We start from the raw sequence: 246,230 nt of genomic DNA, 5'->3' as shown, positions 1-246,230 counted from the left end.
GCACTAATTAATCAAGTTTAAGGATATTTTCTATGTCTTTGAATTTTACTTTATTTTTGTTGAAAAAATACATCAACAAATTGGCGACCACAGTGGGAGCAAGACAAAATTGCTCATTCCAATTCCGGCGATAATTTCATACGTCTTAGATCCGGCCGAATCATCGGAAGGGTCCATATGGCAGGGTCACAACCGCAAGCATCTTCGACACCGGTGGGAGAATCCGTTCCACCACCCATTGTGCCAAATGCCGGGGAAATCCCACAACCACCAACTGATTGGTGGTCTTATGTTCAACAAATGAACAACCAGCATACCTTGATTATGCAGAATATGTTGCGTGAGCAACAAACGAACATGTTGCGTGAGCAACAGAGTCAGTTGCAGAACATGATAGATCAAGCATTGTCAAGGGTTAGTCTTCAACCCACTCAAACACCACCAGGAGTGTCACCGTCCAGACCACAGGCAAATTTCGCAGGGCCATCATTCGTGGATAGTACATTCCCAAGTGCCACAAATCCCAACCGAATGGATCGGGGAAAAACTCCTTTGACTTTTCCCAACAATGTTCCACTGGGACCAAGGGTTACCAGTTCGCAGCCGAACAATACAAGGGAGGACAGGCCTGAAGGATATTTACATGATCCGATTCATATTCCTGTGCAGGATCCGTTCCAGGTTCCTGATCATCAACGCTTTCATGTAGATCCTGATGAGATTGCACATATATTAAGGGATCAGTATGGATTAACTCCTCAGATGGCTAACCGCCCTGCATATCAAAGACCTTTCCCAGAAAGGATCATTCATGAACACCCTCTCCCAAGGAATTTTCGACCACCCGACTTTCATGCATTCTCAGGGGAGGACGGATCTTCCACCATAGAACATGTTGGTCGGTTCACAGCACAATTAGGAGAAGTTGGCAATAACCCTTTTTATAAGTTACAGCTGTTTGGTTTATCTCTTACTAGAACGGCGTTTTCGTGGTTTGTAAGTTTGCCTCCAGCACAAATTCAGACATGGGAAGGACTGGAGATGGCATTTCACGCTAGATTTTTTAATCCTTTACCAGTTGTTTCTTTAACTGATTTACTTGAATTGCGACAGTATCCAGAAGAAACTGCTTCACAGTTTATAGAAAGGGTGCGATTGATGAAGGGACGATGTCCTACGGTAATCAGTGAGAAAGAGATGACCAATTTAGTGGTCCGGAATATGCATACTCGTTTAAGAAAGGCACTCACTGCCCTGGATGTTGAGGATTTGGCAAGTCTTGCATCCAAGGCAGGACGTCTAGAATCTTTGTTCAGAGAGGAAGATCAGCATAACAGGCGTAATAGAGGCCAACATATGGCGAGTATGGGAACAGAAACATGCGACTTTGATTTTAATCAGTCAGAAGAGATGGCAGCCGAAATCCTTTCTGGAAAACCGTATGTATGTCCTAAATTGAAGCCAGTACCAGGATCTGAAGGAAAGGAGCAACCGACCTTTGATAGTTCGAAAGCTGATGAAATCTTTGATATCCTACTGACTGATGGGCAGATCCGTATTCCAAAGGGTCAAAGACTTGCCACTAAAGAAGAAATCAAAGGGAGACCATATTGTAAGTGGCATAATTCTTTCACACACACTACAAGTCAGTGTACTCATTTTAGGAAGGAAATTCAAAAGGCCATCAAGACAGGTCGGCTCAAATACATCACTCTAGGTGTAGACCAGCAACCGTTTCCGAATGTAACAACGGCAATGGTTGACATCCGACCAAGTTCGGAAACAAGGAAAAGTTCGGCCAACGATGGACAAAAAGGGGAACGAAACCAGCCAAGCCCCGAAACAAAAAAAGGAAGTCGGCCAAACAGCAGCCGACCGGAAGAACGACTCAAAATTTGTGAGAAGCCAGTTGCTGAAAAGTGGGACCATCCAGATGGTTCTTTTAATGTGGAGGTGAAAGAAAAGGTTTTGATACGTGATCACCCGACCAGAAAAACAGGGTCGGTCGGGAGCAATTGGGCACGAAATAAAAAGCCTTTACCAGTCGATATAGACCCTCGTTTCCCGGGTATGAATCGTACACAGATTCGCAATGCCAAACGCAGGTATGCTGCAAAGTATGGGAAAAGAGGTCCTTCAGCAGAACAACTAACCGACGAACAAAAAGCAGCCGACCACTTGGCAGGAGGTCAGTCCATTCGGATCTTTACAGAACAAACGACCAAAGAGCAGGGAATAACCATTCAGTCTCCAGTTGGTCGGTCCAGTCGGGTCTGGTCAGGAAAGCAACCGAATGACGGATTAGGCGCTTCCGACCATACCAAAAGAAGTTCGTCGGGACTGGGGAAAGGTAAAGGTGTGGCAGATGAAATAATTAAAGGTTTTAGATGCCAACATTGTGAACGAATCAACATCAATCCATCTTTTGAAGACTTCCGTATAGAATCTTTGACGCTTCAACCTCAGAACAAGACGAAGGAAGAAGTTATAACTACAGAGGAAAGTTTAAGGTCTGTTAAATCTCGTCTGGGACCACGAATCCCTTGTCGAATGACAGAGATTAATCAGATGAGTGATGAACCGACGTGGGCGAGTCTGGTAGATGAAACTATGGACGAACCTTTATGGGCTTTCTTGGCAGATGGTGAATTAGAGGAGACAGAGGGAGCAAAGACTTCAGATTCTGAGCCTCAACCGGAGCCACCTTCGATTGTGTTTCCTCCTATTCCAGAGGGTGCGATCTCCCATTTGAAGCCTCTGTATGTTAATGCTCATATTTGTGGGAAACCAATCACAAAGGTTTTCGTGGATAATGGAGCAGTTTTTAATGTTATGCCATTGAAGACTCTCAAGAAGTTAGGAAAAGGAATACATGATCTATCTCCTGTGGAATTCGAAATGACAAGTTTTACAGGGCAACCGACCAAGCCGGAAGGCATGATGGTTGCCACAATCGAGGTCGGACCAAAGAAGATCTCTACTGTTTTCTTTATTGTGGACGCAGATACTACATACTCTCTCTTGCTGGGAAGAGACTGGATTCATGCCTCTCAATGTGTGCCTTCAACCCTGCACCAACAATTAATGTTCTGGGAGGGAAATCAAGTCTTCAAAATGGAAGCGAATGACAACCCATTCGATGTAACCGAACAAGTTGAAGAGTCAGTGTTTTATTCCAGTCAGGTGGCTCCGATGTCTCAGTTGTACATGGCCAGGGAATACCCAATCAAGGGTTATAAAGTCACTGGCCAGAACTCGATGTTCTATTAAAAGAACACCTTTATTGTATGGCTCATGATAAAGCCACACCCATTCCCGTATAATTTGTTTGTAATGGAAGATACAAGCTTAGAAGTATGTAGTTCTCTTATTAATAAGTTCTATTTAAAGCAGTTATTATATAAAGCAGAAAATAGTAAAGAGATTCTGGATGTTCACCTCCAAGAAGATGAACAATTTCACTGGCCCGACTTATTAGAAAAAACAGAACCAACAGCTTCATCACAAGACCCATTATTGGAGTTTAATTTAGGAACCGAATTGGTTCCAAAAGTGATCAGGTTAAGTGGTTATTTGTCTAAAGAGCAACAAACAATGATGCTCGAAGTTATTAGAAACAACATTGATTGTTTAGCATGGGATTATTCAGAGATGCCTGGTTTGACAAGAAGTCTAATAGAGCATCGATTGCCCATCAAAGAAGGTTGTAAACCTTACAAACAACCTCCAAGGCGAATGAGTCCAGATCTGATGCCTCAAATCAAGGAAGAAATCCAAAAACTTCTCAAAGTGGGTTTCATTCAACCTTGCCGTTATGCGGAGTGGCTGGCTAATATTGTGCCAGTGGTCAAGAAAAATGGTAAGATAAGGATATGCATCGACTTCAGGGATTTGAATCTAGCTACCCCTAAGGACGAATATGTGATGCCTATGGCCGACATGCTGATAGATGCAGCAGCAGGGCATAAAATCCTTAGTCTGATGGATGGTTATGCAGGTTACAACCAAATATTCTTGGCAGAAGAAGACATTCCTAAGACAGCATTCAGATGCCCAGGGGCTTTGGGTATTTATGAATGGACAGTCATGCCATTCGGGTTAAAGAATGCAGGGGCAACTTACCAAAGAGCCATGAATTCAATCTTTCATGATTTAATTGGCAGATCTATGGAAGTGTATATTGATGATGTTATAGTTAAATCTGCCAGTTTTGACGAACATTTGAGGGATCTTGAAGAGGCATTTGAAAGAATGAAGAAGTACAAGTTGAAGATGAATCCAACCAAATGTGCTTTTGGAATATCAGCCGGGAGCTTTCTAGGATTCTTAGTTCATGAGAGAGGAATTGAAATTGATGCCAACAAGGCTAAAGCCATTCTTGATAGTCGGCCACCCAAGACGGTTACAGAAATCCAGAGTCTGTTGGGTAAGGTGAATTATTTGAGGCGTTTCATTTCTAATGCTGCTGGCAAGGTCAGACCTATTACTAAATTGTTGAAAGCTGGAAAGATTGCCTTTGAATGGGGGCCCGACCAACAAACGGCTTTAGATGCTATCAAGCAGGCATTGGTTCACCCTCCAGTCTTGATGCCTCTCAAACAAGGTCGGCCACTCAAACTTTATTTGGCAAATACATATGAAGTGGTTAGTTGTTTATTGGCGCAGGATGGTGATGACGGGAAGGAAAGGGCAATTTACTATCTCAGTAAAACCCTTACAGGACCAGAATTGAATTACACTATGCCAGAAAAAATGTGTTATTCATTGGTCTTCGCTTGCACTAAACTCGAGCATTATTTGCTGCCCAGAAGAGTTGAGGTCATATCAAAGGTGGATCTCATCAAATTGATTTTACAGAGACCTACTATGAAGGGCAGACTCATGAAATGGGCCATCAAATTGGCTCCTTTCGATCTTCAACATTCCCCGCTGAGGGCAATTAAGGGACAAGCAGTAGCCGACTTCTTGGCAGAATTCTCACAAGTCGGGTATTCTCTTTGTGATAGTGTCCGACCATTTAGTTGCTCATCATGTCTGGATAATCTACAGGTCGGATGTGTGCCATATATAAGTACCAGAACATGGTTGATGTTCTTTGATGGTTCTACCTCTGGAAACAAATCAGGGGCAGGGGTCTTTTTGCAAGGACCTGATGGTCAAAAGATCAACTTACAATTACGATTGGAAGCCATGACCCATAATTCGGCAGAATATGAGGCTTTAATTTTGGGTCTGGAGGCTTTAATAGCCAGGAAGGTCCAGTCTGTAATCATAAGAGGGGATTCTCAACTAGTAATCAACCAGGTAAACAACCAATATGTTTGTAATTACCCTCATCTCCGTAGATACAGGGACATTGTGGGTCGGTTACTGACGAAAATCTCAGAAGTAATAATTGAGTTCATTCCGAGGAAAGAAAACCAACGTGCCGATGAGTTGGCTCAAAGGGCTTGTAAAGGAATTCTGGAGGATATGTGGTCGGAGATCAAGTCGGGCATAGAAGAAAAGACAGACCCAATATATGACCAAATGGTCGGGCAAGAGACGGTCGGTCAGGAGCCCGACTGCAAAGTTACGGTCGGGCAAGAGGCTATTGGACAGGATCCCGACTGCAAAGTTACGGTCGGGCAAGAGGCTATTGGACAGGATCCCGACTGCGAAGTTCTGGTCGAGCAGGAGACTGTCGGACAGGAGCCCGACTGCGAAACAGTGCCCGATTGGAGAACAGAGCTTATCCTGTATTTACAGAATCCTGGTGCGAGTGTTTCAATTGCGACACGATTGAAGGCTTTACGTTTTCAATTGATAAATGGAATTTTGTATAAGAGATCATTTGAAGGTTTACTTTTGAAATGCTTGGGATCTAAAGAAGCTCTAGAAGTGATGACAGAAGTACATGGTGGGATATGTGGAGCTCATCGGGCAGGTCTCAATATGAGATGGGCCATTCATCGCTTGGGGTTTTTCTGGCCAAAGATTTTTGAAGACTGCATACAATTTGCCAAAGGCTGCCAGGAATGTCAGAGACATGGAAACTTAAACCATTTGCCAGTAACCGAATTGCAATTCTTGGCAAAACCATGGCCTTTTAAATCATGGGCTATGGATATTATTGGTAAGATACATCCTGCTTCATCGAAACATCATTGTTTCATATTGGTCGCGACTGATTACTTTACCAAATGGGTAGAAGCAGTTGCTTTGAAAAATGTGGATCAGAAAGAAGTGATAGACTTCGTTTTGAACCAAATTATTTACAGATATGGTATTCCTCAGTCTATAACAACCGACCAAGGCTTGGTCTTTACAGGGGAAAAGTTCTCTAATTTCTTGGCAGAATTCGGTGTTCGGTTACATCATTCTTCACCTTATTATCCCCAAGCCAATGGACAGGCGGAAGCAGCAAATAAGATTATCATTGGGATTATAAAGAAGATGATTGAAGGGAACCCAAGAAAGTGGCATTTGTTATTGTCTCAGGCTTTATGGGCACATAGAAATACCAGAAATACGGCCACAGGGTTCTCGCCGTACCAACTTACGTTTGGCCAAGATGCTGTTTTACCAGCCGAAATTCGGGCATCATCCGGCCGAACAGAATTTACTGATAGTGATCTTACAAAGGAATACCAACAACTTATGTTGCAGCAGTTAGAAGATTTGGATGTTAACCGTCTCCATGCAATAGATCGAAGTGTGAAACAGAGTGAAATCAGAGCAAGGAGTTACGGAAAGAAAGTTCTTCACAGGACATTCCAAAAAGGAGACCTAGTCTGGAAGACCATTCTTCCTACATATAAGAAAACTGATCAATTGGGAAAGTGGTCACCGAATTGGGAAGGACCATACATTGTTCAAAAAGATATTGGAAATGGCGCGTTCATTATTGTAAATCATGAAGGTAGAAGAGTACATGATTGTATTAATGCTAAATATCTGAAGAGGTATTATCCTGCCTTTTCAGATAACAAAACTGCCTGAAACCACATATTATTCAGAACCCATTTATGGGGGTTCGAACCTACTGGAAGGTTCATTTCTGTTAGTCATCGTGTGGTTGTGAGAACTTTTCTGTCTCTGAAGAACACCCTCCCAGTTGCTTGATGGAACATGAGGTCGGTCATTCGCCATGTTTGTTAACACTTTCAGTGTGCCTGGGAATGTGTTTCTTGAAATGTGAGAAACAATGTTCTTTTAAAGAAGGAGTTTGGTTCGTTTCCTATAAAGCTGGGAATTGAAAGGTGATCCTTGTTTTGAGAGAAGAAAGAAAAAATGGATTACTAAGTCAGTTGTTGTTACAAAGGGGGAAATATTACAATAGTGCCCCTAGGGCAGTTTTTATCTGTGTCCATTTGTTTTCATCCCTGGATAGCCTTCTGGTATTGGCAGCCGTCTGATATCTTCTGATGAATTGGGATCGGGCTTGGGTTTTCAGCTCTTGATCCAATTCAGCCTCATTTTTGGTATACTTCTCAAGCAGATGCTGTTCATTGGTAATTTGCTTATCCAGGGTAGACTGTTCTTTCCTCAGCTCCCGCAATTCTGCCTCCTTTTTCTGAATGGCATCATCAACCAGAGCTTTCGTGCTAAGGAGACCACCCAGTCTTCCAGTAGTTTGCTGAAGGGATTCTCGAGTCTTGGTCAAAGAATTCTCCAGCGTTGTTTGATCGAAGTCGGGCTGGGGGGTTTCGGCTGACAGAAGGCCAATGACTACCACTTCAGTCTTGAGCTCTGTAAGTCTTTCCATCAGCCGATGCAGAATGGGGACGGCAGGTGATTCCGTTGGAGTGTAAAAAAGAAGGCCACCAACCGTCTGAATGAGTTTGTCCAATAAGTCGGACCTTAGTTCGGACAGGGGACGGTTAATGGCCTCAGTGAACACAGTCTGGGCCTCCGCTGGAACCGGAACAGTCGATAGGACAGCTAAGTCCGAAGGCCCCTGCAAGTCCTACAATGTCAATACATATTCCAAGGGAGTTGCAAATTTGTTCGGAGAAAATATGTGGTACCTCTGGGCGGACTGCTGTCAGTGAGGGGGGCAGCAATGAGGTCGGTCGAGTTGGGCAGACAGCTGGTATAATAGCAGCCGACTCGTCGGCTGCTGCGAATGGTCGCTGAGGTGCCGACCTGGGTCCCTATAGAAAGTAGTATTGGAAACAGTTAGTGTTTTTCGAAAGAAAAGTTATGACCTGGATTGGTTTAATCTTACCAAATTCACAGAAGTCTCCGAATCGGATGAAGACATTTCTCCCATTTCTGGAGGTTGGGCTGCCACGGGTGGTTCTTCTGCCTGCCATTCGATGGCTAGAGGGAGTGCCGCTGCTGGTAGGGCGGCTGCAGGTTGGACGGCTACCTCTAGAGCCACTGCAGCCAGGATCTCTGGGGCACCTTCGATTTCGGGATCAGCAGCATCAGGGATGTCGTTTTGAAGGTCAGTTTCGGCGAGGGCGGCTGGTTCTTCCTTTGATATAGATGAGTCTGATGCCATGTATGGCGGCCGACCCATCTGGGAAGTAGTCCCCTCGCTGTCAGAAGAGACCCCTGCTGCTGATGGGATGGGTGAAGGTGTCTGTGGAAAAATCATGAAGATGTTTGTTGTTAACTATATCAAGGTTGATCATTAGAATACTAAGGAGTGCTGGTGAGAGAACTTACTGGTTCTGTAGGTACTGCTGGTAAAGATTGTCTCCTGGTCGGGGGCCTGGCCCGACCACTCCTCGGTGCGGGAGGAAGAGTTTGCCTCCGCGTCGGGTCCTCCGCCCGATTGCTCATTGGCAAATTGGTCTGGACCAAAGGCCCGATTGAATGGTCGGTTGGTGCTGGCGTCGGTTGCTTGGTCGGTGTCACCAAGGTCGGTTCTGGGGAATGAAATGAGTAGAATCAAAGTTACGATTTAGTGAATTGGTTCACGGTGTTAAGAAACATTACCAATTCGGGGTCGGGTCCTTGCTGACGTCCTATTTATTCCAAGGTCTGCTAGTGTTTGTTGGTCGGTCTCCGAGGTCGGGGGTGTTTGCAATTGGGAAGTTTTTCTTTTGCGCGTGGGACCACCAGATCCGATTCCCGGGGCGGTTGTATGTTTTTGGGTGCTAGTATGTATCGCCGTCCCTAGAACCAGTCCTTGGGGAGGGAGGAGGACGTTCAGCAACCGACTCTCATCAGGGGATATCAGGGACCATACGACCGACCACCATTCATTGAAAGTATCTACGATCTCAGGGTTGGAGCGGAAAGGAATATAAGAATTGGAAATTATATACGTGGTGAGCTGGGAGATATAAGAAGGGATTGAATTAGGAAGGACTCGTCGGTCGGGGCTTTGAAAAATTATTTGGGGACACGCGACGGGTCCAGGGATACCTTGGCAACAGCCGAACTGGCGCGCCATGAATTGAGGTTCATAGTTAAAAGTGTAAAAAGTTTTCTGCCCTTTTTTATCAAGTTTCTTGCTACTAAAAAGAGACCTGGGTTTGAGGGCGACGTCCCAGGCGAAAGGATAGGTGGGATGAGGACAAGGCTCAGGAGTCGGAAGTGGGTTTGGTACTGGAAAGGGCCAAAAATGGTCGGGAGCATAACCCGCATATTTTTTATACATAGAAAATCGAGAGTTACTGCGGGTATCTGTTAAAATGGCAGTTATTATTGGGTCGGATGATTGGAGTTTATTGCGTCCTGAGCAGAGTCGGTTGAGGACTAATCCTAAATGTTTTTCAGACGTTGGCATAGTGGGCGGAGATCCTAAGTTAAACGCGTTGGGAAAGTAAAGACGGGACCAAAGTTCTAAAAACCAAAAAGGACCCGACGCGGCAGTGTCTAATTTCCTATTATCGTTATCTGTTAAACGAAGGCTAACCCTGGTGAGTCCTTCGAACAGATTGGCTAAAAATAGAGTACCAAGGGAGAAGAACCGACCTGACGCAATATGAATGGCCAGGTCGAGGTGGGAAGGAAGAACACTTTTGGAAGGAGAAACAATGATGTACCTACAAAGCCAGAACAGAATAAAGGCAGTATGCTCCCGGTCGGTTACAGGAGTCCCTGGAGCCCCTTGCTGGTCGGTTGCGAACTTTGTCCAACCCCATTCCTTCACACTTTGTAAGGACCATCCCGGATGGTCTTCTGATGGCTCCTGCCCATCTAGGGCTCCCATTACAGGGTCTTCACCCACGATTGGGAGATGTGCGATCATGGCCACGTCCATAAGAGTTGGGCCAAAGGGGCCTGATGGGAAGAGGAAAGTCCCATTTTCCGCATTCCAGAAGGCAGACATGGCCAACAACACCTTCTCATGCAGGTTGATAGGCATGGTGGACAGCAATATTGCTTGGTCGATTTTTTGGGAACGCCATTGGGTCTGGAAGTGTTCTGCTACTCGTCGATACCAAGCGCGATACAGATCTTTTGGGTCTGTGAGATGGGTCTTGATGCTGTCCCGGATGCGAACTGCTTGGTAGTTGGGATTGTTGATAGCCAAGGGGTTGCGAGATTCCAAAACTTCCCTCATCCGATTTGAATCTTCAGGAGTAGTGCAATATGGACGGATCGTCGGAGTTAGTACTTTCGAAGCTGAAAATGGACCTTCTGGAAGGGTTCCGTCGAAAGGAAGGGCAGGCATGTATTGATTCGCCATAGTTAGAATGTTTTGGGATTGTGATTCACACAGGCTTGTATTGCGAAGAAGGAAGTTTATCAGGAGTGTTGCAGTAACTGGTGCAGTTGCTAAGGGAGTTTTTCAAGAGGGTAGTGATTTATGAACTTCCAAACATTGATTGCTAAATGGCGTTTGAAAGTCCCTTGGCGGCGGGCAAGTTGTTACGTACGAAATTTAGAATTAGGTTAAAAGCCCAAGGTAAAAAGAAGAATGGGCCTGACAATAGGGTTGATTGAACTGGCTGAAGGACACCGTGAGGAAATCAAGGAAAATAAATTTATTTATTTATTTCTAAGGAAAATACAGGACGGAAGGACCTCAGGTCGGTAGGTCCTCAGGACGGAAAGACCTCAGGTCGGAAGGTTTTCAGGTCGGGAGGTCCGCCAGACGGGAAGACCTCAAGTCGGAAGGTCTTCAGGTCGGGAGGCCCTCAAGATGAAAGACCTCAAGTCGGAAGGTCTTCAGGTCGGGAGGTCCGCAAGACGGAAAGACCTCAAGTCGGAAGGTCTTCAGGTCGGGAGGTCCGCAAGACGGAAAGACCTCAAGTCGGAAGGTCTTCAGGTCGAGAGGTCCGCAAGACGGGACGACCTCAACTCGGGAGGTCTTCAGGTCGGGAGGCCCTCAAGATGAAAGACCTCAAGTCGGACGGTCTTCAGGTCGGGAGATCCGCAAGACGGAAAGACCTCAAGTCGGAAGGTCTTCCGGTCGGGAGGTCCGCAAGACGGAAAGACCTCAAGTCGGAAGGTTTTCAAGTCGGGAGATCCTCGAGACAGAAAGTCGTTGAGATGGGATATCCGCAGGTCGGGTAAACTGTAGGTCGGATAGAAGGAGGAGTCGGACAAACACGGAGGCCTTTGATCAAATATAGGGGGCGGTTGATATGGAGGTCGGCCCAAGTGGGGTCGGGCGAAGAAGTAGGTCGGACGAAGGACGAAGTCGGGCCAAAAGAGCGGAAGGTCTGTAGTTGGCTCAAGGAGTGAAATATAGGGATTTTTGGTCTGCTGGGGACACGTGTCAGCATAAGAAAGGTTGGAAGACGGTTGAGAAGGAGACGTTGTAACCGTTCGGGTGACGGTTTTCAGTACGGTTTCCCAGGGAATATTTAAGGATTTGGATCATCATTTGGCAAGGCATCTTCAATCAACTTCAACAAAGCAAAGTCAGATTTGGGGATCACCACTTTAAATTTCAGTATTTTATTTTCCAGTTTAGTTTCTGTACGTTACAGTGTTTAGAGATTCCTAATCTCAGGCACTAATTAATCAAGTTTAAGGATATTTTCTATGTCTTTGAATTTTACTTTATTTTTGTTGAAAAAATACATCAACAATATATACATATAAAAGGGGATAGTTAGAATGCCGAATTGAAAAAAATCAGTATCACGCTGATTTTTTGAACTCATTGTGGTGTGCTGCTGTTGAGACTATAATAATTCGAGTGGAGCTGAGCTAAATTTTAAGTGTTCGTTCGTTAAGCTTTCGAACTCGTTCGTAGTGTTCGAGTTCGACTCGTTAAGAATTTTTGTTGTTTTAGCTCGTGTTCATGTTCGGCTCATTTAGGCTCGATTAAGCTCGTTCGAGCTCGTTTGTCTTATTTTTTTAAATTTATATATAAATTATAAAGAAAATTTAAAATTATTTTATTTATATATTTTAAATTAATATTTTATTTATTTATAAATTATAATTTTATATGTATATATAATATTTATAATAAATATATTATTTAAACAAATGTTTGCAAACAAAATTTGGGCTCGTTAGTTAATCAAACGAGCCTGTTTATATTGTTCGACTCGATTCATTAACGCTCGTGAACGACTCGATTCGTTTAACAACTCTAGGGACATGAAACCCATCCATAGTCCTTGCCATATGCGATAATTATGTTGCCTAAGGCATGAATTTATTTTTTATTTAACATATTATATTAAAACAAATTATATAAATTTAAATTAACTGTCATATTAAATATCTATTTATATTAAATTAAATTAAATAATTATTAAAATTAATTCAAACCCTAAATTTGTTGTCTCAACAAAATCCTTGAGGCTCTTGTAGAAGAATTTTGACTCAATAATTAATAGCAAAAAATTTGAAACAGGGAGAGTAATAAATAATGAATTTTACAATCTAACGGTTTTTTTTTTATTATTTTTTTCTTTTTATGATATTAAAAATTATAATCGCTATTTTCCGAATGCATTTTAGAAAAAATTTTGATTGAATTTTATAATCTGCAAATTAAGCCAGTAAGATAAATTATGCTAAATAAATCATGTGTGACATACAAGATCTAAAAGTGTCGGAATATTTAGTGGCCCTAATTCTTGGACGTGTAGAATGGGTCGATCTTTGTGGTAGGTCTTCTCAATATATATATATATATATATATATAATATCACTATCAAGGGGTTGTAATAAGCTAGAGCTGTACACTAGAGTTTCATTATTCATCCGAGCTTTTCATGACATTAATTAATATTCATAAAATAATAAATAATTTTTTAAATGTGATATTATTTTAAATTAAAAATAAATTTAAATATGAATTATATTAAAATTTAGCAACTTCTACTATGGATATATTGTGTGTCCTTTGTTTATTTGAAATTTATTTTTTCTTTAAAAACATCAATTGTAACTATCAATGTCTTCAAACAAGATTGATGATGTTACTAGGAGTATATATGTAAAGGGCAAATGAATTTTAGCAAATTCCAAAAAAATAAAATAAAAATGAATAAAATGTCATAAGTATGGATGTGTTCGTATGGATTTGTAACAAAATTAAATTAGAGTAGTAAATTGCGTTATATAAGTAGGTATTTAATATTTATTTTAGATGTAAAATTAATTTTTAGATAATATATTAAATAAAAAAAATATATTTAATTTTCATCCAAAATCGTGTATAATATATAATCAACACATTATTTTCTTTAATTTCGTATTTTACATGACACAATTATCATTTTGATCCTTCAAATAAAGTGTATATATATATATAAATAATTTTATATTACTTGTGATTTTACAGTTACGAGTTCATTTTATTTTATTTTATTATTATTATAATTATTAATTGAGGGCATATTATTTATGTGACGTAAGGTACTGATGAGACCACGTAGGGACGAAGGTGTGTCGAGAGATGAGCCTTTTAAGGATTGAAAGGTACACAAACATCCACACCATTTTCTTCTCCTCAGCCACTTATTCTATTTAAATAATAAATATATAATAATAATAATAATAATAATTACTTTTACAAAAATTAAATTAAATCACACATATATATATATGTATATATAACATCTATATATCTATCTATCTCTATCCTATCACTCATTAATGTTAATAAATATTTGCCTTGCGATTCAATACTTTGCCTTTTCGAATAATTTAAACTTAGTTTAGCTGGAAATTTAAAGGCATGTTTGTTTTCCAGATTAAGAAAAAAAAAAAAAAAAAAACATGAATATTATTCATAATAGATTTTAAATAAAAATATATTATTTTCTTTTATAAAATATTATATCAAAATACAATTCAAACCAAAACTTAAATAAGAAACCTAATTTCAAATAAAAATCGAACTAACTATTTATTTTTGGAATTTAAAATGTTTTTGAAAATAATACTCCCTCCGTCCACACACAAAGTAAACATTTATTTTTGGCGCGATATTTAAAAAATAATAGTATTTTAATTATAGTGGGTAAATAAAAGTAGTAAAATGATATTTTTGCCTTTACTTTTTGGTGTAAAAATAATAATGTGATATAAAATAAGGGTATTTGTGAAAAAAAAAATTCAAATCAAAATATAAATCAAATAAAAATTCAAATCAAATGACATTTTATAAAGAAAGTTGGAATGTTACATTTAACTATTATTAAAATTATAAATAAAACTAAAATCCAACATATACAAACTGAATAGTAATGAGATAGGAATTTTGTTAATACGAACAAAATTGAAAAAGATATCATCTAATGTACTTTTGTATCGATAAATGTCTGAAATCTTTTTCACTTTTTTGGATCAATATCGAAATTTCTATTTATGGGATTTATATTTAAAAGTGAGAAATAATAATAATAATAATAATAATAATAATAATAATTTGTGAAAGCATTTAGTTCGACGGTGGAGAAATGATCACTTAATATTGAATTTATTTTTTTAATATATATATATATTTTAATAAATATATGTTAAGTCAACAAATATTTATTTTCTTATTTGATGTATTCTAACAAAAATATGTTTTGGGAGTTTGGAATTTTTTGTTTAAATTTTGAATAATCAAATTTTGAATTTGAATTAATTTTTCTATTAGATAAAAATAAATATTAATATTATATTTTAAATAAAAATCAATTATATAATATAAAAAAAAAAATTATTTTAATATTTTCAAGGGAAATTTTAATTAATAGTAAAAATCCTTTTAAAAAAAACCCTTAACAAACACACCATAATTATTTGTGAATTATTTTTACGTGTTAATAGGTTATTTATTTTATTTATATTAGACTAATATAAATATTGTGTTTATATCTTATATGTACGTTGTGATAGTATACATTTTATGTTGAGATATATGCTCTATTATTATAATTGGTGTCATGCATTGTAAGTTCATGTACAATATTATTTGTCTTTTTTTTTTAAAAAAATAAAATATTATTATATATTTTAATTATTTTTTAAATTTTATAATTTATACTTTTTTAGTCATAATTAAACTATTTAGAGTGTGTTTATTTTGTGAGATTGTTGGAACATATATTTTTTTATATGAGATATAGAGAATCGTATAGAGAATATAAAAATAGTCAATGTTTATAGTGTATTATTTTTTTAGAAAACGCGTGGGAAGAAAATTTGAAAGAATAAAGCCTTAGTTATTTTGATTTTAATTTATAATTATTTTTATGAATAATTTTTTTAATTATTTACTAATTATACTTTATGTATCTACAATAATAAGCCCAAAATATCTGGACAAAGTGAGTAACATTTATTACTGTAATTAATTAATTTAATTCTTAACGATAAATTTTAATTTCTTATATTTCAATTTAAAAGTATTTGTTTCATTATAGTAAAGATAATAATATATAAATATCAAAATTCATAAACCCATAGAATACTACTATGCATTCTTATTCTATTGTAAAGACAAAAAGAATACGTTAAATTAGGATGAATAAAATATAAAAATATGTCAAACTATTTAAGAAACTATTAAAACCACATGAAATAAATTAAATTGCATATATACTTTTTACTTTTAATTAAAAACATTATTTCTACACCTTACAAACTCTTACAACCTGTAAAGGATTACTGGGTGGTGCAGGGATTGGACTTGTGACCATGAGATCATGGGTTCAAACCCACACATAGTTTGGTTCGCCCAGTGTGACTTTCTCATTGAGCGGCTGTGGTTTGCTACGTCATAAGAAGCAATTAAATTCACAGATCCAAATTATTTTAAATATTACTACATTATTTTATTATTTACAAAAAATGATAAACATGGTAAATTGTTGAGAAATGCACATTTCCCTGTTTGATCTAATTATGGCATAAATTTATTTATTTATTTACATATGGTCAGTGGTCACGCAGCAGCCACCATGCAACAGTAATTATTATTGCCTAATCAAATTATTCATCCATAATTAATCCTTTTTTATTGATTTAATTTAATTTAATTTAATTATTATTATATTATACGCCAGCTTCGTGCATACGGATAAAGTTATTGCCTTTCTGATGTTGTTCTTAGATTGCAAAAAATCCCCAATTCTCAGAAGGAACCCTATTCTGATGCTCGATTAATAATTCCATATGAATGGGAAATGAAAAACGCGAACACCACTCCAGTCGCCGGAACAAATCCAGTTCCGCCGCCGTCCGCCGCGGCTGAGGACGACGACGACAAAGCCAGGTGCGACTGGAATTTCAACCTCTCCGCCGTTGTCGCCGCTTCTCCGACGGGATCCTCCGACGCCATTGGAGTCGTCGAGTTCGACCACAGGAATTCCCTCTTCGCCACCGGCGGAATCGCCCGGAAAATCAGAATTTACAGCCTGCGGAAATTAGTCGGAGAACATTCCGGCGAGAGGAATACGACCGAAACGACGTCGTTTTTAGACCACACCGCTGCATGCGAGTACTATATCTGTACGCCGGCGAGGCTCAGCAGCCTGAAGTGGAAGCCCGGGTCGGGTTCCCGGGTCGTCGGATCCGGGGACTACGACGGCGTGGTGATGGAGTACGACCTGGAAAAACGGGTCGCCGTATTCGAGCGGGACGAGCATGGCGGGCGGCGGGTATGGAGCATGGACTATTCGTATTCGGATCCAAATTTAGGCGGGTCCGGGTCGGACGACGGGACCATGCAAATGTGGGACGCCCGTTGCGGGGGCTCGCTCGCGCCGGTCCGTCCGGACCGGGCCGGTGCGAGCCCGGTCTGCAGCGTGGAATTCAACCCGTTCGGCGGGCATCTCGTGGCCGTCGGATGCGCGGACAGCAGGATCTACGGCTACGATTCGCGGAGGGCGGCTGAGCCGGTTTTCGTGCTCGGCGGCCACCGGAAAGCCGTGACGTACACGAAGTTTCTCGACGGCGGGACGATCGTGTCGGCGGCGACCGACGGGTGTCTGATGATGTGGCAGTCGGAAAATCAGAGCCGTCCGATTAGGACGTACAGAGGACACGTGAACAGCCGGAGATTCGTGGGGCTGTCGGCTTGGAGAGACGGCGGCTTGTTGAGCTGCGGCTCGGAGGACAACAGAGTGTTTGTGTACGATAAGAGATGGGGCGACCCGATTTGGGTCCGCGGGTTCGGGGAATCGGCGGCGGCGGAGGACGGCGGCCGGAGTTTTGTGAGCGGCATTTGCTGGCGGCAGAGCGGGGAGGAGCGGCGGTGCACGCTGGTCGCCGGCGGGTCGGACGGCGCGCTGCAGGTGTTTGAGGGGGAAGAAAGGAAGGGATAGAACAATTTTTATTTTTATTTTTATTTTTTTGAGGGGGATTTAATTAATTTATTATTGCAATCAAAACTAATTAAAATTGGTTGAATTGTTACTTCAAATTTTTAACTGAATTGAATACAGTGACAGAGTGTCTTGTGGTCTTCCTTTTTTTTTCTTTTTTTTTTTTTTCCAAATTTTTAAAATAAAATAGTATTTTTAATATGACTAACAAATTATAAATATGTTTCTATATATGTTTTGTTTAATCATAAAGTAATTTTAAAATTATATTGGATGCGTATGATTTGTATTTATCTATAAAAATTGTTATGATATTTTATTTGAAAAAATAATATATATTTATAGAAAATCATAATGATTTTATAGTAAAATGTTAAAATAAAAAAGAGAAAAAACAAATACAATATTGTCATTATTATGGTTGTACTTGTGTTCTTTGTATTTGTAATTTTTTTTTTCATTTTCATATTTATATTTTTTAAATATCAAATTTAAGAATTATATTTTATATAAATATCAAATTAAATTATCATTTGTAAACAAAAATTACAAAATAAAAACACAAGAGAAACATCGTATACTTCTATTTTATCATTTATTAAAAGATAAAAATGACCTAATTGATCATTAAAATTACTCAAGTGTTTGAAAGTGTTTGTTCATAAAAATGGTAAATGACAAAAGACAAAAAATAATAAAAACAACCTGAAATATTCTTCTAGGTATTCCAACCTTATCCTGTTCATCATTTATTTTTTATTTTTTTATGGCATGGAAACCACAAATTGCTTACTGGGTAAGCTTCCGATCGAACCTAATACCCTGCAAAATAGGCCGACAGGTGTTCATCATTTCTATCTTATTTATATATAGGATGGTTACGTAGTGATATACAAACAACACATATTAGTATTACATACAACACATGCTGTGTATAATAAAATTATGTGCTATTTTTTAATAATAACAAGTGTGATGTATATAAGTATGTCATGTGTTAAAATTAACTGTTGCGTATGTTATATGAGACTATAACATGTGTTGTTAATTCATGTGCTATATTTGTATTATATTAACATATACAATATATTGTTTGTAGTAATATTGTGTGTTGTTGAGACTATAACATACGGGTTTTGTTCATATGTTATATTTGTATTATATTTATATATACAATGTATTGTTTGTAATAATATTATGTATTATCTAATAGCACACGGTGTATTGTTCAGCAATGTAATTACATACTTATATATATGAATTTGTTTGTTTAGCATTTTAATTTGAAAATTATATATTTGTTTATGTAAAATATAATAGATTATATTGATACTATCAAAATATATTTTAAATATTTAGTATTGAACATACAATATTATTTTTTATATTATTTATATAATATTTTATATCTCATATAAAAAAAAAAACAAAATTATTTTTGGTCCCATTCAATATCATAATTATCAATTTTGGTTTCATTCAAAAATTTTTTTATCAATTTTACTCCTAAGATGGTTGACTGAGACTGAACACGGCCGTTTTTAGTCCCAGTCAATCATTTTGAGACTAAAATTGATAAATTTTCATTTGACTAGGATCAAAGTTTATAAATTTTTTTGAATATGACCAAAATTGATAATTATGATATTGAATTGGCGCAAACGATTTTTACTCAAAATAAAATTTAAATAAACAAACTCAAATATTCTGATGAATCCAAACCGTCAGATTTTTAGCTAGGTAGGCCCTACACTAAATCGACGGCATGGATTGATCGAGAAGTAGGGTTCAGTGTTCACTATGCACGGGACAAATACGTGGCTATCGAAGGGTCACGCAATCAGCAGTTACGCAATAAATTTGATCTTTCAGACCAATTAAAATTAACTGTCGTCATTACGAGAACACGTTTTATTTTAATTTTGGTGGCAATTGAGCCAAAAAAAAAAACATCTTCAAAAACCCAAAAGACGAATCTTTAGGGTTTGTTCGTTTGAAGGATTCTACCAAAATTCTACTATTCATTTAAAATTTTTTTTCCAAAAATATCAAATCAAATACCTATTTTTCATTTTTTATATTATACTAAAAATTAATTTTACTTTCAAAACATCACATCAACACTTATTTATATCACATCATAGCACTGTTCAAATTCAAAAATTTTACTATTCAAATCCCAACTCAAAATCCAAACCCCCAAACAAACACACCCTAAATATATATATATGTATATCTTATCAGTAATGACACATGTTTTTATATAACAAAGTATTAAAGTCCCTAAGTCCCAGTTCTAGAAAAGATACCTTAGTGGGACACGAAAATAAAAAAATAATACTATATTCGTCCAGCCACAAAATATATAGTAAATTTTTGTATTGATCTTTAAATATTAATTATTATATTAAAATATGGTATAAATAAAAAGAAAATTATAAAAATACATCTATTAGTCTCTTGTAATACAAATATAATCATATTTTGGAAATAAACTATACAAATACAAAGATATTTTCAATGTTAAATACAATGGCGCAAAAACATATGTTTACTTTGTGGCTGGACGGATGTAGTAGTATTTAATTGAAAGTTATATAAAATAGAAGATAAAAGACTAAAATAAGTAAATTATAGTAATAATTATGAGTAATTTAAAAAAATATGAATAATTTTATTATAAAATGAGAATCATGATTACTAAATAAGGAACCAAAATAATTATTTTGAGACAAATGAAAATAAAAAAACAAGACAACTCTATTAGAACGGAAGACTATAATGTTATATAATAATATACATTATTCTAATTTGATTCAATCAACGCACTAACTACCGTTGGTGCCAGTAACACGATTCAGGTCATTTGTAATGAGTTTGTTTCACTTACTGTTTTTTTATATCATAATTTTCTATAAATATTTTTAAAAAAATGCAATATAGATACAATAATACAATATATAATATATATTTTATCTATTTATAAAAATTAATATAAAATATAAAATATTATTTTTTCTGTCTGGACAAATTATGTCACTTTGTTTGGACACAAAAATTAAAAAATAACGAAAGATTAATATAAAAGTGAAATAGGTAACATATAAGATAAATATATATCTCTTTAAATATAAATTTTTAAATAAGATGGTTAACTAATATGATTCCAGGTAAAATAAAGAGTTAGTAAAAATACATATTTTATAATTTTGAAATAATATTTAATATTATATTTTCTAAAAAAAAAGTATCAAATATCTTCTATGTATTTTACAATATCATATAGCATATGCTAACTCCAATCCATATTCTATGCTTTATCCTTATCAACTAACAATCTCCAAGTGAAATTTTGATTTAATTTTTGTATTTAAATAAAATTTAATGTGATTATTTTTCAATAATAATAATAATAAAAGTGTGTATATATATACAAATATATTTTTTGAAAAAGTAAAGTCCAATTACTAAAAATTAAGGGAAAAAAAAAATTCTACTTCTAACATACAAGCCCAAATTAAATAGCCCAAAAGATTATGAGTTAGTTTTTCTTAAAAATCTGATTTTGGCCTCAAAATATTCACTAGAATTATCATTTAAAACTTAATAGCAAATACTTGTTTTTATATAATATACACTTATTTAAAATTTATGTTACCTGCTTTTTATTTGAATAATAAAATTTTTGAATTAAAATACTTATATGATGTCGTATAAATAATTGTTCATATAATATTTTATATGTATAATTAATTTTTAATATAATATATAAAATATATTTCTTGCATATCCCGTCATATTCGCTTCACAAAACCTATGGGTGTGATTATTTTGTAGATAATTTGAAGGAGAATTTTTAATATAAGTCATGTGGACAATATAAAAATAATAAATGTGTATGATAAATTAATATTTTTTAAAAAAATATATGCATATATATATGTTTTTTTAAAAGAACAGAAAATAAAATTAGGACTAAATAAATGATGAATTAAACACCAAAATTCGACCTCATATTACAAAATTTATTACCTCCTAACTTTTATTCATTACATCTATCAAATTTAAACATAAATTTAAATAATAAAAAAAATAAAATAAAATCGATAAAGCCTAAAAAAAATCCAACGGGGAAAAACAGAGTAGACTACAACAGTTGTAGAAATATTTATACCTTCCATCACAGTCCCAAAACTTATACGTAATATCAAAAGCACCCCCAAAAATTTCCCCTCTCTGCTCATCGAACCATCGTCTTCCTCGCTGCAATTCCTGCAAAAAAATTCAGTCCAAACCTAAACCTCCATTACCATCAAGAACAAGATAGACAGCAACAAAATAACAAATTACATAACTAATTCAAATCGGGACTCATTTCCCTGTCACTGATGACTCATCCACGAATCAGACAAAATCCCCTTTTTCCAAAATTTGCATAAACCCTAATTTCACAGTTCAAGAAAGAAACCCCCAAATTATTCAAAGATGATTACAACATACATACAGATTGATACATATATATATGTATGTATGTATATATGTGTTTGTTTGTTTTGTTTGTTTGAGATTTGAAATTTGCAAAATTCGAATCTTTTTATTTTTTTTATTTCTTTCCATCTCCAGCAGCAGCAGGTTTCTTGTCTTCTGGTTTATCTTCTTTCTTCGAATCTCCCGCAGGTTTCTGAACTTCTTTCTTATCCTCCTTACTGTCGTCTTTCTTCTTCTCCTCCTTCGCCGGCCCTACTAAAACTATATCCACTTTTCCGACGACTTTCTTCAGCTTCTTCACCACCGCCGCGACGTCCATTTCTCCGACCACCGTCAGCTTCTGCTCCCTCACATCAGCAGCAATTGAATCCACTCCTGACAAAATCCCCAATTTTTCAAAATCAATCTGACCTAAAAATTAAATCACTGAAATTGAAATTAATCAATCAATTAAATTGAATTGAATGGGTTTCCATTACCCAGAATGTCTGCAGCTGCTTCTATGGCTTTCTGCTTCGTCTTGTCGTCCGTCATCGTCCAAACCCTCATCACCACTTTCTGCTGATGGATTAACAGACAGATTCCGATTTATGAATTTGTTTTTGTCAATTGATGATTATGATTCGATTGATTCTGCAAAAAATTATTTAAATTTTCAGACAATTACCTGCGCCATTAGAGAATCGGGGAAGAAGACGACGAAGCGTTGGAAGAGAGGAGAAAGTTTGGGACTTTTGTTGAGTGTTTATTTTTTTTCCCTTTTTATTTAATTTTCTGGGGGTATTTTCGTCATTTCGATGAAGTGACGTGATTTAAAAAATAGAAAATAAAATTGATATTTGAGATTCAAGTATTAACTGAAACTATATTAATTTTTGACTTTCAAATCAGCAATTTATTTAAATTCCACTATTGAAAGCTGACAATAATTGAATTAAGGCTCGTTGTATTGATTGTGTATTGCTCAATTTTATTTTTTGCGTTATTTGAAATTTATTTATTTATTTATTTAGTGCTTTTTGATTTGATGGAATAATTTACTAAATGGGATACAACTTGGCCAGATTCTTTTCACGTTTCAATAATGCACTTAAGTTGATACAATGCACCAAATTTAGTTGTGCAACATTTTATTTTATTTTAAATATTTTAAATTTAATAAGAACATAAATGATAATAATTGATATTACCATAATAAAAATTATGAAATTATTTTTTTATTAAAAGAAAAATTACATATATATATTTTTGTTTATAGAGTTACTTTTTTACTGGCCTAATTGCCCGACTAGTACGATTCGGTCGAAAATTTATTTAACATATACTTGAATGGTAATAGTTGTATGTTCCGAATTTACTAAAAAATAAAAATATTTTTTAAAGATAGCAAACAAAATTTCTTGTTTTTCTAAATTTTTATCAATATTGTTTATTTTAACAATTTTTAATAAAAAATATTATATTATTTTTTTCTTATAAAATATTATATCAAAATAATATTTAAATCAAAACTTATAAACAAAACCAAACAGGCCTTAAGGTTGTGTTTGCTTGTTGTTGTTGTTGTTTTTTTTTTTTTTTTTTATAAAGATTTTTAAATTTTTAAAAAATATCAAATCAAAGATTTATTTTTAGTTTTATAGTATAATATTAACAATTAATTTTATATTTAAAATATTACATGAATATCTATTTATATTACATCAAATATTCATTTAAATAATTGTTTAATACGATATAGATAAATTGATTTGAAATTTTGAATATAAAATTAACTTTTAATACAATAAAAAATATTTAATTTAATTTATTTTTGAAAAAATAAATAATAAAAATCAGATCAAACCCCTACAAACAAATCCAAGTATATTGGTAAATATTCAATATATATATGTATATATATATATATGAATCATTCAACTATAGTTCTATATAAATATTCACACATCAAATTGAGTGTAGATTGTAAAAAATAATTAATTTTTGAATTAGATCTAAATTCTAATCCAACAAAAATAAAATTTTCATCGATATCCAATCAAATCAAATCAATTTCACCAATCAAACAGAACTACAAAGAAAATGACTAACCGGAATAATTAACAACTTCAAACGGCTGAAAATCGTACGTCAAAACGCCGTAGAAGAGAACGAAACTCACGAAATGAAACATGTTGTAACAATCTTACAGAAAGAAGAGAGATCGTAATAATATATATACACACAACGGCGCAAGGGTATTTCAACAACGATCGGCTGCTACTATTCTAAACCTAAAAAATGATCGATTTAAATAGGGCGATCGAATTTGGGCTTTTTGGACAAATCATAAAGGATAATTCAATCGACAACGGGTTTCGCTTAAAGCCCATTAATTAAAATTCCGACATATTGTTTATAGCCCCTACATAGTTTCATAAAATTTTATCGTATTAGTAAATCGTGTAATTTTTACCTGTTTTTTAAAACGTCGAATAAAATCTCTTTATAATTAAATTTTAATAAAGAGTGTTAGATAAGTGCCATTAATGAGACGATAATTATGAATTTGATATAAAATAATCGTAAATTGGCCAATTTTATATTTTAAATGGAATATTAGAAGAAATTACAAATCTTACGTGAATTCCATTTTTACGAAATCTTTTGGATAAAGTTTAAAAACAAACCCATGTCAATTAAAGTTACTTCATTTGTTAAACATAAAATTGTTTATATTTTTCATTTTTGTTCGTCACATATAATTTTGTATTTTTTTTTCTGGAAATATAATTATATATTTTAAACACATTTTAAATTTTATAATTTTTAATTTTTAATCTTAATTAAATTATTTAGTTATCTTAATTTATAATTATTTTTATTAATATATTTTTTAATTATATTTTACCCAAACTCTCGTATTTGCAATAACCAAGACAATTTATCTGGGAATAATGGAGTATATCATAAACTTTACCTAAAATTTTAAATAAGACTTAGGGAAATAAGTTGTCAATATTGTCTATTTTATAGAAAGTTGTATTATAAAGTTACTATTTTTATTTTCATTCAATACAAAGTTATTTGCATAATAAGTATGTTGTTTTAAGTTGTTACTATATATTACAAAAGTTATATGTAAGATTTTATTTTAATATAATAAAATTTAATACATTAAATAAGACGCGTAGTATTATGTATATTTTATTGATTGCGGAGATATTTAATATAATTTCTTTTTAAATTTATTCGAATGTCTTCTTTTTTTTTTTTTTTTTTTCTTTTGTATTAATTTTTTTTTTCATACAAAGTATTCTATAGATATGTTTGGTTTTTCTTTTTCATCTAAAAATAATTTAATATAATATTTTATAAGAAAATCGACATGTTTTGAAAAAAAAAAAAGGGGAGTGTATAGTTAAAATATTAAATATATGTAATAAAACTTTATCCATTTTTTTTTTCTAAAATAATTTATATTATTTATTATACAATCATTTCAATTTTTTTTTATATAAAATATAGTATTTTTATATATAATAGAGGTTAATCGTTTTCATTTTTATTTTTAAAATTTACATTCACTTTTTTTACTATACAATTATCTCAAACTTTTTTTTGTTTTAATAAAAATGTATAGTAATTTTTTTCCATATAGATATTACCGTCAACTTAGTCTTTAGATTAAATTTTCAAATCGAAACCTAGAAATACACCCCTTGTTTTGATTTTATTTTTGTATTTTAAAATTTTCGGGATAAAATAAATATCAAATTGTGATACTTATAATAAAAACATACTTCATCCGTCCCAAAAGTATAGTCTTATTGTGTTGGGCACAATATTTAAGAAATATTGATATTATATTGGTAGTGGGTAAAAAGTAAGGATAAATAATTTTTTTTGTCCTTGTGAGTATATTAGTGTAAAAAGTAATGACAATTGTGTAATAATAATGAACAAGTAGAGATACTTTTACGGTGATATGGTTATTTATTAAAATGAGACTATTGTTTTGAAACGGACAAAAATGATAAATAAAAATATTATATTAGAACAGAGAGAATATAAAATTTTAAAAACTACGTAAGAGAGTGTACTATTTAAGTTTTCAAGTTTTAACTCAAATTAATATTATTCAATTTATATGAGTTTTAATTATGATGTATTATATTTTTTTTATAAAATATTCTATTAAAATAATATTTAAATCGAAACAAAAATTACAATTTAAAATTTAAATAAAAAATAAACAAACTCTGTATAATTATAATATAATAAAATAATGATAAAAAAACAATCTAACACAAGCATATAATAATAATATGCAATAATTATAAATGTCACGCGTACCGAATTAATAATGCTTGTTTGGTTCTCATATTTAAATGTTTCTTTTTTTTCTTTTTTCCAATCTATTTTATTCATTTTTTTACATTTTTATTAATAAAACTGGCTTATATTATAATTTTATTTTTATAATAAAGGATATAATTTAAAAATACTTTAATATATATTTAGTGATATGACTCGCTTAGATCGAAATTTTGGATTTGGATTTGATTATTTTAATAGTAATTTGAATTTAAATATATGTTTAACATGATATAAATATATGTTAGATGTGGCTAATATTTTTAATATAAAATTAAATTTTAATGTAATATATAAAATATTGATTAAAATTTTTTAGGAAAAAAAATTATTTTAATAGTGAAAAATCTTTAAAAAATCATAGAAGAGTACGGGTTCGTTTGATTTGATTTGATTGAATATTTAATAAAATAAAATAATTTTATTTTAGTAATAACCGTGAAACTCTATAATATATATTTTATAAATTATATAATTATTGGAGAGATTATAATAAAATTTATTTAAAATATATTAAAATGACAAAATAAATACACTAATATTTAAAGGAAAATATAACTGAATAAATTAAAAATTCCAACACAACTACCAAATAATCAGACAAAAAAAAAAAAAAAAAAAAACATATTAAGGGTTGTTGATATTATTAAAATTTTGGTTTTAAATCTTGATTTGGAAATTGATTTAGGTACTTTTTTCCATTTGGATATGCGTTTTAATTAGGGATGTCAACGGAGCGGGTTTGGAACGGGTTCTGCAGGTCCTGAACCCGCCTCGCTAGAAAAATATTAGGCTCTGAGACTCGCCCCGCCCCGCTTCCACCCGGCCCCAGGACCCGACCCGCCCCGTCCCGAACCCTCCGGGTTGGGGGCCAACCCGGCAAATCCGTTTTTTTAAAAAATATATAATAATAAATATTTTTTTAACAATTGAATACTAAAACAAATAGCATTAAAAACACAAAAAAACAAATATATCTAAAAACAATTAAATATTTATTCATAAAAATAAGATAAATAAATAAATAATATATTTTTATTATATAAATATATATATATTAGGTATAATAATTTTTAAAAATTATTTGGAGCAGGAGACTAATTAAATTTTATATTTAAAATTATTTAAGTAAATAAATAATATATTTTTATTATATAAATATACATATATATTAGTTATAATAATTTTTAAAAATATCCGGGTTCGGGTCCGGTCCGGGTTGGGGCGGGTTTTTAGTAAAATCCGTGACCCGCCCCGAACCCGGCCGGATTTAAAATTTTAAATCCACAACCCGCCCCGAAACATATTATTTAGACCCGAACCTACCTCATTAAAAGCGGATCCAGTACGAGTCCCCTGCTAACCCGCCCCATTTGACATCCCTAGTTTTAATTAAAATAAATAACATTTTTTATAGTTTACTAATGTGAAGATATAATAACAAAAATTATTTAAAATAATATAATAAAAATGATAGAATGAATAATAAAGTAACATTTCATGTTAGTGAAAAATAACATATATATATATATATATATATAAACTCAAAGAAACACGTTTCAATAATAACGTTTCAATATATATATTTTCATAACATATATAATACTTTATTTGTTTAAATTCTATTGTCCTAATTTATACTCCTTCCGTCTCAACCACCCTGTAATATTTTCCTTTTGGTATGTCTCAAACACCCTGCAATATTTCCAAAATAAGAAATAATTAATTATACTTAATCTCTACCCACACTTTGTCACCTCAGATAGTCCAAATAAAAAAATAAAATATATATTTCTCTCTCCATCACGTCACCTAATTTCTAAATTATTCTACTTAAGACTACCCATCTAAAAACTCGTGCCAAAAATAAATGGTACACCTTATTTGAGACAGAGGGAGTACAATTTTTTAAATAAGTACTTTTCGTTAATTAAATAAAGCGTAAAAAAATAAAAAAACAATTATAGAAAAAATAAAATAAAAAAATACACATTAGTTTATGAATGAAAAAAGTATATATATTTTACTTAATTAAAAAAATTAAAAAATAAAAATTCAATACAAAATATTAATTATATTCAGCATATGATCCAATTTTTGAAAAAAAAAAAAAAAGAAAAAAGAACACACTCATTTTAAAAATACAAAGCAAAACTCAATATGTTAATACAAACGGTCAAATAGAGTAACAAACCCCTCAAAAAAAAATAAGAACAAAAAGAGGCAAAAATAAATAAACAAAAAAAAAATTAACTAACGGCGATCACATGACTGCACAGGCGTGAGGGTTTTCGTCGCTAAAAAGTCCGGCGACGGTCTCGTCGGCGGCGACGGCGACGGAGTAAATCGCCGGCGTGTGGAAGAACGTGTGGACGTTAGGGGCGGCGACGTTTCTAGAAGATTCGTAATAATGAGATACGACGTTGTACGGATACTTGTAGAAATACGAGAAATGCGTATGTCCTCCCGGATAAGGCCACGCCTCCGCCGCCTTGCCGCTGCGCTTAATCGCCTTCAGAACTTTCCTTAATTCCACCGAATAACCTCTTACTGTTATCTTCTGAATCTCCATGTCCACCTCCACTTCATCCACACCTGTTGTAATTGCAGGAGAATAGATCTCAGCCCTTCGTTTTGATGACCTAAATTGAACGGCCACGATTTGATTGCTTAATTACCTTTGAGTTTGAGTATGGCTTTCCGTAGCTTTGAAGCGCAGCCTTCGCAGTCCAGATTGGGAACTCTAACTTCAACCATCTTATAAATTAATTTAAATAAAAATCATTAGGAAACAATTGTATTTGTTAACATTTCTGAATTAATGTTACATTGTATTTATAATTGCAAAATGGAATTGAATTAAATTAAATTAAATTAAGAAAGACTTACTGCAGACATGGTGTAGCAAGAATTGATCTACAGCTCTTTTCTTTATTTTTTTCTTGCTTCTTTGAGGCCAAAATATGAAGAAGAAGAAGAAGAGAGAGCTTTTCAGAGTGTCGATGATAATGTGGACACCTCCCTTTTTATATACTTATTTATTTTTCATTCATGCATATGTATGTATAGGTTCGGGTGTAAATTCAAATCTCACATTAAAAATTGAGAATAAAATTTCAAACATCATAAGTTTCATACGAAGAATCTTTTTGAGAAAGTCCAAAAACAAATTCATATGGAATCGACCCAAAGCAGCAGAATATCATACTAGTTGTTTGAATTGACCCAGTGTCAACAGTAGTAGTATTAGAGTTTGATAATGAAGTAGACTGGATAGTATTGGGCATTGATTGTGATTGTGGAAAACTTTCGTAACCTGCAAATATGTCTTGTGTCGAAAATTTTCTGGCATTGGATCAGTCCCAATAATTGTGATTGGTGCGAGCTCAAATTGATAATATCATAGTAGCATTGAATTGCCATAGTCCCAACATACATATAAAATTCTAATACTTCAAAATTTGTATATGCAAAGACGTATTATTGACTCACGTATAAATAAATAAATAAATAAATAATTAAATAAATAAATAATGCGTATTCTTTCAAATTTAAGCATAAAATATTAAGTGCATCAAAATTCACAATTAAATATACAATAAATATCCCAATGGAATTGGAAAGGAAGGGTGCTTTAGGGGAAAGAAAATGAGATTTTTGAATCAAGAAAGCATAGAGGTCAGGCGTGGGGTGGGGTGGGGTGGGGGTGGGGGAGCGTGAAGTTGATATATATATATATATATGTGTATATATGATATGATGGCTTTATTAAAAAGAACAACTTTTTGATTCTTTCCACAGTACTGTTGGCTGTTCCCCACACAACAGAAATTTTTGGTAGGATATATATATATATACACACTCAAATCGAGCTGTTAAATTAATTAATTAATATTCATATTCAATTTAATTTGTTAATACATCGATTTGACTCAATTTATGAGTCTTCAACTCGAGAATTGTCATTTATATAAACAAGTCGAGCTCGAGCTCAGCTTGCATTCTGTTCCATTGAGTTAGTTATTTAGTGATGATATATTCGCAATATTTTATTACAATAAGTTGTAAATAAAATTAAAATATAATATTTAATTTATATTTTTAAAATATATAATAGATATAAACTACGAATCAAATTTGAATTTGACTTTTACGAGTCGTGCTCAAAATGAGCTTGAGCTTAATTTAAATGCTAAGTGAGCCGAGTCGAATTTTTACTCACTCTTTTTAATAGTCTCACTGTCAAAGACTGTCTTGAATGTATTTTTTAAAAGAAATTTAATATTTTTACCATTTGTCTATAAAGATTACATTTACTTTTTTGGTAACTGTATTTAATATTAAAAATATTTTTAATTTAATTTTATATACAAATATTATTATAATAATATTACAAAGACACTAGTATAAATATTTTTTTTATTTTCTATCATTTATATTATATTTTTATATAATAATCAATATTTAAATATTAATATGAAAAAAAAAAATAAATGTGGTATTATTTATTAATAATATTTTTATTGAAGCATATTATTATGTTATTTTACTCAAGTGGTTTGTGTTTGGAATGATGAGTGGTGACATGATAATAGCTTTTTCTTTTTTCTTTGGATTACAGTTACACATAAATTTTGAAATCTTGCAATTGAAATTGAAATGTGCAGGCTGTTTTAACTGACTGATACACAGGCCTGGGACCAGAACACCAGATTAATCTGGACCAAAATTGATGGTCAGGATTTCGGGGGCGCTGGAGTACAGGGACCTTGTCAGTATGAGAGCCAGACAAAATTAAAAAATTATTTAGAGAAAGATATAGGAAAGAAAAAAAGAAGACAGGAAAAAACATCCTTTTTCAGAGAAAAAAAAATAAAAAATTATAATAACAGGTCAGAAGTTAGAATCTTCTTTAATTAACTGAATTGTCCTTTCATTTATATTATAATCACTAGTATCCGTCCCACATAATTTGTTCCTATTTTTTATTTTTATTTGTCTCATATAATTTGTTCTTTATATTTTTGAAAATATAATTATACACTTTAATCTCATTTTAAATTTTATAATTTTTTTTTAATTTTAATTAAACTATTTACTTATTTTAATTTTAATCTATAATTATTTTTACTAAATAATAATTATTTTAACTAATACATTTCTTAATTACTTACTAATTATACTTTACCTAAATTTACGTGTGTACAGTAATACACCCGAAGGGAGTATGTTTCTATATACTTCCACATTCCAATTACAAATTGTTTTTCTAGTAGAGATTAAAAATTAGAAAAAAAAAAAAAAAACGTCCCATTGAAATAAATGATAATTAATTTTAATACTAATATAAAAATTTATCAATTTTGACTCTATTATGAATAACTGTAATTTTATTTTTTTATCAAATCATTGAAAATCTAACAAAAAATACTAACATGAACGTGACAATCCGATGAGAGAAATTTAAATATACAAATAATAATAATAATAATAATAATAATAATAATTCCCGGTCAAAAGTAAGGGTTTAAACTGAAACTTCACGCTACTAGACCATCCTTACGGAACAATTCACCGCCATAATTTTTGGTTCATGGTGTAATGAATTTATGATAATTTAATTTCTATTAGTTAAACTTCATAAAATTAAAATCATTTAAAATTATATTCCCTCGGTTCCATTGAAAGATTACCATTTTCCATTTTCGTCTGTTTCAAAACGAGGTTACCATTTTCTAATTTAGTAATTGTATTACCTACTTAACATAATAAATACTCTTTCAATTTACAATATATTATACAAATATCATTACTTTTCTATTATATCATATTAATAGAGGTGTTTTTGTCTTTTTTACTGAAAATTTAATAAAATATTAATATTAAAAAATTTACGTGGAAAAGGAAAAACAGGACGGAGGGAGTATTTAAGTTTATTGGGCTCAACCTGTATACTTAACAAGTCCACGGCCTCAAGGCCCAAAATTCAATCTTGACCATTAATAAAGCTCAAGCTCAAACTCCAGCAAATCCAAACAAGCTCAATTTAGAAAGTGTTTGAGAAATAGCTTTTTGAAGAGCTTTTAGTGTATTGAATAATATTTTAGCTGTTTTATTAGTCAAAAACTTAATTTATGTGTTTGGTAATTTACTTCTTTTTTTTTTTTTTTTTTTTTTTTTTTTTTTTTTCAGAGCTTTTTGGACCAAAAATGCTAATTTCTGAAAAAGCTAATCTACCCAACTTTTTGAAAGAGTTTTTTAATTTAAATTTTGGTTATTTTTATTTATCCTTAAAATTTAATTATTTATTTTATACATATAAATATATTTTTGTAGCAGTATTCATTAATTATTTTTAATATATTTAATTTATTAAATTATATTTTTATTTTTTAAATTTAAAATAATAATAATTATTAATTATTACATATAAATCTTTAAAACTAAATTAAATAAAAAAATAAAAATTATTAATTTATTTATATATATTAAAACAATAAGTAACATAATAAAAAAATATATACGAAAGATTTATTATTTTATATTTTATATAATTTTAATAAAAAATTATTATTGTTTTTAATAAAACTAATTTTCTCAAATTTAAATAATAAAAATAAAAATAAATATTTTATAATATTTTTATAATTTTCAATAATTAATAACAAAAATTCTCATAAATTTCAAACTAAAATGAACAATATTAACTATTTGAAAAAATAACGTATCAGTATCCTTAATAGTCATTTTATGTATAAACAACTAATGTCAAACAGTTGTTTTACCAAACACTTTAATACAAATCGTTAATTGAATCAATTAGTCAAACAAGCTAATTCAATCAACTAACAACTAATTGAATCGACTAACAGTTAAAAATTATTTGCTAATTGCCAAACGCACCCTTAATATATGCCCAAATTATTCATTTACTAATATTGAGAATTTGAAATACAGAATACTACTCTATTTGTTCAATAATACATTTTTCATTTGTCATGTTAATATGTCGAAACTATATATTTTTTTAAGGAAAAACTAACTATTAATTATATATCAAAATACCTTTATTATTATTATTTTATTTTTTACACTATTTTGGAAGAATAAAATGAATATTATATTATTTTATTTTTATCTGAAACCACGTAAAAAAAAGAAAAGTCAAATAAAAAATTTATTAGTGAACGAAGGAAGTATTCGATAGGTGGATGTTTGGTTTGATTTTCTCATGTGAATTTTTTTTTTTTCATATTCTTCTTCTTTTACTTTCACAAACCAAATAATGGAGAAAAAGCGTAAAAAAAATAAGTGTATTGTCGGTCATTTTTCAAAATTTTATTTGTTAACGGTCATAGTTCTAGCTAATTTTATATTTTGAATGTAAAACTATTATTTAGATAATGGATATTTACTTTGATATTTAAAATAATTAAATAAATAAAAAATCATTAAAATCTTCAAACAAACACATCCTAAAATTTTACATGAATTTTGTAATCAGGTAACATATTACTAGTTGTTATAATATAAGGTGCCATTATTGACTTATAGTAACTTTTATTTATTAGAACCATCCTCGAAATTAATATAAATAATTATCACATTATAACATTATAACGTAATAAATAAATTAATTATAACATATTATTATTATTATTATTATTATTATTATTATTATTATTTTGAATCTCAGTTTTTGTTTCTTTTGTAATAATTTTTTCACATTTTATTTTTTAAAAAATCAATATTTTAAACAATTTTATTATTATTATTTTATTATCTACACACTTTTTTTATATTTTACAATAAAATAATTTTCTTTTAAACCGATATATAAAACAACCCTCAATTATTTTCAACTCTATTATCTCATCATGATTGCATAATAATAATAAATATAATAATAATAATAATTGGCTTTTCATTAAATACATACTAAAAATATAATCTCTCTTAAACAATTATAAATCAATTTAATAAAATTTCTAATATATTAGACATAAAACTCACTCAAAATTCAATTTTTATGTTTCTTTTAAATAAGTAAATATTTTTATCTATATTTAAAATTCTTTATTTTTCATAAAACTAGTTTTAGGTTTTATTTATTTTTATTATATAAAATTTTAATTCTCTACAAAATGATATTCATATTGTATATATTTTATTGAGATATAATGCTAAATGAATACTATTTAAAATACCAACAACACTACTCATTAAAAAATAATATCGTAATTTATTATTAATAATTTACTAATTTATCCTACTTAAAATATTGTGTCTCTAACTAAATATGTCATCCGGACCGAGCGGAAGAAGTACAATACTTCCATTTATATAATTATATACAGTCAAAATTTTCTGACTATAATTCAATCTTCTCTCCAAAGTTATAATTTCTTTATTTATATCACTCCAATAAAGAAATTTATTTATATACATTTAAACTATTTTTTCTTTATCTTTTGAGAAATTATAAATTAAATATGATATTATATAATAAAAATAAAATAATTAAATAGCAAAAGAATGGAATTTTACTATATTCAATTTATTAATTTTTTTATATAAAATATTAAATCCAAGAATAATTTTAAGTTAAAAATTATATATAAAAAAACATCACACAAATCCTGAAAAAGAATAAAAATTTAACGAAAATAGCATGCATATTAGGGTGTGTTTGGTACAGAGAATTGGCAGCAGAAAAATGGAAATGTTTCTATTTCTGTTGTTTGTTTGAGTCAGAGAAATGAAAGTTAGAGAAATAAATCATTTCTATTTCTCTATTTTCATTTCTCTCATATATTCAGAGAAATAGAGAGAAATAAATCCAGTATATATATTTTTATTATTATTTTTTGTAATATTTAATTTTTATAATTATTTATATTATATTATTTTAGTTTTACAAAAATTATTTTTAATTTATCATTCAAGTATTTAATTTTTTACAAAAACTTATACTAAAATATGATCTTACAAAACTTCGTATATAATTTATAATTTTTGTCTTAAGAAAAGTCACCATAAATATTTTTTCATGATTCTCACTTGCTAAAACTCTCTTTTGTTAGATTAATCATTTATTCTTGTCCAATCAATTCATTTTTTTTTTATATTTCTCAACTGAATTCTATATTGTACGAAACAAGAGAATTAATTCTCATTCTCTCTTCAATTTCTTTTCTCTGCAATTCCATTCTCTACTTTTATTTTTCTGCAATTCCATTTTTTGTACCAAACGTCCCCTTAGTTTAATTGGTTGTTTGAAATTGATTTGAAATGAAATGTTAATTTAAAATTTTGTTTAAATAATATTTTGTGAAAAATAAAATGTATTTTTATTAAAAATTAGTCAAATGAATAATATTATTTTTTATTTAAATCAGTAAAAAAAACAAACCCTAAATGTTGGTTGGAAGTTGGATTGTTTTTGGAATAAAATATTGTTTGATTAATGGTTATATTATAATATAATATATATATATATTTAAAATATATTTTGAATATTTTAAAATTTATAATTTAATAAAATATTATATTTTATTTATAAAAAAAATAAAAGTTTATATAATATAAAAATAAATTTTAATATAAAATAAATAAATAAGTAATATTATTTTATCTATTCATACACCTGTTTACCTTTTATACATATTTTTAAATAACATAAAAATTTATAATCGCTATTTTGAAATGCATTTAAAAATATAATTTTAATGTGACATAGAGTATGTTTATCTAACAAAAATATTTGACATACATTTTTATTAATTTTACAAAACAAAATAAATACTCCACATTCTATATATTCACGAAAATATTTCAAAAATTGGAAATTTTAAAAAAAAAAAAAAAAACACACAAAAAGGAAAAATATTGATTTAGTCCATTTAATATCAATATAAACTACTTTTCGTATCATTTCTCAACTCAATAATGGAGTTTTTTCGGCCAAACAATTTTATTACTAGCCGTATCACGGCAATGTAGTCAGCTTACGGCGTCTACAAAGCGACCATATTTTGCAGCTACAAAGTCTATGATATTTTGTCCTGTAAGGCATCCTGGTGATGTAGGGGTTGGACTTGTGATCGTAAGGTCGTAGGTTTAAATCATCGACGCTTCAGGTCACATGCTACACATTGTTTGCCTAGTGTATCTTTCTCGTTGGGCCTGATTTGCGGAGTATTAGGTTCGGTCGAGGGTTTACCCAATGCGCACTTTCGAGTGTACTCATAGGTTTTGCATTCTTCATATTGAACTTTTTCAGGATCTTCTTCGCATATTTTATCTACGAGAGATTCAACATCCTACTATCACGATCTCATATTTTTCTCATGCTCAAAATCGAAGAATCGTGTGAATAAAAAAAATTTAATATTCGATCAGATTGTATCATGAATTTAATCGTATATTCAAATGACAATTTTTCAATAAGACAGAGGAAGTATATTATATATATATACACGAGGAATCGTATCAACAAAAAATTTAATATTCGGTTAGATTGTACGAATTTAATCGTATGCTCAAATGACAATATTTTAATGAGACGTAGATAGTAAATATTATATATATATATGTGAAAATTCATGTCAATAAGATAAATTATTGTATGAATAAAACTTAATATTTGGTCAATTGTACGAATTTTAAAAATAGTAATTTTTAATACATAATAATAATTTTGTCAATTGAAAAAATAAAAATACTCATGTAATTTAGATTTAATTTAAAAAATATATTTAATGATATTATTATAAATATTTTAAATTATAAATATTATTTGCCTAAAATAATTACATATACATATATTTATGACAAATTATCATATAAAATAAAAAAGATATATTTGTATCATATTAAAGAAGCCCTTCCTTCCTCAATTAATTTATTTCTATTTTTTTTTCTAAAAAATATAAACTACTTTATTTAAAATAAATAATTTTTACACAATTCGCAAATTAATCAAATATTATTCACTTTTTAATTCATTATAAAACAACAAATGTATACCTTAAATAAATATAAAAATATTTATTAAAATTTATATCTAACGGGTGTGTTTCTTTTTAACACTTAAATCCATACTTCCACCGTCTATAACAAAATATCTATTTTTTCATTTTAGTCCGTTGCATAATAAAGTATATATATTTTTTTAGTAACTGTCTTATGTACTAACATTACAAATACCTTTACAATTTACAATATATTACATAAATGGCATTACCTTTGTATCACACATACTAAGGGTATTTAGTCATTTCTATTTTATTTTTACTATATTCTAATATAATACTAAAATTTTTAAAATTTGTTCAAAAAGTAAATGGATATTTACTTATGGAAGGAAGGGATTAATTATTATTTGAATTCATCATATTTTTTAAATTATAATTTTCTTTCTTTTTAAAAAAAGTCTCAGTATACGCTTATTATAAGTTTGGACTTAAACAATTTTTATTTATTTATTTATTTATTTATTTTTTTTAATTTTAAAAATTTATCAAGAAACATAGAGTGAATTCTGAGAGTTTGTAAAAACGCAAGGCCAAACACGGCCTAACGTTTGTCCCAAATTAGGGGCGGGTGTCACGTGACACGAGCACTTCCCAGCTTTCATTTCACCGCCTTGTTCAGTTGTTCATCTTCCTCTTGTCCTTTTCTCTCAATCCTCAAACTTGTGAGAATTTTCATTTTCCAATTCCCAGCCGAGATCGATGCATACGATAAGCTTCTTCTTACCTCCTTCTTCGTCGATCCGTTCGTTGTTGTCAGAATCATTTAATTTTACTCAATAATGATCGATCGGTTTAATTAAGTCGTTGATATTTAATCAATCAGTTGGACAGACTGCATCTCTGCCCCACCATTTCATATCAGGTAATAATCCACACCTCTTTTTACCATTTCAGATCGCCGGATAAATACAAAAATTACCAATCCTGTAATAATCCTATTGCAATAATCTATATATGTATATGTATGTGTATATATATGTTAGGACATGTATTTGACTCTGAGGTTTAACTTTTAAGGAATTAGGTGCTGGAGAGACATAGCAGCAGGTTTGGAGGTGCAGTTTAGTTTCCAGACCTGGTAAGAGACCGCCGTGTCGGTTCAGGACATCATTAATTGATTCGCCGTTTGTTGAAAAATTCAGGTGCGAGCTACTGATCGATTGCGACACGATTGATTCTTGTCGGAAACAGATCAGGCGTTTAAAGAAGAAGAGTCGGAGAGGCGGCGGCGGCGCCACCGGAATGGAGGCGGTGCTGCGGCGGCTGCCGGCGAGGTCGTCGTTGGTGGTGCTTTTCTTCGTCGTTTTAACCATCGGCGCGTACATCTGCACGCGCTACCTCGACTCGTCCGCTACTGTAAGTTCTCTACGGTTCTATTTCCTGCTTTTGCATACAGTGATCTTTATATTTTTTTAAGAATTTTAATTTGAATTTTCTAATACCACCAAACAATCTGACATTCTTGAGGTTTGCAGATGCATTCAAATCTTCCTCTGTTCTTACACACTGTTGGGAATATTTTCTGAATTTTTTATTAATATTTCTTTACAACTGTTGCAACGACGTCGTTCTGTCGTCCATTCTTGACTATGAAATGCATTATTTAATTAGTCCTTGATTTAGACGTACCCTTTTTTTCTTGGGTCCTACATTCAAATTAGGGTTAAGGGTACGTCTGGTGTAGTTTTCGTGTTGAATTATTAATTACTATATATATATTGCAAAATAAAATCCTATTATGAGATTGAAAATTTCATGTAGTGAAAGTCAAATTGAAATTTCATCAAATAATGTGTTTGGATTTTGATTTTTTTTATTTATAGTTTAGTATAGATAATATTTTATATGAGTAAATAATATATTTTTTTTTTATTGAAAATAATAAAATATATAATAATAAAAAACTAAAACGAGCTGAAAATAGAAGAGGGCATTATTATTAAAGGGAGTTCTTGAAAAATTGTTGCAAAATTTGTGCAGGAAGCATTATGATTACACATTATTTTGGCATGTAAAATAAAGCAAGAAATTTGTTATAATAGTCAAAAGCTCATATATATATTATATATATATATGGAATCATTTATTTGGCGGTGTGGGTTGTGAATTTGTAATCATAAAGTTTATAGATTCAAAACTCTAATACCTTTCATATTATGGTAATTTTTAGAATTTTTGTTTTGTTAGATGTTATTATCGGTATGATATTTTTTATTATTTTTTTATTACTTAAAAAATAGGGATAAAATAGAAGAAGTGAGCTAAACTATTTGGTTAAACAGAGGATTCGTGAATATTTAATCTTTTATACACTTCTTGCTTATCATTTTCTAACATTTCTATGTTGACTATCCTCTTTCTCGATCTATCCTGTAGCTTATAGATCGAAGTTCCTCGGAAGATTCCATCTCAACCGTTAAAACGGCTCTTAACGATCATCCGGAGGCCAAAAACAACGGCCAGGATTCACCAAAGAAGATCGTCGAAATTCCGTTAAATTGTTCCCTCAGCAGCCAGCCCCGGACCTGCCCGGCCGGATACTACCCGTCAAAGATTCCGGCCGAAGTTAACGAAATTTCTCCGGCAGCGTCGTCGGCATGTCCCAATTATTTTCGATGGATTCACGAAGATTTATGGCCATGGAGGGAGACCGGAATTACTCGAGAAATGGTGAGTCGTGCGCGCCGGACGGCCAATTTCCGGTTAGTCGTAGTCGATGGGAGAGCCTACGTCGAGACGTACCAAAAAGCCTTTCAGAGTCGGGACACGTTTACGATATGGGGAATCTTGCAACTGCTGAGGAGGTTTCCGGGGAAAGTCCCAGATCTTGATTTAATGTTCGACTGTGTTGATTGGCCAGTCGTCAAGAAGGCGGACTTTGCGGGCCCGGGATCCCCGCCGCCGCCGCCGCTGTTCCGGTACTGCGGCAACGACGACACCCATGATATCGTGTTTCCCGACTGGTCGTTTTGGGGATGGTAAGTACGTGTTTACTCAGTGATTTTTCTTGAGTTTTGTTTAAACGGTAAATTGAAAGTGATATTTTGTATGAAAAAATCTAAAATGCTGTTAGAGTAAAAAAATTATAATAGCATATTTGTAAAGGGAGGTAAGAATGAGGTTAAATTTGTAATTGAATAGAATCACATAGATTATTAATACAAATATATTTCATCTGTTCAAATTCTATTTGTCCTAAATCGTATTTGTATAATTTTTTTAGGTAAGTATTTTTTGTTATAAATTGACATTTTTACTCGTTGTGGTAAAGTAGCAAATATATGCTAAAAAAAAAAAAATAGTTATTAGATGTTCCAAATAAAAAAATAGGACATTAGAAATACTTTTTTTAGGTGACACAATGTTAAATGATAAGTCGGACAATACATATGAGACTCAAGATATATATTTTTATGAATAATTGTGGAGAATTACATAGTACATTAAAATGACTCTTAGATGTGTCTAAAATTGTAGTGTACGATGTTGTCTACCCAAACTTATTGACTTGTCTTGTTAGGCCTGAGATCAACATAAAACCGTGGAATGAATTATCGAAGGACTTGCAAGAAGGGAATGCGAGGAGCAAATGGATAGACCGGGAACCATACGCGTATTGGAAGGGGAATCCGACGGTTGCTGAGACGAGGATGGATTTACTTAAGTGTAATGTTTCGGACAAGCATGATTGGAATGCTCGCGTCTATGCTCAGGTGACCTCTAATTTTTATTTTTTTTTTTAATTTTATTTATTGTATTTAGTTTTAGTTTCTTTAATGTATTATGTTATTTCTAAACGTAGTAAAAATAATTTTCAGGATTGGCTGAAAGAACAAGTAGAGGGCTACAAGAGCTCTGACTTAGCGAGCCAATGCATTCATAGGTCGGGATCACACAAATTATTCGCTATAAAGTTTCTCGCATAATTTACTTCATTGTTCGATGCGTATTTATGACTTAATGTTAGGTTAAACGACGGCTCCTTCATTTAATGTCTCTCGTGTTATTTTTTTGGTTGACAGGTACAAAATCTATATTGAAGGTTCTGCTTGGTCAGTAAGCGAAAAGTACATTTTAGCGTGCAATTCACTAACATTGCTCGTGAAGCCAATCTACTACGACTTCTTCACCCGTGGCTTGATGCCGTTGAAACACTATTGGCCCATCAAAAGCGACGACAAGTGCCGATCCATCAAACACGCCGTCAACTGGGGAAATACCCATCAAAAAGAGGTAAATATTGACAAATATACAACCTTTTTTTTTTTTTTTTTTTCACTATTCAGTATGTCAAATATATATATTTTTTCTATAAAATATTAAATCAGATACTCAATTTCTTACTTAATGTTAGAGATTTTCAAAATTTTAAAACTTCTATCTAAACAGAGCCCAAATAAACTCGTCTTACGTTGTCGATCCGCAAATGATATTTTTTTACGACGGAATTTGTAACGCAGGCGCAGGCAATCGGGGGGGCGGCGAGCGCGTTCATTCTGGACGAGGTGAAGATGGATTACGTGTACGACTACATGTTCCATTTATTGAGCGCATACGCGAAGCTCCTCAAGTACAAGCCGACGGTGCCCAAGAAAGCCGTGGAGCTTTGCTCGGAGGCGATGGCATGTGCGGCGGCGGACGGGACGGCGAAGAAGTTCATGATGAATTCATTGGTGAATGGGGCAGCCATGGCGGAGGCCTGCAGGATGCCTCCGCCGTATGATCCTGTGGCTGTTTATTCTGTTGTCGAAGGTAAGAAGAAGGGAATGAAGCAAGTAGATACTTGGGAAAAGGAATATTGGAATATTAATAGTAGTAATAATAATAATACATAGATATATATATATATCTAAGAGAGATGGAAGGATTTGGTCGGTTTTTTTTTTTTTGTTAATGTTGTAAGAATTATATATATATATATATATAATTAGTGTATACAAATGATTGGAGATGTTGGTTGAATGAATCGTGTATGAAAATAATACTCCATCCGTCCCACATACAATATCCACATTGCCGTTTCTGTTTGTCTCATATTTCATGTCACTTTTTTTTAAATGATTATACACTTTAATTTTATTTTAAAATTTTAAATTTAATTTTTTTTAAAATTTGAATTAAAATAATTAATTATTTTAATCTTAATTTATAATTATTTATATTAATATATAATAATTATTTTACTAATATAATATTAATTATCTATTAATTATATTTATCCTAAATTGTGGTATCAATCGTGTATGGATGGAGAGAATAGTTAGATGTAATAATTTTGTAATAATTAAAAATAGCGAGGCTGATGGGTGAGTTTGGGATTTGATTTAATTGTTGGCTTTGTTTTTTTTAATGAATATTATTAAAAAAATATACTTTTTTTTTTTTCCCTTATCACATGATTATTTGAAATTTTGTAATAAATTAAAAAATAATAAAATTATTTTATTGATTAGTGAAAATATGTAAAAAATTTTATATGTAATAATATATTTGTAATTTAGATAAAAGTTAAGAATAATATTTTGATATTAATGTATTATTTTTTGTTTTTTTTTCTTTTAAATAAGAAAGTGATATTTTGAAATATTGTAAGAAAAATACTTTGAGGTGAGACGGATGAAGTAATATTTTTTAAAGTAGTCTTCTGAGATTTTATGTAAAAAATAATACTCCTATTTTATTAATTAGTGTGTAAAATTTTTTAATATTTTTGCTATTTGACTTTAAAAGTATAAAATAATTATATGTTTAATGATATATTTATAATTTAAATAAAATTTAAAGAATATTTTGGTATTAATATATAATTATTTTTACTAAAAAAATACTTTTAAGTGAAAGCTACGAAAATAATAAAAATAATATTTTAAATTAAGATGAACGAGTATAAATATGCATAGTACCAATTTCCATATTTAGCATAAAAAAATGTCTCAATCTAAAATATTAAACAAATACATTGTGTTTAAATAATAAAATTTTTTGAAGTCTTAATTTTTTTTAAAAATTAAATAAATAATAAGAGGGAAAAAAAATTGAATATTAAAGTTGTTAGCAAAAGTTTAAAAAATGCATGTGTAATAAGAGATAAGAGAGAGCCAAATAATTGATTACAGCTAAGATGCAATAAAAATTGGAAATTTCCATTTAAGCAACAAAATTGCCTTTTCACACTCTCCAACGGGTTAGTAATATTCAAATGCACCGGCGCGTATGCTACACCCGCATCCCAAGAGCGTGGCCCCCGAAGCTCCTTCCTAACGTTCAAAAAATTTTCAAATTTCAAATCCCTCTCCAGAACCTTCTATTTAAATCCCCAATTGAATCGCAAAACCCTAGTTTGCTTCTTCCCTGAAACTGCCGCCGTTCATTTTGAATTTCAAAATTTCACAGCCGTAGCCATGCGTGAGATCCTCCACATCCAAGGCGGCCAGTGCGGCAACCAGATCGGTGCCAAGTTCTGGGAGGTCGTCTGCGCCGAGCACGGGATAGATTCCACCGGCCGATACAGTGGAGACAACGATCTGCAGCTCGAGCGCGTCAATGTCTACTACAACGAAGCCAGCTGCGGGCGCTTCGTTCCCCGCGCCGTGCTCATGGATTTGGAGCCTGGAACTATGGATAGCGTCAGATCTGGTCCGTACGGACAGATATTCCGGCCGGATAACTTCGTCTTCGGACAGTCCGGCGCCGGAAATAATTGGGCGAAGGGACACTACACTGAAGGCGCCGAGCTGATTGACTCCGTTCTTGACGTCGTCAGGAAGGAGGCTGAGAACTGTGATTGCTTGCAAGGTAATTTGCTGCTTGATTTCTGGAAACTTCTGTAAATTGTTTGGACTGCGTGAGTCATTATTTCATTTTTCATTTTCTGCTAGTCATTTCGGAAGGTTATTTGCTATTCGATATCTGGAAACTTCTGTTAATTGTTTAGACTGGGTGAATCCTTATGTTTTGAAGTTAATAGCTATTCAATTTCTGGAAACTCTGTTAATTGTTTGGACTGAAATCTTCTTCTTAGCTGTTAGTTGTTTCCGAAGGTGTTTTGTTGTTCGATTTCTGGAAACTTCTGCAAATTGCCTGGACTGCGTGAAACATGTTAATCTCCTTTTCTGTTCATCGGTTTTTTTTTTTTTCCTATTGTTTGGTGAATATCTTTTGGTGTTGATTGTGATAGGATTTCAAGTCTGTCATTCACTTGGAGGAGGAACTGGATCTGGAATGGGAACTCTCCTAATCTCAAAGATCCGAGAAGAGTATCCCGACCGTATGATGCTAACCTTCTCTGTTTTTCCATCGCCAAAAGTCTCCGACACAGTTGTGGAGCCTTACAACGCCACATTATCCGTCCACCAGCTCGTCGAGAACGCCGACGAGTGTATGGTGTTGGACAACGAAGCTCTCTACGACATCTGCTTCCGAACTCTCAAACTCACCACTCCAAGCTGTAAGCAAAAATTTCACCATCAAATTTCAACTAAATCTTTCAATCAAAATCCTAACTGAATCAATGAATTTTATGCAGTCGGAGATTTAAACCACCTGATTTCGGCGACAATGAGCGGGGTAACATGCTGCCTCCGATTCCCAGGGCAACTCAACTCTGATCTCCGAAAACTCGCTGTCAATCTGATCCCCTTCCCGCGGCTCCATTTCTTCATGGTCGGTTTCGCCCCTCTAACATCCCGAGGCTCGCAGCAGTACCGCGCCCTCACCGTCCCGGAGCTCACGCAACAAATGTGGGATGCAAAGAACATGATGTGCGCCGCCGACCCCCGCCATGGCCGCTACTTAACAGCCTCGGCAATGTTCCGCGGCAAAATGAGCACGAAGGAGGTCGACGAGCAGATGCTGAACGTGCAGAACAAGAACTCATCCTACTTCGTCGAGTGGATCCCTAACAACGTAAAATCGACAGTCTGCGACATCCCTCCGACTGGGCTGAAAATGGCGTCTACGTTCATCGGGAACTCGACATCGATTCAGGAGATGTTCCGGCGGGTCAGCGAGCAGTTCACGGCAATGTTCCGGCGGAAGGCGTTCTTGCATTGGTACACCGGCGAGGGAATGGACGAAATGGAGTTTACGGAGGCGGAGAGTAATATGAACGATCTGGTGGCGGAGTATCAGCAGTATCAGGACGCGACGGCGGAGGAAGAGTATGAGTATGAAGAAGAAGAGGAGGAAGACGAAGGTGTTCGCGACTGATTTTTAAGGTAAATCTATTTTTACCTTGAAATTTTTATCTTAAAATTATCGAAGAACTGCAATTATTACCAGAACTTTTATTTACCTGAAAAATCTGTTTACTGTTCAAGGAGTTCTGTAGTGGTAGTAATGTGTGTAATGCTTTCTGGGCATTGTTCTGAATCTTTTCTCTTTTCTTGAATTGTAATGAGTGTTTAAATGAAAATAGTCATTACAACATTTGTGTTTGTTTGTCTGATTTTCGTTGCAATTGCAATTTAAGTTTCCTTCATTCAATATTTTTCTTTTTAAAAAGGATTTGGCAAAATAGTGGGCTAATTTTTTAAATTTCTTAGTGCAATATTTGTTGGGCTTAAACTGGGCCTAAAAGTTTGGGCTGGATCAGGCAAAGTTGGGCTAAAACAGGGTTGGGTTTGCCTTGGTAATTCTTCTATATATAAATTATATATATATATGTATAGGGTGGGTTTGTTTGGGGGTTTGGATTTTGAATTGAGATTTGAATAGTAAAATTTTTGAATTTGAATAGTTGTACGATGTGATATAAATAGGTGTTGATGTGATGTTTTGAATGTAAATTTGATTTTTAGTATAATATAAAAAATAAAAAATAGGTGTTTGATTTGATATTTTTTGAGGGAAAAAATGGGATGAATAGTAGAAATTAAATCCAATCTCCCAAACAAACACACCCATAGTTGATTTTTGGAATTATAAAATTATTAATATATTATATAATTATTAATATTTTACTCTTTGTAAAAATATTGATATTTGTAATTACCTTTAGACCATTTTTGTTTCTTGTATTTTAATTGATATTTGATGAGAAAATAATAAATTTTGCACGGAGTTAATCGTGTTGAATTTTAGAATAAATAAATAATTCACGCACGGTCAATATGCTAAAATAATAAATTTATGATATGCGCATGATATATTTTGTTAAGATGATAATTTTAAAAACAAAAATGATAATTGAATATACATCCAAAATATTTAATTGCATTTTCCCTAAAAAAAAAATCATCTTACTTAACATATTATTTATTATTTGTATATTATGGAGTCAATCAGCATGCGCTCTCACATACAAGGTAAATTTATGTCACATACAAGTTTATACGTGGACAACGACGAATGAGGAACAAGATGTATTTACGCTACATATGAATCGTGCTTAGAGCAACAACGAATGGGGGACGTGAAACTAAAGTACGTTACGTTCTAATTTTGATAATATGTTAAATTCTCATCTCATTTAAAAGTTTAAACTTTAAAAATAAGTATCATTAATTATTAGAATAAATTTTTTCTTTTCTTAGTCTTTCGTGTGATCCCCTTTATTACTTTAGAACTATAAGTGAACCATGTATATAAAATCAATTTTATAATTTAAATATTTTGACAGAAATAGTTCTTTGGTACCGTAGTTGTATATGCGACACTCTTGTAACTTCCGGAGCTGATGTGTTCACACAGATAGCCGTGGTGTCGATAATTTCGTATTATTTTAGGATTTTAAATAATTATGTGACACTAATCACAAAATCATACATGCAACTTTGTTACAATGAATTATTTCTACATAAAAATTTAAATTATAGGATTATTTTCATATAATTCTAAAATGATAAAAATAGCTAAATGAGGGACTGGAAAAATATATTACCTTAACTATTATATAGTATGGATTCAATCAGCACATACTATATAAATAAATAAATGTGCAACTAAATTTAGAAGACTTTTATTTGTTTGGATTGTAATTCTATAAGAATTTTATGACTTAATGATTGAATCTTATATAACATCGTATTAATATATTATTTAAATTAATATTCAAATAAAAAATTCATTCCCAATCACAACCCATAGAAGTTGTTGGGGTTTTATTTTGTAGGATTTAAGTTATTGTTGTATTTCGATAATGTAAGCTCCAAATTTCGATTAACTCACAGAATATAAAAAAATATTTACTTTAAAAAATTATATATACAAATTCACTCAGCACAGATTTATTTTTTGCTCTCGAGTCAGATTACAAATACATATGCAGTAACGCAGTCAAGATGTTAACTCAATTTGGCTACACCAGTCTACATATGAGAGGTTTCAACTTAAGCGTAATTCACTGTCGAAATCATTGAAATATGACGATACAATGATTGAATTTTCATTAGATGTGTATTAAATAAAGAAAAAAAATTATAACTTATAAATATATTATACTCACTTCGTCAACTCACAAATTTTAAATATGTTTTTTTTACTTTGAATTATTTAATTATAAATTATAATTTTAAAAATACCACACTTCTTTATACAAATATCTATATTTTATATCGTATCATTATTTTTATACCAAAAAAATAAAAGCAAAATTATTATTACATTATTTTTAACTATCCACTATATTAAAATACTACTCATTCCGTCCCAATACAATAGTCATGTTTACCATTTTTTCCGTCCTAATACAATAGTCATGTTTACCATTTTTTTCGTCCCAATACAATAGTCATGTTTACCATTTTTTCCGTCCCAATACAATAGTCATGTTTACCATTTTTGTCGTCCCAAAACAATAGTCTCGTTTTCATAAATAACCATATCATTATAAAATTAACTTTACTTTTTCATTATTACTACACAATTGCTACTATTTATTATACTAATACACTCGTAAAGGCAAAAAAGCTTTTTACCTATAGTTTTTACCCACTATATCAATATTCATTAAATCCGTGTCAAACACTAACCCAAACTATAGTTTTAGAATGCAGAGAGTATGATTTTATAAATTTCGCATAAAAAAATATTTACTTTTATATTTGGGGAAATAAAAATATATACTGATTGATGCAAATCAACTCCGATCCAATCAACATGGTAACCATTCAAAAATAAAAATAACAAAACCAAGAATCACACCTAAAGCATGCAAGAAAATTCTAGAAAGAAAATGTCTTATTCTCAATAATAATAATAATAATTATAATAATAATATAGTAATAAAATACACGTTCATTTGATTTGGACAATGACACCAAAGTTTGAATATTCAAAGCTCCAAATTTTGTTTTTATATATGCACACGAAAACCATATGCTTCCTTTGACATTCAGGGCTTGTTTCTTTAAGCAAGGTTTGGACATTTTTACTGTGTAAACAGCGGACTGTTTGTGTTTTGGGGACAAAGTCTGAAAAGGCTTTGTCATTTTCTATTTTTTTAATAAAATATTTTTTTTTTCAAAAATTAGCGTTCTATTTTTTTATTTGAGACGTTCAATAATTATTATCCTATTTTTTTTAAATATAAATTTTTTATTTTTACTCTCTACTATACAATTAAGGACAAATTTGTCAATTCATAACAAAAGACAACTACCTAAAAAATCGTGTAAATATACTTTAGGACAATAGAAATTGGATGGAGGGAGTAATCAAATTTTTAAAATTATAAATATAAAAAAATTACTTCCTCCGTCATCTAATTGTGTGCTCATTTGACCGGCACGAGTTTTAAGAAAAAAAAATATGAAAAAATAGAAATTTTTACTTTTGTTGGTAAAGAAAAATGATATTTTTTTTACTAAAAAAGGAAACGAGAATACATTTAGATGACAACCAAAAAAAGGAAAGTGAGAATAAATTTGGATGACAAATGGAGTATAATAATTATAATGGAATAAAATATATACAATATATATGTCATTTTGTAGACAATAAAATTTTTTATAATACAAATAAATAAAAATTTATCAATATTTATGTATATATAAAATATATTTTATATAAATTAATACACATCTATATTATTATGGATCTGTTTTGACTTTATTTTTAAAATTAAAATATAATATATGTTTCTTGGTTGAGTTTGAGAAATTATAGTTTGGGTTTGGTATTAAAATAATATTTGATGAGATGTTTTATGAAAAGAAAAAATATATATTTTTTTTCGAAAAATGTATAGTCCAAATAGTAAAATTTAGAAAAAAAAAATATATATAATATATATATCATTTTGTAGAGAATAAAATTTTCTATAATACAAATAAATAAAAATTTAATATATATTGGGTATAATATATGTTAATAATCAAATCATACAATATAATTTTCATCAATTAAATCTGCTACATCTTTATATTATTTTCTTCATTATCCTTCAAATCAATTCACATCAAAACTCTCAAAATCCCAACCAAACTCAAATATAAAAAAAACAACAAAATTCAACCTCATCTCAAAATTCAAATAAAAATCAAAATCAAACCCAAATTTCCTCGAACCCCTGAAGAAACACACCCTTAATTAATTAATAAATATATCTTCATTAAATAATTTTCTTATCTTTCTTTGGGAACATATTTTTAACTCCATTTTTTATTTTTACCAAATTTTTTGTTGCAAATTTAAATATGTTAGTCTTCTATTTCTATTTTTATTGGAATGGATATTATGCTAATTCAATATAAATGAATTTAATCTAATTATTAAAATAAAATAAAAGGATATTATATAATTTACTATAGTATATATATATTATATCAAAATATTATTTAAAAAAATATATTCAAAGAGAACCTACTCCTGTGTGTAATTAATTTTTTAGTTCGCTAATGCAATGAACGTTTGGTTATATTTTTAGAAAGTTTAATAATAATAATAATAATAATAATAATAATAATAATATTCTCTATTACTTTAAAATAAATACTTATTTAAAGTTAAAATTTTATATTCTCTATATTCCGTTAGAAAGTACACATATTTTTATTTTGAAACGTAAGTAAATATTTTATTAAATATTTTACTTTTTTTATAAATACCCTTACTTTATATCAAATCATTACTTTTACACCAAAAAAGTAAGGACAAAAATATCGTTACACTGTCTTTAACTACCCACTATAATTAAAATACTATTAAATTTTAAACACCACACCAAAACTAAATGTATACATTGTATATCGACAGAAGGAGTATTATACTTCTCTAACCCATTTTAATGGACACATTTTTTTAATTTTGTCCGTTCCATAACAATTGACACTTTTTATTTTGAATAAAATTTATTAAATCAAAGCGTACTTAACAAAATGATATTCATATGACATATATTTATATTATTATATATTATTTTAAAATATTTAAATACATATTCTAATTTTTTTATTATATATATTAAATTTTCTTTAACACTGCTAATATTATTAATTATATATAAATAATAATATAATATTTTAATTTCATATTATCAACTAACTAAACATTGTTATCGGGGACGGAGGGTTTATTATATAATATTTTTTTACTTAAAAATAGGAGTATATCAAATACTTATCTTTAGTTATATTTTCTTGTAATTATTTTATGATAAAAATTGTTTAATGGGGTATAATATCTTTTTTAATGCAAATTATATATTAAATATGATAAATAAAAAATTTATTTGATTGTAATTTAAAATTAATTTAAAATATTGTATTAAGTTGACATTTTTTATTTAAGTAATATATTAATGTATTATTAATAATACACTTTTATAAAAGACTTACGAAATGAATAGTAAATAACCGATTAACTTCCATCATCACCAAGTCACTTTTAGCTTATTAGACTATTCTGCAATTCAATTTCAATTTCAATTAATACTAAGTATGAATTGATTATGACACTTTTTTTTTTTTTTTTTTAGGACATACTTAAAAGTCAATTTCCTAATTAAGATTGTAATTTCAATCATATAGTATGTATTATTTGTTTATTTATTTATTTATTTATTTTTTTTTATGGATAAGGGGTTTGAATTGACCATGCGTTTATCAATCATTCTATTGTCTCAATTAGACTATTCTATAAAGATGTGTTTGTTTTTTTTGAACATATATATATATATTTGTTTGGTTGTGATTTTAATTTGGAATTATTAATATTTATTTTCTATAATTTTTAATAAAGACATACTCCCTTCGTCTAAAAAGTATAGTCTTGTTGTGTTGGACTTGAGATTTAAGAAATATTGATATTATATTGGTAGTTTGTAAAAATTAAAAATAAATGACTTTTTTGCCTTTGTGAGCATATTAGTGTAAAAAGTAGTGACAATTGTGTAATAATAATGAAAAAGTAGGGATAATTTTATAGTGATATGGTTATTTATGGAAATGAGGCCATTGTTTTAGGACGGACAAAAAATGGTAATCAAGACTATTGTTTTAGGACGGACAAAATATTACTCCCTCCGTCCACTTACAATGTTTACATATTTCTATTTTGAGACGTCCAATTACAAAGTTAACATTTCATTAAATACCCTACTTTTTTGTTTCACAAATACCGTTACTTTACATCACATTATTACTTTTACACAAAAAAGTAAGGGCAAAAATATCATTACACTACTTTTAAATACTCACTATAATTAAAATACTACTCCCTTCGTCCACCGATAAAGTATACATTTACTTTTGGCGCGGAGTTTAAGAAATAATAGTATTTTAATTATAATGGGTAGATAAAAGTAGTGTAATGACATTTTTGCCCTTGCTTTTTGGTATAAAAGTAATGATGTGATGTAAAGTAAGGGTATTTGTGGAAAAAAATGGGGTATTTAATGAAATGGTTACTTTGTAATTGGACATCCCAAAATAGAAATATGTATACTTTATAGCTGGACGGAGGGAGTATTATTTTTTAAACACCGTGCCAAAAGTAAATGTAAACAATGTAAGTGGACGGAGGGAGTATTATTTAAACTAAAATTCAAACAATTACCCTATTGCAAATAACAACCAAACAGACCATTGTTTGCTATTTATTGATAGAAACTAATAAAAATAAACTCTTGTTTACATTTATTTTTTCAGTAACTTTAGATCATACCACTAATTACTAATATTTCTTTTTTCTACTTATGTTAACCTTTTTACTCCCACTTTATTATATATTTATATATAAAATAAGAACAATTTGATCCTTACAATATTATATCTATTCACTACTATTAAAATGCTAACATTCTTAAACTCGTATGCAAAAAGCAAACGTAAATTTCAGTGATTGAACGGAAGGAGTATAATATTTTATAAAAATAAATAAATATATTTGAATAGGGTGTGGATAATTTATCTTATTGTTGTTTGATCAAGAAACAAAAAGAAAAATTGCAATGGTTACTTAAAATAGTTAATTTATAATTGAACAATTCAAAATAAAAATTTATATATTTTATGAGTGGAGGAAAGAACTATATAATTTTTTCTTTAAAAATAAATAATACTTCCCCAGTCTCAATACAATAGTCTTATTTACAATTTTTGTCCGTCCAAAAACAATGGTCTTATTTTCATAAATAACCATATCACCATATAACTACCTCTACTTTTTTATTTTTATAACACAATTGCCACTACTTTTTACACTAATATACTCACAAGAGTAAAAAAGTCTTTTATCCATACATTTTACCAACTACCAATATAATATCAATATTCCTTAAATCCTGTGTCTAATCCAATTAAAACTATAATTTTGAGACGGAAAGAGTAGTAAAAAAATCTAGATAAAATCAACCAGAGAAGACAAACCACAACAATTCAAAAGTAATCTAGACACATCAATTTAGACATGATTAGGACTGTAATTAATTTTTCGTTAAAATCGACCAAACTATTTTGAAAGTGTTGGACGGCCGAGTAAAAAACACAACCTTAATTATTTTTAGCGGCATATATAATAAGTATGTCTACATGATATCTGAAACGTTGACTATTTGAAGAAACACGGAAGTCAACCATGCACAAATTATTCAAACAAACATAATAATACTAGTAGAGACAGGCCCGCCGTTATTATTATCATTATTGTTATTATTATGTCTTTCAAACCCTATAAATATGTCCCCAAGTAACATGAAGTTTTATATCTTACATAGCCTGTACAAAGCAAGGGTCAACCACTTACCAAAAATGGAAAGTTCCCTTTTATTTGTGGCAATATCTGCATTTTTGTTTGTGTCGATTTTGTTCTTTAAGTGGTGGGTTTCGCCATGGCTTATTTATAGAAAGCTTAGATCAAATGGATTTTATGGGCCAAACCCTAATTTCCCTTTTGGGAATTTGAATCCAATCAAGGACAAAAAAAAACCAAATGCCGCTGCCGTTGCCATCGCTGCCGCCTTATCTTCAACCCCTACGAGAGTGTCGAACGATATCCACTCTACGGCGTTCCCTTACTTTGCCACGTGGCAAAAATTCTACGGTATTATTATCTCTCATTCAAGTTTATTATTATTTTTATTTTTTTTAGTTGTTATCCAAATTTATTTTTATTTTTATTTTAATAAAAAATACCATTTTTGTCCTAATTTCTTTCCTATCATAAAAATAAAAAATATTTATTTTTATTTATTTTTCTTAAAATTTGTGTCCAGTCAAATAAGAATACAATTATACGACAACAATTCTAATCAGCACAACTACTTCTCAATCGGGATATGTATTGTATTGATAATTAATATGTGCTATCAGTTTATACATTGTATTTATATTATATTTATATAACTTTTATCCTAAATTTGATCATGATATATAATATATAAATTATCATCATTTGGTGTCAGATTTTACAGCATCTACTGATTACGGCTAATCAACGCTCCAACCAGCAATCTATTTACCATCATTACGTCGGATAAAAAATAGTGCGCAATGGTGTATTAACTAATCTTTTCTTAAAAGTAAAATAGATCGATAGATTTGTAAGAGAAGATAGTAACATATTAGTAATTTTAGGTGAAATGTAAATATATTTTATTTTTGCGTAGGATAATATATCTTAAATTAATTATATTGATATATTAACTGACGATTCGATTGTTTAATGTCAATCTTCTATTATTAAATTTAATTTTGTGGTAATATTATTTTTTGTAGGGAAAGTTTTTGTGTATTGGATTGGGACCGAGCCATTTTTGTACATCGCCGAGCCCGAATTTTTGAAGAAGATGACTGCTGATATTAGAGGTAAGAATTGGGGCAAAGCTAGTGTTTTTAATCGCGACAGAAAACCTATGTTTGGAAATGGCCTTATTACCATTGAAGGCGACGATTGGGTTCGACACCGACACATCATCACCCCGGCATTCTCCCCTGCCAACTTGAAGGTATATTTTATCTTAGGTCCCGTTTGGTTAACTGAATTTAAATTTGACGATGAGTTTTAAATGAATGGATACTTTGCATTTGAAATACTTTATAATTAATTAAAATCCATCATTTTGTTGTATAAGTAATTGAAATTATGTAGAATAAAGAGTATATATTTAAAACGTTAAGGAATGAATTTGGAATCTATAATCAATTAATTTTGATTAACTTTATAGTTCTGTTATATTTGGAGTTTTAATTATTGATTTATTGATTTATTTTTATTTTTGTCCCACATATTGAACATTATGTGTCTTCGTGCAACGAAGTTAAAACGATTCTTGATATATTATTGGATCATACATAATTAGCTGTATTTGTATTTAAGTAGTTGTTGAATGTGAATTTTATAAAAATAAATAATACACTCTCGCCTGTTAAAGTTAGATCAAGATTTTTATTTTTTTATTTTTTTTTAATTTTTTTATAAAACTTATTATAGTCTATTAATAGTAAAATACTTTATTTACCACAAATCTATTATCATTATTTTAGTAAATACTAAAATTTTTGTCACTATTATTTCTACTTAATCCACCATTTTCTTTATCAATTTCGGATAGCGACTGCGGGTTCTCACGTCATAAAAAGAAACTTCTTAATAAATTTATCATAATACATAAACTTTACTTTTTATTTAATTTAATTTAATATTAAAATATTATTTCTTTTTAATATCCGTGTCCAATAAAACCTATATAAAATTTTCAAACCGTAGAAGGATATTTGTAGAAAATCATGATATTTGTATGACAAAAAAAAATAACCCTTAAAGTAAATAGAACTTGAATAATGCAAAAATATGAATAATTTTGGATTAATTAAAATTCAGGCTCCATTTAAACATGCTTTTTAGAAGTTTTGGAAAATTTGAAAAATAAAAAAAAGAATTAAAAATTCAGCGTAATATTTTACAAAGAAAAAAATATCAACATTTCACGTAATATATATTTTTTTTTATAAATATTATTGTATTGAATTTTTAACTGTATGTAAAAATAGAGAGTGATCAGGGCTTTGTTTAGACAAGTTTTTGGAATTTTGGAAGTTCGGAAAAAATACAAGGGAAAAAGTTTGTTTGATGTGATATTTTTTGAAAAATGAATAGTGTCAAATGAGTAAAAGTGTGTTGTGTACCTGATTGTTTAAAATTATTTATATGAAAAAGTTTACATCGATTTTCCAAATGGCGTAGGCGATGGCAAGTGTAATGGCGGAGTCGGCCGCTGGCATGGTCCGGCGGTGGGGCGAAATGATAAACTCCGGCGACGGCGAGGCGGAGATCGACGTCGAGAAAGAAATGATCCGAACCGCCGGCGAGATCATCGCCCGGTCGAGCTTCGGCATCAGCTACGACAACGGGAAACAAGTCCTGGAGAAGCTACGGTCTCTTCAAATCACGCTTTTCAAATCGAACCGCCGGTTCGTGGGGGTGCCGTTCGGAAAATTCTTAAACCCGGTTCAGGCAAGGCGGGCCAAGAATTTGGGGAAGGAAATCGACCGTCTTCTGTACAAGATAATCGAGGACCGGCGCGCCGGCGCCGGAGGACCGCCGGCCGCCGGAAAGGATCTCCTCGGATTGCTGGTGGCGCCGGAGAATCAGAAGACGGCGCTGACGACGGCGGAGCTGGTGGATGAATGCAAGACGTTCTTTTTCGGCGGTCATGAAACGACGGCGTTGGCGCTGTCCTGGACCTTGCTTATGCTGGCCGTGCACCCGGACTGGCAGGTCCAGCTCCGGGAGGAGATAGCACACGTGATCGGGGATTCCGAGGTTATCGATGCCACCATGGTTTCTGGATTGAAGAAGGTAATTAATATAATAATATTATACATATCTGTAGTTCAAATTTATTTATATTTTTTCTCTTTAGTATCATTTAAATTATTTTCATAGTAAAAAATTTTATTTTTTTAAATTTTTTTTTATTTTTCTTAAAACACATGACAGTGAAATGAGAGTAAATTTTGATATAGATAGAGTAATTAATTTTAGTTATTTGTTAATAATATTGATTTCTTTTATATTTTAAATGGACAAGACAAGATAAGTTCTCTGACGTGGCTGAACCGCCGTTCTTGAAGAATTTCTTTGACCTTTTTGAACGTTGAATTATTTATGGTTGACGAGTGTTTCAATTAGTCAACGGCTTCAGGTTCAGTCTGATGCCCGACAAGTAGGTACCAGTAGTCAACCCCCTTGCTATCATTTGCATTCAATCTAGGATCCTTTTAGGGTGTTTTTGTTTGGGGAATTGGATTTTAAATATATTATTCATTTTTTTTTTAAAAATTAAATTAAATATCTATTTTTTTATTTTTTAAATTATACTAAAAATTAATTTTATATTTAAAATATCACATCAACACTTATTTATATCACATTATACAATTATTCAAATTTAAAATTTTTACTATTGAAATCAAATCAAAATCAAAACTCCCAAACAAACACAGTGACAGTTTACGAGACTTTCTCAAATTCTACTCCTATCTATCAAAATGTTTTCCTAATAAATATAAAATGGAACATCTATTTTTTTTCTAATTTTTTTTATATTATATTAAAAATTAATTATATAATTCAAATTTTTTTAATATACATATATATCAATATACATATTATTGTGTAGAAATAAATTTAATACAGTATAACAATAGTAAAAAATTTAATACAATTATAATAAAATAAAAAAATAAAAATTTCTTAGCTATCTTGTATAGATACTCAAGAAATATTTTTATTATGTGCAAGAGGTTTTAATATTTTTGTCATTAAATTTTAATTGTATGTATAATGATATATTTGTAATTTAAGTAAGAGTTAAGAGTATTTTAATATTCGCGAATCATTATTTTTTTAAAAATAAAAAATAAATACTTTAAAGTGGGACAGATGAAAATAATAAAAAAAATATTTTGAATAGGATGAAGAGAGTATTTTTTCTTTCGTAAAATATTATGTTAAGTATTTAACTTTTTCATTACTTTCATCCAAATCTCTTAAAACTTTCTTATTTCATTATTATTTTTTAAAATTTTCAAAACTCTTATCTACTCGGTGCCTTAATTTTCTTGTTTTGAATTAATTTAGATGGGATGCGTGATGAACGAAGTGCTCCGACTGTATTGTCCCGCGCCGAATGTGCAAAGGCAAGCAAGGCATGATATTAAAGTCGGCGACCTTGTGATCCCCGACGGCACAAACATATGGATCGATGTTGTGTCTATGCACCACGATCGCGACCTATGGGGCGAAGATGTGCATGAATTCAAGCCAGAAAGATTCGAGAATGACATATTATACGGAGGGTGCAATCACAAGATGGGATTTTTGCCGTTTGGATTTGGAGGGAGAATGTGCATCGGTAGAAACTTAACCAATCTTGAGTACAGAGTCGTACTTACGTCGATTTTGTCTAAATTTTCATTTTCCCTTTCTCCTAAATATCGTCACTCTCCTTCTATAATGTTGTCTCTTAGGCCCCAACTCGGGCTTCCTCTTGTTTTCCGACCACTAGTTTAGATCGCTTTGGACAATATCGGGTTCAGTAAGGATGTTAGTAAAGTTTTAGTTGTGTTTCGACTATTAGTTTGCTAAGTTTTTCAAGAAATTTATAATTGTAATAGTGACCCTATGTGATTATAGTCATGAAATAAGAAGTTAGAATAATTTAAACTCTTTATATATATTATATTCGTTTTAATATGATAGAAAATTTAAAATCTCTTTATCAGATCATTTTTTCTATTTTTTTTATTATTTTATTTTAATGTGTTATGTGCCAAATCAGAATAAAAAACTTACAATCATATTCACTTCGTCTGCTCATAAGAGCACTTCCAATTAAGAGTTCTTATGGATTGAAGAATTCATTTAATCCTATGTGGCATAACTACATAAATGATGTATATATCTAATAATTTAGGCTTTTAGGTGATACAGTTATTTAAAGGCTAAACTGTTTTTTTTAGTTCCGTAACTGGACCCCCTTATCATTTTAGTCTCGTAAGTGGAGTATGTCGCAAACTAGTTCCATAAGTGTCGCTGTTTTAGTCCTCCGGCACCGGAGATGCCCGCGTGGCTCGCCGGAGGTGACGTGTCCGCCAAGTGTCGTTGACCTCGCGGACACGTGGATTTTTTTATTTTATTTTTTCATATTTTTAATTTTTTTTTAAAAAACTTTTTTAATTTATTTTAAATTTTATTTGTATTTTTTTATTTTTTTTATTTGATCCAATTTAAAAAAATAAAAAAATAAAAAAAAATGAAAAAAAAATAAAAATCCACGTATCCGTCAGGTGTCGCTAACCTGGCGGACACGTCACCTTCTGCGAGCCACGTGGGTGTCTCCGGCGCCGGAGGACTAAAACAACGAAAATTTCACTTATGGGACTAGTTTACGACAGACTCCACTTACAGGACGATAAAGGGGTCCAATTACGGGACTAAAAAAACATTTTACCCTTATTTAAATTATCTAGCATGAATCTACAAAATTCAAATATTTATTATTTTTAAAATCCAAACCCAAACTTTAAAATCTAAATGAATAATACATGCAATATAAATTAATAGTACAAATTTTATATTAATATAATAAAAATGTAGCATTTAAAACTAATAGTGTTTTATAATAAATTATTCAATATATACTACATTTAATTATTCATTATAAAAATATATGTTCATATGTACACTTGTAAATATTAAAGGTTAGCACATAATAATAATAATAATAATAATAATAATAATAATAATAATATACAACACATATTATAAAAATTAAAGTCGTGGAAGAGTCCATATTTTATGTGCTAATTAAGATTAACCCACACCCTAATTATTTTCATTATTTTGTTATTAAAATCCATACTTTTAATTTTAGACGTAAATGCAAAAATGTGTAAATTATTAAATATTATCAGAATTATTGAAATGGTCAGGTACCCACTAATTTTGTCAGATATTTGATTTATCCAATATCTCATATAAAAGGATAAAAATGCAATAATTCAAAATAAAACAAGATTCAAAATATCCCATCTACTACTCTCTCTGATTCAAAATAAGATATGTGAAGATTTTGAATACAAAATAATTTTAGAAAAAAAAAAAAAAAAAGACTGTTCAATACTATCCAAAAAAAATTACTCACTCCTTTCAATTGGAATGGTGACGTTTGCTTTTTATACGTAGATTTTTGAATATTAGTATTATATTGAATTATAGTAAAAAAAGACAAAAATACCCATGTTAGTATGTTGTAATATAAAAGTAATGATATTTGTGTAATATATTGTAAATTGAAATAATATTTATTATGTTAAGTAGATAGTACAATTACTAAATTAGGAAATAGTAACCTTGTTTTGAGACGGACAGAAATAAAAAATGGTAAACTTTCAATAGGACAAAGAGAGTATTTTATTTACAACTAACAATAAAAGTCGCTAATTATATATTGATTAATTTGATCAAATTAACACCATGATGTGATCGAATCCGCATGGATCCATACTCATTCAAACTATTTAATAGTTTAATGTTATATATATATATACCGTGACAAAATTACCATCTGAACTGCGGGGTCAAAATATTATAATTTATTTAATATTTAACTAATAATTTTTTAAAAAAAATAATAACAGAATTATATATAATTTTAGATAGTTTTAAAAGAGCAATTTGTATATAAATACATAAAAATTAATATTTTAACAGTTTCAATCATACAATGTTTACATATTTTATTTGGCATTTCTTATCATTGAACAGTCATGATATTTATATTATTGTATTTATATATATAATATATTTTAAAAGAAATCAATATGTATATTACTCCCTCCGTCCAAGCTAAAAGTTTATAATTACTTTTGGCGTAGAGATTAAAAAATAATAGTATTTTAATTATAGTGGGTAAGTAAAAGTAGTAAAATGATATTTTTGCCCTTACTTTTTTTTGTATAAAAGTAATGATGTGATGTAAAGTAGGGGTATTTGTGGAAAAAATGTGGTATTTAATGAAATGGTTACTTTGTAATTGGACGTCCCAATATAGAAATATGTATACTTTCTGACTCGACAGATGGAGTATATTATATAGGGTAAACTGTTTTTGTAGTCGCGTAACTGGACCCCTTATCATTTTAGTCCCGTAAGTGGAGCATGTCGCAAACTAGTCCCATAAGTGAAAAATTTTCGCTGTTTTAGTCCTCCGGCGCCGGAGACGCTCGCGTGGCTTGCCGGAGGTGACGTGTCCGCCAGGTGTCCCGCCGGAGACGCTCGCGTGACTTGACGGGACTAAAACAACAGTTTACCCTATTATATATATATATATATATATATATCAACTTGGGCACAAAATTTGATTTGGCCCTACTACCCATGCCCAGGGATGGGTTAGCTTTATACAATTAAGCAAATTATTCAATAATATATAGGGCTTTAGGGTTTAGGGTTTAGGGTTTCAATTCGTATTTTTCGGTCGTATTCGTATCGAGTTGAACCATGGGTGTAACAAAAAATTGTTAATTCAAACTCAATCCGAATTTGAAATATGACCCGAAATTCTAGATCCGAACACGACACAAATTTTTTCAGGTCAGGTTTAGGTCAACCTGATTTATTTATTTATTTTTACAATTATCATCATTTATATAACATATATATTTATAAATTATTATATCCAAATTATTATTCAAACTAAATTAATTAAATTACAAAAAACTTCCAAAGAATTCATTACTTATCGTATTATTGCTTCATTCACTTAGGACTTAGTTTATATGAAGAATGGAATGTGATTATATAATATTTGTATAATGTTAATCAATATGTACTTCTTATTATATAATCCTATCATATCAAAGTATAGTAAATACAGAATTTTGAATAGTAAAATTTTGAATTGAAATATTTGTTTGATGTGATATAAATATGTATCGATATAAATATTAAAAATATCATATTCAAATTATATTAAAAAAAAACAAACTCCAAGAGAACCGTCTCCAAAATATAGATTGAGATGAGCATATCGATGAAGTGTAAGTTAGTAAAATATTTATTTATTTGAGTTAATAACAAGTACCAAATTAATAAAAAAAAATATTGAATGGAGAGATAATTACAAAATGGATTAAAGCATATGCCCGAGTCGTGCATGTCTTACATTGTCTTAATTTGGCATTATTCACGTTGCCATCAGATCTATCATACCTAATTGTCATAACAAAAAATAAATTATCAAGATTTTTGCACCAAATTCACTACCAATAAATAAATAAAGATTTGGAACCCACTATATTATAAAATCTCCAACAGCCCTCAGAGGATCCGATGCAAGAAATTGATTGAAACCTGCAAAGTAGATATATATATCGTCAATGGAGGATTATTTGGTAGTCTTAGGGTTTGCCATTTCTACATATTTCTTCTTGTATTTGTTCTTTCAATGGTGGATTTCACCATGGCTGCTTTACAGAAAGCTTAGAGCTAACGGGTTTTTTGGGCCAAACCCTAATTTTCCTTTAGGGAATCTGAATCAAATCAAGAACCAGAAACCAGATTGTTCTAACATCTCATCATCGGATGATCTTACAGCAATATCGAATGATATACATTCCTTTGCATTTCCCTATTTCGCTACATGGCAGCAATCCCATGGTGAGCCATCTTGATCGATGCAATCTTGTCGATTTCTATTTGGAAGATTTATTTTTAGCGACTTTTAAATTTTAAAATCTATAAATACCTAAGACTTTATTTTTTATGGATTTTTTTACGAGAGTTTTACTATTCAATTTTTGTTTTTCTTAAAAAATATCATATCAAATAATTATTTTATATTCAAAACGCTATATCAATATCTATTTATATCATACCAAACAACTATTTAAATTTAAGTTTTTATTATGTGGTCGACTTGTCTTTTCTTTTTCTATGAAATGTTTTCAAAATTGATCGAAGATTTCTCTTTTATTGAGCTCTCTCAATTCATGCAATTAGCATCACAGCTAGCTTATTTGCAATTAGGATTTTATTTTTACGAAGTTTTAATTTTTTTGTCACTTATTGATGCTATCTTTAATTTATAGGGAAAGTATGGGTCTTCTGGATTGGGACAGCCCCATTTCTTTACATTGCAGAACCTGAATTCTTGAAGAAAATGTCTTCGGACATTAGAGGGAAAAATTGGGGGAAAGCAGATGTTTTCAGACAGGACCGAATGGCGATTTTCGGCAAAAGTGTAGTAACTAGTGAGGGCGAAGAATGGGTTCGTCGCCGCCACTTTATTACGGGCGCGTTCTCTCCACACCATTTGAAGGTAATGTCTACTAATTTTATAGCCGTAGGAAAAATAATATTTTTTAGTCACATATATGTTCTTTAGTTTCGAACTACTATTAATAATTTTTTAAACTATCGAATCAAATATATGATATATATATATATATATCTTTCATTTAATATATTAAAGAAAGAGACTGATCTTCTTATTCAAAATATCACATCATTCATATTTATTTATATCATATCATCAATTCAAGCCAATAAAAGAGTCCATAAAGCACACTTATTAAATATAATACATGCTCTTATTTCACAACCATATGTACTTTTTGAAGTCTTGATCAATGTTTTTTTTAAGTTTTAATCGGTGTTGTCTGAAAAATTGATTAATAGCGGTCATGACACTTATACAGTATATTAAAAATTATATAATCAATATCATACTGTATACTAAAATTTAAATATTAGATACATATTTTAAATACCGTACCTAAAAAATATTGCATACATAAACTAAACTTAAAATCCCTAAATAGCCCTAATATATTTAAGTGATAACATATTTAAAACATAATTAACTAATAGTCATACAAATTAAACACGATTCAAACTATAACAATGTACAATTTTGAAGGCAACGGCAACCCTAATGATGGAGGCAACGGCAAGTATGGTTCTCCGGTGGTCGGCGCAAATATGCTCCGGCGAGCAAGAAATCGACGTCGAGAAAGAGATCATCTTCACCGTAGCCGAAGTCGCAGCCAAGACAAGCTGCGGTATGAGCTGCGAAGATGGGAGACAAGTGCTCGAAAAATTAAGAGCTTTGCAAAGAGTACTTTTTTATGGCATCGGGCACGTGGGAGTGCCATTCGGAAAATTCCTAAGCCCAAAGCGAACAATGAGCGCGAACAAATTGGGCAAAAAAATTGACGATATTTTATACTCGGCAATAAAGAGGAGTTGGGTAGACGGGAGCAAAAAGGACCTCGTCGGGACATTAATGGCGCCGGGGGGAGGCGCAAAACAGCCATTGGCGCCGGAGGAAATGGTGGACGAATGTAAGACATTTTTTTTCGGAATGTACGAGACGACGGGGCTCGTGCTGACGTGGAGCTTGCTGCTGCTAGCTGTTCATCCAGAGTGGCAAAGACAACTAAGGGAAGAGGTTGGAGAAGTGGTTGGGTTTGGGGAGATTAAAGATGTTTCCGAGCTCTATGGACTTAAGAAGGTAATGAAATTCTTGCGTCTTACAACTTAGTACAAAAAGTACGGGAATTTCATGGCGATTAAGTCAAATCAGTATATCAAATTACAAATTTTGCCTTATATGTGAAGCAAATTATCATTTAGATATACGTTTATTTTTTTGGGTTTCATATCTTAGGACAATATCTCAAACGTAGGCTTTAATTTTGTTCTTTGACGCCAAAAAAATAATATACAGATCATATAATCCTATGGATTGCCCGTGCTGAGGTGGATGCTGAGTAGCATCGCCGAAAAAATGCTACCTAGCGTCCACCTCAGCACCGGCAATGCCACGTAGGATAAAATTAAAGTTGGTAGTCGAGATATTGTCCTAAAATACAAAATTAAAAGAATGTCTAAAAAATAATAATTTGTCTTACATATATAGAGCAAAATTTACAATTTTTTCTATATATTATCTATCTTTATTAAATATGTTGACCGAGTCAAATCTTACAACAAATTTAATTTTTATGTTTAAATACATAAATTTTAGTCATGTTTATTCTAGGTTATCTTATAATGTAAATGTTATGAGGGAAAATATATAATAATTTTGATCATTCACTAGGAATTGTTATCATTTTGTCACTTAAGTAGACATCATATAGAAATAGTTCTACATGTCATTTTCACTTCAATAGTTAGTTATACATATGAACATATATACACATACATATAGATATAATTGTTTAGATACAAATTTCCAACATTCAAAAGCAAAATACTCGAAAGATCATAAGATGAAGTTGTAAAGTAAAATATATAACTTAACACAACATTTTTTTTTACAGATGGGATGGGTGATGAACGAAGTACTACGTTTGTACGGACCGGTTCCGACTGTACAAAGGCAAGCAAAGCACGATATTAAGGTGGGCAATCTTGTGATCCCAAATGGCACAAACATATGGATTGATGTAGTGTCGATGCACCATGACCCAAACTTATGGGGAGAAGACGTATACGAGTTTAAGCCAGAGAGATTTGAAAACGATATACACGGAGGGTGTGCGCACAAGATGGGGTTTCTTCCATTTGGATTTGGAGGAAGAATGTGTGTTGGTAAAAATTTAGCGAATCTTGAATATAGAGTCGTACTAACTTTAATTCTTTCTAAATTTTCCTTCACTGTTTCTAGCAGCTATTGTCATTCTCCTACTATAATTCTCTCACTTAGGCCTCCCGATGGAATACCTCTTGTTTTCCGGCACCTTTAAAATACATTTTTTTTTTTTTTTTTATCTTAGATATGTATGGTCGAGTATCACTTCTATTATCTAGTTTTGTAGGGATGTACTTTGATTATATAAATAAATGTATTTCATTTTTTTGTTATTAATTTTAGACTTCGTTCATTTTGATTTTTTTTTTCGAAAAAAATAAATTATTTATGTACAAAAGTTTATTATAAACTATAACACGATCGGAACACAAAAGTTTGCTTATATAGTTCAGCCGATGCAAAGGCCTATATGTACGAAGGATTCCAACCCATGTCCATTAAATAAGATTCAAACATTTTATGAATAAGTTACAACTTCATAAATTCCATATAAAATAGCAACAAAGAAAACCATCAACATGCAAACCAATTCAATGATTATCAAATGCAATAGTGAAGTTTTCATCAAAAGTATATTCACAAAAGCCTCAACCTCAAGTTCTTATTCTACTCTTTAGAATGTTTCAATGGCAACTAGCACTTCTCCCTTAATGTAAATATTCTTTAGTAGTAAACAAATCAAGAGAATGGAAATATATCACTCTATGACTCACTGAATAAAATTTTTTAGGGGTGTCAATTTGTGTTTTCGGGCCGTTTCAGGTTGAGTCATAAGAGCGTAACAAAAAAGCTGTCAACCAAAATTCGAAATTTGACTCGAAATCATGAATTTTTTTTTTAAATTGGGTTCAGGTCAAACTGATTTAAACGTCGGAGTTTGAGTTTGAACTAGTAACATCACGATTAAGAATTCCTTTCCACACCATCGTATATGTTGTCCCTTACGGGACAGCAAACATAGTATTTTGTTTGGACGGATTACGTTTACGCAAGAGAAAAACTATTTTGTTTATTTTTCTTTTCAAACCACATCCAAACAAACATGTTTTTACGCAAACAAACATAGTTTTTCTCTTGAAGGGATGAGGTAATTTCACTAGCTATGCATGATTCCTTTCCCAACTGATCCACATTAATTAAATAGTTTTGAGTGCAAACCTCTTAATTACATGCCATCATTTTTATTTTTAGGGTTTATGTATAATTAAGAATGAAGTTATAATAAAATAATATAAAATAAGTTTAATGATAATGTTGATATATACATCTAAATATGTATACATATATATAATTTTTGTTTTCAGCATAGCATTTAGTTTAGAAGAAAATGAGAAACTTAAGATAATATAAAATACTCCATCCATCCGTCAAGCGACAAATGACTCATTTTCGTTTTTTTATCCGTTCCATAAAAGATGATCTATTTTTATTTTTAGTAAATTTATTCATCTTCAACATACTTCACAAATATAAATTAATTAAATTAAATTTTTAACTTCATACACAAAGGATCCACTGAAAACCTTTTCATTTTCATCTCTCTATTCAATAAATAAATATTTTAATATGTATTTAAAATTTCTATTTTTTGTAAAATTAGTTTTAATTTAATTATAAATAAATATATATTTTTTTATTTATTATTATATATATTCTATTGAGATATAATCCTAAAAATATTTAAAAATATCAACAACACTACTCATATCGAAAATACTAAAATAATATTATAACTTATTATTAATAACTTATTAATTTACATTACTAAAATATCAAGTCTAATAAAAAAGACTTATCTCTCGGAGGACGAACGGATTATTATCTTAAAATCGGATTATTATCTTAAAATAATTAATATATATTTATATCTTTTTTTCTTTTCTAAGATATATATATATATGCAAGAAATGATGGTTACTTATACCACACTAAAAGACAATACTAATCAATGTATGGATAGGGGCGAATCCATGTTATATTCAATGGTGTGGTGGCACGTATGAGTGATTTTACTTTATCAAAAATTAAAAAAATAAAAAAAATAGAAAAAAATATAGAATTTTATAACTATGCAACTATTAAAAAATAGAATTTTTTGTTTATTGAAATATCATATAATTTTGTTCAATAAACAAAGAAAAAAAAATCAAATAGAACACGTCCATTAAATTTTGGTTATTTCAAGTATGGCATATTTTCTTTCTTTTATCTAAGATATTTTTCTATTTAAAACAATAAATTTATTGATAAGATCATTAGGATTCTTACTAAAAATAATAATAATACAAAAAAACTATTAATATTTATATCAAATAATTTTATTTAGAAAAAAAAATCTTCATTGATAATTTTCAATTTATTGGTAAGGTTTTTTGGGTTGATTTTGGTTTTGATTTTTTTTTAAAAAAAAGTAAATTAGATATATGTAAAAGGAAATTGTGTCTTTTTATTTATAACAAAAAAACACAATGAGACTTGGGTAGTAGAAAAGTTGAAATAATAATAATAAATTTAATGATAAGATCATTATTCATACTAAAAAATAATATAAAAAATATTTGAATGTTTATCTCAATTAATATTATTAAAAATAATGATTCAATTGATATTCTTTAATTTATATAAATTGTTATTTGCTAATGTGTGTTTGTTTTGTAATTTTGAATGACTATATTTTTTTAAGATATATATGAAAGATTATATATGCCAATATATAAAAGATAATATTTTACGATGAATCATTTAAATTTTTTGAATAAATAAAATATGTTATATATTGTATATAACTATGAGTATTTATTATATATATATTTTTTAATACACCATCCTTTTTGGCTTTGATTATTTTAGATTTTTTTTAATGAATTGTATATAATATTTTGTGTTAAAAAAATTGTATGCTTTTACAGAAAATTAGATAATTGCAAAGAATTTTTTTTTTTAGAAAAATCACATAATAAATAAAAAATTTATAAATGTTTGATCAGATATTATGATTCATACTAAATATAATAATATTAAAAAATAAACTATTGAAATATTTATCTCAATTAATATTATTACAACAATGAGTTATTTTCAATTTTTTTAATTTAAATTTTAATATAAATATTATTTAATTTGATTTAATGTTTTATTAGAATATTATTGATAGGGATGTCTGGACCTGCTTTAGATAGAGTTTTAATAGGGCGGGTTTGAATTTAAAAAAAAAACATACTTCGAGGCAAATTATTGGTTTTAAATTTTAAACTCGGCTAGGTTTGGAACGAGTTACGAGTTTTACTAAAAATCGCCTACTCAGACTCGGACTCAGACCCAATCTAATTTAATTTTTATTAGTATTAATATATATAATATAAATTATTCTTATTTATTTACTTTAAAAAATTTTAAACATAAAACAAAACTGTAATTTCTAAATTAAATTTGTTTTCGCAGTTGTTTCTTCTCCAATTTTCTTCACAATCGGGATTACTGTGGCTTCGCCTGCTGCCGACCGCCATCACTGTTGATCATCGCCATCATTTATTTTTTTTTGTTGTTTGAACTATAACGTTTTGGTATTTTAACGGTTATTTTTTTTTAGGATTAGATTGTTAAAATAAATTATATTATATATATATTTTTTAAGAAAGTGACTTTTTTTGGTTGGCCGTGAATCCGAAAAGTTCGTAGATCTAATATTTTATAGTGGAACAGATCCCGAGGCTTGCAGAACTCGTCTCAAATCCGCACCATTACCATCCCTATGTATTGAGAATTATGTAACCTAAATTGTAGTATTAAATTGGAATAAATGATGCAATATAAATTGGAATAGTCTCAAACCCTCCCTAAACCCTATACCCGCAAGATAATTATCTACACAAGATCTACATTTCAGTTATAAAATTTACAATTATTAATTTATTCTCTTTATGAAAAATTTTCAAACATTAATAATTTTATTATAAAAATATATTACTCTCTTCGTCGAGTTCTAAGGGCCCAAATTTATTTTTTGTATGTTGATATTTAAATATTAATTATTATATTAAGACATAGCACAAAAGAATAAAAATATTTTTATTAGCGTCTTATAATACTAATATAATAATATTTATGAGATATTAGACAAATATAAAAATACTTTTAATATTAAATACGAAAAAATAGTAAATATAATTCGCGGATGAAAAAAATATTTCCTAATAAAATATTATATCTAAAATACTGATTAAATTAAAAAAAGAAAGTCAAAATTAAGGACGGAGCTAACAAGGAGCCCAGGCTTGTTGCCCCTACCCTTAACTATTTCTATTTTTTCTTTTTATTATATGTATATTGATTAATAAGGCTTTGTTTAAATAAAGGTTTTGAAGGTTTTTGAAATTTTGAAAATTTAAAAAAAATAAAAAATAAATATTTAATTTGATGTTTTGTAAAAAAAAAAATATATTTAATGTAATATTTTTTTAAAAAATAAATAATGTCAAATGAATGAAAATATATTGCGTAAACAAAACCTTTTTAATAGCAAACCACAGTAATAAAGTAATAAAAAAAAGTTATTATTGTAAATATTTAATTTAATTAGTCAAATATACTTATTCATATGCTAAAAATCAAATTTTCAAATTTTTGTAAATTTTTTATATATTAGTTATAAAAAAATTAAATAGCCCGACCAAATTATTATTATTTTGTTTTTCTCAATCACTGATAAAAAAAGAAAAAAAATAAAAAATGCACAAATCCATAGTAACCTAGCGTTGAATTGCATACCAGATCACAAAAGAAGCAGAAGTTGAACGGTATCATTACATCATCAACCAGCAAATCAAATCAAATCAAACTCCATTCTATCATTTGATTTCACACAAAAATGATTAAATATATAGCGGTTCGGTAAGAGATGATCTTGTTGTTTGGGGATAAACTCGTGATTACGAAATTATATATTTAAATCCCGACGCACCCTAAGGATAACAGCAACGAACGAGTTTTTACATTATAAAAAATATATATAGTGCGTTTATTTCATAGAACAAAATTATAATAATGTATTATTCTAATAAATTATATAATCATAACATACTTTATTCAATGTTTACTTTAATTAATTATTATATAAAATCATTAATTTTGCCTAAAACATCTTGAATTATACGAAAAAATTTAGCACCGTTGTTCATAATTATATGTGCTAATTTTATTTTTTTAATGAAGTGGGCACCCGCAGCTATCCGAAAGTGCGTACTGGGTAAACCTCCGGTTGAACCTAATATCATGCAAACTAGGCCCGACGGACAAATACCCATAACCTCATGGCCACACGTCCAACCCCTTCACCAACAAACCATTCCTTACGGAACAGTGTGTTATTTGTTATTATATGTTGTGCTGTTAATTTATGTATCTTATTTGTATTATATTAATATAAGAGATGTACTATCATAAATAATATATTGTGTTATTTGTTATTACATATTGTACTGTTCACCCTATGAGTATTATATATATATAGTATTGTATTTTTTTATATATCATATATATATATACTGTCTATATATATACCCAACACCTATTTAATCCCTTTGGATTAATGAAAGAAACCCATCAGTCCAAAACTAAAACCCTAGTATTGTAACCAAAAAGAAAAGTTGTTAGAAGAATATGGGATCATCTTTTGAGTATTTGGCAACCCTATTTGGTTTTCTCTTAGTTATGTTTCCTTTGTCGATTTTGTTCTTTCAATGGTGGATCACACCATGGATGTTCTGCAAAAAACTTAGAGCTAACGGGTTTTCAGGGCCGAATCCTAATTTCCCTTTAGGAAATTTAAATCAAATCAAATATCAAAATCCAGACACGGACATTTCCAAGCCATCATCGGTTCTTACCGGAATATCGAATGATACACACTCCACTTTGTTCCCTTATTTTGCCTCATGGCAAAAATCCCATGGTTAGTTAAATATATTTTTTCTTATAAGATATTATACTAACTCCGTCCGTCCGACTCTAAGGATTTCATTTATTTTTGTGCGTATTAGTGTCTTATAATACTAATAGAAGGAAATTTGTATAAAAAATTATACAAATATTAGAATATTTTTAATATTAAATACAATGACGAATAAAATAAATGTAACCCTTAAATATGGATAGAGGGAATATTTAAATTACTGTTTCAAATCAATAATATGTTTTGTATGAAAAAAAAAATAAAAATAGGGAAAGTATTCGTCTTTTGGGCGGGAACGGCGCCGTTCCTATACGTCGCGGATCCCGAATTCCTCAAACAAATGTCCGGAGACATCAAAGGGAAGGATTGGGGAAAAGCCGACGTTTTCAAGCGCGATCGAACGGCGATTTTCGCAAAAAGCCTTGTCGCCAACGAGGGCGACGAATGGGCTCGCCGCAAGCACTTCATCACTCCGGCATTCGCAACGTCGTCTTTGAAGGCTACGGCGGCGTTGGGGGTGGAGGCGGCAAAAAACATGGTCGACCAGTGGTCGGCGCTTATAAACTCCGGCGACCGCGAAATCGACGTCGAGGCCGAGATCATCCCCATGCTCGGCGGAGTTGCGGCGAAGATGAGCTGCGGCATGAGCGTCGAGAACGGAAAACGGGTGTTGTCGAAACTCCGGGCTCTACAATGGGTCCTCTTCGAGGATCTCGGCCATGTAGGCGTGCCGTATGGGAAGCTCTTGAGTCCGATTCGGACAATGCGGGCGAGAAAATTGGGGAAGGAAATTGACGAAATTTTATACTCGGTGATTAAGGAGAGAGTTTCGGGACGGGGGAACGGCGGCGGCGTCGACTTTCTCGAATCGATGATGGCGGCGGACGGAGGCAGAATAAGGCCGTTGGCGGCGGAGGAAATGGTCGACGAATGTAAGGCGATGTTCTTCGCGGCGTTCGAGACGACGGGGCTGGCGCTGTCGTGGAGCTTGCTGCAGCTGGCGGCTCATCCAAAATGGCAAATTGAGCTAAGGGAGGAGATTAGAGAAGTCGTTGAAGATCGGGAGATTGGTGACGTTTCAATCTTACATGGACTTAAGAAGGTAAGGGCTGGGCCAGGCCGGTCTAATTTTATATATTAAAATTAAAAATAATAATTATTATTTTTGTCCAGACACTAATTTTGAAATTCACTTATAATCTTATGATTTAATACTATATACTATATGATTTAAAAAATATATTACTGTTCCATATAATTTATTTATTTTTATCTGTCTCACTTTATTTGTATTTTTTTATTTAAAAAAATATGATTATAAATTATAATTATATTTTATATATATTTTTTAATTTTAATGAAATTATTTAGTTATATTAATCGTAATTTATAATTATTTTTACTAATATACTTTTTAATTACATATTAATTATATTTTATGTAAATTATGGTATTTTACTTGGGACGGAGGAAGTACTTTCTTATTTCAATATATATACTTATATTTTAAATTTATTACGGTTCAGTTACCCTATCATCAATAAATTATGTCTCTTGTTTATTGATCAATCACCTTCTCTCATGTGTATTTTTAAAATAAAAAATTTAAATACACATAACCGAAGGTAAGATTGGTACAACGAAAATTGTCAGGGGTATGATAACTGAACCCATTAAATATATTTACTCAATTGTTCAATATATTTATACTATGATTCAATAATCCTTCAACTACTACTTAAACATTGTCATTTTTTGAAAATTCAGATGGGATGGGTGATGAACGAAGTTATCCGATTGTACGGTTCGGTTCCGAACATACAAAGGCAAGCGCGGCACGACATTCAAGTCGGCGACAAGGTGATCCCGAGAGGCACCAACATATGGATAGACATCGTGTCGATGCACCACGACCGCACCCTTTGGGGCGAAGACGCGAACGAGTTCAAGCCAGAGAGGTTCGAGAATGACATATACGGAGGGTGTAACCACAAGATGGGGTATTTACCGTTCGGATTTGGAGGTAGACTGTGTGTTGGTAAAAATTTAACGACTCTTCAATATAGAGCTGTGCTCGCCACAATATTGTCCAAGTTCTCGGTTTCCCTTTCGCCTAGATATTGTCATTCTCCTACTATAATTCTCGCACTTAGACCCAAATATGGAATCCCTCTCATCTTACAAAATCTCTAAAACTTGCTCATAGCAATGCTTGTATTTGTGTATTATATTGTAAGAATAATCTCGTTGTTTCTATGTAGAAAAAAATTTTTGCAAAAATAATCTATTTGTTTATATATATACATCGCATCTAACTTACTATTTCTGATATCGATATATATATATACATTAAATATAAATTCAAACTCTTTGAAAAAATCTTGCAAGATTAATTTTCTTGTTTCTATATACATCAAATCTAACTTACTATTTTTTTTTTAATATACCGATATATATACATGTTAAAGTTAAATTCAAAATCTTAAAAAAAAAAAACTTTCATTGGCGCTTTATAGTCAACCAATCACATTGTTGCTAGTGTTGCCACAAGCAGGAGCGATCTAGCTTGGGGTTTGGGGGTCAGCTGAACCCCAGCCCTAAATTATATATATATTTTTAGTGTGAAAATAAGAAAAAAAAATTATATATTTTTGGTAAAATGCCCTTCCTCCCGCCTTATTCAAGCTATTATTTATGTCTTTTCTTTTCTTTTTTTTTTTCTGATTTTTCCTTTATTTATTTATTTTTTTTTTGTGTTCTTCATCTTGATGATGTTGCTTCAAGATGAATTAAAAATAATAGTATCTTATGAGAAGAAATAAACCGGTATCTCGTCCCCCAAAAATCGAACGATGGTTCTGTCACTAGCCACAAGGATACGCGTAGTCGATGTCTTTGCAACTTATGCGTCGACTAAAGTACCAATCACCAACGGCTTCCACTACCATATGTAAAAATGGTCGAGTAAACTCCTCGACTTGAGCTAGGTTGGTGTAGTTAGTAAAAAATCGATTTCTAATTAAATATGGTAACGAGATTGAATTGTTTTAGATATTATAGGGGAGATCAGCACCCTATCTCTCCCGATATTATAATTCAATAAATATATTTAACATGAATATTATTTTTTAGAAAATAAAATTATATGTAATATAAATAAGAAATATATATATATACATGATCAAAATAAATTATTTTTATAAAAATAGAATATATGATATTTTAAATATATATTTATTTAAGAAAGATAAAAATAAATAAATATATATATTTAAGAAGAAAAAAAAGTATTAGATTCAATATTAACCAAAGACATCTAAAATTTGATTGCACCTCATCATTGAGTGGTTGTAAATAACACTAAATCCTAATGGCATCATTAATTCATATTTTTCGTTTATACAGTTTTAACTATAAAAATATAATTGATATAGCATCTTTTTATTTTGAATAATAACTTCATATTTCACTAATATTTTTCAAATATGAAATTGTATATATTATTTTAAATAATTTTTTATATTTTTTAATTTACATTAATTTAAAAACCAAAATAAAAATATTAGAACTAATTTAAAATAATTAAATTAAAAAAAAAAAAACGTCAATTTTTGGTATTGTACTATAGTAACATAGAAAATTTGTGTAATATTGAGCATCAATTAAAGTAAATCTACGGCAAATCCACTAATCTAACGTCATTAATGGCGCTCGATTTAAGACGCCCTAAACCCTAGACACCATTAATTAATGTATAGATTGAGATATCAAATCGCAATAGAATAAATATATATATATATATATATGAGCTGTTAGATTGTTGGGGTACAAATCCAAGTCCCACATAAGAAGTTGAGAAGAAAATTTCACACTTTATAAGTCTCAAGTGAACTCCACTAGTACGAGGCCTTTTTGAAGAATATCCAAAAACAAATTTGTGCGGGCTCAGCCCAAATCGGACAATATCATACTAGTGTTAGTTGACCCAAGCATTGGTTGTGGTGGTGGACTCGCTCTCGTGACTTGCCTTGTGTCGATTTAATGAACGGTGACTATGAGAGTATTTATTAACACTAATGAGCATGTGTGCGTGACTTTGAATTAAATTTATACATGTTGTGTAGATTGTCATTAAATACTATAGTTTTGTGTCATTAATATATATATTTATGTTGAAGTTAATAGCTGCATGTGTTGCATGGGATATTATAGTGTGTTATTAATTCAGATTCTGCCGCGGCCGTTACAATGCTAATTGGATCTAATTAACACTATACTGAATTTGATCAAATTAGAATACTAACATGAATGATTTGTTGAATTTAAATGCCCGATCATTTAAAGCGGAAGTGTACCTGATGAAGCCATATACAAATTTTGGGTGATTAAAGGTTTGGTCTTCCAAGATCAGAGAGCCGGCTTCTTTTCTGTACTTGACGGGTGAGAAGCAGAAACTGCAGGGAGAATCAGATTTCTTTTACGGCGTGCTGATCATGGGGACCTAACCCTAGCCTATTTATAATAGGGCAAACATAATTGCAATTACAATTATGCCCTTAATTAATATTATTAATTTGTCACGTCACCAAAATAATAATATTATACGGGTAGCTGCACTTTCATTCCATACCAATCAAACCTATCAGTCAATAATTAATTATATTAATTAGATCACTTAAATAATAAGACTGAATAAAATAATGACTTTAACAACATATTCGATACACATATTTGATCCCAAATCCAACATGATTATCATTTCATTACAAGACAGATAACATATAATTAAGTTAACAATTAGTATTTCATCACAAAGCATATAGTATATTTTGTGTTATATAGAAATATGTGTTATGTGAGTTATATATTGCGTTATGTTGTATAATTTGTTTATTGTGTTGAAATCACAATATATTGTACTATATAATTATATAATGTGCTATGAAAATATGTGATATACTCCCTCGGTCCCATAAATATAGTCTTAATTGGGTTGATCACGAAATTTAAAGAATATTAATATTATATTGGTAGTTGGTAAAAAGTTAGAATAAATTATTTTTTTTTGTCTTTGTGGGTATATTAGTGTAAAAAGTAGTGACAATTGTTTAATAATAATGAAAAAATATGAATAGTTTTATGGTGATATGGTTATTTATGGAAATAAACTATTATTTTGGAACGGATAAAAATGGTAAACAATACTATTGTATTGAGACGAAAAAAAGTATAATATAAGTAGATATTTCGAGTTGGAAGTATTCCGCCACAAGTTGGTTTTCTGATTTTTTTTTTCCAAAAGAAATTGGATTTGAGGCCTACATTTCTAATTTTAATTATATTTCCAGTCTGTTCACATAGTGTTTTAGATGAATTAATTTTTTATTATAATATAAAAAATTATATTGATGATATAAATAATAATATTTTATATTGAATTGTTGATTATTTATAAGTAAATAATATATATTTTATATTAATATGTGTATATTTATATTGTTTTTAATAATATTAATAGAGAATTAATTGTGCAATTCAATTGTGAAATTCAATCTCTTCAATTTATTATTTTAAAATTAAATATATATATGTATAGTAATATTTGTTTGGTTGTTTTATTAAAAATTAATTTGAAATGAACTATTGATTTAATATTTTGTTTAAATAACATTTTGAGTTGATAATTTTTTAAAAAACAAACTATTTGTTTTTTTTTTAATCAAATTTATATTAATAATGTATAAATGTGTAGATATATATATATATTACTTATCTGTATTATATAAGTATTTTATTTTATATAAAACAATATCTAAATTTAATATATTTTAGCATGTTGCTTTTTAAATTTATTTTAAATTATATATTTTATTTTATTATCTCGTTCAAAAATCAAAATCACTCCAAACTGGAGTACATACTAAAATTTGAGACCCCAAACAAAAGCATCTTATATTTGGTTTGTGGTTTAGGTTTAATTACTATTTAAATAATATTTCGATACAATCTTTTATTAAAAAACTAATTATTTTTATTAAAAACTACATTATATAAAAATTGAAATTAAGGGCAAATAGTAATAACAACCAAACTACAACCCATATAATTTTGATTTTATTTTCACGTAATATTGGTTAGGGTAGAAATAGGTTAGATCATGCTTTAATTAAATAAACCTAAGTTTTTTTTTGAAAAATTAGGATCATATCTCTATTAGCATTAAAATAAAAATATTTTATAAGATATATAGGTCTGCCTTAAATTAAAATCTAACCTTATCTATATATATCCAAGACTTAATTAATCCCTTTTGATCAATCAAAGGAACTCATGCAAGAAAGAAAAAAAATAAAAAACTAAAACCCTAATATTCTAACCAAAAAAAAAAAATTGTTATAAGAATGGGATCATATTCTTTGGAGTATTTAGCAACCCTATTTGGTTTTCTCTTAGTAGTATTTTCTTTGTCGATTTTGTTTTTTCAGTGGTGGATTTCGCCGTGGATGCTTTACAGGAAACTTAGGGCTAACGGGTTTTCAGGGCCGAATCCTAGTTTCCCTTTAGGGAATTTAAATCAAATCAAGTATCAAAAATCAGATACGGACATTTCCTCGTCTTCATCGGTTCTTACCGGAATATCGAATGATTTGCACTCGACTTTGTTCCCTTACTTTGCCTCATGGCAAAAATCATATGGTTAGTCAAACACCTTTAACTCGATTGATATCATCGTGTTTAGCTTTGATAGTTTGTTGGCTTAATTTATTAACACTTTTATTTGAATGAGTTTTAAGTTCGATGAAATCTAAACTATGGTTCATATTTATTTTTATTTTTATTTTTTGCTTTTATATTGTAAAAGTCAGCATTTTTTCTTCTAGCAACATTTTTTTTTTTTTTAATTTTGTTACTATATATTTTTAAAAGCATCACATCAAATAATTATACAAATGTAAAATATAAACACCAAAAATAATTTTGAATTGTATTTGAAGTTCAATTTTATAGTAAATAAATTAATTATTAAACATTATATTTGATTAGAATTATATATATATAATATTATAATTAATCGTGTCAATAATATAAAAAATAATATTTATAAAATAATAAAAATATATATTGACAATCGTATCGAAAACAAATAAAGCATACATATATTCATCATTATTATAATTATTTTAATATTAATTTAAATTAAACAAAATACATTCAAGACATTATGCTGACACCACATAAGATAGGGCTTAGACCTCACACAATATAATATATTAACATAATATAAATATAGCACGTAAATTGACAGCGCATAATAATAGATAATATAATTTGATACAATAAATTTATCATTGATGTTAATTCATTCAACACACCTACAAACATAAACTATAAGTATATGCAATTTTAAATTGTCTGCGTATTTTACACATATTAACAGCAAATCTGTACTATACTAATTTTTCACAAATAAATGTATTTTTCAAATAAATGTTTAAATTAAATTTTATTTTAAATTATTTTAAAAACATGATATTTTATATGAAAAAATAGGAAAAATATTCGTCTTTTGGGTGGGAACCGCGCCATTTCTGTATGGCGCCGATCCCGAATTCCTCAAGCAAATGTCCGGAGACATCAAAGGGAAGGAATGGGGCAAAGCCGACATTTTCAAGCGCGATCGAATGGCAATATTCGCGAAAAGCCTCGTCGCCAACGAGGGCGACGAATGGGCTCGCCGCAAGCACTTCATCACTCCGGCATTCTCAACGACGTCTTTGAAAGCAACGGCCGCGTTGGGGCTGGAGGCCGCAAAAACCATGGCGCGTCAATGGTCAGCCCTTATAAACTCCGGCCACCACAAAATCGACGTCGAGGCCCAGATCATCCCCTTGCTCGGCGGAGTCGCGGCGAAGATGATCTGCGGCATGAGTGTCGAGAACGGAAAATTGATGATAGAGAAACTCCAGGCTCTACAACATGTCCTCTTCGCGGATCTTGGCCATGTCGGCGTGCCGTACGGAAAGCTCTTGAGCCCAATTCGAACAATGCGAGCGAGAAAATTGGGGAAGGAAATCGACGAAATTCTATACTCGGTGATTAAGGAGAGGATTTTGGGACGAGGGAAGGGGAACGGCACGGACTTTCTCGCAGCGCTGATGGCGGAGGATGGAGGCAGAGTAAGGCCGTTGGCGGCGGAGGAATTGGTCGAAGAATGCAAGGCGATGTTCTTCGCGGTTTTTGAGACGACAGGGGTGGCGCTGTCGTGGGGGTTGCTGCAGCTTGCGGCTCATCCAACATGGCAAATTGAGCTAAGGAAGGAGATTAGAGAAGGCGTTGGAGATCGGGAGATTGGCGACGTTTCCATCTTGCATGGACTCAAGAAGGTAAGGGCAATATTGTCATTTTGTTGATTCTGTGTTTTCAATTATTTTTTTTGTCCATTCAATTTATTCTTCTGTCACTTAAATTTAGTTAATTACAACAAAGTTAACAAATTTATATTTAATTATTACCCTTCATTCAACACTACATACCACTGTATTACATTCTCTTTGAAAAAATTGCAAAAAATATCCTCATGTATACCTCATTATCATTTTTGTCTAGTATTTATTTATCTGGTAACCTATATCTTACATATTGGCAAAAATCGTTATTCTTATCGTTTGGCCGCGCGTGACATTCATATCATGTGAGATATATTTTACCAAAAGTGATAAAAAGATATACACGTGGGACATTTTTTTTGCAATTTTTTCATTCTATTTTTTCCTTTACTATAATTTCTAACTAAACTTTCAACAATACATTCCCGTCACTTTTTCAATAAAATATTTATTTTTTTTAAATTTTGATACCGGATCGAAATAGGCTAATTTTAATGGACAAATAGAGCATAATATATACATACAAACATGTATATATATTACGTGTATATTAGAGGAAGTAGGGAGCCTGGGCAGTAGGCGGAGCTGAGGATCCCTGGCAAAGGAGTTTATAGGCTCAAGATTCTTACACCTTTCAGATTTTGCCTTAAAAAAGTTTTGGGTGTCATAGCAGATCCAATCATCATATGATTTTGGATTGTAATAATTATAAGAGTGTCATGTTTTGAAAATTCAGATGGGATGGGTGATAAACGAAGTAATACGATTGTACGGTACGGTTCCGAATGTACAAAGGCAAGCGAGGCACGACATTCAAGTCGGCCACACGGTGATCCCGAGCGGAACAAACATATGGATCGACCTTGTGTCAATGCACCACGACCGCAGCCTTTGGGGCGAAGACGCGAACGAGTTCAAGCCAGAGAGATTCGAGAATGACGTATACGGAGGGTGTAGCCACAAGATGGGGTATTTACCGTTCGGATTTGGAGGAAGAATGTGTGTTGGTAAAAATTTAACGGCTCTTCAATATAAAGCCGTGCTCGCCGTAATATTGTCCAAGTTCTCGGTTTCCCTTTCGCCTAAATATCGTCATTCTCCTGTTATAATTCTCGCACTTAGGCCCGAACATGGCATCCCTCTCATCTTAAAAAATCTCTAAAATTGGTCATTTGCAATATTTTGCTCATATTTATGTATTGATGTGCAAGACTAATCTCCTTGTTTATATATATATATATATATAGCATCTAAGTTACTATTTAAGAAAGTAATATATGTATATAGTGCGACCACATGTTGAATTGAATAGCACATTGGTCTGCTACATAGTATTATCACATACAGCAGACAATATGCGTTAATATAATACAAATACAATACATCATATATTCTCAGATATTACATACATTAATTACATTAATTGATTTGATGATGTCGTTTTTAAATTCCACAGAGTAAAAAGAAGAAAAATAAAAATATGGGAAAGGATTAATCGCTTGTGGGAGAATTCAACAAAACTATATAGATTTTGATATTTTCACTTGAAAAAATAATTAAATTAAATTAAATTGAGGGGCAAATTAACACATAAAAGTTATATTGTGTTTTACACTATTAAAAAAATAAAAAATAAAAAATTGAAGAGCAAATCAATAAAAAAATACATAATTTTAGCATTTTTTATACTAAAATATATATTTCGAGCAGCTGTCCTAGCCCCTTAGTAGTACCGTCCTCATATATATATATATATATCTACACATTAAATATAATTTCAAAATCTTGGGAAGAAAACTTTCATTTGCGCGCTCTAGTCAACCAATCTCGTTGTGGCAAGTATTATCACAAGGATACGCGCAATCGATGTCTTTGCAGCTTATGCGTCGACTGAAGTACCAATCGCCTACAGCTTCCGCTATCGTCTGTAATAATGGTCGAGTAAACTCTTGGACTCAATCAAGGTTGGCATAGTTAGTAAAAGATCGATTTCTAGTTAAATTTGTGACGAGAATGCGAACCTTATTGTGAACTCTCGGAGAGTCAGGCGCGTACCATGTATCTTGTAATTCGCTTTGGCAATGCGCGAAGCACGAATTTATGAACAATCCTCCTCTCGTCGCGGTAACGAAGAAATATCGCAAAGTTTGAAGCATGTATTTTCTGAATCCTAAGTTTCCATTACAAGAAAATATATATATAATATAATTAAAAAAAAAAAAAATCGACCGCTGTCAATTTAAATAGAAAAGTCGAAAATCCGTAACAATTTAAAATGCGGTAAGGAAGAGGAGCAAACCTTGCAAAGTACTTAGCTGGATTTCGTTGCAAGCCGCCGGATTTTGCTTGCAATGATACCAATGTCCGTGAGGATCGGCTGCCGGAGGGACTAATATGTGATGAAACTGCGATTGATCGACAATATCAATATTTGGGATTTTGGTTACGAGTTTGAAAGTTGTTATGATAAATAAAGAAATATAAAGTAATGGATAACAGAATTCAGTGACCCAGTTCGATCAAATTGATCTACTTATAGCCAAAACTTTCACTATACAATAACTATGTAACTCGACGATGAGTGCAAAATATGTACACAATATATAAGATCATAAACTCACTTGGAATACGTCGTAGGCCGAGTTCAAGATGAAAAAAGGTGTCCTAATATACGGCAACGAATATTGAGGGAAGAAACACTGCATGAAAAATATATATCGAGAGGAATTGTGAAGATTGTAACTCTAGAGTTTAATCAATGTGGCTAATGAAAATTCGAAAAGAATATCGTACGAGTTCAGGAAATGGCGAACTTGCGCAATTTGGGTTGAGATTCTTCTCCACACCCTGTTCAGAAAAATATTTATATCAAATCAAACAAGCTGACATTCTAGATTCCATTATATTATATTTTTCCATACCTGAAGCGATACGAGGCTTTTGTAGAAGTATCTCATGCTATGGTTCATACTTATATCTCTTCTGCACCATTGCAAAAGCATCGTAGTTACGGTTAGCTATGCATCGAATTCAAACCAAATTTGCTAGTTCGCACTTTGAGAAGGAAAAACTTACGCGTCGAGGAAGAATCCGGCATCGCTCAAACATTTTACACTCGCATTTTTTGGCAAATAACTTGTGAAGTTGTCGCAATGAAGAAAGGTAGCCAATCCCCCGGCGGAGCAACCCGAAAGGAGAGCCTAATATGCCGAAAAATACCATGATAAAAAATATATACCGTATCAAATATTTAGACTTTTTTTAAAAATTTTAAAGTTCACAAAGAATTTTAAAAATTACTTTTGATTAATAGGGTTAAAACTTTTTTAAAAAGTATGTGTAGACGGAGGAGACCGTAAACATAGGCTTTCAGATAATTTTTAGCATTATAATTTATCTACGGTAATTCTTGTAAAAAAAATATAACATTAAATGTATATTTTCAATTAAATATTTACTTGGAGTTTAGTTTTAATTTCTTTATCATGTAATTCTTACCATTCTTGATAAAAATATATAAATTTTTTCTTATAAAATATCAAATTAAAAATACTGTTAATTCAAACTAAAATACAAGATTAAACCCCAAATAATTAAGCAAAGTAAAAATTTTTCATATAAAGAGATTAATACCTTATTTGCCTGATCCAATCCTTTAGGAAGAAGATCATGAATAACTGCTTGCCAAATTCTTTGCCCTCTGAAATACAGCAATGATGTCTGTAGGGTGTAAGAACACACGACACACTAATGATGCAATTTAAGGATTCATATGTTTAAAATGTAATTTGAAATGAAATATTAATTTGAATTTCTTTTAAGAAAAAATAATATTATGATATGATATTTCTAAAAATATATTTTTATTAACAATCATGGAGTCTCAAAAGAACAAATCCTATAATTGATTATGATCTTCAACGTTTTTTTTTAGAATGCAATAAATCAAATAGTATAGAAATAATATGAACATGTAGGAAATTGTTGATTGATTCACTTACTTTGTTTTGAAAAATTGAATCTCCGGCAAATGACGCTCCGTCGCAGTATCGCAACTTGACGCGATTCCAATTGTAAAAATCTGCCGATTCAATGTTTTATGTTAACTATTATTAGGATGAATAAAAATAATCTATCGAGAGAAGTCATTTTGTACTCGAAATTTAGGAAAGGGTTCTCTTCGGTACCTTCAATTTTTTAAATCGATATAATTTAAAAATATAATTTGCATGTGTATGCTCAAACTAAAACAAATCAGTATGTATTGTGTAAATTAATATTGTTAAGTTCATACCATAAATATATATCGTATAAATATATTTCGAATTATTGTGTAAACTATTATTAATTTACCTTATTATTAATTTTGACAAATTTTTCGCAAGAAGGTTACCATGGTCTTTTTGCGTATTGATCTTTGAATATTAATTATTATATCAATACGCAGTAGAAATCAAGAGACCAAGACAAAAATACGTTTATTAGTCTCTTATAATACAAATACAATGATATTTGCCGAGTAAATTATTCAAATATAATAATATTCAAATACAATGTTAAGTACAATGACGCAAAAAATCAAATGGCAACCTTTCTGCGGGACGGAGGGAATATCAACTCTTACCATTCGTTCAGCATTTATTTACTAATAAATGTCACTATTATTATCACACATCATTCATATTATCTTATTCTTTTTAAATTTATATAAATACCTTCAATTGTTTCATATTTATATTTTTCAATCTATGTAGGACAGAAAGAGTACTAAAGGAAATAAATTTAAAAAATATGTAAAAAATAAAATGTCGTAAATGAAATTTTTAAAATTTTTGTGGAATAAAAATAAAATAAAATCGAGGGAGTATTATTAATAGAGTGATATTGGGTAAAATTGAAAAGGACCAATCTATTTTGTTTGTGGGTCTGTGACTGTGTGTTTGTCTGAAATGGGCTTTTAAAGTTTTTGTCTTTTTTGTACAGAAGGTTTAATTACTATACGAATACGACATAGGAAGATTCTGTTTTATCTGTCGGAAATTGACAATCTAATCCAGCTGTCAGAATATGGCCTTCCCCATTTCTCTTTTTTTTTTAGTAATTTGTTTATTATACAATTTTAGAATTAATTTTCATTTAAAGAATTATCAAATAAAAATATAGAAATGAATAAAAATTTCAAAAGATCATGACTCCTATATTGAATTAATAATGCCTACAAAAATATTAATGTAATGAATTAAAAGTATATACTCCCTCCGTCCCGGTCCAAGTGGGTCTTATGAGGTTTTGTAGTAAATTAAAAAATAATACTCCATTCATTCCACATACCATGTTCACGTTGCCGTTTCTATCCGTCCTACATTTCTTTTTTGAAAAATAATTACACACTTTAATCTCATTTTAAACTTTTTAATTTATTTTTTTTAATTTGAATTAAACTAATTAATTAGTTATCTTAATCTTAATTTATAATTATTTATATTATAGTTTAATTGTTTTCACTAATACATTATTAATTATCTACTAATTACACCCCCTCCTAAAATACTGTGTCTACAGTGTAGCAGACACGGTATGTGGGACGGAGGGAGTAGTATTTTATTATTAAGTAGAAGTGTGCAAGAGATTTTTACATTTTTACCCTCTGACTTTATGAAAAAATAATTGTATGTGTAATGATATATTTATAACTTAGGTAAAAATTAAGAGTATTTTGGTATTAGTGTATAATTACTTTTACTAAAATAAGAAAGTGATACTTTGAAGTGGAATGGACGAAAATAATAAAAATAGTACTTTGAGTTGTGACAAAGAGAGTATATATATATATACATATATATGCAGTTATTATTGAATATGTTTTATATAGGGTGTGTTATTTTAAAGATTTTATACAAAATTATACTATTCATTCAATTTTCTACCTCCAAAAAATATTAAATCAAACACCTATTTTTTTATTTTTTATATTATACTAAAAATTAATTTTACATTCAAAATATCGCATCAACACTTATTTATACCACATCATACAACTAGTAGAATTCAAAATTTTTACTATTCAAATCTCAATTCAAAATCGAATCCCTCGAACAAACCCACCCATAATAGACTATCCAAAATTACACTATTGGTGATGATATATCCTAACTTTAGATTTCTATAAATAGTTCTTTCTTCTTCGCTAAAAATATATTTAAATTTTTGAGCAAATATTTTAATATATAATTTATATTTTATTATTGTTTATGATAATAAAAAATAAAATAAAATTAATATAGTTTTTTATTTTAAAAAATAAGAATATTTTTAATTAAAAAGAAATATACAAATTTAAGTGTTAGAGAAATAATTTTTTATAATTTCAATCTACCATTATAGTCATATAAATTGAGTATCATGAATGCATCAACTACATAGGCTATATCCAATTCTTTTTTATTATGTAATTTTATAATTTTTCTACAAAATCATCTCATTCAACAATCAAATTTCTTATGGAATATATATATATGTCATATCTAACAATAATTTTATCCCAAAACAAATTTTTTTAAAAAAAAAAAAAAGTTGTAAGAAAATGCAAGAAATGAAGAGAAGCATGAATATCTACCTGGATTTAAAGAGGCATTGTTACTTAAAATTCCCGAGAAGACTTCGTTTTTGTTCATGTAAAAAGTCGATCCTCGTCGAGTCGCCGCTCTTTCCCAGCAAGACTCTACATCATTGCACCAACCCCCTCCCTGCAATTTATAAGGCTTTCGTTCATATACGTACTTTGAAAATTTTGATACTATTTATTCATAATAATTATTTTTAAAAATATATTCTTTTAAAAAATTATTTACTATTACAAAACATCACCTTAACTACTTGTTACTATTTTTAAAACTTTCTAAAAACTCTAAATATATTGATCTAAACGAAACCTAAATTTAACCCTCCGTTATATATCATCCATATCAGTCTATCTGACTGATAGTACATAATTTCAATTAATACAACATATATTAAGTAAACTATTACTATGTATTAACATAATACTATATTTTATACTAAAATCAATGATAGTATTTGCTTTATAGACTATTTTTATGTACGGTCAGTTTATGTATTATATTAATATACGCTATGTGTTTTCGATTTCTACCTCATTTATTATCCGTCTATATTCGTATGCTATCCTCCATATATTATCTATCTATATTTTATCTATTGTCAGCACAGTACTGAATAATCTCAATCGAATACAACCGACAACATCTCTTAGCCTTGAAAAAGTACTCATTAGTCTTTTGTCCTATAGGAATTGGGAACATGCAATGTCTCTCAATAATATGTTTCACTCATTCACTCCAAATATAACTTTAAAAAAAAAAAAAAAACAACAAGCTTTATAACTTACATATATTATAAAAAAATATATATATATATAACTATCATTATTCAATTAAATTGTCTTTTTTTTTTTTTTTAGAAAGTATTTTTTTATATATATCTATTATACCACATGCATATATAATGCTAAATTTTAAAATATATATACAAAAATTAAACGGATACATACAAATTAGACAAATGGGATATTATATATATATATAATGATATTTATGCATTTAACAAAGAGATTAGAAATTATAAAGTATAAATGATCATGCTATATGTATATCTTTTAAAAATATATTTAGTTTAGATAAGAAAAGATGTGGTGTTTTATAAAAATAGGAAGTTATAATAATTGTATTGTAAAAAATAAAATAAAATAAAATTTTCAAAATAGCATAATCATTAGCAAGGGACAGTTTCATGACTTGATAAGATGGATAGATGAGTATGAAAAATGACATCTAAGATATAAAAATATCAACAAAATAGGATAAACAATAATGAGTTTGAAAATTGACATCTTAGAAATGGACACAATTATTATTAATCATGACAAATAGGATAGAGAAGAACTTCCAATTATTTTGAATATAAATGCATGATATTTTAATATATATATATATATATATATATAAAAGCAGAAGCATGTTTGATTTTGGATTTGAATTAATTAAATTTCATAAAATCAAAATTTTCTAAAATAAAATATATGATTTGTTTGGTTGTAGTTTGAAATCAATTTGAAACATAGTGTTAATTTGAATTTTTTTTATTTAAATAATATTTTAATATATTATTTTGTGAGAATAAATAATGTGTTTTTATTGAAAATTATACAGATAGTGTTGATTTTAATTTGAAATTACAAAAGAATAAACTCGTGCTTAAATGTAATAAAATTAATGTGCTTTTTAAATTGTAAAATTATGTTTAAAAAAACTAAATTATCTATATAGATATATTAATTTGATATCTCAAATATAAATTTTAATATGGTATAATATATAAATTTAAATTTAAAATTAATATACTTTATATGGTGACGAGCGACAACTATGAGGTGGAAAAAATGAAGGACAAAAGATAAAATTATTGCACTTTTATTATTACTATTTAAAAATAAAATACTCCCGCCGTCCCACTTACCATGTTGCCCTTCCCTTTGTGTCCGTCTCTCATGTCACTTTCTTTCTTTCTTTTTAAAATGATTACCCATATTAATTTTATTTTAAATTTTCTAATTTAATTTTTTTTTTTATTTTAATTAAACTAATTAGTTATCTTAATCTTAATCTATAATAATTTATATTATAAATTAATTATTTTTACTAATACATTCTTAATTATCTATTAATTATACTTATCATAAATTATAGTGTTACGGTGACCAAGATAGCCAATGTGGGATGGAAATAGTAATAATTTTGTATTTTTTTCAAAAATATCCCAATATACTTCTAAGAAAGCATGAGCTTCAATTCTTTTGGTAAAAAGTCAGTTCAAATAAAATCAAGTAATTTTTTTAAAACAAAAGTCAATTAAGCTACATATAGAAAATAAAAATAAAACTATTTAAGTTAAATTAATTTAGATCATATTAGATTAAGGTTGTGTTTGTTTGAGGATTTTAAATTAAATTTTTACATGAATTTTTTCTGTAGTAAGATATAAATACTATATTTACATTTAAGTATTAATATCTATTCATATCCAATTATTATTTAAATTTAAAATTCAAATTTTTTTAAACAAAAAGGGAAGTATAAAAGAAAAGAATATATCGTACAGTATGCAGATTGTAGAGGCTATTTTTTATCAATTAGGATTAGGTCCCCCCAAAAGGTTAATTTTATTTTTACAAAAATAAATAAAGTAAAGTAAAATCCAGTTTGCGTAGTGCATGCTTCAAACTTTTAATCATGTTTTGCCCTTTTTGCCCCCAGAAAGTGAAAAAATTACCTCAAACTGGAGGAGCCAATTCCGCGTGCCGGCGCCGAATCCTCGGTCCAGATGATACGCCGGCGGACTTCCGTCCAAGCAATCTGCAACCGCAAGTTAATTTCCGGCGTGTAATGTGCTCCATCGTCGTAAGTAATTTCGAAGAAATTATATATATATACATATATACATTAATTAATCAATTGAGGCACTATATATATATATATATATATCATCGAATTAGTTCACGTTTAATTAACATCCTATCTAATGGCGGTTACTTACAGGCTCCGATCGACGAAGCATTACGGACGAGAGTCATGCTCACCAGGCGAGGCGCCGAGTGAATCCGCCGCGGCGCGCACGATAGCAGCACAACCACCAAGCTCAATGCGGCGGCCTCCATCTCCCTCAGATTCAATTTCTCAACCTCAACACAACTGAACCGTAGCAATTACATATGTATACTTACTGGATCGAAATGCAGTTAGAGATATCGAGGAATCGTCTGCATCGTCATCTGAGAGTCCTTAGGGATTAATTTCTGGATGAATTGATTTATGCACAAGTAATTAATAGAGTGGGGATTTGGAAAGGCTCATAGGCGAGGAATGAAGGAAGGAAGGAAACGGAAGGAATTTTGGATTATTCCAAGAGTAAGAAAGAACAAAAAGGGCTCCAAAGTTCTGACCCGTGATGAGACTAATTTTATATATATATATATATATATAATTAGCTGTCAATTGATATTGTAACCCGAGAAAAAAAAAATTCAATGAATTAAAAATACTATTTCTAAATTTATAATATTATATAATTGATATTAAATTATTTTTTTATGTTATGATTAGCTCTATATATATTATATTTAAGTGTTATTATTAGCTTCATGTTTCTTTCCATAATCTTTTGTGTTGTATTTGTGTAAAAGATGTAATAGAAATATTTTTCACTTGTAAATCCCAAACAATTTGGGTACGGTCAACACATTATTTATTAGTTTTGATCAACAGATGGAAATAAAATGTTCATTACCTATACTCAAATTAAGACAGCACCTCTGGTATAGTTTATTAACATATAGTACCATGTAATCTGATCAATTATAACATATGTTTGTAAACTATTGTTTTTTTTATTAACACCCAATTGTATGCTAAAAATCAATTATATATATAGCATATATTGTGTCTTTGATTGATTAAAACTAATCAGCATTCTAAGTGTCATTATTTAGTTTATTGGGAGTCAAGTCATTTCTTCAAATTGCTCTATGCAACCAACCTTTTTTTAATTTCATTTCTTCAAATTGCTCTATGCAACCAACCTTTTTTTAATTTTTCTTTTTTGTACAATGTTATTACTTACATAGTAACCTTATATACTTCATCCGTCTCAGATACCATGTCCACGTTGCCGTTTCTGTCCGTCCCACATACCATGTCATTTTCCTTTTTTGGAAAATAATTACACACTTTAAGGATAATTATTTTCACTAATGTATTCTTAATTATCTACTAATTACACCCCTCCTAAAATACCGTGTCTACAGTGTAGCAGACACGGTATCTGGGATTTAAAAATCTGTCATCACAAATTTTCAAAATCAATATCAATTCCAATTTTTGCTTGTTTACCCGTTGAACCCTATTTTATACTGCATAAACTAAAATAACATCCTTTATTTTCCATCTAAGAAAATATTATACATTATTTTTTAAAAAAGATATATATACTATCCAAAAATTGGACGTGTGCGTGCATTTATATATATATATATATATATATAAAAACCGAACCATAGACAGGTAATATTAATAAAATATATCATCAATTTTCTATGTATCTTAAGAATGTTTTTAATTTAAAATTTTTAAAATAAAATATACATTCAGAAATGATTTTTTTAATTAAAAATAAATATTCGATATAATATTTTTTGTAAAATATATAGTTATAATAAATATAATTTTTGTTATAACTATATTGAAAATACTAAACATAATCCCTAAGCCAGTAAGACGGAATTCCTTTTTTTGACTGTCGTGCATTGTCTAAAAGTCGTGTTTCTAAAAATGTAACGACAGTAAAACATGTTATATATATGTAGATCTTTGTGGTGCAACCGAATCCAACATGTTAAACCGCTAGATTTGGACTTAACCTAAACCTGCCAAACCACGTTAGATCACGTGAGCACCACGTGACCCCATGAAAGTGGCGCTGCAGCTGCAGCTGCAGCTGCCATGCCAGATCAGATCAGATCCAATTGGAACAACTGCAAAATCTGCTGTGAAATCTGGTAATGTTAGATGAAATAATTCGGGCTAATTTACAACATAAATAGAAAATCGAATCATTTTTTTGAGATAAAATAAAATTTAGAAAAAAGATAAAAGGATGCAAATAATTATAGTGCATAAAATTGTGAGTAGAGATGATCACGAATTTTGTAGTACTCCTCGGATAAGGGGCCTTCAAGAATGATGTATTGAATATTGCCACCACCCTACACAAGAGCTTCAAATTAGGGAAATTTATTTGTATAATTTTTATTTCAGTACCTTTTTTCAAAAAAAAAAAAAATTGAGAATTTTGGTATCTAATTCATTATCTTGTTAGTTCAACGAAGAAAAATGAACTGGAGTACAAAATTGAATTAACAAAAAAATAAACGATCAAAATGATCGATTTGAAAATAGGACCTAAAAATCACCAGACCTACCTTTTGGCTGGAATCTCCGACTTTACGTAGAGTCACGTAGTCCCCACAGCGCAAGGCTCCACCGGCAAATTCCACCTGGAGAAGGGTACATTGGCATCATTTATATGTAAAAAGGCTACTAACACCACATCAAATATACACGGAATACACAATACAATATAAATGCAGCAATAGTCTACACAGCACATAACATCATCAGCACACAGTTTGTGTATAATATAATGCAATATATGAATACAATATAAATGCAGCAATAGTCTACACAGCACATAACATCATCAGCACACAGTTTGTGTATAATATAATGCAATATATGAACCGACAGTACAAGACAATAGTCCATATAGCTTATGCCACCATTGATCTCCGCACATATAACATATATAATCCTTTCTCTGTCCGCCAAAATTATATAACTATTTATTTTTTGTCGTCTCCTAAACTTATGTTCAATCAATTTATAGTAAACAATTTTATCCACTCACAATTTTATTACCTTTATTTTACAATAATACCTTCACTTTACTTTACAATCTCCACTTTAACAATTAAAATATCATTATTTCTTAATCTTTGTACCAACTAAACTTACAGAATTTTACTGGACCGAGGGTGTATATAACTTAAAAGACATGCTAATGATCTACGCAACATATGCTTTAATAATGTGTTGTATATATATCATTACCATTTATTGATTAGCTTCAATCAGCGTTATAACCAGCCAACGTAAAAAAAATATATAAACCGTGGTTGTTTATCGGCCTACAGTTGTGCCTTGTATAATCTCAACTAATCACGTGTAATAAATACAGGAATATTATTTCTTCACACAAAAGAAAGGAGGATCAGCCACGAAAATCAAGATGGTGAAGAAAGCGTGTAAGCAAGCAGTACTAAGTTTGTTAGAAATTCAGAACAGTTATAACAGAAAGGGAAAAAATACCTGGAAACCTTTGCTTGCAAGAAATTGCTTGAAATCTGCCATTTTTATATCGCCCACCAAAACTGTTTTATGTGGCGGAGCAGAGGCGGAGAGAGGAAGCAAAGACAATGTACCGTTATTTGTCTTTCCCACTTCGGCGTCAACCCATGCTATCTCATAATCGCCAAGCTGTATCAAGAAACTTGCACAGGTTAGACGGAAGGATATATTATACATTTTGAATGTAAAAATACATTCGTCCCCAGTACCTTCTTGAACAGAACATTGCTCATTAATTTCTCAGAAAGTTGAACCTACCAGAAGATGAAAAGAATCTCAGACCAAGAAATGTTAGGGTGAATAGTCATACCAGAAATAATGTAGTCCCATGGGAGCTTTTGAATTATTTCAAGAAACTTACTTTGTAAGCACATAAATCAGAAGTGACATCGATTGATTCTTCAATTTGAGGAGCATAAACATGCTGACAGACGGATTTTAGACAGTGTTGCTTCAAATGTTCGGTTGCTTCTGCAGATCCGTGCACCAAGACCTACAAGACAGAAGCCAACACAAAATTAAACTTTCTACGAAAGCGGTAGACAATTTATAAACATTGAAGTAAGAAGACATTATTGAATATTACCAAAAGAATTACAAACAGCAGATTATTCAACATAGTGTCTATAGAGCTATTTTCCCAAATGAACTACGAGCATATATGCTATGTCCATCATACAGCCATTGTGTTTGTATTTATACCGTATTTTATTTCTAACATGACAACAAATTGACAGCATGTAGAATGAAATCCTGAGATAACAAAGCTATATAGATATAACATGTAAGATCGAAGTCTTCATAAATACAAGTACAAAACCATATTAACGTATCAAATGGTACGGAAAAGTCCTCACAAGTTTTAATGGGGAAACATGACCAAGAATCTTTTTGATTGAGCTGCCATCAGAGCGGCCTTCAAAGTCCATATAAAGCAGTGAGCACTTGACATAGACCTGCATTTGACAGAAGAAATCAATGAAGGACAGAGAAATCATACCAAAAATATACAACACTCCGACGATCAAGAAAAAAAAAAAAAAAACTAACTGCAATGAAAGGACAACCAATTAAGTAATACAAGAAACCTAAGGAACTTGGTTTAGAACCTCAGACTCATGTTTTGAGCTGAAACTTAATATCAGGTAACAGTTAATAAAATCCAAGGCAGCGTACCAAAAAGGTTTTGTTGGCAGTGAAAGACAAGCTGACATTTAGGTCTTGACACAACAAAGATTATTAGATTCATTTATATAACAAGAGTTAAAGAAAAATTTTGACATACTGTTTGTTCTGAAGACACTACTTTCGACGGTGTTGTATCAAGTAGCAAGCTTGCTGATGCTTCATCAAGCTTTCCATTCAGGTCACCATCAACCTACACATGCAATTGTGAAATACATATTATAGTTATCTTATTAAAGATAAAAGTAAAAAGAAAAATAAAAAATAAAGGAAAGGTAACTGATTAAGGCACTAAGATCACAAATGGCATAATATACCACAGACAAACATTCCGGTCTGCCTTCTTTGTTTGGATTGCCCAATTAAAAAATATATTCATTTTTCTTTTAATCTATGCTTCTTTACGAAATTTCAACTTTCTTATTAATCTTAATATGTTGTTCCGTAGAATATATCAATGAACTCAAATAAAACATCCACTTCCATGTTCTCAGTTCCATCCCCCAATCCCACAATATAATGAGTACATATCTTAGATGTAACCTTTCAGGCCGCGACAAGCAGTAAGCCGTAGCCCTCAATCATACTCCATTTTTCCTCAACACAACAAACCATAGAACCATATTACAAGGAGTTTGATCGCTGCTGGCGTAATTTGAACGAGCATACAAAATCTCCATTTCAATTTGGGTACACCAGTTAATACCATCATAATCATAGTCCTATTGTTGAATCACTACTTTCTTCCAGAAATTCTTTCTATTGTCACGAATTAAAAAAATCCAATTTGTCATCACATATATCAGTTATATTTAGAGGCGTTTCTGGATAAGGGTTTACAAAAGACAGGGACAAAGTATACAGAAGAAACTCACCAGTGTTGATAACTGGTCCATATCTTCATCCTTGATAGTGTACTCATCGGGGTCGATCACCTCACCAAAATCATCCCATTCAGATGACTTGTCATAAAAGGGGAACATAGGCCCAGCACAATTTGGGGGAGGAACAAATCCATCAATCAGCACATCTCTGAATGCTCCGGATTGCAAACTAGCAGCTACAAGTAGACAGACTTAGATTAAACATGTATTGCATACACAAATGATATATCACTCTGTAGGAAGCTATGATTCACAGTACAAAACAAATGAATTAATATCACATTCGTAATTTTTGTTATTTTCTTTTTTCAAGAAAAAGGGGGTATAGGAAAACTGTGCATGCATTAAAAATGCAATCAAGTTTAAGAGTGTTACAGCACTTGCCAATGCAAAGAATTTCAAAAGACTTAAAGCAGATCACATAGAAATGAACTGCCCTGGTACAAACTTCAACAATGAGCAAGATTTCAATGAACAAAGTCTGCCAACACCTGTATATCTGTATATACTACCTCTTGAATAAAATTGAATTTATAATTATAATAACAGATGGGGCAAGAAGTTTGCATAAAGCATCCAATAATATGCACCACAAATGCACAAATCAACATAGACTACCAGGGCGTGCACTTGGCTGAGGGAATAGGATAGATGAGCATGCCAATCTTCATGTGGTAGACTAGGCACCATTTATAAGCTTTTAACATAAATGATAAATAGGTTTTCCAAATGAAGTTTTTACTCTAACAAGAAATCAACCATAACAGAGAGATGGAAAGAACATCATCAAGCACATAAAAATCACCAAAAAAGAGTCAAAGGTAAAGAATTACTCGATAGCAAGAGTGTAAGAATACCATTAGATGATGGTTGTTTCTTAGTAGTGTCCACGTCCATAGGGTCTCCTGCTCCAAGTTCTGCATCCAAAGTTGGCTTTGATTCCTCTTCTTTGATGAGAGCAGCTTTAAGAGCTTCTTCCTTTCTTTTTCGATTTTGTTCTTCTTCATAAGCAGCCAACTCCTCTCCAACTAAGGGAACTCTCTTTGACATCGTAACTTTAACAGCTTTAGGAGGAGGATCTGCCTGGAGCATTCGTGCCAGTGTGGCAAACTGCAACGAAAAGAAAATAGAACAGATAAATAAAAGTAAATTTAGGAATTGGAAAATGAAGTACAAGTTTTTTTATTGGGGAAAATAACACCATTGAAAAATGAATACATAATAAAATAGCATGAATTCTAGGGAAACATATTGGACCTAAAATGCATCTGATGGAAAAAGTATTAGGAAACAAATACTGAGTTTCTTCGATGATACTCAAGGTTCAAGATATAATTGCTCTGCATGATCATGTGAGCTTCATATTGCAAAATCTACAAAGAAAAGCATCATAATTGCTGCATAATATAAATATTAAATCTCATGTCAAACCTGGCCTCTCTCAGTAAAGAGTACAAGATTCTTTGAGTCTGCCGCCCATTCAACAAAAATATCATGAGAAAATCCAACCTCTAAACTTCCCATGGATGATAAGACTATCTGATACAAGATCAAACACAATCATGAATAAAAGATAATAATAATAAAAGAATTATATCAACAAACAAGCTTATAAAGTAAGCAGTAACCCAAACCTTTGGACCATCAGGGACCTTTTCAAGCTCAGCCTTGTTGACTAAAAGTGTTACATGTCTGCAAAATTTGCATCACATGATCAATGAGAACTGTTCAAAAGATTTCCGATAACTTTTATTTGAAGAAACACATTACAAAAGATATCTATTTCATAAGCAAAACTTACACAGAATAATATTAATTTTTATCGTTAAAATGATACAAGTTTACTGAACAGGTTTCCAAGTGAATCAGATCCTGTTCAAAGACATAAGAACAGTGGGGATATGAAAGGGTGTAGCTGAGCTAGTGGCATTATTTCATCCAATGTTATTTCATTCAATGGTAATGTGTTGATATCTTTGTGTATTTTATCACAGCATCCTTCATGTAACTATGCATAATTGCAAATCACTGGAATGAATAAACTAAAGCTGACAAGGATATACATCTTACTTCAAAAGAAAAGCATTGTCTCTGGTGTGCTCAAAGGATTTTGCTATTGAGTCGCTCATCCACTCAAGAAAACTTTTAGCATAATCAATTGTGCTTGATGAAACATATGTCAGGAAGAAGATAGGATATGTTAAGTTGCTCTGCTCCCAGTACTGCAATGTATATTTGATATAGACATTAGTAGCAGATAGACACACCCAAGGGAAAATAGTTACAAAGTCCAATCACCTGTTCCAGAATTAAAAGTATCTCCAATACTCGACCAGCAGTATCTACAGGAAGTAATACTTTTCCATCTGCTCTCAACGTCTTCACTATGACATCTAGTATGCAAAAGTGTAAGGAAGAAGATAGTTCATATCGATCAATAATTCCACAGATTCTATAGAACATTAAGTGGATGTGGATTCCATGGAGAAAAAAGATAGTGAAGATTGAATTGTTTCAAACAATTTACTCCCTCAGTTCAGAATGTTATGTATCCATTTAATTTTTGTAAATGGATTAAAGAATATTAGTATTTTATATGTGATGGATAGTGTATAAAAATATATTGACAAAAATGCCCTCAAAAGTACAATAAATAAAGAGTAGTGTAGTTGTAATTTTAGGTGAAATTTAAGGGTGTTTTATTAGTGTGTGGAGAGTCTGGAGACCATAGCTACTACATTAGTAATGAATACATTGATTGTAGAAGTGAGGCATGACCAACACTTGAAATTATTATAATTAATTTGAAATCTCTCTGATCAAAAAAATAAATAAACAAATAATTTGAAAACTCTCTGTAACACTTGATCTGGACAGTTGCAAAGCGCAAAAATGGAATTTCATAGTAACAGTAATATTCGGCTTAGTACATGGTAATTATTACCTAAGAATTGCTGGTCCTTTTGACGCCTCGGAGGTTGATTACTCAGCAAAGCATTGAACGAATCTGTTATTAAAACAGCAGGGCGCACAAAAGACTCTAAAACTGTCCCATTCAAATGCCTGGTGGAAAAAACAGTGAAATTAGTTAATTCTCCTTATGTATTACAATCCCGAGTAGAACAAAAATAATTATCATCAGAAAGAGCAACCTTTCCTTCCGATGATTGAAGTCAACAGCATATATAACATCCTCCCCATCTTTTGTGATCTTCCAAACTGTCCCCCCTAAAAGGTGACCAGCTGCATGGGGAGCAATAACAATTCCTTCTCCTTTCCCTAATGTAGGTATATGAATGGAACAATATGAGATTGATACAATAGAATCATTATTGATAATCATGTATAAGATATTAAGATGCATTCATAGAATAGGACAGAATCATAATTTCAAATCATGGAGTAACACCCACAAAACTCGTGTGCAAGGAGCGACATTAATTATCTTTTATATTCCTAATAATCACATTATTTGCAGATGCACTTCAAAGTAATACATGAAACTGGAAAAAAGCAATATCAGTTGAGAATCAACCTAATTATATGAAATTAGAGGTTCAACAGAAATATCAGAAACAATAATCCAACACACATATATAAATTATAATAATTTGAAAAAATAAAACACGAATCCTCCGCTGCATTTATATCTCCCCAAGAAAAGATAATACTATAGATACACACACATATATATACTCTATACACAAAGTGCACAAACTATAAGAAGCTTACAATGATAAAACAATAATTGTAAGTAATAGATCAACATAAATGACACGAAATATTCAATATTTCTTAAATCATTAAACTAAGCAATATAAACTCACCAGACATATAATAATTTTGAGAGTAAGTCAATCTGGTCATGTTTTGAAATGCAGAATCAATATCATCCAGTGTAAACAAATCAAACTCTGACACTTGCTGCAAAGAATTAGATAATATTTCTTAATATACATGTATATATATTCCTTGAACATATGACACTTTTAGGAAACAAGTGATGTAAAAAATGGAAAACCAGTTACAGACTTCCATATAGAATGAGATTATAGAAAAGCTTTAATGTGCATTCCATGTACTTGGTTCATGCAAGTGGGAGTGAACAATGTCAACTCCGGGTGTCATGCTGGAGCTAAACAAACATCAGGTATCAAAAGGGATAGACCTGAGTAATAAAAGAAAGTTGGGAAACAAGAGAAATACTTTTACATGCGAGAACGTTTGTATATCTAAGTTCCATAACAATATTACAAGTCTGCTTACACAGTGCAGCTTTAACTTCAGCTTTATTCTTATTTCAGATCAACTCACCAAGAAAGGTAAGGCCTTTGCCTTTCCCTCCTCATAAGACATTGACAAGATCATATATACTAAGCAACTATATTAATACAGAAAAGTAAGGACAATACTACCATGTGCAATATATGAGAAGGAAAACATCCATCAAAAAGTTTAAATATTTTAAAATTTCCTGCATAATATATTCTAAATTTAAGTAAAAGAGCACGGAGCCAAAGTTGATCCTACTAACACCCCAATACATGAGTGGACTTAGTTCCAAAATGAAATTACTGCCCTCTAGTCAAACCAAGGATCAGCAGCCAGTAAATTAAGCAGCATTCAAAGCAACAAATTCGTGGGATAGCCTAAATACCAAAACGAAGATCAACCAGGCTCGATCATATCAAACTCTGACAAATAAAATTCACCTTTCGCGACAGATAGTGATCATACATGGTCAGGAGTCCCAATCTGAACACAGGCTCAGTTGCAAACACAGGGGCACTTAGACCAAGCTGCTTCATGGCATATGGTAAAGCACCAAGGTGCAGCGTGTCGGGGTGTGATAGCAAAACAGCATCAACAGTTGAAGCTACCCTAATTTCCAGAAAAGAGAAAAAAAAAAAAAAAAAAAAGAAGATATCTCATCATATACATGGGAATTCGTGATGCCAGAAAATTAATTCAGAAGCACGGAACTACTTTGAAAGAGAAATCTTAAATGGGTAACCCATAAGCTCCTTAACTGGGTAAAAATATCCTTCCAGAAGTGCATTCTCCATCCTTTCCAAACCTCAGAACTTAAACAAAATCTTATCCAGATACATCTATGGTTTCAAACATAATTTTAACTGTTGAAACAAACTAATTCTCAAAATTTCCTCTTTTTCAAATGCACCTCCACTAGGAAACCAGAAGTTCTTTAATTCCATAAACCAAAAAATCAGTACACCAAAACTTAACAAAAATCTCTCAAACTTTTCCATAAGCTGGACGAAATACGACACCTACAACTATTAACAGGAATAAATTATCATTTATACTTCATACTTCAGCTGAACAGCCAAAATCAATATTCCGAACATATTTCAGCCCTAATCAACACCAATACTAACTATTCAGCAAATACAATTCCAATACAATAATTAACCCTAGTCGCGGTGGTAAACTATAATTTTGACGTAACAGCAGCAAGCACTCTACTCAATCTACAGTTCTTCCTACTTCAAAATCAAAATGCTTGCAATTCACTATAAGAAAATTAATAATCAACGAAGTATGATTCCGAATACCTGGAGAGTGGCTCGAGCAAGGAAGCATCGAAATGGTCGTTCCAACCGCAGTCGATGAGGAAATTGAAACTGTCGACTGAGACCAAGTAGGAAAGTGGATTCTCGTTGTACACTCCACAGAGCGGCGTCACTTGCACCGAAGTCCCCATTCTCAGCCTCCCTTCACCTTCTTCGCTCCTCAATTCACTTTCCTCAGTGACCTGTGAAAATTGCCGCAGGGTTTTAGAAATAGAACCCCAATTTGGGATTGTCCATTCGGTTTCGAACCGGCCGTCTGAACCGCCGGTTCTCCCATTTCAAATAGGTGGTTTCGGTTCCTAAATTTCCGAACCGGAAGTTGTCGGTTCGAACCGCCGTTCACCATTTTTATTTTTAAAAAGATAATATGGAAGAGAAATATCAAATATAATCTCATTAAAAAAACTAATTAATCAATATTGGTCCTAATAAAAATAATTTTAATTAATTTTGATTCTGATTTGCCATCCTAACCATACGTTGATTTTCTACCCAATTTTGGGATGGAAGGAAAGAGTATTTTTTATAAATATTACTTTAAAATTATAAATATTATTAACCATAACAAAAATAATAAAATACCATTAATAAAAGATAGTATTAATTATGTTGGGCCGAACTAAATATTTTTTTATAATATTAGTTAAAAAAATACACCCAGTACTTTTTTATCCTTTTCTTCAAAATATTTTTTTATTTTAATAAAATAATTATATATTAAAAAGATAAATTATATAACACAGTAAAAATACAAAAAATACATGTAAAGTTTAAGCTAAATAAAAAGAGCAAAATATATCAAATTATAAAAATAAACGATTTCATGCAAATTTTCCATAACAAAATATATCAAATTATAAAAATAAACGATTTCATGCAAATTTTCCATTAACATAAGAAATTTTGCTCAATAAATAAAACGCAGAATATTTTGTGCATTTTAGTAAAACACAATAATCTATTATATAATTTACCCCATATTAAAATCAAACAAATATCAAAACTTGTTATCACATTTTTATTGATTTTTATATAAATTACAAATATATTATTTTATTCTGCTTAGAGTATCAATTAATTTGTTGGAATATTAACTATTCCAATATACTCCATTTAAAATAGCAATCCCAAACGAACATCCACCGTAAAGTTAATTTATTTATATAATGCCCAGGTAACAGCAACACTAACAAGCACCAACATGCGAAATGGCAACAATTATCAGAAAAAATATGTATAAGTTCGGGATTATAATTTCCAATAAAAACTTAAGGAAGTACATTCAAACTTTTAAGATAAAAATACGTTCTGATAATTCACTACGAAAAACAGAAGCCAGTGTTGTGTAATTCACTTCACTTCTTCTTCTCGCCGCCACCGGCAGCCCTGCGCAAATCATCGAACTCATCAGCAATACAATCGAACTGATTGTAGCAATTTGAAAGGAAATATATAATTGAGATTTTATGTCATGTCTTGTGAGAAGAAAAACCATAAAAATAAAATTTTCGATGTGATGTTTTTTTTGTTGAAAAAATTACGATGAATAAATAGTAAACTCACCTCATCTTGCGGAGTGCGCTCGACATCTCCTCTCTCTTCTTCTTCGCCCTCTTGTGTGTGCCCAATTTTCTCTTGGCTACCTTTAGCGCACGCTTGTCCTTCCCAACTTTCAGAAGTTCGGTGATCCTCTTCTCATAAGGTGCGAACCCGGCGACTTCTCTGATAAGGCTTCTTACGAAATGAACTCTCTTGCTTGTTTTCTGTATGACAAAAAAATAAATAAGCCACAGTTTATGAAAAGTAGAATTCCCATCGTTCTTAATTCATTTACATATAACTAACTAAAAAGAATCTCTGCAAATTACTAAACCCAAAAAAGAAAAAGATTATCAAGCTCGGCAGCGGTAGATTTTGATTAGCAGGCACTATAGTGTAGTCCATAAGAAGATACAATAGCTTGACACAATGGATTACTTTGTGCACTCAAATAGTGATCATATACCTTCCGATCAAAAAATAATAATGATAATGATCATTTACCATTGTTGATATATATTTTAATTTTAGATTTAGTAGTTACTATCACTGCTACAGAAATTTGCTATTTTTATTTAGCAAAATTATCCATAACTCTCCCGTAGTTTCAAAACTCGCCGTATAAAGCCTTATATTTTAAAAATTGCATAACGCACCTTATACATCTAGAAACGTTGCATAAAATCCCTTTTTACATTTTTTGTGTAATGAGAAGATTTTTAATCTATATTTTTTGCATGGCAGAGGGTTTCATGCAACGTTTTTTAAATTATAAGAGAGTCTTATGCAATATTTAAAATACAAGCAAGATTTACGCTGAATTTCGAAACCAAAAAGGAGTCATAGACAATTTTGCTTTTTTATTATTTTAGTTTGTCTACAATAAATATACTATATTTAGTAGATAAAAACTTATTCCTTTACAGTTCTACCCCACTATTTTTTCCGTATTTACACCATTGCCGCTAACAACACACCTAATTCAAAATTTACATAACTAACCCTATAAAAACTCTAATTTTACATTTACGAAAGGCATTAAAACAGCATTACAAATTTTTTTAATCTCCGTGCCTAAAAATTTTGAACACAATTTAAGAAACAAATGGAGTATTATTTAGAGATATTGAATAAATTAGGATGTTATTACTTTAAACACATAACACATAATCGAAGCCTATGCGTATACAAACTTCAAATAAAACCAAAAGTTTTACTCAACGACCTTGACGAGACAAGTTGCAATTTTTTTACCAGACAGCAAGTAGCGAATTTCATTAAACAAGCTGAAACACTAAATCATCTAATAAGACAAAACTCCTTAAAATTCAGCTAACAATAGCCATTAAAGAGAACATTTACCCCTTTCCTATCCGATGGACGCGGAGCCAGCTCCTTTGGTGTTACCACATGCCCTTTCTTCAACCCCACAAATAGCCCACTGTTTGGCTGCTTTGGAGCCATACCTAAATTGCAGCCAACAAACGAAAACACAAATGCTTCATACCTCATCACAAATCTTCAGAAATAAAGAAAGTTTTTGTTTGTGATTTATATATTGACATCCAAAATCTACTTTACGTTCAAAAATCTTCCAATCAAAACCACCACAGAACAATCGGCGCCACACAAAAAATAAATAAAAACAAAAATTGCTGTAGATCTCTCAAGCACCATTAAATCAAATAAATAAAGCCATTTTCCACTAATCGTTCGATCTTCACATGAACAAAATATATACATAACATGAATCAACGATCGAATGTAAGCTCATTGTTAGAAAAGTTGTTAATGATTACTGTGGAAAAAACACAAACACATACAACTTTTAAGTAATAATCATACGCAAAGAAGCGCAAATTGAAACAGGTTACGAATACAAACCTTCCTCTCCAAATCTGGTTACAACTCTCTGCAAAATCTGAAAAGGGCGTGTGAGGGAAGGAAAACTAGGGTTTATAGAACGCTCTTATATGTAGTGGTTGAGGACAAAGATTGGGCTTTTCAAACTTGGATCGGACGGTCCATATTGGGCTTTTCAAGTTTTGATCGGACGGCCCATATTGGGCTTATTAAGCTTGGATCCAGGGCCCATATTTCAAGTTTGGATCGGACGGCTCATATTGGGCTTTCAAGTTTAGATCAGACGGCCCATATTGAGCTTATATCTTGGATCGAACGGCCCATATTGGGCTGAATAATTAGCCCAACAAATCTGTCCAATCATTGTTTCTGTATTTACTGACTGTATCTTCTTCCAGATGTGAATCTGCGCAGCCATTGGTGAGTTGTTGACTAGCGTGCTGCAGGCTATGGCTGTGCATAGCGCGATTTTCCTTTAAGTTTAATGGACCAAATCTGTCGCTATAATTGTTATATTCCATTATCGTCTCTTTCAGTGGACAACTGTATTGAGGATGATCGGATGGCGATTTCATGTTCTTTGGTAGGATTCTGTTCGTTCTGGAAAAGCGCCATTAATCGCCATTAATGCTCCTCCCGCCATGAAAATTGATACGCGAGAGCTGCTTTGATGATTGGTAGATTTTGAGATTCAGTCATTTACTACTATTGCGGTTTCCTTATTATTTATTTTTTTTCGTGGAATTTTGGCTCGGATTTGAACTCGATTATCAGAAATGGAAGTGGTTGAAATCCTGCGATAATTTGTTAAGGATTTTGGTTTCGTTCCGCTTTACCTGTTTGATCCCTTGCTTCTGATGTCTGTTTGAAATAGCTGTTTCTCTCCAATTGAATTGAATCAGTTTTGTGATCTTCGAAGAAATTCCGATTCGATAACGTATCACTCATCGGATGTCGTTCCATTTTCAAATGCTCCTCCTACTCGGAATTTCATTCGATTTACCTGTTTTATCTACTGCTTTTGATATCTGTAGAACATTGTTGTTTCACTCCAATTGATTTTGAATCAGCTTTATGATCTGAGAAAAAATACCGATTCGGTACCTTAATTCTCATCGAATGTCATTCCATTTAGAAAAGCTCCTACTACTCGGAATTTCATTCGATTTACCTGTTTGATCTGTTGCTTCTGATGTCTGTAGAAGATTGCTGTTTCTCCCCAATTTGATTTGAATCAGTTTTGTGATCTTATAAGAACTTCCTATTTGATTTGAATCAGTTTCTCTCTAAATGCTGCTGATGAATCCAAACCCCAAGCTTAGCTGTTAGTCCAGATTTCGAAAATGTCGATTCTCTGTGGATTGCCGATACTCGAGTGTGTATACTGCCTCGGCTGCGCTCGGTGGGCATGGAAGAGGTGCCTACACAATGCAGGCCACGACAGCGAGTCATGGCCGTTAGCCACAGCCGAGGAATTCGAACCAGTGCCTCGACTCTGTCGATACATCTTAGCCGTATACGAGGATGATCTTCGAAATCCTCAATGGGAGCCTCCACGAGGATATGGCATCGATCCGGACTGCTTACTCACGAAAAGGACGTATAAGGATACGCAAGGGAAAGTGCCACCATACTTGATATTCCTTGATCACAAAAACGGCGATATAGTTCTTGCCATAAGAGGACTAAATATGGCGAAGGAGGGCGACTACGCGCTTTTGCTCGATAATAAGCTTGGGAAGAGGAAATTCGACGGGGGATATGTTCACAACGGGCTGTTGAAAGCCGCGGGGTGCATTTTGAACGCAGAATGCGACGTTTTGAAGGAGCTAGTCGAGAAGTATCCCGTCTACACGCTGACGTTTGCAGGGCATTCTTTAGGGTCGGGCGTTGCAGCCTTGCTGACGATCGTCGTAGTGCAGAACCGCGACAGGCTCGCGAATATCGACAGGAAGAGGATCAGGTGCTACGCGATCGCGCCAGCGAGATGCATGTCGCTTAATCTCGCAGTCAGATACGCAGACATCATCAATTCCGTTGTTCTTCAGGCAAGTTTTGTAAGATTCGTGTTTCATTTATAGCGTAATGTCGATGAAAACGTTTGAAACATCGTCGTTTGTTGTAACAGGACGATTTCTTGCCTCGAACAGCGACGCCGTTGGAAGACATCTTCAAGTCGATATTCTGGTAAAATAAAAAATATTCCCTCCGTCCGTCTCTAAGGGTTATATTTACCTTTTGCGTCATTGTATTTAACATTAAAATCACTTTTCCTTACTTGTACTATGTTTTAATATAATAATTAATATTTAAATATCACCACGTAAAAAATAAATATGACCTTTAGAATTGGACGAATTTAGTAAAATAAAATTGATCTCGATTCAACTCAATGTCTCTATTTACTTACAAGTGTTTCTATATTCAAAATTGTTATTTGATCAGTTTACCGTGCTTACTATGCCTGAGATGCACGAGGGATACGTGCATATCGGAGGCGAGGATGCTCAAAGATCCGAGAAGGTTGTACGCGCCCGGTCGCCTATACCACATTGTTGAGAGAAAACCTTTTAGGTCGGCGAATTTTGCACACTAGTATGATATCTTCCATTCCATCATATGGTTAAAAGAGTTATAAATGTCTATTCTTTTGAATGTAGATGCAAACGATACCCTCCGGTTGTGAAGACCGCGGTGCCCGTGGACGGAAGATTCGAACACATTGTACTCTCTTGCAACGCGACATCCGACCATGCTATTATATCGATAGAGAACGAATCCATAAAGGCCTTGGAAGTAAGCATATTTTTACGTACCTTTTTAAAACTTTTGATGCTATTCATCAATAATTATTTGTTTAAAAAAATATCACATTAAATACTTTTGTTTTGCTCATACAAAATACCAAATCAAATAGTTATTTTTTTATCATTTCTAAAACTTTTCAAAGTTTCAAACTCCCAAAACTTCATCATTTTTTTTGAAATTTTGGTATTACAAAAATCATAGCATCCAATATATTATTTCTCTTGCACCGTATCTTATCGAATATTTAATATTTTTTTATTTCTAAAAATTCTTACACTTCCAAAAACTTCTTCATTAGTTTCTCTTATGTTTACGTAGATATTTTTAAATTTTTTTGAACAATTAATGCTTAAGGTCGTTTGGATAGGTATATGAAAAATGATTTTGCTTATGCTAAAAACACTTTCAACTCTATTACATATCCAAATTTTTTTTTATTATGATTCAAAATATAAACACAAATTTTTTATTTCTACTTTTGACTTCTGCATATTTTTTAAATCAATCCAAACAGACTCTTAATTTTTTTTCTTCAACATACAGTTGATGCGGGATGTGGACAATGCGTTAGAAATTCCTCAGAAGCAGAAAATGGAAAGGCAGGAAACGATTGCGGAAGAGCACCGGGAGGAGCACAACGCGGCGCTGCGCAGAGCCGTTAGTCTATCGGTCCCCCATGCATTCTCGCCTGCTCAATACGGAACGTTCAATGAGAAAGACGATAAAGAATCCGAGGAGGCGGAGGAGGAGGAGGAGGAGGAGAAGGGTGATTCTTCTTCGAGGAGAAAGAGAAGACCTAGAGAAAATTGGGAAGAACTGATCGAACGCCTCTTCGAGAGAGACGAAAAAGGGCAGAGAGTGGTCAAGAAGAACCTCCATGAATATTGAGAATATACATTTCATTTGGCAAGGTGCGTATCTATGATTCTATCTATCTTTTGTTGTCCCGTTCTTGCCTTGTGGATCTTTTGTTGTCCCATAAGGGATAATCTTGGTTGTGTGAGGAGTGAATTTGAGTCGATGAAGTCATAGGTTTAAACTTTTACCTCTAATATTGGTTGTGTGGAGAGTGAATTTGAGACAATGAGATCATAGATTTAAACTCTGACGCCTAATATGACTAATTTGCAAATATTAGGTCTCGTTGGACTGCAGATTTAAACTCTGACGCCTAATATGACTAATTTGCAAATATTAGATCTCGTTGGACCGCAGATTCTCGTATTAAAAAATAATAATAAAAAAAAATAAATTGAATATTCTTAATCTATCTCTCTTCTTCATTTGTGAGAATCAAATGTGTTCTTTTGCGCACCTCATATGGAATATTTAACCTTTTTTTTTAAAATGGAATCTTTAGGGCCTCTTTGTTTTTCTTTTTTCTTTTTTTTTTTTTTTTACCAAATCTGCAAAGTCATGGAATCTTTAGCTTGGAGATTTTAAGTGGCACATTGTTTTGTGTTTTAATTTAAAAATAAAAATAAAAATAAATTGATGAATACGTAATATATTAATTTTCTTTTTAAACAAAAAGTTTATATGTCTCAATCAAGAGACACTTCACATACATTAGTACGTACCCATTTTTTAAGATTCCATTTCAATTTTCATCAACTTTAAGTTTAATATATATATGCACCATTTTTCATATGTTAATTATCTCCGTCCATTAAAATTAATTTATTTGGGTTCGGCATAAAAATGAAAAAATATATATTATTGAAAAAATGATTGGTATTTAAAGATATTTTTGAAAATTTAGTTAAAAAGTAAAATAAATGAAAAAAGAACATGTAATAAAGTTAATGGTATTAGTTGTAAATAAGTGTCGAATGAAGGTTAATAATTAAATGTTGATTTGTTGACCTTGTCAAAATTAGTAATGAGATAAATTTAGTAGACTAACTAAAAAGAAAAGTGAGAATAAATTTGACTGACGGAGAGAGTATTTGTTATGATGTATTGTATAATTTATTTTATCTCACATGTATAATGTGTTAACATGTCTCAAGAATTGAAATGATAATATATGTAAATATGTATTATTGTGATATGCTACAAAAAAAAAAAAAATATATGTGTTGTATTTATATTTTATTTATATGTATTATATATTTGTATTTGGCACATCCTATATATATATATATTTAATTGATGATGTCAGCTGAAAAGAATCCATAGGAGGTAGTGTTAAACAATAATAATAACAATAAGCTACCAAAATCCAAGGAAATAACATAATCATCAAGAAGTAAAGAAGCAGCAACGGATGGATGGTGCCGTGGAGATTGAACTTATGATCGTGAGGTCATGAATTCAAACCCCTGACACCTCAGGTTACTTGCTAACGATCAAATACCGATACCTCTATATATTTCACATAGGAGCAAAAAGCAACTTTGTTGTCCTCAAAGCACCAAAAGAAAGAAATCGAAAACCAACTCACATTTTATTGTAGATGCAATTTTGACATCACAAACAACATTCCCTGCAGACTAGGGAAAGAGAAGATAAAGAAGACGAGTTAAAAGGGCTCCAACATTGGGGCGAAACCTGCAAAAGCACTGGTTAGATTAGCTGTTTAACCTCAAATAGAAGAAGGGATCGATAGGTTTTCGCATAATATCAAACAACACAAGTTTAGGAATAGTTAAATGTTTTTGATCATGGTAAGTAGTGTTGGACATAATTTAGATATGCAAACCTAGTACAAATTATATATATATATATATATATTTTTCGACGATTCACAAGACAGAGATCCTCCTACCTTTTGATGAAAAAACTCAAACTCAAACACAAACTTAAGTGTCATGAACAACACAAATGCAAGAACAAAATTAAGCATCGAAACCCTAAATTAACACAGACTTCCCCAGATTCAGTTCACCAATTTGCTCATGAGTCATGGCTTCATCCACAACAGAAAATTATACAAGAAATATATATATATATATATATAAATATACAAGTGGTTAAAACATATAATTGCGAATTTAAAATAAGTCAAAATCTTCATAAAGTCATTCAAATCCTTCGATCCAGAACACATCTAACGTCGAAAGTCACAGAAACTAGTCAAACATTTCACTAAGACATGAATTGAGCAGTATAACAGGAGAGGCCATTCCCAAAACTCAACTAAAAATTTTACAGAATCGTCAATTTGAGGATTGATTGGAACCGTCGGGCTTCTTCTTAACGGAGCACGAGTTTCTGAAAGCCTCAATTTGCGAATGGCACTTTCTCTGATCGCCGTTATTCTCCTCCAAACACTTCTTCAGAGCCTCAACGTCACACGGAGACATTATCTTCCTCGCACTATCGTTTCCATTCTCGTTGCTTTCCCGATTCGCTTCCATGATCGGATCAATCCACCATGAAATTCCACAGTATTTGATGGATTTATCGACCTCTGGCGGTGGTTTTCAGAGTTCTAACCTCTCCCGGAAAGAAAAATATAAAAAAAACTAGGGAAATACTTAGGGCCCAAATTTAGGCCCAACGAACTTCTATAAATGTGTTCTTTAAAATTTTCAAATTAGGGCAAAAGTGCTAAAAAAAATTTAGCTCAATTTAATTTTTTTTATTTTACATAAAATAAAACCTCTGTTATACAAAAACTATAGATGAAAAATCATCTCTTTGAACTTGTGACCGATCATAGGTAATTTTATAAAAAATAAAAATAAAAATGTAAAAGAAGATTTGATAAGACATTAATTTTACATTGAACAAGATATAAAATAGATGCCCACATGATACTCCTCATAGTGCATTATTGAAACCTCTCCGGAATTTAGGTTTACTATTTTTCTCCATGATCCAATAATTTAAATATACATTTCTTTTTTAATTTTTTTTTTTTTTTTCAGACAAATGATTCGGTGATGACTATTACATACAATCTTGAAATATCATCTCCCTTTCATTTGAACTTGTCGAAAATCAGTATATTATATATATAAGTTAGCACATCCCCTACTCACCCTCACTTCACCCCTTCAGTACCCTTTCCATTTCAAGAAACCCAGTTCGCCGAATCGACATCGTCGCCGGAGATGTCTACGAGTGCCCGGAAGGGGGCGGTGTGCGGCTCGGGACGATTCGAAAACCAGCATCCCGACCGGGAAAGTAAAAACGACGGGGACGTGATCGTAGAGTGGGAAAAGAATGTCAGCACGATGATTGATCGAAACCTAGAGGCGATGCGACGGCAGCGGAGACAACGGCGGCAGATCGAAAGGCTGGTTGAGCTCGACAACGGGATCCCGGAGGAGCTGTTGAGATACTCGATCAGCCGAGAGCGTCGTCCCAAACTGCTTCCCGAGCGCGTCGTTGTCGTACGACGCGAGTTCCCGGAAGGCGTTCGATCCCGGGTGGACGCCTCGGAGAAGGTCGGGATCCCAGTAGGATATCGTGTTGGCACAGGGACTGCTGCACGGCCGCATTGGCGGGTTCGAGTTCCCAAAACAGTCGTGCGGCGGCATCAGTTGGCTGTGGAACGGGACGGCGCCGATGCCTCCGGTTAGTGGTGTGGAAGACCCAGATGTCGTGCGAGGGCTCGACATAGGCGACGGCGACATTCTCCCGCTCAGGTGTTGCGGCGATCTCGGATGTAGCAGAGGGCTCCCGACGGGAGAGACCGGACACGATATGTTTCTCGACATGTAAATGTCGCTGGAACAACAAATGATGCATTAATTTAACAATTTCATCGATTTCATCCAGGGAATTTATTCGATAAAATGCGAGGGAAAGAGATAACGAAACCTCGAATGAAAGTTCGATTTTGAGACTCGGGACGAGTGAATAGCGAGTCGCTCCGTATCCGGCTGCTGAGAAATTCTTGTGCTACCGACGCCCTGTAAATTATTACGAAGTAAAAACACGACCGGGAACTAGTATTACTAATCTGTTTTAAAAAAATTACGACGAACAATTTTCACAATCGGAGACGAGACTCAGCTTCAGAGTAATACTAAAACGGAATGGTTTTGATCTGAATTCAACCGAGCAGCCAAAATCAATCTAATGGCATTATTGTGTGAAAAAATTAAGTAAACGAAATGAGATAAAAAGGGGAAATTACCCCGGATTTGACGGCATTCAACACTGCCGGATGATCTGAAGGCGCATAACTCGGTAATTGTTTCTCCAAAGGCGCGGCGCTCTTAACGAAAGGATGCTCCAAAAGTTGAGCAGCCGTAGGACGCTGCAGGGGATTACGTTGCAAGCATAGTCGCACAAATTCCTTCCCTTCATCCGAGAGGTAATTTGGGATCGACGGGAGTTCCTTACTGTTTCCAATCTTGAACATAGCCGCAACCTTTAATTCCGACACAATCTATTAGATGCCAAAACAAGAACACAGAAAAAGAAAATCCATTACGAAAACAGAGGTCAGAATTCGAACCCCTTCATATTGGCTCCAAGGTGGTTTTGACGTAGCCATTTCTAAAACAGTGCATCCGAGACTCCATATATCGACTGCTAACGTACATCCATTCAAATTTCTTATAACCTACGTCACGATTAAAAAAGCAACTCGGTTATGGAGGAAGGAACAAGAACCGTATCGTAGAATAACTAAAACCAACTAACCTCAGGTGCCATCCAGTAAGGACTGCCCTTAAATGATAAGGGACAAGATTGCCCCGTAATCTACAAATCGATTAATTAAAAAGCTTGAATCAATAATCGGCGGCGAATATCCCTAAATACTACCATTTGAAAACATTCGCTAGGAAAATTAAATAAATAAAATGAACTTATTCGGACACTTACATGCTTTGCCATCCCAAAGTCGGCCAACTTAACACGACGACCGTTCGGGTCCACAAGTATATTGGCCCCTTTAATATCTCTGCCGCGTACAAGAAATATTCAGTTGGATTAGATATTCTCGTAAACAAATGCATGAATCGAACCAAAACTTTTGACAGAAAATCGAGCTAATCCGAGGGAGCATATTACCTGTGCACGGTATTTTTAGCATGTAAATATGCAAGCCCCGACAAAATCTGTTGAGTGTAGCTACGAATGGCTGATTCTCCTAGTTTTCCATATTCTTGGAGAATTTTATGGATGGAACCACCCGATACATATTCCAAATAGATATATAATTTATCGTCCACCTGGTAAAGGAAAATAAAGCAAGAAACTTAAGAGAAATGGTCGTCCACAGCTTAATGATCAACCTTTAAAAGTGTCGATAGGCATTAATATTATTCAGAAGATTTTTCAAGTATATCAATCATCCGATTTCTAGGCCAATAACATTTTAAATATGGGAATTTCTGAATAAGACAGGGCCGGAGCATGACTGACCGTTTCCGATCCATAGTACTGCACGACATTAGGATGCCTCAGCCGGCTCAATAGTGCAATCTCCTGCAAGTAACACAAATCACCAATTTTACATCCCGTAAAAATAAGCCCGCACGAATCTAAAGATTTTACGATGCTTACTTGTGCTAACTGTTTGGCACTCTCCTTCGACTTTGCATCATCAGCAAATAACGTGACCTCTTTCATGGCACACATTTCACCTGTTTCGCTAAAATCAGCACAACCAAACCGATTAATCAGGTATGAACTCCAAGAATAAACTGCTTGAAAATTATTCGGCACCAAGTTAACAGAAAAAAGAAAGATGTGCTAATAAGACCTGCGCACCTATTAAAACCAACATATACATGTCCAAATGTGCCCCGACCGAGTAACTTCCCTTTTTTCCAACGTGAACCAGGAGGACTCGGGAGATTCTCAGCTCTTCCAGGACTACGGGGCACTGAAGGTGAAGTTGCCGCCGAATTCTGATGAGAAAAGGGAGAGTTGGAAATCACTAGAGGAGGAAGGGGCAGTCGGTGACTCTGTTGCTTCGCGTCGTCAGGCCAGTTGCTCTGTGATTCCGAATGCACTCCTCCTGATCGAGGGTGAAGAGGTGTTACAGCACCACTGTGAATTCTTGAACTAGGGCCGGGACTCACCATTCTAGGACTAGGATTCGGGGAATATTCCGGGCTCCCCCTACTCGGCATCCAAAATAGCTGCCCGGACATATCTCCTCCCATTGAATTATGACCCGAAGTCTGCCCTGATCCTGGACTGGAGCATTGGCCAGATCCCAGAAGGGGAAAATCAGGATATATCTTTCCAGTAGTAAAAGCAGTATTTGTAACTTGCTCATAATAAGGAACTCTCATTGGACTTCTAGAAGGGCTTGACATTGAGCTATCGGGAGCACTGAAAAAGGCACCGTGCGGTGGAACCTGTAAATTAGGGACTTGGCCTTTCAATTGTCGTCTTCTAGGAGGTGAAGCCGATACATTTTTAGCGAAGGTGAGGTTAACGGATATCGGCGACTCCCTCGAGCTTACAGGCGCAACAGTGGATAGATCCTTCACAGAATTGCTTTGGGGAAAAATTAAATTAAGTTAGTAAAACCAGCTATTATAGAAAAATCGGAAACAAATTTGGAAACTAACCTTGATGAGATGTCTGCAGCTGCCCTACAGCCGTTATCGTGTTGCGAATCGATTGGATCGTCGCTGTCATCGGAACCTTCACTGAAGACTGAAGCAACGGCAGATTCGCTGTGCAGGTCGGTATGTTCTGGCCGGCAACGGATGCATGAAGGCCTGGAAAAGGGTCGGAACAACGATGATTTGGAAACTTTCTCTTGTTTCGGTTTCGCCGATTCGCTTATTCCGGAATCTGTACGGCTGACGTTGGCAGGGCGCCGGGTGGGAAGCGGAAGCGGTTGAGCTTGGGGTCTTTCGGCAAAACTCTGACATCGTGCAACATTTTTGGAAGGGGACGGAGACCTCGACTGGATTCGCGACTGAGAGCCTCTCTCAGAAACTGTGTCGCTCGTACGTCTCCTTAGAACTCCTGATCTACTAGAAGGTTTAGTTTCGGGACTTTTGAACTTTTTATGTATCGTGTCGATGAAACTCTCTTTGGCTGCTTTCGATTTTGCTTCCTTCGATGATGACTTCCCCCACCATGAAGGCATATTTTCAGAAGCTGAATATTCTCGAACAAGACTCAATCACGACGACAATGGATGCGCACATGAAAGCAAGCTAACTGCAAAAAAAAAAAAAAGTGTTGTTCATGTAAAATTATTCAAGATCTTCATAACACAAGCTCTGTTTGGAGGGACATTTTTTTTAAGAAAAAATCGCTATTCATCAATAGTAACTTTTTCAAGATACATAAATTTTTACGAGCATAAAACTTTTTATTTCAAAAATTTTTCAAACAAAGCCAAGCTCAAATCTTTTCCGAGATTCGCTCAACAATAAATAACAGCTAGTGTAACAAATCCTATATAATCCTTCAAATGCTCCATGTTTTCCATCTTTTTGCCATAGAAAAGGAAATGACAAGAAAACTCTCTCTCTCTCTTCTCTCTCTCACTCTATACATATATATGTGTGTGTTCATTCTACTCAAAACAAACATGATTTACTCAGAGAAATTGTGCTTTAAACAACAGATATGAAACATCAAAACTAATCTGATGCCATTGTTCTACAAGAGACGCAAAATAGCCAACAAATTCCTGCAACTTATTTTAATAGATTCCTTCTCCTGGCTTTAATTTTCCTAATTTTTCCCAATGCTCTTCTTCTTCTTCAACAAAACTATACTTTGTTCAAATAAGTGAATAAAAAGATACACATCTAACAGAAATATCCAAGATTTTCCCTACCGAAGCCATTGTTAGTGAATCATGCCAAACTTCAGAATCTTCAAATTTCCAGAGCCAGCAAAATTAAATACTAAAAATCACAGCACAATCACAATCACAGGTCCTAAAATCTCTAATTTTTCCCTTCAAAAATACCAATAAACAAGCACGAGTGAACTTCAAGTAACCAAGCACAAAAAATACTTCAAAGTAACTTACACAACAGATCTAAAAGCACTCCCCCAAATTCCACTCCCAAAAAGGGTCAAACTTCCCAAAATGCAAGTGATTAGACTGAAAAACTTACTCAGAATCTCGCCTCAACTCCTCAGCTTCTCAAAATTCCACCAAACATACCCAACCACCCATTTGTTCCGCAGAATCTCCCCCAAATTGACGCGCTCGGTGCTCGACAAAATGCCCTGCACACAAATGCTTAAAAACTACGCCGTAATCATCCAACCACGCGTCCGTGCTCGCGATTGTGCATCCAAATTCAGATTATCTGTCGAACAAGATCGCGTAGATGCGCCGAGATAGAGAAAGAGAGAGAGACAGACAGAGACAGAGAGCAGAAATGGAGAGATGTCTGAGTGAAGAATTTAATAATAGCAGCAATTATTGTAATTATTATTTCATTAAAGAAAAAGTGGCACTGATTTAATATCAATTTAGTGGAATAATAATAATAATAATAACTAAATAAATAAATAAATAATACACCTATTAATAATAATAATAATAATACTTTTAAATAATAAATTTAATTCAACCAATTTACTGTATATGTAAAAAAAAAAAAATTATAAAGTGTATCTTTTATTCTTTTAGCTATATTTAATTTGGAAGTTTGATTTTTTTTTTATTAAAATACTCTACCCTCCATCCAAATATATTTTTATTTACCTTTTTCATTCAAATTTATTTTAATTTTTTTTAAGTAAAAAATATTATATTTTTTTTACTTTTTATTTTATTCAAACAAAGTAAAAATTTTATTTTACGTATTTTTTTAAAACTTGTGTCTGATCAAATGAGCACATAATTGAACAAGGATGAAGTAAAATTTAATATGATATTATATAAATTAATAATTTTTAAAAATAATACTCCATCCGTTAGTTCAAATTTATCTCACTTTTCTTTTCGATTGTCATTGAAAAATATTTTCATTTTGTTTTAAGTAAAAAAATTATTCTATTTTTATACTTTTTTTATTATAAAAGAAAAATTAATAATTATTATTCACTTTTATTAAAATTCGTGTCCGGTCAAATGATCACACATTTAAACGACGGAGGGAGTAATAAATATGGACTTTAAATAGTAAAAAAGGTGGAAAAAAAAATCATAAAAGAATACATTCTTGGGCTTCATGTAGACATAAAAAATTTGAATTTTGAAAATCTTAAATAATAATAATAAAAAAAATTATTTACTGTTATATATTACAAGATAAAATAGATATTTAATTAGATGCGAACATAGCCTTGATTTCTTTCTTAGTATAAAATTGTCATTTAATTTTGACAATAAATAATAATTGGAGTAACATTGTACTATGAATTATATTCACATCTTTAATGATGTAAAAATTAAAGGTTGGTTTTTTTTTTTTTTTTTTGTCATTTAATTTGTCCGAAATGAACGTGAATGTTATTAAATTATATTCATTTATTGGTATTATTATTAAGGAATTGTGATTGGTAAATCGAAAAAAAATAATGATAATGAATTGGACAATCATGGGAAGTAAATATGAAGCTTTATATTATTAGTAATTCGTGTTATTCGATAATATTTCGATAGATGAATAAAATATTGTGTTTGTATATTATAATTACAATTAAATTAAAAATAGAATTTCTAATTAATAAATTGGATAATAAATATAAATGACCGAATTATTAGCTATGGTAATTATTAATAAATTATTCTATTATTATTATTATTATTATTAGCGGTAGCATATAATTGACGGGACCCCCAACCTGTTCTGCCTTTTGAGGTAAATTGCTATCCACTCCCTAACTTTAAAGATTCTAACAAACCAACCCCTCAGATATTACGAAAATGGACATCGGCCTTCCCAGCGGAATCGATTGACCGAATTATAAAATTACCAAAATAACCTTGTAATATACACTGTACTTGTTGTACATGATGAAATCTGGTAAAAGCGTGAAGAGGACAAACAATAATATTTGGAGATAATATATATATTATTTAAATAAATTTTAGTTATGACTATATTAAATATAAATTTAAATACAATAAGCAATTAAGAGTAATCGTCATATATCAACAAAAGATGAATGGGTTATGCTGAAATTCAGGAAAAGGGGGATGTATTTTAGCTACGTTACAAGCCAAGATGGGATAATACAGTGGCAAAGTCAGAATTTTAAAGTTTTTTTTTACATTAAAAAATTAGATATTCTTCATTATTTCGAACAAAAATGAAATAAAAATATTTATTTTAATGTACTTAATCAATATAAAAATATTAATTTGATAAGAATTAATCAAATTGAAACGGACAAATGCCTATATAATCGTAACGGCGAGAACGACGGCTCCTAACTTCTAAAGCTCCGACACTTGATGATAATAGTAATACTCTATGATAGTATGATACAATAAATCATAAATTTTAGTCATACTGCATATTGTATCCAATGGCAGATCTAGTCTCTTAAGTGAGTGTACAATTTAATAAATTATCATTATAATATATAAAAAATAAGTAAATTACAATTATCTCTTATGCTTAAAGCGTTCAATTGCATTATGATTTGTAGATAAAATTTATGAATATAATTTGTTTATAATTATTTAAATTAAAATAACATAAAATAAATAGTATATATAAAAAAAAACAAGGAATCCTATTACCCCACTTTGAATAAATGAATCCCACAAATATACTGTACCGAACCATTTGGTATACCTCGATATAAAAATTTGAAATAAAAAAATATATATACATATTTTTTAATAATAATAATAAACATAGTTCAAATAATAAAATTGAAGAGATAAAATTAAAAATAATAAATATGTATAATATATTAAATTTTTTTGAAAAATATTTTTTGAAATTTTGGAAAAAAGAAAAAAGCAAACAAACCCATAAAGTAAAAGAATAGAAAAGGATTGCTAAAATAAGTGCAACAAGTCGTTCAACATAACACAAGACAGAATATTACATAACACAGGTAAAGAGAGTAAAAGAAAATAAATTGCTTTGTTTCGATAATACACCTTTATGATTTCCGATATATAATTATGATCATAAATAACCCCTCTTAGTAAAAAAAGAATTCAAAATAAAATGTTCCTAAGGTATATATGTGTATATATATATATATATATATATATCGGAATCCTGTTTTTCGTCGAAGAAAAAGTTCTAGACAACATATACCATGTCGAAACCCAGAAAGAAAAGATGTATGGGATATAGAGGTACCTCTTTTGAGAGAGCATGCAGAAAGATTCATCTAGATTATTGGAGGATGTGATATATATACATGTCCGTCGTCGCCGCCGTCGTCATCGAGCTTCCGAGCGTAGCATCGGGAAGAAACTCCAGCTATTCCGCGGGCTTTCCTCGTTCGTCGCAGCTGTGTCATTAGTCCACCACTCGCATTCGACGCTCGATTTGTCGGTCCCCGATCCCTTTGCATTGTTAAAGTTGAAATCTTTACTCGAACCAAGCGATATGGTACGGCTCTTCTGATCTTCTTCTTCGGCATATGACGGGTTCGAGGGAAGTTCAGTAACATTTTCGTCGTTGAAGAGATCTTTAAGGTTGTCTGTGTTCGTAGTACCCGTAGGATTATCTTCCTTCGCATCTTGTCCCGATGCAACCTGTAGATTCCCGGCGAGGTTGTTAAGCGGAGGGATTGGCGCACTCACCGTGCACGTCGGGATGTCTTCGCCGAACAATTCGAACGAGACTCTATGCCCAACCACAGCATCGTCGGAGTTGACGAGCACTTTGACCTCAGAGATCTTGCCGTTTCGGGTTGGGATTTCAGCTTCTCCGCCGCCATTGGGCGTCAAGGTCCCGGAGCCCAACCTCGAAATCCCGCCGTTCGGCGTCAAAGCTCCCGAGCCGAGCCTCGAAACGCCACCATTCGGAGTCAAAGCTCCAGAACCGAATCTCGAAATTCCGTCGTTCGGCGTCAATGACCCGGAACCAACTCTCGAATCCCACTTATAGTTAGGAAAATGCTCGTATCCGATAATCGGGCGCTTGTCGGGGAATGGCGACGAGGTACCCGAAGTCGAAACCGCCGACCCCGGCGATCGAGCATGGCTGCCGGGGCTTCCCGGGTACTGATAAGGCTTGTACTCATATTGAGACAAGTATTTCATGCTCGTCCCGCCGCTCCTCCGGCTTCGAGCGAGTGAAGAAGACAAGAGCTCGGCGAATGGGACTTCCGGGGAAGAAGGTGTAGTCATCTGGTGCACGGGTTCGGGGGGTGGGGTGAAAGAAGCGGTCGACGGCTCCGTGGTGAAGGTAGAAAACACGGGTGGCGAAACTAACTGGGTTTCATGAGCATACGGGCCGATCGTAAAAATCGGCGCAGTCCCTCCGGGAGATTGGACATGAACGGAGAGGGACGCGAGGGAGAGTAAACCGGAAGGCGATTGAATGGACGACTGAGGGTCGGACTGTAGGAAAGAAGCTGGGGAAGAAGGAGGGGCTACAAATGGCAAGACTATGGTAGAAGAATGGTTACCGTTTTCGGCAACTGGAGGTACGACGCCAGTTGGAGCCGAGTCGGAGACAAGAACAGCATGGCCGATTCGCTTGCTTTGTTTGTATGATCCGAAACACCAGTAAATGCTCCAACAGCTACTCCATCTCCTCTTCTGAAATCAGACAAACAAGAACAGAATCGAACATTTCAGTGACGGCAAAGAACAACCCTCGATGAGAATGAAAATATAAGGCCATAAGAGCTCAGAATCGAACATTTCAGTAATGGCCAAGAACAACAGTATGAAAATGAAAATATAAGGCCATAAAAGCTCAATATCGAACAATTTAGAAACAGGCAAGAACAGACGTATGACATCAAATAAATGTAGTTTTTCGTATATAAGAAACAAATCAATCCCTTCAGAAATCAGACCAAAAAAACAGAGTCTAAAATTTCAGAAAAGGCCAAGAACAACCTAATGAAGATGAAAATAGAAAGCCATAAAATCTCTGAATATATTAGCTTATGACATCAAATAAATTTAGTTTTTTTATATATGTAAGAAACAAATCAATGATCAGAGGTAGTATAGCAATTAATAAAGCTAGTTCTTGGCAACTGACAACCATAGTGAACTTCTCAGGTAAACCTAATTTAGATCAAGAAGAAATTCAAGATTCCAGAGGATCATTAACCTGTCCCACAACTTTTTGAGGGATATCACCAATCATGAGATGTAATTTTTCCTCATATAAATTCTATCCACTTGTAATCGATTCTTACTTTCAACCAACCTAATTCAGGCACATATTGCACCCAAAATGAAGCCTTGACCCTACCGTTCAACTATAAAAAGGTTCTGTTGATTCTCTTGTCTACAAGAAGCTGACCACTGAGTGTTTAAAAAAATCAAAAGAATTAGGATAACTTGATTCTCCATTTACTGTCCCTACAAAGCTTTCCGAGAGATGCAGAAAGCCTCACAAAGTTGGGTAATTATTACTCTCAGTGATCTCATACACAGAAAAACTTCAACCAGTTCCAGCCTACAATTACAGGAGGAAAATCACTCACTTGCTACATCAATAGAGAATCTATGAAAAAATTGAGGTATTGTGCTTAAAGTAAGTGAAATTAGTCTTGAGTATCTAGATCTAATCTCCATCTGTTTCAAGGAGAATCTCAACATTATAGTAATTTCCTTTTTTTTCTGAAAAAAACGATGATCTAGATCTAGGTATGCTTATACTTGAGAACCAGAAAGCAGAAAGATGTAAAGATGCTTCCAGTTCAACATCAATTATAGAAATTTTTTCTCGTCAAAGGTCAAAATTAGGTGCCCTACACTGTTCCAATCGATGAGAAAAAAAGAAACACCACTTTATATCGCTTCCTTTTCGGATTATAGACCGAAAAAGTTACTTGATCCGCTACACAATTCTCTAGGATCACCACAAGCCTCCGCTTGTGAAACGAAAGCAACCTCTCTAACCAAAATAAAAAAATAAAAAAATAAAACCGCTCCATGATTCCATCTCGATCCAAAAGAGGAAAAATAACACATCAGAATACCAACAGTTCTCAATTCGTAAATTGGAAAATCCAGAGCTATCCGCCACAAATCAAACAAAAACCAGGCATCTAGAAAACATGATTCGCAATCCAACCGCGCAAAGGCAAAACAACAAAAGAATCACGATGCAAAAGCAGTTGACTGAACTTGGAAAATTATAGATTCCTTTCGTTTTTCTCTAATACCGCGATACACGCACCTGAACGACATCTGGTTGCACTCTGCTTTCAGCCGCAACAATGGCGGTTGCAGCCGCATTCACAGTTTCAACACTGTTCCGTACGCCACTCATAGCAATTCTCCCAAGCTTCTCCGACAATGCTCCTCAGATTCCGACGATAGCGTCCGGATTGACGTCGTTTTCCGATAGCTTCTGCCGGAAGTCAATCAGAGAGAGGAATCCAATCCTAGCAAGATCACATGGCCTATTGCCAGAGGCTCAATCAAGCAAGCAGAGCTGGAGAGGGTGACTTTATAAACGAACCCACAAACTAATTTTTTATTTCATTTTGTGCCCCTACTTCTTATATTATATTTACATACAGTCCAAACTACCGAAATGTGGCTTCTTTTATATACTAATCCCTCCGTGGCTACCGTGTCCCATTACCGTAATGCAAAAATATAAAGGATATAATTAATAAATAATTAAAAATATATTAATAAAATAATTATGGTATAATAAAAATAATTTTATATTAAGGGTATGTTTGTTTGGGCTTTGAATTTTGAGGTTGAATTTGAATAATAAAAATTTTGAATTGAAATAGTTGTATGATATGATATAAATAGGTGTTAATTTAATATTTCGAATGTAAAATTGATTTTTAGAATAATATAAAAAATAGAAAGTAAATGTTTGATTTGATGTTTTGAAAAAAAAAATTCGGATGAATAATGAAGTTTTTTGCAAAATGCAAAATCAACATTAAAGATAACTCATTAGTCTAATTATAATTAAAAAAATATAATTTTAAAAATTTAAAATAAAATTAAAATTTCTTTTTAAAGAAAAAAAATGACAAAAGAAGTGAAAATACATAAATAAAGCCTTTGTGCTTTTTTTGAAATTTGAATTTTAAATAATAAAATTCTAAATTCTAAAAACTATTTAATACAATATAAATAAGTATATATATAATATTTTAAATAGAAATTTAATGTTTAGTAAGATATTTTATCTTTAAAATATTTATATATCTTTCAAATTAAAATTATTAAAATAATTTTACATTTTTAATTCATAAATCTTTTTAACTATGCAACTATATATTTCGTCTATGTTGAAAATATATTTATTATTAATTTGTTAGTCTCATTCAAATATATATTTTATATTATAGAAAATATAATGGCACATTAATATCAAAATAATTTTAATTTATTACATACATATAATACAAATAAAAATTTAAAATACTATTTGGAATAATATTTAAAATATAAAATTATTTTTTAATATAATATAAAAAACAATAAAAAAAAATAAGTACTATTTGATTTAATGTTGATTAATACTAAATTTGATACAATTTGATAAAATACATCCTTACTGAACTATATTTTTCTTAAATACCACGTACTAATAAGAAGCGTCAAAAGAGTAATATGGATGTGTTTGTTTTGTGTCTTTGTTTGATTTTTTTTTTTTTCTTTCTTATATGAGCTGTAAAGAATTGTGTAGGTAATACAAAATACCTGGTGTGTAATATATTATTTTTTTTTTAGTAATTTGAAATTAATATTAAATATAAATTTGTATTTAAACAATATTTTTATATGATATTTTATAAATAATAATAATAATACATTTTTATTGAAAAATATACATTATGAATAATATTGATTTGAAGTTAAAATAAATTTGTTCTTTCTATAATTTTCTCCCACAAATTTTTCTCAAAAAATTACTTCCTCGGTCCCACATAATTTGTCCATATTTTATATTTTCGTCCGTTCCACATAATTTGCCATTTCTTTTTTTGAAAAATTAATTATACATTTTAATCATATTTTAAAATTTAAAATTTAAAATTTAATTTTTTAATAGTAATTAAACTATTTTGTTATCTTAATCTTAATCCATAACTATTTTTACTAAATAATAATTATTTTTACTAATACACTTCATAATTACTTACTAATTATATTTTACCTAAATTCTCGTGTCTACAGTAATACACTCATATTACATGGAACGGAGGGGATAATATACTACATACTTTCATTATTTTTATATTTTCTACACAATTTTATATACCTCATATTAAAAAAATTTACTTTTTAACAATACCACAAAACAAACAAAAAAAAAATAATAATAAAAAAATCTCACATCAAATATTATTTTCATTGAAAAAATTTATGTTACTTTCTTTGTTTATTATTAGTATAGAAGCACATTAATTATTTATTCCTTCTCTCGAAATTATAGGAAGTAATATAATTTTAGTGGAAGAAATAAATAATGGAAGGTAGCATGATTTTGATTGAAATAATGAAAAATTAATTTACTTCAATAATAACATTTCATCTGTCATATAAAAATGATAAAATACTTATTTTATTTTTTAAGTAATAATTATACTAATTAATTTTTATTTTTAAAACTATTTTCTTTTAATTCTCTTTCTACGAAAAATAAAAGATATACACAATATTTAAATTTATGCACAAATTAAATAAGCATATTTTAATTCGACGGACGGATGGAATAATTATAAGCTGGCCTGCCTTGATTAATAATTCTATGGCTAATATTGGCTGTTGGATAGGGAATATGGTAGGTTAGAGGAGTGAATTTACATTACAGCCCTTGCCCACAACCGTATTTACGAAAGGATAACGTGCGTGTTCAAGCGTCGCGGTGCATGTTAGAATGATGAGGTTATTTATTGCAAAAGTGAGCCCCAGGTGGCGGATGGTACGCATTTAATGTGAGGCCGTGAATGCGTCTCACGTGACCCCCGTGACATGTCGCAATGCTTTCCTAACTCATTTTAAAGTAGAATTTTTATTTTAACAATTATAAATGTAAATTAATACTTCCTTCGCCCTACTAAATACGAAAATTTAAATAAAATATAATTAATAAATAATTAAAAAATATATTAATAAAATTAATTATAAATTAAAAGTAAAATAATTAAATAATTTAATTAAAATAATTTTTTTATAAATTTTTAATTTTAAAATATAATTAAAATGTATAATTAATTTTAAAAAATAAATAAATTATGTGGAACAAAAGAAAATACTCCCTCATCCCATAAATATAGTCTTAATTGGGTTGGGTATGAGATTCAAGGAATATTAATATTATACTGATAAGGGGTAAAAAATATTGATAAAAGACTTTTTTGCCCTTGTGAGTGTATTAGTGTAAAAAGTAGTGACAATTGTGTTATAAAAATAAAAAGGTAAATGTAGTTTTATGGTGTTATGGTTATTTATAAAAATAAGACTATTGTTTTGGGACAAACAAAAATGGTAAATAAGACTATTGTATTGGGACGAGAGTATCAAATATGGACAAATTATGTTGGACGGAGGGAGTATTATTTTTTTATAAAATTTTAACAAAAATATACTCCCTTCGCCTCGTATAAAGAGTAACGTTGTTTGCACTTAAATTTTTTAATATTAATATTTATTGGGTTATAATAAAAAATATGAAAATACCCTTATTAGTATTGTATAATATAAAAGTGGTAACATTTATGTAATATATTATAAGTTGAAAGAGTATTTATTATGTTAAATAGGTAGTTCAATTGATCAATTAGGAAATGGTATCCATGTATGTTTTGAGACTAACGAAAATAAAACCCTTTTTTATGGGATTGAGTGAGTATATAAATTTTGTTCATTTTTTTTACTTTTGTCTGATAATAATTGATATATTTATATTTTGGATAAAATTTATTAAATTAAAATATATTTAACAAATATTCTCTCATTCTCCCACATGACTTCTTTTTTTTGTCGGTCATTATATTACATCATACAACTATTAATATTAAAAAATTTAACTATTCAAATTTAACTCAAAATTCAAACATCCAAAATAATCACGTCTGTAACAAATATAAATCAATTTAATTAAATTTATAACCTCTTACACATAAAACCTACTCAAAACCTTTTTATTTTGATATCTCCCTTCCGTTAATAAATATTTTTATTTACATTTTTTTTATTTTTTATAAAACTAATTTATATTAATATTTGATTTGAAATAAAAAACAAACCCACCTTAAGAATTTACTCTTTCCGTTATTCAATTTTTTCATTTTGGTCAATCTCACTTATTCGATCATTTTATTTTTAAAAAAGAATTATGCATTTTACTCTAATTTTAAACTTTTTATTTATAATTTTTAAATTTAGTTAGACTAATTAATTATTTTAATATAATATTATTTTTATCATAAAATAATTATTCTTATTAATATATTTTTAATTATTTATTAATTATATGTCTTCTAAATTTTTTGTATCTACAGTAAAAGAATACCTTAACGGATTGAGAAATGTTTAATTTGATTTGAAACTGGAATGATAGTTTAAAATTTAATTTAAATAATACTTCATCCGCCTTACGTATAATATCACACTTTTCGTTTATGTCACATATTATAGCATTTGCTGTTATTTTGGAAAAATATTATCCACTTTAATTGTATTTTTAAATTTAAAATTTTAAAAATTTTAATTATAAGTATTAGTTATTTTAACTTTAATCTATGATTATTTTTTAATATATTTTTAATTATTTACTAATTACCCTGCTGGTACTAAATTCTCATGTTGTATGTGACACCGTATCCGAGGAGATACTCTCTCCGTCCGTCTCTAAGCGTCACATTTATCTTTTACGTAATTGTAATTAAAATTAAAAATATTTTTATATTTATATAATTTTTTGTGCAAATGACCTTCTCTTGGATTATAAGATACTGATAAACTTATTTTTGTAATTTTTTTCTTAATTTGTAATAATTTTTTATATAATAATTAATATTCAAAATCAATAGAAAAAATAAATGAGAGTTTATAACCTACTAGAGGTAGTAAAATATATTGATATATTTTTATTGTTAAATATACGAAATAAACAATGAAAATTTTATTTTAAAATAAAAGACAAAACAGTTAGGGTGTGTTTGTTTGAGGATTTGGATTTTGAATTGTGATTTGAATATTAAAAATTTTAAATTTAAATAATTGTATAATGTTATATATATAGGTGTTGATGTGATATTTTGAATATAAAATTAATTTTTAATATAATATAAAATATAAAAAATAAATATTTAATTTAATATTTTTAAAAAAGAAAAATAGAATGAATAGTTTATTTAAAAGCTAATAGACAAACACATCTTAGTATATATTTGTATATTCATATATTTATTTATCATTATCCTAATAATGCAATGAGATAAGGAACAAAGGAGATTGCGTTCAGCACGGAAGACCACGAGATTATTCATAGGGGTCCCGGGATCTGAACTCCGGGAGCAACTCACACCGTCCCACCCTTGTTCCATTTCCCTTCCGTCCGCGTCCGTCGAACGTCGATCAACCAGGAACAGTACGCTCCATGGACCTCCCAAATTCCACAAACAAAATCTGCAAACCCACCTCGAATGTTCTTGCTCAAGAAACCAGATATAAATACCGCCCCCAAATTGTGTCCCCAGATCACGTTTGGGCTGCACACTCCACGCTCCATTATCCCAAAACCACAAATCTTTTCGAATGCGAGGGAAAAAAATCTCCAGGATTGACGACGATAATCGATAATGGCTTCTGCAATTTCCATTCCGACGCCATTTCTATCCCGTTCTTCCGCACCATACATTGAGAATAAACCCTCGCCCTCGCTCTCGCTCTATTTCTCGTCCCCTAAACAAGCTTCTCCTCAATTGAGCTTCGCGCCGTACTCGCAGTGGGTTTTGAGTGTGCGCAAGCAGCTAGGCATAATCTCGATCCCCAAATTCTCCGCGAGAATGAGTGAGTTTGAGGATTTCATCGCATTTGTTGGAATCAATTAGTTTTTCTGTTTTTTGTGCAGGTTTGTGTATTGAATGTTGGAGATGGTTTGTGGTTTGTGTTTGCAGGAAGGAAGGGGAGAGGAAAGAAGCACAGTGGAGCATATGCTTCATTGTTTGGTGTCGGTGCTCCTGAATTTCTTGTTATTGGAGTTGTTGCTTTGCTTGTTTTTGGCCCCAAAGGTCTTGCCGAGGTGATTCTTGTGTTATCTTTATCTTTTTGTGTGTGATTTTGCAGTTCAATCACTTTAGATTTTATGAGGTTTCGATCTATTGTTGTGTATGTTGTTCATCATAGTTAGAGTTATTTGGTTTCGAATTATTCTAGTGTTATCTTATCTGTTTGTGTGTGATTTTGCAGCTTGATCACTTCAGAATTATTCGGTTTCGATCTATTGTCTTGTATATTGTTCATCATAGTTAGAGTTATTTGGTTTCGAATTATTCTAGTGTTATCTTATCTGTTTGTGTGTGATTTTGCAGCTTGATCACTTCAGAATTATTCGGTTTCGATCTATTGTCTTGTATATTGTTCATCGTAGTTAGAGTTATTTGGTTTCGAATTGTTCTAGTGTTATCTTATCTGTTAGTGTGTGAATTTGCTGCTCGATCACTTTGGAATTATTCAGTTTCAATCTATTGTTTTGTATATTGTTCATCGTAGTTAGAGTTATTTGGTTTCGAATTGTTCTAGTGTTATCTTAACTGTTTGTGTGTGATTTTGCAGCTTGATCACTTTAGAATTATTCGGCTTCGATCTATAGTTTTGTATATTGTTCATCATAGTTAGAGTTATTTGGTTTCGAATTGTTCTAGTGTTATCTTATCTATTTGTGTGTGAATTTTCCTCTCAATCACTTTAGCATTATTCGGTTTCGATCTATTGTTTTGTATATTGTTCAACGTAATTATAGTCATTTGGTTTCAAATTATCGTAGTGTTATCTACCTGATGTGTTGTGGAGCCCAAATTGAAGCCTCCCAAACAATAATTTTTGCACTTGCTTATATAGATTTTGGGCCCAAACTCATTATTGTTCTAGATTAACACCTCTGTGCTCTCTTAATAAAACTTAATAGATTTGATTTGGTCACCAAATTCTCGTCTTTTGTGTGTGTTCATTTCGACTTTCATTACATTTGTGTGTAATTTTGGAGGTCAATCACTTGAAATTATTTGGTTTCAACCTATTGTTTTGTATGTTGTTCATAGTAGTTATTTGGTTTAGGTTTTAGGGTTTATGGTTGTCTATCTATTTGCGCGTAATTTTGCAGCTCAAATCTTGTTTTTCAACGTAATTATCTTTATTTGGTTTCGAATTATTCTAGTGATCTCACTAGGTTTTTAGATGATTGCCTTGGTCTCTTAAAACCTAAATCGATGTATACTAGTGAAAATAATTGGCTTGTCTCCCTTCAAACGCGTAGTTTGATTGAACTGGTCACCAAATTCTCGTCTTTCATTTGTGTGACATTCATCTCGATTTCCATTACTTTCACTACATTAGGTCAATCACTTTATAGTTATTCCGTTCGATCTATTGTTTTGTATGTTGTTCAATGTAATTATTCGGTTTAGGATTTAAGACATTGATTTTTCATAATGATGCTATAGTGAAGGAGAGAAACATTCAATTTTGTGGGGTGCTTTGAATTTTCTCATTCGATCAATTCGATTGTGTAAGAAACTTTTTGTTTTATCTTTTCGTTTTCAAGATCCTAAAACGCTCGACTATGGACAGGCAGCTCGGAGCTTGGGCAAAACAATACGCTCATTCCAGCCGACCATAAGAGAACTCCAGGCAAAGCTTCACCACATTTCCTCTTCAAATCTCTACACTACGCAAGGTTGTTCGATTCTGAACCAGGTCGATCCTTGAACTAACCTCGTGATGTTTTATTACAGGAAGTTTCGAGGGAATTCAAGAGCAGCCTCGAGAGAGAAATCGGTCTGGATGAAGTCGACAGTCCTTCATCCAACCGATTCGGCTCTAACACCACTAGCTCTACATCGGACGAATCAATGACAAATGCAAATCAATCTTCCACAGGTCGTAATAATAATAAGAACTTGCCCTGATTCGCAACTTTGCCGCTGTCCATTCTCACGTGTATATCGAATTGCAGAGGATCCTGCGGCCGAAACCGGCGCTTACACGGCCGACGAATACTTGAAGGTCACCGAAGCACAGCTGAAAGCAGCTATGCAAGATCAGATACAGCCCCAAACTCCATCGGACAGTCAGTAATCATCGCAAAATTTATAGCTATATTTGTGTGTGTAGCTTTCTTACAGATGGCTGTGTCTTAATTCTGCCAGAAACTCCTCCAAAGCGTGGATCAGACAAGTGAAAATGTACGTGTATATGTGTGTGTATATATATATATATGTATATATAGGAGCACGAGATTAGGAGAGTGTTGAGTTTGTCTCAAACACTTTCCAGAGCTGTTTGTCGAGATAATTTGTTTTGACAGAAAATAAATTTTGAAAATAAACACTTTGCTGACAGTGCGGTAATGCAGCACGGTGTGCATTCCTATAATATATCAGTACATAAATTAATATCGCATGTTATAGTTTTATACAACACAAATAATATTTGATTTCAACAACACAAATACAAATTGTAAATTAACATCGTTATAGTGTTACATAATAGTTGATTTTAACATATCATATACTGTTATATAACACACTTATAACTATGAATCAACAATATATATTACACTTATAACTATGAATCAAACACATATAATATATATTACGGGTGCTAATTTTTTTAATTCAGCATAATCGTTCCTATATATTTATATAAATATATATTACGTTATTTCTTTACTAATTAAATTTGGGCTGGGCCAATATTCTCTAAAGCCCAAAAATTATTCTCTACTTGGGCTAGATTGGGCTTTGGGAGTGAATAAACGTTGCATGGTCATTATTCTAATTAATTTAAATATAGGGACTTATTTGTAAATACTGAACCACGAGAAACCCTAAACCCTAGCCGCGCTTCTTCCGCCTATATTACCTGCTGTCGCTGCTTCCACATTCGCCAATCAAACAAACAGTCGTCGTCCCTTCTTCGTACGCTCAAGCGGCAGCAGCCATGGTAGCAAGAACTCCTACTAGAGGTACGCTACATTACGCGGTTTTATATAGTAGAAAGGAATTGTGGAACAATTATTTAATGTGGATGCTTTTTTATTAGCAGGTCGCGGCGGAGGCGGCGGGTTTAGGGGAGGAAGGGGAGATGGCGGAGGCCGAGGCGGTAGAGGAGGCGGTAGAGGACTTGGTGTAAGGGGAGGAGGCAGTGGGATGAAGAGAGGAGGCGGGAGAGGAGGCCCGAGAGGCGGTGGAAGAGGCGGCGGAAGAGGCGGCGGCAGAGGAGGGGGGATGAAGGGCGGAAGTAAGGTAGTTGTTGAGCCACACAGACACGAGGGCGTTTTTATAGCTAAGGGTAAAGAAGATGCTCTCTGCACCAAAAATCTGGTACCTGGTGAAGCCGTTTACAACGAGAAGAGGATTTCTGTTCAGGTATATTATTTCCAGCAATAGAAATCCTATATTTGTTTGTCTGCAACCTTAGCATTGCGAAATTTGTTTTGTTCAGTCTTTTTCGAAAGATTAACGGCATTGTATGTTGTTTGAACTTGAATCTCATTTTACAGAATGAAGATGGCACGAAGGTTGAGTACAGAGTGTGGAATCCTTTCCGTTCGAAATTGGGCGCCGCCGTTCTTGGAGGAGTCGATAATATTTGGATTGTGAGTTTACTTTCTCCTAAACCCTTGATTTGTGAAACTATTCGATTTTGTCTTGGATGATATTCGCATCTGATTTGAAATGATGTTCAAATTATTTGATTCGATTCGAGTATTCATTTCAAATTTATTTGGTTTCTGAACTGCTGATTTTGGTTTTTTAAGAAACCTGGTGCTCGAGTCCTTTATCTTGGTGCTGCTTCAGGAACTACTGTTTCTCATGTTTCTGACATTGTTGGTCCTGTAAGTTTATATAATCTTATTATCTTTTGTTAGTAATATCTTTTAAAAGTGAATCCATTAAGATAATTACCTCATTGTTGCTGCTTCTTGGTAGGATGGTGTAGTTTATGCTGTAGAATTTTCTCATAGAAGTGGAAGAGATTTGGTGAATATGGCCAAGAAGAGAACTAATGTGATACCCATTATTGAGGATGCTAGGCATCCTGCAAAGTATAGAATGCTTGTTGGCATGGTAGATGTTATATTTTCTGATGTTGCTCAGCCAGATCAGGTACCATATTTCTTCGTTGAAAGTTACACAATTTGTTCTAATCATCATAAGCTTATGAGCTACAATCAATTTTATTACGTATCATTTCAATTGCAGTTTATGTTTATGAGAGCGTACTATAACGATTCATATTAGGGTGTGCTTGTTCGTGTTTTGGGTGTCTCAGGTTTGAAATCTTCTAATGGAAAATAGATTTTGGATGTAATGTTTTTAATAAAAAATGTGTTGGATCTGAAAAATGGGTTTAAAATAGAGCACACCCAAAGTTTCTTAAGAGAGTTTTTCATGTATTATATATATATATTGTGAGGGTGTGGTTGTTATCAAATTTAGATTTTTATTTCCTATTACACGAGCAAGCAAATGATGAGTTACTCGGATTCCCCTTCAAGACATCACGGGTGATGCAAAACCGAGCTTCTGATGCAATCTTGAATTCCTTATATTTGATTTTCCAAAGTTCCTTTTATACCTTATTCAATATTTAGCCCTTCTAAGGACACAGTTCTGTTTCTAATCCATTTGCTACTTTGCAGGCTAGAATACTTGCCCTAAATGCATCTTACTTCTTGAAAGCCGGTGGTCATTTTGTGATATCAATTAAGGTTAGACCTATCCACAATGAGATCCGCAAAACATTCCCCTATTCATTTCTCGCTTTCTGACACAATTTTTTCTCTTATTTCTTCAGGCTAACTGCATAGACTCTACGGTCCCTGCCGAGGCTGTGTTCGCCCAGGAAGTAAAGAAGCTGCAGGCGGAGCAATTCAAGCCTGCAGAACAGGTTACACTCGAACCCTTTGAGCGTGATCATGCCTGCGTTGTCGGTGGCTATCGAATGCCTAAAAAACAAAAACCCACTGCATAAAAAAGAAATCTTTTAACTTAGAACATGCTTAAACGTCGTCGAACATGGGTTTTAAGATATTTTTCTATGTATTCTATTTGACAGCTTCTGCTACCTTGTTTTAATACATGTGAGGTTTTGCCCAAAACTGTTGAGGTTAGGACATACAAATCCATATCTATTTTGTGCCCCTTTCTTAATTTAATGTGTTCTGATTTGTATTATTGGTTGTAGGAAATATCTGTTTTGTATGCTCATCATGCCTTAATTTTTTTTTTATTTATTTATTTTTAAATTTTTGTTCAACGTCATTTGTTAAATTTTTGATTGTCTTTAATCTTTTTATTGGGATAATAAGTGTACTTAAGGGTAATCTAATTATTTAAAAAGGTGTCGGAGTAATAATAATGTTGGCTAATCATAGTCATTAGGTAATAATAATGAGGTTTCTTGTTATTTCCGCAATTAACAACTAAATAGAGTTGGGGTGTGTTTTGGGGTTTGAGTTTTGAATCGAACTCACTGCATATTTACAATTGTCTTTAACTAATAATAATTGATTTTGTATTATTTTTTTATTGAGGGTTTTTTTTTTTTTTTTTAATACTTTATATTTTTTTATTTATCTACTTTAATATTAAACTATTATTATTTTTAAATTGAACCAAACTATGTAATTTTATTGATAGTAGTAAGTGTCTAATACAATGGATATGTGAATATACAAATTTAATCCTGAGTGAGTTAAAATATATGGTGACATTGGATGTGTTTTCGGATAAATTTTTTATAGTCGAGCAATATAAAATAATATTTACATTTGCCTTTTGTATCTATATTTTTTTAATATTAGTATTATATTGATTTGAAGTAAAAAATATATATTAATATTGTGTAATACAAAAGTAATTTGTTTAATATATTGCAAGTTTAACGATAATATTTATTATGTTCTATGAGTAGAATAATTATTAAATTGGAAAATTTTGTGATGAATTGTTAATTTTTTATGAGTGAATAAATTTATATTATAATTATTTCCATAACCAAATAAACCCTTTTGATGATATGATACTCCTTTCAAATACATAATTTTTTATTTTTTTTGGTTATTTTATTTAAAATTAATAATATTTTTATTATAGTATAAGTAATTAATATACAAATATTAAAATATTCTCAATTTAACAAAAATATTTTATTATTTTTTAAGACAAAATATTAAAATTATTTTATATATATTTTTATTACAAACTTTCTTCTATAAGAATAGTACTATAAATTTTTTTTTTTATGTTGATTTTTTAATATAAAGTGTAATATAAATTAAGAAAACATATATAATTATTTTTATTAGTCTTTTATAATACAAATACAATAATAATTTTATATTGGGAAAAAAATTATTTTTTAGTTTCAATATAAGCAAAATTCAACAATTTTGGTCCCAATATAAAAATTTTAAGAATTTTGGTCCCAATATAATCAAAATTCACTATTTTTTGTCTCAATATAACTAAAATTCATCATTTTTTTGTCTCAATATAAATTTTTTATCAATTTTAATCTCAATATAACCAAAATTCATTATTTTTTGTCTTAATATAATCAAATTTTATTTTTTTTTGTTCCACTGTCAACAAACCGATGGAAATGTTGACGTGAAAAGAAATCAAACCTTATATTTATATTCGAAAAAATTGCACAATCTTGCAAGTCCACGTCAATATTTTCCGTCGGTTTGTTGACGGTGGGGTAAAAAAAGATAAGATTTGATTATATTGGGATAAAAAATGATAAAGTTTTGGTTATATTAGAATTAAAAATGATAAAAATTTTATATTGGGACCAAGAATAATGAGTTTTGATTATATTGGGACAAATAATAATGAGTTTTGATTATATTGAGACCAAGAATAATGAATTTTGATTATATTTGGACAAAAAATGATGAATTTGGATTATATTGGGACTAAAATTGATAAATTTTTTATATTGAAACTAAAATTGATGAATTTTTGTTATATTGAGACCAAAAATAATGTTTTCCTTTTATATTAAATACAATGACACGAAATGATATATATATATTTTTTACTGGAAGTATAAAAAAATGAGTACAGGCGTCTTTCTATAAAGGGTGTGTTCGTTTGGAAGCTTTTGCAAAAATCTTACTATTTATCTAATTTTTTTTCCCCAAAAATATCAAATCAAACACCTATTTTTCATTTTTTATATTATACTAAAAATCAATTTTACATTCAAAACATCACATCAACACCTATTTATATCACATCATACAACTATTCAAATTCAAAATTTTTACTATTCAAATCCCAACTCTAAATCTAAACCCCAACAAACACATCCAAAGGTATTTTATTCGAAAGTATTAGTTTAAAACCCTTTTATATGTATTTATTAAGTAATAAAATATGTTAAATCTATTTTTAAATTTTGAAGTGGGCACAGAAAGATGGATGTGACTGTGACTGTTTTGGGGTCGAAAAAATCATTAATATTGCCTGTCTATAATGCAGATTTTTGACCCCTTTTTATTCTTGAAGCAATAATTATATAATTAATTTAGGGTAAATTGATAGAGAAAATGATAATGATATGATACTAATAATAATAATAATAATAATAATTACTAATATAGATTTAAATGGTGGAGTTGGGACCAATGTACCTAACATTAATTTAGAAAAAGAAAGTGCATATTGGTGTGTATTGTGTTTTGGTAATGTATTGGTCACTGACATAACTATTTTTTTTCTAAGGATGTTTTTTTTTTTTGTTTGGATTTTGAGTTGAAATTTGAATAGCAAAGATTTTGAATTTAAATAATTGTATGATGTGCTATAAATAAGTATTGATGTGATGTTTTGAATGTAAAATTGATTTTTAATATAATATAAAAAAATAAAAATTAAGTGTTTGATTTGATATTTTTGGAATAAAAAAATTTGGATGAATAATAATTTAAAATCCAATCCCAAAAAACACACCCTAAAAATATTTTTATTCATATTGCTTGACTGCCAAGATTTAATTTTTTTATTTAATCTTAGTGAAAATTTTTCATTATGTTTTTTCATCACTATTCATCACTTGTGATTATTCAAAAATAATAATATTTCCTCTGTCATTTAAGTTTATTTTTACTTTTATTTTCTTTATTATCATCCTAATTTATTTCTATTTATTTTTTTCAGCAGAAAGTAGTATTTTTCCTAATTCTTTTTACCTTAAAAAAATTCTACTTTTATTTAATTTTCTTAAAATTCGTAGCCGGTCAAAAAATCCTAAAAATATAATCTTTAAGAGAATTTCGATCATATATGAAAACTCTAAATATGAAAATTAATTTATATTTTATTAAAAAATAATAGTCTAAAATTCTCTATAGAAATTGATACGGCATTATTACTAAATCTACATAATATGAAATTTGTCTAAATTAATGATTATTATAATTAATAAATTATTTACCATTATATTTTAATCTCCACTACAAATTTTGACCGGCCATAGTAAAAGTCAATCTACGAATCAGATCAAATCAACATTTTCGGTAAGTGGTCAGGATTTGTGTCGGGTTGAATATTTTAAATGGAATAAATAATTTAATTTTAATATGATCTGTTTATTATTGTGTCAATTATTTTTTGTCATCTCGTCGTTTAGTTTTTGTTTATTTTAGTGCAATATGTACAATGAATTATATTTAATTATTTATAAGTGAGTTTAGTTTAAATTAATATGTGGTTTTATTATTAATTTATAATAAATTTATTAAGTAATATTAATATATTATAATCGAATTGTAGTGTCGGATTCGAGTTAACAGTCTCAATCCTAATCCGATTTGTTTATTATTGTGTCGGATTTGTGTACATATATATAATCAGATTGGCATTCTTGACCAAAACCCAATTATTTCATGTCGAATTGTCTTTTTTTTTTGCCAGTTCTATATGTAATATTCATGTGTTTCTTTATATCAATTTTTTTCTTTTTTTTTTTTTTTTCCAAATCTTACTATATAGATTTTTGTATTTTATTAAAAAGAATATACAAAAATATACTATCAACTATTATTTTAATATTAAATTCAAATATATTTTTTTTTCAAACTTACTTGCATGAAACACTATCCATGTGATTTGGGATTCAATGAATGTGCTAACATAGGGAATGGATTAAATATAACAGCTCCATAAACTTGGTAATTTTTAATTTTTTTTTATCATCATAATTTTTTTACAAAACTATAGTAAAACTATTCATATAGCGTTTGCTTTTTGCACGTAAATTTTTTAATATTAGTATTATATTTGATTGTAATAAAAAAAGACAAAAATATCTCTACTAGTATGGTGTAATATAAAATTAATGATATTTGTATAATATTCCTATTAGTAGGTAGTACAATTACTAAATTTAAAAATTGTAACCTTGTTTTGGGACGGACGAAAATGGAAAATGGTAACCTTTGAATGAGACGGATGAAGTATTTGATTTTCAATAAATTATTTAAAATATGATTAAATTGAAGACTTTTGTCTTTAAAATAAGACAATAATATATACGAGCCAAATTCACAATAAATACTCATATCAATAAATTTGGAGTTTTGTAATTTGTATTTTTTATGTTGTATTATTTCATGATACAAAAATTTGTTAAAATTACAAAATTAAAATATAGTAAACCATATGTTAAATTGTAGTGTTAATATAGGGTGTCATTTTTGTATTTTGAGTTATAAATTGTTATTATTGAATGTATTTTTCAAAAAAGAAATATTAATTTTTATATGTTTTTTTTTTTTAAAAAAATGATTCATATTTATTAATTATCTTACATTGAATAATATTCAAATATAATTATTTTTTAAAATAAAAAAAGAAGATCTTTAGGTTCTGTTTATTTTAATTTTTTTTATTTATACATACTTTTATTTTTTACATTAATTTTTTTATAAAAATCATGCAAAGCAAAGTGTATTTGTTTGAAAACTTTGGTTGCTTTGAATATTAATAATTATAAATTTAGATACTTATTTTATGTGATATTAATTGATATTTTAAATGTAATTAATTTATAAAATAATATAAAAATAAAAGATAAATTTTATCTCATATTTTTAAAGAAAAAATAAAATAAATGGTAGAAAATTATCAGATAACCAAACAGGAAACTTTGTTTATTCGAGGTCTAAGTTTGAAATAAAAATCAATAGTACTATAATTTAATCTACCATTTTAATAAAAAATTAAATTGAAATTCAAACTAAAATTAAACGAACCCATTTGGTCTCCCAAATTCTTTTTTTCAAAAAAGAAAAAAAAAAATCTAAAAAATATCAAATAAAATTCGTAATTATTTTTAAATATATTAGGAAAAAAAATCATTCCATTCAAAAATTTAAAAATCATATATCCATAAATAACAAATCCAATATTATTTCAATAATAATTTTTTATTATTACAAAACTTAAATCTAAACATTAAAGGAATACACCTTAATATCTAAGCACCTCAACTAAACGCGTGGCACATTACAGGTGGACAAGAAAAAATAAAGCGATTGGTGCCACTTAAATTTAATTTAAAAATAAAAAATAAAAAATAAAACGGAAAATATTCCTTCAAACTCCGCCAGCCGAGTGTACACGTCACGCGGGAACGCAAGGAAGAAATATCCACCGTCGATTTGTACACGTATGACGTATACATCCAACGGTTCAAAGAGCGACACGTTAAAACCCTTTTTTTCTCTATCGTAAAAGCAACAATTTTGAAATTCTGTAACAAAACCAACGCGAAGTTCATTCACGACAGTTGGAGGCCTCATTCCTCAATTTCTCTTTCCCCTTTTCTCTCTCTCAATCGCCGCCGTGAAAATCCGATCACCTCATCGGAAAATTCTGCAGCAAGGAAGGATATATTCTGCGGGAGAATGTCTTCTGGATTCTCCGGCGCTGCGCCGGATGTATTTGCCGCCGGCGGGAGATCTACAGGTAGTAATTTTGATGTTAATTTTAATCCTCAGCAGCAACAACAGCAGTTTGCGATTCGACCGCCGCTCTCAGGAGTTCTGCCGGAGACGTATGCTCAGATCCGGCGGCCGGATTTCGTCGGGAAGAGATCGGCGACGGAGTTTCAGCAGAATCGGGTAGGGCTAGGGTACTATCATCGGAACGTGAAGGCGAGGTCTAATTACCTGCATACATCTCCTATTTCGCCGCTCTCTCCGGTGGATATCTCTCCTGTTCCGTCCGGTTCGACGGAGGTTTCCTCGATTTCGAATCCTTTGGTTCCACGGTACGGTACTTCTGTTAATCGCCAAATTCCGGTGCAGCGTAGTGTTGAGAACACGCAAAATTGTTCGGGAGATTTGGTTGTTGAATCTGAGAAGAAGGTGATGATGATGAATCATCGGTTACAAGAGCTGGAAAAGGTTCTTCTAGGAGATGAAGAGGAGGCAGAGGAAGCAATTTCTGCTGTTAGCAACAACGACTTGTCGGACACGATTCAGGATCTGCTCGGACCTGTACGGCCGCCGGTTTCTCCATCTCCGACGTCTTCGTCTTCATCGTGTTCTTCTACTTCAGCTTCTCCTCCAATTTGCGCGAAACAATCCTTCATAGACGCAGCCGCCACTATTTCCGACGGTAAACCGGAAGCCGCCGTGGAAATCATCACGCGCCTCCAGCAGATTGCTAATCAGAGAGGCAGTCCAGAGCAGAGGCTCACGGCTTACCTAGTTTCCGCCCTCAAATCGCGCGTGAACCTCACGTCGAATCCTTTCTCTCCGTCGGAGCTTTACAGCAAGGAACAAACGCTGGCGATCCATATGTTGTACGACGTCTCGCCGTGCTTCAAGCTCGCTTTCATGGCGGCTAATTTATCTATCCTCGAAACCGCATCCGACCGCGGCTTCAGCCAGATTCACGTCCTCGATTTCGACATCGGACAAGGCCGACAGTACGTCCATTTGCTCCACGCGCTGTCGAGCAAGGCGTCCGCCGGCAAACGCGCCGCCGCGCTGAAGGTAACCGCCTTAGGCGATTTTTCATCTTTTAGCGAAGAGAATACGAGAATCGTCGGAGATCACCTCAAATCACTCGCCGCCAAAATCGGCGTACAGTTCAATTTTTCCGTCAGGAAATTCGCCATTTCCGATGTAAATCTCGACAAATTAGGTGTCCTCCCCGGCGAAACCCTCGCCGTCAACCTCGCCTTCAAATTGCACATGCTGCCGGACGAGAGCGTGACGACGGAGAACCGCCGCGACGAGCTGCTCCGCCGCGTGAAAAGCCTTTCTCCGGCGGTGGTTACGGTGGTGGAGCAGGACATCAACGCCAACACGGCTCCTCTAACCGTCCGTGTTCGAGAAGCCTACGCGCACTACGGCGCGTTGTTTGACTCGCTGGACGCCACGGCTTCTCGAGATAACGTGGACCGGGTTCGGATCGAATCCGCGCTGGGCCGGAAACTCGGCAACTCGGTGGCCTGCGAGGGCCGGGACCGGGTAGAAAGATGCGAGGTGTACGGAAAGTGGGCGGCCCGGATGCGCATGGCCGGGTTCGACCCGGTTCAGATAAGCCAAACGGTCGCCGACTCGCTCCGAGTTAAGTTGAATTCAGGGACACGTGGCAACCCGGGATTCACCGTCAGCGAGCAATCTGGAGGCGTTGGATTTGGTTGGATGGGACGAATCCTGACCGTCGCATCTGCTTGGCGTTGATTACGGTTTCATTGTTTTTTTTTTTTTTTAAAGCGATTCATTAATTAAAAACGTGACTAGGTTTTAACAACTGCTGTGTACTTGTGTTATAGTGTGCTTTTCGTTTTGTTGTCGAAAATATTTAAAAATTACCACAGGAAAAATAATTAATAAACCACTGTTCGATTTTAATTTATTTTAATTATTTTATTCTTGTAAGTCTTCTGTTTTAATTTTTAGATATGAAATCAGTTAGCTAATATAATGCGTGAAATTATTTAAATAAAAGTTGCTCTATCCAAATATTAGTTGAACATTATATAATTTATGGTATTTTTATTCCATAAAAATATGAATGGTAGCACATGTAGTAAAATAAGATTATTGAAAAAAAAAACTTATTAAAAAACTAAAAAATAATGAGAATTTACGTATTAGTGAAAATAATTATTTTATAATATAAATAATTATAAATTAAAATTAAGATAACTAATTAGTTTAATTAAAATTAAAAATAAATTTAAAATTTAAAATAAAATTAAAGTGTGTAATTATTTTTCAAAAAAGAAAAGTGACATAGAATGTGGGACGGATAAAAATGGGAACATGAACATGGTAAAGTGGGACGAAGAGAGTATTATTTATAAAAACAAGCGTGTTAAAATTACGAACTGATAAAATTACTTATTATAAATAAACATTGCCTAAATTTAGTATACACAAAAAAAATAATAATAAAAAAAATGACGGAAGTATGAGGACAAAAAGAGTATTATATTAACATAAATTGTGATATATGTCTCTGCTATGCTAACTATGATGTATTGATGTATATATATTCGCATATATATATTATGTGTATAAGTGAGATGGTAAATTATACTCTCTCCGTCCCTTAACAATCTATCTATTTTTCTATTTTGGTCCATCTCATAACAAAGTATCAATTTTTTTTTAGTAATTATACTATCTACATAACATTACAAATAACATTCTAATTTACAATATATTAAAATGTTATTACATTTATATCATACAATACTAATGGGTTAATTTAGTATTTTTACCTTTATTTCTATTATATTCCAATATAATATTAATATTTCTAAAATTTTGTGCAAAAAACAAATTGATATATAGATATGAGACGGAGGGAGTACTTTTATAGTTCAAAATTATATTTTTTTTATTTTTTTATTGTCATAAAAGAAATTTATTTTATAGTAAAAAATTACTCCCTCCATCCCACATCTCATGTTAACCTTTCCATTTCCGTCAGTCTCACTTATTTTGTCACTTTCTTTTTTTGGAAAAAAATTATACATTTTAATCTTATTTTAAAAATTTTAATTTATAATTTTTTAATTTTAGTTATATTAATAAATTATCTTAATATTAATCTATAATTATTTTTATTATATGATAATTATTTTCACTAATACATTTTTAATTATTTACTAATTATACCGCTTATAAATTCTCGTGTCTACAGTAAAACGGATAAAATATCCGGAACGGAAGGAGTATCATTTTTATTTACTATAAAAGAAAACAAAAAATTATCTTTTATTATTATTATTATTATTATTATTATTATTATTATTATTATTTTTAATGCGTTTCAATGACAAATTATAGTAATAAGCAGAGGCAGAGTAGTTTGGTATAACAACACATATTTGTATGTTATAAACATGTAATAATATAATAAATGCATTGTTGTTTAGGTTTGAAATTTTGGTATATTCTGTTATTAAATTAGAGTTTGTCAACTACCTTACCAAACACATGTTCACAATTCAGTCAATTATCAATACTATGTTTACATATATTTTGAAGATTTGATCGGCTCAGTTTACCGGTAAGATTTTGGTTTTGAATAATAAAATTTTTAATAAAATAATTGTTTTAAATGATATAAATATGTATTAATGTAATATTTTAATTGTAAAATTTAATTTAGTGTAATATAATAATAATAAAAAAATTAGAATAGTAAAACATAAAAAAAAAATACCCTCGTATTGTTAATTCCTTTTTTAGAAACTATATTTTTAAATTTGTTTATTTAAAGTACTATATAAAATATTAAATTTATTTTTTTTAAAAAAAAAATAATCTAAATGAAACATCGGTGTTTTGGTGGATTTTTTTTTTGTATCTTTCTCATTTATTTATTTTGTCATTTTTAGATTTTGATATATATATATATATATATATAACCTAAAGGTGAAATAGTTATTAAATGTATTGTTTTTAACGAAGAAATTGTTGAACTTGATATTTTTGCTTATTTATTAAAACAAAAAATCTAAACCAAATTTCAATAAATAATTTTGGGTTTGTTAACCCAATATTTTTTTCCGATGACATGATTCATTATTAATATTATAAAAATATAATATATATACTTTATTTATTTTTAAAAAATATTAATATATTGTATACGATTCATTTATGTACTTTTTCAAAATATTAATATATTACAAATATTTATTATTTTTATATTATTTACGTTTTACATAAAAAAGAATATTCCTTCAAATTATTTAGCAAAACAAATACACAACAAAATATTACTCTATCCGTCTCATAACAAAGTATCCATTTTTTCATTGTAATCTGTTCCATAACAAAATATTCATTTCATTTTTTTTTAGTAACTGTACTATCTACCTACCACTACAAATACCCTTGCAACTTAAAATATATTACACAAAAGTCATTACCTTTATATCACACATAGTAATAAGGTTATTTTAGTCATTTTCACTTTATTCCTACTATATCCCAATATAACACTAATATTTTCAAAACTACGTACAAAAAGCAAATGGATATTTACTTTCGGGACGGAGGGAGTATTTTTTATATTACTTACCATAATTCAACACACTCTGAACCATGTATGATAGATAAAACCTGGAGGCGTTGGGGTTTGAAGTTCAAACCCACACCATTAGACATCTCTTGGACAATAGGTTTATTTATTTGGTGATTTTTTCCTGTGTTTTGGTTATTTAAAAAATATCAAAATATTATACTCCCTCCAATATCCTATTGGAAGGGTGGCGTTTGTTTTTTCACGTAGATTTTTAAATATTAGTATTATATTGGGTTATAGTAAAAAAGATAAAAATACTCCTATTAGTACGGTGTAATATAAAAGTAATGATATTTGTGTAATATATTTTAAGTTGAAAGGGTATATATATTATGTTAGGGAGATAGTACAATTACTAATTTAGAAAATGATAAACTTATTTTTGGGACGAACATAAATAAAAAATAATAACATTTCAATGGGAAGGACGGAGTATAATAAATTTGAAACAAAAATCAAATAAATCCTATCGAGATTGATTTTTTTCGTACAATACAATTTAATAAATATATATATTTAAAATTAAATATTGAATACTTTATTAAACTCGGCAAAAAATTAAACTTAAACACGTTTCATTAATGATAGGGTCGGGCCGGGTCAGACCGAACCGTCCCAATGGTCATCAAGTGGAAGTGAATTGAGCCGGGTAACCAGGCCCATTGGGCCAGTAAGAGAAGTGGCAAAATTGTAAATATATTCAATTACGAGGGTATTTATAATAAAATGAGCAAATATGACCGTTACTTCTCCACCGCTTTCTTTATATACGTGAGAACTCCATTGGCGATGGCCACAGACCTATTTCAATTTCAGAGCCGTTGATTTGAGAAGGAACAGAGATTTATTCTCACACAGACGTTCATTTCGAGAAATTATTCTGTAAAACGAAGGGAGTTTCTGAAAGATTTACTGTGCAGGTGTTCTCTTTCAATCTCAATCTCAATCTTCCCTTCGTTTATATGTACTTTCCTTGGAATGATTGCTTTGTGATGCGAGATATTTGTATGTATCGCTTGAATTCTGTATAGATAAACACCTTAATTAGATGTTTGTTTGATGCTGAAATCTCTCTGCAGTTGATTTTTAAAATTTCGATTCTCGAATCTCTGAAGTTGATTCTGGTTAGCGGCAAATGTTGGTGATTTTCACAAGTTTTTTATTTAAGAAGATGAGGCATAGGTTGGGTGAAATTATATCAAGAGTGTTTTGCTTGCTTTTTTCGTGAATACATGATTCAGTTGTATGATGTATCGCTTGAATTCTGATTAGATGTTTGTTTGTACGTACGTGCATCGTTTGATACTCAAATCTCTTTGTAATTGATTTTCAAAATGTTAATTCTTGAATCTCTGAAGTTGATTGTGGTCAGCGGCAAGCGTTGGAGATTTTCACAAGTTTTTATTTAAGAAGATGAGGCATACATTGAGTGAAAATTTTATCAAGAATGTTTTGCTTACAGTTTTCGTGAATAAACGATTCAGTCGTATAATAACGTTTCTTGATTGTGCTTATTGGTTATTTTATAACATCACTTCAGCTATATTTGGTTTAGGTATATTGGCTTTATCTTCTCTTCTCATTTCCTTCACTCGATTCATTTCTGTTTGGTTAATTACTTGTGATTTCGTTGTTTTCTTAGGATTCTACATTTTTATGACCTAAAGATTCATCTCCTGGAATTATTGGGTGGATATTGACAGTTAAATTTTGCTTATGATGTTTCAGAGCAATAATTCTTACTTGAGCCAAGCGAAAATGGCGACACCGGCTTCTCGGATGCTCCAAGATCAAAATCTGAATATCGCCACCCATGGTAAAACTAAATCCATTTCATATAAGATTATCCTTACATCGAAATAAGCTTTGATTTACATATGTTCTTGGTGCATCCTATTTAATGAAGGAGGGGGCCTTGGTGGGAGAAAAGCTCTTATGGACATATCCAACTCAAGGAAACCTTTGACTAACCGTGCCGTCAAAAAAGACACTTCAACCAATATCTTTTCAGCTGGGAACGATACTTTCAAACCTAAATCAACCAAGGCACCTGAGAAAAGAAAAGCTGGTGGTAGGAAAGCACTTGCTGATCTTACAAACTCAGCCAAGCCGAGTCTTGGCCGAAAGGCGAATGCTGCTGCAGAGAGAAACATTCCCAGTTGTATGGCAGAGGAAGGTTTCTTGCACAATCATCAGGAGTGCATTGCTGCTCGGACGAAGCCTATGGATGTAGACCACTTTTTTAAGTTAACAGGGCTTCATCACGGTATATTAATTATCTGCGCCATTCAACTAATTTTTTCTTGTTGTTGTCTTGTTGCATTCAGTAACTTATTCAACTTTTTCATGTTTTGCATCAGATTTTGTGCCTAATAGGGCAATCCCGGTAACCCCTAAGAAGGTAATAATATACATACATACACATACTTTCTTGTTCTTTTGTTATTCGATGAATCGCTGAATTCTTTTGTTGTTTCAGCTCGACAAGCATTCGGAGATCGAGGACATGCTGGATTCTGAGGTTCACGGCGGCTCGCCTTGGTTTCAATCTGTGAAGTCGCCAAAGTCTCCTCCTCGTCCATACATGAGTTTTGAGGATGATGAGGAATTTTCTGATTTGAAGATCATCGACTCACCACCACCCAAGGTCATTTAGCTAGCCCTAAATGTTGTTTTTTTTAAGTTTGTTTGTTAGTTAGTATTATATATAATGTGATATTTTGAAATAGGGTGGATTGCCATTAGTTGATATTACATCCTTCCTATTTGTTTGGTTTAGCTTCTTGCCTTCCTCTCTACTCTTTCATTGTGTTTGTGCCCTTATCTTTATTACTACTTTAAATGACAAAGCGTTAAGCGTCTAGCGATGAATATTTTTAGGCGGAATTAATTGCCATTACTTGATGGTTTCATTACATTCTAGTATTTCCTTAGAATTTGACTTTGTTTTTTTTTTTTTCAATTGGGTGTTTTGATTCTGATCTCAAACCCATTTTCAGATCAAATCAAAATTGTAAATTTGTAATCCACATATTTTGTATATTTTTTTTCTATATAGCATTTAATAAATACAATGTGGTATGTTTGTTATGGGAGAATGTTGGAAAAAAAAATTAAGATATAAAAACTCGAAAATAATGAATGTGTGTAGTATATTAATATTTTTGAAAAATTGTATAGGAAATATAAAAACAGTGAATGTGTGTGTAGTGTATATTAAAAATAGACATAATATATATATTTTTAACCATGGTGAAAGAAGATATTAACTTAACCAGGACCCACCCGGGTTTAAGTTCTCTGGACCTCCAATAGACATCCACATGAACCAACAATGCAAAAAAGTAGTGTCCCAAACATTTCTTTAAAACAAGAATAGTCATATAGAGAGAGAGGGACAGGACAACAAACAAAACAATCAAAACTTTCGCCATTAGCCCAGTTATGAAAATGCAGAACTATATAAATATCCATCCCCTAACATAACAAGCAAACGGAAAATAACTCGGTCCAGAAACAACGAGCAAAATATTACCTTACGACTACCGAACAAACTCCTCACTCCTCCTCAGCAATGGCTCCTTTCTCGCTAACATATATACCGTCGAGAAACTTTCTAATGTCCTTGTTCTTCACATGGCATTTCTGTTCGAACCAACCAAACACCGCATCAATAAATTCGAATCAATCCCAGTTCATACAGATATGCATATATACATGTATTTGCAATGAATCCCGAAATCCAGATCATGTTTTTACCTGGTTTATCAAGGCAGCAGAGCGAGAAACAAGCTCGATATCATTTCCTTCCAAAATCAACTCATCTTTTACCTTCTCCGATCGCACAATGTTAACCCCGTCAAGCATATCTACCTTCCTCACCTGGTTACAATACACAATAAACGACAATTAGATACAAGCATATCCCCTTTTTTATTTTTGTCTGGTAATATTTAATTTGTGTCAAAACTCACTTTAATATCTGTTTATAGCATATAAAACTACTTCAATTCAAAATTTTGTTATTCAAAGACTCAAAAACTTAGTGTTTTTAACATAGACAATTTCCTGAAATATTAACAAAATTACAAATAAACAAAGAAGTAACCCAAGCTTAAAGATTCAGGAATGAACAAGATAAATAAACAAGATATCATTTGTTATACTAATTTCATGATCCCTCAATATCGAAAACACCTAAAACTATAAAAACTAAACAAACACATCTGCAAATAAACCCAAGCTTAAAGATTCAGGAATGAACAAGATAATCAAAGAAATCTGAGAATGGAACACAATCCAGCATCTTCTAAGGATTGAAATTTATGCAAAAATGCACAGAGTTATAGCCCTAATCACAGTTCAAAAAGAGGCATAACATCATGAACATAATAAATCAACTGAGGAGCAAAAAACAGGAACAGAAAACGAAAAATCATGACAAATATATCAGTAAAATTACCGCGCACAGATTAATCTAAACCTATCGCATAAAGATTCATCGTATGAACGAGGATCGTGAATGGCGGATATGTGAAGTTTTAATTCTATCGCGTACAGATTCATCTTATGAACGTGGATCATGAATGGCGGATATGTGAAGTTTTAATTCTACCGCATAGAGATTAATCGAGAAGAACACCATAGCAATTGAATCAGTGCACGAAAATCTAAACAAAAGGTGTGCACACTTAATATATCAGTAAAACTTAATTTTATGAATGGGGATCATGAATGGCGGTTATATGAATTTTTATTACCCTCTTCTCGCCAAGGAAGTTGCGGATCTCAATGGCGGTGCCGGTGTTGGTGATGGACGCGTTGATGGGGAAGTGAGCGTAGACGAAACGCATCTTGTAACGATAACCCTTGGTGACGCCATTGATGAGATTGGTGACGTGGCTGAGAGCGGTGCGAATAGCTGCGGTGGTCTTGCGGCTGCCGAACCAGGCGTCGACCTTGAGTTTCTTCTTACCGGTGGCTTCGTCGGTGATAAGCTGAAAATCGAGGTTGAGGTGCTTGAAATTGCGAGAGAGCTTACCCCTGGGGCCCTCGACCTCGATGAGCTTGGCTTTGATCTTGATCTTCACCCCGTCGGGGATCTCCATGGAGTCGGAGGAGAGAATGGTCTTCATGTTTGAGGCAGAAACCCTAGCGTGGAGGCGCGGCGGCGACGAAGCAGTTGCGGCAGAAGACGAAGAAAAATTTATATGAAGAAGTCAGGGGAGGGATTTTGTGGGCTGGGCTTAGAGAATTTGTTTGGGTATATGATCTTTTACTGCTATGTTTAATAAATATTTTAAAATTTTTCAATACTAGTACTATTATCTATGAATAATAAATTTTTAAAAAATATTAAATTAATTAGATAAAGATTTTTGAAAATTTTGAAAATTTAGAAAAAAATAAAAGTATAGTATTATTTTTTGAAAATAAATTATAATTAATGTGATATTTTTTTAAATTAAATAATTTTAAATGAGGGAAAATTGATTATGTAAATAAAATCTTTGATTTTTTGAGGTAGAAGATAATAATTTTTTATTCTTTTTATTGAAATTACGAATTAAGATGATATTCTTATAGTTCTTATTTTTTTGTACATTATTATATTAAAAAGAAACTATTGATAATGTATTAGAATAAATTAATTTTAAAACTTTTATAAATAACAAATTAAATAGTAGTATAAAATTTAAAAATAATTTATAATTTCAAATATAAAGAATAATCGATTTAATGAAAAAAACTAAAATCTGAGATAAGAATTTCTAGTAGAAATTTTATGCAGCCGGGGATTATGCTAGGTCTAAAAATAGAATATATATATATATATTATATTTGTTAAATATTGTGAGTTTTTCCGTACTCTTTGTCTTTCATCTATATCTATATGAGAAGCAGTTTATTTACACCATAAGTACATGGCTGTGCATATTTATATGTCTTCTGCTAGTTCTATGGTTATGGGCAGCAGTCAATTGTCAACGGGCACGCTGTGCATATTTTTTTGCTTATTTCTATTTCGGGCTTACATAATTCTCAGACGATTTTTGTAATGTACTGCACGCCACCGGATGACCTACGAGTATGACATATTTTTATCATTGACGCTTGTTAACTTTTGGTATTCAGTAACTCTTTAAGGTTGATTACATATTTTTTATTATATATCAAACATAACTTGCATTGAAGAAATATTTCTTCTGCTTGTTCTTCCGCACGTTTACTGTCCAAATTAATTTTTTTTCCCTAAGAAAAAAAAAGTTAATAAAAGAAAAACATCACACTTCATATTTATTATATTTTTTTATATTTAATATAAATTATTTTAATAATACAAATAATTTCATCACTCCAATTATTACATATCAAATCACTATTCAACAAAATCCTTCAAAATCAAACAAAACTTACTACATAAAAAAAAAAACGTAAATTCCCAAAACTCCTAAAAAATTCAAATCGATCACAAACTCAATCTTCCCAAACCCAACGTAAAGAAACACGTAATGATAATAAAAGTTAAAAAAAAATAAATGAGGAGATAATAAGAAACAAATTAATAATAAAGAATTATAAAAAAAAATGACTTGATAAAAGTGCCCTTTGAACAAATTGATCAATTTTTTTTAATAAAATCAAAATTAATTATAGCTTAAAAAAAAAAAGGAATTCAAACAATAACCAACCAATAAAGTGTAACCTCATTTCCGTAATCTCCATCTCCATCGAAACGCAAAGTCTGACTCTCGAGACGGCACCAAATGGGTGCTCTGAGGCTGCCCTTCCTCACTTCGCTCTCCGCCGCCGTTCCTCGCCGCTTCCCTCTCCGGAGACCTCTTTACATCGCTAATTTCTCTGCGCAAAGCAGCGCGGTTGAGAAAGAGGTAATTGCTTCCGGCGAAAGCTCCCCCAAGCCAAAATTGCAGCAAGATAAGGACCGGGTTATCACTCCTCGCTCACAGGACTTCAATGCTTGGTACTTGGATATCATTGCCAATGCGGAGCTAGCTGATTACGGTCCCGTTCGTGGCACCATGGTCATTCGTCCATACGGCTACGCTATATGGGAAGCGATTCAGGTTAGTTACTGTTCAACCCAGGTTTTGGGGGGGGGGGGGGGTGGTTATATAGATTTTCCCGCCTTTTGCCCAATTTTATGTCGATCGAGTGTTTTTCATGGTGCAGGATTATTTGAATGTGAAGTTTAAGGAGACAGGTCATAGTAACATGTATTTCCCACAGGTAAGCATCATCGTAATCTTCCTTTGCTTTGGGAATCTTTAGAAATTTTCATTTCCTCTCTTAAAAAAAAAAGAAAAAAAAAGAAAAGGAAGAGTTTTAAGATTGTGATGGTGAAGCTGAACATTTGTATTGATAATTCATCGATTCATGTGCATTTTCTGCTTACTATTGAAGTGTAACGAATTACATTGAACAATTGGAATAGTGGTTTGATGTGATATAAATATGAATTGATGTAATGTTTAGAATACAAATTTGATTTCTAATGTAGTATAAGAAAATTGGTGTTTTATTTTATATATTTGGAGGAAGAAAATTTAATGAATAGTAAAAGTTATGTCAAAAACCCACAAGCAAACACAGTCTAAAAGGTTGAGGCCATATTGTGTCTTGGCTCTGAAACTACCTTTGAGTGGCATTTTAGGATAATAAGGGACTAAGACCGTTTAAAGTACTGATTCTAAAGCTGTTTCTGTTTTTTTACTATCAGTGTGTCTGTATTGTTTACCTCATGCTTATGAATTGATTGGTGCTGCAGTTTATACCCTATTCATTCATTGAAAAAGAAGCCAGTCATGTCGAAGGTTTCAGTCCAGAGTTAGCTGTTGTGACGATTGGAGGGGGAAAGGAGCTTGAAGAAAAGCTTGTGGTAAATATACCAATAAAAACTATCATCTACAAATATCTTTTTTTCAATATAGGTGGATTACTTTTTGAAGTATCCCTGAGTTCACCTTTTGATTGTTGCACTTGAGGTTGTGGCAGGTTCGACCTACAAGTGAAACTATTGTCAACCACATGTTCACTCAGTGGATTCATAGTTATCGTGATCTTCCATTGATGATCAACCAGGTTTGTTAGTGGGCGTGCCTCTTTGATTTCCATCATATTCTTCGCGATGAATATAGCTTCTTGTTGTTCTGTTCTTTCTTTTTCACTTTGGTTCTTTTAAATTTTGTTCTAGTGGGCTAATGTCACAAGATGGGAAATGCGTACTAAGCCATTTGTCAGGACTCTTGAATTCCTTTGGCAGGAAGGCCACACGGCTCACGCCACTCCAGAGGAAGCAGAAAAGGAGGTTTTCTTTTTTTAATTTGTAACTTTTTTCGCCTTTCAATGAGTATAGTTTTTACTTCTCTTATAAAGCCAAGTGTCTTGATACTGTTAAATTCCAGGCCTTACAAATGATTGACATCTACACGAAATTCGCTTATGAGCAAGCTGCAATTCCTGTTATTGTGGGTCGTAAATCCAAGGTTGAGACATTTGCTGGTGCTTCAAAGACCTACACAATTGAAGCAATGATGGGAGATCGGAAAGCTTTGCAGGCTGGAACTAGCCACAACCTTGGACAGAACTTTTCACGCGCTTTTGGAACTCAGGTTGATGTTATATGCTTTATAGAATACCTCGCAGCAGTTGGTAACATGTATATAGGTATTTTGGTTATACCTAATAACTTATGATGCTTATGGTTCCTAGGGAGCTTTCTATTTCATGTACATAAAATTTAAAATCCTTTATACTTGTCTGATAAGAACCATTACGAAGAAGTTCACTTTGGCTGCCGAGCATATTCATTTTGTTATATTTTTATACTTAGTAATGCTTCTGTTCGAAACTCCAAAATGTTATGAGAAATAACCCTCTGCACAATGACATGAAGTAATACAATCAGGCTTCAATTTGATAAAAGCAACTCATTAAGAGCGTACTATTTTTGGTACACGAGCATGTTTTACAAAGTAATGTTTTGTGAATTGTATTTTTAGATTTTATTTTACTCATCAAGTTATGCATGCTTGTTTATTTAGCAACCCGGATATATCTAGTGTCCACTGTGCTGGAGATTTTGCTCAGATGATTTTCTTAATTCAGTTCATGGATGAAAATGGACAAAGGCAGCACGTATGGCAGACATCATGGGCAATTAGCACAAGGTTTGTTGGTGGTATAATTATGACACATGGTGACGACAATGGTCTGATGCTTCCTCCAAAACTGGCCCCTGTCCAGGTACTTTAATACAGAATTCACCTGTAGCTAATGCTATGGTTGTATCTTGCTAGTTGTTCTCTTTTTTTTTTTTTTTAAGTACTTCTTTATCTATTGGTGCTTTTATGAGCTCAACTTCAAAATTCCAAAACTAGAAAACATTAATGCTGCACTTTGGAAGGGATGTCTGATGCTTTTATGAACAACCATTGGCCGAGTAATATGTTGTATAACAATTTGGCACCGACTGTTTGTGAAATCCGTACATGAGAACAGATATTATGTATATATAATGATTTCTTTCTTCAAATATGGTTACCATTTTTGTGTGATTTGCACTTTGGAAGGGATGTCTGTATGCTATAGTTTTGTTTTTTTTTTTTGGCACACTGCTCATTTTCTTACAAACTTGTGGCATGTAAGTCCTGAATTTATATATATATATATTCTTTAAATGTAAATTTTTTCCCCTAACTAGTGAGATTTCCAGGTAATTGTCGTTCCAATATGGAAGAAGGAAAATGAGAAAGAAGCAGTTTTCAAAGCTGCCTCATCTGTGAAAGAAACACTTTCTTCTGCTGGAATCAAGGTTAAAATTGATGATTCAGAGCAGAGAACACCGGGGTGGAAATTCAACTTTTGGGAAATGAAGGTGTCTTTTCTACCCACTGGAATCGTTATGTTAACTGCTAGTATATTTTTTGATTCTTTTGTTTGATTGAGTGTAGCATTGCTACTATTCATCGAAAAGGTTTGAAATGATAATGCCGAAGTACTGAATATTATATATAGATGAATAAACTTGTACTTACTATTAAGCTAAAATGGGTCTCTTTAGATTTTTTTTGGCCTTTAATCCTTCTCATACTGATGCGGCTGAAACGAGAAAATGTGAACAAGTGCTAATGTCTTACAATTAAACCCATTACATTTTTAAGGTTTTCTTATTGAAGTGGCTCACGGGTAAAAAAACATCATAAGCATTCCTCTTGCAAGAAAATTATTAACACCACCTCATATTTCTTGCTTCTATTCAGGGTGTTCCTCTAAGAATCGAAATTGGGCCCCGAGATGTATCAAGTGGGAGTGTGGTTATTTCTAGAAGAGATATTCCTGGAAAACAAGGAAAAGCTTTTGGCATATCTATGGACTCTTCAACCTTGTTGGCTTATGTCAAAGGCAAGTTAGACGAAGTCCAGTCATCTCTTCTTGAAAGAGCCATCTCCTTCCGGGATAGGTAATTTCTGTTACCAAGCTGGTCCAATTGATTTACAAATCGTATTTATCTTCTGCAAATTTTAGATTTATGATGAAATTGTCGTCGCTGAAGCCTCCAATGGCTGCTGATTTTGTGTTATGCCACACTACTAGACATTAGTAGTTATTATACTCCGTCAGATAGTATAGGGTCTGCTATGTGATAAAAATAATGCATTTTTACACATGGGGATGAATAGTAAAAGACATTGAAGAGTGTGTTTGTTTGGCGGTTGAGTTTTGAATAATAAAATTTTGAATTTGGATAGTTTGATGTTTTGAATGTAAAATTGATTTTAAGTATAATATAAAGATGAAATTGTGTTTGGAAAAAAATGTTTGTGTTTAATGAAAATTCTGTAAAAAAATCCCAAACATAGAACAAACCCCAAAGATAATGTCCAATGAAAATTACATTGAAGACATATTTATATTGGATTCGGGTGTGGTTTATCTTTCCTATTAGCATGAATTATTTGATCACACACACAAGTTCATATATCACCTTATTTTATTTTATTTTATTTTTCTTTTATGTATGACAACATGTTGGGCTACCATGATCTGATCCCGATAAATGTCATTTTCAGCCACATTGTCGACGTGAGCTCTTACAACGAGCTTAAAGAGGCAATAGCTCAAGGTAAATGGGCAAGAGGGCCTTGGTCAGCCAGGTACATCTTCAAACTCGACAAAACATTTACCCCAGCCTTACACAAGACATACCTACTGTATTCGCGAAATTATACTAATAACCTGTCTGAGACATGCTTCAATTAATTTACACAGCGACGAAGAGGAACTGAAAGTGAAAGAAGAAACTGGTGCTACAATTCGATGCTTCCCTTTGGACCAGCCAGCGTGCGCCAAGAAATGCCTGATGACGGGTAATTCAGCAGACGAAGTAGCAATTTTCGCAAAATCATACTAAGTCTCGGTGCCGGAGTGGAGTCATTGAAGGTAAGCTACAAAAAAAATTCTTTAGTAGCGCTATTACTGGAAAAAAAAAAAAAATGCTTGAAGGCTACTTGAATTGTCTAAGTGTTTTTTGATATTTATTTTTGCTCTATATGGTAAATTACAGAGTTCAATTTGAGCAGATAAGTTTAATATGCTTTTTGGTAGGAAGATATATTTCTTGAATTAGGACACCCTTCTCTTATTATAATAATGTGCTATTTGTGTGTATTTTAGTGGTGTTTGTATAGGTTTTGTTTGTTTTTATTGTATGAATATATATTTTTATGGTAAGCCTAGGACAGTAATTTGGACCTATTTATATGTCCATTTGTGTTTTTATTCGCTTTGGTGTTGGTATTGTTTATTTTAGTATAAAACTATGGGGATGGCTACAGTTTTATTTGCTACAGTCACGTCAACATATAAGAAAACAAAATTTGTGTTATATTAACATACATACTGTGTTGTCGTTACAGGGTAGATGGTTTGTACTAAGGCTATGTTCTCTTTATTTTTTTCTTTTACACAATTTTTTCAAAAATATTAATATATTTCACACATTCATTATTTTTATATTTTATACATATTTTTTTATATCTCATATAAAAAAAATACTCAATCAAATTATCTCACAAAACAAATACACTATAATTCTTTTATTTTAAGTTTATTATAAATAGTAGTATCTTTTAATACTTTGTGATAAAAAAAATATTATATTTTATTGAAAAATCCTAAGGTAAAAAAATTTAATTTGGGTCTAAAAATGAAAAAAAGAGATCTTATTATTTTTTTTATCTTGAAGATCACTTTAAAACTAAGATTAGTAGAAGTTTTAGGACCAATTTAATAACAAATAGTAAACCTAAGAATTTTGAAAAGCTCAAAATTTCTCTTTTAAAATATTTAATATAATTTATAATGCTCTCTCCGTCTCATAACTAAATATTCATTTATTTTCTACCAGTAATTTTAGAAATATTAGTATAAAGTAGAAACGACTAAACTAACTTTATAATATATTGTAAGTTGTAAGGATATTTGTAATGTTAGTTTTATAGTACCGTTACTTAAAAAAAATTAAAAAAAAATAAAAAAAAAAAAAAAAAAAAAAAAGGACGGAGGGAACATGAGTTTGATTTGGTAGAATATTTTCTCAAAGAATTCAAATTCAAGTTTTATTTATAATACCGTCAACAAGAAGTTATACATATATTTTTTTCTCTTTTTTTTTTTTCCTTTTCAAATTCAACTGAGTATCAATAAATTTATTTTGTCCAAAGTGAATTTCTACTATTCAAATAAAATTTCAAAATTGTAGGAATAAAAGGATCAGGAATGTATTCTTGAGGTAACAATGAATTGAAAAAAAAAAAAAAGAGATAGAATGAAAAGTAAACATATTTTATTCATGCATATTTTCGAACTTCTAATATTTATTAAACATTACTTTTTATTCAATAAAAAAACATATCTAAATACAATCGAATTAGGGTTTTGCGAAAGTAGATCAACTCGCAAAAAAGCAATATAACATATGTTGGGGGGGGGGGGGGGGGGTCCCGGTTTGGGCAGTTTTGCCACATCAGCCAGCCAAATTCCCGAGGGTAAAATCGTCAGAAAAAAGAGTATAGATACGTGGTGAAGCCACTGTTCCAAAGCCCATCTCATCTTGCAAACAAAGCCTAGGCGGAATTCTGTTGCCAAATTTTGGGAAGGAAGGAACGCCATGGTGATGGAAGCAAGGACTGAAATCTCCTGCAATCCGCAATTCATGCTTCGGGAATCACCCTGCTGTATTTTTCACTTCGTGTGTTTCTGATTGAACTCCCCGAATCAACTCCGCACTCCATTGATTCAATCACGGTACGCGCCACGGCATTTTTCGCGGTTTACTTTATGCATCGTGTCTTTTTGCTTGTGTTAATGGAAATTAGAATCGATGATGGTGAATGAATTTGAAGAGGTTTTTGGGAAATATATTTTTTGTTTTTGTTTTAATTTCCCGGGTGACGATGGATTCGTTACTGGCTCGATAAGGGTCGAGGGAGGGCGATGATAATCTGAAAGCTATCGTATGTGAGAAGATTTTTTTGATTCGCTACCGATTTTGCAGATATGCGAAACGAATTGGTTTTACCTTTTTTTGTGAGATTGTTATAATGTTTACTATTCGTCGTTGTATAATAATCAACCATCATGAAGAAGGAAACACAAGTTTGAATTTCTGATGGCGGCTAGTTTTAGCGGAAAGATCTGCAGTTTCGAAAGAATGATATTTATTTACTTTTAATTTTTATAGAAACCATAGCTTCTGCTTTGCCTGAGATGACTGGTTGTTTTTGAAGGAAGAATCTCTGATTTCGATTCAAAATTTGATCAAGGTGCAATTTCAGCTGCTCATCTATGCAAATTTTGATTGAAAAACCTTCTAATTTGTTAGCTGATTAATGTACTTTGCTTAATTTAGTTGTCAGTTGAGTTATGTGGTTTTACTAGGGTTCTACTCAAAATCTCCACTCACCAAATATATGCCTATTTATTAAAGTAAGCTTGAAAAAATTATGACAAATTAATTATTATTTGTTTAAGATAAGGATAATAAAATTGTAGGCGGACAAAGTTGTTTATTGTAAATAGATTGTAGTGATATAATTTTGGCAGACGAATTAGAGTATTTTTTGTTGATAAAGCAGAAAATAGATGTTATTTGGTGGACGGAAATAATTGTTTGGATTAATATGAAGAGAGGGATTTGATCGTAGTTTATGTTAGATCAAAGTGTTCTAATACTTCCCTCTTGATTGTGTGTGAAGGTTTGGTTGCTATCAATTTATTTGCATGTATGTTAGAGGGACATGGACACAACAAATATGCGTAACCTTACTGGTTCAGATGCGGATGCCCTTTTGCCACCTCGTAAGCGGCTTCTTGCTGGATTGAAGAGGCAAAATTCTGATGTTAACTCAACTTTGCCGTTGCCATCGACTCCTGGAAGTGAAAGTGAAAGTGAAAGTGATTGTTTCAATATATATAGGTCCCAGATGGGTATTCGGAGTCTTTCTGACGAGGGAATTGTTGAAGCCTCAAGAACTGCTGCCGTGGAAGCTGCAAGGACGGCAAAGGCTGCACGAGCAAATGCCGAAGAGAAGGCCAAAAAGGCGGCAAAGGCAGTGGCGGCTGCCAAGGCTGCTTTAGAACTCGTTGCGTCACTTTCAATGGAGGCTTCCAACAAAGAGGAAAACCTGAAAAAGAACAAGATGAAGAAGCATGTCCCGGTTGAAGCGTTATATAATAACAAGAACAATACTAAGGGTAGCGCTGCTGATGAACAGCTTGCCCGCAAGCTGCACCAGGCCATCAACAGTTCCCCAAGAATTTCAAACAACTTGCCGAGTTTGAATTTGAAGAGCCACAAACATAAGAAAATGAAACACTCAGCAATTTCCGAAGGAACCAGCATATGGAATGGAGATCCTCTTTTCCATGGGAATCTATGTTCCACAACCTCAATGAATGGTAGTGATACGATCGGAGAGATATATGCTGAAGGCCGTGGTCCTGTAAAGAAGATAGATACGACTGTTGGAGATGTGAACAGATCAAATTATATTAAAGGAGACAAGCTAAAGTTGCACAATGGAGCAGAACAGGAACCAAGTAGACCAAATTTCCTGAAACCGGAGAAAAACAAATTCGATACAATTCTGTCAAACAATAAGTTTGCTGAAAGTTTGGGCACTTTGGGTAAAAGGAGGGGGAAAATCAAGCAAAAGAAGTTACCTTTGAGCTTTTGCAGCTTTAGAGATCGATCCAGCCCCAAAGAGAAGGTGAAACCTCAAGGCGCACCACAGTTGGAAGATGATGCAGTCTCAACTTGCGGAGTGCCAGCGGGCCTCATATTCCACGGCGCATTCAGGTAACAGTTTTGATCCCAATTGAGAGGACATCGGTGTGGGAAGTGTCGACCCTTGAAAGTTACCTTCTTGCGTCAATAAAGTCATGCAGTTGTATAGGCTATCTCGGTAGGAGTTTAGATAAATAACTTAACTTTGCAGTCTTTCCTCTGTTTCTTACCCTTGCCAATGGATTTTGAACGTAAATGTATATTGAACGCTTGATTGCGCGTATACGCACACGATTTGTTTCTTCTTGTGAATGTTGTTTGCTTGAAGGTGTTGTGAGTAAAATGTAGAAATGAGTTACATGAGTACTTTGATAGTTTCTTTCTTGTGAAGCAATAAGTATTCAAATTTTGTAAACCTCTGCTGCTTTGGATAGAATCTGAAAGCAAGAATGTCTGTATGATATATATCTGTAGCAGTTAAAAAATTGAATATTGGCAATATTGGAGTAACGAATGATCAATTATTTATTGATTAGCAAATGATATTACTGTTGTATAATTTTTGGGGAGGATCTCTTTTGGGAAGTGAATAACTGGAAGCATTTACACATATAAATGACTGTTTGATTCAAGAAACCCATAGTGGACACCATGTGCGATGTCCCAAGTTGTAAATTTTCATGGGCAGCCATGGGAGTAAAATGGGTTTGGGTCTACCCCACCCCCACCCCCACCAGACAGACAACTCTTTTTATATATCTATTTATTTATCATAAAAGTAATGCTAGATCGAATTTTTATTTAATTTTTCATAATCTAGTGTGTTTTGTGTAGATGAAGGTGAATGCGACGGCGTCGTTTGGGACAACTGTAGTTGACTGAGACAGACGTGTCGGTCTTCGAACATCCTTTTCACCCATCTGATGGCCTCCGATTCCGACAATGGGAGATTAAACCCAAGAATTCAAATGGGACCACTCAGTCCCTTCCATTCTTCAGGTAATAAATTTTTCTTTAATTTGGGGATTGATCGCATGATCGATGCACATGGAAATTAATCAAAAATTATTATTCCCCCAAATATGACGTTGATGATCGTTGTTCGGCCCCACAAACTATAAATTTTTACCCTTTTCCCCATTCGCGTCGTTTGTCGTCATCACCAAAGTATGAGTTGCTGATTAATTTGAATATGATTGAATATTCTGCCCTACTCTTCCCTCCCTCCCTCCCGTCACGTCGATATTCCCCAATTTGAAATTGTAGCTGTAAAAATCCAACACTAGGGTTTTGATTTCAATCATTACATCGTTCGAATTAAAGTACAGCTCCTTTCTTGATATCCCTCTATCCATCCAGCGCACACACACACACATATAGATATAGGTAAATTTATTTTATATGCACAAGTGGGCTTCTTGTTTTTCGAGCGGTTGGGTTTTACAGAGAAGGGGAGAGAATCCGTTAGGGTAATTGAGTTGAAGAGGATGACGGAGGTGATCCTCCATGTCTACGATGTGACGAACAGCGGTAACGAGAAAACCAACACCACGATTATGCAGATCAACAGGTTCTTCAAGGATGGAATTGGCCTTGGCGGCATTTTCCACAGCGCCGTTCAGGTTCTTCCCCAATCTCGATCCTTTTTGTTGATTTCAATCTACGGTGCTTGATTATATGCGATCTGAAGTTGTGTGGATGTGTTTTTTACTTTGTTCGTTTCTCTCAATTTTTCGTTTGATTGTTCCGATTACTTTGTCGAGTAGATCTAGGGTTTTACTTACCTCGTTCGATTTGATGCGGTGAGTGTTTTTCTATCTTGGAATTTTCCAATTTCTTCGATTTTAGGGCTGTGTGGTGATTCCTTTATATGCAGGTTTCTGATTTTAGCCCTTGTAAACCCTAATTGAGATTCTTTCTTGTTTTACCGTCAGGCTTCTTGAATCTTGGCTGATTTTGAGATAGTTTCTTAAGTCTGTTAGAAAACCAATAGGCTTTATATTGTTACCGAATTCAAGATTAATACACATTGCTTGTTCATTGAAAGTGTCCAGGCGTTTGGATGAACTTTTTTTTTTTTTTTTTTTTTATCTTTATCTTCCTTTGTATCTTTATCTCTTTGGGAGACCCTCCCCTGAGTTTTGATCTGTTTCTTGATGAAGATTGGGAAGCTACATTAAATGAATCTGCTAGTGTTGGTTACAAATTCAATCATTTCTTTCTTTCGATTCTTCTTGAAGCTGGATAATAAAAAAGTATCATATTCAGTTAGTTCTTTTTGGGGGTGGAAAGTTTATTTACCTGAGATGGGCTTTAAATCTTTCGATTCCAAAATTTAGAACTCAAAGCAAGAAAATTATGGGTAGTAATATAGATGTAATGTGGCAATTAAATTTTGAGGAAGGTCTCGATTATTGCATCACTCACTAGTTTATTAAGATAGATGGTTGAGTGGTTAGCATTTGTTGGTGGTTATTTGTTCCTATAATGCACTTTTCTAGCAGAAGACCTTATCTACTTTATTTAGAATATATAAATTGCCATAGCCCTTTGCAAAGCTTGGGGTGTGAAATCCTGTACTAACTCATTCCCAATTCTTCTGTACATATTCTGTTGTTTGTGATTGATTATTTGATCTTTTACTTCCTCTTGTCTAGTTGTTTGCTTGTTATGATTCTCAGCTCACAACTTACAGTTTTCTGCTTTACGAATATGAGTTTTTATCTTTGTTCGGTTTTCGGTACTCTGCACTTGCAACTAATTTATCTTCTTTGGAAACAGGTTTATGGAGATGAAGAGTGGTCATTTGGATATTGTGAACAGGGTACTGGAGTGTTTAGCTGTCCCCCAACAAAGAATCCAATGTACACTTATCGTGAAACCATTACCCTTGGGACTACCTCTTTCTCCATCTTCAAGGTTAATCAGATTCTAAGAGAACTTAGTAGAGAGTGGCCGGGACACTCGTATGATTTGTTATCGAAAAATTGCAATCATTTCTGTGATGAGTTCTGTGAGAGACTTGGCGTGCCAAAGCTTCCAGGTATTTTTACTCTCTCTCAAGCTTACCTTTTTATATTACTGCGAATAAAATTCTGTGTTGATCAATTCGGATTTCCGTCTTAATTGATCGTTTTCAAAGACGTCTAACTGTTGCTCTTCTGTTTGTTTATACGTGCTCAAGTTGTCAGAAATTGACCTTCATTTAGAAGCATCGTTTAGTTGTAAAATGGTATATCTAGATATTGCTCAGGAATTTGATGGCCTTATATTTTTTTAAAGTTTCCGCCTCGTTCTAAATCGAACTCCAGTCAGTGATATCTGCCAATTTACCCCAACATTTGTGTGGCTTTGCTTGTAATTGTAGAATAATTGGTGGTTATTTTTTGTCATCCACTTCCTTGTGCAAGATACAGCTCAAGTAGTGCTTGCTATTCAAGCTTTATCGAAGTTATTGGGATGCATAATTTCTAACCGATTCAAAATTCAGGGACTATACACAGCTAAAACTGGTTTGGATTCATTTATTCGTAAGTAGGATCAGTATACCTTTAGCAGCTCAAAGTTCTTTGGTGTTCATCATATTAAATTTAAGTTCCACAGGAATGAAAATAGAAAGCAACTATTAGTTTGCCCGACTGAAATAAATCTTGTATGTGTAGCTGCTGCTGCTTGTAAGTACAATTACAGGCTATAAATTGCAGTGCGTTTATGCACTCGTGGCCTTGTTGGGGATGGGCAGTTTTGGATATATTTTGAATTTGATTAACTATCTACTATTTTATTATTTGATATTTTGTTTTGTTTAACATAAGGCTTTAGCCTTGGTTGGAATGATAATTTATGAAATTAATGTATATACTCCCTTCGACGTAGATATTGAAATGTTTAGTACAATAATTGAAGTCTAAGGTTTTGTTTATTTTCGTGAGGACCGCGATTACTAAAAAAAACAGATAAATTGATTTCAGATGGATTGAAGTGACAAAATGGATAGATTGATTCCGGACGGTGGGAGTTCTTTTTTTAAAATGATTGTCTTTTTCGTAGATAGCTGTCATCCTATTATAGGTTGTTAGGGTTGGATTGTTATTTACACTATCCGAGATTCATAACTCTACTTTACAGTCACTCGTTGACATTTTTACTGATGACGAGCAAGTTTTTCACTCCGGTCATTTTTTGTAACAGGTTGGGTTAACAGGTTTGCACACGCCGGTGATGCTGCCGTAGAAATAGCCGGAAACACAGCCTATCGAGTAAGATTTCATCTTTCTTCCTTCCTCGGGTATTTCTATTGCATCTCTTTGTCCTCGTAAACTCACCCTTGTCGGAAAAAATAAAATAAGAAATTTGTGAATGGTTACGGCTACTACAGTGGAGGCAAGCTAAAGCCGAGATTGTAACTGCTAGCAAGGTGGCGTATCGGTTTCTATCAGGAGTGACGGCAAACAATTCCTCCGCGGGTACGGAATCCGGCGAAAACTCGAATAGAGGAAGCCCTCGATTCCAAACCCCGTGGTTCAAGAACATTATCACGACCGGCGCGAAACCGTCAAGCAGTTCGGAGATGGAAAACTCGGACGAAGAGGCGACAACGATGAACCGGAAACAGAGACAAGATGGCGAGGCGGGGCTACAAAGCACGCCGCCGTTAAGATTAAGTAATGCGCATCGCGACAACAACTGATAAATAATTTGCCGCCGCCGGAAAGCTTGTGGCGGGGAAACATGTTGGTTTGTTTGTTGTAAAATGGTTAGAGACTTTTTAGTCTTTGTGGCGTTGTTATTCAATGGTGGATTTGTCCAGAAATTTCTACTACTGCTTGTAGTGTTTGTCTTCGTTTTAATGTTCTTTTTTTATGTCTTAGTCTCATATTCTTTGTCCATTTCTACGATGCTTTTTACTCTCCGTTGATAAATTTCCGGTTGAATTTAATAGCTTGAAAACTAGACCAGTAAGATAAGTTATGAGTTAATTTTACGCCATTCTTTTATGAACTACTTTTATCCGTCCATTAAAATTAGTACATTTAAGTTCTTTTTGGAGATTTAGTTACTATATAAAGTTAACGAAGACAAAAAATGTAATAAAATCAGTAGTATTTATTGTAAATAAGTGTTGAACGTGGGGTAATAATTAAATGTTATTTTACCAAAATTACAGATGAAGTATTTTGTAATATAATGTTGGTTTATGTGAGTTTGTGTAACATTAATTTAATGTAATTTTTATTTGCTGATGTGGTCAAAACATAGTGCTAATTGATTGGATCAGCATATACTATACAAATTATTTGCATATATTTATAAGTTTATAAATATATGCAGTTCACCCTACTAATTTGGCACATCCACACAAGATCTACTTTATAATGTTTTTGTAAAATAATTAATGTATTTATATGGGATGAATAGAATGATGAGATGGTGTTTGTTTAAGTATTAAGATATACTATTTGATTTAAATTTTAATTAGATATAATTATATCTATTCATTTATATTATATAAAATTTTATTTATTACATATATTTCATTGGGTTAAATTTTTAAAATACTTTAATATTTTCTTTTTTTCCAATTCAATGTATTTTTTTATTTTTATTTTTTTTTATAGTAAATTAAAAAAATAATACTCTCTCCGTCCCAATACAATAGTCTTGTTTATCATTTTTGTCCGTCTCAAAATAATAGTTTTATTTTCATAAATAATCATATCACTGTAAAACTACCCCTACTTTTTCATTTTTATTACACACTTACCACTACTTTTTACACTAATACACTCACATGGATAAAAAAGTTTTTTATCCATACTTTTTACACACTACCAATATAATATCAATATTCCTTAAATATCGTACCCAACTCAATTAAGAGTGTATTTATAGGGCTGAGGAAGTAGTATTTTATTGTTTAGTATAAATGTACAAGATAATTTTGACAATTTTACTTTTAAATATACAAAATAAATAAATACAAGTATTTTATTATTTAAATATAATTAATTTTACTATAATTGAAAATGAATATATTAAATGATAGTATGTAAATTTGATTATGTCAAAATGAAGCATACAATTTCTATATTAGCAACCTAAGCCAACTAAACTAAGATGGCTAACTAGATTTGGTTTATTTATATAAATATATTTGTTTATTAAAAATATATAAATCTAAAATTTTAAATTAGTCTCGTATATTATAAAAAATAAAAAATAATATAAATATCCACCTATAAAAAATAAAATAAAATAAAAATAAAATTGTCGGCAGAAACGCATTAAGGGAAATAAACATAAGTCATTAATATATAAATACATTAAAATAAGTTAGGTCGTAAAGAAATGGATTGCATAAAAAAGTAAATAGTGGATAATCCATTGAAAAAAAGTTTGGCACAAAAAGGGACCAAAAATGTCCTAACACGTAACCCAATTTATAGAAATAATTCTTACGATTATTGAATGCACTAAATATTGTGGTCGGGCCTTTTCTTACTTTATTTATTTTTTTATTTTTTAATATTGTGGTTCCATTGTGTTATTTTTTTAAAAAAAATTGTTGGTGTTTGACTTTGCTACGTAATTGGAAAATTGATTTTATATATATATATATATTTTTTTCACTTTCGGTGTAGGTTACATTTAATTTAATTTAATTAATATTGCAGGTTAGTTACTGACAGTTATTTTTATGTTGTTTGCCTTGCACTTCCTCCGTTTAAATACAATAGCATTATTTAAAATAATAGTCTTATTTTTGTAAATAATCATATCACCATAAAATTATCCTTATTTTTTCATTTTTATTACACAATTGTCACTATTTTTTACACTAATACAATCACAAGGGCAAAAAAGTCTTTTATTCATATTTTTTAACCAATTACCAATATGATATCAATATTCTTTAAATCTCGTTTTTTTCCCCTAATACTCTATCTATTTATCATTTTATTTTATTTTTACCTTCTTTTTTTTCGCCATAAAAATTATTTTTATTTTTTTAAGTAAAAAATAATAACTTTTTTATACTCTACTTTTTTGCAATAAAAAAAAATACACATTTATATTAAAACATATGGCAAAGAAATATGAGAATACAATTGAATAATTGAATAACAGTAGGAGGAATACTCCTTCCTCCCATAACAAATTATCCATTTTTCCATTTTAGTTTGTCCCATAACAAAGTATCTATTTCCTTTTTTAGTAACTGTACTATTTACTAACATTACAAATACCCTTACAACTTACAATATATTAAACAAATGTCAATGCCTTTATATCACACATACTAACAAGGTTATTTTGGTCATTTCTACTTTATTCCTACTATATCCCAATATAATACTAATATTTCTAAAACTACGTACAAAAAATAAATAGATACTTCTTTTTGAGACGGAGGGAGTATATATAATGGTTAATGAAATAAAATAATGGTGTTATTGAAATAGTAAAAATTGATTTGAGGTTCAAGAAAACAAAAGTTTAGTGTTTATTAATTATATGAGTTTTCAAAATTTCTACTTATAATGCATAAGATTATTTTTGTTTCAAAATAATTGACTTATTTTTTCTAAGCACGTGATTAAGTAATATTGATATTATATTAATAATTTATAGGAATAAATAAAAGATTTTTTTACCTATACATTACATCAAAAAAAATAATAATAATAAATCAAATCAAAATAATTTAACATATATACCTTCTTTCACAAAAGTTAACATTAAATATAATATTTTTTATTATTATTATCAACATGATTTTCCATATATTATATCAAAAAAAATTTCAAATTAAAAATCAAACAAATAAAATATTTTGAATAGAAATATAGACATAATAAAATAGACAAACTGAATGAACATAGACATAATAAAATAGAGACGTAGACAAAACTTTAATTACACACATGTGTACTTTATTATTATTATTATTATTATTATTATTAACCAATTTAGTAACAAGAATAACGTTGGAATGAATTAATTGGAGAAGTCATAAATAAAGTCAGGTGGCGATTAAGACATTGTCTGACCAACTGTACTTCCTATTTTGGGACCATTTTGCAAAAAAAAAAAAAAAACTAATTAATAAATAATTAAAATATATTAGTAAAAATTTAAAATAAAAATTAAGATAATTAATTAATATAATTAAAATTAAAAAAATAAAATTAAAAATTTTAAAATGAAATTAAAGTGCATAATATTTTTTTAAAAAAAGAAAAATTATACTCTCTCCGTCCCTTAACAATCTATCCATTTTTCCATTCGTTCGTCCCATAACAAAGTATCCGTTTCTTTTTTTAGTAATTGTACTATCTACCTAACATTACAAATACCCTTCTAATTTACAATATATTACACAAATGTCATTACCTTTATATCATACAATACTAATAGGGTTAATTTAGTCTTTTTACCTTTATTTCTACTTTATCCCAATATAATACTAATATTTCTAAAACTCCGTGCAAAAAACAAATTGATAGATAGATTGGGGACGGAGGGAGTATAATAAGTGGGACATGAAAGATAGACACATTAAGCGAACGGATGAAATAAGTTTTTATTTTTGTATTTTTATTGTACTATATTATATACAAATAATAGTATTTATATATTTTTTAAAATATAATATTAAATTCAATTTTATATTTAAAGCATCACATCAATAACTATTTATATCACATCGTACAATTATTCAAATTTAAAATTTTTACTATTCAAATCCTAACTCAAAATCCAAACCCCCAAACAAACACACCCTAAATATTAAGTTTTTAGTATTTTAAAATTATTCAAAATTCTAAAAATGTCTATCCAAATGGAAGGTTTGTTTGGTTTTAAATTGAAATGAGCTTTTTATTTAAACAATATGTTAATACGATATATTATGAAAGAAAATATTACTATATTTTTATTGATAAGGAGTATATAATTTGAATAATACTCCTTCCGTCCATTTACAAGGTTTACATTTATTTTTAGTGCGGTGTTAAAGAAATAATAGTATTTTAATTATAGTGAGTAGTTAAAAGTAGTGTAATGATATTTTTGTCTTTATTTTTTTTGTGTAAAAGTAATGATATGATATAAAGTAAGGGTATTTGTGGAAAAAAGTAGGATATTTAATGAAAGGTTAACTTTGTAATTGAACTTCCCAAAATAGAAATACGTAAACATTATAAGTGAACGGAGGAAGTACTAAATTGAATTTGAAATAAAAATCAAACAATTATATTTTTATATAAAAAAAAATATGATGATTTTATAATAATAATATTGTCAAAGTGAAGAGATCTCTATCCTCTATTCAAAATAAATTTCAGCATTTAAATCACTTCAAACACAATTCAATTTTTAAAAAAAAAAATACGCATATGCCCATAATATATACTCCCTCCGTCCCACATAATTTGTTCATATTTTCTATTTTTGTCTATTCCACATAACTTATCATTTTTATTTTTGGAAATATAATTATGCATTTTAATGGCATTTTAAATTTTAAATTTTATAATTTTCTTAATTTTAATTAAACAATTTACTTATCTTAATTTTAATCTAGAATTATTTTTACTAAATAATAATTATTTTTACTAATACACTTCTTAATTACTTACTAATTATACTTTACCTAAATTCTCATGTCTACAGTAATACACCCGTATTACACGGGGGACGGAGGAAGTATAAAAATTAAAAAAAAAAAAATCAAGCACAATAACATATTTATTACTTTTATGTATATAAATATTGTACAACTTCCTAATCAATAATAATATAAGCATTTTAACAAAGATGATTTACTGACTTATTTTCCTTTAATAATTAAACACATTAAAATTGGATTCTTTTTTGGGCACAAAAAATATACATTTATCATGGAAATAATTAAAGTGTTAATTAAGACTAATTATTATTGATTAGTTCCCATCAATACAATTTATTACTTTTGGTATGTACTACGAAAAATTATGTCAAAAATATAAAATATATTTATGGCCCATAATTTAGTACTTGTTTACTTTTTGTATATTAGATCTTTAAATATTAATTGTTATATAAAAAACATATTATAAATTAAGAAAAATTTGAAAAAATACTTTTATTAGTATTTTATAATACTGATATAATAATATTTATACAAAAAATTATGTAAATATAAAAATATTTTTAGGGTGTGTTTGTTTGGGGGTTTGAATTTTGAGTTGGGATTTGAATAGTAAAAATTTTGAATTTGAATAGTTGTATGATGTGATATAAATAGGTGTTGATGTGATGTTTTGAATGTAAAATTGATTTTTAGTATAATATAAAAAATGAAAAATAGATGTTTGATTTGATATTTTTTAGGGGGAAATTTTGGATGAATAGTAAAATTTTGGTAAAATTCTTCAAAGGAACAAACCCTTAATGTTAATTACAATGACGTAAAAGACAAATGAATATCTTGTTAAGAGACGTAAAAGACAAATGAATATCTTGTTAAGAGACGGAAGGAATATTACTTTAAATTGAAATTTTGACTTTTTATAATGAGTATTTTAACTTTTTTATTTTTATATAAAATATTTTGTATTTATATTATTATTATTATTATTATTATTATTATTATTATTTTAAAAAATCACATTTGAAAAATAATGTTGAAAATACATAACAAATATATAGAGTGCCGATATAAATTTGGATTAATACAATATATACAATTTAGATTGTCGATGAACCCATCGACATAGTTAAATTAATACATGAAAAGTGTAAATTTTCACCATTATTGAAATTTTTTTAATATTGTGCTAAAAACAAATATAACTATTATTGTAGAGGAAATAAGTATTATAGTAATATTATATTTAACAATGTTATACTCTCTCCATGTGTATTCACTGGACACAAATTTTAATAAAAATAAATAATAATTGTTAATTTTTTCTTTTATAATAAAAAATAATGAAATAATTTTTTATTTAAAAAAATAAGTATTTTTTTATGACAACCGAAGAAGGGAAAAAAAATAAATTTATATGACGGATGGATTAGTATTTGTATTCTTATCATACCATCCATCAAGGGTGTGTTAGTTTGGGGGATTGAATTGGATTGAATTTACATTATTCATCCAATTTTTTTCCCATAAATACATCAAATCAAACACATATTTTTTTATTTTTTATATTATATTAAAAATCAACTTTACATTCAAAATATCAAATCTAACATCTATTTATATCACATCGTACAACTATTTAAATTCAAAATTTTTACTATTCAAATCTCAAACTCAAAATCCAAACCCCCCAAACAATACATTCATTGTGTTGGTTTCTATACTGTCTATTATATTTTGGGTAGCTATTATTAAGACAATGAAGTCAACATTATAAAAATAAATCGGGGAGACGTATCTGTAGAGATTGCGTGATGGAACTCTTTGGCGAGTGTTGGTTGCCAAATTAAATTAAAAAGTATCTCTCTCACACAAAGTGACAAATTTAATTAAATCGACTGCCTCAACTCATTTACACATTACACATATAATAATAATAATAATAATAAATAATTGTCACCTATTCTCCAGCGATTGATTTCCAGAGTCAACAGTAGTCCTCTCTCTAGTCGCACGCTTTTTCCTATATTTCAAATCATCCACAAACGCGACACTAAGTCAAAATTCACCTCATAAAACACGACTTCACCACGATTCCCATAAGCAAATTAAAAACACGACTTACAAAAAAAAAAAAGAAAAAACTAATTCTTGGCTGATAGTTTGATCCTTCTGCTGATTTCTTTCTCCAGTTCTTCAATCCCTCCTACTTCTTCAAGCTCCTGCTCAGATCATCAATGGCGTTACTACTAAAATTCAGACACTGTATTTTTTCAATAACCTTAAGGTATATATATAATAAACCCTACCTTTGGGCCAAGAAACAGTCCGTACGGAACCCCGTTGAATTTGTCCGAATGATGCAGCTGAAACCCGAAACAACCAACCAAACTCAATTGTTAAATGATCATCTCATCTAAAAGCTTCAATTGAAAATAGTAGAAAAATAATCGAAAATTTTTACAACAGTTTGGATCATAGTGAATTGTACCTGATGAGCAGCAGCTACTTTTCGAAAGTAAGGTACATTGGCAATGGGGCCGACGGGGAATCTTCTGTGGACGAGGCCGTCGTGGACGAACATGTAGGCCATTCCGAAGACTGTAATGCCAAGGCCCTGATGAAGAGGAACGGGTAGAATGAATTAAGGCAGGCAGAAATCACAATCAAGAAACTAAAATGGAAGGATTTCTTGAATGGATGATGTGATCATACGGCGCCGAAGCAGAGGCCGGGGACGAGGCCTTTGTGGAAGAAGCCGTAGGAGAGGAGGGCAATGGCCGGGACGGCATTGATTATCGCAAACACGTCGTTGAGTTCGAAAGGGCCTTCTCTTGGTTTGTGGTGCGACTGCAACAAAAACAAACTGTTAGGAGATTTCTATATTTTGTTATATTCATTAGATTATACGATTTGCATATGCTCTGGATTTCATCAATAATAACACACAACTATGAAAATTTTATAAGGTATAACATGATATCAAAGCCACGTTTACCCGAGTATATACATTATACAACCCGAAATGAACCCGGATACTTCTTGAATTTGAGATTTTGCCTCTACATCTTCTCTATCAAATTTGTTTCTTGTTTCAATAATGTCTTATATTCAGCATTTGATCATTGTCCTGATTTAATTAAGAACCTGTTTTCGACTCTAACAGAGTGGACAGCCTTATTTTTGGGATTCTAATGGTGTTTGGACACATCTATTTATTGATAGACCATTGGTTTTACTATTAATAAGACACAAATAATAAAATTCTACAGAATAACACAAATAAACAAACAAATGAAATCAACCAATCCTTAATCCAGAAAAGTTCACCATGCTTATCAATATCTATGTATCTAAGTTTTCTAAGATTTTGGTCGAATCAATTAATGGATTGAACTGAATTACCTCATGCATATGCCATAGTGAAGCATGCCACAGAGCTTTATGTGCCCATCTAGCCCAGAATTCCATTCCCACCTAAACATTACATTCAATTTGGACACCAAATTCAGGGAAATTGGGGAAGAAGACATGGAAATACAGTAAAGGAACAACAACAGAGTAAATGGAAGCACTGCACTTACTGCTGCCCCAACTGAAAGAGCAAAAGTACCAAACATTTCTGAATAAGGCACCTCGGCTCCCTGCGCAGGAAATTCATCACAGTTCATGTTCATCAGCGCGAGATTTCATTTCAAAAACAGCAAGTTGCTCAACAGGTGTATCTCAACGAAAGTGACAAATCAAACTGAAATTAATTGTGAATCATGCGTTTAGTTGGAAAGAGAAAGTGTAATTTCAACTCCATTTGCTAAAAGGATAAAAGAGTTAATGAGTTACCTCCATTTGCCAAACGAATCTATAATAAACAGCCAAAACCGCCATGGAAGTAATTCCGAAGCTGGACATAACTGCAGCCACCAAATACGTAAACCTCTCCGACTTCTTCCTCGCCATTCTCTCCGCCACAGCCGCCGTCACTACCGGCCGCGATTCTCCGATTCTCTCACCTCCATTCCCCTCCTCTTCCACACTCGCTGACGCCGTCAATTCCTCATTCTCCACCACAAAACAAACCGTCAAATTAGGTCTACTCCTATCAAGCCTCAAAACTCCGTTCAATTTCTGAAAAGGATGAAAAATCCTGAGCTCCGGTGCGGCGATTGAGTTCCTCTTGGGGCATAGAAGCGGCCGGTGCTTAAAATGAAGCACAGCTCTCGAAGTAGCAACGATGGAAGTTCCGGCAGCCATAGGCGGTGGTTCCGATGATCGAAGGGAGTCAACAGCACCTCAGATTTGAAGGCGGTTGTTGAGGAAATTGGGGTTTGGGCGACGATGGCCACATGTTGGGAGCTGTGTGAGCTCACCTATATAACGGACACGGCGACTGCATGTGCTGCGTGCACTGTACCGCCAGACCAATCCCCAATTATTTATATATTTAAAAATGGAAAATACAAAAGTGGGTTCTAGAAGAAGAGGGTACCGGTTTGGTGAAATTACGAGAATGCCCTTACGTTCCGGCCAGGGGGTGAGGGCATTCTGGTCATATGGTCGGCACCGTACGGAGTGGGTGGGGTGGGGAAGGGGAAGGTGATAACGCGGCTAGTCCGATGACACGTGTCACTCAGTTAGAGGATTGTGAGGCGGACGATCCACCGTCGGATTGCGGAGGGGCGGATCCGAAATCCGAATTTTGCTTTGATGACGTCATGTGAGGTCAGCAGTGTCATATAACGGGTGAGACGCTGCCACGTCAGTACGAGTCGTCACGCAGATTGACCGATAATAAAGGAAGCGGTTTGGTTTGTAGTCCCTCCATTTTAATGGGTTCACAATTTTTGGAGATGAAGGTTAAAAATATAATAATTTAATATTTATTCTTTTTATTTATAATGTATGATGTAGTCAATTTTACTAAAATAAAAAATACTTATGACGTATGAAATATTATTGGGCTGATAGGATTCTTAATTAAAATGTGTTTTCTCCACCTATTGAACTGCATATATATTTATTTAAACACAAATATGCATTCCATTTTTAGAAAGTGTGATACTATATACTATGAATATTTGGTTCAAAATAAATTAATTTTTTTTATTTTTTATTTTTTTTTTTTATTTTTTATGATGTGAAAATCCGTAGTCGCTATCCGAAAATGCACACCGAGTAAACCCCTGCCGAAGCTAATACCATGCAAACTAATATATTAAAACCAAATTCAAAGGAACAATTAGTTGGTGAACTGAGTTGATTGTGGGAAACCCTAAAGCCCTCACTGACTCGTGATTGAGAATTGAAATAGTATTAAAATTTATGATTGGCGTTTGTATCAAAAGTCTTTTATTTTTATTTTATGTTTTTATATTATAATGGTTAACTAATAGGTCTCTTTAATGATAAGAGCAGTATAAGATGAGCTATGTTCCAAAAGTAAGTATTCATTTATTTTTTTTTATATAATTTTAAAAATATTAGTATTATATTATGATATAGTAGGAATAAAATAGAAATGACTAAAATATAAAGATAATGACATCTGTGTAATATATTGTAAGTTGTAGGGGTATTTGTAATGTTAGGTAGATAGTACACTTATTAAAAAAGAAAATAGATACTTTGTTATAGGACAAACTAAAATGAAGAAAATGAATACTTTGTTATTGAACTGAGAAAGTATTTGATTTGAGTTTATTGAAAAAAAAAAAATCACAAAAAAACTAACTTGATTATAAAGTATTCCCTCCGTCCCATTTACCATATCCATATTTCTGTTTTTATCCGTCCCACATTTTATGTCACTTTTCTTTTTTAAAAAATAATTATGCATCTTAATCTTATTCTATATTTTAATTTTTTTAAAAATTTTAATAAAACTAATTAGTTATATTAATCTTAATCTATAATAATTTGTATTATATATTAATTATTTTCACTAATACATTCTTAATTATCTACTAATTATACTTAATTTAAATTCAGGTGTCTACCATAACCAAAACATCCATTGTGGAACGGAGGAAGTAATATATAATTCCGATAACATAAGGCCATTTGAAAAAGTTCAAATAATAATAAGGAAAATTATACATAACCTATTTGTAGTTTGAAAATTTTACACTATTCTTTGTTGTGATTTACAAATTGGGTGGATTTCTCTCATATTTTAAAAAATATTGTATAAAATTTTCTAAAAATTATTCAAGAGTTTTTTGTGTTTTAAAAAATACTGCATAGAAACTCCTGAAAGGAAATTTTTTAAAATATTTTTAAAAATCCAATAAAAAATTCATGCAATTTTTAAATTATGGAAAAAAATTATAAAATTTTTAAAACACAAGTGAATAGAATAATTTTACCATATTATTATTATATGGAATATCCAAATACAAAGCACACAAACCCACCTGTCCCAACCTATTGATAGAACTTTATTTAGGACATAATTTGGTCACTTTCTTATGCATTTGTTTGCTGGTTTTATTTTGGCACAATTAGTCACATGAAATTATGAAGATTTTGGTATATCAAACTTACTACGCATTTGTCCCAATTCAAGGTATTATTGTTATCATTTTTGTTTGTTCTACTTCAAAATATTTATTTTTAATTTTAGAAAGAAAAATTATTAAGTAATACTAAAATATTTTTTATTTTTTATTTTAAATTACAAATATATGATTAGACATACCATTACTTTATACATAAAGTTATAAAGACAAAAATATAAAAATAATTTCACACTTCTATCAACTAATAAAATAATATAATTTCTTAATTTACTATAATTTTTTTTTTAAAAAAAGGGCCTTCCATTTGAAATGAAGAAAATATAATAAAAAAAACCTCAGAGTAAATGAGAGGCCATCTCTATCCATTGTATATGCTATGAAAAGCTTTAGGTATTGCTCGGTGGTGTGGGGTCGAACGTGTGACTGCGAGGTTATGGATTCAAATTCTAACACTTAATGTCATCTGTCATATATGGTTCGTCTAGTATGACTTGCATGTCGGATCTAATTTGCGGTCGGGTTTTATCCAGTGCGCACTTTTGGATAGGGGTGAACTTATGGTTAGTCTAACGTCACGGGCTGACATTTCTGCCCCTGGTTCTCGGCCATAGTCCGTTCCATGTGTGCGAGCTTCTGTCCTGTGCGGCCGACTAATGACCCATATCTTGATGCAGGTACCTGTTCCGCATGATTCTCCATACTGTATGGTATATCCCAAGAGTGTTGCGCTGACGGACGACTGGTCTGGGCCTCAGCGCGGGCGTGGCCTAGATGGCAAGCATGTCAGCTTTCGGATACGTTACAATTTTTGCAATACCATTTTTTGCAATTTTAAAGTTAAAACTATACAAACGAAGTTCTCGAGTTGAAAATGATCGTACTAAAAAAATTTGATATGTACTACAATTTTAATATATTTTTATATATATATATTGTATGTGCCATATTTTAGCAATTCAATATTTTCTCATCATTGGGCCTGGGCCAAGCAGGCCGAAGCCAGTCTATGCAGGCCACCCCTGTAACAATTCAATATTTTGCGCCTAGGAATTGTTTTGATTAACTGTGGCAAATTACTTGCACGGAAGTGTAGCTCAAATGATTGAAATTTAAATATATCATTAACACATAAAGATTTTGTTTAGACAGAAGTTTTTGGAATTTTAAAAATTTGTAAAAAATAAAAAAATAGTATTTGTAAATGTAGATGACTGCAAAGCATCTATCTATCTATCTATCTGTAAATGTAGATGACTGCAGATTTCATGGGCAAGGTTTAGGTTTGCCTCGCCTCAGCTCCCTCGTCTTGTTGAACGCAAGCAGGAGGGATGAGGATGGATGTTGACAGACGATTGCCAGACATGGCCAAAAGATAGAGAAAGGCGAACATCTCCTCCACCAAATTAGGCCCTGCCTGCCTGCGAACTTCACCTCCACTTCCACTTCACCGACTCTCTCTCTCTATCTATCTTTCTATCTATCTATCTATCATACAAATAATCCCCAAATTAAACCAAATATTTATAGGGATTGTCATATATTACCGTTACTTAATATAAGGTGATATTACCATAATTATAATTTATTAAATATTTTTAGTTTTATTTTATTATAACTTATCATATTTACTATATTTTTAAATATTTTCAGTTTTATTTTATTTTAAAATTTATCATATTTACAAATTATTAAATATTTTTAGTTTTATTTTATTTTATAACTTACCATATTTACTATATTTTCAAATTTTTAAATATTTTCAGTTTTATTTCATTTTAAAATTTACCATATTTACAAATTATTAAATATTTTTAGTTTTATTTTATTTTATAACTTACCATATTTACTATATTTTCAAATTATTAAATATTTTCAGTTTTATTTTATTTTATAACTACTATAATTCAATTCTATTTTTTTTATATAAAAATAAGACTTATTCTAACTTACCACATTCAAATCAATCAAACACCATATTAATTCACTATCTCTATCTCTATCTTTTTTATTACTATTCATGTGTAAAAGCAATTTATTGGTTGGATTTTCTATTTTTGCCTTCAAACTAATTACATCCAATTATATTAATTAATTACATAGATTAAAATTACTAACTTTTAAGACGAAAATTGCACTCTAACTTCACTCACTATTCAATCATTTATTATTTTTTATTCATTAATAGGTCATTTCCAGTTTTATTATTTTTTATTCATTAATAGGTCATTTCCAGTTATGAAATATTTGAAATATTTAATTATGCGGTAATCTATTTTTATATATTATATTTTATTTTTTCATATAATATAGAAAATAAAAATATACTCCCGCCTTTCTGCATTATAGTGTATATTTACTTTTGCTGCGAAATGTAAAAGATAATATAATAATATTTTAATTGTAGTGAATAATTGAAAATAGTCTAAAGATAATATTAACGATGTGATAGTACAATAGACGTATTTGAAACAAAAAATTGGATTAATAGTTATAAAAAAAAATGTATACATTAACTGAGACGGATGAAAATGAAAAGGTTTATATATTAAGGTGAGACTAAAAGAATATTTATTTGTATTTTTAATTTGAGATTTTTTTTATATTAGCTATTAGAAGTGTGTTGACAATATAAAATATAATGTATTATGCATATTTAAAAAAAAAATAAAATTCAATTTGACAATGAAGAGAATATTATTAAGAACTGTCATTAAGATTTTGTAAGAATAAATAAATCCATAACTCATATATCATACTCCCTCCGTCCCTTAACAATCTATTCGTTTTTTCATTTTCGTCCGTTCCTTGACAATCTATCAATTTTATTTTTTTAGTAACTACTTAATATTACAAATACCCTTTCAATTTACAATATATTACACAAATGTCATTACATTTATATCATACAATACTAATAATGGCAATTTAGTCTTTTTACTTTTACATTTACTACATTCCAATATAATACTAATATTTCTAAAATTCCGTGCAAAAAGTAAATGGACATATAGATATGGGACGGAGGGAGTATTTATTACTATCAATAACTAAATTTAGTTTTAAGTTTTATTTTTCATATTTACTTTTGGAATAATTTTATATAAAATATTATTATATTATTACTGTTTTACGTTTTACTGATCATACAATATTTTTTTAAAAGAAAATAACTTCAAAATATAAAAGGGAAGAGAGAAGGGAGGCGGGTGTTGACGACGTGAAGGTAGGAGGAAAGGCATAGTAGTGTTGGTTTTTAAGAATGAGCATTTGAGAATGAATTTGTTCGGGGATGAGGAGTGAGGGAGGGGTTTCTAGAGAGAGAGAGGGAAGCTTCGTTGATTATGGCTTCCATTTTTTTAGGTTGTCGTTTAAGAAAGGAAATTATTATTGTTGCTCGTTCATATATGTCTTTTGCAACTACGTATGTGTAAAAACTTTCCATTTATTTTATTTTCTTGCATATCCCGAGACTTGCATGCATTAATTTTGTTCCTAAATTTTATACTAACTTCTTTTCTAAGTGTTTTTATTTTGTAGGTAAAGCTTATGGGAGTCGAGAGGATCCGCCAATATCCTTCGAACTCGAAGGATATCCCATAATAGGGAGTATCTCCTACTTTTTCTTTTAATTTACGCTTTCCATTTATTTTATTTTCTTGCATATCCCGGGACTTGCATGCATTAATTTTGTTCCTAAATTTTATACTAACTTGTTTTTTAAGTTTTTTTTTTTATGTAGGTAAAGCTTATGGGAGACGAGAGGATCCGCGAATATCCTTCGAACTCGAAGGATATCCCATAACAGGGAGTATCTCCTACTTTTTCCTTTAATTTACGCTTTTCATTTATTTTATTTCTTGCATATCCCGGGACTTGCATGTATTAATTTTGTTCCTAAATTTTATACTAACTTGTTTTTTAAGTGTTTTTATTTTGTAGGTAAAAGCTTATGGGAGACGAGAGGATCCGCGAATATCCTTCGAACTCGAAGGATATTCCATAATAGGGAGTATCTCCTACTTTTTTTATTTTACGCTTTCCATTTATTTTATTTTCTTGCATATCCCGGGACTTGTATGCATTAATTTTGTTCCTAAATTTTATACTAACTTATTTTTTAGTGTATTTAGTTTGTAGGTAAAGTTTATGTAGAGTCTACTACTATCCAATCCATATACGACACGAAAAAAATAAAGATTTTGGTCTAAAAATTAGATCCAAACTATATATAGGTAGGGCCAGGCCAGCATGGTTGATTAACCAAACTGTTTCAAGGTCTATGCAAATTTTTACGTGCTAGGCACGGTCCAAATTATTAAAATAAGGTAAGTAAAAATATTTTTTTAATATAATATTAACTTTAACATAAAATTAATAATTAATTAATATTTAGTTTCTTAATTATCAATAAAAATATTTTGTCATAATTATATCAATTTAGATTAATATAATTTATGGTTTAATAAAAAAAACACAATTTATTTTTAAAATTTGATATTAAAAATCTGGGCTGGGCTGGCATGGCCCGGTATAATTTGAAACCGGGCCATGCCTTGGTTTGGATTTTCAACCCCAATGCAAAATCAAGCCGGGCCTATGGGCTTGAAATTTAAAATGGCCCGACCCAGCTCAAAAAAATATTACTCCCTCCCTCGCAAAAAAAAATGCACTAATTTTTTGCGTAATGGATGGAGTAATATTAGCTTGAAATTGCCACATTATTTTTGTCAAATATGAAGTCAACATTTTTCAAATAATGGAAGCAAGATACCTTAAAATTTGAATCCACCGATACGTTGAAGTCTTTTCCTTTATATCCGCCGTTATGCTGAAGCTTTTTTCAACAATACCTTTGTATCGAACTGCAATAGTGCACCAGAGAAGCCCTTTTTCGAATGCTTTCGCATATACCTCATAGAAGTAAGAGATTAAGTACAAAAAAAAAAAAAAAACACAAATCAGGCTTCCACTGGTCCTTTGTACAACTGTTATTATAAAATTGACCAAAGCATTATTATTACGAAATACAGTTTATCAAATTCTCTAAATTAAGACTACTTAGTACCAGCTAGCAAACAATCTGTTCATACCATCATCTTTAATGTGCCAGCATAATTCAGGAGGACGAAACAAATACCCGCGAGAAAATTATTAAGCACAACATGACAACTATTTTAAACGTTTTAAATAAAACTTGACCTTTTTGCCTTATGGAAATATGTTCAATAATTAATGGACAACAAATTAATGTTCACACATACATACACATGAGTACTAGAATTTTAAAAATATAATTATAATGGAACCCTATATAGGTAGTGCTCGTAGTCAACTAGAATGTTACTACCTGAAATACAATTGGCAAATTTTTTTGATGGCTTTTATGTTCAGATCCATGATTAAGCCACACTTCAAAAGCTGCCAACCGCTCTGTAAAGAATGAGCTCAGTTGTAGATGACAAGAAAATACATATATAAATTAGGGTAGAGTCCTTTATAAATGTCTTCATTCATTCTATATAAACACTCCACAAATTCACTATTCATAACGAGTATTCTAAAATTTTCTTTATTTTTGTATTCCATTGAGTCTCAATTATAAAACATTTATTGGAATGTCAAAACAAATATACAAAAAAAGCAATCATGGTTTACTTAGAATTATAGAAAATTATTATCACAAGACAATTATAAAAATTACAATTATACATAATAAAAAAAATTAATTATTATACAAGTTACCGTAGAGATGCTCCATTATGCACTAATTAGCCAAGGCTAATGTATATCATTGTATTGCATATGTTTCTTATATAGCATATGGAACACATACAAGCGATTCAACTAGTCAGTAATTTCTTTTCATATATACACGAGAAAAACCTAACAATACATTCAAACTACAAAGTAATTAGTAAAATTATACCTTATGTACTTCAAACTATTCAAATTTAGTTTGTTTCCCATGCTTAACACATCCCGATGTTGAACACTTGAAATAACAATTAATTAAAGAAGGAAAAATCATAACTCATAAACTTTCTACTCCTACAATCAAAGCACAGGAAACAGCGCCAAAAATTAATAAAATATGTTGACACTAAAAATTACAACAATGTATTGGCACTGGAAATAGTGCCAAACATTAAAATTAAAATAAATAAAATAATATTTTGGCACCGAAAATAGTACCAAAAATTTAAAAAATAATAATAACTAATATCATTATGCCAAAAATTAAATTTAAATATATTGGCACACGTTATGTGCTACGCCATAAAATACCATTTTCAATTTGCAGCGCGGCAAAACATAATTACATTTAATTTTTTAAAATATTTTTTATTAATTAATACACTAATAATAATTGAAACCAATAAATAGACGATAAAACTGAAAATTTTACAGTGTAACTAATGGAAATATTAATAGTAATAGGGTAAGCGATCTTAATAGTATTTTGTTGTTTCCTAGAGTCTCATTTTGTACATGTGTTTATGTTATCACTATAAAGAATTCGGGAAAATAGAACCAAAGACACATAAACAAACGTACAGTCTCGGTTTTGTAGATGTGTTTATGTTATCACTCTAAAGATTTCAAGAAAATGAAAACAAAAACACATGAACATAGTTAAAAAAAACAATACATCCTCAGTCTCATTTTCGTAGATGTATCTATGTTATCACTATAAAGAATTCGGATTATATTCTTTTGTAAAATTTAAGTTTGGAATTTTCTCACAGTCAAGTAAGCACATTTTTATCACACAATTGTGCAGAAAGATTGAGATAAGTATTATCCATACTATGAACAACAAATAGTTGAACTCAAATAGCTTAATATTGAGTAGGGATTGAAGTGACCATACCTTGATATACAGCTATCTTGCGGCAGGCGAGTCGAAGTTCTGGAACTCGACTTTGAATGAAAAGTTGTTTGAACTTGTTTCTTAGAGCAGACAATCTCTTTTCCAGATGATATTTCTCAGTTTTCTTTCCCGTTGTCGAGGTAATATACAAGTTTCTTCAGAGTTTCCACAACCTGTTTGCTATCATGGCCATAAGCTATTTCCTGGATTTTCAAAACCCTCTTGAGCATCTCAACCAATTCAATGTCGTCTTCATCTAGTCGAGTTTGAATGGACACCAAACAATCAAGAGCCTCTCCTATTTTATCAGTTCATAGAAAAGTGTGAGAAAAACTTAAATTGGTATACAAAAATATTTGTGCACCAAAAAGAACCGAAAAGTTTAATAAAGTGTAATCCATCATATTTAGTGAACCATGTAAAAATAGGCGTTCTTACCAACAGGTAAAGATTCCTTTCCGAATGCTTTTTCACGGATGAGCAAAGCATCTAATGCAAGTTTTTTTGCTTCTTCGTCACGATGTAGATTGCAAAGGGCAACAACTAAATGTAACATAGGGAAAGTAATAGATGGATCGTCAGCGGGTGCAGCCTTCATCATTATCTGTAGACCTATTTGCAGTAAGCGTTCAGCTTCAGCAAAATTCTTGGAGCGCGAATGGGAGGTTGCGAGATTTACAAGATTGGGTACTAAGCTGGGATGTCCTTTTCCTTTATATTTCTCAGTTATGAACAACCATTCTTCCAACAGGGTTCGGCCTTCTTCTCCCCTGCAAGTTACGAATATCATGATAATCCAACATAAATATATGTATACTTAGATTCTAGACATTTCTTCTATTGAACAACTATTAACGACCAGTGGTCATCGAGCAATGTCTATGTGTTTTTTGTGTGTAAAATATAATTTCAGACGACGTAGAATCTGAATGCAATATAAACACCCAAAAACTAATAAGAAACTTCCTAGGAAAAAGAGTTGAAAAATATAAATCTTAGCTGGAAGTCCGGTGAACGAAGAAAACACTAAACCAGCTGACGGCATATTTTTACCTCCCTGCAACATGAAGTAGTTCAGCTAAGTCTATTATCATCTTCTCCATATCTTTGTCGTCGAAAGCCACACCTTTTGAATCCTTGAGGATCTAGAGGGCACTCTTGTACAGGTCAATAGCTTCATTCACATCTCCTGACGAAAAACAGAGAATTTATGCATCAATATTATAGAGTGAAACCCTGAGAATTGGAGCAGAAAAGAAGGCATGTGATGAATTATATAATTCAAAGTTATAGGGAAGCCTTTTAAGGATATCAATCGACAGAAATTCAACTCCACGACACAAGGCTAATTATGTCGATATAAGTAAAGGCTTTGCATAAAAAACTCAATTAAAGTAAATTTTACCTTTTGCACATTTTACGTTGGCCAAAGAGCACATTGCTGTTCCAACCCTACCATCCTTTTGTCCATATAATCTAGTGTAAATCTTTAGAATCCTGTCGCAAAAGGAAAGGCGGAGATGCTTAAGCATCAGAATGAATATAGGCATAATGTGACAAATCTCAACTGTTTGGTGGACAAACCTATTGAATTGGTGCTCAGCATCTGAAATTTTTCCATGTGCAAGATTCTAATATGTTAATAATTTTCTGATATATTTCCAATGCTTCAGGGGCCCTTCTGCTATTTCCTAGAGCTTTTGCCATTCCCAGTAATGGCGTGCAAAGGAGAGAGCTCTTACTTCCTACCATATGAAAGGAAAAAGCACAAAACTGATTACAAATTTGGCATTATCATGTCAGCTAATAGTTTAATCAACAGGTTTTCCCAAAAAGAAGAAACAGTCTTATATTTACACAGTAAAACATTAAGAATTCTCTACTTTAAATAAACAGAGATACTAGGAACAATGAAAATAGAATTTACAACATTTACCTGTTGAAGTTCAACTACCATATTTTCTTTCCATAATTTGGAGGCATCTTCTGTAGACACAAATGGACTAATTGAACTTTTCCAACTTAGCATAGATACTTCCCATATGCATGAGTATTGAATCAAAAAGCATTTCGTCATCGTTTAACTCATTCACGATCTTGTGCAACTGGAATAAGATTTATTGTTCAGGGTAACATGAAAAGTTTTTAAGTGTACATGATAAATTGAGGCATAATGTTCAAAAACAACAGACACCCCTGAAAAGAACTCCATCACGAATATTTGGAGTGGTGAATCACTAACCTTATCTAAATATGAATCACGCAGTTGATAAATCAAAATTTGCAGACTATTTATGTTCCCTCCCAAAATCATCTATCATGTTACTATTGTGAGAATTAGTAGTATTCTCTATGGGAATAAAATCTTAATATAGGTAGTAGGTTAAACTATTTTCAAATAAATTGTTTCTGTAAACCATCATCCAACAGAAAGACACATTTGAAAGTTTATACCGGATACCACTTTGTGTGATCCAGAGCTTCAAACAAAAGTTAATGGCCAACTGCAGTACAAAATTTAAATTACCTCATCTATTACGATCTGGGCAGTCTGTAAGTCTCCGATGGCCATGTAGCCCAAGAGTAAGACATCAAGAACAGCAGCTTCTGCTACGTTTCTAGTTCCGGAATCCACCTGCTCCTTAACAGCTTCATAATTGGCTTGAAGCAAATCTATTGCTTCATCTTTCTCCCCAATTTAATCATATTCATAATTTCATCAAATAAATCCTGAAGCTGTCCTTCAAGATCATTTGAGCTCCTAGATAAGTTTATGCTATAGTTAATTAACAACAATTTGGGATCTGTTCATATGCAAATGGAAAAGTAAAACATCTTTATAGCAAGAAAAAGTACTTATCGGGTTGCTTACTAGCTGTTTTGCATCAATAATCTTTGTAAACAAAATCTTTAAGCACCAGTTCTGAATTTGAAAAAGATTATGCTTCCAACACTTAAATTATAATTGGTTCCTAAAATTTATAATTGGTTCCTAATTAGGTGTTTAAATAGCTCATTTAACTTGCAGAAACATGATGGCACTTCTAGAAACAATACATATGTATCCTGATAAGATAGGCAGCGGTCCTACAATTTAACACCACAATCTACAAAATTACTCAAAACAGTATTGTACCTATAACCATTGATCAATAGTTGCCTACTACACTCTTACCATTGGGAATTGTTTTGATTCAAAAACCGGGAGTCCCATGTCTTTCAAACTGTATACCGCCATCCCCTAACACTGTATCCACTGCAAAACTTCTGACAGAATGCCATTTGGAGAATAGGTTGAATGGTACCATACATAGCTTAGAACGATTTGGAAATGGGACGCCCACCGGGGCACATGTGCAGATAAGAAGTTTCTTCAATCGTAAGTAGTTTGATTGAGTTAATACAGACACTGGATTCATCCTGAAAAATAGAAAATATATTTGAGCTTCAGCAAATACAAGTAAAGTTACGTTATGCTTAGAAAACATTGACTCCATGGCAAACAAGATAATGATTAACAAGTATACACAAAAGCGCACCACCAACTCTTGTTTCAAAGAAACAATTTCAACTCTTCCTTAATGAGTTAACAGAACATCATTTCTGAATAGTACTACTTCATACTTTTGAATATTAACATTGAAATGTGTTTAGAGCACTAACAATGGCTCTTGCCTCAATTGAGCCCTTCCCGCCGATGTGTCAACCGAAGCCAGCGTGTCGAATGATGTTTTCCACTATGGGCGTAAAATTCTTTTACAGTGGCTTTCTGAAAAAACCCTTCGTCAATTCCCTCATCACCAAACTTCATTCCAATTCCCTCATCAGCAAACCTTCTCCCGCAAACCCTAGGATGGTGGAGGCAGGCCGGCAGTCGCTATGCTTAGAGAAGAAGAGGAAGGAGGACGTCGGCGGTGATAAAATTGGATTTGGGGAAGAAGAGGAAGGAGAGCGTCGGCGATCGGATTTGGAGAAGAAAAAAAAAAAAAAAGAAAAGCGTCGGCGGCGATTAAATTGGATTCGGGGAAGAAGAGGAAGGAGAACAACCGGATTTGTGGAAGAAGAAAAAGGAGAGCATCTGCGACGTGATGAAACTGGATTTGGAGAAGAAAAGAAAGGAGCCAATGCTGGATTTGGGAGAAGAGGGAGAAGAGAGCAGTCCCCGTTTTATCAGGAACATTGGTCCTTAAATATTTTTTATTTTATTATAATAATAATATAATAATTTTATATATATTTTTAATACAAATGTATTAATAAAATATTTTTTATTTATTAAAAGATCAAAATATAAATATAAAATTAATATCACATGTTTAAGTATAATATAAAAATAAAAAATATATATATTTAATTTAATATTTTTTAAAAAATATTTTTATAAATAATCAAAAGTTTTTAAAAGAAAAATTTCAAACAAAAAAGTTTATTAAGAGTTCGTTTTTTTTTATTGGTTTACGGAAAAGTTTAGTTTGAATTTGATATTAAAATAATATTTGATGGGATGTTTGTGAGAGAAAAAAATATATTTTTTCGATAAATGCATAGTCCTAATAATAAAAAATAAAAAATTTAAATTAAAGAAACAAACTCAATATTTATATAATACACAAATTTTTAAAAATACTACTAAAAAATATAATAAAATATACAAATTTAAATATATAGATATAAAAATAAAAATAATAAGAACACACAAAATATTACTCTATCATATCTTTTTAATTTTACATAATTCACAAAAATATATAAAATCATACAATTAAATAATCACACTAAAACATACAAATAAATAATTTAAAATTTAATGTAAAAATAATTTATTTAAAAAATAATTATAAAATATATATTCTATAAAAGTTAATAATAATATATTAATATATAGGAGTATATATACATATATTATTGGGCCCTTATGGCCCCTAGAGGGAATGGGCTCTGGGCAAGGGCCCCTATGGCCCTGCCCAGGGCTGGGCCTGACTGGACTGGAGTCGAAATGACTTGGTCTTGACTCGACTAGACTCGATCATCGGGCGTTTCAATGGCTTCTGTGTTCCACTGCTCATTCTCGTTCACTCGAGTCTGGTTAGCTCTCGCTCGTATCTTCTAGGTTATGTTAGAAAAAATTGAAGAGGTTATGTTAGAATTTTTGTTAAGTAAGAATTGTGACAGCGGATCGAGGTGCTCTCTATTTTCAACGATTGCTACTTATGAATTTGTAGGTTATTTGAACAATTTGGAAACATGAAATAATTCTTTTGGTGAAATTGGTAGATTTCGAGTTGATACGTCAATTACGGAAATTAGATAGTATTAGGTATTATAAGTGCACGAACAATGGTTAAATAATAAAAGCCCATCTCCTATCAGTCTAAATTTCCTCTCTCATTTGTCGATAAAATTGTCACACAGTAATCTTCTTTTCGAATTAAAAAACTCATGTAATATTTTTCAGGTCAATTGCCACGTCACCTCCGTTGTGCCCACGTCAGCAATTTCCGTTAGTTTTTTAACGGTGGGACCAAAATTGATTAAAATTGTTTATAATGGAATCAAAATTTATTGAAATTGTTTATATTTAGACTAAAATTGATGAGTTTTTTATAAACAATTACGGTAAATAGAAGTTTTTTTTTTGTTTTACTTTTATTATACAATTTTAATGTGTTTGATTAAAAATATAATATCTTGTTTTATCAAATATTATTTTAAGTTATTATTTAAAAAAAAAAGATAAATACAATGCAAAGATTAGAAGCCAAACACACTCTTGGACTTTATAAAGCTATTTAGGTTTTATTATATTTGTTTATTAAGGTTTTTTTATAACAACTTTTAATATATATTTTTGGGAAATGGTGAGACATTCCTCAAATAAGAGTAAAGTCTCATATTTTTTATTTTTATTTTTATTTTTATTTTTAAGACGTGAGAATTCGCAGCTACTACTCAAAAGTATGCACCAGGTAAATCCAAATTTAATATCTTACAAATTAGGTTCGATAAAATAAATCACACTATGCGAATTATGATAAAGTCTCATATGTTGATCGGAATAAATGTGTATAATTAAATAGTACCCTACCAATCAATATATTTACTTTTAATTTTATTATTTTTATTTTTATAGTAATCAATTCTCACGAAACTTATTTAACTATTACACAAATAAAATTAAAATTTAAAATGATAAAAAAAAAAAGATGAAGTAAATTAAATTATCTATAATTCACTTATCGTTTGAAAAATTTGCATATCATTTTTCTTTATAAGTTAAAAATTGTATGAGACTACTTCGTAATTTATAAAATATTATACAAAATTCTCTAGAATTTGCACAAGACTCCTTCGTATTATCAAACATATTACACAAAAATCTCTAAAAAAAAATAAAAAATAAAATTGTGCAATACTTTTAAATAATTATACTGCAAGTGAATTATAAATAATTTAGGGAAAAAAATAAATACAAGTTACGTAGGTGTGTGCAATGATTTGTTTGGATGCCCACATCATCTGAAGATCAATAATATATTATTACACAAAAGACCCCAAATACATCACACTCTGTTGTGCCAATGCTCCACCACAAATGCCCACTCCTTAATATTTTTCCTTACATTTGAAATATATATGGAATTTATGAAATAATTTTATTTAAATAATATATAATTTTTTTTATATAAATTGTTATTATTATTATTATTATTATTATTATTATTATTGTATTTTAATTTAGCCGATTACTATTACTCCTTCGGTCCCATTTCTGTATATTCATTTTCTTTTTGCACAGAGTTTTAGAAATATTAGTATTATACTGAGATAAAGTAGAAATAAAGGTAAAAAGACTAAATTAACCCTATTATTATTGTATGATATAAATGTAATGACATTTGTTTAATATATTGTAAATTGAAATGGTATTTGTAAAGCAGATAGTACAATTACTAAAAAAATGAAATAAATACTTTATTACGAGAGAGACCAAAATGAAAAAATTGAATATATTGTCAAGGGGCAGAAGGAGTATTACATTTAATTACAATTTGTAAACAAGTTTGAAAACACATGTAGGGTGTGTTTGTTTGTGGGTACCCATTTTTTTCGGTTGTAATTTGAATAGTAAATTTGAATTAAAATTGTTGTATTATAAGATATAAATAGGTGTTGACGTAATATTTTGAATATAAATTAATTTTTAATATAATATAAAAAATAAAAAATAGATGTATGATGTGATTTTTTTTAAGAAATTTTTTTGATAAATAATAAAAATCTAAATATATTTGATTTAAAAAAAAAAAAATTCACCAGTAAATGGAGTGTGTATATATTTTGAAATTTTGAAGAATTGTTAAAATAGTAAAAAGTTGATACAAAATAAATACTTGATATAATATATATATATATATATATTGAATTATATACTTGGTATACATGTAACCTATATGTTAAATGGTGTGTTTGTTTGGGATTTTGGATTTTGAGTTGAGATTTGAATAGTAAAATTTTTTAATTTAAATAGTTGTATGATGTGATATAAATAGATATTGATGTGATATTTTGAATGTAAAATTAATTTTTAGTATAATATAAAAAATAAAAAATAGGTGTTTAATTTGATATTTTTGGGGTGAAAAAATGAGATGAATAATGTATTTGAGGAAGAATCCCCCAAACAAACATATCCTTAACATGATATTTTAAATAAAAAAATATATGTAATATATTTTAGAGATAAATTTGTGATGAACAATGCCAAAATTGAGTCCAAAAATAACTGAATAACAGCTTCATGTGAATAAATCATTAAAGTATAAAGGCCCAATTCAAATGGGCCTTTTCTCGGCCCATCATTTTCACACGAGAAGGTCCCGAGCGGTCCCGGGAGTTCCCTTGCCACCACTCTCTTAACATGCAATGCAAAATTAGTGTCCGCAGCCGACAGACATCATAAAAACTAGTCCAGCTTCCCGTTGTTTTTTACTCTCTCCGTTTCCCAAATCTCATGTCCACCTTTCCATTTTCATCCGTCCAACTTATTTTGTCATTTTTTTTTAGAAGAATTATACACTTTAATATTATTTTATAAAATTTAATTTATAATTTTTTTTAATTTTAATTATAATAACCAGTTATATTAATATTAATCTATTATTATTTTTATTATACAATAATTATTTTTAATTATTTACTAATTATAACTCCTCCTAAATTCTCGTGTCTACAGTAAAACGGACAAAATATCTGAACGGAGGAGGTAATATATACTACACCCTCCTTATTTTTATTTATTTAAAAAATATATTTCAAACAATTTCACTAAATAAATATTAATATTTTTTTCGTCCAATCGAAAGGCAAAATTTCATACTTTCTTCGCTCCTTAATAAATTATTCAATTTTCATTTTAATCTATTTTATAACTAAATATTTATTTTCTTTTTTAATAATTTTACTATCTATCTTTCATTACAAATATTAATTTAAAAAAATTCAAAACACGGAGTCTGCTGCTGTCCTAAATCAATACTACAACAAAAGCAGCTCTACTGCATTAATCGAGGAAGTATTAATATTAATTTTATTTTTATTGTGAAAATATGAAGTGTGTGTGTCTGGGGGATTTAATTAGATTTCTATTATTCATCCAATTTTTTCTCCTAAAAATATCAAATCAAACGCCTAATTTCATTTTTTATATTATACTAAAAATCAATTTTACATTCAAAATATCACATCAACACCTATTTATCTCACATCATACAAGAATTCAAATTCAAAATTTTTACTATTCAAATCCCAATTCAAAATCCAAACCACCAAAACAAACACACCCGAAATGTATGTTTGTATGGATTTGGGAGGAAGCTGCGTGGAAGTTTCGTTAATTTGATCTGTTGCAATAATCCGATGTGGGATTTCTTTTGTTTATTATACTACATGACACGTCACCTTAACGTATTATTATTAGCTTAGCAAATTAGGAGTATATAATATTCATTGTAGTTTAGTAATAATAATAATAATAATAATAATAATAATAATAATAAACAAGATGTAGAGATATATATTAATTATGAATGATCACAATTGAGTGTTAGGATATAGCTAGATAGCATTTTATTTTATTTTATTTTATGTTTTTTTTTTTTTTTCCTTTTGTCTTTTTAATTAATTAGTTTTTGTTGTAATTGAGATTTGTGAAGGTAAAAACTGAAAAGACAATTTTAGCCTTATGACCATTTTATTTATGTCGGCAAAATGCAAATCCAACCTAAACCTGAAAGCGATGTGGCGAAAGGACAGCCGTCGATTATGCTGACACGATTATTGGATCGAATGGGTCGATGATTGACACGTGTCCTTTCATAACGAGACGACTAATTCAAACCACAATTGCTCTAACAAACTTTGTCATAATTAAGGCTACCATAAATCGTTAGGGAGAGTTATTTATTTTTTGTTTTTTTAAAAAATAATTTTAAAAAAAATACTAATTATAAATTTGATTAAATTGAAATTTAAGACATTTGAAAGACCTTATAATATATTTAAATACAACCCTAAGTTATTGTTGAGTGTTAAAAAAAAAATGAAATTGTGACATTCCACTTAAATAAAACCTAAAAATTATAAACATCATCATCAACAATCTTATCCAAATTATTTTTAGACAAAAAAATAAAAATAAAAAATCTTAAGCACAAAAGTATTAAGAATCTACACGTGGCCACCGCCCACCAATTAGAATCAATTAAATATGGATCTTTTTAAATAATTTTATTTTAATTTAATGTTTATATAATACAATTAACATAAAATGTGACTATAAAACTTTTTATTTTAATAATATTTTATATAAAATTATTCCAAAAATTAAATACGAAAAATAAAATTTAAAACTGAATTTAGTGATTGATAGTGATAAATATGATATATGAGATATGAATTTATTTATTCCCACAAAATCTTAATAACAGTTTTTAATAATATTCTCTCCATCCATCAAATTGAATTTCAATTTTTTTTTTAAATATGCATAATACTTTATTTTTCTTACAAAATAATACAATTAAATATTTTAATAATATTTTTACATTTCTCAATAATAATAATAATAATAATAAAATCCTAAATACTAAAAGTATACAACTTTTGTTTTATTATTTTTTTAAAAAATAAAATATAATTCTAATGCAAAATATTAAATCAAACACCCTATACAAAATATTTGATGTGCTTTATAATTAATATTATTAAAAAGATATATTATGCACGTCAAACATAATCTATATATTCTAAAAACTTATCAAAATTTAATAATTTAACAAAAAATTGTTTTTTATATTGTCAACACACTTCTAATAGAAAATATAAAAAAATATCTCAAATTAAAATTACAAACAAATATTCTCTTCGCTCCACCTTAATATATACATCTTTCTATTTTCATTCGTCCCGGTTAACATATACATTTCTTTTTTTTAATAACTATAGATCCAATTTTTATTTCAAATACCTCTATTTTATTATCACATCGTTAGACAACTATCTTTACACTATTTTCAACTATTCACTATAATTAAAATATTACTCTCCCGTCGTCCAATTGTGTGCTCATTTAACCAGACACGAGTTTTAAGAAAAATAGATAAAAATAAAAAGTTTTACTTTTTTGTGTAAAGAAAAAATAGTAAAAATGATACTTTTTTACTAAAAATAAACGATAATAAATTTGGATGACAACAAAAAAATGAAAGTGATAATAAAATTAGATGACGGAAGGAGGACGTATTATATTATATTTTAAATTTTGCACAAAAAATAAACATACATTACAATGCGGAAAAGAGGGAGTATATTTTTCTTTTTTATATTATATTAAAAAATAATTTAATATATAAAAACATCACATCAACAATACTTATTTATATCACATTAAAATATGAAATTTTATTATACAAAAATTCAAATTAACTCTAAAGTGTATGACCAAATAAAATATAAAGTTATATTCTATTAAATTATTAATTGGTTAATTATTGATTTATTAGGAAATGAAATTAATTTGGCGGAAGAACTAAAAAATGAAAAATGAAGCAATTTTGCAGGACGGAGTAAGTATTAAACACAAAAATTAAATTAAGAACTAAAAATATATATATATATATTTTGTCCTAAGTAGGAAGTGATTTAGGAAATAAAACATCTTTATCCAAATTATTATTTTTATTAAATAATTTATATATTAAAATTAGGTTTTGTTTTTTGTTCTTTTGGTTTTTTTTAAAAAATAAACAACAAATTACACGCCGGCGAGGGAATCGGTCGATCTCCAACCCCAATCCCAACCCCAACGTGGCTCTCGTGTTCCTGCTCTTGCTCCGATTCTCTCTACATGAAGCGAAGGCTGTACAAACCAATCATCCATATTAGTCTATTAAGAAAAATAAAGCTAAAATATTTATAATTCATTTATAGTTTGAAAAATTTGTACAATCCACTACATGATTTAGAAATTATGCTATATGATTTAATCAGTGCATATTTTCGGATAATTATTGTGAATTTTCACGTCATTAAAAAAAATAAAAAAAATAAAAAAATAAACAAACAAATTAATGGCTAGTTAAGTCCATTAAATCATAATTTTCCTGCAAAAGCCAAGGGGTTGCTTGTTTGGGCATTGTGTTTTGGTTTTAATTTTAAATGACATAAATTTAATATTGAATAACTATTCAATATAATACAAATAAAAATTTGATTGGACTGTCTTTGACTTTTTATTTTTGGTATTTTTTTTTAAAAAAATAATTTGATTATATATAAAACTAATATTTAATGATTTTCTTTTTTCCAAGTTCAAATAATAATATTTGAAGAAATATTATAAAAAGATATATATATTTTTTAATTAAAATTAATTTTTAATATAATATAAAAATAATTATTTAATATAATATTCTTTTAAAGAAAAAAGAAATAATAAAAAATCATTAAAAACGCTAAACGAACACGTCCATTTTAATATTTTTGACCTACAAATATGTCATTTGAAGTAGAAATTTACTTGGGTTTGGATTTTGATTTGGAATTTGAATAGTAAAAACTTTGAATTTGAATAGTTGTATGACGTGATATAAACAGGTGTTGATGTGATATTTTGAATGTAAAATTAATTTTTAGTATAATATAAAAAATGAAAAATAGGTGTTTGATTTGATATTTTTGGGGGAAAAAAATTGAATGAATAGTGTAAATCCAATCCAATTCCCCAAACAAACACACCCTTAGTCTGTAATTAGTAGGATGGTGTTTACTCAATCAACACATGAAAGCTGGAAAGTGTGTTCATCCAAATTTTTTTCTACATTACCACTTACTTGCATATTTTTTTCGTCTCACCTAAGATGTTGACATTGATGTTTATGTTGGTTTCGCATCTTATTATATTTGTCTAGTAAATTTAAAATATCTGGATCCAACAGAAAAAAATATTTTATTAAAAAATTTATAAAAATAAAAATAGTTCAACATTTTTTTTTAAAAAATTTGATGAAAAATAAAATAAAATAACAACATTCATTATAAATAAAAGTTGGATAAAGGATAATAATTAAATAAATGGATCAGGTTTTTCAGCACCCATGCTAAACATTCTAAACTATTTTATACTCCCTTCTTCTAATTTATTTTACATTATATCATTATTTTTTATCAAAAATTAAAGATAAAAATGTCATTACACTATTTTTAACTGTTTACTATAATTAAAATATTACTATATTATTTCTTAAACTTTGCGCTAGAAATACACATATACTTCTTAATCGGACGGAAAGAGTATTAGTTAATATTAATATAATTATGTTTTAAAAGCTATTATAAAGACTATGAGTTTATTCACTTTTATTTTTGATTACTTATTTTTTTTATGTTTGATAGTAATATAAAAAGTAAAAATTTTTGTAATAAAAAATACTCTCTTTGTCATCAAATTTTATTTTTATTTGATTGAACAAGAGTTTCAAAGAAAATGTGTAAAAATAGAAAAAAATTTTTATTATAAAAAAATAGAAAAAATAATTTCTTTTTTACTTAAAAAATAAAAATAAATTTAAATGATAAAAAAAAACCGTAAAAATAAATTTGAATTATAAATAAAGTATATATTCATAGAAATATAATTAATTTTTTAAATAATATTTATAAAAAATCATGATGTGTGTTTCATTTTATTGGTTAAGAAAAATAATTTAAATATACTATTAAAATAATATTTAATGGTAGTAGTATTTTACGAGAAAAATAGTATTTCCTTTAAAGAAAAATAGAGTAAATAAAAAACAGTTGTAATTTTGGTCAAAAAAAGAAGGAAAACCATATTTTCGAGGAAAAGAATTGTGAATTTGTGAACTAACAGGGTTAAAGAGCCAACTCTACATCCAAACACTTCCCAAATATTTCAGAACGGCCGTTCATGGCGTCGAATATACCCGACCAGTCCAATCCCCCACCTCCCGCCGCCGTGTCGCCGATTCTAATCTCATCGGCGGGAGTCCGCTCTCTCGTCACCCATAAATCCCTAATCTCCCACCTCAAATCGACCCTACCCCAGTTCTCCGCCGCCGTACAGTCCCCCCTCCGCCACGCCCACCAAACAAGCCCATCCTCGTCGCTCCTCCTCATGCCCTCCTGGTCCACCTCACCCTCTCTCCCTTACATCGGCACCAAACTCGTCACCCACCACCCCAACAACACTACCCTACCCGGCGTGCACGCCGTCTACGTCCTCTTCTCCGCCCTAACCGGCCAGCCCTTGGCGGCCATGGACGCCACCGAGCTCACTCTATACCGTACAGCCTGTATCTCAGCTCTAGCTTCCCTCTACCTATCGAGGGAAGATTCCGAAACCCTAGTTATGATCGGATCCGGTGCGTTGGCCCCGCATTTGATCCGGGCACATCTGACCGTCCGATCAAAGATAAGGAAAGTGGTGATTTGGAATAGAACAATGGAGAAGGCCAAGGCTTTGGCCGATCATTTGAGTGGGGAGGAAGAACTCAAATTTGTGAGGTTTGAGAGCAATGGGGATTTGGAGGGGGCTGTGAGGGGGGGTGATATAATCACCTGTGCAACCAATTCACAGGTTGCATTGGTGAAAGGTGAGGATTTGAAGAAGGGGGCACATTTAAATATGGTGGGATCATTCAGGGCCGGAATGAGGGAGTGCGACGACGAGGCCGTGAGGCGGGGGAGGGTGTATGTAGACGGGGAGGCGGCAGCGGCGGAGGCCGGGGAGTTGGTGGGTGCATTTGAGAGGGGGGTGATGAGGAAGGAGGATGTGGTGGGAGATTTGGTGGAATTGGTTGAGGGGGAGAAGATTGGGAGGAGAAATGTGGAAGAGATTACTGTGTTTAAGTCTGTTGGATCAGCTACGGTGGATTTGTTGAGTGCACAGATGGTTTATGAAAGGTATTTGGGTGGGGAAGGATTGGATTAGTTTGAGTTCTCAGGGTTTTGGATAATAGGAGATGTGATGTGTTCATCACAAACTTTGTTCTACTTTTATCAATAAGGTTTTTGCTTAATCTAGAAAATGGAATAGAGGGATTATCATTTAATCTATGCAGAATTGAAGTAGCTGTTTTTGGAATGGTTGCAGTTTTTGAACTTGTCTTCCTTTTAGTCCCTGTAGTTCATCGTCTTCCTGCCATGGTTGAATAAACATAGCCACAATCACTTCTTCTATTAAAGAATCATGAATGCAGTTGAACTTGATATTAGTGAAACTGTAGATTTCAATATACATCTGCTAAGAAAGCTTAAATTGATCTGAAATAGTGACATGAAAATGCCTAATTGAAGATGTTCTTTTCTACACTAAGTCTAAAATGGTTCTACTGATGATAAATTCAAGTAAGATAGGTCACACTATAGGAGATGGATTGAACGAACCAGAGCGAAGAACATATAACAACAATCATATTTATATGCATCCGGAAATTCAGATGATAAATTCAGCAGATGATAAGTTCAGCTATGGCAGGCCACTATTGTAGATGGATTGCAGAGCGAAGAACAATCATATTTATATGCATCTGAAACGGTTTCAAACTGATTGCTATATCCAAAATAGGCGCAACAATTTTATGCATAGTAATAATGATGTGATTTGCAGAGGCGGTCGTGCTTGTAAAGGTGCAATTTCTCGTTCGAATCCATCTTTAAGAGTTCCATAGATTCGAGGCTGGTCATCAACGCTAGAATTTCAATGGAAAGGAGCAACTTCGGTCCAATACAACGAAATTGACCAGGAGAGCAAGCGGTTACTGAAATTCTGGAAGGAAATTATCTCCCTATTCTCCTGCAATGCGTTTTCGACTTTACTCTGAATCGTCATGGCCAGATTCAAAAGACGGTGTGTTGTGTTGTGTTGTTTTTTTTGTGTTCAACATTTAATTTTGATACGAGAATTCAGGTGAGTAATAATTACAAATTGTGTAACATTAGCAATAATTTAGACAGAATCACGAATCAAATAATAAAATTTAAAAAAAAAAATAAGTTTATTCCAAAAAAAAATATAAATTTATCCAAAATAATTTACAGTGCTGATAACTTCAGTGTCGAGATATAACAACTTTACAACTTTTGAAAAACACAAAGAAGGAATTTTGTTGTTTTTCACTTAAAAACCATTATTCTTTTGTAAATTTACACCTAAAGCACCCGAAATATCTCCGATTTGGAGGATCAAACACCAGATTTACAATGCAATCTCATTGATTTTCTAAGATGACGGACTTTACAAATACCTTAACCGGTTTTTTTTTTTTTGATAGTAAATATATGGAGTATTTTATTTTATTTAAAACAATAAATTAAATACCATAAATAAGTTCTCGCGCATTATATAGCTCGGCCATCTTGAACGAAATATTTTCTATTTAAATTTAATTTTTTTTTACCCAACAAATATATATATATATATATATAAAGTATTAACTTTATTTTTAATTGAATAAAATTTAGATTATATGGTTTTACTTATTCTTTAACATATACAATTTGATATTTTAGATAATAACAAAACTTTTAATAATACAAGAAATTAGAAAATTTAGAAACAATAAAAATTTGATATTTATGAGAAAAAAATATCTTATAAAAATTATTATTATTATTTATTTAAAAAAATACTATTGATTGATAAATAATACTATCTTTTTTTTTTAAAAAAAAATATGTATATAAAAGAGTTAAATTCTTTACAAATGATCATATCTAATTTATACTCGGTTCACCTCCTTATTATATTGTATAGTTAATTTAATTTTAGAGTACAGATTTTCTTATTATATTGTATGGTTAATTTAATTTCACAGTAAAAATTTATCCCCTAAAATTTTATAGGACTTTCTCAATTATTTTTCTGAAAATATTACAGAATACTTTATACTATTTTAAATTTATCTCATTCTAAATATTATATTAATAGAATATTAATCAAACTTCTACAACTAAAGAATATTTGTATATTAAAAATATAAAGGAAAAAATTTCTTATTGATCCCCTCAAAAATATTCAATCTCCCCGAAATAATAATATAAAAGAAAAACTTTCTTTTTAGTCCTATTGAAAAATTTTATTTTAGATTTTATATTTAAATAATACTTCATCCTTTTCAGTTAAATTAACGAATTTAGTTTAGACAATGAGTTTTTATTAGGTATTAGTTAATTAGTAACTAATTAATATGTGTATTAGTAAGAATAATTATGATTTAATAAAAATAATTATAAATTAAAACTAAATAGTTTACTTAAAATAATAAATTATAAAATTTAAAATATAATTAAAGTATATAATTATATTTAAAAATAATAATAAATCATGTGGAACAGATAAAAAACAATAATGGACAAATTAAATGAGATATAAAACAAATGCAAAATTCAAATACTACATTCATCTCAGAACAAAAGTATCATTTTAAATATTTATTATGTTACGGAAATACTAAATAATATAATTAGAAAATAGAAAATAATAATGGGTGTGTTTACTTGTGATGTTTTAGTTTTGGATTTTAAATAGTAAAATTTTGAATTGAAATAATTTTGGGACGCGGTGTTTTGAATTTAAAATTAGATTTTAATGTATTAAAATAAATAAAATTAGGTATTTGATTTGATATTTTTAAAGAAAAAAAAAATTGAAATAATAAAATTTAGAAATATTTGGATAATAAAATACACCCTTAATTTTCACGACTCTATTACACGGCCAGAATTTTCATGACTCTATTACACGGCCAGGTCCGGGGAAGAAGTGCGCCCGATGAGCTTGAGTTGTGAATCCAACGTTTCCAAAACCGAATAAATATTTTCCGACGACGGATGATTCCGATCGCAAGCGGCAAACGGATGCATCTTCTTGTTCACTTCGATCCAACTGCCGCCCGGCGACGTTTTCTCGACGCCACGCTCCCTCATCGCCGCTCGAATCCTCGCCACCTCGGCCCATCGATTCGCGTCGGCAAACATATTGATCAAAAGCGTGTAATATCCACTGTTCTCCGGCTCGAGCGCTGTCAATTTATCCGCCGCGATCCGAGCAATCTCCAAATTCTTGTAAAGTCGACACCCGCTGAGAAGCGCGCCCCAAACGACCGAATTAGGCTCCGGCGTCATGTCCTGTATCATTCCAAGCGCTTCCTCGAGCAACCCGCCTCGACATAAAAGATCGACCATACAACCGTAGTGTTCGACGTCGGGAAAAATGGAATAGTCGTGTGTCATTTGCCGGAATCTTCGCTTGCCTTCGTTGACCATTCCTGCGTGCGTGCACGCCGTAAGAACACTGACGAAGACGACGCTGTTCGGCTCGATGTTCGACGACACCATTTTGTCGAACATCACGAGCGCTTCGTTCGCGCGTCCGTGGAATGCGAGGCCGTCGATTATAGAGCTCCAACAAACGATGTTTTTCTCGGGTAATTTGAAGAACACGACGAGCGCTCGCTCCAATACTCCGCATTTCGCATACATATCGATAAGCGCCGATCCGGTGTAAACGTCGATTTCAAATCCCGCCGTCGATACGTACAAGTGCATCGACTTTCCTAGCTCTAGCGCCCCGAGATGCGCACATGCGGATATCGCCGTTGCCATTGTGACTTCGTCGGGACGAGCGCTGGAGGCCTTCATTTCATCATAAAGTTCTAGAGCTTCGATGTATCGTCCGTGCTTGCAGTAGCAGTCGATCATCGTCGTCCACGTTACGACATCCCTTTCGACCATTTTTCCGAACAATGACGCGGCGGATTCGATGTCCCCCGCCGCGGCAAATCCGCGGATCATCGTATTGCTCGCGACCGTGTTCTTTACCGGCATTTCGTCGAACACCTTCAAGGCAGAGGTCACGTGACCGGCACGTGCATACGCCAAGATCATAGCACACCAAGCGAAGTTATCTTTCTCAGGCATTTCGTCGAACACTTTCCGAGCATCGAACACTCTGCCCAAACTTGAATAAAAATCGATCAATGCGGTTTGGACGTGAACTCGCAGAGCCGAATCGGATTTTCCGATCTGTCCATGGATGCATTCGCCGAGCCTGGCGGCGGAATTGGCCTTGCAGCTCTTGATTACCGCCGGAAAAGTGTAGCTGGTGGCGCGCACGCCGTTCCTCAGCATCAGCAAGTAGCAGCGCTGCGCTTGGAGCGGGGAGAAGCAATTGACGGCGGCGGCGATGGCGGCGTTGTAGACGAATACGTTGGGGTTGTCGGCGTCGGCGAAGGCGGTCATGGCGGAATCTAGGGCTTGATGTTTGGAGCAAGCGGTGATGAATTGGTTGGTGAGGAAGGGATTGAGAGAAGCGGTGTTGGTCTTGAAGAGGAAGGCATACCATGATTGAACCTCGTTGACGGTGGAGCATCTTCGCAATTCATCGGAAATTTGCTTCACGGTGAATCTCGTCGGCCATGGCATCAAATCTATCGTCCGCAACGAAAATGGCAGCAACACCCCAACAGTCAGCTTACAAGGATATTTATTGAGTAAAAATTATTTTTTTTCATCATTAATATGGTAATTATCAATTTTGGTCTCATTCAAAAGAATTATTAATTTATGTCCCATTCAAATGAAAATTTATCAATTTTAGTCGAAAATGATTGACTGTGTTGGATGACTCAGAAGGTGACCGGCGTCCCAGACAACCAATACGGCCGTGTTCAGTTCAGTCAACCATCTTAGGACTAAAATTGATAAATTTTCATTTGAATGAGACCAAAATTGATAATTTTATATGAATGACACCAAAATTAATAATTATGATATTGAATGAATGCTCATATTTATTAGACAAAGGACGCTCAGTTCCTTAACGGAACTTTTTTTTTTCTAAATAAATATCCGTTTATTAAAATTAGCTTATTTGGATACGACACAAAAATAAAAAAATATTTTATTAAAAGAAAAAGTAAAACTAAAAAGATAGTTGATTGTATTTTTGAAAATTTAGTTAAAAATTACTCCATCCGTTCAATATAATTTGTCTATATTTTTTTATTTTTGTCCGACCCATATAATTTACCATATTTTTAAATATAGTTATACAATTTAATCACATTTTAAATTTGATAATTTTTTTTAAATTTTAATTAAATTATTTAGTTATTTTAATCTTAATCTATAATTATATTTACTAATACAAATCTTAATTACTTGCTAATTATACTTTATATAAATTGTCAAGTAATAAATCCTTATTACTGGGAACGGATGGAGTAAAGTAAATGATGAGATAATATAATAAAAATAGTAGTATTTATTGTAAATAAAAATTGAATAAATGATAATAATTAAATATTAATTTTTAATTTTACCAAAATTAATAATAAACTAAATTTAACTGAAGGATTTAAATGGAAAGTAATAACAATTTGGCTTTTAGAATATGTTTCTCCTTAGGATTTTAGTTGAGTTTGAATTTGGAATATTAAAATTTTAAACTGAAATAATTATTTGATATAATATAAAGATATAGTAATATGATATTTTGAATTTAATTATTATAATTTATAATAAATAAAAATATGTGTTTCATTCGTATGTATGCCGAAACAATTTCAACCAGCAAACTTCAGAATCAAACAAACCTCAAGCGAATCAAAACGAACATTTAGACATTCAAGCTTACAATGATAAAAAAATCACCCATTGCTAATGTCTTTTCCTCTAAAGTTAATCTAATTCAATACCAAGTGATAGAGAGGAAGATCAGTGTCGTCAATCTAATATTGATAAATCAAGCGAACAAATAATCGAGATTATCTCACAGAAATTGTAACTAACTAATTGGCTATCTAACTCCATACTAGTATGATATTATTCACTTTGGGCAAAATTTACGTGAATTTTCTTTTAGACTTTTTCCAAAAACTATTATACTATGTGAAATTGTATATTATCTTATAACCAATAATATTTTTTTTCATCTTTTCGATGTGAGATTTGGATTTGTTCTTTTTTCAACAATCATTTACTCAAACTAAGAATCAGAGAGCTTATGGCTTCACTTAGTGGTATTTGATTTGATCAACCAAATATTTTGTATCGTCTTTATCATCTAACTGACAACTATAATTTCAACAGAGGACACAAAGTACAAATTTCGATTGCCAATCACATGGTCAACAAAGGTTTTGGGCTTTTGATGGATAACTTTTGGTATGGACTTAAAAAAATATGAATGATCTTGATAGAAAATTAAATTTATGTTGTGTTGTAGCCCAAAATTATATTTAAGCAATAATTTTTTTTCTCATATTAACCGGTAAGTGTTAAAACAATTATAGAAAATTTAATATTGCGGGAAAAGTTATGAAGTAAATAGTGGGGGGATGAGATGGATCAAAGGTGAATAACATTATGGAATTATGATGTGCTTGAGGGATGGATTCTGATGAGTGATGATTCGCAAATCACGAATGAAGTTCGTGTTTGAAATGAATTATTGATTAGCGATAGTGATAAGTACCGGACAAAAAATGGGAAAAATGTCCTTCGGTGGATGAAGGTATTCGCAATATATAGATTTTGTTAGAGAGAGTGCGTAAGAGTGATAACATAAGTTTTTTGCTCACTATTTACTTAGTGTTCACAATGATTTGTTAGTATATAAGCACTTGCATGGAACATAAACTAGTCTTTAATTAGTGAGCTAAGATTCCATTTCTAAAATCATTTTGCAAGACTAGTGAGTCATTCTTCTTGACATTCGTGACTGATGAATTGAACTATTAGTTTACTAATAAATATTACTATATTTTTCTAAGTCAAATTGGGGTTCACTTTGTTGGAGTGCAAACCCAAGTCTCACATGGGAAGTTGTGAAGAAAATTCTACACCTTAAAGTTCAAAGTAAACTCCACTAGTATGAGACCTTTTGGATAATATCCAAAAACAAATATGTGCGGGCTCAGCCCAAAACGGACAATATCATACTAGTGTTGAGTTGGCCCAGTCCCATTAGTGGTATCAGAGCCCGGATAGATGGTGAAGTGGACTGGGTGGCATTGGGCATTGGTTGTGGTGGTGGGCTCGCCCTCGTAACCTGCGGATGTGCCTTGTGTCGAAAGTCTCCTGGCGGTATTGGGTCGGTCCTGATTGAGGTGGTCAGGCAGCGAGTCCCTTTGTGATAGGCGGTAGGCAGGGAAGGTCCATTGGTTGGTCCTTGGTTTGAGGGAGGATTGTTGGGGTGCAAACCCAAATCCCACATCGGAAGTTGTGAAGAAAATTCCACACCTTATAAGTCCCAAGTGAATTCCACTAGTATGAGACCTTTTTTAAGAATATTCAAAAACAAATTCGTGCGGGCTCAGCCCAAAGCGGACAATATCATACTAGTGTTGAGTTGGCCCAGTCCCAACACACTTTTGCGGGAGGCCGTGGGTTTATCTATCATCCTGGAGTCCTCTCGGAACCTTTTACCTAAATTAGGTTAGGTGACTTGTATTTTCTTTAAATCAGAGTGTGCGTGAGGTATTTTGAAAAACAATTATCTTATGTATGTATCATCTATGAGTGTTGGCGAAATGGAGAATAATGAGATTATATTAAATACTAATAATTGAAATTCACGATTACACTATTAAAAGAGTAAAATTATACACTATTATGAATGGTGCGGCTAGCAAAGTTTCTATCCCTACTTATAGGAGCTAACAAAGCTTCTAGAAAGTTAATGGTTATTGACAACCAACATTCACATGTTAGTTTGATTCTCAGTTGTCCAATTTAACAGATGCAAAAATGAAAAGCCGATCTTCAATCTATATTGGATTAGGGCAATTAACCTTTTGTAGGGAGTAGATAATGATAAGAATGAATTACAACTCAAGTATCATTTTTGCTAAACTCAATTGCACTTCCATTAAGAATATAATTCGATTGAAAATCTCAGAATTCTCACTACAAAAAAATAATATATTTGTAACGAAATTTCGTCACTAAAATTCTCGTAGCTAACGTAATTCCGTTCCTAATTCCGTCTCTAATGTCATTAGTAACGGAAAAAGTAGATTTAGAGACAAAAAAGTTTTGTTACAAAAATAATTTTTTCTTGTAGTGTCTACTTGAAAACTCACCGGACAAAGGTGTATAAAAGTAATATTTGAATCAAATAGATTGATCCACAACATTGACATCACTTATTTTTAATAACTGACACAATCAAGCAAGAACATTTTTCCTATTTTATGCAAAATTTTCATACCAACCTAACGCTTTTCACAAAGTTAGAACACGGAAACACGAAGGTACTTGTAAAATCTTGAATATTGGATGTATGTATCTTAAATCAAATCTAGCACAATATATGTATGCATTCATTCAAATCCAACAATTGAAGATTATCCCAAACTCTTGAAAACCCTAATATGGAAAAGAAATTGAAATTACCAATCAAAACGATTATATTCTCTTTCAATCAATCAACAATAAATTCTTCTTCTTCACTATCATATAGCATCATCGCCATCTTCCGGATCGACTCCCTCGTAAGCCCATTTGTTCTCTTTCTTCAAATCCACTTCCTCCTCAGATGTGAAATCATTCTTTATCTCAAAAACTTTTCTGACCCATTCAACGCTTTTATTTTTAATCATATCTGCCATCTTTTGGCAAGCCTCGTCAAAAATTACTTGGACGCCTAAATAATTTGCAGCCAAGCCAAAGTTGAGGACATCGCGGATTTTCAAATTGGCAAAGAAATCATTATAGAATTCCTTCCTTTCCTTGACCCCGAGGTATTTGAAGGATTTTTCTGTATGATTGCTCATTAACTCAATTAGCTTCTCGAGAGTGGATCCATCAACTTCAGGGATAGGAATGACATCAGTATTGCTCTCTTCTTTCAGATCGAGTAAGTTCATGATGGTTGACGATTGTTGGGCGACAATTCTAGAGATCTCGAATTCTTTTCCGTCGGAGCTTCTTAAGGTGAGAGGTGGAGTTTTACTATGGTCCGCTTTATTGGTGTTTGAAGAAGACGCCGCCATTGAAAGAAACTTGAGTGTCGAGAAAATCTAGATGAGGAAAACCATTATATAATGGGTGAAAGTGTGAGTTTTAGGGTTTGTTCATTTATTATTTTATTATTTTTAATTTTCATAATTTTTCTATAAATTTATATAATTTTTTTAAAAAAAGTATTTTGTTTAAACTACTGTTTAAATAAATAACTCACTAACCAAATACTCGACCACAAAATACTATATATATATATATATATATATATATATATATAGAAGGTAGGTAGAGGATCCTTGGCCCCTTCACACTCTAAGTCTTCCAGCCCTTTCAATGGAAGGTTCACATGTGCATTTTTTTTTTTAAATTTCAAAAATTAAATTTGAAGTTGGCGAAATTTGAAAAGAAGGTCCACCCAATTTTTTATGTTGTTCTATGATGATTTTTTTCTCCATCATTGCCTACCTTATTAAGAAGGATTCAAATTTTCAATTTAAAATCAATTGGTATTAATTTAAACCCCGAAATCTTTCTTAACATACCCTACTGATTTTGTCACCGTTGCCCCCAGCCAACAACCACGACATAACGGATCGACATCGGTTCAATAACCAAAAGACAAAATACAAATATAGAATAAAAAAATTTAATTACACACAAAACAAAAATAACACTGAAATATCCCTTTGCACAACTTCAATAATTTATTTTTGCGACATCAAATTTAAAAATAATTATGCAGAAAATTCGGATATTATTCATCATCAATGACAGTGGCGACACCCAAACCCAAATCCATATAAAAATTCAAGAGTGTTTGAAAAATTGTAAAATTATAAAATAAGTTTAAAATAAAAAAGAAGATGTATTCTTAATTAATTGTTTCATCAAGTTCTTGCAAAAATTTTCTTGGATCATAGATTGTGGCATTTTGCTCGAGAGAGTTTGAAAAATTGTAAAATAACATGTGTTGGATATATATATATATATATATTGGTATTTTATGATTCAAGCCAATTTGTTTATTTAAAGTTGGCCCAACCTAAATCCTAGTCATTTTGTGTCCCGAGTAAAACCGCCAAGTATGAGAGGAAAGAGTGAGAAAAATAGTGTAGACGATTTTTGGCTATATGTTGATCCTTGGGGGAGAAACCAATTGTGCAATCTCTAGCACAATCGCCTATCCCAAAGAGATTAAGATTTATTTTTATGTATTGTGAAGCCCAGGTTGGAGTTAGAGAAATTTTGTGCATTCAACACTTATGTCATTGGTCGAGTTAAGGTTTCGGCAGTCCGGTCCGTACAATTAGAGCTGAAAAAAATAGGCACGATTCAAATTTGAATCCGGCAAAAAAAATAAAAAATTTGAACCTTAAATAATAAGATCGAAAATTTTTGGGCCAAGCCCGACACGAGTATGAATCTGGCCGTACCCGGACCATCAAGGCCGGGGCCGTGCCTAACCCAACCTGATTTTTAAATTACATATAATTTTAAAAAATAATTTTATAAATATACTAACTAATAAATTTATATTAAAAACAAAAAGTGTAGTGCAAATGATTTTAATTTCTCTGTTTATAGTGAAATACCTAATTTGACATTTGACCGCTCCATTTTTTTTTTTTTTTTTTTTTTTTTTTTTTTAATTTCATAATTTCTGCAATAATTTTCTCTAAGATCTATTACTTCTCACCATTATTATTATTATTACCGCCGCCTTTTTCAGGAAAGAAAGAAAAGAAGAGATAGCAGAGGGAAACAATTCGATCTTAATACTATACATACAAGTGCCTCTCGTATGTAAATTACAAAAATATAGAAATCAAAATTTAGAATAAAAAATAAATTTCTCTGACATATATTTAAATAAATATAAAAAAAAATTAATTAAAATTTTATAACTTTACCAAAAAACTTGAAAAAAAAATTGAAAAAAAAAAACTAAATAAAAACAAAAACTTAAACGATCAAATTCTAACTAATATTAATCAAACAATCATCATATTTCGTCTTCACCGTCGTTCATCGTCGGGATCGACTCCCTCCTAAGTCCAATCATGTTTGTTCCTTACAGCTTCTTCCTCGGAGTTAAATCATTCTCTACTTTAAAAACTTTTCTCACCCCTGCTACACTTTTGCTTTTCATTGCATCTGCTGATCTCTGATTCTCTGACAAGCCTCATCCAAAACAATCTGAACTCCCATATAATGGGCAGCAGAGGCGAGGGTAAGAAAGTCGTAGAACTTACAATTGACGAAGAAATCGTCACATTGTTTTTTCTTTTCTTCGTCAGTAAAATGCTGGAAGGATTCTTCTGCATGCATATTAAGAAAACCAATTATTCTGTCGAGGGTTGATCCATCCACCTCAGGGAGAAAAATTATGCCTAAAATTATGTTGCCATCTTCTTCCAGATCAAGTAAATTTGCAATGAGGGATGACTGTAAGGCTATAGTTTTGGAGATCTTAAATTCTTTGCCGTTGAAGCTTCTTAGGATTTTGAATTCCTCTTTATCCATGGCAGTTTGAAGAAAAAGAGGTTATCAATGAAGAACTTGAGGGTGAGAATATTATTATTAAACCTGTCTGTATGTATGTATATATATAGAGAGAGAATTAGAAGATGATTTATTATGTATAGATAAAGAGATAGTTAAGATTATATGATTTCAAATCATATCATTGTCAAATCATATTTATTTTTGGATGGATTTGAATTTTTTTAAAAAAAGGTGAGTTTGGATAGGATTTAAATTTTGAATTTGAGTTTTAAACTTGATATAATTTAAATGAATGTTATATTTGTATATACTTTATATTTAAAATTAAATTTTAATATAATACAAATAAAATTAAATTTAGATATTTAATTTGATACATTTTATTAACAAAATTATTAATATAAAAATTTTGTAAAAGTCTTCGAACAAGGTAAAAAACTAATTTTAATATAACCGATATTTATAATATTTTATAAATAAGCTAAGTATGAACTTTATAATATTTTTATAAAATATTTCATATAAAATTAAAAAATAATAATTTCAACGCCTAAGTGTATTAAATATGAACTATTACAATTCAATTAATATATATATTTTGTTTTTAACACATTACCTATACTTTTTGTTCTTGTATCAATTTTATTATTTTTATTCATCTCAAACTAATGTATATATTTTATACTATAATAAAAACAATTTCACACTAATATAAAGAATTTGTTTGTTTCTTTACTTTAAATAAAGTAAAATATTGGTGTACTTGTCAAGTTTTACATCTGATTTTACTATTTCAACTCTTTTTTTCGCTAAAAAAATATCAAATCAAACACCAAATTTTTATTTATTTTATTACACTAAAATCATAACGTCAACACATATTTATATAACATCAAATAATTATTTCAATTCAAAATTTTACTATTCAAAATCAAAATCCAAAACTAAAACCTCACAATAAACACATTCGGACCATAATACGATCTCAATAAAAAAATAATAATAATATTTTTTTCTCTCAAATAAAAAATAAACTTCCAAAAAAATTCTCAAAAAATATGTAAATAAATATCAATTTTTCTTAATTAAAATCTTATAACTAGTGTAAACACAAAAACTTGAAAATTAAAAATCAAACAAACTAAAACCTCCGCAATTATAATAATTGATTCTAACTAATATTAATAAAACCATCATGCTTATTCTTTATAGTCTATTTCTCTTTGGGCATTAATAATTCTCTACTTAGAAAAAAATTTCTCATCTATACCACACTTTTATTTTTCATTACATTGAACGTCCACTAATATTTGACAGCCGTTGTAGCAATCACATCGGAAAACCAAAGTTTATTTTTGGATATCAATGAATCAATAACAAGTATAGCAAAGATAGGTGATGATGATAACCGGATTAAAATAATTGAAAATGGAGCTGTTGTTGTAAGAGCATCTCCAACCGACCTCTATTTATAGTGTTTCAACCTCATTTTTGCCGCGATGCTGCTCCAACCATACGTCATTTCATACACCAAATTTAGAGTTGTTGCACTGTAGCAAACGCCATTTATTTATTTTTTTTATTTTTTAAAATTAAAATTTTAATTTTTATTTTTAAATTTTTTTTTAAAATTTTATTTTAAATTATAAAAATAAAAAATTGTTTAAAATAATAAGAAAATTGAATATTTGAAGAATAATAGTGAAAAATGGAGTTATGGTTAGAGTAAAATTGCATATTTGAAGTTAAAACTAGATAAATAGAGATGATGGGTTGGAGATGGCCTAACAAAGTTCGGACACAAGCTGTTACACAACACAACGTGATGTATGTCCTATATAGGTTTGACTAAAAATTCTTATTAGTAATTGATGAAGTTGGTATATTTAGTCACATTAAAGGACAATAAACGCATGATTTATGGAGATGAAAGAAAATGGCGACTAAATACTACTCCCTCCGTCTCGGATATTTTGTCTGGTTTACTATAAAATTTTAAAATAAGATTAAAATGTATAATTCTTTTTTTTAAAAAAAGTGACAAAATAAATGGGAAGGACGTAAATGAAAAGGTGGACATGAAAAGTAGGAGGGAAGAAGTATATGACAAGTGATTGAATGTTTCGACTTAGTCATGTTATCAAAAAATAAAAATGATAACAGACAAGGCCTTTCAAAGCTCGTAGGGAAACACCACCAAAATAAATTTTCTACATAAGAGTTCTTGGCGAGCCGCAAAGCTTTTAATTTTGTTTGCAAACACCTTCGCTAAGTGACAGTGACGAACCAATTAAACTTTAATTAAAGAGGGGTTGATTTTTCAAATTAAAATAATAATAATAATAATAATAATAATAATAATAATAATAATAATAATATAATCTATTTAAAAATATAAAAGATTATATATTAGATTGTTGTCAGACAATTTTATTCTTCGAATTCACATATTATAGAAATATTGAAAAATAAGGAATTACATCATCACAAATAGTTCTATCCTGATGCCTCAGATCACTTGCCACACATGGTTCGGCTAGTGTGACTTTCCCTTGCAGGGTATTAGGTTCGGTTGAAGGTTTACCCGCATTTTCGGGTAGCGGCCGCGGGTTCCCACGTCATCAAAAAATCAAAGTTCTGTATATATATATATATATATAATTTATAAATACTATTAGTTTGTTTGGTTATAATTTGAAACTGATTTGAAATAAAGTGTTGAGTCGATTTTTTGATTGAATAGTATTTTGATGTAATAGTTTGCACAAGATAAATAATATTGATTTCAGTTTTAAAAAATTTCACACTCAAAATTTATCATCTTTGGTTTATTTTAATTATTTTTTATACTATATATACATATATTTTAACAAAAAATAAAAATAAAATTGTGAAGAGCAGCTTTCAATGAGTTTCTCCGATGAACTTTTTGGTCTTTTTTCGATGAGTTTTTGGTTTTTTTTAAGAGTTTTCGATTACTTTCTTTGTGAGTTGTTCGATTGTGTCGTGTCCGGTCGGTGTCGAAGCTGTCTGTTCTACTCGGAGGAGGACCGCTGCCGGAGATCGATCTAGACGTAGTCCAAATTTAGTATACTTTAGTTTGCAGGCTTTGATGTATAATTTTTTTTAATGTTAATTCAGTCTTGGATTTCGATCGATAATACTTCCTCTCAGCCGTGCAGGCTAGGGAGTGTCCTAATCGTAAAATTTCATTATGTAATGAAATGTTAACCAGGCAAGTTCAGCCTTTGTGTCTACAGCCATGGACTGTATCTTATGCATTCCCCACAAGCAAAATTAATACATAAACAATTCGACCATAATGGTTTCATTGCTGCCGCAGGTCCATAGAAAATAAAATAAAAAATATAGGCAAGACCTACAGACAAGACAATCATGTAAATAAAGATCGAATTTAATCTTTTGCATTAAAAAATATTTTTTAATGAATAAAAATTGTATAACTAGTTCTAAAAACAAACTTAAAAATTTAAAATCAAACATGTTAAAAGACATTCAATGAATCCCGACTAATATTAAAGTAATCGATCTGATTTGCAGTGGCTACAATAAAAAATAAATTTTTAATGAGATTTAACAAATAAAAATTGGATAACAAATTCTAAAAGCAAAATTTAAAACTAAAAATCAAACATTCAAGACCTCAATGGATCCTCATCAATGATCACCCTCCTATGGGTGCAAGTCCATAGAAAAAAAAAAATATATATATATATATATATAAGTAATATTAAAGTCATCAATAAATTAATCTTCAAAACATTCGTCGTCGTGGTTGGATCGACTTCATCTTAAGTCCATTCATGCTTATTCCTTACAGCTTGTTCGTCTGCAGAAGTGAAATCGTTCTCTATTCCAAAAACTTTTTTCACCCAAGTCACACTTTTTGTTCTTCGATACATCTGTTTATCTCTGACAAGCCTAGTCCACAAGAGCTCCCAAATATTTAGCAGCCGAGGCAAGGGCAAGGAAATCGTGGATGTTACAATTGGCGAAGAAATGGTCGTATTGTTTTTTTCTTTTCTTCGGTTGTTAATTTTTGGAAGGATTCTTCCGTATACATGTTTAGGGAACCAATTACCCTGTCGAAGCTAATTCCATCAACTTCAGGAAAAGCAATTATGTCGGGGTTCTACCTTCTTCTTCCAAATCAAGTAAATTTGAGATGAAGGACATTTGCAGAGTAATGAATTTGGTTATCTTGAATTCTTTTCGGTCGAAGCTTATCAGGGTTCTATTATTTATCCATAGTAGTCGAAGAAGATGCCCCTTTATCCATGGTAGTCGATGAAGATGTCGCCATTAAAAAACCTTTTGTGGTTTGAGAATATTTTCAAAATCAATAGGATAGTTGTGTTGTGATTGCTAAACCTCTTTCTATGTATATATAGAGAGAGAGAAAATTAGGATTAGAATTTAGTAAATATGAAGAGAAACAGCCCGTTGTGTTGTGACTATTAAACCTCCTTATATGTATATATATATATATGGAGAGAATTAATGTTAGAATATAGTAAGTACATAGAGAAAGAAGTAATTAAGAATATATGATTTTAAAATTTTGAATTTTGAATTTAAATTTTAAATCCAATGCCATATAACCAGATTGTTATTATGTTATGTAATGTTTTAAATTATAAAAATAATTTTTAATATAACATATTTACAAAAAATTTATTATTAATTAAAATTTTTTGTAAAAGACTCCTAAAAACAATTAAAGAACAAACACAATTAACAAACTAATAATAATAATAATAATAATAATAATAATAATAATAATAATAATAATAATAATTATCATTTTTTATAAGTAAATTCAAGTATGATCTTTGTAATATTTTTATAAAATATTTCATAATTGTATCTAAAATAACAAAATAACAATTTCAACAAATATTTTATATAAAACTATCATAATAATACATTCTGACCCATATTTTTATTATATATAGATTATTACAATTTAATTATATATTTTGTTTGTTTCACTAAAAAGTTTTTTTTTTTTAATTTTAATGAAAGTAATTTTACAATAATACTAAAATATATTTAATTTTTATTCAAATTATTATTTTTTTAATTTACTTAAAAAATGGCCCAATAAGGAATTAAAAAAAATTTAAGTGAAAAACACTTTTAAAACATTTGGTTATACATTTTTTTCAGAAAATTCGTTCTTAAAAAAAAAAAGGAAATGTTGTCTCCGATGAGTTTTTGGTCTTTTAGTTTTCATTAGTTTCTTTGTTAGTTCTTCGATTGTGTTATGTCCGATCGGCATAGAAGCTGTCCGTGCTACTCGGAGGAGGACCGCTGCTGGAGACAAGATAGTGTAGATAAAAATCGAAGTTAATCTTTTAAATAAAAAATAATTTTTTAATGACATATAATGAATAAAAATTGTATAACTAATTCTAAAAAGCAAAATTTAAAACTAAAAATCAAACTTGCTAATAATACATTAAGACCTTCTTGACTAACATTGAAGTATTGATCTTACATTTTTTTGCGGCAATAAAAAATAAATTTTTAATGACATATTTAATTAATAAAAATTGTATAACTAGTTCTGAAAATAAAATTTAAAACTAAAACAAACATGTTAAAACTTCAAGATCTCAATGGATTCTGACTATTACTAAAAATATCAATGATAGATGTGGCTACAAGTCCATAGAAAATAAAATAGAAAACATAGGTAATATGAAACTCATCAATCAATCAATTGATTCATATCTTCATCTTTGTAATCGTCATCAATTGATTCATATCTTCTTCATTGTCATCGTCGGGATCGACTCCTTCGTAAGCCCATTCATGTTTATTTTTTAAAGCTTGTTCTTCTGCAGACGTGAAATCGTTCTCTACTCCAAAAACTTTCCTCACCCAAGCCACACTTTTGTTCTTCATTGCATCGGCTGATCTCTGACAAGCCTCGTCCAGAACCAACTGAGCTCCCAAATAATTCGCCGCCGAGGCGAGGGCAAGGAAATCATGGATCTTACAATTGGCGAAGAAATCGTCGCATCGTTTCTTCTTTTCTGTTGTGGTTAATTTTTTGAAGGATTCTTCTGTGTACATGTTCAGGAAACCAATTACCCTGTCAAGGTTAATTCCATCGACCTTAGGAAGAGGAATAATGTCGGTTTTGCCTTCTTCTTCCAAATCAAGTAAATTTGAGACGAGGGACAGTTGCAGAGCAATGGATTTGGAGATTTTGAATTCTTTTCCGTCACAACTTCTAAGGGTTCTGAATTCCTGTTTATCTATAGCAGTAGAAGATGCCCCTTTATCCATGGTAGTCGACGAAGATGCAGCCATTAAAGAACCTTTTGTGTTTTGAGAATATTTTCAAAATCAATAATGCCTTTGTGTTGTGACTGTTGAACCTCCTTGTATGCATATATAGGGGGAGAATTATGATTTAGAATTTAGTAAGTACAGAGAGAAAAGACCGTTGTGTTGTGACTGCTATGGAAAGAGAATTAAGGTTATAATTTAGAACCGTTGTGTTGACTGCTATGGAAAGTGAATTAATGTTATAATTTAGTAAGTACAAAGATAAACATGTAATAAAAATATATGATTTTAAATTTTTGAATTTTAAATTTAAATTTTAAATTTGATGCCATATAAACAGATCTTATTATTTTATGTAACGTTTTAAATTTTAAAATAATTTTTAATATGACAAAAATAAAATAAATATTTAATTTAATATTTGCTTACGAAATTTTTTTAATTAATAATAAAAATTTTGTAAAAGACTCCAAACAATTAAAAAACAAACACAATAAACAAACTAATTATAATAATAATATTTATCATATTTTATAAGTAAATTCAACAATATTATACATATCTCATAATTTTATCTAAACTTAACAAAATAACAATTTCAACAAATATGTCATATAAAACTATCAAAATAATCAATTCAACGCATAATTTTTTTTTATTATGTATGGATTATTACAATTATTATATATTTGGTTTGTTTCACTCGAAAAATTCTTTTATTAGTAAAATTAATTACAAATTAATTACATACTAATATAAAAATATATGTAATTTTTACTTAAATCATAAATATATTATACATATATAATTAATTTATACACAAAATTAAAATATCAAAATATTTTTATACATTCACTGATTAATAAAATATTTATTATTTTTTTTAAAAAAATAATTTTTAAAATATAAATAAAGATTTAAAAAAATTAAATTAAATAACTTTTTTAAAACGCTTAACTATATTGTTTTTAAAAAAATTGTTTCTTTTTATCCTATAATCTATTTGAAAACACTTATAATGTGTTTGGTACAGAGAAACGAGACCAGAGAAATAGAAATGTAATCTATTTGAAAACACTTATAATGTGTTTGGTACAGAGAAACGAGACCAGAGAAATAGAAATGATATCATTTCTCTTGTTTGTTTGTGTGAGAGAAATTGAACTTGAAAAATAAATAGAAATAAATCATTTCCATTTCTTTATTTTAATTCTCTCCCGTATGAAGAGAAATGATGTTGAAGTATATGTTTTTTTTTAATTTTTTTAAAAAAATTTGTACTATTTAATTTTTATAATTTTTTTAAAATTATATTATTTCAATTTTACAAAAAAACTTAATTTATTTTTAAAGTATTTAATTTTTACTATATTTTAAGAAATTATACTAAAATATAATCTTTAAAAAACATCTTTTAAGAAATTGTACTAAAATATAATCTTAAAAAACATCGTATATAATTTATAATTTTTTTTAAAAAAAATTACCAAAAATATTTTCCATGAATTCTAATTCGTTAAAACTCTTTTTTTATCCAATTAATCATTTATTTTTGTTTGATCATTCATATATTTGTATTTTTTTTATATATTTCTCAATTGAATTCTCTGTTTTATCAAGAGAATTAATTCTCATTCTCTACTCAATTTCATTTCTCTCCAATTATATTCTCTACTCTCATTTCTCTAAATTATAATGTAATATAAATAGACGTTTAATGTTGATGTAATGTTTTAAATATATTAATTTTAATATAATATAAAAAATAAAAAATATTTTTTAAAAAAAATTGTATAAATAGTAAAAATTTTGATAAATACCCTAAACATGCACGCTCTTACAAACTAAGCTGTTCAAAATACTATTTCTACTTCGTTTCAATTAAAAAAATATATTTTATTAAAAAATATTTATTTTTTAGTTACACATTAATATTTATATCATAATACTCTTTAATTTAACAAATAAATAAATAAATAGATAGTATCTTGTTTCGAAATGGGATGAGTTCAAACACAGAGATAAAAGATTAACCCTAACTCTGAACTCTCGTAGTCAAGTCTTCATCTCTTCTTTCAATCAGGATCTGGGCACTTCTCTGATCCTCAGTCAGTGGGAAGAATCAATTAGCACCGCCTTGATTCACTCGAGTTAAGGCATCCATGGCGTCTTCGGATCTGGAAGCGAAGGCGAAAGAGGCGTTTATAGACGACCACTTCGAATTAGCCGTTGACCTCTACAATCAAGCCATTGCTCTGTGCCCTAGAAACGCCGACCTCTTCGTCGACCGCGCTCAAGCTAATATTAAGCTTAAAAACTACACTGGTGAGTGGAAATATTTGGTGTGAATTTCGGATACGATCTTAAGGTTGAATTAGAGATGCTGAGCATTTTAAAGATGTAACTACTGCCTACTCTGAAAAGCTTTCTGTGTGGATGTGTGTGTGTGTGCATATTTAGTCTCTGTATTGTTAGTTATGTATTCGATTTCTGGTGGACAGAGGCTGTTGCTGATGCAAATAAGGCAATTGAATTGAATCGCGACATGTCCAAAGCGTATTTACGGAAGGGGTAAGTTTCTGTGTAAAGATTCTTTTGCGTGGATTGTGTTCTTTTATATTAAATTGAACTGCGACATGTAGATTTTCGATTTTGGTCTTAATTAACAACTCATGGATCTGAAACCTGCTAAAATTCATTAATGAATATGCAACTCCTGATTTCTAATCGTTAGGTTGCAGTGAAAAAATGCAAGTTTTGTTTCATTAGTGAATCCTGTATTACATTTGGACAACCTTTATTATAATAATATAAAGCTTAAGGGTTTTTCAAAAGTAGACAAAGGATTTGGGAATTCACAGCCATGGGAATGGCCAACCAGCAATTGTGGTCTATGACATGGTTTTATATAAGCTGGCTTCAATTAATTAAGTTTTTTTTTTTTTTTTTACATTACATTTTTTTTGTTCTGATGTTTCCGTAGCATATATCAAAACAATCTGAAATGACTATATCATCTGTTCTCAATGGAATCTTGTACGTTTTAAGAGGCACGGACTGTGTATAACAATTTTACTCATTTTAATGCTCCAGTAGATCATAAAGCGATCAATCTTGCTTATGTGTTTTTGTTGTTTTTGTTTTCAATTGGTTAATTGTCAGTTTGGCTTCCAATTCCTAGTCTGTCAATTTATGATTGAGTCAGTTAAATTTACACTATAAAATAAAAATTTCCTTGCTTAATTATGCTCTACTTGCAGTGTGGCATGCATGAAGCTTGAAGAATATGAGACTGCTAAATCAGCTTTGGAAATGGGTGCTTCATTAGCACCTGGAGATTCCAGATTTACTACTTTAATCAAAGAATGTGAGGCTCGAATAACAGGTAGTATTAATACAAATAATATGAATTAGACTAATTATTTCATGCAATCTTGAGCGTTTTATAAAAGTGTCTTCTGGTCTCCCATGATGATAAGCATTTTCCTTAACTTTATGACATGCTGGAATTATATCTGTGTCTCCTCATCTTGTGAAATATTGAAATGGTATGCTCGAATAAATTATTCTTAGTAAAAGAATTTAATATTAATCACTTTAGAAAAGATTAATTCAAATATCTTATCCCCGCATCTGAAACGGCTGAGCCCTTTGTATTTATTATAAGAAAGTCAACTAACCCATTAGAATCTATATGACAGAATTTGGTGGTTGTTGACGTTAGGTGACATTTGACCATCCATTAGCAACTAGTTCTGTGTTATTTACTCAAAGTGTCACATCCTTCATTGGTTCTTTCAGTTACCATGTTAGTTTATGACCAACTCTTCCATTTGATAAATTTGGACTTTTCATTCTCGTGTCATCTTTCTATTAGTTGACGCTTGAGTTTGTAACTCATAAAATTTTTTTTGCGTTTTTGGGCATTTCAATCTCACTTAATATTTTTTGTTTTGTTCTCGTTCTTTGTGGCTTAGATACATTCTGCTTAGCTGGATAAACTCTCTTTTGCGGCTCCATATTCCTTTGTGATTTTATTTTATTTTGTGTTACGCTGTCTCAAATCCTTCCCTAAATCTGGACAATAGCATCAAAACTCAAAGTCCTTAAGAGTACCATTTGATTTTGCAACTGAAGTAAATTTTAGCTAAAAGAGCATAAGTTGCGGAAAAATAATAATAAGTGTTGCAAGCCTACAGCCTAGTTGCAAGCAGCCAAAGTTCTTGTTATGTTTAGGTGGTGAATTCTATCTCTCTTTCTCTCATCCTTCATTTCCTCGCACTGTAGTACAAATTATACTTTTCCCTTATTTTGAATATTTTCTTTGAAATTTTCGATATGCTGATCCACCCACTACATCCTATTAGCAATCAGTCCACTTTCCCTGGCAGCAATATCTTGTTGTGCCTATTTTGGGTGGTGCCACAGCAGGCTGAGGTACTGACCTCCGGATAGTTCAATTGCTTGTGGTGCTGGCCGATATTGTGTAATTATTATTTTGCTTTCTATGTATATATGTGTTCGCGCCTTCCATTCGTTGCTTAGCAATTACTCTTCACTTCATTCGAATGGCTTGTTATAACGCTCATGCATAGTTTTGCTGCTCCCCCCTTCTCTTTTCTTATTGCTGAATTTAATATCTTTTGTGATTTTATTATTTGCTTCCCGTTTTCCTGTATCATATTAAATTCATATGCATCCCTGCACTCATGGGTGAAGATGTTCCTCTCTGTTACCCTTTTGTTTAATCCTTTCATTAGAATGTAAAATAGCTGTTTCAGAAGAAAGCAAAAGATTCTGAAAATTGGTATTTAATCTGTTTGATATTGCATCCAATTATTTGTTTTTTTATTTATTTTTTTTGGCAATAGATTTTCACTTATATATCAATCCCTAAGATATTGCAAAGAGTACATATTATTTGTGTGCACTCTGTTTCTGGCTAAGCTACTAATATTGTGTATAGTAGTTTTTCTGATTATTTTCTTTCTTGTTTACACTGTATATCTATTCTCTTATGTATTTCAGAGGAAGCCGAAGAATTGACTGAGCAATTTGTGGATAAAGTTTCAATAGATGCAACTCCAAGAAACTTGCCGCCAACAATTGGGTCATCCAGTCAAGGAACAACATCATCCGACACTAAGGCAAAATACAGGTTGGTATAAGTTGGAAAGCTCTAGAGAGTGACGAGCTTAATATTTAAGTCATTATGGGCGTTAGGCAAAATTTAATTTTATAACTGAAAATACCTGATTTCATCTGATGGGCTGTGAGCTTTCTGCCCATCGGCTTGGTTTCCAAACTGTGCATAAAATGTTTTAATTATTCTTCCTCTGGCTTGATAGTAAAGCTTTATCGTTTTGGACATCCATTGTAAGCCATCAAGAGTCGGAAGAAGGTATCAGAAGTAAAGACATGTAGTTCAGTTACATAATACAGATATAAAAGAAACCTTCGAACTTATCCGTGAGTCACCCATGTTGCTTACTTATTGATAACATTTCTAAGTATAAGTAATATTATTTATTTATTTATTAATTCTTTTCAATCTCTTACCTAACTCGACTAGGTTTAATCTTCTGTAGAAAGTGACTATTAAATGAAAAGTACAAAGTCTTGAGAAATAAAACATCACAATCTTAGTACCTTTTTCTAATTTAAATTTAAGAAAATGTTTTTACTTTCGCTGATTTATTTTTCATTGCTCTTTTTATTATTTATTATATTTATCTTCTTAAGGAATAAGAAAATGGTCTGGTGTATAGCTCTTTACATTTGACATTATGTAATATGCAGGCATGAATTTTATCAGAAACCAGAGGAAGTCGTCGTAACAATATTTGCCAAGGGCATACCACCAGACAGTGTTGCCGTTGATTTTGGCGAACAAGTGGTAAATATTACGTCTCTCCCCTTCGGTAGTTCTCGAGAGACTGTCGATTTCTGAACTCCCTTTCATTGTCACTTGTTATTTCAGCTCGGTGTTACCATAGACTTACCTGGTCAAGAACCCTATCATTTTCAACGACGACTGTTTGGCAAGGTGATGCACAAATTTCTTCTCGTTAATTGACATATGTCCGACTCTCGCCACTTCAGTTTTTCTCATGTTTCATGTTATCTTCTTCACGAGCAGATAACTCCTTCAAAATGTAGATACGATGTTCTCTCGACCAAGATTGAAATACGCCTTGCCAAAGCAGATTCCGAGCACTGGGCGTCGCTTGAATTTAACAAGGACTCTCCCGTCGTACCGAAAGCGAAAACACCGTTGTCTAGTAATTCTTTCTCTTCGAAATGGCTCCACACATTGTACATGACTCTCGTTTAATCTTTAGTGTCTGATTTTGATTCGGCAGGCAATCATCGACCGACTTACCCTTCCTCGAAACCGAAACGAGTCGATTGGGATAAATACGAAGCTGAACTAAAAAAGAAGGTACGAGTTTTACCACATTAGGCACGGCTTTTTGTTTATATAAGACGCTTTTGAAACTTTTGGCATTATTTATCAATAATATTCCCTCCGTCCATTAAAATTAGTCTACTTAGGTCCGGCATGGAGATTAAGAAAAATGAATAATTTATTGAAAACGTGATAGGTAGTTGAATAAAAAAAGAAAGAAAGTGAGAATAAATTTGGCGGAGTAAAAATATTACATTGAATACAATTTTTTTTTACGAGATATCACGTTAGATATTTAACTTCGTACTGTTTCCAAAGTTTATCGTTTTTACACCACCATCAGGAAAAAGAAGAAAAGCTCGACGGGGATGCGGCTTTGAGCAAATTCTTCCAAGACATATACCGCGACGCTGATGAGGATGCTCGGAGAGCAATGAGTAAATCTTTTGTAAGAATTTCCGACTTGTATTCTCAACATTTAGACATAATCTTCTTATCTTCGACACTCTAACAGCCCACTCTCTGAACAGTTGGAGTCCAACGGGACAGTGCTGTCGACAAACTGGAAAGAAGTCGGGTCGAAGAAGGTCGAAGGAAGCCCACCAGATGGCATGGAGTTGAAGAAATGGGAGTACTAAGAAAGAAAGGTCTGGAATCCTGAAACTTGTTTATAGTTATTACATCTCTTTTGCTCACTCACCCTCTGTGTCGTGTCTGCTGCTTTCTTCTATTCATAAACTCAGGTTGAAAGCTCTAATCTTCGCCGGTGAGGTAATATATATAATAGTCAGTTTGAAATTTACGGACACATTATTTGTGTTTTTATGTGAGTGCTAATGGAGTCGATTCTCTCTCCTCTCTCTCTCTATATATAATTTAACTTTGGGAGTTTATAGATTTCTTTAGATTATTAAAAATACAGATTTTCAAAAATCGAGTTTGTTTGGTTGTGATTTAGAATTATTTTGAAATGATGTGTTAATTTGAATTTGTTTTTTGAAAAGTATATTTTATGAAATGTTGTGAGAAAAAAAATTGTATTCTATTGAAAATTATATTCGGAGGACATTTGGGATGGGCGAGGGAATTAGGAATAATATTATTATATTGATTGTGAGTATAAAGTGTTTTAAAAAGACTAAAATACTCTTATTTTATGTAGTTATTGTGAAAAAAGTGGAGATAGTTTTGTAACATAAATGAAATTATATGCACTATATGTTGTAATAATAGTGTTTTTTATTTGAAAATTTAAAATTTCATACGTATTTTAAAATTTCTTTAAAAAAAAAAAAAAAAAAAAGCATTAAACAGCGTATAGATTTTAATAGTTCATGAATTTTCTATGATTTTTTGTTTTTAAAAATACAAGTAAATTTTACTAGTGATTAAAAAATTTCTGTTAACTAGAGATTTCTTCGGATTTTCCTTAAAAATTTTGGAAAGATTATTATTTTCATAACTTGAAACTTCTATGTTTTTAGTATTTTTTTTATTAATATTTTTAAAGAAATAATAAGTTAATAACTTTTATTTATTTATTTTATATTTTAATAAATCATAATTGAGTTGTTTATTTTATTTTAATGTTAAAATATTATTATGTTTTAGTATACGTGTCCAAAAATATTATATAAATTAATATTATAAAAAATATGAAGTTTTTGAATGTATAGAAAATATTTAATAAATTACACAAGTTGAGACTTGGGGAAAATAATTAAAATAAAAATATAATACCAATTTAAATCCAACCAACTTGTGACTAAATACACCCTACATATTTATTGAGCTACTACTTTTTGATATACCGATCTTTTTTGTATTAATTTTTTTATTTTTATGACGTGGGAATTTGCAGTGTCCGCCGAAATTTGTAGTTGGGATTTTTTAATAATTTAAATTGAATTGAGAATTGAAATTTGAAATTCAAAAATTCTAATCAAACCAAAAATCTGAAATATTCGAAGAAGTCATAAGTTTTTTTTTATTATTTTTATAATATTAAACTATGTAATAAATAAAAATAAGTATATTAAAATATAACTATAATTCTGAGTTTTTTTATATTTTTTAAAAACTTGTATATTTTGATTATATTGGTAAAAATATATATAATAATAATATAATATACTAATATACATTATTTTGGATTCCGACTGATTCAAAATTTTCGTATACCGATTTAGATTAATATGAAAATTCAAAATTTATATAATTTTCAATTTGAAAATGTGAAATTTTCAAATTAAATTTTAAATTTTGATTTGATTTCAATCGAATTTTTTGCTCATTATTATCTTATTTGTACTAAGTAATTTAAGATGGCAACATATTCAATAATACACTGAAAAAAAATAAAATAAAATAAAATAGTAGTGTACACCCCTAGTCTTAACACTCGACCTAACCATACTACATAGGTACACTTAGGGATAGCAATTCTCACGTATTCGAGATTCGACCTATTTTATTAAGATCGGATTGGATTATACGAGTATTGAATTGGGTTTTTAATAATTTTTAGAGAGTAAAGTAATAAAATATTGTTATTATTATTTTCTTTTGTAAAAAAAAAAATTATTTTGCGGGCCTGATGGGTCTGGTGAATACATTATAGGGTGTGTTTGTTTGGGTGATTGAATTTTAAATACATTATTTATTTTATTTTATTTTTAAAAAATATTAAATCAAACACCTATTTTTTATTTTTTATATTCTCTCCGTGCAAACAATAAGTATACATTTATTTTTGGAACAAAATTTAAGAAATAATAGTATTTTAATTATAATAGGTAGGTAAAAATAATGTAATGATATTTTTGCCCTTACTTTTTGATATGAAAGTAATGATATGATGTAAAGTAAAGATATTTTTGGAAAAAAAGTGAGGTATTTAATGAAATTGTTACTTTGTAATTGGACGTCCCAAAATAGAAATATGTATACTTTGTGGCCGAAGGGAGGGAGTATTATACTAAAAATTGATTTTATATTCAAAACATCAGGTTAACACCTATTTATATCACATCATACAACTATTCAAATTCAAAATTTTTACTATTCAAGTTCCAACTCAAAATTCGAACCCCCAAACAAACACACCCTATGGGTAAAGTCCGTAGATATTTTGGATTCAATAATATACATTTAGGTAGAATTTCGATCAAGTTGTACCTAAATTTATGTATAAAAATTAAAAGAATACTTTTGATTCGAACAGAAGAAGTAAATAATACAATATATAAATGTACAATATGTATTTTAATATGAGATACTTTCTCTATCTCGCAACAATTGATATATTTTTATCAAAATTTAAAATCTCGTATTTTTTACAACATACTTAACAAATATAAATTTAATTTAATTAACTTCATAACGTATAACATTATACATCACGATCAAAACTCTTATATTTTTCTCTCCTAAAAAAAATAAATATTTTTATCAAAATTTAAAACTCCATATTTTTTATAAAATTAGTTTATATTATACTAGTAAATAAATAAACATAATATTTTTTTTATTTATTTGTATTATAGAAAATATTATTATTTAAAAAATGATATTTATATTGTATATATTTTTTATTGCGATATAATTTTTTAAATATTTAAACACATATTCAATTTTCTTATTATATATATTAAATTTATTTTAACACTGTCATATAATTAATTATATAAAAATAATAGAATAATATTATAATCCATTATCATTAGCTAATTAAGCACTATTTTCTTAAATACAATGTCACTAATTAAATATATCAATTATACTACTAGAATTGGGACTTGAAGAAGTAATACTATTATATTGCAATCCCTTCATCTTACCTACTGTGTGTATATTGTCGTTTATATATGTTTCATATATCATGTTAATTTATTTTTTTAAAAAAAAATAATTACGCACCTTAATCTTATTTAAAATTTTCTAATTTATATATATATTTTTAGTTGGAATTAGATTAATTAATTATTTTAATTTAAATTTATAATTATTTTTACTAATATATTATTAATTATTTATTAAGTTCATCTCCAACTTTCCATTTCATTTTTGATAACTACAGTAAAAATACATTTGATTAATTTACAATAATTTTATCCATAAACTTCAATTTCACTCTGAAAAAAAATATACTTTCTATATATTTATCCTTTTTTTTTTATTTGTATAAGTTTTTATATTTATAAATTAAATTCCAATCTCATTTTATTTTTACATTATGATCCACACATATGTAATTATATTTTTAAAAAAATAAAAATATATCACCTTCAAAAAGTAAAATTATACTTTTAGAAAAATAAAATTATAAATCACCATTAAAAAATAAAATTACACAAAATATCTAAATACACAAAAATCCCACTCCAAAATGTACAATCTGCAGTGGATAAGAGAAACCCTGATTATATTTATTATAAATTTATGTATCTATAGTATTTCGGACATTTTATAAATTTAATTATGCTGATAAAATCCGTACGTACTAACCGCCGACTTAATGTGTTGTCGGTAGCAGCAGCCGTTAGTATAAATTGTGGACGAAGAGTTATTGAAGCATATCCGTGCTGCGAATGCTCTTATTCTTATCTGGCCTCGACGGAGAACGGAAAACGGAGACGGACAGAGTTACGCCGTTAGGGTTTCAGCTAAGGATTGTCAATGGCGGACGCCGTCGTGCTCTACTCTACCCCCACTCACCTCAATTCATTGTCCCCTCTCGCCGCCTTAATCGCCGATCACTATCCCTCCATCTCCGTCCTCCTCCTCTCCACCGCCGCTCCGCCTCCATCTCTGCCCCCTTCCGTCGCTTACTGCCGCCTCCCTACGCCGCCCCTTCCGCCAGATGCACACTCCGATCCAAGCTTTCTGATGGAAATTCCTCGCCTCTGTAACCCCGATTTCCGGCGATTCCTCGCCGAAACCTCCGGGAAATTCACCATCAAAGCGGTGGTGCTCGATTTCTTCTGCAATTCAGCCTTCGAGGTCTCGAATAGCTTCGACATACCTACCTACTTCTGCGTCACCACCGCCGCGATTGGCCTCTGCAACTTGCTCTACTGGCCGATTATCCACCGGAATATTCCTCTGGACATGGCGGAGGTCAAGGATTTTATTCACATCCCCGGCTGTACGGCGCTCCTTTCCAAGGACCTCCCCGCGGTTTTGCTTCGCCGGCGGAGTAATTTCTACAAACAGCATCTAGAAACTTCGATGACCATGCGGAAATCGGCGGGGATTATTGTGAACACTTTTTACGCGCTTGAGGTTAGGGCTATGGAGGCGCTTGTTAACGGTTTGTGTGTGCCAGACGCGCCGTCGTCTCCGCCGATTTATTCGATGGGACCGTTGATTACCGCAGCCGCCGGCGGAGAGCATGAGTGTTTGCGGTGGCTGGATTTGCAGCCGAGTAAGAGTGTTGTGTTCCTCTGTTTTGGCCGGGAAGGGGTGTTTTCCGGCGAGCAGCTAAGGGAGACGGCGGCCGGTTTGGAGAACAGCGGGCACCGGTTTTTGTGGACCGTGCGCGGTCGGGGAGGTGAACGGGCGGTTCTTCCGGAGGGTTTCGTGGAGAGGACGAAAGGGCGGGGGATTGTGGTGGAGGAGTGGGCCCCGCAGAGGGCGGTGCTGAGTCACGACTCGGTCGGCGCGTTCGTGACTCACTGCGGGCAGAGCTCGGTGCTGGAGGCGGTGGCGGCCGGAGTTCCGATGGTGGGGTGGCCGCTGTACGCGGAGCAGAGGCTGAGCAGGGCGGGGCTGGTGGAGGAGGCGAGATTGGCGCTGCCGATGGAGGAGGAGCCGGGCGGCGGCGGATTGGTGACGGCAGCGGAGGTGGAGAGGCGGATCAGGGAGGTGATGGAGTCGAAGAGGGGGGAGGAGATTAGGCGGCGCGTGGGGGAAATGAAAGTATCGGTGGCGGCGGCGGTGAGGAAGGGAGGGTCGTCGGCGGTGGCGCTGGAGAAGTTTATGGCGGCGGTGACTGGTCGGAGTTAATAAGTGTACGTGGCGGATGCTTATTGGCTGTTTCGTATTTGTCTGAGCTCTGTCGATCACATAGGTTGTGTTGTTATTTTTATTTATTTATTTATTAATAAATAAATAAATAAATAGAAACTCATGCTCCGTTTACAAGATTTTTAATGAATTTATTATTCTAATTTTTTTTAAAAAAATATCAAATTAAATATTCTATTTTTATTTATTTTATTATATTAAAATCTAATTTTACATTTAAAAAATCACATCAATATATATTTATATCATATTTAAACTACTATTTAAATTCAAAATTTTATTATTTAAAATCAAAATCCAAACCCCACTGTTAAACACACAAACATGTTTATAAATATAAATATTTTTAATATTAAATAGATCAATTATATTAATGATATAGAAAATATTTTACTTGTCTCACAAATTGTTTATATTTTATTATGTGTTTTAATCATATACTCCCCCCGTGTCACTGGAATTGTGGCATGACATTTGCTTTTTGTACGTAAATTTTTAAATATTAGTATTACATTAGATTATAGTAAAATAAAAAAATAAAAAAATAAAAATACCCCTATTAATATGTTGCAAAAGTAATAACATTTGTGTAATATATTGTAAGTTGAAAGGGTATTTATTATGTTAGGTAGGTAGTACAATTACTAAATTAAGAAATAATAACATTGTTTTGGAACGGACAAAAATAGAAAATAGTAACATTTCAGTGGGATGGAGGGAGTGTTAAATTTTATAATTTTAATTAAATTATTTCCTTTATTTTAATTTTAATCTTAATTTATAATTTATTTTATTTATATATTTTTAATTATCTATTTCTTATATTTTATTTAAATTCTTTTATCTACACTCAAATTATTTAAGACAAAATGAATAATATTTTATATTTAATTATTGATTTTTGTGATTGTTGATGTATTTTTCAACAATAAAAAAATAAAATTCGAAAATAGGAAATTATGTTCGAATTTGATATAGTTAGTGCCTGAGATTAGGAATATCTCAACACTGTACGGTACATAAATAAGCTGAAAAATAAATGCTACAGATTGAAAATTAAAGGATGATCCCCGAATCACTGACTTTGCTGTCGTTTGAAGATGAACGAAGATCCTTTGTCAGTTGCTGACTCCAATCCTTAAATATTCCTCAGAAGAGATGTTTCAGAACCGTCGCCAGCAACCGCCGTCAACCGCCCACAACGAAACATTTTGAAACATCGTCTGGTCGGTTACGGCAACCGTCTCGCCAACTGCATTACCCAACCGACCAATCCAGAGACTAAATGGTCGCTAGACCAAACAACTCCTTAGTCGTCCCATCAAGCGACCACCCTCTGGTTTTTTCAGACGATTCAATGGTTGCCCCAACCAAGCGACTGAACTACTGTTTAATTAGACGACTAATTAACAGACCTTCTTCGCTTGGTCCAAACTCCGTATTGGCCGACTCAACCGATGGCGGACCAACCGACTGCAAACCATCCGATCCGACTGCGGACCTTCCGACCTGCCTATCCAACCACGGACTTTTCGACCTGCCTGTCCGACCGCGGACCTTCCAACTTGCTTATCCGACTGCAAACCAACCGACCGGATCAACCGACCGCGGACCAACCGACCTGAGTGCATATTTTCTCCGCCCGACTTCGTGTCCTAACTTCCTTTGAGACCCTGCTACCATTATTATTATTATTATTATTATTATTATTATTATTATTATTATTATTTGTACGTAACAATGATTAAATAAAATTTATATTATACTCTCTTGGTCCAACTTTAAAAGTTCTATTTATCTTTTTTTCGCGTTATTGTATTTAATATTAAAAATATTTTTATATTTATATATTCTTTTACACAAATGTCATTACAATAGTATTATAACACACTAATAGAAATTTTTTTTATCATTTCTTTTAATTTATACTATATTTCTACATAATAATTAATATTCATATATCTAATGCCCAAAAAGCAAATAAAACCCTTGAGCGGACTGGGTAGTATATACTCCCTCCGTCCCACCATCCTCCATCACATGTCATTTTCCGTTTTTAGAAAATAATTATACACTTTAATCTAATTTTAAATTTTCTAATTTAATTTTTTTTATTTTAATTAAATTAATTAGTTATCTTAACTTTTAATATGATAATTATTTTCACTAATATATTCTTAATTATCTATTAATTATACTTATCATAAATTTCGGTGTTTACGGTGACCCAGACATCCAACGTGAAACGGATGAAGTATTACATTTTAAAATAATATTTATAAAGGATTATTAACATTTAAAATATTAAGCAAACAACACTCGTAATTTTTTACTATTATTTGAAGATTATGTATGTTGGTCTGTAACTTAATAAATAACAAAACCAATACCACATATGGAATAGGAGAATCCACAAAGGACAGTGGGCAGTTGGGCACCTGCACTTATCTGTATATCCATATCTACGATTTGGGTCAATTCCAGTATGGGTCACTTTCAAAAGAGTCATATCACTTCACTGCACGGACAACATCAATTAAACTAAAAAGGTCGATGCTATGTGGACGAAGTGAGTACTTTTATTTATTTATTTATTTTAAAGTAATGTGTACTTTTATTTTATAAAAAATTATGCATAATTTTTTATTTTAAATAGTTATTTGTCTCAATATATTTAATTAATTATTTAAAATTATTAGTTATAAATATTAATTTTAATATATGTAATTTTTAAATAAAATATAAATTATGTGTATGAATTATAATGTAAAAATAATTAAAGTTGGAGTATAATTTATAAATATGAAAATTATATAAAATAATATAAAAGAAGAATATATAGAAAATATAGTAAAAATTGAAATTTATGATTGCATTTGTAATGTAGCAACTGTAAAAATAGAGTGAGTTACATGTTGAAGATAGTCTTTTTTGTCTCACTTCAAATGGGTTTTAAATATTTTATTAATTAATAAAAATGTGCAGGAGATTTAAATATTTTTGTTATTTAATTTTATAATAAGTAATTGAATGTGTAGTTATATATTTATAATTTATGTAAAAGATAATTGATATTTTTGTATTAGTATATGATTACTTTTATTAAAATAAAAATAAATATTTTGAAGTAAACGGACAAAAATGATAAAAATAGTATTTTTCTACAATCAACACAAATATAATCAAAGTACAAAATCGTGTACAATTATATACGACCATATAAATTGGATATAATTATCTTTTCAAAATAAGATATCAGATATCCAAACTATCCGAAAAAAAAAATTATTTCATATCCGACTCAATTTCGTATACAAATATTTTTTTTTAACACATCTAACTTTAACTAAGATTTTTTTTTTAATTTATTTATTTATACAAAAAGATACACGACCATAGTTATTTAAACACGGTCATCTGTTTTGAAAGATTGGTCTCTAGATGAAGTTGGAGATGTACACGATCGTGTTTAAACACTATCGTGATACACATGACCTTAAGACTGTACATAACCGTGACAATTGTACACAGCTGTGTACGTTAACTGAGTTTGCGGTGACCGTACTAACACGACCGTGTTTACACATTATCACGATACATGATTTTAGGAAACTACATGATCGTGTACAATTATATACGGTCATATACTTTGAGTAAGTTTGTATTGATTGTAGTAATACGACCGTATATGATTTTACATTGTTGTGTTTCGTTCAGGTCCGCTGCCACATCAACGTCGTTACGTCAACGTCCGCAAGTTTTTTTAATTTTTTCTGAAATTGATTAAGTTTGTTTATATTGAAACTAAAATTAATAATTTTTTATATTAAGACCAAAATTAATTAGTTTTAATTATATCGAGACCAAATTAATTTTTTCTTTTTAAAAAATATTACTTCTTCCATCTTTATAATATTTCTAATTTATTGTAAATACATAAATTTTAAGAATTACATATTATAAAAATAATTTAAAAATATATTAATAAATTAATTTACAGTACAATAAAAATAATTATATTAATATTAATTTCAAAGTGATATAATAGAAAAACAAAACAATTTTATAATTTTATATAGGAATATATATTTTTTATAATTTATTCAAAAACTAAAATATAGTTACAAAAATAAATATAACAAAGCAAAAAATATATATATAATATTTATTTTTTACTGTAAAATAGTATATAATAAATAAATAAAACAGTACATTGTAGTATTTTAATAAAATAATGAATCAAATTATTAATTGTAACGTCCGTTATTCACTAACAATCACAGATTGATTGCTTATTTCTACTCCGAACCTCAGGCTCAGAAATTCCGAACCTAACCTCTTATTCTTAAATTACTTCTTTTTCTTCTGTTTCGTTCCCTTTCCGGAGGCAAAAATAATCGCTGTTTGTTATTCATTTTTGCAGCTCAGAATTTGGCGGCGATTGAGATCGGAGATTGGAGGAGGCGATGGCCGATGATGTCGCTATTCCCGATGATAATCACGATTCGGCGGCGGCTGCCGAATCTTTGATCGATAGAATGGCCGCGTACACTTTGAACGACAACGACTCTGATTCGGCCGCTTCGGAGTCCGACGACGACGATGATGATTCCAACGATAAATCGCCGGCGTCTGTTAAGAGGACAAGAATTTACCGCCTGTTTGGCCGTGAAAGGCCTGTCCACAAGGTTCTAGGCGGTGGAAAAAGTACGACGTCGTATTCTGAATTCAGCTAGTGCATTTTCTTTACTTTTTTTGACAAATTGATTTTAGATCCGTGTTTGTGCTCGATGTGTTTTTGGATGCGACGGTGACTGCTGAAAATCTATGCAATAGCTTAAAAATTGATTAAACTGCTTGTTATTGATGTGTTTATTTGATTCGTAAGTAATTGCATGCAGCTTGATTTGTGCATTCTTCAATAGAAATGATCTATTGCTTCTGGAATTGATTATTTGCGATATCTGTCTGATTCATGCTGAAATGTATCTAATGTCCGTAGCTATGTTGCAAAATTAAGCAGATTCTTTTGAATGAATTACTTTCTATCATGGCTATGTCTTTTAGGTTTCAATTTTAATTGAGAATTGCCTAGGCAGATGAGACAGACGTCAATTTTTATTAATGTTATGTTGTTACAAAATTTGATGAGCATGAACTTTCTGGCAGCTGCTGATGTATTCTTATGGAGGGACAAGAAAGTGTCGGCCACTGTGCTCGGTGTCGCCACTTCAATCTGGATGCTTTTTGAGCTGTTAGATTACCACTTGCTCACCCTAATTTGCCATATCCTTATGCTTGCTCAAGTTTCTATCTTTCTATGGTCGAACAGTTCCTCGTTCATCAACAAGTATGTTTCCTAGACGACTACTTGAATAGCGAGTTACTCTTTCGTCTTTTGTCTTGTTTTCTGCATTTGTCTCATGTTTTCGAATGTTTCTCAGGCCCCGGCCTAAGATTCCCGAAGTTTCCATTCCAGAAGATATTGTTTTGGGGATAGCTTATACTTTTAGGATTGAATTCAATGGAGCTTTCGCAATCCTCAGAGACATCGCATCAGGCAGAGATCTAAGGAAATTCCTCTCTGTATGTGAATCAGTCCTCGCTGACTTTCACTTCTCTGTTTTACTTAATTCCTTTTAGTTAATGCTGTATATTTCGTACTCTATTGGATGTAATTCATAAAAAGTTTCTTAAGAATGTCTTATTAGCACATAAGTTTTAGTAAATGCCACTGATTTTGTATTTTGTTGCATGAAATTCGTAATTCATAGAAAACTTATACTTAAGCATGTCTTATAGGCACCCATGTCGTAGTTAATTCTGTACATTTCATACTCTGTTTCACATCACTCATCGAAAACTCATACTTGCACGACTCTTTGACACATTAATGCTGTCTATTTTGTACAGATTGGCTTATTACTCTGTCGACTTAGTGCATCAATTTATATATATATATATATATCCGAAAACATACCCTTAAAAGCACATCTTATCTACATATATTGCATTCTGGTTTTTCAGGTCATCGCCTGCCTTTGGATTCTTTCCGTCCTGGGAAACTGCTTCAGCTTCCTGACTTTATGCTACTTATGTAAGCAATCTTCCGGCTTCCATCTCTGCAAATCACAATCTTTCAAAAAATATATAGATATATATATATATTAAAATCGAGTTTTTTTTTTTTTTTTTTCTGCATACAGGGGTCCTTTTGTTGCACACGGTGCCTGTGATCTATGAAACGTACGAAGATCAGGTCGATGCTTTCGCTGAGAAAGCCGAGATAGAGCTGAGGAAACAATATGCCATGTTCAACTCCCAGGTCCTGAGTAAAATACCGAAAGGCCCGTTGAAAGACAAGTTCATGTAGTAGGACTGTGAAGTGGAGAAGAAAGAACATAAAGAAAGAAAGAAAGTTCTACAGCCACAGCCATGTATGGGGTAACTAAAAGTTTAACTATGGTTATTACAATATGTGCTGTGGAATTGATCAAGTAGTTGTTTGGAAGAAAATCCAGGTTTGGTACCAACAGTTTTGATCTGTCTGATTTAGGACCAATAGATTGGTTCTGGGATAATAGTAATTCTTTGCTATGAATAAGAAACGATATATCTATTTATGTATGGAGTTAGAAAAATTGAAGAGATGATTTAGGCTTTAGGGTTTATGTAGTTTTCTCTAAATTTGTATGAGAATTGTTTTCTTGAATTCTTACAGGGAGTGAGATATATACACGATTTGTGTACTTAATATTTATTTAGTTTTATCAATAATTTCAACATATATTACATATTAGCATAATACATAAAAAAAAATAATAGACAATTCATGCTAATATAATATAACATAATGCTTATTTGAACTATAGTTTATGCAATATGTCACAATTGATTTTCATTCAGCACCAACAATATGTAAGCTCTACCAAGGCTGTGTTTGTTTCGGGGTTTAGATTTTGGATTGGGATTTGAATATTTAAAATTTTTGAATTGGAACAGTGGTATGATTTGATATAAATATATAGTGATGTAATTTTTTTTAATGTAAAATTGATTTTTAATAAAAAATAAAAAAATAAAAATTAGGTGTTTGATTTGATGTTTTTGGAGGAAAATTTTTGTATTAATAGTATAATCTACCCAAATCCTTCCCAACAAACACAGGTGTGTTTGTTGGAGGTTTGGATTTTGAGTTGGAATTTGAATAGTAAAAATTTTGAATTTGAATAATTGTATAATGTGATATAAATAGGTGTTGATTTGATGTTTTTAATGTAAAATTAATTTTTAGTATAATATAAAAAATGAAAATTAAGTGTTATTTGATATTTTTTAGAAAAAAATTAGATGAATAGTAAATTTAAAATTCAATCCCACGAACAAACACACCCATATATATATTTAAAGTATCAATTAAGTACTTTGATTTTCTATTATTTTCTAAATTTTTAAAAAATTATATCTAAAATTTCGGGATTAAATAGCAGCATAATAGGAGAGCTCCACACCTCTGGTTAACTTTTTTAAGGTATATTTATTTTATATTTTTGGATAAATGTATATTTAAGATTAGATATGAGAATTATATTTGTCACATAGAAAAAATAATATGTTGAGTAATACTAATACGATTTTCATATCTTATATAAAAAATACATTTATTCAAATACAAGTATTTATTTTCTTTTTTAATATTTATAAATTTCACTGTACATTTACGTATTTGCTATTTACTTTCCAAATAGATGGGAAGTATATATCTAATATAAGAAATTATGAGGAATAAAATATTTGAAGAACAAATCCATTTGAAAGGCCAAAATAATAATAATGCAATTTTGACCCTGCAATTATTTCCTCCGCATCATCATCATCATCATCATCATCATCGTACACAACGAAGTCATTAACCTTAATAATACAAACTATAAACCCCTCTCTAAGATCTCATTATTATTATTATTACATCGTGGTACCGCAGCTGATAAGACAAGTCACAATAGACGAATGAAGTCTATATGTGATAGGTAGATTATTAAATGCTTCCCAAAATATCCCGACTATAAGTCCGATCATAAAACTTATTCCACAGCATAACCCCACCATACTTCTCCGACGACTTTATCTTCGGCAGGACCTGATTTATCAGCACCTCCGGCGGTATGTGTCCACCTGGCGCCGCCTCTTCTGCCGCCGGCAGCCCCAAGAAAAGCTCCCGGCCGGGGAGGGCGGCCCACTCATTCCACCGCGCCACAAGAGCGTCGACGCCTGCCCTAATATCGCACCCTGGATTGTTGTAGAATTGCACCCAAACGTAATCGAACAGCCCTGTCTGAATTGCGCCGTTCAGCCGCTCGTCGGGGATCGGACACATCGGCGCCGCCGACAGGTATACCTTTTTCTCGGCGGTGCTGCGCTCCGACAGGGCCGTGGCAAGAACGTCCCAGTTCTGCGCCGTCCCGCTTTCGATGTCGAAATCGACGCCGTCGAGGACGGCGGGGCCGAATGGCCTGAGTTAAATTGAGAATTTCAGAGTTGCATATATTAACAATAAAATTATAAAATGAAATATACTATGGCGCGTTTGTTTGTTTGGTGATCTGTAGTAAAAATTTTGAATTGTAATAAGTTGTATGATGTGATATAAATAGGTGTTTTTGAATATAAATTTGATATTTAGTTATCATATATATATATAAAGAAAATAGATTTTTGATTTGATATTATTTAAGAAAAAAAAAATTGATGAATAATAGAAATCTGTAGAAATTTTTGAAACGAACACACTATCAAATGTTCGATCGCTTCAAACAATTATATAAAACAAACACATCTATATATTAGTGACAGTTGATTATAGTTTCATATATGTAAAAAATTATTTTACTGCATGATGTGTACAGTTATTCTAAAGGTATTAATATAAATAAGTGTAAATATGATATAAGTGTAATATGTAGTGAGGACCATTACATCTGTCATGTGGTTATATTTACTTTTTGCTTGTTAATTTTAAAATATGAATCATTATATCAAAATATAATACAAATTAAGATAAAATAACAAAAATATTCTATTAATGTCTTATAATACTAATAAAATGATATTTGTATACAAAATTATACAAATATAAAATATTTTAAATATTAAGTATAACGCATAAAATAAATATAACCCTCAAAGCGGAGGAATGAATGTATTATTTGATTGGACAACAAAAAATGATAAAATATATCATTTGTCTTTTTTTCTAAAAATACTTATACACTTTAATTATATTTTAAATTTTATAATTTATAAATTTTCTAATATTAATTAAATTATTTTGATTTAAATTTAAATTTATAATTATTTTTACTAACATATTTTAAAATTATTTATTAATTATAGTTTCACCTGGAGTCGGAATTCCCGCCGAGGAAATTATTCCAGATGTAATCGGCGACTTGGCGGGCGTCGTCGGGGGAGGCAAGGGCGGGGTTGCCGATGGCGCCGCCGAGAGAGAGGAGGACTTTGATGCCCTTGCTCTGGCACGTGGCGATCTCGTCGCCGAACCGGGCGCACGTGCCGGCGGTCTGCTCGCAGTGACCGGCCAGGTTTAGAACCGGGCTCTGGCCGCTGCCGAAGGTTGTTAGAAAGGCAATGTTGATGAATTTGTAGTTGTCGGAGTTGCAGGCGTCGGCGAGGCTGCCTTCGCCGCCGTTTTGTCCCCAGTAGGTGGCGATTCCGGCGGCCTGCGACGGCGGAATGAAGGCGGCGGCGATAGCGGTTATTGTGAGGTATATTATCGCGACAGCCGCCATTGTTGCCGGAAAGTGAATTAATTAATTACTTGGTTTATTTATTAATTTGTGGAAATTGAGGTAAGAATGTGGGGTGGATTTATAGGCTATATATAGAGATAGTTAGAGAGACAGAGACGTGGGAAAGGATTGTAAGTAATTGTGGAAATTGAGGAGGTAAGGTAAGTGTGGTCTTCACGGCAACGGCAATAGGGTGGACTTCCAAACCATTCCAAACGGTCCAAACTCAAACCATGGGTCATAATAATGACATAAATTCTTATAGATCAAACGGTGAGACAATTTTATTTATTTATTTTTTTAAAAGCTAGGTTATGGATTCGATCTCAAATAAGTATATGCTTGAGTTTGATGAAATTTTCGTTGGATTTGTGAGTATGTGCATGTCAGATAAAATAAAATAAAATAAAATTTACTATCCATAATTATTTGTTTATTACTTCCTACTTATATAGTAAAAATTATGTAAATTTAGTTGGACATAAAAATTAAGATATAATACTCCTTTGGTCAAGTTCTATTTATTTATCTATTTTTTACAGGTGAATGTTAGAATTCTATAAGCAATAATACAATAGAAAGATAAATAAACAATTAATTTACTAATTATGCTCTTAAATCCATTTACTATTGTGTAGAGGTTATTAAAATTTAAGGTAATTTTACTTTTAAAAAAAAACACAAATATAATTGAGTTGGTCAAGAAAAAATGACAAAATAGTTACATATGACTCGAATGAAAGAAGTAATATTTTTTAATGTTAATATAAATAAAAAATAAAATAAAATATTATAAAAAATTTATTAAAAGATTGATAAATAAAAATAATAAAGTAAGTAGAAAAATTAGCAGCAAAATAATTATTTTTTAAAAATAAAAATAATAAATTGTGAGTGAATAAAATAGGTTAATAGAAATCGATAAGGTTAAAAAAATAGTAATATAGTTTTGGAGAACATAAAAAATATAAATATTTCCGATTAATGGAAAAAAAACAAAAATTATGAAGTTATTTTAAGGGCATCTCCGACGCAACGCCATTAATGGCGCTAGGTTGGTGGATTTGACGTTGGTTGTCTCTAACCGACGCCAAATCCTGCACCATTTTTTAGCGTTGCTACAGTGCAACGCCAATTTTTGTGTTAGTATATTACTAGTTTTTCTAAAATATGAAAGGAATACTTTAGGACAGAAAAAATAGTAATAATAAGTACTTTGAGTTGGGACAGATGCAGTATAAAAGTAATAACATTTATATAATATCTTATATTTATTATGTTAAATATGTAGTACAATATTATTAAATTAGGAACAATACTCTCGTTTTGGGATAGACATAAATGAAAAACTGTACCATTCTTATAGGACGAAATAAGTACTCATTAATTTTCTATATGATATACGGTATATCGAAAAGTCAATAAAATATTCCGAAACACCGGGTACAGAATATGAAAATTTTATATTGTAATTTATGATATACTGACTTAAAGTATGCTGAATTGTTCAGTACGATATCGATACGATGTTCTTTCATACTACAATATAATATATAGTATGGTATAAAATTTTCGGTATACAATACCATGTCACCACTGTGTAAATTTTGGATTGGAACATAAGATAATTATTGTTATTTACAACATTATTGTGTCAAGGGCATAGAGTGTGATTAAGCCATTGCATGCCAACGACCCACATGATATATTCTATCAACTAAAAAAAATTAATAATGCAATACAAAATACTTTTATTGTTCGTTCGAGTCAAATATATTTATTTAACTGTTGCATGCATATTTAGGTATCTTAGTATTTTATAAATATATATATATATATGTAAAGTTTTTTTGACATTTGACATTAATGATATTAAAAATATAATACAAAAAATATGAATATTTTGATATTTAATTGGGTGGTAATTTTATCAAAAAATAAAATAAATATCTTTTATTTAACAAACCAAAATAACAAAATGAACACCTTTTATTCAAAAAAAAAAAAGTATAATTTTTTATATTTCCAAACTTTTTCATACATAGCATAGAAGACACTTTAAAATAAAAACACAAAAGATGTTTGGACGAAAGAAGTCATTCTTATATTTAGAAGATTATAAAAGAAGTCATAGCATTATTTATTTATTTATTTATTAATAAAAGATGTTTTGTTAAAATATTTATATGGGTAGTTATTTTTATTCAGTAGTAAGAATTTTAGATGAAATATTATATATATATATATATATAGTCTACAAATTATAAATGCTTACAAGAATAGATTTAAAATGATAATAAAACACTCTCCATTTTACAAACTCCGAGCCCCACAGATTTTGTCTGCTACACATGATTCGTTTAGTGATTTGTTTTGTCGAGCTTAGTTTATAGACTATTAGATTCGTCCGAAGTTTACCATAGCGCACACCGAAAAATAACGACTGAAGTTTCCATGTTATTAGAAAAAAATATATATATATATCTATATATATCGTATTGTTGGAGTGCAAACTCAAGTCCTATATTGAAAACTGTGAAAAAAAAATTCAATCTTATAAATTTAATATAAACTCAAAAACAAATTCATACGAATTCAGCCCAAAGCAGACAATATGATTTGAATTTGACCCATTCCAACACATATAATTAAATGATAATAATAATAATAATAATAATAATAATAATAATAACTGAATAAATTATCGAACGCTCCATCGCATACGTAGACAGCCTTTTTGTCCCAAACCCTGAGAAATAAAATAATATATTTTGGGTCATGCATTAATCATGCTTATTAGATCTTATCTACAAATTTAAATTATATTATATATATAGATTGTATTTATTATTATTATTATTATTATTATTATTATTATTATTATTATTTTGTTGGAGTGAAACCTAAGATACAATAATTTCGTATATACACATGAAGGTATTAGCCCAGTGTGTCGTCTATCCTGACTACATACAACATATTTAAAAATATATATATATACGCACTCGGGTAGCGGCTGCGGGTTTTCACGTTATAAAAAATCTATATATATACGCACAAAAATAAAATAAAAATAAATAAAAAGTGCGTAACCAAAAAATCACAAAAAAATAGAAAGATTTGTAAATTTTTTATATCTTACAATAAAAATATCTAAAATTATAAATTATTTCTTTTGTAAAAAAAAACAAAAAAACAAAAAATATTTCTCCATTTATATTAACTACATAATTTTTTATACATCACTAAAAAAAACATCATTTCAAACAATTTTAGGGAACAAACAAATTAAAACAATTCAAAATGTTTGTTTTCTTTTAGTTTTGATTTCTTATTAAATAAAAAATAAAAGCAATTTTTATTTTTTTTTATTTTTTTTATTTTTGATGAAAAATAGCAAAAGTACATCTAAATCTTACCTAAAATTGGTCCTCAATTATTGTGTTTAAAAAATCTATCGTTTACAACAGCCACAAAAATTCTAATTTTAGTCAAATATTGACCGAAAATTACGCCTACAACTCTAACAAAAGAATGCCACATTGGCATCTCACCGTCCACAAACATATATTTGAATTTCTTAAAATAAAAAACAATCAATAAATATTGGAAATAAAAATTAAATATTAATTAATTAAAATATATATATATATATATTACATTATTTATATATAGTGAATTCAACAAAAATAGAATAGTAAGAGCCTCGACCGGTGAACAAAACTTGCCTTTAGTCAGCAAACCGGGTCGACATTACAATATATTTCATTGAACTAAGAGTATCTCTGAACTATTTTCAAAATAGTCATCAAAATTATAATCTTGAAAATTTTCAAATTCCCCAAAACTACTAATAATATCGTTGGGAATTGAAATCTGTTTAAAATCTTCATAAAGAGTGTAATTTGGGGACTCTTCGAATTCCAATTTTTCCTCTTTGGCTTCAAAATTGAAGAACTCGGTCAAGGAGTGAGTATCCAGTGCCAAGTCATCACTGGTGTAGTCCGGGATCGGGACCACGCCGGGCTCCCCTTGGCTCTCACGAACTGGCTCGGGTAGGACCGGTTCGGGTTCCTTCAGACCGGTCTTATTGTTTTCGCTGAATTGGAGTACCGACGTCGGAGAGGAAATCAAATTCTGCGATTCGTCGATGGAACTGCAATTGGAGACTGAGTCGGCAATTCTATCGGCGGTATATTTCGGCGGCGGCGGTGGAGGAATGGAGAAATTGGTCATTGCGCCAGGGCCACGGAGCTTAATGGCGGCGTTGTCGTACACCATCGCCGCCTCTTCGGCGGTGTCGTAAGTCCCAAGCCAAAGTCGGATTTTTTTCGCCGGGTCTCTAATCTCAGCGGCCCATTTGCCCCACGGCCGCTGGCGGACGCCGCGGAATTTCCGGCCGCCTTCTGACGACACCGCAACAGGGGCTTTCGTCGGATTCACTTTCTCCGGCTTCGTCTGCAGAGTTTCTGCGGTTCTTTTCTTGTTATTTGTACACTTAGACTCGGCTTCTATCCTCACTTCAGTGATGTATCTCTTCACGCGCCGCTTTCGAAAAATCACTATCTCTTCTTCTTCTTCATCGCCGGAAGAATCTGTAGCGTCAGGATCCGTTACGGAAAATCGGATGGCTCCGGGGAACTCGGAGCTCTGACCGGGAATGGATCCTCCGGATTCGAATCGGGTGGATTGAGGAGGATTAGCGGCGTGTTTGGGTGGCTTGAAAAACTTTTTTACAACTTTCTTGTGCTCAGTGTATTTGATCGGACGCAACTTCTCCATAGAACCAACAAATCTTGTAACATAAACGACGAACAAACAAATCGAAGAAACAGAGATGCGATTGGGAAAGAAATTAGGGATTTGATTATATAGTAACAATGCTAAGGTGAATATTGAAAAATATAAGGAAAGAATGAAAAGAATTAATGGAAAGTTTCGTTTTTCTGATTCAATGAAGAAACCCAAATCGCCATTGAAGCATAAAAGGAAAGTGGTGGAGCAAATAAGGGGAGAAGTGATAATTCCTAATTTACTACAGTCCACCATTTATAGGATGTTGGAATTTTATTATTATTTTTTAAAATTTTATTTATAAAAATAAAATAATTATTATTTTAATTAAATTGAAAATATCTAATGAAAAAGTCCGACAGGGTAACCACCGGCGGCCACGCGTCGCTGCGTCTTGTTGGATAAAAAAATTTTAACTAGAGGTGAGGAGGAGTCCACCAAAGCCGAGTAAAACTCGCTCTTCTCGGAGTGCATGTGCCTGTCACGTGACCCAAGTGTCCGGGGGTGCAGTTAAAATAAGTGGTAAATAATAACAATTCAGTCAAAATGATTATATATACGGTGTATAACAATTTTATTTTATTTTTTTAAAAGAATATTATATGTATTCATTAAATGAAATATTAATTAAATAAATTTTATCCAGCTCAGTTTAATTACATTTTGAAATGATAAGCAGATCCATAATTATTTGACTCGGCTCTAAGGAGAATTTTTCGAAGTAAATTTGTTTTATTTACAACTGATTCTACCGTTAGCAGGAAAGGGACAACATGGTCAATTAATTTTGTCTTTTGAACATTATTTGCGGTAATAAGTTGTGGTAACAAATTAAGTATTGTCCCGGCATATTTGCAATATTTTGATATAAATTTTAATATATTTTATTTTACATATTTAATTAACCTATGGGTCGCTGCCAAAATTTATTTGGGTGTGGTTTTTATTTTAAATAAAGTATAATTATTCACTTACATAATTTTTAATAAAAATAATATTATTTTATTATTTAATGAAAATATGTAAAAAAATTGAAATTTTTGTATTTAATAAAATAATTATATGTATAATAATATATTGTATAAATTAAATAAAATTTTTAAGTAATTTTGTATTAGTGTATAATTATTTTACTAAAAAAAATGGTACAAATAAAAGAAAAATAAATAGTAAAATATATAATTTGAAATACGACTGATAGATATTAAATTACTATTTAAATTAAATTTTAAATAAACGTTTGATTTCAAATTGAAACAAACAAAGAAGTATGTTGGTAACGGAGTGGACACGTGGCGGGCAACCTCGTATTGGGCGCCATATATAATTGCGTTTGTTAGGCTCTGGGTTTTACCTTAGTTTTCTTCGGTCGAGAAATTTTCCACACTTGAGTCGATGCCACGTGCTCTCCACGTGCTCTACCTGCTGAAGGAAGTTCACTCACTTTAGCGGACACTGTGGCCGTATTTCATTTGCCTTGCGGGTTTTAAATGCTTTTTGGACTCCCTCATAAGTCATATCTGTATTAATTTAATAATTTATTTTTTCTACTTAAATTTTGTAATGTCTGATATTTTCATATTCCCCTGATACAACGGTTGAGTAAATGTAAGATTATAATTTTTTATTTTTTTTAACTTAGTTAAATTAATTAAATTATTTTGATGACATTTTTGTAAGTAATAAATAATGTTAAGGTGTGTTTGTTTGGGGTTTGGATTTTGAGTTAGGAATTTGAATAGTAAAAATTTTGAATTTGAATAGTTGTATGATGTGATATAAATAGGCGTTAATGTGATGTTTTGAATGTAAAATTGATTTTTAGTATAATATAAAAAATGAAAAATAGATATTTGATTTTTGATATTTTTTAGGAGAAAAAATGGGATGAATAGTAAAAATTTAATCCAATCCTCCAAACAAACACACCCTTAAAGTATTATATCATATCATATCCTATCTTATATATAACTATTGTAAAGGGTGTGGACCCCACCCTCTCTTAATTCCTGGCATTTTAAAATTTTGGATTTTTTAAGAGAGTTTCAGATTATGTTTTCAACAACTTGGGTTTCATATTACAAATTACGCTTTCAACTCCTCAGATAATTTTCATATTTTGCTTTGAGTTGAAAATTCTGGTTCTTTGAAGAGGTTTCAGATTACGCTTTCAATTATTTGTCTCCTAATGGGTTGAAAAATCTGGTTATTTGAAGAGGGTTTCAGATTACGCTTTCAACCATTTGTGGCCTCAGAGAATTTTCATTGATACGCATCTGTCTCCTCAGAGAATTTTCATATTTTACTTTGGGTTGAAGAATATGGTTCTTTAAAGAAGATTTCATATTACCTTCTTTGAACAAGGTTTCAGATTCAGATTACGCTTTTTTTTCAACAATTTGTCGCCTCAGAGAATTTTCATTTACAAGCATTTGTCTTATTAGAGAATTTTCATATTTTATTTTGGGTTGAAAAATCTGATTTTTTAAATAGGATTTCATATTACGTCTTTCAAATTACGCTTTCAACCATTTATCGCTTCAAAGAATTTTGATTACTACGCAGAATTTTCATATTTTGTTTGGGTCGAAGAATCCGGTTCTTTGAAGAGGGTATCATATTACGCTTTCAACCATTTGTCTCAGAGAATTTTCATTGATACGCATTTGTCTCGTAGAATTTTCATATTTTGTTTTGGGTTGAAAAATCTGATTGAATATTACAGAATAATTTGTATCAAGGTAATTCTGTTGTTATTTATACATCTCAGAAATTTAGAACAATTTTAATATTTTTCTACATTTAATTGTTAATTGTTCAGAAATTCGGAACAATTTTCATATTTTTCTACATTTAATTGTTAATTATTTTATTTCAATTTGTTAATTGTTACTTTGTTTCCATTTTTTGTTGTGATCCAATTCTCGACATTGATGATGTTGACTGTGGAGTGTGGATGCATTTGGATTTGAAGTTCTCTTGCTGTGGTAAGTAATTTTTAATTTAAACTACTTAACTATGCCATATTTTATTTATTTCTTTGAATGATATGTCTCTGGACCCACCATTTTCTTATTTTTGCTGATTACTTACTTCTTTCTAATAAGTAAATATATATTTCTTATCTATTTATGTTTATATAGATGAATACCGTCCAAGCAGAGCAAAACAAATTTTGCTCGATTACGACGAAGAAAATAACTGCTTTTAAAGCAACATCATCAAATAAGGTGAGTATTTTCTTTATAAATAAATAATCATAGTTTTTCTTTAATAATTTATTTTGCACATCATTGTGTCTATATATATATATGAATGATAAAGTATGTTAGTATCTTTATATCTTTTTTTAGATAGTTTTATGGAGAAAATTTAGATATATTTATATATTTGTTTAGATAATTTTAGTATTTTTTTAAGAAAGATAATGCATATCTATTAATTAAAAATTTTGAATTATTTATTTATTTTTAATAAGTAAATATATATTTCTTATCTATTTATATTTATATAAATGGAAAAATAATGCCAAAATATTATTTGACTGCATTTACAACGTTTGCAAGACCAGATGTTTCAAGTTATGACCGTAGATTGGTGTGAAGAATATTCATATATTTTGAAAAGACCTTAACAATTATAACTATTTTTTTTTATTTTTTGGAATTATATATATTCTTCGGTAGTTTATAAAATAACTTTTACTTAAATGTTATAATTTATATTATATACGATTTCATCTACAATATTTTATCTACTTTTATTTATATAGTATAAAAATAATTTTATTATATATATTTATTTTATAAATTATAAATAAATCATATATGCAAAATTTATCAAATATATAATTACATTACAATATTTTTTTAAACATATTTTAATTGTATATACACATATGCACGGGTTTAAATGTTAGTATATTTATATATAAAAGCTAAAACGTGGACCTCACTTTTTGTAAAAATTTTGTAATCTGTCATCTCAAAATTTTGAGACTTTTTTTATTTTTTCTAATTACAGTTTTTTATTTTTTATTATTAAAGTTATAGTTTATTATTTTTTAAATTTATTATCATTGATGCACTTATTATGAGTTTTTTTTTTTTCTTTGAAGGGTAAATTGGAATTTTTGTATGTCTTCTTATTTTATTTTCATCTTGTTTTAGTTTTCTATGATTGTTTTGCTATTCTTCTTTATTTATTATATTTACATATATATATTATAATTTTTAGATTTTTATGATTTTTTCTAAATTTTTTATTTTATTTTATTTTTTTTCAGCGAATATAAAATTGGGGTCCCAAAATACTGGCTTAGCATATGCCTTCTAAATATCGGCGGTCGCTCTTATTTCTATTGTTGACTTATTTATATTGCTAATGTTTTCTTTCAAGATGTTATATTCATTGCAGTAAGAGAAGATTTTCGTCAATTTCAACGGAATAATTTTTAGATTTTTTTTTATTTTCTAAATTGTTTATTTTGTTACATTTTTTGGGCAGACATAAAATTGATATCTGAAAAGGTTGTCTTCTAAACAATTATTTTGTTAAACATTATTCCCAATTAATTATAATTTAAATTAAGCTATATTTTATTTTATTTTTTTTACTCTTTCAGTGGTTTTCAATGTTAGTGGAGGAGAACTAATTTTTATAGAGATATACATGTTATGGCCGTTCATCTTTTTTGCTACTACATAGAATAAGAAGATAAGACAAGTGGGAAAAAGGGTAATGCGGTTAAAGTGTGAGAATAGGTAGATCGAATTTATTATTTTATATTTTTACCGGATCAAAATTGACTATTTTTATCGATGCACTTACACTACATCTAATATTGTCTTATCTGATTTAT

General features: G+C 30.9%; 34 protein-coding genes, 1 long non-coding RNA gene and 1 other non-coding gene across 55 annotated transcripts; 21 read left to right on the top strand and 15 right to left on the bottom strand.

The window, feature by feature from the left end:
* The first annotated feature begins 16,439 nt into the window (after positions 1-16,439).
* On the top strand, positions 16,440-17,812 carry LOC127244745 (WD repeat-containing protein RUP2). Its single transcript, XM_051265227.1, has one exon. The coding sequence runs from the start codon at positions 16,533-16,535 to the stop codon at positions 17,670-17,672; it is 1,140 nt and encodes a 379-aa protein (XP_051121184.1). The 5' UTR covers positions 16,440-16,532; the 3' UTR covers positions 17,673-17,812.
* Positions 17,813-21,998: 4,186 nt separating this feature from the next.
* LOC127245190 (heavy metal-associated isoprenylated plant protein 39) lies at positions 21,999-24,269 on the bottom strand. 4 transcript variants are annotated; one of them, XM_051265942.1, is made up of 4 exons: positions 24,252-24,269; positions 22,828-22,934; positions 22,640-22,718; positions 21,999-22,571 (listed from the first exon to the last, which is right to left on the bottom strand). In XM_051265942.1, the coding sequence occupies exons 2-4, from the start codon at positions 22,834-22,836 to the stop codon at positions 22,276-22,278; spliced, it is 384 nt and encodes a 127-aa protein (XP_051121899.1). In that variant the 5' UTR covers positions 22,837-22,934; positions 24,252-24,269; the 3' UTR covers positions 21,999-22,275. The 4 variants fall into 4 exon arrangements, with proteins under 4 accessions (XP_051121899.1, XP_051121898.1, XP_051121900.1 ...); XM_051265941.1 differs by having other exon boundaries at positions 22,640-22,721; positions 24,252-24,267; XM_051265943.1 differs by lacking the exon at positions 24,252-24,269 and having other exon boundaries at positions 22,077-22,535; positions 22,640-22,721.
* A 4,382-nt stretch (positions 24,270-28,651) lies between these two features.
* On the bottom strand, positions 28,652-29,508 carry LOC127245011 (heavy metal-associated isoprenylated plant protein 31). Its single transcript, XM_051265655.1, has 3 exons — positions 29,406-29,508; positions 29,195-29,273; positions 28,652-29,111 (listed from the first exon to the last, which is right to left on the bottom strand). The coding sequence occupies exons 1-3, from the start codon at positions 29,412-29,414 to the stop codon at positions 28,780-28,782; spliced, it is 420 nt and encodes a 139-aa protein (XP_051121612.1). The 5' UTR covers positions 29,415-29,508; the 3' UTR covers positions 28,652-28,779.
* An 8,624-nt stretch (positions 29,509-38,132) lies between these two features.
* LOC127244999 (uncharacterized) lies at positions 38,133-42,481 on the top strand. 6 transcript variants are annotated; one of them, XM_051265640.1, is made up of 8 exons: positions 38,133-38,414; positions 38,577-38,607; positions 38,695-38,908; positions 39,929-40,530; positions 41,073-41,265; positions 41,371-41,435; positions 41,575-41,785; positions 42,013-42,481. In XM_051265640.1, exons 3-8 carry the CDS (start codon positions 38,795-38,797, stop codon positions 42,385-42,387), a joined length of 1,560 nt encoding a protein of 519 aa, XP_051121597.1. In that variant the 5' UTR covers positions 38,133-38,414; positions 38,577-38,607; positions 38,695-38,794; the 3' UTR covers positions 42,388-42,481. The 6 variants fall into 6 exon arrangements, with proteins under 6 accessions (XP_051121597.1, XP_051121599.1, XP_051121596.1 ...); XM_051265642.1 differs by having other exon boundaries at positions 38,577-38,630; positions 38,744-38,908; XM_051265639.1 differs by having other exon boundaries at positions 38,570-38,599.
* A 1,397-nt stretch (positions 42,482-43,878) lies between these two features.
* Positions 43,879-45,979, top strand: LOC127244997 (tubulin beta-1 chain-like). Its single transcript, XM_051265634.1, has 3 exons — positions 43,879-44,347; positions 44,730-44,999; positions 45,078-45,979. Exons 1-3 carry the CDS (start codon positions 43,954-43,956, stop codon positions 45,758-45,760), a joined length of 1,347 nt encoding a protein of 448 aa, XP_051121591.1. The 5' UTR covers positions 43,879-43,953; the 3' UTR covers positions 45,761-45,979.
* An 8,759-nt stretch (positions 45,980-54,738) lies between these two features.
* LOC127244996 (cytokinin hydroxylase-like) lies at positions 54,739-58,548 on the top strand. The gene is made up of 3 exons (XM_051265633.1): positions 54,739-54,935; positions 56,174-56,788; positions 58,073-58,548. The coding sequence occupies exons 1-3, from the start codon at positions 54,777-54,779 to the stop codon at positions 58,502-58,504; spliced, it is 1,206 nt and encodes a 401-aa protein (XP_051121590.1). The 5' UTR covers positions 54,739-54,776; the 3' UTR covers positions 58,505-58,548.
* Positions 58,549-62,373: 3,825 nt separating this feature from the next.
* Positions 62,374-65,748, top strand: LOC127245054 (cytokinin hydroxylase-like). The gene is made up of 4 exons (XM_051265698.1): positions 62,374-62,653; positions 63,085-63,314; positions 63,915-64,508; positions 65,323-65,748. The coding sequence occupies exons 1-4, from the start codon at positions 62,374-62,376 to the stop codon at positions 65,746-65,748; spliced, it is 1,530 nt and encodes a 509-aa protein (XP_051121655.1).
* Positions 65,749-71,161: 5,413 nt separating this feature from the next.
* LOC127244949 (cytochrome P450 714C2-like) lies at positions 71,162-73,831 on the top strand. The gene is made up of 3 exons (XM_051265559.1): positions 71,162-71,544; positions 71,814-72,646; positions 73,312-73,831. The coding sequence occupies exons 1-3, from the start codon at positions 71,253-71,255 to the stop codon at positions 73,735-73,737; spliced, it is 1,551 nt and encodes a 516-aa protein (XP_051121516.1). The 5' UTR covers positions 71,162-71,252; the 3' UTR covers positions 73,738-73,831.
* A 565-nt stretch (positions 73,832-74,396) lies between these two features.
* Positions 74,397-81,093, top strand: LOC127245053 (cytochrome P450 709B3-like). The gene is made up of 4 exons (XM_051265697.1): positions 74,397-74,462; positions 78,030-78,240; positions 79,096-79,928; positions 80,668-81,093. The coding sequence occupies exons 1-4, from the start codon at positions 74,397-74,399 to the stop codon at positions 81,091-81,093; spliced, it is 1,536 nt and encodes a 511-aa protein (XP_051121654.1).
* Positions 81,094-81,496: 403 nt separating this feature from the next.
* Positions 81,497-90,039, bottom strand: LOC127244895 (pectin acetylesterase 9). Its single transcript, XM_051265483.1, has 12 exons — positions 89,544-90,039; positions 89,280-89,362; positions 86,548-86,677; positions 83,933-84,012; positions 83,565-83,651; positions 83,007-83,131; positions 82,853-82,913; positions 82,725-82,778; positions 82,553-82,630; positions 82,231-82,336; positions 81,953-82,101; positions 81,497-81,856 (listed from the first exon to the last, which is right to left on the bottom strand). Exons 1-12 carry the CDS (start codon positions 89,662-89,664, stop codon positions 81,749-81,751), a joined length of 1,182 nt encoding a protein of 393 aa, XP_051121440.1. The 5' UTR covers positions 89,665-90,039; the 3' UTR covers positions 81,497-81,748.
* A 1,297-nt stretch (positions 90,040-91,336) lies between these two features.
* On the bottom strand, positions 91,337-100,822 carry LOC127244894 (cleavage and polyadenylation specificity factor subunit 2). Of its 2 annotated transcripts, XM_051265481.1 has the most exons (18): positions 100,614-100,822; positions 99,750-99,918; positions 98,865-98,961; positions 98,190-98,316; positions 97,982-98,100; positions 97,336-97,430; positions 97,108-97,259; positions 96,672-96,729; positions 96,469-96,576; positions 95,895-96,147; positions 95,029-95,213; positions 94,254-94,346; positions 93,826-93,924; positions 93,330-93,461; positions 93,178-93,222; positions 92,930-93,097; positions 91,984-92,058; positions 91,337-91,767 (listed from the first exon to the last, which is right to left on the bottom strand). In XM_051265481.1, the coding sequence occupies exons 1-18, from the start codon at positions 100,760-100,762 to the stop codon at positions 91,669-91,671; spliced, it is 2,223 nt and encodes a 740-aa protein (XP_051121438.1). In that variant the 5' UTR covers positions 100,763-100,822; the 3' UTR covers positions 91,337-91,668. The 2 variants fall into 2 exon arrangements, with proteins under 2 accessions (XP_051121438.1, XP_051121439.1); XM_051265482.1 differs by lacking the exon at positions 100,614-100,822 and having other exon boundaries at positions 99,775-99,909.
* A 947-nt stretch (positions 100,823-101,769) lies between these two features.
* LOC127244778 (60S ribosomal protein L36-2-like) lies at positions 101,770-104,166 on the bottom strand. Its single transcript, XM_051265268.1, has 4 exons — positions 104,055-104,166; positions 103,533-103,636; positions 102,195-102,394; positions 101,770-102,017 (listed from the first exon to the last, which is right to left on the bottom strand). Exons 2-4 carry the CDS (start codon positions 103,632-103,634, stop codon positions 101,987-101,989), a joined length of 333 nt encoding a protein of 110 aa, XP_051121225.1. The 5' UTR covers positions 103,635-103,636; positions 104,055-104,166; the 3' UTR covers positions 101,770-101,986.
* A 273-nt stretch (positions 104,167-104,439) lies between these two features.
* On the top strand, positions 104,440-107,978 carry LOC127244777 (uncharacterized). The gene is made up of 6 exons (XM_051265267.1): positions 104,440-104,710; positions 105,313-106,081; positions 106,162-106,220; positions 106,479-106,607; positions 106,694-106,829; positions 107,385-107,978. Exons 2-6 carry the CDS (start codon positions 105,377-105,379, stop codon positions 107,727-107,729), a joined length of 1,374 nt encoding a protein of 457 aa, XP_051121224.1. The 5' UTR covers positions 104,440-104,710; positions 105,313-105,376; the 3' UTR covers positions 107,730-107,978.
* Positions 107,979-109,906: 1,928 nt separating this feature from the next.
* Positions 109,907-116,124, bottom strand: LOC127244776 (mitogen-activated protein kinase kinase kinase YODA-like). The gene is made up of 12 exons (XM_051265266.1): positions 115,850-116,124; positions 114,332-114,935; positions 113,520-114,257; positions 113,313-113,400; positions 113,172-113,234; positions 112,818-112,978; positions 112,629-112,707; positions 112,446-112,505; positions 112,258-112,365; positions 111,934-112,170; positions 111,615-111,706; positions 109,907-111,521 (listed from the first exon to the last, which is right to left on the bottom strand). Exons 2-12 carry the CDS (start codon positions 114,859-114,861, stop codon positions 111,041-111,043), a joined length of 2,637 nt encoding a protein of 878 aa, XP_051121223.1. The 5' UTR covers positions 114,862-114,935; positions 115,850-116,124; the 3' UTR covers positions 109,907-111,040.
* Positions 116,125-118,948: 2,824 nt separating this feature from the next.
* LOC127245167 (uncharacterized) lies at positions 118,949-122,360 on the bottom strand. Its single transcript, XM_051265910.1, has 2 exons — positions 122,030-122,360; positions 118,949-120,426 (listed from the first exon to the last, which is right to left on the bottom strand). Exons 1-2 carry the CDS (start codon positions 122,120-122,122, stop codon positions 119,098-119,100), a joined length of 1,422 nt encoding a protein of 473 aa, XP_051121867.1. The 5' UTR covers positions 122,123-122,360; the 3' UTR covers positions 118,949-119,097.
* Positions 122,361-127,378: 5,018 nt separating this feature from the next.
* LOC127245168 (sec-independent protein translocase protein TATB, chloroplastic) lies at positions 127,379-130,397 on the top strand. The gene is made up of 6 exons (XM_051265911.1): positions 127,379-127,848; positions 127,956-128,080; positions 129,628-129,687; positions 129,792-129,936; positions 130,013-130,126; positions 130,206-130,397. Exons 1-6 carry the CDS (start codon positions 127,638-127,640, stop codon positions 130,235-130,237), a joined length of 687 nt encoding a protein of 228 aa, XP_051121868.1. The 5' UTR covers positions 127,379-127,637; the 3' UTR covers positions 130,238-130,397.
* Positions 130,398-130,862: 465 nt separating this feature from the next.
* Positions 130,863-133,293, top strand: LOC127245166 (rRNA 2'-O-methyltransferase fibrillarin 1-like). Its single transcript, XM_051265909.1, has 7 exons — positions 130,863-131,023; positions 131,104-131,426; positions 131,561-131,656; positions 131,819-131,896; positions 131,991-132,167; positions 132,704-132,772; positions 132,859-133,293. The coding sequence occupies exons 1-7, from the start codon at positions 130,999-131,001 to the stop codon at positions 133,033-133,035; spliced, it is 945 nt and encodes a 314-aa protein (XP_051121866.1). The 5' UTR covers positions 130,863-130,998; the 3' UTR covers positions 133,036-133,293.
* Positions 132,525-132,595, top strand: LOC127245215 (small nucleolar RNA snoR60). Its single transcript, XR_007837415.1, has one exon. It is a non-coding gene; the product is annotated as a small nucleolar RNA snoR60 (small nucleolar RNA).
* A 5,534-nt stretch (positions 133,294-138,827) lies between the features above and the next one.
* LOC127245165 (scarecrow-like protein 8) lies at positions 138,828-140,961 on the top strand. The gene has a single exon (XM_051265907.1). It carries the CDS (start codon positions 138,983-138,985, stop codon positions 140,771-140,773), a length of 1,791 nt encoding a protein of 596 aa, XP_051121864.1. The 5' UTR covers positions 138,828-138,982; the 3' UTR covers positions 140,774-140,961.
* A 3,476-nt stretch (positions 140,962-144,437) lies between these two features.
* On the top strand, positions 144,438-146,414 carry LOC127244962 (uncharacterized). Of its 2 annotated transcripts, none has more exons than XM_051265580.1 (5): positions 144,438-144,552; positions 145,365-145,452; positions 145,543-145,902; positions 145,997-146,037; positions 146,116-146,414. In XM_051265580.1, exons 2-5 carry the CDS (start codon positions 145,395-145,397, stop codon positions 146,290-146,292), a joined length of 636 nt encoding a protein of 211 aa, XP_051121537.1. In that variant the 5' UTR covers positions 144,438-144,552; positions 145,365-145,394; the 3' UTR covers positions 146,293-146,414. The 2 variants fall into 2 exon arrangements, with proteins under 2 accessions (XP_051121537.1, XP_051121536.1); XM_051265579.1 differs by having other exon boundaries at positions 144,438-144,556.
* Positions 146,415-146,971: 557 nt separating this feature from the next.
* On the bottom strand, positions 146,972-148,878 carry LOC127245092 (60S ribosomal protein L9-like). The gene is made up of 3 exons (XM_051265741.1): positions 148,397-148,878; positions 147,396-147,518; positions 146,972-147,281 (listed from the first exon to the last, which is right to left on the bottom strand). The coding sequence occupies exons 1-3, from the start codon at positions 148,769-148,771 to the stop codon at positions 147,195-147,197; spliced, it is 585 nt and encodes a 194-aa protein (XP_051121698.1). The 5' UTR covers positions 148,772-148,878; the 3' UTR covers positions 146,972-147,194.
* A 1,465-nt stretch (positions 148,879-150,343) lies between these two features.
* On the top strand, positions 150,344-155,417 carry LOC127245093 (proline--tRNA ligase, chloroplastic/mitochondrial). The gene is made up of 11 exons (XM_051265743.1): positions 150,344-150,721; positions 150,828-150,884; positions 151,423-151,533; positions 151,650-151,736; positions 151,849-151,962; positions 152,060-152,266; positions 152,763-152,900; positions 153,370-153,531; positions 153,917-154,116; positions 154,727-154,810; positions 154,926-155,417. Exons 1-11 carry the CDS (start codon positions 150,404-150,406, stop codon positions 155,065-155,067), a joined length of 1,620 nt encoding a protein of 539 aa, XP_051121700.1. The 5' UTR covers positions 150,344-150,403; the 3' UTR covers positions 155,068-155,417.
* A 1,241-nt stretch (positions 155,418-156,658) lies between these two features.
* LOC127244853 (uncharacterized) lies at positions 156,659-159,925 on the top strand. Of its 2 annotated transcripts, none has more exons than XM_051265392.1 (3): positions 156,659-156,962; positions 157,913-159,015; positions 159,778-159,925. In XM_051265392.1, exons 2-3 carry the CDS (start codon positions 157,955-157,957, stop codon positions 159,779-159,781), a joined length of 1,065 nt encoding a protein of 354 aa, XP_051121349.1. In that variant the 5' UTR covers positions 156,659-156,962; positions 157,913-157,954; the 3' UTR covers positions 159,782-159,925. The 2 variants fall into 2 exon arrangements, with proteins under 2 accessions (XP_051121349.1, XP_051121351.1); XM_051265394.1 differs by lacking the exon at positions 159,778-159,925 and having other exon boundaries at positions 157,913-158,043; positions 158,134-159,358.
* Positions 159,926-160,408: 483 nt separating this feature from the next.
* On the top strand, positions 160,409-163,832 carry LOC127244854 (uncharacterized). The gene is made up of 4 exons (XM_051265395.1): positions 160,409-160,565; positions 161,725-161,986; positions 163,135-163,202; positions 163,322-163,832. The coding sequence occupies exons 1-4, from the start codon at positions 160,431-160,433 to the stop codon at positions 163,631-163,633; spliced, it is 777 nt and encodes a 258-aa protein (XP_051121352.1). The 5' UTR covers positions 160,409-160,430; the 3' UTR covers positions 163,634-163,832.
* Positions 163,833-170,373: 6,541 nt separating this feature from the next.
* On the bottom strand, positions 170,374-172,988 carry LOC127245094 (beta-carotene hydroxylase 2, chloroplastic). Of its 2 annotated transcripts, XM_051265745.1 has the most exons (8): positions 172,415-172,988; positions 172,159-172,218; positions 171,980-172,051; positions 171,290-171,424; positions 171,066-171,191; positions 170,884-170,940; positions 170,700-170,796; positions 170,374-170,597 (listed from the first exon to the last, which is right to left on the bottom strand). In XM_051265745.1, the coding sequence occupies exons 1-7, from the start codon at positions 172,823-172,825 to the stop codon at positions 170,719-170,721; spliced, it is 939 nt and encodes a 312-aa protein (XP_051121702.1). In that variant the 5' UTR covers positions 172,826-172,988; the 3' UTR covers positions 170,374-170,597; positions 170,700-170,718. The 2 variants fall into 2 exon arrangements, with proteins under 2 accessions (XP_051121702.1, XP_051121701.1); XM_051265744.1 differs by having other exon boundaries at positions 170,374-170,796.
* A 2,389-nt stretch (positions 172,989-175,377) lies between these two features.
* LOC127244827 (uncharacterized) lies at positions 175,378-186,119 on the bottom strand. 7 transcript variants are annotated; one of them, XR_007837335.1, is made up of 12 exons: positions 185,624-186,119; positions 185,136-185,380; positions 184,488-184,721; positions 183,897-184,065; positions 183,545-183,705; positions 183,366-183,457; positions 183,014-183,149; positions 182,399-182,730; positions 181,961-182,258; positions 180,437-180,519; positions 179,861-180,000; positions 175,378-175,856 (listed from the first exon to the last, which is right to left on the bottom strand). XR_007837335.1 is itself a non-coding variant. In XM_051265343.1 (9 exons), exons 7-9 carry the CDS (start codon positions 183,061-183,063, stop codon positions 182,077-182,079), a joined length of 564 nt encoding a protein of 187 aa, XP_051121300.1. In that variant the 5' UTR covers positions 183,064-183,149; positions 183,366-183,457; positions 183,545-183,705; positions 183,897-184,065; positions 184,488-184,721; positions 185,136-185,380; positions 185,624-186,119; the 3' UTR covers positions 181,772-182,076. The 7 variants fall into 7 exon arrangements, 1 of the variants encoding a protein (XP_051121300.1); XR_007837336.1 differs by lacking the exon at positions 175,378-175,856 and adding an exon at positions 176,167-176,570; XR_007837338.1 differs by lacking the exon at positions 175,378-175,856 and adding an exon at positions 176,167-176,574 and having other exon boundaries at positions 183,897-183,946.
* Positions 178,557-179,040, top strand: LOC127244828 (uncharacterized). Its single transcript, XR_007837340.1, has 2 exons — positions 178,557-178,626; positions 178,829-179,040. It is a non-coding gene; the product is annotated as an uncharacterized LOC127244828 (long non-coding RNA).
* A 9,267-nt stretch (positions 186,120-195,386) lies between the features above and the next one.
* LOC127244728 (protein SAR DEFICIENT 4) lies at positions 195,387-197,469 on the top strand. The gene is made up of 2 exons (XM_051265208.1): positions 195,387-196,441; positions 197,148-197,469. The coding sequence occupies exons 1-2, from the start codon at positions 195,447-195,449 to the stop codon at positions 197,206-197,208; spliced, it is 1,056 nt and encodes a 351-aa protein (XP_051121165.1). The 5' UTR covers positions 195,387-195,446; the 3' UTR covers positions 197,209-197,469.
* Positions 197,470-199,209: 1,740 nt separating this feature from the next.
* LOC127244751 (pentatricopeptide repeat-containing protein At1g06143) lies at positions 199,210-200,998 on the bottom strand. The gene has a single exon (XM_051265233.1). It carries the CDS (start codon positions 200,960-200,962, stop codon positions 199,277-199,279), a length of 1,686 nt encoding a protein of 561 aa, XP_051121190.1. The 5' UTR covers positions 200,963-200,998; the 3' UTR covers positions 199,210-199,276.
* Positions 200,999-204,996: 3,998 nt separating this feature from the next.
* On the bottom strand, positions 204,997-205,536 carry LOC127245052 (SKP1-like protein 12). The gene has a single exon (XM_051265696.1). The coding sequence runs from the start codon at positions 205,534-205,536 to the stop codon at positions 204,997-204,999; it is 540 nt and encodes a 179-aa protein (XP_051121653.1).
* An 8,227-nt stretch (positions 205,537-213,763) lies between these two features.
* Positions 213,764-214,354, bottom strand: LOC127245051 (SKP1-like protein 12). Its single transcript, XM_051265694.1, has one exon. It carries the CDS (start codon positions 214,352-214,354, stop codon positions 213,764-213,766), a length of 591 nt encoding a protein of 196 aa, XP_051121651.1.
* A 1,970-nt stretch (positions 214,355-216,324) lies between these two features.
* LOC127244986 (protein SGT1 homolog) lies at positions 216,325-221,713 on the top strand. Of its 2 annotated transcripts, XM_051265621.1 has the most exons (11): positions 216,325-216,658; positions 216,835-216,904; positions 217,594-217,718; positions 219,362-219,491; positions 220,133-220,229; positions 220,314-220,379; positions 220,473-220,614; positions 220,696-220,775; positions 221,086-221,190; positions 221,273-221,389; positions 221,486-221,713. In XM_051265621.1, exons 1-10 carry the CDS (start codon positions 216,496-216,498, stop codon positions 221,378-221,380), a joined length of 1,086 nt encoding a protein of 361 aa, XP_051121578.1. In that variant the 5' UTR covers positions 216,325-216,495; the 3' UTR covers positions 221,381-221,389; positions 221,486-221,713. The 2 variants fall into 2 exon arrangements, with proteins under 2 accessions (XP_051121578.1, XP_051121577.1); XM_051265620.1 differs by having other exon boundaries at positions 221,273-221,713.
* Positions 221,714-225,298: 3,585 nt separating this feature from the next.
* Positions 225,299-226,889, top strand: LOC127245075 (chalcone 4'-O-glucosyltransferase-like). The gene has a single exon (XM_051265717.1). The coding sequence runs from the start codon at positions 225,420-225,422 to the stop codon at positions 226,746-226,748; it is 1,329 nt and encodes a 442-aa protein (XP_051121674.1). The 5' UTR covers positions 225,299-225,419; the 3' UTR covers positions 226,749-226,889.
* Positions 226,890-231,163: 4,274 nt separating this feature from the next.
* On the top strand, positions 231,164-233,496 carry LOC127244971 (reticulon-like protein B1). Its single transcript, XM_051265597.1, has 5 exons — positions 231,164-231,476; positions 231,939-232,119; positions 232,214-232,355; positions 232,797-232,866; positions 232,976-233,496. Exons 1-5 carry the CDS (start codon positions 231,236-231,238, stop codon positions 233,140-233,142), a joined length of 801 nt encoding a protein of 266 aa, XP_051121554.1. The 5' UTR covers positions 231,164-231,235; the 3' UTR covers positions 233,143-233,496.
* A 1,064-nt stretch (positions 233,497-234,560) lies between these two features.
* On the bottom strand, positions 234,561-236,642 carry LOC127244937 (acidic endochitinase-like). Its single transcript, XM_051265541.1, has 2 exons — positions 236,169-236,642; positions 234,561-235,282 (listed from the first exon to the last, which is right to left on the bottom strand). The coding sequence occupies exons 1-2, from the start codon at positions 236,573-236,575 to the stop codon at positions 234,808-234,810; spliced, it is 882 nt and encodes a 293-aa protein (XP_051121498.1). The 5' UTR covers positions 236,576-236,642; the 3' UTR covers positions 234,561-234,807.
* A 3,664-nt stretch (positions 236,643-240,306) lies between these two features.
* Positions 240,307-241,566, bottom strand: LOC127245163 (ethylene-responsive transcription factor CRF4-like). The gene has a single exon (XM_051265905.1). The coding sequence runs from the start codon at positions 241,355-241,357 to the stop codon at positions 240,341-240,343; it is 1,017 nt and encodes a 338-aa protein (XP_051121862.1). The 5' UTR covers positions 241,358-241,566; the 3' UTR covers positions 240,307-240,340.
* Between the last annotated feature and the right edge of the window lie 4,664 nt (positions 241,567-246,230).

Source organism: Andrographis paniculata, unplaced genomic scaffold, assembly GCF_009805555.1.
Source record: "Andrographis paniculata isolate CXL003 unplaced genomic scaffold, ASM980555v1 Contig21END, whole genome shotgun sequence".
Lineage (NCBI taxonomy): Eukaryota > Viridiplantae > Streptophyta > Magnoliopsida > Lamiales > Acanthaceae > Andrographis > Andrographis paniculata.
The sequence above is the reverse complement of the archived record's forward strand: the minus strand, read 5'-3'. Positions and strand labels throughout refer to the sequence as shown.

Coding starts and splice junctions, on each gene's coding strand:
- LOC127244745 (XM_051265227.1), top strand. CDS start 16,533: ATGAAAAACGCGAACACCACTCCAGTCGCCGGAACAAATCCAGTTCCG.
- LOC127245190 (XM_051265941.1), bottom strand. Junction 22,572..22,639: donor AGCAGCTGCAGACATTCTGG/GTAATGGAAACC, acceptor TTTAATTTTTAG/GTCAGATTGATTTTGAAAAA.
- LOC127245011 (XM_051265655.1), bottom strand. Junction 29,112..29,194: donor AGCCATACTCAAACTCAAAG/GTAATTAAGCAA, acceptor CAATTACAACAG/GTGTGGATGAAGTGGAGGTG.
- LOC127244999 (XM_051265641.1), top strand. CDS start 38,795: ATGGAGGCGGTGCTGCGGCGGCTGCCGGCGAGGTCGTCGTTGGTGGTG. Junction 40,531..41,072: donor GACTGGTCGTTTTGGGGATG/GTAAGTACGTGT, acceptor TTGTCTTGTTAG/GCCTGAGATCAACATAAAAC. Junction 41,266..41,370: donor ATGCTCGCGTCTATGCTCAG/GTGACCTCTAAT, acceptor AATAATTTTCAG/GATTGGCTGAAAGAACAAGT.
- LOC127244997 (XM_051265634.1), top strand. CDS start 43,954: ATGCGTGAGATCCTCCACATCCAAGGCGGCCAGTGCGGCAACCAGATC. Junction 44,348..44,729: donor GAACTGTGATTGCTTGCAAG/GTAATTTGCTGC, acceptor TGATTGTGATAG/GATTTCAAGTCTGTCATTCA. Junction 45,000..45,077: donor CAAACTCACCACTCCAAGCT/GTAAGCAAAAAT, acceptor AATTTTATGCAG/TCGGAGATTTAAACCACCTG.
- LOC127244996 (XM_051265633.1), top strand. CDS start 54,777: ATGACTGCTGATATTAGAGGTAAGAATTGGGGCAAAGCTAGTGTTTTT. Junction 54,936..56,173: donor TCTCCCCTGCCAACTTGAAG/GTATATTTTATC, acceptor CAAATGGCGTAG/GCGATGGCAAGTGTAATGGC. Junction 56,789..58,072: donor TGGTTTCTGGATTGAAGAAG/GTAATTAATATA, acceptor GAATTAATTTAG/ATGGGATGCGTGATGAACGA.
- LOC127245054 (XM_051265698.1), top strand. CDS start 62,374: ATGGAGGATTATTTGGTAGTCTTAGGGTTTGCCATTTCTACATATTTC. Junction 63,315..63,914: donor TCTCTCCACACCATTTGAAG/GTAATGTCTACT, acceptor ACAATTTTGAAG/GCAACGGCAACCCTAATGAT. Junction 64,509..65,322: donor AGCTCTATGGACTTAAGAAG/GTAATGAAATTC, acceptor TTTTTTTTACAG/ATGGGATGGGTGATGAACGA.
- LOC127244949 (XM_051265559.1), top strand. CDS start 71,253: ATGGGATCATCTTTTGAGTATTTGGCAACCCTATTTGGTTTTCTCTTA. Junction 71,545..71,813: donor CTCATGGCAAAAATCCCATG/GTTAGTTAAATA, acceptor AAATAAAAATAG/GGAAAGTATTCGTCTTTTGG. Junction 72,647..73,311: donor TCTTACATGGACTTAAGAAG/GTAAGGGCTGGG, acceptor TTGAAAATTCAG/ATGGGATGGGTGATGAACGA.
- LOC127245053 (XM_051265697.1), top strand. CDS start 74,397: ATGGTTCTGTCACTAGCCACAAGGATACGCGTAGTCGATGTCTTTGCA. Junction 74,463..78,029: donor CAACTTATGCGTCGACTAAA/GTACCAATCACC, acceptor TTGTTTTTTCAG/TGGTGGATTTCGCCGTGGAT. Junction 78,241..79,095: donor CTCATGGCAAAAATCATATG/GTTAGTCAAACA, acceptor ATGAAAAAATAG/GAAAAATATTCGTCTTTTGG.
- LOC127244895 (XM_051265483.1), bottom strand. CDS start 89,664: ATGGAGGCCGCCGCATTGAGCTTGGTGGTTGTGCTGCTATCGTGCGCG. Junction 86,678..89,279: donor ATTGGCTCCTCCAGTTTGAG/GTAATTTTTTCA, acceptor TATAAATTGCAG/GGAGGGGGTTGGTGCAATGA. Junction 83,132..83,564: donor GATTGGATCAGGCAAATAAG/GTATTAATCTCT, acceptor TCGGCATATTAG/GCTCTCCTTTCGGGTTGCTC.
- LOC127244894 (XM_051265481.1), bottom strand. CDS start 100,762: ATGGGGACTTCGGTGCAAGTGACGCCGCTCTGTGGAGTGTACAACGAG. Junction 98,962..99,749: donor ATCACTATCTGTCGCGAAAG/GTGAATTTTATT, acceptor AATTCTTTGCAG/CAAGTGTCAGAGTTTGATTT. Junction 91,768..91,983: donor TCGGAGATTCCAGCCAAAAG/GTAGGTCTGGTG, acceptor GCTCTTGTGTAG/GGTGGTGGCAATATTCAATA.
- LOC127244778 (XM_051265268.1), bottom strand. CDS start 103,634: ATGGCTCCAAAGCAGCCAAACAGTGGGCTATTTGTGGGGTTGAAGAAA. Junction 102,395..103,532: donor GTCCATCGGATAGGAAAGGG/GTAAATGTTCTC, acceptor TTTGTCATACAG/AAAACAAGCAAGAGAGTTCA. Junction 102,018..102,194: donor AGCGCACTCCGCAAGATGAG/GTGAGTTTACTA, acceptor TGATTTGCGCAG/GGCTGCCGGTGGCGGCGAGA.
- LOC127244777 (XM_051265267.1), top strand. CDS start 105,377: ATGTCGATTCTCTGTGGATTGCCGATACTCGAGTGTGTATACTGCCTC. Junction 106,082..106,161: donor TCAATTCCGTTGTTCTTCAG/GCAAGTTTTGTA, acceptor TTGTTGTAACAG/GACGATTTCTTGCCTCGAAC. Junction 106,608..106,693: donor GTTGAGAGAAAACCTTTTAG/GTCGGCGAATTT, acceptor TTTTGAATGTAG/ATGCAAACGATACCCTCCGG.
- LOC127244776 (XM_051265266.1), bottom strand. CDS start 114,861: ATGCCTTCATGGTGGGGGAAGTCATCATCGAAGGAAGCAAAATCGAAA. Junction 113,401..113,519: donor GTATATGTTGGTTTTAATAG/GTGCGCAGGTCT, acceptor TGCTGATTTTAG/CGAAACAGGTGAAATGTGTG. Junction 112,506..112,628: donor ACTTTGGGATGGCAAAGCAT/GTAAGTGTCCGA, acceptor ATCGATTTGTAG/ATTACGGGGCAATCTTGTCC.
- LOC127245167 (XM_051265910.1), bottom strand. CDS start 122,122: ATGAGTGGCGTACGGAACAGTGTTGAAACTGTGAATGCGGCTGCAACC. Junction 120,427..122,029: donor TGCAACCAGATGTCGTTCAG/GTGCGTGTATCG, acceptor GTCTGATTTCAG/AAGAGGAGATGGAGTAGCTG.
- LOC127245168 (XM_051265911.1), top strand. CDS start 127,638: ATGGCTTCTGCAATTTCCATTCCGACGCCATTTCTATCCCGTTCTTCC. Junction 127,849..127,955: donor CAAATTCTCCGCGAGAATGA/GTGAGTTTGAGG, acceptor TTGTGTTTGCAG/GAAGGAAGGGGAGAGGAAAG. Junction 128,081..129,627: donor GCCCCAAAGGTCTTGCCGAG/GTGATTCTTGTG, acceptor GACTATGGACAG/GCAGCTCGGAGCTTGGGCAA.
- LOC127245166 (XM_051265909.1), top strand. CDS start 130,999: ATGGTAGCAAGAACTCCTACTAGAG. Junction 131,427..131,560: donor AGAAGAGGATTTCTGTTCAG/GTATATTATTTC, acceptor CTCATTTTACAG/AATGAAGATGGCACGAAGGT. Junction 131,897..131,990: donor TTTCTGACATTGTTGGTCCT/GTAAGTTTATAT, acceptor GCTTCTTGGTAG/GATGGTGTAGTTTATGCTGT.
- LOC127245165 (XM_051265907.1), top strand. CDS start 138,983: ATGTCTTCTGGATTCTCCGGCGCTGCGCCGGATGTATTTGCCGCCGGC.
- LOC127244962 (XM_051265580.1), top strand. CDS start 145,395: ATGGCGACACCGGCTTCTCGGATGCTCCAAGATCAAAATCTGAATATC. Junction 145,903..145,996: donor GTTAACAGGGCTTCATCACG/GTATATTAATTA, acceptor GTTTTGCATCAG/ATTTTGTGCCTAATAGGGCA. Junction 146,038..146,115: donor TCCCGGTAACCCCTAAGAAG/GTAATAATATAC, acceptor TTGTTGTTTCAG/CTCGACAAGCATTCGGAGAT.
- LOC127245092 (XM_051265741.1), bottom strand. CDS start 148,771: ATGAAGACCATTCTCTCCTCCGACTCCATGGAGATCCCCGACGGGGTG. Junction 147,519..148,396: donor ACTTCCTTGGCGAGAAGAGG/GTAATAAAAATT, acceptor TATTGTAACCAG/GTGAGGAAGGTAGATATGCT. Junction 147,282..147,395: donor CTGCTGCCTTGATAAACCAG/GTAAAAACATGA, acceptor TGGTTCGAACAG/AAATGCCATGTGAAGAACAA.
- LOC127245093 (XM_051265743.1), top strand. CDS start 150,404: ATGGGTGCTCTGAGGCTGCCCTTCCTCACTTCGCTCTCCGCCGCCGTT. Junction 151,963..152,059: donor CAGAGGAAGCAGAAAAGGAG/GTTTTCTTTTTT, acceptor GTTAAATTCCAG/GCCTTACAAATGATTGACAT. Junction 154,117..154,726: donor GCCATCTCCTTCCGGGATAG/GTAATTTCTGTT, acceptor TGTCATTTTCAG/CCACATTGTCGACGTGAGCT.
- LOC127244853 (XM_051265392.1), top strand. CDS start 157,955: ATGGACACAACAAATATGCGTAACCTTACTGGTTCAGATGCGGATGCC.
- LOC127244854 (XM_051265395.1), top strand. CDS start 160,431: ATGACGGAGGTGATCCTCCATGTCTACGATGTGACGAACAGCGGTAAC. Junction 160,566..161,724: donor TTTTCCACAGCGCCGTTCAG/GTTCTTCCCCAA, acceptor CTTTGGAAACAG/GTTTATGGAGATGAAGAGTG. Junction 163,203..163,321: donor CCGGAAACACAGCCTATCGA/GTAAGATTTCAT, acceptor CGGCTACTACAG/TGGAGGCAAGCTAAAGCCGA.
- LOC127245094 (XM_051265744.1), bottom strand. CDS start 172,825: ATGGCTGCCGGAACTTCCATCGTTGCTACTTCGAGAGCTGTGCTTCAT. Junction 171,192..171,289: donor CCGGCCTCTGCTTCGGCGCC/GTATGATCACAT, acceptor CCTCTTCATCAG/GGCCTTGGCATTACAGTCTT. Junction 170,941..171,065: donor AAGTAGCTGCTGCTCATCAG/GTACAATTCACT, acceptor TTCGGGTTTCAG/CTGCATCATTCGGACAAATT.
- LOC127244827 (XM_051265343.1), bottom strand. CDS start 183,063: ATGGAGAAGATGATAATAGACTTAGCTGAACTACTTCATGTTGCAGGG. Junction 182,731..183,013: donor CTACTTCATGTTGCAGGGAG/GTAAAAATATGC, acceptor CGTAACTTGCAG/GGGAGAAGAAGGCCGAACCC. Junction 182,259..182,398: donor AAAGGAATCTTTACCTGTTG/GTAAGAACGCCT, acceptor CTGATAAAATAG/GAGAGGCTCTTGATTGTTTG.
- LOC127244728 (XM_051265208.1), top strand. CDS start 195,447: ATGGCGTCGAATATACCCGACCAGTCCAATCCCCCACCTCCCGCCGCC. Junction 196,442..197,147: donor GCACAGATGGTTTATGAAAG/GTATTTGGGTGG, acceptor TGTGATTTGCAG/AGGCGGTCGTGCTTGTAAAG.
- LOC127244751 (XM_051265233.1), bottom strand. CDS start 200,962: ATGCCATGGCCGACGAGATTCACCGTGAAGCAAATTTCCGATGAATTG.
- LOC127245052 (XM_051265696.1), bottom strand. CDS start 205,536: ATGGCGGCGTCTTCTTCAAACACCAATAAAGCGGACCATAGTAAAACT.
- LOC127245051 (XM_051265694.1), bottom strand. CDS start 214,354: ATGGCTGCATCTTCGTCGACTACCATGGATAAAGGGGCATCTTCTACT.
- LOC127244986 (XM_051265621.1), top strand. CDS start 216,496: ATGGCGTCTTCGGATCTGGAAGCGAAGGCGAAAGAGGCGTTTATAGAC. Junction 216,905..217,593: donor AAAGCGTATTTACGGAAGGG/GTAAGTTTCTGT, acceptor CTCTACTTGCAG/TGTGGCATGCATGAAGCTTG. Junction 220,776..221,085: donor AAGCTGAACTAAAAAAGAAG/GTACGAGTTTTA, acceptor CACCACCATCAG/GAAAAAGAAGAAAAGCTCGA.
- LOC127245075 (XM_051265717.1), top strand. CDS start 225,420: ATGGCGGACGCCGTCGTGCTCTACTCTACCCCCACTCACCTCAATTCA.
- LOC127244971 (XM_051265597.1), top strand. CDS start 231,236: ATGGCCGATGATGTCGCTATTCCCGATGATAATCACGATTCGGCGGCG. Junction 232,120..232,213: donor AGTTCCTCGTTCATCAACAA/GTATGTTTCCTA, acceptor AATGTTTCTCAG/GCCCCGGCCTAAGATTCCCG. Junction 232,867..232,975: donor CCTGACTTTATGCTACTTAT/GTAAGCAATCTT, acceptor TTCTGCATACAG/GGGTCCTTTTGTTGCACACG.
- LOC127244937 (XM_051265541.1), bottom strand. CDS start 236,575: ATGGCGGCTGTCGCGATAATATACCTCACAATAACCGCTATCGCCGCC. Junction 235,283..236,168: donor GGCGGGAATTCCGACTCCAG/GTGAAACTATAA, acceptor AATTTAACTCAG/GCCATTCGGCCCCGCCGTCC.
- LOC127245163 (XM_051265905.1), bottom strand. CDS start 241,357: ATGGAGAAGTTGCGTCCGATCAAATACACTGAGCACAAGAAAGTTGTA.